At 38.2% G+C, this 244,198-nt stretch overlaps 6 protein-coding genes and 1 long non-coding RNA gene across 15 annotated transcripts in view; 4 read left to right on the plus strand and 3 right to left on the minus strand.

Annotated features, from left to right (window-relative positions):
• The window catches only part of oprl1 (opiate receptor-like 1), a 24,586-nt gene extending 7,302 nt beyond the window's left edge, over positions 1-17,284 (plus strand). The window contains exons 3-4 of the mRNA XM_083570239.1: positions 9,972-10,324; positions 15,631-17,284. Of these exons, the coding sequence (XP_083426365.1) occupies positions 9,972-10,324; positions 15,631-16,160 (883 nt within the window). The 3' untranslated portion in view covers positions 16,161-17,284. The remainder of the gene's footprint in view (positions 1-9,971; positions 10,325-15,630) is intronic.
• Positions 17,285-45,771: 28,487 nt separating this feature from the next.
• Positions 45,772-48,337, minus strand: npbwr2b (neuropeptides B/W receptor 2b). Of its 2 annotated transcripts, XR_014538073.1 has the most exons (3): positions 48,295-48,337; positions 46,725-48,073; positions 45,772-46,560 (listed from the first exon to the last, which is right to left on the minus strand). XR_014538073.1 is itself a non-coding variant. In XM_083570241.1 (1 exon), exon 1 carries the CDS (start codon positions 48,001-48,003, stop codon positions 46,984-46,986), a length of 1,020 nt encoding a protein of 339 aa, XP_083426367.1. In that variant the 5' UTR covers positions 48,004-48,080; the 3' UTR covers positions 46,465-46,983. The 2 variants fall into 2 exon arrangements, 1 of the variants encoding a protein (XP_083426367.1); XM_083570241.1 differs by lacking the exon at positions 48,295-48,337 and having other exon boundaries at positions 46,465-48,080.
• A 71,148-nt stretch (positions 48,338-119,485) lies between these two features.
• Positions 119,486-191,294, plus strand: myt1b (myelin transcription factor 1b). 7 transcript variants are annotated; one of them, XM_083570086.1, is made up of 23 exons: positions 119,486-119,553; positions 167,404-167,504; positions 170,672-170,726; positions 171,542-171,572; positions 172,217-172,279; positions 173,127-173,404; positions 173,666-174,535; positions 175,766-175,900; positions 177,253-177,343; positions 177,457-177,576; positions 179,610-179,827; positions 179,909-180,099; positions 181,126-181,377; positions 181,772-181,926; positions 182,118-182,180; positions 182,614-182,682; positions 182,972-183,034; positions 183,355-183,438; positions 183,994-184,215; positions 184,405-184,496; positions 184,577-184,680; positions 185,752-185,895; positions 186,254-191,294. In XM_083570086.1, the coding sequence occupies exons 3-23, from the start codon at positions 170,672-170,674 to the stop codon at positions 186,395-186,397; spliced, it is 3,444 nt and encodes a 1,147-aa protein (XP_083426212.1). In that variant the 5' UTR covers positions 119,486-119,553; positions 167,404-167,504; the 3' UTR covers positions 186,398-191,294. The 7 variants fall into 7 exon arrangements, with proteins under 7 accessions (XP_083426212.1, XP_083426210.1, XP_083426213.1 ...); XM_083570084.1 differs by lacking the exon at positions 119,486-119,553 and adding an exon at positions 159,324-159,409; XM_083570085.1 differs by lacking the exon at positions 119,486-119,553 and adding an exon at positions 162,261-162,602.
• A 14,142-nt stretch (positions 191,295-205,436) lies between these two features.
• On the plus strand, positions 205,437-217,706 carry pcmtd2b (protein-L-isoaspartate (D-aspartate) O-methyltransferase domain containing 2b). Its single transcript, XM_083570224.1, has 6 exons — positions 205,437-205,756; positions 207,362-207,720; positions 208,973-209,075; positions 209,544-209,715; positions 214,610-214,733; positions 215,757-217,706. The coding sequence occupies exons 2-6, from the start codon at positions 207,414-207,416 to the stop codon at positions 216,233-216,235; spliced, it is 1,185 nt and encodes a 394-aa protein (XP_083426350.1). The 5' UTR covers positions 205,437-205,756; positions 207,362-207,413; the 3' UTR covers positions 216,236-217,706.
• LOC310741900 lies at positions 210,995-212,279 on the plus strand. Its single transcript, XR_014538093.1, has 2 exons — positions 210,995-211,080; positions 212,016-212,279. It is a non-coding gene; the product is annotated as an uncharacterized lncRNA (long non-coding RNA).
• Positions 217,707-221,999: 4,293 nt separating the features above from the next.
• Positions 222,000-235,457, minus strand: kif3b (kinesin family member 3B). 2 transcript variants are annotated; one of them, XM_083570158.1, is made up of 9 exons: positions 235,325-235,457; positions 229,970-231,484; positions 229,755-229,856; positions 229,422-229,544; positions 227,924-228,042; positions 227,126-227,242; positions 225,956-226,055; positions 225,618-225,799; positions 222,000-223,229 (listed from the first exon to the last, which is right to left on the minus strand). In XM_083570158.1, exons 2-9 carry the CDS (start codon positions 231,389-231,391, stop codon positions 223,124-223,126), a joined length of 2,271 nt encoding a protein of 756 aa, XP_083426284.1. In that variant the 5' UTR covers positions 231,392-231,484; positions 235,325-235,457; the 3' UTR covers positions 222,000-223,123. The 2 variants fall into 2 exon arrangements, with proteins under 2 accessions (XP_083426284.1, XP_083426285.1); XM_083570159.1 differs by having other exon boundaries at positions 234,997-235,429.
• A 1,522-nt stretch (positions 235,458-236,979) lies between these two features.
• Positions 236,980-241,302, minus strand: pofut1 (protein O-fucosyltransferase 1). The gene is made up of 7 exons (XM_083521200.1): positions 241,119-241,302; positions 240,833-240,954; positions 239,930-240,112; positions 239,319-239,431; positions 239,039-239,231; positions 238,269-238,511; positions 236,980-237,705 (listed from the first exon to the last, which is right to left on the minus strand). The coding sequence occupies exons 1-7, from the start codon at positions 241,255-241,257 to the stop codon at positions 237,511-237,513; spliced, it is 1,188 nt and encodes a 395-aa protein (XP_083377326.1). The 5' UTR covers positions 241,258-241,302; the 3' UTR covers positions 236,980-237,510.
• Positions 241,303-244,198: the final 2,896 nt, after the last annotated feature.

The following is a 244,198-nucleotide window of genomic DNA, read 5'->3' on the forward strand; positions in this document are numbered from 1 at the left end:
TCCAAATATTTTCCTTTTCTTGTTTTTTTTTTGTGTCAACATTTTAAAATTCTCATTCTCACCTATGTTATGACATTCTTTTTTGCTTATTATGTAATTGTGAATTGAAATTCATTTACATATACTTTTAACTAGTATTTGCTAGTCCCAAGGAGAGTTCTTGGGAAGGTCCTTTTTACATGCTATATATTTAGAATTTGCACTCATATATTTTCAAACGTTTTATCAATGAGGCCCAGTGATTATATGTGGATGACTTTTTATTATTTTTTACTTTTAAACCAATTGGAGTATTACACTACACTGGAGTGTTTGAAAATGCAAATATCATTGCTGGCTTGATGATTGGTCAATTCAGTGAACCTTGGGTGTTATTGATACTTGCATGAAACAAGTGTCAACAAATCAACAAAATTTTGGTTGATTTGTTTGATTTTAATCGTGACTTATTTAGGATATGTCTGAAAGATCAGGTATTTGGTTTACTGTACTTAAGCAGTAATTCTTAATAAATTAACTGATTAATGCATATTGATTGAAATACACTATAAGTACTTGGATACCTGACTTTTTCATCTATATGTTGTTCTTCCCCAAACCGAATTACCACGAAGTTGAAGCCACACAAATGAATCATTTTCTTTACTTGAACTAGGTTTGAACAGGAACAGGTTTTCACTTAAACATGTATGTTATTGTAGCAGGTGCCCAGATTAGGTTTAGGATCCACTATTACCCTGACTAGTACAGTTACTAAAGCTAATGATGATATTCAAGATATTTTATTATGAAGTTATATATTCACTCATTTATAGCATTATTTACTTATTTAATTTCAGTAACTGCAATATATTTAAATACAAAAGCTAATGTAGAATGAAGTTTCCTAACAGTTGTTAAAATATATAATAAATATAATAGGAATGTCTTAATAGAAGAAGCTATGACTAAAACTGTGATCAGCTTGTCTTAAGGTTTTAAACTTATATACTTTAAACTATATATATGGTGTGTGTATGTATATATATATATATATATATATATATATATATATATATATATATATTATATATATATATATATATATATATACTATGTGTGTGTAGCAATATTTTGAAATCAATATAGAATGTGATATGTAACTCATGATACATACCTCATCCCTGATAATGCATATCCAATATCACCACAGCTTTCTGGATAAAGCGGCTATTGTGTAGTTTTTTTCTTTCATAATAGAGAGGCACAGATGCTTAAATTTTATGATCCAATTTAACTGTCAAAGCACAAGTTATTTATGTAGTCTTGAAACTTATTTTGGTCAGGGATTTATTGTATTAAAAAACTTGGTTCATATTGGCTATGATAAAGTTAAACAATAGTCAGTCAACAACTGAGCTAATCATTGATGGGTTATACAATAGTTTATTCAGATTTTGATTATTTGTTGGTTTATTTTGTTTACTATTAAAAAAACATTCATTATTACAACTATAAGTGTCTTTGTTAAATGTTTTATATGGTGCATTTACAATAGAAGCTTATGCATACTGTCACTCATTGTATAGTATTTTCTGTACTATTACTACTGTACTGCTAGAAACACAACACAGTAATAATAATGATGCTGATATAATAATAATAATAATAATAATAATAATAATACCAATAATATAAACAACAATACTAATATAAAGCATTAACAGCAGCTGATCCAAAATGCAAGTGACATGGAAAAGAAGAGCAGCCATATGGTCCTTAAAAAAAGGGGATCACATATGTAAAGTGAAAAAATGCACTTTATTTCAACTGTACTATACTGTAAAATATACTTTTTGTCATTATCCAAATATTATGGACCTGGCTTTGTATGCTTGTTATGATGATTAAAAACATAATGGTGTATTTTTTTACTTAGCTACTTAAAGAAAAACAAAAGAAACTATTTCTGTTGTAGCAAGAGTTATGGGAGCAGTTGCTTATTGTGACCTAGCTTTGATCGCAGTCTTGCCTCCTGTATAGATGAGGATCTGTTCTGCACATCCGGTGATCCCTCGGTTATCAAACTGCCTGCTGCCAATTAAGTGGAAGGCAGGGGTGGGGGTGGTGTCTGTAGAATGACTGTGGGGCAGGCTTAGTACCAGTGGTTACATAAGATTATTGATGGAGTATGGTGCATAAGCAGTATGGACAGGCTTTGCAATAGGAGCAGTTAATAATGCTTCTATTTAGCAAGCGTTAATAGGTACATTTCATTGCTGTTTTGTAAGGAAAGACTCGTTGCATGAAACTGGAGGGTGAGCCAGAGATCATTAAGCTGGTTCTTTGTTTTCACAGTATGTCCACATTTAAAGGAATACAATTTTGTCAGTTATTAATTAAAACCAGTAAATAGAATTGTTTGTCTGTTTATTACAATGTTATTTATTTGATGAATTAACCTAAAATATTTAATAAGGCCATAATTGCAATTTAATCAATAACATGATATTAATCTAACACTCGCCAAGCTGCCACTCTTGGGCCCTTGAGCAAGGCCCTTAACCCTCTATGCTCCGGGGGTCCCTTACGAGGGAAATATCAAGGTCCGTGACGTCGGAGTGACGTGGGGCCACCTTCCCGTGGGCTCACCACCTGCAGGAGGGACCCTAAGGGACGGTGCTGTGAGGATTGGGCAGCAGTCGAAGGCGGGGGCCTGCTTAGACTGCTGCCCCCGTGACCCGAATTACGGATAAGCGGGAGTGAATGAATGAATGAATGAATGAATGAATAATCTAACACTCATTTTAAAAAACAGCTGCAGATAAAACATTTTATTTCTGTTTGCATACTCAGGTCAATGCTTACTAATAGTTACTACTGTAGTTTACTTGTTTAAACCAACCAAAATATTTGCAAATATTTACTTTTGTGTAGGCCAACTTTAATGCTGTTTATGCTTAAAGGTAATAAAGAATGTACTGTAATTACACAAATTCTGATGTTTTGTTGTGTATTGCACTTCTATGAATGAACACAACAGAAAACTGTTTGTTACAACATGTGCCAGAGCCAGATGGCAAATCTTGCACTACAAAGAAAGTAGAAGATGTGAAAACAAAACATGCCTCCTGTAAACAGCTGAAATGGAAAATGCAAGTGGCAACAGAAACAGCTTCAGCAAACCTTAAACATGGCTAATTACTTAGCTCATGCAGGGTAGTGCATTTATTTCTTTTTAATTGACAGCTTCATGGTTTTATGTCTGAAATGATGTTTGTGGATTTATGAAGGTTTCTGCCAGAGATAATAATGGTGCATCTGTTGCATCCATAAATGGCTGATGTACAAGAGCTCATATTGCTGCTGCTCTCACCAGGATATCACAACTATTTGCACTAATGAACCCTCAGATGGCATTTTATGGGGGTTACAGATTTATTTCTGCAAGGATAATTTCCCCTTTTCCATTTGTTGGACCTAGAACACAGCCCTATAATGTTCAGTTCTTGCTCATAGATGGCTGTTAGCCCGTGTGTGTGAGAGAACGTGAGTCCATGCATACAGTATACTGTTTGGCATTCAAGCATTGTATTCAATGTTTACAGCTGTTTATGTGCAGATACCAAACGACATTAGTAACAGTGGCATCTTTAGACCATGTTACCTGTCACTGTCACAAATTTCACAGAAAGCCCTTTGATGTAATTCTAAAAATGTTATTTAAACAGTGTTAAAGGTTAGTTACACCCTACTAATGTTTCAAAATAGAAAATGCATTAGACTCTATTAACAAATCTTTGTTGAATATTTATTTAGAATATGATGTACATGTATATTTGTGCTTCTGTTACCATCATGGGGCAAAGTTTACACTCCTTTTAGTTTTATGTTTTTATTTATTTGCGCACAAATAAAAATCCTGTGATCCTCAAAAAACTGTGTAAACAAAAAACAAACAACAGTTAAGAAAAATAAATAAATAAATACCCCCCTTTAATGTCAAATAAGTATACCTCTTCCAAAAGCATAAAGAGAGTAAATAGTCGTTGGGTGTTGAAATTCACAATATTAGTTCCCTTTCAGGAACTTGAGCTGCGCTGAAACGCTTTGTGAACGCCTCACGTTGTCCACGCTCTGAATCACGTGTGAAATCCGGCCAATAGGCAGGTCGTGACATAATCCGATGCTCAAACGGCTCTCAAAATGGCTATACGCGCTCTCCACTCCCGGAGAGCACTCTTCGAGGAGAGTGATCATCCCTGCGGCTCAGGTCCTGCTTTTGCCGAGGGAAAGCGGCGCCGAAGGTCGTGGGGCTCGCAGGCCAAGCTAGCAGAAGGCACGGAGACGGATAAGTCCTTTCCTCGAGGAAAGCACTCGCTCCAGCATTTTCTTCTCCCGACGCGTGTGATGCAGAGCTCCGGGTTTCTTCCTTCAAGGAGGGAGAAATTTTGGACGATAGCGAGGTCACGGACTCCTCACAGCCTGTGCTGTTCAAGGAGCTCTGGGAGGTAATGACACGAGCCATGTCCAAGCTAGAGTTAGCTTGGCCGGGTGAGAAGCAGCAAGCTGAGTTCCCAGCAAATTGGATGAGCGTTTCTTGCGTCCCGCTTCACAGCCTCCGCGCCAGGGTCTACCGTTTTTTTCCAGGTGTCCAGGTCCTGGAAGACCCCATATGCGGCCCGAGCCTTTTCCCGCAAACTTCGCTGTACGCAGACACAGTTGGGTTTAAGAAGTGCAGCTATGGGGAGATGCCCAGGGTTGAAGACACGCTAGCTGGCTATATCTCCCCAGGTGTTGCATCGCTGAAGGCTCTGGTATTGCCTACTAGGCAGTTGAAAGCGACTTCGGCCTTACAGGAAGTGTGCACCCTCTTTAGGAAAGGGGCCATCGAGGTGGTTCCTACCTTAGTCACAGAGTCAGGCTACTACAGCCAGTACCATGCTGAGTCAAGGCTAATTTAACCCAGAGTATGTTATTTGTATGTTAGTTAGTTATTTGTCTTTTTTTTCAAGCAAATTATCAGTAGCAGAATAAAATTATAAATTTGTTAACAGGAAACTGCTGGAGGAGTGTCATCATTCACTGGACACACACATTCATTTGTTAGCTTCACTGATCACAAAAACCTAGAGTGCTTTTGAACAGGTAAATGCCAAACTCAACCCACTAAAGCTCAGTTTCAGTTCACTAAATCATATCTCTTTCTTTAAGAATCTAAAGGCAGGGTGCAGTGCCTGTCCAGCCAGAGAACTGTTTGTAGTAGAATCTCTACAGGAATACCTTGTCATTTGGGGGAAGTGGTAGCTCTATGGTTAAGAGTCTGTATTACCAGGTTACGGATTGGAAGTTTGGGGTTCAAGCTCAAAGCTTTCACTATTGACCTTGAGCAAGGCCCTCAACTCTCTCTGCTCTAAGGGTGCTGTATGATCTCTGACTTCAGCTTCCTTACAAGCTGGGATATGTTAAGAAAGAATTTCAATGTGCCCTAGCCCTAGACTAGCACAGGTGAAATTTAAAGACAGTGTCACCATTCGTGCTCCCCAAGAAACTGGGAACCCTGGATGATGTTCCAGGCCAAAGCCCAAGGAACTTACGAATCTGAGGACCGTCATCTTTAAGAAAAGGGCTTCGGCTAAGAGATCCTCAGTGCACGGTGCCCATCCTCTTCGGTGCCCGCCCTCCTCTGTGCCCTCAGGGGATCGGCTCATTAACCCTGCCACTGATATGAGTGCTTCAGGACACAGTGATCTCTAGCGAAAACCGAATGGGGGGTCTCGCTGCCTCTCAAAAAGCCCCTATAGATGCAAAGGGCATAGCCCTGGCTCTATGCACACCAGAGGTTTACCAATTGAGCACCTACTGAAGAGGCGATCCCAAAACCAAAACTGAGGAAAAAGCCTGGAAATTGTGTTGTGATTTTACAGGCTTTATGAATTTATTGCAAGTGAGGGATATGTGACCAGATATTAAGTATTAGGTAATGAAAGCTGAAATTTTTATCCTTGCTCTCAAATTTACCTCTCAAACCCCAATGTCTACCCAAATGACTCATTAATGTACCATCAATATAACAAAACTGTTTTAAAGGTTAGTGAAAACATAACAAAAATAAACTACTTAACAAAGTACTAATTCAGGTGCTTAATGAAGTTATAGGTCTTTATTCCTGTTTGCATTCATCCAATGATCCAACTACTCAGACAGCCAGGGGAAATACCTTCTATCACCATATGAATGACTTCCTTTTTCACTGAACAGTGCCAGAGTCTCAGTGGGAGGTTGATGCAGAGTATGGTTTCATCAATTTTGTTTCATCAATGTTTTAAATCTCATATGAAACCATTGAATGGAGGGTTGCAGTTGGATGGAAATGATAGTGTTTGTATCTGCCAGGAATGATTTCACTCTTTACAGTAATGCTGAGCAGAAAAGCATGCATAAAATTTCAGCCTACAGGAACAATAATAGAAGAACACATTGGGTTTTATTCCTCTTATCCAGTAAAATAAATCTGAGGCCTAAGGTTATTTTGGCAATCGAATCATTAAAACTGGACAGATTTGAAGTAGGGGTGGAACCACCTGTGATCTTCTGTTGTTGTAGTCAATACACTTCAGAGTTTAGTGCATGCAACCAAGATACACTTCTGCTTATAATTTTTATAACAAGTGACTGTGACAAGTGATAAGTTATATACTTACTGTCAGCTAAAAAAAAGAAAATTCTCACCACGCTGTTGCTCACTCAGTTTTTTTTTTATTTATTTATTTTATGTATATTACAGCATTCTGTGTAATCTCTAGATCTTGTTTTGTGTAAAATTCTCAGCAGTTTCTGAAATCTATAACTCTGTTGTACCAACAACCATACAATGACCAAAGTCACAGAAATAAAACTTTTTTCTTCTTCTGTTGTTTGAATAACATTAAGATGACATTTTGCATTTTATGGCTGTCACATGATCTGCTGATTAAATAACTACATGAGTTTTTCAGGTGTTCCTAATAAAGTGTATATTTTTAATTTTATGAATTTGTAATTTTTTTATTTATTTTTTTTTACAGACAAATTGGATTGAAAGACCTTTACTTAGATTGATTCCTTGTGCTTTTGTTGTTTATTTTGCAGATTAGGTTTCTCTGGGCACAGCTTGGTTCATTATTATAACCCCAGTAGCTCATTCAGATCTCATATCCTCTTTCACCAGCTTTTCCACTCTTGTTCCCTCTTTAGCTGCAGCTAATGACCTAAGACCAGCCCACACATTCATGTATCTGTAGATACGCAAGATGCATGGTGAGAATGTTTTATAGACAGACAGAGGGGTGTTCTGGTAATGGTTCTGTATTTGGTTCATGTTTACAAACATTGTTATTGTTTGATGAACGAATAATCAATCTGATTAAATATGTTACTGTGCAATATTCAAATGATTATATTTCATACCAGAGAATTAAAAATTCAGTATTACATTATAGATTGGCGTTAATTAATGAAATATGATTATTTTTGTGTTGATAAAATATAGTATCTATACAGTATATGATAAGAAGTTCTATAAATTTGAATAAGTAAATACTGCAGAATAGAGCAGCCAGTAGTATGGAGAATTCTAGACAGTAACAGATTAGCATTCTACATTTTTTCCTAGTCTGTCACATTGTTTTATAAAGAAGCTTCAAAGTTGCCTATACATAGCTAATGGTGTCTTTTGTAATACACTCCTATACTTCCCTAAGAAGAAAGAGTGTGAGCTAAAAAGAAAGGCGAGAAAAAATGATGGAAACAATAAAACATGTATGAGGATATAATCAATGAAAGCTCCTCATTATAATAATTAGGTTCCTCAGCATTCACCTGCCACAGCATAAAACACCCCCAAACACAAAGAATTCAAGAGGACTGATGCCAAATAGAGTCAGTCCAGGAAATTACATGGAAATGAAAGCAGACTTTCCAGGCAACTGGTTTATGAAATAGAGTTAGCTTGTTAATTGTTGACTCTAATGAAATCTTGACCCTTACAATCTTTTTCAGTTACTCCTTCCTAAATGATGCTATCCTTACCATGAATTCAGAAAAATCTTAAGGCAAATTATGATGCTAAGCATTCTAATTATCCAAGGGATATATTATACTAAGCACATAATCCAGTTAATATGACATTCATTTCTGAAAACCATTTGAAACTTAAGCAATTAATGAAAGAATTTACATTTTCTGTCTCATTGGAATGGAATAAATTTTTTGCTTGTTTTGCTGCCAGAAGTAAGCTTTTGTGCCAAGTCCCAGTGATTCCGTATTCATATTTGTAGGGTATAAACATTCATATTTACAATAAAAAAACAATAAAAAAAATCATATACAGGGTTGTTAAAAAAGAATGAACCGATTTCATTATGCAATATTTTATTAAGGAAAAGTAATACAAAACTCCAGCCAAGTCACAAGTATTATACTCTCAATCAACTTAGATAACTTCTCTTTCAAATGGTCACTGACTCATTCCATGACAATACTTAGAGAACTGAAGCAATGCGTCATGATTTTGGTTCATTTTTTTTTTTAATAACCCTGTATAATATATTAAAACAAATCATTTATTGTATTGTAATTTTTTTTGTGTTTCTTTGTGTGTTTCAGTCAGTCTGTTTTTTTTTAAGGCCTGACCTTTTTGGTAATAAAGGGACACAATGGGTCTTGATGGTAACTTAAGTTGTTTTAGGAAGAAACAACAAGTAAAGCATTGTTCAGCTAACACATTTATAGACACATTAAAAAAAAATAAATGTTGTGGAAAAGCTTTCCAGAAAAGTGGAAGCTGTTATAGCTGCAAAGTGTCCAACTCCATATTAAAGACTATATGATTAGTCTATGTATTTAGAATGCAATATCATTACAGTCCCTGTCGGTATAATGGTCAGGTTTTCCAATACATATAGTATTATATATATATATATATATTATAAAAGTAAATATATTAGTAAATATATTATACAGTCCATATAATGTACAGTATGTCAAACTAAAACACTAGCTATGCTTATAACTTGTTGTCTAATCAATCCTAGCTCTTGACAGGTACGATTGCAATGAGAATACTGATTTTATTTATGTCTCTTGCCAGAGGTTTTAATGTTTACCGTCTGGTGTAATGGTTTTAATTCACATAATTTACCAGGCATATGTATCCAGAGGAATGTAGAGAAATGCACTTTAAGCTGTAAACACAGTTGTCCTATATTATCAACATTAATTAAAGAATATGGAACATAAACAAAGTAGGCCAACGCAAACCTTTCAATTAAAGCGAATAATATATTTTGTAATAGTAAACGAAGGAACCCTATCATACAAATGAGTACAAGCATTCAGAGGATGCTTTTCTAGGAATAAAAGCTAACATATATCAGTTTTATTTGCTGTGGCATGTTTTGAACTGTGCAATACTTCCAGTATGTTGGTTTAGACACTTAAAATTGCAGTTTCCCTGTGTGAAGTGCTAGGTGTGAATCTGTGTAAACTGTAGTTGTCTTGTCACTCACTTTTATCTCTAGATTTTTTTTTTTACTTTATTATTGCTATTATAATAAGAATTTTTATTGCCATAGTACAAATATTAGTTTTTTTGTCAAATTTTTCCTTTCCTTTACTGTACAGCAGCATTTTACATTTCCTATTGTGTGCTTACTGGGGTTATGTTTTGTGGGTGTCACTATATTCTGTCACCTGTGTCAGTTTAACACTTGCATTTCATGGGTGGTCAGCATATTTTTGCATTCTAACACTTTCCTAAATGTTGCTTTAAATTACACAAACATTTCCACATACACCTTAACTAAAAGAATAATAATTAAGGCCCAATATGCTAGAAAAAGTAATAATCCAAGTTAACATGGATTCTCATAATATTTTCTAAAATATTTTGAATTGAACCTGTATATTTCTTGATCACACTTTCAATCTTAATCTTTCTATTTTGCTATCAGGTACACCAAGATGAAGACAGCCACCAATATCTACATCTTTAACCTGGCTTTGGCTGACGCACTGGTTCTGGCCACTCTACCTTTCCAGGGCACAGATGTGTTCCTAGGTTTCTGGCCCTTTGGCAACACATTGTGCAAGGCAGTGGTTTCCATAGACTACTACAACATGTTTACTAGTGTCTTCACCCTTACTGTGATGAGCATGGACCGCTATGTGGCTGTGTGTCATCCTGTCAAAGCTCTGGATATGAGGACGCCCCACAAAGCCAAGGTGGTCAACATATGCGTGTGGCTACTGGCCTCTGCCATTGGCGTGCCGGCCATGGTGCTTGGAGATGTTGAGGATGACCATGGTAAGTGTTTGTATATGTGTGTATGTTTATATAATGTATCAGTTGTGGGCCGTGCATTTGGTACCTGGGCCTTCAGTGGGGACTTACCCGACTTAATACCACCACTATCATGTCGCATTTCGCATATGGAGGGTGAATACTATTTTACTAAAGCAAGAAACCCAGTTAAGACAACTCCAAACCTCTACACTACCACCACAACTGTGCCACGTACATCATCTGGAGAGTTCAGAATCAATATTTGTCTAATAACATGACAAAAACATTAAAAATGTAAATAAAATACAACCGACTCACCAGAGATGCATACTCATAATTTGCACCGCTACTCAGAGGCTGTAAGCAAGTGGTACGGCTCGTATTTACTGGACTGGAAGTGGAGAACAAACCCTTTCCCGGACTAAGACAAGCTAGCTAGCTTCGGGGTTGGCCGACCTCTCCTCACGATGTCTAGCTTTTCTTGAAAATATATTTTTAAGTATGTCTGAGACCAAATCAATTACTCTAACTCCGTAGGTGTAAAAAAAAGTCTAACTCAGATGTAATTATGTATGAAGAGCGCTATGGATGGTTTTTGCCAGTCGAACATGGCTGTAACAGTTTCCCTCTGACCAATCAATCAGAGGATGAAAAAATGCTGACGCTATTCTGGGCCAAATAGCTGGCCCTGTGAGGTGAATATGAAATCTGATTGGTTAAAGAAACAGACCTATTGGTAATATTCTCAATGGTAAAAGGGCCAGCAGGACAGACTTTGCAGGCCCTGGGCAGATTAGATCGACATGGCAGCACATAAAGGCTAAAATCTGATTGGACAAAAAAAAAAAAATCTAACATCAACATACACGTACTGGAAGCAGTGCAGCCAAGAGAAACAATACAAAATGAAGAGAATAAACTGTTGGGAATAAATTGATACAATTTCATGGAACAAATATTAGAATTTAGGGTGTAAATGTAGGTCAGTGCGTCTGATATTGTTTAGGCCAGCAGCGAAGGCTTTGTTGGCCCTGACCGCCGGCCACCGTAATATATACAGGAAAATAAGTATTTGAACACCCTGCTATTTTGCAAGTTCTCCCCTTAGAAATCATGGAGGGGTCTGAAATTGTCATCGTAGGTGCATGTCCACTGTGAGAGACATAACCAAAAAATAAAAAAAACAAGAAATCACAATATATGAGTATTTGAACACCTGTCTATCAGCTAGAATTCTGACCCTCAAAGACTTGTTAGTCTGCCTTTAAAATGTCCGCCTCCACTACATTTATTATCCTAAATTAGATGCACCTGTTTGAGGTCGTTAGCTGCATAAAGACACCTGTCCACCCCATACAATCAGTAAGAATTCAACTACTATCATGGCCAAGACCAAAGAGCTGTCCAAAGACACTAGAGACAAAATTGTACACCTCTACAAGGCTGGAAAGGGCTACGGGGAAATTGCCAAGCAGCTTGGTGAAAAAAGGTCCACTGTTGGAGCAATCATTAGAAAATGGAAGAAGCTAAACATGACTGTCAATCTCCCTCGGACTGGGGTTCCATGCAAGATCTCACCTTGTGGGGTCTCAATGGTCCTAAGGAAGGTGAGAAATCAGTCCAGAACTACACGGGAGGAGCTGGTCAATGACTTGAAAAGAGCTGGGATCACCGTTTCCAAGGTTACTGTTGGTGATACACTAAGACGTCATGGTTTGAAATCATGCATGGCACGGAAGGTTCCCCTGCTTAAACCAGCACATGTCCAGGCACATCTTAAGTTTGCCAATGACCATTTGGATGATCCATAGGAGTCATGGGAGAAAGTCATGTGGTCAGATGAGACCAAAATAGAACTTTTGGGTCATAATTCCACTAAACGTGTTTGGAGGAAGAAGAATGATGAGTACCATCCCAAGAACACCATCCCTACTGTGAAGCATGGGGGTGGCAGCATCATGCTTTGGGGGTGTTTTTTTGCACATGGGACAGGGCGACTGCACTGTATTAAGGAGAGGATGACCGGGGCCATGTATTGCGAGATTTTGGGAAACAACCTCCTTCCCTCAGTCAGAGCATTGAAGATGGGTCGGTGCTGGGTCTTCCAACATGACAATGACCCGAAGCACACAGCCAGGATAACCAAGGAGTGGCTCTGTAAGAAGAATATCAAGGTTCTGGCATGGCCTAGCCAGTCTCCAGACCCAAACCCAATAGAGAATCTTTGGAGGGAGCTCAAACGCTGTGTTTCTCAGCGACAGGCCAGAAACCTGACTAATCTAGAGAAGATCTGTGTGGAGGAGTGGGCCAAAATCCCTCCTGCAGTGTGTGCAAACCTGGTGAAAAACTTGCAAAATAGCAGGGTGTTCAAATACTTATTTTCCACACTGTGTGTGTGTGTGTGTGTATATATATATATATATATATATATATATATATATATATATATATATATATATATATATATATATATATATATATATATATTTACAGCATTTGGCTGACTGTCTTACTCAAAGTATTTTAACAATCAAAGTGTTCTGTTGTCTTCATTAAAATCATGTTTTTGTAAAGAAAAAAGTAAAGCAAAGATTCAGTATTGCAACAAAAAAAAAAGTATATAGTGGTGTTAATTAGTGCATAAGCACATCAATTTCAAAATGTCATGTTTAAGCAATTATAGTTTATGTAGTAACAGCCCAAATAGATTACAAGGCATGTGAAAACCAATTAACTATACTTGTGACAACAAATCCTAAAGAAAGTGCTAGTAAAATTCATTTTCCAGCAGATTTTCTCTTCATTAATTATTGCTAAATATAGAATTTTTTCTACAACAGTGTTTTCTGACAAATAAAAATAGATCAATACTGTGTTCACCAGCATAAGTAGTCATTAATGACTTGTCAATAATTTCTTTTTTTTTTCTTTTTTCTTTTTTTTATGAATTGTCATTTAATAATTAGAAAATTGAGGTTGATGCAAATGCAGTAAAATTTGCTGAAAAATAGTGCAAACAATTGTACCAAACACAAGCAAAAAACCAACCAACTAAAAACATGAAATACTCAGACAAAAACATGAGCATGAACGGATAAGCATGTGACAACAACTAAGGAAGATAATAAAACAAATGTCAAAGAGGGCATACTGTGCATACGGTATATACACAAGTGCTAATTACAGATGAATGACAAACAGTTGTGCAAAGAATAACACAACGTGTTCAGTGGTGGGAAAGTATTTCAAGATCAAAACTACTCATTCCTTTCTGGACTTCTCTGAGCCCTGTATTTCTTGCAAAAGAATAAATCAGACAAATAGAATGAAACCCACATCAGCAGAACCTGAAATGCTTTTAATGCTTTGGGGAAAATAAGAAATCTATCATGCTTGCAAATTATATAGCATGAAAATTTGGTGGGTATTTTTAGATCAAAAATATTGGTAAATAACTCCATAGTAGTTTAACAGAAAAGTGTTTGTCTTATTGTCTTGAGATTGTAAATGTGAATCTGTGGCCAGGATCCCAAGTGAACAAAACTGCCTGGGCTTTCTGGGTAGAAGGGAAGGCATACTTTCTCTCCATTTCTTGTTTGCTTTTTATAAGCACCTTAAAAGCATGCTCTGAAGTGTTTGATGCAAATCTGAATTTCTGATAGATTGATTTTTCTTTTTCCAAGAATTATTACTAGAATTTTTAACCCTAATTTTTTAAAATCATAATTTTCCTCTCACAAAAGTATTAAAATTATATCTTCAGCTTTTGCCTACTCTTATTTCATAAAATTCAGAAGTTGCCTTAGTTTATGATGGTTTGCATATATATTTATTTATGTGATTTTATAGAATTTATGCAACAGTGAAATTCTGAAAACAAAATGCATTTTCCTCACAAGTTAAAATTTTTTAATGGTATTAATAGAGTGGTATAGCACAAACTTGACTTACAAGACTGTTTGCAGTTTACTTAACAGTAGGGCAACAAAATGTCAAAGACATGATTACTACTTTACACCTCTTGGCGCATAGGTATTTAAAAGAAAGAGGACATGTACAAACAGGTGATAAATGAAAGAAAAAAATGGAAATTCTGTGGTGATGTGGGTAGCATTTATAGCATGGTTTGCTCACATTAGATGAAAAAGTCTGCAAATCAAAGCAATGCTATTCTGACTGCTTTATCCTACTGTGACAATTTATTTGTGAACCACAAATGAGGACACTGGAGGGAGTCTTGTGACAACCTTTTTTCACTTTCCTCATGTTTACTAAGACACACATATGCTCAACTACCTCTCTTGCACTAGTTTTGTTTCTCCCTACTTTATCCTTGTTGTATCTCACTGGAACAGAAAAAATGTGTGGAATGCCACACACCTTTTCTGCCTTTATACATTCACAAATTGGTGCTCAACCACACCCCTGCCTCCACACCTAAATTTCTATTCTGATAAGAGGGGTATTATCCAGGATGATAGTGATTCCATGTAAATATTATGATGATGCTTTTGGTTTTGAATGATGTTTAGCTCACAAGTAAAATCCCAGAGAATTGTGACAAGGTCCACTAAAGCTGATGAGGTGGCTTGTGATTGCTCCACACCTCATACTATGCTGGCATTTCATTCTTAATTTCCATTCATATGTAGTTTATTGCATTTGACCACTCACGCTGATCTTTCAAATCTTATAGTGATTTTTGATTTTCCAGGGGGTCTAACTGTTGCAGAAACTTTTTTTTTTTTTTTTTTGCCTTTTAATTTTATATAACATATGCTGCAACACAATACCCTGAAACTGTTATACACAAAGATGGTTTTATATTGCATTAGCTGACCATGCCTACACAATTGATTGCTAAATCAGATATAATTTGTACTTTACTTCAGAAATACAGCCCATTTTTTTCATTGTGTGGTTATTTAGTGATCAAATTAAGTACTCAGTGTGAGCTCTCTCCAATCCATACACCATTTAAGGCCCACTAAATCTTTCTTTTTTTTCTGAATTCTGTAATCAAAAGTTTTAATATGCATTTGGAAAAATAATCAATAAACAAAGATGATGTTGGTTTGGCTATGAGCAGAAGGGTAAAGTAAGAAGATGAAGATGTGTGTAAAAACAATCCCAGACAGCCCTCTAAAGAATCCAGGAATCCAGTACTATGAAAAAGTTAAAGACATATATGGACAGATATTCAGTGTTGCAAAATTGAGTCAGTATTGAATGTTCTTGCTCAATAATTATTTTAATTTAGTATTACATGAATGTAAGCTAATCATATCCTGAAACACTTAATTAAATATCCTGTTATATGCTTACAGGCATTGAGTGCATCTTGGTTCTGCCAGACCCTCGCAGCTATTGGGATCCAGTGTTCGGCACGTGTGTGTTTCTGCTCTCCTTCCTGATCCCAGTGGCCATTATTAGTGTGTGTTATAGCCTGATGGTGAAGCGCCTGCGTAATGTGCGTATTTTGTCTGGTTCCAAGGAGAAGGATCGCAACCTGCGTCGCATCACACGCATGGTGCTGGTGGTGGTTGCAGCATTTGTTGTGTGTTGGACGCCCATCCAGATCATGGCGCTTGCACAGTCACTGGGTGTAAATCTGGGCAGTGTGCATACTGTGGTGCTCATGCACTTCTGCATTGCACTTGGTTATGTCAACAGCAGCCTAAACCCAGTACTCTATGCTTTCCTGGATGAGAACTTTAAGCGCTGCTTCCGTGAGTTCTGCCAACCACCGTCACCTTTCAGCCTGGATGCACAGCAGCAGTCGGGCCGCATGCACAGCGTGGCACGAGATGTTGCCTACAACTGCAAAACTACAGAGGCTAACAGTAATGCTGCATGACTAGGCGTGGAGCTGCCCCTGGTCAGCCCGGAACAGCCACCAAATCCAGGGACAGGACACTCTAATTCAGAGCTCACTCAGATCACCGTTCTCTAGCACTGTCTAGGGGTGGAGGAATCGGAGGAACAAGGACTGAGGGTGGGGTCAAAATCAGTGACACATCTACTCTTAGGGACAAAGGGGCTCACTTTTTGTCTTGTGCAGATTTGGTATTAATGTCATCTTTTAGCTGAATTTTTTTTTTTTAAACATTCCTTTTATTTGGTGGTGACACTAAAGAGAGATTTTAGAGTATTTACAGCATTTGGTATTCATTTCAATGGGACTACATTGCCTTAAATAGATTATAAACTCTGTTAAATTTAAAGCTTGTGTGACCTGGATGGAGCATGAATCACATTATTTTTAACATATTACCTTCCAGTTAACCACATTCCATTTAAACATTAAAAAACAGAGACTTAACTGTTAAAGACAAATGCTTATTTAAAATGCATTTTTTTTCCTGTTTGTCTTGTAACGAAAAGAGAAAAATATAAGTATTGCATTGTTTCATGGCAGTTTTATGCTCTAGCGCAATTTGTAAAGAAAGTAAAAAATATAGTGCATTCAGTGTTATATTTATCGGTGCATACAATGAAGTATTAGCATGAGTCTTAGTATTCTTGCAGTCATCTGTCAACCATACCTCTGATATTCTTGAATGTTTTAAGTGTACCCAGCATCTTGGTTCGCTACCTCGTGGTATGGTGAGTCAGAAACAAGGAGTGAGCTTTTCCATCAGTTTACATCACTGACCACTGAATGTCAAATGACTTTTTAAAGAAGCCAAAAAAAATTACAAAATGGTAGAATGGTTTCTTTTCAGTATTATGAAAGACACTGTAAACCTAAATGCTTTATGTATGCTGTATTTAATGTTGTAATGATTTGTTCACTTGATGAAATGTATTGGTTTATTTATAGAATTATTTATTATTGTAGAGCATTGTTGGGAATACAGGTGCTGAAGCTGTTATGTAAGTTATCACTATGGAGTGTAAACTATTTCTATATTCTGAGGCTAATATTGAAAATTCTATATATTTTTTTGCTCTGTGTGCATTAAATTACATTAAATGACACTGCAAAGATCTTTTTCTTTTTCCCAAATAAGCAGTAAGCAATAAAACACAAGGAAGAAGAAATAGAGATGTGGGGTATTTACATTGAAAAAGACTTTGCATGGGCCTCAAAAACAAAGCACAGGAAAACATAGCCCTGCTAAATATAAATAAGATTTTTAGACTTTTAGTGTTATTATACATGACAAATCTCTTTTTGGGCAGACACAACATTTTCACATTTTCTTCTTTTTTCATTTTCTGTCAATTTTCCCTCTTCATTTCACTGTATGCTATTCATGACATTCAATTTTACTTAACTACCTGAATATAGCAGGTCCTTTTCCGAAATTAAATTGGGAATAAGGAATCTGGCAATGGAATTATCTAAGGATCTTTTGTGTGGCCCAATGAAATCCAAGATGTATGTAGTAACTCGAGCTGCGTCGAAACGCTTTGGGAACACGCCGAGTATTCACGCTCCAAAATAATGTGTGTAATCAGTCAAAGATTTGACGCTGCCCATCACCGGCGGGGTGACATTACGATTAGAAAGTATAAAACAGCAAGCAATCAAAAAAGTGAAGCACACATTCCCTATATTATAGGGGGGGTATGCACAGCTTGTTTGTCGCTTGCTTAGGAGCGAAGCATGATAAGTCGGTTCTCAAAGGGAGTTCGGGGCTCAACGATACCAAGGTTGAGTAGCTTACGGAGGTTGTTGCCAAGCTCATGAGCTGAAAGTGCTTTCTTCTAAGATGGTGTCCAGGTAATAGATTATGATAATAGATTTTTAGCCCGCCCCTTCACCCCTAGTTCCGCTGTGTATTCCCACATTATAGGGTGGAAAGAACACGGGTATGAGGCAATGCTGGCTCCACTACCCACGAAGCCCATACGCAATACATTGGCGCTCGTTGGTAAAGCCTATGCTTCGGCAGGTCAAGCCACTGTGTCCCTGCACACCATGGCGGTGTTGCAGGCATATCAAGCTGACCTGCTGCATGAGTTGGATGTGGGAGGTGCCCTGGGCAGTTATTTTAATAAGCTTCGCCATTCAGCAGATCTGGTTCCCAGAGCCACTAAAGAGACCACTGCAGCATCGCGACTCGCTCTCCCCTATGAGGTTTTCTGTGCGGCGCTCGCCGTCCAAAACTCGTGAGGTGACAACAGGCGAAAAGGTCCTGACACGGGACCTTCTGGGGATATGGCTGTGAAGGGGCATGCTGCACCGCTGTATCTGGTGCCTGGTTGCCTTATATCTTAGCTCTACGTCAGCTGAACCGCTCTTTAATGAGACTTAGGTTCAAGATGCTGACCCTCAAGCAGGTCATGCTTCAAATCACATCCGAGGACTGGTTTGTCACGGTAGATTTAAAGGATGCATACTTTCAGGTATCCATGTATCCATCCTACCTTTTAGGGCAAAGCTTACCAATATCGGGTTCTTCCATTTGGCCTTGCCCTCTCGCCCCGTACCTTCACAAAATGTGTGGATGCGGTTCTGGTTCCCCTCAGGTCTCAGAGCATCCGCATCCTCAACTACATCGACGATTGTTTGATCTTAGCTCAATCAGAGCATTTGGCGGTCCGGCATCGAGATGTCGTTCTCGCCCACATGAAGGTTTTGGGGTTTCGGCTAAAAGCCGGGAAGAGTGTGTTTTCTCCATTACAGAGAACCACCTATCTCGGTGTCATATGGGATTCAACTACTTTGCATGCGCAGCTTTCCCCTGCCCACATTGAGGCCATCCTTACGGCCATCAAGAAAGGTCACTGTCAAGCAGTTTCAGAAACTGCTAGGGCTTATGGCAGCTGCATCCAGTGTTATTCAACTTGGCATGCTAAACATCCTCTGAGGAGGGATCTCCTTTCCCAGCTAGGGGGGTGCCATATTTCACCCCGCCAGGCTTGTGGCCCCTGATAGTCTCTCCACCGAGGTGGTAGAGAGCATTCTCCACACCAGAGTTGCCTCCACTTGGAGGTCGTATGCCGCCAGGTGCCGTCTGTTCTGCTCGTAGCGTGAGCATCACCAGCTGGGTCCAGTCCACTGTCCGGTTTGCTCAGTGCTGGATTTCCTCCAGTGACAGTTCGTCAAGAAGTTGACTCCGTCCACCCTGAACGTCTATGCGTCTGCCATTTTGGCTTATCATGCCCCCTTAGCCAGGCAATCTCTGGGCAGAAACCCTATGGTAACGCGTTTTCTTCATGGCACCCGGAGGCTGAGGCCCCCGGTATGACCTAGAGTGCCTGGGTGGGACCTGGCTATCTCCTTTGAGCCTTTAGCCGAGGCATCTTGGAGGCACCTTTCCATCAGATGGTTTTAGTTTGCCATCTGCTTTATCAAGAGAGTAGGGGACTTGCAGGCCCTTTCTGTGGCCCCCTATGTCCTGGATTTTACCCCATGTATTGGTAGTGCCTTCCTGTACCCCCGTGCGAGTTACATCCCGAAGGTGCCCTTGGTCCTCCCAGGACCCGTAAGATTACAGGCATTCTATCCTCCTGCGTTCTAGGCCCCACACCAGGACAAAATTAACCGGCTTTGTCCGGTGCACACACTGGACACCTATGTCCACAAGACGAGTCATTGGAGGAAGACAGATGATTTGCTCACCTGCTACGGTCTGCCCAAGAGAGTCCTCGTTGCTAATAAGCAGACTCTGAGCAGGTGGATTGTTGATATCATCACATCATCTTATGAGTACTCTGGTCTTCCTGCTCCTTTCGGGGTCACAGCTTACTTCACCCGGCAAGCGTTTCGACACAGCGTCTCGTTCCATCAGGGTAATAGGGTTACATACATAACCTAGAGACATTCATGCCTTTGTGGTTGCCAGACATGTTTTGTGTACTGGTGTCTGAGATACATTTTTTAAAATAGCATCTAGACAAGTGCATTTAAGCACAAGTGTTTGCTTTTAACCCAGAAACATTACAGGAATAAGAAAATGTGGCCTCCCATCTGTTGATTGCACTACATTAGCAACAGTACAACTCTTTTTTCTTGTAAATTAGGCCATTTTGTGAACACAGTCATCTGTGAACCTTATTCAAAATTATATTAGGCAACAATAGGATAGTTTTTTTGTGGTGGTATAGTTAATGTATAGTTAATAAAGCCACTTCTAACTTGTTCTTTGATATTTTAGCTATTTTTATGTAAACGTTTTATTATTGTTGGCAAAAACAATTGTAAGAGCCAAAACTCATTTATGGATACATTGAATATTCAGCTGTTTATTAAATCTACCACTAAAAGATGATTAGTTATAATTAAAAATTTACCAGGCATAACTTAATGGCCACCGATCAGGCTTACAATTATGATCACCTGTCTAATATTATTTTGGTCCCTATTTTGCTCCAAAACAGTTCTGACCCATTAAGCATTACAGCATTTACTTCTTTAGCAATTTGAGCTACAGTAGCTCATCTGTTGTATTGGACCATGCAGGTCAGCCTTCATTCCCCACGTGCATCAGCGAGCTTTGACTCTGTTGCTGTTTTACCACTGTTTCATTCTTGAACCACTTTTGATATAGATAGTGACCACTGCAGACCAAAAACACCTAGCTCTAATATTTACTTCTGCATTGCTGTTTGTGCCGTGTTCTTTGTTTTCATTCATGTCTTTGCCCTTGTCTTGTCGTTTGTCATTACCCTTACGTGTCCCATTGTTCTCAGCTGTTTTTAATTTACCTTTGATTAGTTTGTGCTTAAATACACAAATACTGCTTGTCAGTGTTTACTTCATTAGTATTTCGCTAAGTTCCACTGTGATTACTGAACCGGTTTGTTTATAGTTTCATTGTTCATGTTTCCTTATAGTATCTTAAATATGAAATATCTTAAATATGTAGTATCTGAATGCCTTAATTCAGATTATTTCTCTTCTGATGAAATTCATGAAGGAGCTGAAGATAATTCTCTGCTCCTATACTGAACTGTCTGGCCAGATGTTTTCCTTTAAGCCAAATGTATGAAAGGCCCATAGTGTTTATCCTAAGAGCCATGACTGGGAAAATGAGACGGGCTGTCGTCCTTAAATCAGTATGAGCCGAAGTATAGAATATGATCCAGGATGCATGTCCTCCTGGGAGACGACCTCTGACCCGTTCACTAGATGTTAAGATGAATGGTCTGGGAAAGTGAGCTCTGGTACATCTGAGATACATTTAGTCTGGACAAAGACAGGCTTCGCTTTGTGTTAAACATTATTGCGAAATAGGCTCATATACATCTGTTAAACATTAAGAGGCGGACCCAGAGAACGGGCAAACTATTTAACGTGTGTGTAGCCATGGATCGGGAGTCGTAGATTCATCCATACGGCGGCTCCGAGCTGATCCAGGAGGCTCGTGAAGATGCTGAATTTCTGTGTGTTAAATAAACTTTATTTACAAAGAAATAACAGTGTCTGCGAAGATTCATTCCAAGCAACATCTACACTCCATCAAGTATGCATCATCCTGTTTTATTTTTTATATTATATCTGTTTCTCATTCTTTTTCATAGTTTTGCCCTCTTATTGATGATTGCTGAACACTCGCCCCACACCTGGAGTATGTTTATGTTTTTGTCAGCCCTTTTGTGATCTTTTTGCTGTTTTTATTTCTCTGCACTTATATCCATTTTCCGATATTGTGTATTTAATGCCTTACATGACAGGTCACTTTGGAATATCATGGATTTAGCAGGTAAGCACAGAATGATCAAGCCTGAGCCTGAACTCATTTCTACTGGGTAAAGAGAGCCAAGGCCCGTGCCCAGCTCTGCCCTGAGGCCAATCTCGTGGTCCCAGCTAAGCCAACTTCTGTGGCTGATATGGTTGCCAACCCCACTGAAGTCGTCCTAACGATCTCAGCAGCGGTGCTTAGTAGACCGACTAACATGTCTGCTAAGGAAGGTGTCTCCAAAGTCAGGTTCCAGCCTGAGGTCAATGAGGTGGTCTCGCAGGTTATGCTCCAGCCCGGGGTGCCTTCTTAAGTCATACTCCAGCCCAAGGACAACGAAGCGGTCTCCCATGCTCCAGCCAGAGACACCTTCCTAAGTTATGCTCCAGCCTGAGCCTGACATGGCAGGCTCCCAACTCAATGACCTCACAAGATTAATCTGAGTTTGAAGTAGACAGCATATGTTCCTTCGAAGATTTGCTCGTGCCTGAGGCTGACAAGGCAGTCCCCTAAGTCATATTCCAGCTCGAAACTGAAAAGGCAGCCTCCCAAGTCTAAGCTTGAGGAAGACAGTGTGTCCTCCCTCCAAGACCTGCTCATGCATAAGGCACTCTCACAAGATGGGATTTTGTGGATTTATGCCAGGGATACCTTTCCTTGGTTTGTTTGTGGCAGCGCAAAATGCATGCTGGCTTAAAATGCTCACTTTTGCAATGCTATGTTTGTAGCCATGTACTTTTGTTGTCATTCATGTTATGTCTCTGCCCCTTTTCATTTTCCTCATGATTCTTTTTGTTCTTAGCTGTTTTTGATTTATTCTTTATTAGTTTTTTTTTGTTAATGTACCTTTGTGTGTATCAATTTCACTGTGATTATAGAGCAGTTCAGATTCTCAATTCATGGTTCATGTTTTTTTTTTGTTTTGTTTTGTTTTGTTTTTATCTTGTTTCTGTTTCTCATTCTCTTTCAGAGTTGCCATCTGATTGTTTGCTGATTGTCTGACTCACACCTGTGTTTTATTTGTTTTTGTCAGCTATTTTGAATCTGTTTATTTTAGCCATTTATATTAATAAACACTCCGACCGCCACATACCGACCGCCACAGGTATCGTTAGCCGACAGGGTACCGGTGGAAATTGGGCTACTGTTGGCCGAAGGAGAAGAAGGAGAGGAGGAAGACGTCTACAGAGACGGCAGGAAAAGGAGCAGTGTAGGAGAGTAGAGGTTCGGGTTGGTACTTTAAATGTTGGTACTATGACTGGTAAAGGGAGAGAGGTAGCTGATATGATGGAGAGGAGAAAGGTAGATATGTTGTGTGTTCAGGAGACCAAGTGGAAAGGGAGTAAGGCCAGGAACATTGGAGGTGGGTTTAAACTGTTTTATCATGGTGTGGATGGAAAGAGAAATGGTGTAGGGGTGATTCTGAAGGAAGAGTACAGTAAGAGTGTAGTGGAGGTGAAGAGAGTTTCTGATAGGGTGATGATCGTGAAGGTGGAAGTTGAAGGGATGATGATAAATGTCATCAGTGCCTATGCTCCACAAGTTGGCTGTGAGATGGAGGAGAAAGAAAGATTCTGGAGTGAATTAGATGAAGTGGTAGATGGTGTACCTAGGAAAGAACGATTGGTGATTGGGGCAGACTTTAATGGGCATGTAGGTGAAGGGAACAGAGGTGATGAGGAGGTGATGGGTAGGTATGGTTTTAAGGAGAGGAATGTGGAAGGGCAGATGGTGGTAGATTTTGCTAAAAGGATGGAAATGGCAGTGGTGAACACGTATTTTAAGAAGAAGGAGGATCATAGGGTGACGTATAAGAGTGGAGGAAGGTGCACACAGGTGGATTATGTTCTGTGTAGGAGATGCAACCTGAAGGAGATTGGAGACTGTAAGGTGTTGGCGGGGGACAGTGTAGCTAGACAGCATCGGATGGTGGTCTGTAGGATGGTTTTGGAGGCGAAGAAGAAGAGGAGGAAAGTAAGGATTGAAAGAAGAATAAGATGGTGGAAACTGAAGGAGGAAGAGTGTAGTGTGAGGTTCAGGGAAGAGGTCAGACAGGGGCTTGGTGGTGGTGAAGAGGTGCCGGATGATTGGGCAACTACTGCAGGAGTGATGAGGGAGGCAGCTAGAAAAGTACTTGGTGTGACATCTGGAAATAGAAAGCAAGACAAGGAGACGTGGTGGTGGAATGAGGAAGTGCAGGAGAGCATTAGGGGAAAGAGGTTGGCAAAACAGAAGTGGGATCGACAGAGTGATGAGAAAAGTAGGCAGGAGTACAAGGAGATGCGGCAGCAGGTAAAAAGGGATGTGGCGAAAGCCAAGGAAAAGGCACATGAGGAGCTGTATAAGAGGTTGGACACTAAGGAAGGAGAAAAGGATTTATACCGATTGGCCAGGCAGAGGGACCGAGCTGGGAAGGATGTACTGCAAGTTAGAGCAATAAAGGATGGAGAGGGAAATGTGTTGACTAATGAGGAGAGTGTGTTGAGAAGATGGAGGGAGTATTTTGAGCAGCTGATGAATGAGGAAAATCAGAGAGAGAGAAGGTTGGAGGATGTGGAGTTGGTGAAGCAGGATGTAGATAGGATTAGTAAGGTGGAAGTGAGAGCAGCGATTAAGAGGATGAAGAATGGAAAGTCGGTTGGACCAGATGACATACCGGTAGAAGCGTGGAGATGTTTAGGAGAGATGGCAGTGGAGTTTTTAACCAGATTGTTTAACAGGATTCTGGAAGGGGAGAGGATGCCTGAGGAATGGAGAAGGAGTGTGCTGGTACCGATCTTTAAGCATAAGGGAGATGTGCAGACCTGCAGTAACTACAGGGGAATTAAGTTGATCAGTCACACCATGAAGTTATGGGAAAGAGTAGTGGAAGCCAGGCTGAGAGAAGAGGTGACCATCTGTGAGCAACAGTATGGTTTCATACCGAGGAAGAGCACAACAGATGCCTTATTTGCTTTGAGGATGTTGATGGAGAAGTATAGAGAAGGACAGAAGGAGCTGCATTGTGTATTTGTGGATTTAGAGAAAGCGTACGACAGGGTGCCGAGAGAGGAGTTGTGGTATTGTATGAGGAAGTCAGGTGTGTCAGAGAAGTATGTGAGGGTGGTGCAGGACATGTATGAGGACAGTGTGACGGCAGTGGAGTGTGCAGTAGGTACGACAGACTGGTTCAGGGTGAAGGTTGGACTGCATCAAGGATCGGCCCTGAGCCCTTTCCTGTTTGCAGTGGTGATGGACAGGTTGACGGACGAGGTCAGACAGGAGTCTCCCTGGACTATGATGTTTGCAGATGATATTGTGATTTGTGGTGAGAGTAGAGAGCAGGTTGAGAAGAGCCTGGAGAGGTGGAGATATGCGTTGGAGAGAAGGGGAATGAAAGTCAGTAGGAGTAAGACAGAGTACATGTGTGTGAATGAGAGGGAGGGCAGTGGAGTGATGCGGTTGCAGGGAGAAGAGGTGGAGAAGGTGGAGGAGTTCAGGTACCTGGGGTCAACAGTGCAAAGTAATGGAGAGTGTGTTAGAGAAGTAAAGAAAAGAGTGCAGGCAGGGTGGAGTGGGTGGAGAAGAGTGACAGGAGTGATTTGTGATAGTAGGGTATCTGCAAGAATAAAAGGGAAAGTTTATAGGACTGTGGTGAGACCTGCGATGTTGTATGGATTAGAGACAGTGGCATTGAGTAAAAGACAGGAAGTGGAGCTGGAGGTAGCAGAGCTGAAGATGTTAAGGTTTTCGTTGGGAGTGACGAGGATGGACAAGATTAGAAATGAGTTTATTAGAGGGACACCACATGTAGGATGTTTTGGTGACAAGGTGAGGGAGGCGAGATTGAGATGGTTTGGACATGTGCAGAGAAGGGACATGAATTATATTGGTAGAAAAATGCTGAAGATGGAGCCACCAGGTAGGAGGAAAAGAGGAAGGCCAAGGAGGAGGTTCATGGATGTGGTGAGGGAAGACATGCAGGTAGTTGGTGTGAAAGAGGCAGATGTAGAGGACAAGGTGGTATGGAGACGGATGATCCGCTGTGGCGACCCCTAATGGGAGCAGCCGAAAGAAGAAGAAGAAGATATTAATAAACACTCTTACCCTGTACTTGTACTGTATCCATTTTACTCATTGAATTATGTGACACTATGAAAATGCAAAAATATATATCTAATACCAAGTTTGTGCCATGGTTATAAAATGTGATTAATACATTAAAAATAAAAAAAATATTGTAAAAAAAGAAAAAAAAAAAAGAAAAATCAGTCATTATGAATCTGATGAACCAGGGAATCTCTATAAATGCTGTATGGCTTATCAATATTTAACATGGCTCCTTTCAGTGAAACAATTTTAGATTTGGTTGCACAAATCATTAATTTATTTATGAGGTCTTTTTTACACTTAGATGGGTAACAATCATTATTTTACGAAAGACATGATTCTTTCTTACATAAGTAAATCATTTACAATTCATTTGCTTACCAAGTGCTTTGGTTTTATGCCGTGAAAACTCTGCATGTCTCAAAAGCATTATTAAGTTTTGTTTTAATTTGTGTCACACGTGAAACCACAAATTGTGGAACACACCTTCATAATTTTAGATCACACAGATTTGATAAGATCTTCTTGCAAATTGCAAGACAATAAGTGGCTACGGAAAGAGGTTACCATAGCAACAAAAATGAAAACATAAAATATTGATAGGTGAATGCAGCAGGCCCAGATGCTTCCTTGAATTCAGCATATATCTTTTTAATACTGTTGTAGCTGAATTTACATATTTGTTTGGAGACTTTGTGTTAAAAATTCTTAGATTCACACTAACAGAATAAGAGTTCTGATCTTTGAGCTCTCTTTTCAATCACAGATTGTGAGGTTTATTTAATGTTCATACCAAACATCAAATTGGGGAAAATTTTTAAGTTAGCAACTTTAAAATGTTGTTGTTGTTGTTGTTGTTGGTTGTTTTTTTGTTTTTTTCGCAGCTGTAGCACATCCTCCTAACTATCTGGTAAGACTTCTGCTTACCAGAGATGCAAAGAGTGGTTACTGTAGATTTCTTGCTTATTCAAACCTTAGCAACACCCTAGGAACCACCAGGAACACTATAGCAACCACCATGTAACAGCTTAAAAACAGTAAAACAGTAAATCAAAAGCATACATATCGCCTGTCAAAATAACTCAAATAGCTCTTTAAATAATAATAATAATAATAATAATATGATAAGAATATATAAAATATAATTATAATATATGAAAACCTGTGGAATTCCACTCAATTTGATTTTTGGGAACATTACTTTTAAATTGTTCCACAATATTTAGACACAGTTTTTTTTTTACATTTAGTAAACCTCTGCCCACCTTTACTTTTGAGAGACTCTCTCACTGTAAGATACTCTTTTCCTTTAATACTTATTATACCCAATCATGTTACTGATCTGCTGCCAATTAACCAAATTATTAGATTTTTTTTTCTTTAGTTTCTTTTTAGTAACAATTTACTTTTTCAGGTTTTTATCCCCCGTCCCATGTTTTGATATGTTTCATATGTTTTGTAGAGAATGAAATATGGGTTTGTGAGATTTGCAAATCATTGCATTTTCTTTACATTTAACAAACCATCTCACCTTTTTTTGAAATTGAGATTGTATGTATTTGTGTTAGTGCTTTATCACTAGGTTGATGAAATAAGCAATATTTACATCTTGCGATGATAACTTTACAAATGGAGGAGTCAAATCAATGTTTGCCAGGGCATGCAATTTGTAAAGGAGAAGCATCTAAAGTGGGTGCTCCTGAGGGTGGTAGTGCTGAATTAATGATGCTTTGCTAACTGAGAGTGAAGCATGGCTATTTGCTCTTTCTGTTTTCCAACTACACACCAGCCTGGATTACCTGTCTGGTCATCGACATGCAAAAGTACCTGACCCATGTAAATAAGTTCCAGAACCCAGGGGTGGGCATTTGGTACCTGAGCCTTCAGTGAGGACTTAGCCGACTTAATCCACTTTTTAATATCACCACTATAACGTCGCCATTATAGAAACCATCAATACAATACAAAACGCAAGATAACAACGCATGGCATTACAGAGAGAGAGGCATGTCACATATGGAGGGTAAATACCATTTAATCAAAGCAAGCTCCAAACCTCTACACTACAACCACAACTGTGCCTCCTACATCATCTGGAGCAGTTCAGAACCAATATTTGTCTAATGACATGACAAAACATGAAAGATGTAACTAAAATGCAACCTAATCATCAGAGATGCAGACTCATAATTTGCACCGCTCCTCAAAGGCTGTAATTTAATGGTACTGCTCGTATTCACCGATCTGGAAGAACAAACTCTTTCCCGGGCTAAGACAGTCTAGCTAGTTTTGAGGTTGGCCGACCTCTTCTCACAATGTCTGACCAACGAATCAGAGGATGGAAAAACGCTGATGCTATTCTGGGCCAGCTAGCTGGCCCTGTGAGGCGAATATGAAATCTGATTGGTTAAAGAAACAGACCCATTGTTAATATTATCTATGGTTAATAAGGCCAGCAGTACAGACTTTGAAGGCCCTGGGCAGATTAGATTGACATGCAGCATATATATGTATATGTATTCCCAAAACAGAATAAAAACCATTGAAATTAGCACCTTCATCTTTTAGTATCTGCTTCCCCGTACTATATCAATCTTGTTGACTAATTCTCTAGCACTTTTGGAAAATAAATTAATATCGGAAGTGGGAGGTGTGGCATAGAGACACAGCGTCTGTTCCCTCATAGACCTAGGGTTACAACTTAGAGTTGTTCCCTTTCAGGAACACTTTGGGAAAGAGAGTCGAATAATACCACACCAACCAGTCCCTGACTAGTGTGAATGAGCACAGCTCATTCACACTAGTGTGTGGTCTTTTTTTTTTTTTCATTATAATGAAAGACATCCTAGATGTTTGTTCTTTTATTTTCATGTAGCACCTTTCCCACAATTCTAAGTGGTCTGAAATGTGAGTATGCAAACTTCATGCAAAAACCAGGACTATAAAAAATGTTTTGTGAAATTTTATGTATACTGTATTTATTCCTGTATTTATTTTTTATGTATACTGTATATTTTGCCACATTTTAAGAACAGGAATTAGCGACATTCTATGGTTTTATTACAGAATTACATATAAATGTGCAAATCAGTTCTGATATATTCCGGCTCATATCAAATTATGCCTCTTCATCATAAATTCATACAGGATACTTGACAAATATTAAAGCATAACATTATTTCTTTATTTATTTATATTGCTCCAATTTATTGTTTGCCATCTACAATTTGTTTTACCCCCTCTACAGATATGGTAACTCATTATGGGTTTAATTTAATTGTGAGTAATTACACGATTCAAACCGCTGTCAAGTAATTTCACACATTAACAGACTAAAGTTACAGGATCCTCTTAAAGAACTAAAACAGTAAGGCTGTTGTTTTTGTAAAACACTAAGGACATTCGGGTATAAGATCAAAAGGTGCATATGAGATGATTGATTAGAATTTTTAGAAGCAGATTTTTAGCTTATTTCCTGCTATATACATCCAGAAGTGTTAACAACTTGGAAAAGTGCATGTGCCCCAACATCCAATTTTTAAATGTAAAAAAGTGTTGGAAGAGATATTATTAAAGTAAATTCTTAATATTTAATGATACTGTTATCTTCTCTTTTTTTGGAATGTTTTCAACACTTGTATCACAGCTTCTTTTAGTTTTAGTTTGGGGGGTGTTCTCCCTTCAGTCTATTCTTCAGTAGGTGAAATGGATTCAAAAGTCTGGTGATCAATTATCAAAACTTTATTTTACTTTTTTTTTTCTTGAGTTTCTTTTGATCAGAAACAATCACTCCTCTTCATGCCCTCGTTTTTTCCATCCCATAGTGTCAATGCAAAAACCTCTACCTGGACAACACACTGTGTTATATATTTCACACATAATTGAAATTATTAGCAGTCAAATTTCATAATATAAAAGCAAATGGTCTTGAGACCATAAATATACACTGAAATCTAAGCAGCTGTTAATTAGAATTATTCACTTCACATTTAAAGCGTTCATATATGCAAACACACCACCGATAAATGTTGGTTCTAAACCTTTCAAAATGCATTATTATAGAAATCTTTCTTACATGTCGTATATTAATGATTCATAAAAGGTTATTTTTGTTCTTATGCTGTTTTCCTCAATCCCTAGTGAATGAATTTTGAATTTGGATAGCTACACATTCTGGCATTTCCTCTCATTTCTCTATGTTGATCCAGTTGTTTGGCATCTCATTTTTATAAAGATCAACAAATATTTGCCAATAAACATACATTTGGCATGAATGTATTACTGTTAGTTTGCATTAACGTGGTACTGTGAATTCATCTCTGTATTACTGCTTACAGTGATAATCCCAGAGGGAGACTATAATTACTTGCTTTGTTTATATTCAAACAGAAATATAAATTTTTTTTGATGATTATAAAAACAGATCTGGGGAAGGCTACAATAAATGTTTTCTGTGGCATTGGGTATAAGCTGTGAGTGGGCTAATCATGTTTTCAACTAACCTGTTAGTACTATCACTGTCTTGGCTGCATACTGGAGATTCGATTACTGACATATAGCAGGAACAGTGTCCATATCAACTTTAGTGCTGGCAAACGGCTCCCTCGAGAGCCGGTATAGCGTGCTCCGCTCCCAAACAAGCCACACAAAGGCTTTGTGTATCCCCCGTGTTAAAACTGGGGCAGGGAGAAAAACATGGCCGAAAGTGTGCTTGGTTTTTTTCGATGCCTTAATTTTTTTTTTTGACATACAGACAAACAACATTAAATGTCACACAGAGTGCTTCGTGAACAAACAGAAGCTGAAGCAGGCTTTACTCCATGTGCGTTTCATACTTTCTGGTCGTGGCGTCATCCCCCCGGTGATAACCTGCCTCCTATTTTGACTGATGACACATATTATTCAGAGCATGGACAACTTTTCTAGGAACCAAAGTCAACCTTGACACTGATTAAAGATGGCAGCCTTTTGACAGAAAATCTGCTTCTGTAAAACAGAATGTGTATGTCATCTGAATAAATGCCACATACTATATGCTACACAACTTCCCGAATTGACTGAGATCAGTCTGCCAATTGAGATAAAAAAATTACAAATCTTACATCTGTCTGCTCAACTAAGAATTCAGTGTGAAGATATATATGTATTTCTATGTAAATAAATAATGTTTCTAAGAATGTGACTACCATGTACAGCCAGGCAAACATAAGCACATTCGGAGTGACTCACACAAGTAGAACTTTAGGTTTTATTTTTTAATTCTGCATTTTATTAATATGTCCATCAATTATGCATTCATCATACAAAACCAAGCCTTACATTACTGCTTCTCACGTCTGACACTTTAGAAGATGGATTGTTGGCCTGGTTCAATAATCCTTTTAAGAAGTTTCTGAACTTTGCCTCATTACATACAAGTTCACCACAAAATACCTACATTACACAAATGGCAGTGTCTAATCTACAAAAAGGATTGCTGTATTTTTTTTTTGCAGGAATTTTTGGTTGTTCATTATTTTCAGTGTGGAAAAGAAAATGTTTCAAACACAAAAACAATTTAATTGGACCTTAAGTTTGTTTAATGTTTGCCTTTTGTTTTGAATATAAACATGACTGAAATTATGTGCCTTTGTTTGTTTTTTTTTTGTGAGAAATGAAAGCCAAGTATCTTTAGTGTCGTTCCGTCTCATCCTGTCCCCTCCCACCACACACACACACACACACACCCACACACACACACACACACACACACACACACACACACACACACACACACACACACACACACCCCTAACCCATACGAACACAAGGTGTTTCTTGGACAAGGAAGAAACACCAAGCACTTTAGAGATTATATTGCTAAGAAAGTGCCTTTAATGGTGTATAAATTATGAATATAAGAATAGAATTATGAAGAAGAACAAAACCTCGGTTGGCTTGTTTTGCGAAGATAAGTGTTTATATATGTGGATCATCATTTCCTTCTACATTATCTCCTTTATAGCTTTTGCCAGATATGCAATATGAGCTACCAGCCAGTGTGCTTCCAACCTGGATTAGGAGTCTGGCTCAGAAGTAGTAATGTAATGCCTGTAAAGATGGGGTGAAAGCAACCACATGCAGGTGTCACAGATAGACCAGGCATCAGGAGCCGTTTATTGATCTTCAATATGTACACACAAGAGAGTAAGAAACGAAACTGCAGGAAACGTAACTTCGTCAAACTTCACCTGTAGCGAAAATAGGAGAATGGCAAACTCAGGCAGTAGTAAGAAAGGTGGGTAGTCCAGATGATCTATGGTCGTGAGCTGTAGATCGGACCGTGAGTGAAGGGGAAAATGGGATCTTATAAAGGGGATGGGTAAATGGAGGACCGGTGTAGGCAATTAGTAGGAGGGAGAGGCTGAGCGAGAGTGTTGAGCGTTGGAGGGAGGCGTGACTGGTGGCTCTCTGACAGCAGGTTTATTTGTTTTTTAATAGAATAGAATAGCTTTTATTTGTCACATATACATTACAGCATAGTAAAATTTGTTCTTCACATATCCCAGCTTGCTCAGAAGCTGGGGTCAGAGTGTAGGGTCAGCTATGGTATGGCGCCCCTGGAGCAGATAGGGCTTAGTGCCTTCCTCACGGCCCAACAGTGATTGCAGTGTGTTGGTTTAATTTATTATAGCTTAAATATGTTTATTATTTAAGTATATATCTTTTTATTTCTGGATATTTATAACACCCTTATCCAGAGCATCTTACAATTTACTTTATTTAAAATAAAGCAATTAAGACTAAAGGGCCTTGCTCAAGGGCGCAACAGTGGCAACTTGGTGGTCCTGGGAATTAAACTGATGTAAAGCATATATTCATGGAGCTTGCTTTGTGCACAGGGACATGTTGGAACATGATGCGGCCTTCTAGTTCAATTGACAAAAGAATTTAATGCTTCCGCATCCAAAGACATCCTATACAGTTGTGTGCCTTCAACACTGTGGTAGAAGTTTTGGAAAAAAACACATATGGCTTTAAGAGACAGGTGTCTCAATTCTTTTGTCTGTATAATGTATATACAAATAAAAAATATGCATAAAGAATATATAATTCATTTAATGTTCCTGTTGTCATTTTCTAGACAACAGGAACATTAAATGAATTATATATTTCTATAGATGGGTTACTAGGCTTACTAGATTTTCAGTAATCACTGTATAACATTGTAAAAATATAAAGAACAGTGGCAGTGATCTGCTGTGTTATAAATATGAGAGGGGAATGTAGTGTATGATGAAGAGCACTACAGGGATTACTGCACTGCAACAGAATCAGCTCTGTGTGCATTGCGGCAAACACCAGCAACAACAAAAATGAGAGAGAGAGAGAGAGAGAGAGAGAGAGAGAGAGAGAGAGAGAGAGAGAGAGAGAGAGAGAGAGAGATTAATAAATAAACAGTCAAAATGTCACAATGTTTTTGTATAAAGTCAGTGCATATAATCCTCAGTTGTGTGCTTCATCTGGCTTTACAGAAGTCACTAGCATCTCTGCTGAAAGGCTAATACAGACTGTGGGTTTTTCCCAGCTGTATAGTTATATAATATATCAAAGCAAAAATGCAATTATAGGTGTGTTTCAGTATAACCCAGCCATTAGGGAGGCACAAGCCAGTGCACTCTTAGTGCCGGTCCCAAGCCCGGGTAAATGGGGAGGGTTACGTTATGAAGGGCATCCAGCGTAAAACATGTGCCAAATCAAATATGCGGATCACAAATGAGAATTTCATACCGGATCGGTCGAGGCCCAGGTTAGCAACGACCGCCACATGTATCGTTAGCTGACAGGGTACCGGTGGAAATTGGGCTACTGTTGGCCGAAGGAGGAGAAGGAGATGAGGAAGACGTCTACAGAGACGGCAGGAAAAGGAGCAGTGTAGGAGAGTGGAGGTTCGGGTTGGTAGTTTAAATGTTGGTACTATGACGGGTAAAGGGAGAGAGATAGCTGATATGATGGAGAGGAGAAAGGTAGATATGTTGTGTGTTCAGGAGACCAAGTGGAAAGGAAGTAAGGCCAGGAACATTGGAGGTGGGTTCAAACTGTTCTATTATGGTATGGATGGAAAGAGAAATGGTGTAGGGGTGATTCTGAAGGAAGAGTACAGTAAGAGTGTAGTGGAGGTGAAGAGAGTTTCTGATAGGGTGATTAACGTGAAGCTGGAAGTTGAAGGGATGATGATAAATGTCATCAGTGCCTATGCTCCACAAGTTAGCTGTGAGATGGAGGAGAAGGAAAGATTCTGGAGTGAATTACATGAAGTGGTAGATGGTGTACCTAGGAAAGAACGATTGGTGATTGGGGCAGACTTTAATGGGCATGTTGGTGAAGGGAACAGAGGTGATGAGGAGGCGATGGGTAGGTATGGCCTTAAGGAGAGGAATGTGGAAGGGCAGAAGGTGGTAGATTTTGCTAAAATGATGGAAATGGCAGCGGTGAACACTTATTTTAAGAAGAAGGAGGATCATAGGGTGACATATAAGAGTGGAGGAAGGTGCACACAAGTGGACTATGTTCTATGCAGGAGATGCAACCTGAACGAGATTGGAGACTGTAAGGTGTTGGCAGGGGACAGTGTAGCTAGACAGCATTGGATGGTGGTCTGTAGGATGGTTTTGGAGGCGAAGAAGAAGAGAAGGAGAGTGAGGGCTGAAAGAAGAATAAGATGGTGGAAACTGAAGGAGGAAGAGTGTAGTGTGAGGTTCAGGGAAGATGTCAGACAGGGGCTCGGTGGTGGTGAAAAGGTGTTGGGTAACTGGGAAACTACTGCAGGAGTGATGAGGGTGGCAGCTAGAAAAGTACTTGGTGTGACATCTGGAAATAGAAAGGAAGACAAGGAGACGTGGTGGTGGAATGAGGAAGTGCAGGAGAGCATAAGGAGAAAGAGGTTGGCAAAACAGAAGTGGGATAGACAGAGTGATGAGAAAAGTAGGCAGGAGTACAAGGAGGTGTGGCAGCAGGTAAAGAGGGATTTGGCAAAAGCCAAGGAAAAGGCATATGATGAGCTGTATGAGAGGTTGGACACTAAGGAAGGAAAAAAGGATTTATACCGATTGGCCAGGCAGAGCTGGGAAGGATGTGCTGCAAATTAGAGCAATAAAGGATGGAGAGGGAAATGTGTTGACTGGTGAAGAGAGTGTGTTGAGAAGGTGGAGGGAGTATTTTAAGCAGCTGATGAATGAGGAAAATCAGAGAGAGAGAAGGTTGGATGATGTGGAGTTGGTGAAGCAGGAAGTGGATAGGATTAGTAAGGAGGAAGTGAGAGCAGTGATCAAGAGGATGAAGAGTGTAAAGTCAGTTGGAGCAGATGACATACCGGTAGAAGCATGGAGATGTTTAGGAAAGATGGCAGTGGAAGGAGTGTCCTGGTACCGATGTTTAAGCATAAGGGAGATGTGCAGACCTGCAGTAACTACAGGGGAATTTAATTGATCAGTCACACCATGAAGTTATGGTAAAGAGTAGTGGAAGCCAGGCTGAGAGAAGAGGTGACCATCTGTGAGCAACAGTATGGTTTCATGCCGAGGAAGAGCACCACAGATGCCTTATTTGCTTTGAGGATGTTGATGGAGAAGTATAGAGAAGGTCAGAAGGAATTGCATTGTGTATTTGTGGATTTAGAGAAAGCGTACGACAGGGTGCCGAGAGAGGAGCTGTGGTACTGTATGAGGAAGTCAGGTGTGGCAGATAAGTATGTGAGGGGGGTGCAGGATATGTATGAGGACAGTGTGACAGCAGTGAAGTGTGCAGTAGGAACGACAGACTGGTTCAAGGTGAAGGTTGGACTGCATCAAGGATTGGTCCTGAGCCCTTTCCTGTTAGCAGTGGTGATGGACAGGTTGACGGACGAGGTCAGACAGGAGTCTCCCTGGACTATGATGTTTGCGGATAATATTGTAATTTGTGGTGAGAGTAGTGAGCAGGTTGAGAAGAGCCTTGAGAGGTGGAGGTATGCCCTGGAGAGAAGGTGAATGAAAGTCAGTAGGAGTAAGACAGAGTACATGTGTGTGAATAAGAGGGAGGGCAGTGAAGTGGTGTGGTTGCAAGGAGAAGAGGTGGAGAAGGTGGAGGAGTTCAGGTACCTGGGGTCAACAGTGCAAAGTAATGGAGAGTGTGATAGGAAAGTAAAGAAAAGAGTGCAGGCAGGGTGGAGTGGGTGAATAAGAGGGAGGGCAGTGAAGTGGTGTGGTTGCAAGGAGAAGAGGTGGAGAAGGTGGAGGAGTTCAGGTACCTGGGGTCAACAGTGCAAAGTAATGGAGAGTGTGATAGGAAAGTAAAGAAAAGAGTGCAGGCAGGGTGGAGTGGGTGAAGAAGAGTGACAGGAGTGATTTGTGATAGTAGGTTATATGCAAGAATGAAAGGGAAAGTTTATAGGACTGTGGTGAGACCTGTGATGTTGTATGGATTAGAGACAGTCGCATTGAGTATAAGACAGGAGGTGGAGCTGGAGGTAGCAGAACTGAAGTTGTTAAGGTTTTCGTTAAAAGTGACGAGGACAGCCCATGTAGAACGTTTTGGTGACAAGGTGAGGGAGGCGAGATTGAGATGATTTGGACATGTGCAGAGGAGGGACATGAGTTATATTGGTAGAAGAGTGATGATCTGCTGTGGCGACCCCTAATTGAAGCCAAAAGAAGAAGATTTCCATCCTTTTCACATCACCTCCTCATTACCTCTGTTCCACCTCACCAACATGGCAACTGAAGTCTGCCCGATCACCAGTCTTTCTTTTCTAGGTACACTCTCCACCACTTCATCCAACTCACTCCAGAATTATTCTTCCTCCATCTCACAACCAACTTGTGGATTATAGGCATTGATTACATTTATCATCACTTTTTCAACTTCCAGCTTCAAATACATCAACCTTTTAGAAACTCTCTTCACCTCCTCTACACTCTAACTGTACTCTTTCAGGATTAGTAAATCCCCGACACCATTTCTCTTTCCATCCACACCATGATAAAACAGTTTAAACCCACCTCAAATGTTTCTGGCCTTACTTGGTTACTTTCCACATAACACATAACATGTCTACCTTTTTCCGCTCCATCATATCAGCGACAGTAACTCTCTCACTTTACCGGTCATAGTGCCAACATTTAAAGTATCCACCCTAACCTCCATTCTTCTACACATCTACTTTCCCTGCTGTCTCTGTAGACATCTTCCCCCTCTCCTTCTCCTCATTTTACCATCAGTAGCCCATTTTCCACTGGTACCTCGTTGGCTAACAGTACCTGTGGTGGTTGTTCGTAACTGGGGCCTCGACTGATCCGGTATGAAAATTAGGTTTGTTACTCGCAATATTTGATTTTGCACATGTTTTATGCTGGATGCCCTCCATATCAGAACCCTCCCCATTTATTTGGGCTTGGGACCGGCACTAAGAGTGCACTGGCTTGTGCAACCCTAATAGCTGGGTTTTATTACTGTATTTTATTATATAAATAAATTACTGATCTTTGTTGATTGTAATATTTCATACTGCATTGGTTCTTTTAATAGACCAGCAAGCAAATGTCAATACTGATGGAGGAAGGATGGTCAACAGTCAATGGCATTTTGAAAGTTCAAAGTACGAGGAGCTGAAAGAACCCCTTAACCTCACAATGAAGAAAGATGAAGATTAACAGGGTTAATAGGAACAACAACGCGTGACTAATTCAGTATATGAGCATTAAAGTGCGACTACACAGTTAAAATGTAGTTTATGTGTGCCAGTAATAGTTAGTAATGCAGATGACCTTTTTAAAAACATTAAGCATCCATGTTTAACAGAAAAGGAAAAGAATTAGAGTTTGCATGATTTTATAACAAGGATGCATCAAGGCTTTTAACATTGTCGTTGCTACAGTTTTTGCAGAATTTTAACTTTAATGCTTGTCTGTGGTGCCACTCAGGAGCCTTAACTTCCTTTTAAATAGACAGATCATATCTATAAAAAAAATATGTATCATCTAATTATGTATCTGGGAATTTATATAATGAATTACACCTCAAAGTGTAAAGCGTAATGACTCCAGCTGAGTTAAAAAGTTTTAACTCCTAATTACTATCTAAATTGCTATATTGAGTGCCATAGCACTGAGCATTAGATGACAAATGCCATTTATGGTTTCTCAAAGTTGCCTGCTGTGCGCTCCAGCAATAGTAGACGCCAACTGATTACCATCACATTATGGACCAAATCAGCAGCCATTCATTTGATGTTTCATTTCCACTTAAAAGACTTAAAAATGAACCATAATGTGCCTACCATGTGACTGCCAGCTCCTACCACAAACTTCAATTTCCAGAAAGCCTGGCTACAGTATAACACTTATGCAACCCAACTCCATTTCCTAATAGCAACAGAGAATAATAAAAACAATGTCTCATAATTTACTCACACATTCTATTTCACTGTTTTTCTGATTACACAGCCATGGACATTCAAAGTTAGGTGTCATCCCTTTTCTAGCCAGTTACAAAGACAGTGATAAGCCATTTGTTTTGTGCACAGCCCTGACCCTGTTTATTTTTGCTTCTTTCTTTTTTACCATGATTTTGGAATTGTATTGTGGGTTGTCAGACCGATTTTGACTAAAAAGCTTCTATTTGCCCTTATTTTCCACTGCCCCATAACAGAAGATTTCACCACTTAAAAACACAGCAGCTCTGCCTGTTCTGCATCAGGTATAGGTGGCACATTGGAATGTTGTGGGAGAACAGCAGTACTTGGCAGTGATCAAGTTCAGGTCCTGCTTTCTGCAGCTGTCTACCCTGCTATCTTATTTTCATAGTCCTTCACCTATCTCATATAAAGACATGGTAAATATGACAGTGATCCAGTTTATTGCAAAGGCTTTTTACTACAATGTCAGTGTTGAGAGAGTCTTAATTCAAAGAAAGTGCCTCAATTCATTATCATTTTGACAAATGGAATGCTCACATGGTTTAGAGACATCTAGCTGTTGGCAGCAGATGGTAATTCATGATTGCTTTTGGCCAAGGTCTTCACAGACAGGAGGATGTCAGGATGTCCTCACAGGACTAGCATATCAAGAAGATCAGACACCTATGGACTCTGTAATGGACCTCTACAGACATCCAGACCATCTGTTCAGAACTGGAGGAAATTATTAACTTAAAAAACGTAGAAAGATGTTTCTTATCCTGTTTCTAATTCCAAACCAATAGGCACTTGAAATGTAGGGAAGAGATTAGTGGCAACAGCACAATGCATATAATTGCTCAATGCTTGGCACATTCTGGGAAGAACCCTACTAATTCTACCCATAAGTGAGCCAGCTCAACATTTTACTCAAACATGATAAGTCACTATCAACTCATATCTTACCAGGCATGAACAATTCTAATTGTTTTATCTCTATTTATCCCCCAGAGCTGCAGGAAATTAAATGACCCTTAATAAACAACTCCAACTGAAACCCCAACTACAATTCCCCAACTATCCAGACTGCTCCAAATACTGCTAGATGAATTACATACAGAAGTTCCACGACTGAGCTGGAGGTGAGAATCAACAGAATACAGTAACTCCAAGGTGGAAATTATTTTCATGTATTTAAGTTTCAGAAAAGCGAACTCCAGTAAGTAACTCTCAAGATTGCATCACTGACCTCCTTTTCATCTTGTTACTTCTCCAGAATAATTTTTATCCTTTCACTATAGAAGAACATAGAGCTATGGAAGAATACATATCTAGCTTAATAAGTGAGGCCCATTTTATGGACCTCATTTTGTGCAAGTGTTATGCTGAAAAAGGTTTCAGCTAAACCCCTTCATTGGTGCCAATCAATGGAAATTCTAATTCCACTGCATACAAAGCTATTTTAAACAACTCTTTCAATAGTCTGGCGAATTGCTACATTGATGCGTTAATCAGGTCTTTGCATATTTGACCATACAAATCTCCCAACGTGACCTAAGAAGTTGAAATACACGGTAAAGAAATTTAGCTTGGCTAACATAGTTAATTCTGTTGTTTTATTAGTTTGTTAAATTTATTAGCTAGCCAACTGGCTTACATTATTTGTATGTGTTTCTAGGTTATAAGTTAGCTATCTAGCAAAGCATCTAATATTAGGCATTTCCTGCAAACAACAGAATATCCTTCAAGGATTTTTAGATCATCAAGCATCAAAACTGATGTAGCTGTACATATTGTATTTGTACAGGCTGGATGTTGACCTGTGAAATATGTTTTGGATTTCACAATCTAAAGATCATTATCACACTCTTTTCTTTGAAAACATCTGATAATCTTTCTAGAGATGTTCATTTGTCACCCCTGTCCCAAGCAGTACTGACATGTTGAGATTCAGCAGGAAAGCAAAATATCGTTCAATATGGTTGTCAATATAGATACATTTTCTTAGACAGCATGTGTGTTTTTTCCCATAGGAAATAAATGAAAAGTTGTGAAGCTCAGTACAAGACTGAGCTTTCTGGCTTCCAAAGAGAGGGGGTATGACAGACTTTAATTTGTGGAAAGTCAATAGCAGTTAGCTTTGGTGTTTGCTGTAGTGCATTAGGTTAAATGTTACATGTGCTGCAATGCTCTGCAGTTTTATCAATGACCTTCTGTGTAATAATGTGCCAACTGCGAGCAGTGTATCTATTATAAATTTAGATTAGAATATAGGATTATAGGTAAGATAACAACGATTTGACAATTAAATATATTCTGGTGGCCAGCAAAAAAGAGCTTTATTGGTGGGCCTTTGTGATTTTTATTGTCCTTGTGGCATATAGGCTTAACACATTTTTTTAATAAAAGCTAAACGTTTGGTATGCATAAACTCCTTTCTTTTTCTTAACTGATTGAACCTGCATTTAGTGATTATTGAGCGCCATCTAGTGAGTATTGTTGATACTCTTTTACATAAATCATTTCAGTGGTTTCATATTCAAAGGTTTTCGTTGCTTTCCATATTTCTAGCTTAATTGACTAAATATAAATTATATTCTGTTTTACTTTTAATAATTTTTCCGATTTTATATTTATGATATTTATCAATTTATTCTAAAAATCTGTTTTTACATATGATAAACATACAGTATTTCCCCTTTCAAACTAAATCTAACACACACCAATCACTAATGGATCTGTTGGACCCTGCTTCATGCCAGGAACAGGCAATAAACATCATCAGAATGTTTTAAGTATGGCGTTTCTAATTCATTATTTTGCAAACTGTAAAAGAGCAAGTCCAAACAAATATCTGTTTATATCATTAAATCATAGAGTAAAATTAAAACCTAAATTTGATTTAGCAAAGTGCTCTTATTGCAGCACCGAATACTGCTAAATGGTGAATCTAGCTCAGTGATTGATGCATTTTGTAAAAGGGGGCTAAACAGGGTACATAGCATATAGATATTTATAATGTATCTATGGTCAAAGCATCCGTATGTGCAGTCATTGTCACAACTCGACAACTCTTATTTCCATGTCACCAGGTGGTGCTAAAATGTGTTAGTTTATTTTTTTAAAGCACAAGCCAGTGCACTCTTAGTGCTGATGTCAAGCCCAGATAAATGGGGAGGGTTACGCAAGGAAGGACATCCAGCGTAAAACATGAGCCAAATCAAATATGAGTTCATACCAGATAAGTCAAGGCCTGGGTTACCAACAACAGGGAAATTGGGCTACTGTTGGCTGAAGGAGGAGAAGGAGAGTAGAAAGACATCTACAGAGACAGCAGGAAAAGGAGAAGTGGAGGAGAGGGGAGTTTAGGGTAGGCACTTTAAATGTTGTTACTTAAGGTAGAGAGGTAGTTGATATGATGGAGCAGAGAAAGGTAGATATGAGATATGTTGTGTGTTCAGGAGACCAAGTGGAAAGGAAGTAAGCCCAGGAACATCGGATGTGGGTTTAAACTGTTCTATCATGGTGTGGATGGAAAGAGAAATGGTGTAGGGGTGAAGGAAGGAAGAATACAGTAAGAGTGTAGTAGAGGTGAATGAAGAAGGACTGTGCTGGTACCGGTTTTTAAGAATAAGGGAGATGTGCAGACCTGCAGTAACTACAGGGGAATAAAGGTGATCAATCACACCATGAAGAATATGGGAAAGAGTAGTGAAAGTGAGGCTGAGAGAAGAGCTGACCATCTGTGGGCAACAGTATTATGCCCAGAAAGAGCACCACAGATGCATTATTTTAATTTAATTCAATTCATTTTTATTTGTATAGCGCCTTTAACAATGGACATTGTCTCAAAGCAGCTTTATACGGATAATGTGGTGATAAAAATGAATAAGCTGTTCTTTATAAGTGTAAGTTTGTCCCTGATGAGCAAGCTGGTGGCGACTGTGGCAAGGAAAAACTCCCCAAAATAGCATAGGAAAGAGACCTTGAAAGGAACCAAACTCAAGAGGGAAACCATCCTCATCTGGGTTTCACCTAATGTCCAATTATTACAGATAAACGATATTGCGGGGTATAGTGATGGTGATCAGAAGCAAACTGTAGTCCAGAGTCAGTGTAGCAGACTGTTGACATTAACTACAGTCCAATTCCATCCTCAAAGCTCCCGCTTTTACTCCGGAATTTTATGGAACCACCCAAGGCGTTGATGAGAAACCGTCCCCACTGGCCTCTGTGCAGACACTGTGCAGTTGGGGACTCCAGGAAGACTCACTATGGCAGCTTACCTAAAAGGGAGAACCAGAAGGTAAAACACACATGGGGGATCTCTGGGATAAGAGACGACCCACCACACCACCATCAACAAACCTGAGTGAACGTGTGAGAGTGAGGGGACGACAGCATACAAATATCCCAGTTTACCGAACACTCTATATTCATGATCGCTCCAGATCCTTTACCTAAGAAAAAACTACTGATAAAACTGTGGGGCTTTGTAAGAGAACGATCTGCCCCCTGCTGTAGTCTTCATTATTTGAGGTACCAACAAATAACCTGCACCTTTCGATCCAAGTAGGCGTGGAGGATCAAATTGGTAATGAAGTTTACTCAGATACTGCCGCACGAGACAGTAAAGTGCTTTATACGTCCGTAGTAGTATTTTATAATGAATGCAAGATTTTATTTGGTAGTCAGTGTAGACTAATTAAAACAGGGGTGATGTGGTCATATTTTCTAGATATAGTAAGGACCCCTTCTGCTGCATTCTGAACTAACTAAAGCTTATTTATGCACTTACTCAAACACCCAGACAGTAAAGCATTACAATAATCTAATATAAATGTAACAAAAGCATGAACTAGTTTTTCTGCATCCTGTAACAACATCATATTTCTAATTTTAGCAATATTTCTAAGGTGAAAGAAGGCGATTCTGGTAATATGATTCACGTGAGCCTCCAAAGATGCTACGTAATCGGAAAGTTTACTTCTAGCTGCATGTGGTCCTAGTAAAAGTACTTCCGTCTTATCCGCGTTGAGCAGAAGTTATCAAGCATCCACTGTCTATTGTCCTTTACACACTCCTCAACATTTTTAGGCTGATCTCTCTCATCTGGATTTGCTGAAATATACAGCTGTGTATCATTAGTATAGCAATAGAAGCAAATACCATATTTATTAATAATTTCAAGCAGAGGCATCATATATAAAGAGAAAGCAGTGGGCCTAATCCTAGCCGAACACCAAATTTTACCTCAGAGAGTGTGGAGAACTCACCATTTACATTTACATGTTATATCTAAGTAGATGTGTCAGAGAATCACCAGCCACACCTCCCTCCAAAGCTCACACACTCACTCAGCCGCTCTCTCCTACTAATCGGCTACACCTGTTCTCCTCCTAATAATCACCTATACCTGTTCCCCATTTACCTGTCCCCTTTATAAGGTCACTCACGGTCCGATCTACCAGTTACGACCATAGATCACCTGGACTTCCTACCGCTCTGGTTTCCTGTGCTTCCATGCTCTTGGCTACGCTTCTGAGGACACTCAGTTAAGTTTAACATTTGCTACAGTCTCATCTCAAGCTCCCTTCTGTTTATATGTTTAGACGAAATAAAGACAATCTGTTTTACTCCCGGTTTCTGCCTTGTGGTCTGTGCGTGACAAGATGTAAGCATAACTGCTGAGCTACAACCTTTTCTAGAATCTTGGAGATAAAGGGAAGGTTTCATATTGGCCTATACTTGGACAGCTGACATGGGGCAAGGTCAGGTTTCTTAATTAGGGGATTGATAACTGCCAGTTTGAAGGACTGAGGTACCTTGTGCTAATGGAACAGTTTATCAATTTTAAAACGGGTTAAATTACCTCTGGAATTATCTATTTGAAGAAACTTGTAGGCAAGGAATCGAGAAGGCAGGTTGATGATTTTGATGAGGAAATAAATGAAATTAATTAATTCTCTTGAATAGGGGGTAAAACTTTGTAATTGTTTGTCTGTTATAATTACACTGCTGTCTACTGGGTTATTTATAAAATAGTTTGGATTATTTGCTTTGAGAATGTCGTTAGAGAAGGTCAGAAGGAGTTGCATTGTGTGTTTGTGGATTTAGAGAAAGTGTACGACAGGTTGCCGAGAAAGGAGTTGTGGTATTGTATGAGGAAGTCAGGTGTGTCAGAGAAGTATGTGAGGGTGGTGCAGGACATGTATGAGGACAGTGTGACAGCAGTGAAGTGTGCAGTAGGAATGACAGACTGTTTAAGATGGAGGTTGGACTGCATCAAGGATCGGCTATGAGCCCTTTCCTGTTTGCAGTGGTGATGAACAGGTTGACGGACGAGGTCAGACAGGAATCTCCATGGACTATGATGTTCACGGATGATATTGTGATTTGTGGTGGGAGAAGGTCAACAGTGCAAAGTAATGAAGAGTGTGTTAGGAGAAGTGAAGAAAAGAGTGCAGGCAGGGTGGAGTGGGTGGAAAAGAGTGGCAGGAGTGATGTGTGATTGAATAGTATCTGCAAGAGTGAAAGAGAAAAGTTTATAGGACTGTGGTGAGACCTGCGATGTTGTATGGTTTAGAGACAGTGCCATTGACTAAAAGACAGGAGGTGGAGCTGGAGGTAGCAGGGCTGAAGATGTTAAGATTTTAATTGGGAGTGACAAGGAGGGACATGGAGTATATCGATAGAAGAATGCTGAAGATGGAGCCACCAGGAAGGAGGGAAAGAGGAAGGCCAAAAAGGAGGTTCATGGATGTGGTGAAGAAAGACATGCAGGTAGTTGGTTTGAAAGAGGCAGATGTAGAAGACCGATCAGTATGGAGATGGTGATCTACTGTGGCAACCCCTAATGGAAGCAGCTGAAAGAAGATAATCTAGTTTGATCAATCATACTTGCTTTTATAACCTGTAGATGGTTAGTTGTGTGTGTTTGTTCTACTTACCTTGGCTAGTCAACAGACGTGAGTAGATTAGAAGGCAAGCCAAAGGAGTGTGATGCCCTTGGCAGTGTCCTGCTGGGAACCTCAGGTTCTGGCATTCATTTGGATGCTACTTTGACACAGACCACCTACCTAAATATTATTAACCAAGTAAACACCTTCATGACTAGGGTATTTCTTGGTGTTACATAACACAACATACCTTTAGAGATCTTGTGAAGTCTATGCCTTCATGAATCAGAGCTGTTTCGTTGGCACGTTATATAAGATGATTTTATTGTTATGACAGATTGCTGTTTACATAAATCATCTACTAAAATAATAATATAAATATTTATGGTTGTTCACAATCCACTTGTTAAATAAAAAAAAATAAAAAAAATCACACACATTATAATTTTGTTTATTGTTTTTCAATTAGGACAAGCATAAAAGTTGCTATATTCTTAGTTGGCCATGGAGACATTTGTGTTTGTTAGCCTAAAGCATTTCCTCTTACAGGCAATGACACACCATTGATTGAACTATATATAAATAGACTGATTGTAACTGCACATTTGGGTTGTCTGATTTTAAAACTTTGGTTAGCATACAAATAAATATTCAAAGCATTTTAGCAAAAATATTTAAAATATTTTTTAAATAAAAAAAAATATTAATATTAATCAGAAATTAATCAAAACTGATATTTCCACATTATCCAATGTAGGCTTAAATCTTAATAACCTACCTATGTTGAATACACTAAATAGAATTTGTAGAACATAGCAGTGGAATAGCCATTTGTGCTATTACAAATGAAATAAAAATTAGTATAGGGTTTTTGATATACACACACACACACACACACACACACACACACACATATATATATATATATATATATATATATATATATATATATATATATATATATATATATATATATATGTAATACTAATATAATATTTTAATAATATAACATTCTGGTACATACCATATACATAACATGTGCATCATGTTATGCATAAAAAAAAATTAAAGAGCTAATTTATATGGTGACTTTTTAATAAAGACAAAAAACTAAATTTTTTTTTTTTTTCTATTTCTGAACTACACAACTGTTGGCAAAGCAAACGAAACCAATGTGTTCCTTTGTATAACATAAAGGTTAAGCAACATGTACTATATGCCACCCTGTGTGGAATATATACCTTTGACACTATTAGAAAACTGTCTTTCAGCATGAATTCCAGTTGGGCACCATATTATTGCATTTATATTTTACAATTAATTATAATGATAATAGGTTACAAATAATGTTGAGGTTCAGTTCAGTATAGACACGTACACGTGTGCACTTAAAAAAATGTTTAGACAAAGATATTTTGTCATCTTAATAGTTAAACATGAATATAGCAAAGTGCGTAATGATTAAAGCTCATAGTTAAAAAAGAGATGTTCACACAATAGGCACAAGAGGGAGACAAATACTGACATTCGATGCCACATCCATTCAATGACGTTCTAGTCTACCAGTTCAGGCGAGCTGTGTGATTGTACTGTTCAACAAAGCTATGAAGTCTTTAAAGACACCTAATTGCAGCATGTGCTCTACTTTTAACCAGCCTTACATTCTAGCATCTTCTTAAACGCTTTCCTGAAACTGTCATCCAAGAAAGCGTAGAGAAAAGGATTCAGGCAGGAGTTGGCGTAACTCAAACTGGTGATGAAATAAGAAATGCCGATGACGAGCGGCGTGGTGCCCAGATCCGTAGTAAGAGCTACGATGGTGCTGAGGTGGAATGGAGTCCAGCAGAACAAACACACGGCGAGCACGATGAACACCATGATGGTTACTTTCTTTTTAGCCTTGTCCAGCGCCTTGGCGTTAGTGTTGAGCCTCATGTTGCGCAGTTTGTACAGCATCATAGTGTAAAGTATGCAGATGGTGGATACGGGAATGGCAAAGCCTAGAATGAGAGTATAAATCCGGCTGGCTTTGAACCATAAGCCTTCTGGGCTGGGAAAACTTAGCACGCAACTTTTTCTATCGGTGTCGTCCGGGCTGATGTAGACTCCTCCGAACACTGTAAATGGCACCACGATGAGAATCACCAGCATCCAAACGCACAAGCTGACTATTTTGGCTGCTCTGTAGGTGCGATACGGCATGCGCTTGGAGCGCACCGTGGCCAGAACCACCAGGTATCGATCCACGCTCATAACTGTGAGAAAATATATACTCGAGAATATATTGTAATGATCAATGCTCAAAATGATTTTGCAGAGCACTTCGCCAAAGGGCCAGTAATGCAAGAGATGCTCCGCGATATTAATAGGCAAAACTAACGTAAAGAGATCATCAGCTATTGCCAAATTTAGAATAAACATATTAGTTACTGTCTTCATTTTAGGCGCCTTTAGTATGACATAGATAACTGCGGTGTTACCTGTTAATCCTACTGCACATATCACTGAGTAAATGACCGGGAGAACGACATACAGATCTGCGTAAAAGTAGTAGTCCGCAGGTGGTGTGCAGTTAAAATCAGAGCGGTTGGGAGAACTTTGGTAATAAAAGTACATGCTGAAGTTGCATTGTGAGTTTGTCTTCACGGGGTTTGAAATATTCTCCATAGTGTAAAAACCGTGGCTCTGGGATTACTGCTCTAGTTCAGTCACACAGTTCCTTCTTCCAGGCTGAAGTCTGGTGTTGGGTATCTGCTGCTTCTTGCATCACGAGACCTGAAACGAGATGAAACCCATAGATTTCTGAAACACACATAAATATACAAAAACAACATAAATCCAATATTACGTAATATTTTCTATAATAATTGCTAGATAGCTATATAGCTGATCTAAAAAAAAGAGGACGTACATATTAATAAGTGCGTGTTTAATTGAAAGAACGTGCATGTTATTTACCTTTTTAGATCAGACTTTCTTGGAGCGCTTTCTCCTGTGTTCTGCAGCCGAGCAGCGAGGATTGTTCGCTTCCCAGCAACTGGAAGAATGAAGTGCGACTGCGTTACGTCACTATCGCGGATGCGGCGTGTTTTGTTTCTGTTTGAAGAGATGATTTTGGGTTTTACGAAAAAGAAAAGTAAGAAAATGAAAAAAAGAGAAAACCCAGCTCTTTTTTTTTTTTTTAAATAAAGTGTACAAAATTGTACACATGACCTGATATATATATATATATATATATATATATATATATATATATATATATATATATATATATATATATATATATATATATATATATATATAATGCATTTGAAAGTACTGAAGCAGGATCACTGTCACGCTTTTACCAGCTTGGTAAGATTCATCAAATTGATCAGGTAAGATTATAGTAAGCTGTTTTTAAAAGATAGTGAGATTTTGGCGTGAAGAGCATGCAGGAGGAGTTTAGAATGGTTTTAGTAGCAGGAACTATGGCAAAAGAGGTCTTATTGTTTAAATAAGATACATCACCTGACTACCATACAATTACCATTTATTAACTTTGCTTTATTCAGCACAAAAAAAAAAAAGAAAGTGGTCATTTTTATTAATTGTATTTTATTTTCCTAATAGTCCTAGATCCAGTGAATCAATATAAGGAATGACTTGAGAGCACCTACTCTAAACAAACGCCACTTAAAATAGCCTAATATGATTTCTGTGTAACCTGACCACACAAATCCAATACCTACCCTATTATTATGAGCCATTGTATTTTGTAGGCAGCTTTACATTTGGAATGTCGCTTAAAATCAATTAAAGGACTGGGAGTTTGCCCAAATTTGGCCAACATGATTTGCTTTGGCATGCCCACACAAATCTATTTGGAACCACTGCACACACTGGGCCAACAATCTCCCCTCACATAGGACAAGAATGCTTTTTTTTTATTTCTTTAATGTTTAGCTAATGTTGGCTCCTGCCCCCTGTATTCTTGGTTCTTTGATAGAGATATGTGTCACCAATAAGCAATTAGCACACTTTTTCAACTTTGTTAAAAGCAGGTAGCAGAAAAGGTGATGGTATTACCTTCTTTCATGTGAGAACAGGGTTAATGTCTGATATCATCATTTAATTATTTAGCATAAATATACCTGTTACATGATTATACATTCACATTAATAAATGTCGACTAAAAATTTCACATAATGGGAAAAAAAACATTGCCGACTTAATATATTTACAATAGAAATGTTGAAGCTGACTTGTATTCTTTCAGTCCAACCTTGGCAAACTAAATCTACATAGATTGTTCTTTGTGCACAGAGGCATTGTTATGCTGAAAGAGTCTGGGCTCTTGGTTCCAGTCAAAGTAATTTGTAATGCTACAGCTAAGACAAAGACACTTAATACATTTGTGTGCTTCACATTTACACTTACAGTTTGGGCCCATATAAGACTATAAAGGTCAGGCAGCCATATAGTGTAATAGTGTAATTAAGTATATTACTGGCAGGAAAAATATGTTTATATAAATTTATGGTTGTTTTTCATAAATCAGATGAAATAACATTTTATTATGTACAATGTTTAGGCATTATAGCAAAATAATAAAATAAAATGTATCAACTTTAGAAGTCCTTAATGAATTACTGTCATTCTTAAAGTATGTTATAATTTTTATAGATAGTGAAAAGAATAGCTATACCTTTGCAATGCAGAAGACCATACAGATGGATTATTTCACACACATCATGGGCAATTCTTCTCTGAGGGTTCTGGAGAGTTCCCCTCACTCACTCACTCACTCACTCACTCACTCACTCACTCACTCACTCACACTTTTTTATGTTTTCTTCTTTTTGCACAGATGTTTTTGGGATCCCCTGATTAGTTATACTATACAGGTCAATACTTTTATGCATGTGTTGTGCTTGCAGAAGCAGAATGAAATCACCGCGCTACTGTTTCAGAGAAAAAGGGCAAAGAACGAAATAATTCCAGAAGGGGAATCTCACTGGCTCTGCCCAGGAGTGCAGGCCCTCCCATGTTTTGAGTGCTTAAAAAGCTTTGCCTTTAGGGGGCGCTGTGCCCTATTTATCTGACCACCAGAGGGCACAAGCACTTACATTTTATTGCATTTCTTCTTCTATTGTCTATAATCAAGTCCTACTTTTGTGCTCTGACTGTTTTGTGTTCCTCTCATCAGTCACCATGCAGTTTAGTTTAGTAAAGTATTAAGTTTACCTTGTTTTGCCTACCTCTTTCTTAATCTGTTCTACTTCGTTCTTCGTATTAATAATTGTTTCACACATTTACACAGAGCTTAAACAGTCTATAGAGGTAGTTGTGCTACCCAATATGCACCTAATATATATATATTTTTATTAGGTATACGCTATTTTAAACACTTTAAGTGTCTCCTCCCAAAGAAAACAATTATAAAGAAAATATATTAAGCCACAATCAGCATTAAGAATTTGCTATGTTTTAATGTGATGTTAGCTCTTATCCTTTGATGCATAAAAATAATATTAAAAGAACAAATATAGTGTATAAGGAATAGTAATATTAGTAATAACTAATAAGGCACTATTGTGTTATCAATTAACATGGTAAATGTTTTAAAATATTGCTTATTGTGAATCTTTTGCATGTACAAATTGAAAAGTAACCTTATTTAATACGATTTTTGTAAAATATTGTAGATATTAGTACAAAAAAAAAATCTATCTATATAGCCACGTCAGGCTAGCAGGCTAGAACAGAAGTGGGTGGAGCATTATACAGTCTAAATCTATGACTTATGTATTAGTCAAGTCAAGTCAAGACGCTTTTATTGTCATTTCAACCATATTTAGCTGACACAGTACACAGTGAAATGAAACAATGTTCCTCCAGAACCCTGGTGCTACATAAACAACGTAAAGCTACATAACAGAAAACACAGGGCTATGGACTAGTGAGTGTCCTTGCCACTTAAAGTGCATTGTGTGCAACCTTGTCCAAACAGGAAAAGACAGACAGTGCAAAGACAACACAAGACAGTGTAGGACAAATACACAAAACACAAAATAGCGATGTCAGTTAACCTGCTGTATATTACACAGTGCGGTGTGTAAAAGAGTACTGAGTACGGGAGTGAACATTGTAATTAAACAAAATGTAAACAAAATGATTTGTGCAAAACAGTAATAGCAGCAGTCAAAATAGATGTGCAAAAACAGCATGTAAACAGTTTGTAAAAATGAAGTGATATAATATGGGCATTGATGTGTGAAGTGAGTATGATTGTGTGTTTTAATCTGAGTTGTACAGATCAGTCACACAGTTGAGTATGTGTGTGCATGAGTTTTAGTTCAATTCTGTGTTGAGGAGCCTGATGGCTTAAGGCAAGAGACTGTTGCACAGTCTGGATGTGACAGCTCGAATGCTTCGGAACCGCTTCACTGATGGCAGGAAGGTGAAGAGTGTGTGTGAGGGGTGTGTGGGGACGTACACAATGCTTTCGGCTTTGCAGATGCAGTGTGTGGTGTAAATGTCTAGATATTTTACATAGCTCTATTTTATCGATATCTACATTATTATTACTAATATACAATAATTGTTCTTTTAATAAATTTTAGTACACATTACGTGATTGAGTGTTTTTCTCCCATATAATGTAAAACGAAACTTAGTTAGTGCAGAGACTAACTCGGAACTGATAAATAATTCATCTTTTTTAATCTTATAGAGTCTACAAAACACAAAAGGTTCAAACTATCATTCCCAAAAAATATATAATCCAAAAGGCAAAATTCGCAAAAACCAAATGAAGGGCAGTGCAATAATGAAATTCACACAACATAGAATGAGGTAAGAGATCAAATGGCATTACAACAAAACATGAAGTCTTACAAACAGGGTGCAGAAACTTGAAAAAAGGCAGGAGGCTTGAGAAACAAATTTAGAAAGCTGCACACCGGTCAGGAAAGCGGGAAAAAACTCAGGAACAGACAATCGAGACACACAAACTTTGAACCAAGAACACACTAAATCATATAAGCAAGATAAAGGAAAACATTGCATCAAATCATAGAAGCTAACATCACATCTATATCACATATAAGAGTAGAGGAAGGTGCACACAGGCGGACTATGTTCTATGTAGGAGATGCAACCTGAAGGAGCTTGGGGACTGTAAGGTGTTTGCAGGAGACAGTGTAGCTAGACAGCATCGGATGGTGGTCTGTAGGATGGTTTTGGAGGTGAAGAAGAAGAGGTAGGAGATTGAGGACTAAAAGAAGAATAAGATGGTGGAAACTGAAGGTGAAAGACTGTAGTGTGAGATTCAGGGAAGAGGACAGACAGGGGCCCTGTGGTGGTGAGGAGGTGCCGGATGATTGGGCAACTACTGCAGAAGTGATAAGGGAGACAGCTAGAAAGGTACTTGGTGTGACATCTGGAATCTTGTGTCAATGATTAATATTATACAACCTGAAGCAAAATACAAATTGCAGAGATCCCAGAGATTTAGAGATGGCAAATAATGTAGTATGACATGGTATGGGGTAAGAGTAATGTGGGGCTGGGTTGTTCTGCAATGAGTAAGTTTATGAATGGCATAACACTGTAAAAACTAAATAGAATATGTGTCAAACTCCTATTTATTTTCACTCCCTCGCTTTTTAAAAGCAGTGTAGTGATCCATATTAACTCCTCAGTGTGAAGCCAGAAAGTTTGGTGAAGCCACTGATGGATTATCCTCAGGATGTCCCGAGGCATCCTGAGGTTTGGCCAGCTCCAGTCACGTCCCACCTCGTGAAGATTATGGACCTATGGATGATCATGGAGAAGTAGATGCCGAGTGTTTAAAGGCCCTGGCATGGAGAAGCTGATGCTGGATCTATGATGATCACAAATTGTTCTGTATTGTTGAAAGATTTATGACCAAACTTTTGATGTCACCCATATGAGGATGGGTTCCCCTTTGAGTCTGGTTCCTCTCAAGGTTTCTTCCTCATATCATCTAAGGGAGTTTTCCTTGCCACTGTCGCCACGGCTGCTCATCAGGGACAAACGCACACCATTCACCTTCACTGTTGTTTTCTGTAAAGCTGCTTTGAGACAATGTCTGTTGTGAAAAGCGCTATACAAATAAACTTGACTTGACTTGACTTGATGTTAATCAGTTATTTTAGAACCGGATTTTTTAACTTAAACAAAACAAAAAAAAAACTCCAAAAAAACTATAAATAGGGCTTATTTTTTATATTTTTTAAATATTTAATTAAATGTTAATTATTACTTAATTAACAGTTCAGTAAATTCAGGATAAAAAAATAATTAACATACAGACCATAAAAAAATTATAATTTTTTGTTGTTGTTGCTTTTAGATTTGTACACAAATATTTTATTGCGCTGCATTTAGATTTGATTTCGGTGAATATTCATCATATAATTTTTTTGACAACCTTACCCAAAGTCACCATTTATTTTTACATTCATTTTTGTCTGAAATCTTTTATTAAAGATTGAAAAGTCGATTACTCCAGCACATAATAGGGTTAGGTTCAGGCCAATTCATGTATGAAATAGATTAGTTGTGCTCTTTGAACCAGTTGTTCACATTTTAAGGTCAATTAATCTTTACATTGTCATCCTGGATTATGTCTGTGTCAGGGAAGAAAAAAACATTTATGGGATAACCTGGTCATTGAGTACATTTACTTCTGTTTCATGAGATTTCCGCCGTATCTTGACAAACGTATTATTTTTAAAATTATTTTTAATTTTAAATCGTCCACTGTAGAAAAAGTGGAATCAAGTAATTGGCTTGACTGGGTATAGCCACAGGACATATCACAAATCTCCTCAAAATCTAGTGGAACATTTTCCCAGAAAAAATGGAGGATATTATAACAGCAAATTCGAAATAAATGTGGAATGGGATGCTCAAGAAGCTACACAAACAAATTTCTATTTGGCTGTCCACAAACCTTTTTCCATAGAGTGTAACTTCATGTAGTGATTAATAGGCTTTGGTAAAATAGGCTTTGGAGATATAGGATGTTAAGACCAGGAAGCTATAAATAGCTATAAAACGCTATAAAAAGCACACAGCACATTTCCCCAGGGAACTACGGTTACATATTCAACCTAGAGACATTTTAATGTATCTTTTGCATATTTATAGTTGTTAAGGTCCATATACATACCTTATATACTTACCTTAACTGTAGATCCATAGATAAGAATGAAAGGTGATCCAATCATTGCTTCACTTCCAGCAATGACACCACGAGTAGGATCCTCTCTGTCCAGTAGGAGTCCAGCTGCGCAAGATTGCCATTCATAAACATGCCAATGAGCTCTACTACGTACTGGACAGCCATGCAGTTCAATAAGTTTACTAATACCAAAGTGTCATTTTCGAATTGACCAGTGACATTTCTTATTACAGGTGGGAGACATGGCCCTGTGTGATGCAGGAAGCATAAAATATTACATTAGACGTTCTTTCATTCAAATATCTGAAACAGAATAATACTTGTGGTACAACTTCAACAGAGATAAAAAAAAAAAAGAGAGAGCTTGGTAAGAGAACTCTTTATAGCTGGTGCAATCTAAGCAATTAATTGGAAATAATTTTGTGAACATTTGTGTTGTAAAATAGACCTAATTTATTAATAATAACATGGAAAAACAAAACAGGGAGGTCCATTCCAATTGAGTTTCTTTACCTGCATTTCTCTGTACTACTTGGCGCTGTAACACACTCCATCTGAGACCTGCATGCTGAAGTTGTAAACTATCCCACACTGAAGCCTTGTTATGGCACAGGAAGTGTTTGTATCATTGCACTGACGTCTGTCATGTGTTGACTACAGAGGCGTAGTAGCAAACCAAGCCATTGCTGGAGTTACAGCTATGCTGATATGGGATAGTGGGTCTTCCCCACTTAATTTTGCTAAAATGTTCAACTTATTAAGGTAAGTCTGGGGTACATCTCTTAAAATATTTTGAGAGTAGATATTTGGTAGAGCTACTGCATGGAAGGAAATATCAGGATGTCTTTTACCTGTTGAACATACATCAACAGCGGCTGAAGGTTTATCACAGCCTGACCAGAATTGTACTCCACAATCTGAGATTTCTGTGACTCAGTTCCTCAGTTCCAGTTGCACCACTAACTAGGAGAGTGTTAGGAATTTTAACCCTGTTTTCCTCTATAATTTTCCAAGATTTTGTTCTTGCTTATTCAGCGCTATAACATTATTACAGAGCCCTCAGAAGATTTAAGTGTCACAGGAGGCATGAAAACAGAAACAAAAATAGAAACATTTTAATTTTTACAATTGTGTGTCAAGGGGAAAAAAAAAAGTAATTTCTATACACTGAGAAAAGGGAAAAAAATAAACTAAACTATTTTTTGCACTATCAATACAAATGAAGGTTAATGAAACTCAAATAGTACATAGATCATATATAAGGATTTTGTTTGGGGTTTTTATTTACTGACCTTGTAATAACTTCAAAATCACCTTTGGTTTTGATGATGAACAGGTTGCATCAAAATCTCTGATATTTTGGATAATTAACCCTTTCACCATGAAAACTCAAAAGAAAATCAGTTAAATCAATATCAAAGCATCAAGACGCGACACGATGCACACTCCCCTAGTCAGGGATCCAGGAGGTGACAGATCTGAGGACTGTCATCTTCAATAAGAGGGCTTTGACCAAAAGGTCATGACATAGAACATTCTGGGAAATTGGCCGGAGGGCGTGTTGCACCACATATACGCATTATACGGTGCCCACCTGGCCCTAGCACTCCCAGTACGTTAACCCTGACACAAAATGTGTTTCAGGGCACGGCCATCTCCAGCAAGCTCCCTCCTTGGTTTCTGCCCGGCAACGTAGCGGACCAGGAGAACTCGCCGCTTATATACTGCATTTGTTTGTGTTTTTTACAAAAATTGTCACCAATTGCAAGATTTCAAACTCAATAATATAAGGATTTAAGTATTTGTTTCTTTAAATCAAAGCATCAACATTTTTTTTGTGACCTGGCAGTGTATGTATACAATTCATATACTTATATATTATTCGTCCACTTCAATACAAAACATTGCTTATTTTAATGACTGTATGATTTTATACTAATTTAGTTTATTTGACTATACAGTCATCTGAAACAAGAATAAGATGGAAGATAAGATGACGGATTGAAGACTGTGGTGTGAGATTAAATGAAGAGGTCAGGCAGGTGCTAAATGGTGGTGGAAAGGTGCTGAATGATTGGGCAACCAGTGCAGAAGTGATTAAAAAGACAGCTAGAAGGGGTTTGGTATGACATCTGGAAAGAGAAATGAAGACAAAGAGACGTGGTGGTGGTATGAGGAAGTACAGGGTGGCAAAGCAGAATTGGGATCAACAGGGAGATTAAAAAAGAAGGCAGGAGTGCAAGAAGATGTAGCAACAAGTGAAGAGTTATATGGCATAAAGCTAAGCTTATGATGTTGGACACTAAGGAAGAAGAAATGTATTCGTACCGATTAATTAGGCAGAGGGACCAAACTGGGAAAGATGCGCTGCAAGGCAGAGCAATAAAGGATGCAAATGTGTTGACAAATGAGGAGAGTGTGTTGAGAAGGTGGCGGGAGTATTTTGAGAAACTGATAAATGAAGAAAATGAGAGAGAGAAGGTTGGATAATGTGGGGATAGTAAAGCAGGAAATGCATAGGATTAACAAGAGTGCGCTGGTTCCAATTTTTAAGAACAACTCAGATGTGCTCTATGTTTTATGGTTTAGAGACAGTGGCATTTGCAAAGAGACAGAAGATGGAGCTGGAGGTAGCAAAGTTGAAGAGACTGCCATTTTCAATGGGAGTGACAAGGATGGACAGGATTAGAAATGAGTTTGTTAGAGGGACTCTTTGGTAGGACCTTTTGGATAGTGGTATTAATGTGGTTAGTTAGCTGAAAACGACCTTAAATGAACAAAAGCACATGAGTATTGTACCATGCAATTATTTATTTTACAAAAATCACTCAAATGGAAACTCCATGTGTAAAAAAAATCTAAGTACACCTTTACCATAGGATTTAAAAGGCTAAGAAGCAGCCAGGGCAGGCTGCCCTTGATTAATTGATCATTAGCAAGTGTGACCTCTATAAAAGTTTAAGCAGCTTGCTGCTCTGGAGGATTTAGCTGTGTAACACATCAGCATTGATCTGAGAGAAGCAATTTTGCTACCCATTAGTCTGAAAAGAATTATGAGGCCATTTTTAAAAAATTTAACATTGTACAGTTAGGAACATTATTCACAAGTGGAAAAATGCTAGTTGCCAAAGTCAAGCATGAATGACTTTTTTTATTTCTCATATAATTTGTGCCAGAATGTAACACAATTCTGTTTATACCATTATGTTTTATAATAAAAAAAAACATTTTGAGATCTTTTTTATATATTTGATAATAATCGTTTCTTTCATTTGAAAAAATATTTGTTAATAATCTAAATATTTATGAACCTTATTAATTTACTTACATGTTGATTTAATTATTACTAGATTAAATTATGTTTGTTATATCTAATTCTTTATGAGCATCATTTGATGACATGGTAAAATGCAGTCTTTCAACTATGCTTAATTTTATTCTTCATCATGCAAGTTAATTTAGTCTATTTCTACTTTGGAGCAGTGATAGCCTCACAGACATCGCTGTTTTTGCACATTTTTGAGCTAGTGATTGCTTGGTGTAGGTGCAAGATCTTGTGCAAAATAGTGTGTCTAAGTGTAAAGTTTTGGCACTCATGGTATTTCAGCTCTATTTATACTTGAATTCATTGAAAAGGGTGATGACTAGAAGTAGGAATTAGGATATTTTAGTTAATGAATTTTATTTTAATAACCTTATTACTGCTAAATATAAATACCTTTCAAACCAAAAATATAACTTAGATGGAATCATACACTTAAATTAAATATTATTTAGAAACCTTATATTTTTGTGCAGCCCAGAGTAACCACAGGTTTCCCAAAAGTATTATTAAGTATGTACTCCCTTTCAGTGGCCATTGTTACTAAAATAGGAATGCTGTTCAATAAGATAAAAGTTTACCCAAGAGCCAGACAAAATAAGACACACAATAAACTAATTTAAAAACCTATACATTTTGTACAGCAAATAATAAAACAATCACCCCGCCCCATGTTAAATCGATGACTAATTTAAATAGAGGACAGTTCATAGCACTAAATGCCTTTAATATGCATTGATTAGAAGTTTGTAAAGGATGGTCCTTTTGACAAAGTCTGTGATGCCAATATTTTCTGATTAAAACAGCCATCCCTGTAGGATTTTCTCTTCCATAGCACCTGTAAAGTGAAGACTGCATCCAAAATACTTATAGAGGTTACTATAATCTTAAATATGTGAGCCACAGAAAATTGCTGATTTCCAATTATATAATAGTCAAAGAAATTATTTAAAATTAATTAAATTAGTTAATAATATATATTTTTTTTACTGCCTGCCACTTGCCATATCAGATCATTCCTTTCTGAAGTAGCACAAATTTTGATCAGCAGACATCTCATATAGGCATGGTTAAAAAAAAAAAAATCAGACTTACATAAGAAATTAATTAACCCCAGTAGTTTACGATGTGATAATGATGGCTTTAAAGTACTGTGCAAAGTACTGTGGTTTTAGTTGAAAAGAAAAAAAAAAAAAGCTGTTGTAACTTCATTGTACCATCTAGGTGTCAGAACAGAGAAGGGCCTTAAAGCATGATTTTCTTTTACCCTGAAAGATAGTGGGACTAGCTGAGAATTATTGAGGATCCGAGGGGCAAGTTAAAGTACTAGGCATGATAAATGTTTTAAGGTAGGTGAGTGTGGGCCTGTTTCTGGTTTTGCAGTCAAGCGTCAGATTCAAGAGCGTCTAAGGGGATGATCTGAGCATCATCCACATTGGGTATGATCTATTAATTATCTAATTATTATCAAGTGATGAAAACAACATTTCTGAAGATCTGACCTGATCTAGGTCAAAGATTCATGTTTTGATCTTAAGCCTAAATATCAAGATACATTTAAAAAAAAAAAACAACAACAACAGAATTGGCCTTTCAGAGTGAACTGTATATTGTGCCATTGCAGGGACAATTGCTAACTATGAGACAACATAGTTGTATGACAACTTCTTCCTCTTCTTTCGGCTGCTCCCATTAGGGGTCGCCACAGCGGATCATCCGTCTATATACCACCCTGTCCTCTATATCTGCCTCTTTTACACCAACTACCTGCATGTCTTCCCTCACTACATCCATGAACCTCCTCCTTGGCCTTCCTCTTTTCCTCCTACCTGGTGGGTCCATCTTCAGCATTTTTCTACCAATATAATTAATGTCCCTTCTCTGCACATGTCCAAACCATCTCAATCTCGCCTCCCTCACCTTGTCACCAAAACATCCTACATGTGCTGTCCCTCTAATAAACTCATTTCTAATCTTGTCCATCCTCGTCACTCCCAACGAAAACCTCAACATCTTCAGCTCTGCTACCTCCAGCTCCACCTCCTGTTTTTTACTCAATGCCACTGTCTCTAATCCATACAACATCGCAGGTCTCACCACATATATACACCACATCCTATAAACTTTCCCTTTCATTCTTGCAGATACTCTTCTATCACAAATCACTCCTGTCACTCTTCTCCACCCACTCCACCCTGCCTGCACTCTTTTCTTTACTTCCCTAACACACTCTCCATTACTTTGCACTGTTGACCCCAGGTACCTGAACTCCTCCACCTTCTCCACCTCTTCTCCCTGCAACCGCATCACTCCACTGCCCTCCCTCTCATTCACACACATGTACTCTGTCTTACTCCAACTGACTTTCATTCCCCTTCCCTCCAACGCATATCTCCACCTCTCCAGGCTCTTCTCAACCTGCTCCCCACTCTCACCACAAATCACAATATCATCCGCAAACATCATAGTCCAGGGAGACTCCTGTCTGACCTCGTCCGTCAACCTGTCCATCACCACTGCAAACAGGAAAGGGCTCAGGGCCGATCCTTGATGCAGTCCAACCTTCACCCTGAACCAGTCTGTCGTACCTACTGCACACTTTACTGCCGTCACACTGTCCTCATACATGTCCTGCACCACCCTCACATACTTCTCTGACACACCTGACTTCCTTATACAATACCACAACTCCTCTCTCGGCACCCTGTCGTACGCTTTCTCTAAATCCACAAATACACAATGCAGCTCCTTCTGTCCTTCTCTATACTTCTCCATCAACATCCTCAAAGCAAATAAGGCATCTGTGGTGCTCTTCCTCGGCATGAAACCATACTGTTGCTCACAGATGGTCACCTCTTCTCTCAGCCTGGCTTCCACTACTCTTTCCCATAACTTCATGGTGTGACTGATCAACTTAATTCCCCTGTAGTTACTGCAGGTCTGCACATCTCCCTTATGCTTAAAGATCGGTACCAGCACACTCCTTCTCCATTTCTCAGGCATCCTCTCCCCTTCCAGAATCCTGTTAAACAATCTGGTTAAAAACTCCACTGCCATCTCTCCTAAACATCTCCACGCTTCTACCTGTATGTCATCTGGTCCAACCGACTTTCCATTCTTCATCCTCTTAATTGCTGCTCTCACTTCCTCCTTACTAATCCTATCAACATCCTGCTTCACCAACTCCACATCCTCCAACCTTCTCTCTCTCTCTGATTTTCCTCATTCATCAGCTGCTCAAAATACTCCCTCCATCTTCTCAACACACTCTCCTCACTAGTCAACACATTTTCCTTTCCATCCTTTATTGCTCTAACTTGCAGTACATCCTTCCCAGCTCGGTCCCTCTGCCTGGCCAATCGGTATAAATCCTTTTCCCCTTCCTTAGTGTCCAACCTCTCATACAGCTTCTCATATGCCTTATCCTTGGCTTTCGCCACATCCCTCTTTACCAGCTGCCACATCTCCTTGTACTCCTGCCTACTTTTCTCATCACTCTGTCTGTCCCACTTCTGTTTTGCCAACCTCTTTCTCCTAATGCTCTCCTGCACTTCCTCATTCCACCACCACGTCTCCTTGTCTTGCTTTCTATTTCCAGATGTCACACCAAGTACTTTTCTAGCTGCCTCCCTCATCACTCCAGCAGTAGTTGCCCAATCATCCGGCACCTCTTCACCAACACCAAGCCCCTGTCTGACCTCTTCCCTGAACCTCACACTACACTCTTCCTCCTTCAGTTTCCACCATCTTATTTTTCTTTCAAACCTTACTTTCCTCCTCTTCTTCTTTGCCTCCAAAACCATCCTACAGACCACCATCCGATGCTGTCTAGCTACACTGTCCCCCGCCAACACCTTACAGTCTCCAATCTCCTTCAGGTTGCATCTCCTACACAGAAGATAATCCACCTGTGTGCACCTTCCTCCACTCTTATACGTCACCCTATGATCCTCCTTCTTCTTAAAATACGTGTTCACCACTGCCATTTCCATCCTTTTAGCAAAATCTACCACCATCTGCCCTTCAACACATTTCCTCTCCTTAAAACCATACCTACCCATCACCTCCTCATCACCTCTGTTCCCTTCACCTACATGCCCATTAAAGTCTGCCCCAATCACCAATCGTTCTTTCCTAGGTACACCATCTACCACTTCATCTAATTCACTCCAGAATTTTTCCTTCTCCTCCATCTCACAGCCAACTTGTGGAGCATAGGCACTGATGACATTTATCATCATCCCTTCAACTTCCACCTTCACGATCATCACCCTATCAGAAACTCTTTTCACCTCCACTACACTCTTACTGTACTCTTCCTTCAGAATCACCCCTACACCATTTCTCTTTCCATCCACACCATGATAAAACAGTTTAAATCCACCTCCAATGTTCCTGGCCTTACTCCCTTTCCACTTGGTCTCCTGAACACACAGCATATCTACCTTTTTTCTCTCCATCATATCAGCTACCTCTCTCCCTTTACCCATCATAGTACCAACATTTAAAGTACCAACCCGAACCTCCACTCTCCTGCACTGCTCCTTTCCCTGCCGTCTCTGTAGACGTCTTCCTCCTCTCCTTCTCCTCCTTCGGCCAACAGTAGCCCAATTTCCACCGGTACCCTGTCGGCTAACGATACCTGTGGCGGTCGTTGTTAACCCGGGCCTCGACCGATCCGGTATGAAATTCTCATTTGTGATCCGCATATTTGATTTGGCACATGTTTTACGGTATTCTGGTTTGCGCTATTATGTGTTTTGTGCATTGTATCTGTCCCACACTATTTTGTATTGTTTGTTTGCTCTGTCTTTTGTCTTGCACTGTTTGCACACGATACACTTTATGTGGCTAGGACAACTTACTTTAGTCCTTAGATCTGTGTTCTGTTATGTAACAACACAATGAATGGGTGTTCGGCGCCCTCCAACGAATGCCGCCATTCCTTAAGCACCAGCTTGACTGCCAGTAGCTCACAGTCCCCAATGTCAGTGGCTCCTCTCTGAGACAGGATGGCCCCCACGCCTTTGTCAGAGGCATCCACCTCAACAATAAACTGCCGGGATGGGTCGGGCAGAGTAAGGATAGGTGCAACGGTGAACCAGGTCTTGAGTCTCAGAAAGGCCTGTTCCGCCTCAGGGTTCCAAGAGAATGGCTGATGAATGGCGGTGAGTCGGTGTAGGGGGGCAGCAATGGTGCTAAAACCGCGGATGAACTTGCGGTAGAAGTTCACAAAGCCGAGAAACCTCTGCAATTGTTTGCGGTTCTCAGGTTTGGGCCACTCCTCCACAGAGAGGATCCGGGCAGGATCCATCTGCACATTTCCCGCAGACAAGCTCAAGCCCAGAAAAGACGTGCTGGACACATGAAACTCACATTTCTCAGCCTTCACATACAACTGGCTCTAAAGTAGACGGGTGAGCACAGTTCATACATGGCAGTCGAAGACTGCTGGGGCATTAGTGAGGCCAAACGGCATCATCGTGTACCATGTACTCATACCACGTACTCATAGTGGCCTGCTGGGGAGTCAAAGGCTGTCTTTAATTCATCCCCCTCCCGGGTGCGTACGAGGTGGTAAGCGTTGCAAAGGTCCAGCTTGGTAAAGATGGTGGCCCCCTGGAGGAGCTCAAAGGCCGAAGACATCAAGGGCAAGGGGTACCGATTCTTAATAGTGATGGAGTTAAGTCCCCGGTAGTCAATGCAAGGGCAGAGGGCTCTTGTCCTTCTTTTCCACAAAAATAAACCTGCCCCAGGCGGAAGGGAGGAAGGGTGAATGATACCAGATGCCAGGGACTCCCGGATGTAATCAGTCATAGTCTCTCTTTCAGGACCAGGTCAGGTGGTAAAGGTGACCCCGGGGGGTTTAGTTCCTGGCAATAGGACAAGAGAGCAATCATAAGGACAAGGGGAAGGTAGTGATAAGGCACTGGCTTTACTGAAGATGGTGCCCAGATCATGATACTCTGCAGGAACAAAACTGAGATCGGAAGGAGATTCCATCCCCAAATGAGTAGGGATCCGAGGGGTTGAGGTGAGACAGCTGGCTTTACATGAGATTCCCCATTCTATTCAGATTGTACTGTCAGGATGTGGATGGTTGGAACCAAATGCAGGACGCCAGCGAGGTATATAATTAACGTCTTTATTTACAAAACAAATTTAGGCAAAACCCAGAGGGAACAACAGGCTGAGTAGTCCACGTAAAAAACACAAAACGAATCATAGGGGAGAAAAAAACACAAAAACAAAGAGTCCAAAAACCTACGACCACACACTGGATAGTTCACATAGGGGGGAAAAAAAACACAAAAACAAAGAGTCCAAAAACATATGACCACGTGCCGAATAGTCCACATACGGAAAAACATGCACAAAAAATATGTCCGAAAACTTATGACCACATGCTGAATAGTCCACGTAAGAAAAAACACACAAAAACAGTGTCCAAAAACTTACGACCACATCGCAGAATGGGGAATGGCCGAGAAAGGGAACCAGGGAGAGTACAAAACACAAAAGAAGAAAAAATAAACAAAAAACAATCCGCAACCGGCGGCAAAAGCGAATCCGAGGAAAACCGGAAGATCCAAATCAGTAATCCGACGAGACAATCTGGCAGAGAACGCAAGGAATCCGTGTCCATTTATGCAACAGCAAGATGGCAGCCAGGACGGTTGTCAGTTCGCGCTACCCCGGAAGCGGGAGCAGCGGAATTGGAAGAACCGGAAGTGCACACGCCGCTGGCTGACAGAGAAGCCTTTTTATAAGACATGAGAAGGGTGCTCTCGCGGCTCTTGCCCTACTTCGGCGAAGACGAATGTTGTGGGGTTTGCATGTGGAGATTTCTCCCAGGGCTCTGAAGCATGCCTTTTGGCTGTTTCTTTTCCCTGTAAAGAGTGCTCCACCTCTCTTCCTCCAAAGAGGTGGAGGGAATGGATTTTAGCAAATCTGCTGATGCTCCCTTGCAGCCTGTCCTGTTTGTTTAGCTTTTGTAGGTGGTGACTTATGCTGTTGCCAATTTAGATATTGGTTGGCCGAGTAAGCTGGACAAACGCTTTTTGCGAGCTACGTTACTGCCTCTGCACAGTGAAGTGTCCAGGTCCTAAAGCAGCCCATATTTGGCCTTCAGTCCCAATGTCTCCCTTTACGCTAATGTAATAGGACTGAAAGAGTGTGGTTATGGGACGATGCCCCGGTTTCAAGAGACGCTCAGTGGCTATCTCTCCCCGGGTGTTGCATTGTCCCTCAATATATATATATATATATATATATATATATATATATATATATATATATATATATATATATATATATATATATATATATATATGTGTGTGTATGAAATCAAGGTCAGTTAACCTACTTGGAATAACTAATAATTTAACAATGATCCTTACTATCTACATCTATACCAAAATTGCTGTAAATCTTTTTCATTTTGTGTAAAGAAAAAAGGCAGACTTCAGAAGTGTGAAGTGAAAATCCAGGATCGAGGTGGGTGAGAAATGGAAAATATGAGTGATTAGGCGTAGGCAGGCACAGGGCAAGGCTTGCTTGTCCCAGAGTGCTATTCACTGATGGTAATTGCTTGGCATTCAGAATCTATTCCTGTCCATGCTCAGAGATCGAGGGGTGTGCCTCCAAGAGTGTGCCTTTGCCTGCCAGCTATGAAAAGAGCAGTGGGGTCATTTCTCGGAAGAGTCACTGTCAGTCAGGCAAGCAATTAAGCCAGCAGGTTCTCCAGTTAACATGATTGCACATCAAGATATACAGCTCATATAAATGAAAACAGAATTCAGTTTAAAGTATTGCAGGTGCATGCTCTGGTGTGCTAGCACACAAGGTGTGATTTAAAGACCTGTAATATCTTACACAAAGGCTTACAATATAGGGGGTGTTTTTCAGTTCATGAGATGTAATAGCTACATGCATTTTTGAGAGAGTGAGTTCATTAAAGTATGCTTTATCAGGCCAGCTGGATACCTGTTCTAAAAGGTTGGAATCTATGTGCTTTCACATGAGAGTAATTTCTTATCTACAAACTCAAGCCTGCACAAGTAGATGAATGAGATCAGTCATCCTTTCATCTCCACATAATTAGTAATATTGATAGTGTGCCCAGGTTTGCTAATTTGTGGTCAGCAGATAATAGAAGTGTAATATTAACAAAGCCTACTTATCAGGAAAGGCAGGCATTTGTGTTGAAATGGGTACTACTATTTCTATTTTTTCTTTTTCAAATAAGCAGTATTATTGATCATGTTTAGCAATTACTAATATATTTTTCAAAACGTCAAAACACATTTGAATTATTAACACACAACAGTTTACACATTATAGGCTGGTAAAAATATATCTATATTAATGCTGGAAACACAAACACACACACACACACACACACCCACACACCCACACACACACACACACACACACACACACACACACACACACATAAAAAAAATATTACCAAATGTTTTGGGTCACCTGGTCAGCGATACAGCGAAGTATGGTAAGCGATTTTGAGCATTGCATTTCACATTTAGTCCCAATTTGCTCTTCTAATTCCCTCCACTCTTCTGGGAAGCTGTTCCACTGATTTTGGAGTGTGCTAATGGATATTTGTATTCATAAACCACAAGGGTGTTATGAAAGGCAGGTAATAATGTAAGTGAGGAGGCCTGGGGTGCAGTCAGCATTTTAGAGCAGAGCTCTATAGCAGACCATTTAAGATCTTCCTCTTCAAAGCATGTAAACCATATCTTCAAGGAGAGCACTTTGTTCACAGGGGCCATGCTGGAACAGGTCTTATACAATTGAGTGCCTCCAGCTTTGTAGTAACAGTTTGTAAATTAACCACATATAGCAGGAAAGGTCAGGTAACCCAATACTTTTGGCAATATAGTATATATGTATATTTGTATGTATATACATGTAGAGAGAAAGAGAGATACTACCCTTTGATATATAGCTTTCATGGGCAAATGTTAAAATATTTACTCATTTATAATGTTTACATTTTATAGTTAACCCCTTGGTCATGAAAAGTAATCATAGAGTATACAGAGTATATTTTCTCATCATCAGTATAAATGGGATCACATTGAATAATCAATCAATTTCCCCTCTAATAAGTAATACTCCTTGTAAATCATTGCATTGTGCTAGCAGTGTTGCTGATTTCCTTATAAATATCTAAATCAGTGCAAAGGTGGCTCAGCGTAGCACAAAAGTGCATTATATTGGTGGACAACACAGTCGGGAAGCTATCCAGGTGTTTCCGCAGCAACCACACTTAAATGCTCTGCTAGCTGAGTCGTCAAGGTAACAAGAGACCACATCCTGGAGATGCATTGCTTGATCACTGCATAATATGTCTTGGTCATGAACAAGTAAGAAGACAAAAGATATTCCACGTTTAGATTAGTTTAAAAAAATGTCATGAAATATCTACATCTATACTTTCACCCATTCTGTGTTCTATTAATAAAAAGGTTTAAAATTTGAAAATAGATGCTATAGTGACACTATTGAGTAAAACTTTCTGTGCAGCACATTAATAGTAAATAATACTAGTACTAATAATAATGTCAATAAACAATATAAAGAAAGCAAGCCAAATCAAAACCATAAAGAAACACTATAACATGAAATGACTGACCAATCTGGTAAGTCTCAAGCTAAAATGTGCCATATTTTCTGGTTCATGCCAAAGTCAACTTACAAAGATATTGTCTACCTTTGCCTTGAAAAACATTTTTTATTACATCTATGATCAACTGGATATTGTGTATATTTCTCTTATTTCATGTCTTTTGTTTTTATCTTTCTTCTGTTTACTTTTTACCTAATTAATATCTGCTGCTACAGATTTAGGCTTATTCAAATCACTACATTTATCAATAAAATATAATAATAATAATAATAATAATAATAATAATAATAATAATAATAATAATTAATAATAATAATAGTGGTAACAATCTTTTTGCCATTTGCTTTGCCTTTTATGTAGTCTTGTGGGTGTCACCAAATTAAAACCATATATGGCTACTAGGGGTGTAACTGTACAAAAAATTCACTGTTCAGTACATATCCTCAGTTTTCATGGTACATTTTTATTTTGGTATTGTTAGGGGAAGGAAATGCAAAATATAAAATTGCTTGTCGTTTTTTTATTAACGCAGTTTATTTTTATTAACAGGAGGTTGAGCTGGAGGTAGCAAAGCTGAAGATGTTGAGGTTTTTGTTGGGAGTGACGAGGATGGACAGGATTAGAAATTAATTTCTTAGAGGGACAGGGCATGTAGGACGTTTTGGAGACAAGGTGAAGGAGGCTTGATTTAGATGGTTTGGACATGTGCAGAGGAGGGACATGGGGTATATCAGTAGGAAAATGCTGAGGATGGAGATGCCTGGAAGGAGGGAAAGAGGAAGACCAAGGAGGAGGTTTATGGATGTGGTAAGGAAAAACATGCATGTAGTTAGTTTGAAAGAGGCAGATGTAGAGGACAGGGTGGTATGGAGACGGATGATCTGCTATGGCAACCCCTAATGGGAGAAGTCGAAAGAAGAAGAAGATTATTATTAACATTTGTGATCATTTTTTTTTTTTTTATCTTTTTTTAAATAAAATGACTGCTTGGTTAAATAATATATAAAATAATGTTATTTTAATAAAATATTTATTTAATACTTCCCGTGGGCTCACCACCTGCAGGAGGGACCGTAAGGGACGGTGCTATGAGGATTGGGCAGCAGTCGGAGGCGGGGGCCTGCTGCCCCCGCGACCCGAATTACGGATAAGTGGGAGAAAATGAATGAATGAATGAATTATTTATTTAATAAATTAAATAAATACAATTTAGTTTCCACAAATTACATTAAATTTAAATGAAATAGTTGGAAAAATGAAATTAAATAGATTACCTTTGTTAGACCCCATTTGGGAAATACAGATGTGTATGTAAGTGGTTAGTGCGGTAAGTGTGTTTTACATTTAATATTTCATTTTCTAAAGATATGAGCTACTGTTCTACTTACTTCAGCATACTTTAACAAATGCCTTTGTTAACAAACAAATGTTTTTTCTTATAGTAAACCTTAACCCGAGGTCAAACTTACACTCTAGCTTAGCTCTGTGTGTGTGTGTGTGTGTGTGTGTGTGTGTGTGTGTGTGTGTGTGTGTGTGTGTGTGTGTGTGTGTGTGTGTGGGTGTGCGTGTGTGTGTGTGTGTGTGTTTTTGGGGCTGGGTGTGGGGAATGGATGTGTGTATGTGTGAGGCACAGGTGTTTGCAGTCAGGTCTTGATATGAATAAAGAAAGACACGGCTGAAGAGGAGTGCATGTCAGTAGCAATAAAACCAGTCTCAGTTATATATTCTCTGTTATATTCCTTTGCATTTTGGTACATTTAATTTAATGTAATTTTAAAGCTGACCAATTTCATTAAAAATGAATGAATTCTAACAATTGAACCCTGAAAACACACTTTGCCGGTCCAAAATTTTAGAACACTACCTACAAATAAAAATAATAATAATAATAATCAATAACACATACTGATTGTACATAAATTATGTCAAAATTTATTCAACTAAAAATCCTAGGGAAAAGATGTTTTTAGACAATTACAAATTACAAAGATAAAATATTATGTTTAAATTGAGCTACTCAACAAACTATTACTGCAGTTTATCATTTCATTTGGCAATTGGTTATGAGATTCTACTAGCAGAAAGGTACAGGTATATGTTTGTGGATTAGGGCAGAGGGTGGTATACTGTATACATAATGTAAATGCATAGCCAGAGACCAGTCTACATAACCATGCTAACCACTGTTAACTGCCAAAAGCCCCTACAGTGGTTCAAAGGATGAATATCAGTAAACAGCTTCATAACAATGTATTTCCCTAATACCACTATTCTTTCAGCAAAATAAAGTACTCTGCCACACTACAAAAATTATGCAGGATTAGTTTGAGGAGCTATATGTACAGTAAGTTAAACAATGCATAACAAAGAGCAAAACATTTTAGGTAGTACCACAATTTGGAGCACCCAAATTTATTTTAATAAACACGCTGTTATGACCAGATTTGCTGCTACTAATATGCAATAGCTTTGAGATTTTGGATAATAGCTCTTGGGATTTATGCCATTTCAACTACAACATTAGTGAAACATTATGTTTGTAACATGCTTATATTATGGCATATTATTACATTTTAACCTTCAATTGTAATCCAGTGATATTGTTTAAAAACTGTATATACTGTATGAATGTAAATTATTATTATTTTTTTACCTAACAGTATTATCCCTATCTGTTTCCAACACATTATTTCTCTTCTGGTAATTAATGCTTTTTGGCTTATTTGATCCAAACATTGTCTTGATTATGCATTATTTCTATGTGAGTTTAAGGAGACAAACCCTTTTCGAAGCTACTAAAAAAAAATCACACATTAAACCTATGTATGTTGATTTACTGAAAATGAAATGTTGCATTTTTAAACATTTTTAACATGACAGTGATGGGATATGAATATTGAACATGAATTAGTACATATATATTAATAAAAGGATACTCATTCTTATTTCTAGAGAACATTTTTATTTTTTCAGTAAATTCCAAACAACTTTTAAGGATGTTCTAAACTTTCTACAATAAGCAAAAAATACCTACCTAGTTGCCTATGTGGTGTTAGGACTTATCAAAATGATATTTATGCTTGAATCTACCCAATGTTCCACATTAGATTATTTTGCCCTTTCTGTGATTTGTAAAGCAGAAATCCTTGTTCTATTTTGACAACTTTTCAGTGGCTGTTCAGTAGCTAATTCAAAAGCTCTTATTCATAAAATAGCACCAAGGACATTCACCTTATTTTTTGTGAGATTGATGTGGAACATTCATACACACAAGCCAAACCATTAAGAAACACTGAAATACATTCACATGCATGGTGTTCTAGTTTGATCATCATGACACAATGTCCACTGAGTGTGCACATTGTGAGAAGAATTTCTGTTAACCTCTGTTATTTGTCAGCGGTTTAAAGAAGGGAGGCCAAAAGTAGTAGGTAAACAGCAGGGAAGATTGCTTTCTTAACATCTCTGTCACTCATGGAGAAGATCCCCCCCCCCTCTCTCTCTTTCTCTCGCTCTTTCTCATACCTGCCTATCATAATAATAAAAAAAAAAAAAAAAAAAATATATATATATATATATATATATATAATGTGGTGCTTCTTTTTGGGGCAGATCCACAGCCATACACACATTTTCACTGTTATAGTGTCTTGGGTTACTGTAAGTACTTGGTGACCTATGAAAACCATAACCAAGAAAACAATTATGATAAAAGGAGTAACTCTGGCTGAATCAATGTGCCTATGTATATAATGGTAATTATTACTCTGTGTACTTCACTGTGTACTGCATCAACTATATAAGGTTGAAATTACAATAAAAGCTGCTTGACTTTACCTGACTTACTGAATTCATAAATCTTTAATTTAAAAATGATTCTATAAATATGCCAGCCTTCAATTTAAACTCAATAGTTTTCCAGTTTGCTTGATTTCTTGCCAAGTACTACCAAGGATATCACTTGTGGAGCCTATATACTGTAAGAGGCACTTGACATATAATGCTTGTTCTCTTTTCATTCTTGTTAACCAGGTGGCATTTGGCTTTCTTCTAGTCAGCTGTAAAACTATAGATGCATTCTGTATGCAACCTCTATTGCTGAGTCTTAATAGGATTTTCTACTGAGTACCCAAATTTACTAGAGTGCACATGAGTGTTTTGGTGTAGTCACAACCTCAGGTTATCAAGTGTAAACAAGTGACACTGCTCTCATTGCTACGCAGGAAGTGGCCATAGTGTGGCTTGAATGTAATTAAAAGAAATAAGGTCATTCTTATAATACATTCTCATTCACATTCTCATTTGCAACATCAGATAGGATGATAATTGTGTGGTGTTAAACTAGCTTGGTCTTGAAACCACAAATTTATGGTCTCTAAAGTCAAACTTTAATTATAACGAAAATTCTAAAACACTCAGTTATGGAAATAATAAGTAACATAACAAAAGTTAGAAGGCGTAACTAAAATTCTGGCTACGTTTTTGGGTGAAATTTAACTTTAATAATATAATTTTTTGCAAACCACTTAAGACCATAACAAAATTTCTATAATCAAATAAATGTTCGTAAATGTGTAGTTATCATACAACATGTAATTGTGAATCTCTGCACACATAGCAATACAGCATCTCAAAATTTTAGATCACTACATTAAAAAATATTTCATCTTCATCTTCTTATGTTCGAAATATATAATAAAGCACAAGGCATCTGTGTTTGGTATAATGAATCTTGAATTCACAAACCGTAGTTTATATGAGGAAACACTGAAACCGTGGGCCGGGCATACTGACAACATTATTAAACATTTTGATAAGCTTGATAGTGAACAATGGCAATTGTTGACTTGTCATTTTGATGGCAATGAAATAGGACACAAATATTTACTTTTGAGAAAAGTACAGGCTTTTGCAAGAAATCCAATTTGTTGTGCTCTTTTGCAAATATTAAGGATGATTTGAGGAATGCTCCAAAGCAACTGGGAAAAACTGTAAAATTGAGGTTAGTAAGGTGCACTACTAATGCATGTTAGCAAGTGCATGGCATTTCACATACGCATTAGGTTTGGCCCATGGCAGTCGGATTCAACCTTCTCCTTATAATCCCAGTCAGCTTTTCTGATGAATTTCTTCGGATCCTATTTAGAAAGATGTACAACAAAGAAAAAGTACAGCTCAAATATAAATAAAGATTTCATATATTTTGATTTTAATAAAAAAAAAAATCCGAATGAAAATATAGCATCTTTTTCCACAATCAAACATCACAGCATGTAATAGAATGTTTTCACATTACATTCATTTTTAATTTCTAATTAAGACTATGACACCTAACAATAAAATCAATTTACCTAAAACAATATTTATTAATTATATTTGTTCAAGTAAACCTGAAATCAACCGAGTAACACCAAAAACAAGCCCATGTTTGTGTTTACTTGGAAGCACAAATGCTCATGCTATTCAAGAATGAATATAATCAAAGATGCTTTTTAAAACAGGCCACATTCCTACAGAAACAGCCATATATATTAACCAGATCATGATAATTATGGCACACTCTAATAAGCTCATGCTTAAAGAGGGGGAAAAAATCAAGAGTGCTGCATTTTATTGTCAGAGATTGAGGAGCTTATGGAGGTTGTGGCTCAAGCTGTCGCCAAGCTAGACCTGTCTTGGCCGACTAATGAGTCGAGAGCGCTTTCGTCCAGCAAGCTCGAGGAACACTTTCTGCAGCCTGCAACCAAGGTGTCCAGGTCCTGGGCTAGCTGTATTCTGCCCCCCATCTTAGCCCCAAGGCGGCATTGTTTTCCAGTGTCACAGGTCTGGAAGAACACATTTATGGGCCAATGCCCCAGGTGAAGCAGACGCTGCTAGCTATCTCTCCACTGGCATGGCATCGTCCCTTATGACCCCGACATAGCACGTCAGCACTGGTGGGTAAGGCATGGGGCTGCTTGGCAGGCGCAGCCTCGACCACTGCCCTGCTTGGATGGTGCCCGCCTGGCCCCAGCAACCCCAGGAACCTGTTCCGTGCACCAGGTCATAGCCCCAGTTCTGGGTATACCAGAGGTCAGTTTTGAGAGACAGATACCCTTAAAGCTCTGCCAGACGTGTCTTAATGGGTCCTGCGCACTGTAGACAGAGGCTACACGATTCAGGTCAGCTCTTGTCCGCCTCAGGTTGACGGGGTGTGTCCCACTCTGGTGGGACCCGAGCAGGCTCTGGTCATGGAATGGGGACTTGGCCAGGAAAGTGCACGGTACAGAGAGTCCGGGTTCTACAGCTGATAGATAGATAGATAGATAGATAGATAGATAGATAGATAGATAGATAGATAGATAGATAGATAGATAGATAGATAGATAGATAGATAGATAGATAGATAGATTTTTATTCTCATTGCATTGTACAGGTACACAGCAACGAAATGCAATGTATATTAAGGATGATTCTGAAAAAAAAAATGTTCCAAAGCAACTGAGAAAAACTGAAAATGGAATTACAGTTGTTGTTTTTTTTTGTGTTTCAGTATATATTGGTGACATTTCTTCACTATTTATTTTTTAAACTGTTTTTGTTAACAGCAATGTGGATGTAAAATCAAGAAAAGAACACTTAGGAGACAGATATGGCCTCAATGTGATTAACCACACTGAACTCATCATTATGGAAGGTCATGAGTAAGTTATTAAATGAGCAGTAATTACAGATGAGATGTTTTTCTCAACAGGTGGGCCTTGAGCATGACATTTAAGTGTGAGAGTAGATCACAGAGCAAGAGGTCACATTTAATCCTCCCTACTTGCCGGACCTGTCTCTCTCAGTTTTTCTCAATGCTCGGCAGGGGACTTGGGAGGCTCAGCTGGGTTTAGGCACAGATGTTGTTGATTTATTTAAGAAAGTCTGCCGACACAGTCTAACTTTGTGTAAATTTTCATGTGACTGTACTGTAGGAGAATAATAGGTGGTATAACACATTTGGAGTACACAGTGTGGAGCTACCTGTAACCTATCCTTTAAAGCTGAGGATAGCCTCCACTCATCCTTAATTATATAATAATATCTTCTTCTTCCTCTTTCAGCCTTTTCAATTAGGGGTTACCACAGTGGATCATCTGTCTCCATACCCCCCTGTCCTCTACGTTTGCATCCTCCTCTCCTGTTACTTTGTGTTACTGTATTGTTTATATTATTATTTCTGTAAGCTTTCATTGTGTAGTCTATAATCATCAATTATTTCTATACACTAGTATAGTTCCTCCTTCAGCATCATTACCTTCAAGTATCCCATCATGTTACCAATCTCCTGTCATCTAGACATGTAGTTGGCCTGTATCTATATGCAGCTGTTTTGAGTGAAGTATTGCCTCACCATACTATGTGATGTTCATTGCTTGGCTTGCTAAATTACATGTATTTCTGGTAATATGCAGCTCTGGGGCTGAAGCCAGTGTTTCATTCACAAAAGGCAAAAAACCCAACAAAAAATATTAGAAAATAATTGTATGTACTTACAATAGACCGAACTAATCCAAAACAATTTTATGAGGAATGTATTTTTGAATAATGTTTACTATCCAAGTAAGCAATGCTGAAGTAAACATAATTTTCAACCATTTAAAAAGAAGTTAGTTGGCAACTGGGGTTTTAGTCATTTGGTTAGTTTTACAAGTTCAATTTAGAGAGTTCATATTATAAATGATAAAAAAAAAAAGGTCTGCCATAGCTAATCTAGCTCATTTATCTATATAATGGTTTATCTGTTTTTTACACGTATGATATTGAAATATTAATATGGCTAATATAATTTGCTGATTATTATATTTCTGTACGCTTTTTCCTTTGAAGCCTTTAAAATTGAATATACCTGATAAATTGAGCTTGTTATATAGTAGGTTCATATTACATGGTTCGGGATAAGGAGACTTTCACCAGGTGAGAGATGAGTTTATTGTGGAAACATGGTATTCATTAGGTAAGCATCTGACTCTAACTCTGGTAAAAGCAAGCAATATGTTTAAAACAACACACAATTTAATGAGATTACTTCTGTATGTCTAATAATTACATGCCTGTATCTTTATGCTTGCCCTTCTTAATGAGTACTGTATAGTTTCTTTAGAATTACTATACTCAGATTTCTGGAGATAACCTGTCATCTGTCATTACGCCTTCCCAATCAACCTAATGGTGTACCTGACTGGCCAGTGAACCCTTAGCTCTGGCTCTTTTTAGGTCTCAGCAGTTTCAAACACTCTATCCATGATGATTTCATCCTTCCACTTCAGTTATTTACGTAATGTGCAGATTATAATGCTGATGCTGTATCTGTTTTCAGGCTGTGTTAGGAATGGATAAGTTGAGTGTCATCACCATAGCAGTATAAAAGCCATTGTGAGGATATAAGTGAATATAAGTTTGCATATATATATATAGAGGGAGAACAGAAGATGACCAAACACATGGATTTGCTTGGCTCAAATTCTATTGTCAAAGCCTGGAAAAAAAATCGGTGTCACAGTGGCAGCATGGTGAAGAAGTTGAATCACAAAAAGACTGTACATCAACACACTTCTAAGTCTTGTTATGATATCTCAAAGCTGACTGATTAAAAATAGGCAGGTTTTTATGAATTCAGTGATGATTGAATTACATCAAATAAATATAAATAGCATCTGCCAATGATTTGATTGATACTGATTCAGCTATTAGTAGGATCCTCTCTGAAAATAGGATTGAACTTTCATATTAACAGACTAATATTAAACCATGACAAATTAATGCTGAAATATGATTAATTAATTAGGTCATCATTAAAAATACAAATACAAAATAGCACATACATTTCAGGAGGAAGCCTCTTCTGAAGCTGGTTCACAAGAAAGCCTGCAAAAATTTTGCTCTACCCTAAAGTATATCCAAGTTTAATTTCTATTGTATTGTCGCACAGATCTTGATTCTGGTAAGAAGCAGGAGGAGCCCGGCCTGGTTTTACCCCACAGAGCCTAGTCCCTCCATGCAGTAGAATCCCCCAATCCCTGCAGAATAGTCCTGAAGAAGCGGATCAAGTGGCCTTCAGCTATGAGTCAAACCGTGTGGTTGCAGTTTGACACCGATGTGAGTGAGATCCTTAAAGCTACAGCTAAGGCGGGAGTGGACAGTCGGTTTGAGGCCATGACGGCGGTTATTGTTAGCTATGCAGCTAAAAGATTTGGCTATGTCAAGGGTGGAAGCATCAAACCTATCTACACTAGAAACTGTAGAGCTATAAAGATACATCAACTGCGTCAAGAGCTTAGAAGTCTTAAAAATCAGTATAAGAGGGCTAGTGAAGAAGAAAAAAAAACACTTGTTGAGCTTCGTAACATCTTAAGGAAAAAGCTCATGTCCATGCGTAGGGCAGAGGGGCACCGGAGGCGGGGTAAAGAAAGAGCAAGGAAACTTGCTGCCTTTATCTCAAATCATTTTTCCTTTACTAAGAAGCTTTTGGGTGATAAACATAGTGGAAAACTTGTGTTCACTAGAGAAAGTAAATACCTTTTTTCAAAACACCTTGAGTGATCCAGATAAAGACCTGGAACTGGAGCCACATGCAGCCCTCATAAACCAACAGTCACCAACATTTGAGTTTGCTATGAGGGAGCCTAGTCGGAAAGTGGTTCAGGAGGTGGTGAAAAGAGCCAGATCAGCGTCAGCATCGGGGCCTGGCGGAGTTCCATACATTGTGTATAAGAGATGCCCACAACTCTGTCAAAACCTGTGGAAGTGTTTGAGAGGGATCTGGTGCAGAGGAAGAGTTGCTAAGCAGTGGAGATGCTCAGATGGTGTATGGATCCCAAAGGAAGAGAATTCAAAGGATATCAGCCAATTTAGAGTCATCTCACTGTTAAGTGTTGAAGGCAAGATTTTCTTCAGCATCTTGTCACAACGACTCATAGAGTTCCTCCTGTAGAACAACTATATTGATACATCTGTGCAAGAGGGTGGTATTCCGGGAGTGCCTGGCTGTTTGGAGCACACAGGAGTGATTACACAACTCATTAGGGAGGCTCGGGAAGGAAGAGGAGACCGTACCGTGTTATGGTTGGACCTTGCAAATGCATATGGATCTATACCTCACAATCTGATTGCGCTCGCTCTCCGGCAACATCATGTTCCCAGTAAAATTGTGGACCTGATCCTGGACTATTACAGCAACTTTAGGATAAGAGTCACCCTGGGGTCAGGTATATTAGACTGGCATCGGCTTAAGAAAGGCATTATTACTGGCTGTACCATCTCCATTATCCTTTTTGCCCTTGCCATGAACATGATTGTCAAGTCAGCAGAGGTAGAATGTAGACTGGAGTGCGACAGCCCCCAATAAGAGCCTTTATGGATGACCTGACGGTCACTACGTCATCTGTCCCGGGTAGTCGGTGTATTCTCCAAGGGTTAGAGAAACTCATCAACTGGGCAAGGATGAGTTTTAAGCCAGCGAAATCAAGGTCATTAGTGCTCAAGAGGGGGAAAGTGGTGGACAAGTTCCGTTTCTTGTTAAATGGAGCCACCATTCCTTCCAGCACTGAACAGCCAGTTAAGAACCTTGGTAAACTTTTTGATGGTAGACTTACGGATTCTACTTCGATCCAGAAAGCCAGCAAGGAGCTCGAGTTATGGCTCTGTAAGGTGGATAAATCAGGTCTTCCAGGAGGGTTTAAGTCCTGGATTTATCAGCATAGTATCCTGCCCCGGATCCTGTGGCCTTTGCTAGTGTATGAAGTGCCAATAAAAACGATCGAGGCGCTGGAAAGGAGGATAAGCAGGTACCTGCGAAGGTGGAAACCTGTACTGCTTTATATGGCACTAGTAATATTCTGCATCTCCCGATGAGCAGTCTAACTGAAGAGTTCATGGTGTAAAGAACACGGGAAGCATGGCAGTACAGAGAGTCTAGGGATCCCAAGGTGGCAGCAGCTGGCATACAGGTGCGCACAGGCAGAAAATGGAGCACAGAGAAATCCCTAGCAGTGGCTGAGTCACGGTTGAGACACAAGGCACTGGTTGGGCCAATAGCAACAGGGCGTGCAGGCTTTGAATATTTTCCGGTTGTGAGAATTGACAATGTGCAAGGTAAAGGACGGCAACACCTTGTTCAGCAGGAAGTGCGGACAGGTGTGGAGAAAGAAAGAGCTAGTCGGATGGAGGGATTGGGACAACAAGAAGCTTGGCCTAGATGGGTTAATGTTCGGCAGTGTAAGATCACATGGTCTATGATGTTTTACCCTGCAAACCTCCACCTCTGGGGAAAAAGCGAGACACCTTCCTGTCCCCTTTGCTTGGGAAGGGGATCGCTAGAATCCTCAGCAGCTGCTCAAAAGCCCTTGGAGATAGACGCTATCGCTGGTGCCATGACAAAGTGCTAAAGGCAGTTGCTGAGAGCTTAGCCATAGCCATTAATGTCAACAAAGGCCATTTCAAGCCAAAGACCATCCAGTTTGTAAGAGCCGGAGAGAAGGCCTACCGACAATCTAGAGTAAAGTCTCGTCTCCTTACTTCTGCTACAAACTGGCAATTGCAGGTGGATCTAGATAAACGGCTGAAGATCCCTACCAGAATAACATCTACACAACTTCGTCCAGACGTGATGAATTTTTCAATTACACCAAGCAATTGATTTTATTGGAGCTCACTGTGCCCTGGGAAGAGCGCATGGAAGAGGCCAACGAGAGGAAGCGGGCTAAGTACCAAGAGTTAGTTGAAGAGTGTAGAAGGCAGGGCTGGAAAACTCTTTGTGAGCCATTGGAGGTGGGCTGTAGAGGTTTTGCAGGGTGTTCACTCTGCAAAGTGCTCACTCTACTAGGAATTACTGGGGAGGCAAAGAGGAAGGCAATTAGAACCGCAACTGAAGCCGCAGAGAAAGCCACTAGATTTCTTTGGATTAAGAGGGCAGAACCGTGAGCAATTGCTACTGGGACACAGGCCGGAGTCTGATCAACCCTGGCTGGGTAGCCTGGATGAGGTTGTCTGTTGTTGAAAGACCTGAAACACCCAATGACCCCAGGATACATCACCGATGATGTGTCCCAGTGCATCTGCATGATGTATTTTGTATTATGTCCATAGAGAAGATGTACTTAAATGGTTGCTGAAATGTGAGGGGTTTCCTCACTTTTTTGCGATACTCTATGGTATTATTTAAAACAGTTATTATTATGGGGTGCTATTATGTGAATGTTTGTGATGATATGGTGATTAACATTGTCTGTCTGCAACCAGGGAGAAAATGGTTTGGTAGTCAATTCTATTTATTCCATTTGACATGTTTTTATAACTGGCAGTACAGCTAGATTAAGTTTGAATAGAGACATTTTTCATCACCACAGTAACATTAATTAACTGGAAAAAAAAACTAGCTCTAAAGAATAGAGTCATTCCACTTCAGTTCAAATAAGAAAATCTAGGTTACAATCTAGGTTTACAAATGGATGGATGAACTTTTCCCATTATGCCTTTTCAGACTTTCTTTCTTCTAACAATGTGTTTACGCTGTGTTGGTCCAAACAAAAGTGGAGGGAGAAAGCAGAAAACCTCACTAGATCATTTGTATAAAATGTGCCAATGGATTTACATTTGGTTTCCTCTGGTCTGATATATTACATTTATCCTTTGTGTTGTGTTGTTATTTTTGTTTCATAGTGTTAATATTTCTGGTAGAGCTATAACACATTAACACATTATACATACAGTATATTTTCTGTGAATTAAATAATATATATGCATACTACAACCCACATGACTGATTTGCAAAGACAGATGTACAATGTGTGTGTTACAAATGTACACCTTACATTTGGTAAATGTGTACTGCATTCCCACAGTTAAACAGTAGATTTTTTGCAGTTGAGTGCTCTAAACTAGTTGATCCAAATTTTATACTCATCACACTTGGAGATGTACATTAAGTCAAGGTTTTTGCATGTATTTTTTTTACCCTAAGCACTGTGGCTATTGCTGTTATCTGTATTTAATTTTTTATATGTACAATTTTGCCAATAAGCATGACTTCTAATGATCTTCAATGATCTTATAATGTTCCAGTGTTCTTCATCTTTCAGTAGAGGAAATCCTTATACATTCTTCTAAAATGATTATTTCAAATCACAAAACTGTTAACTCATAATGGGGAAATGCCATATATGTGTAGAGGGATGTCTTATGGCTATCCCCCAAATTCCAGGGCATAAATAGAGAGTTTTTGTGGATGAAATGTAAATAAATGTTAGACACAAACAAAGGGAAGAAGATGTAAGGAGCATACAGACAAAGTGAAGGTCTTGACTCAACATTTCTTTCTTTGTAATTATCTTCATGGTGAAGCCCAAGCACAATATAGGTAATATAAATGTATGTGAATGGGGTGGGGGTATAATAGAGGGCACTCAATAACAATGAGCTTTCCAACATATTCTTTAGAGTAAATGAGCCAAGAGCAATGGGTGTGAGGTTGAAATAGTAACGGATTGTAGTGTTTTTGTTTATAGCACTGAATATGGGTCTCACCAATTCAAAGGTTATTCAATTCAACTCAATTCACCATACAAAGGTTATATTGCTTTTTTTCAACTGCTTGCATTTCTGTATAGTTTGCCTTCATGGATTTGTTTCTGCAACCCATCTAGATAAAATCCTATAGCAGTCAAATGAACAGGTCAATGCAACGCTAAAATGTTTTACAATTTTTAAATTGTAATCAATTGAATGAATATTAAAAATGGGGCGTACAACTGAATAGTTTTTGTAAGCCTTTTTTTAATGGTATTATAATACCTCCAGTTATTGTGTTAATAAAATAAAAAACTGGGCAGAGCATTGAGTTTGACATCCCTAGAAATCATATACTTAAGTCATTAGTAATTAAAATAGGGACAAACTGCAGCCACTGAAGCTGTCACTGTGTTCCTCTTGCATTCTTTATGCTGCTTTATCTAATCAATTAGCCAAGGCTGACAGAGAATAGGCAAGTTAATAATGCAGCAAAGACAGCGTGTAGAAATGGCAGTGACACACTAATATTTTTAAACTGAAGGGCAGCATTACAGGAAGTAAAATCACTACAGAATAAGAAATCACATTTTATACATACTTCAATTAATAAATAATAGAACCCAAATCTTGACTCAAACATTCTTTAACAATAATTTATTTTAGTGTCACAGTCATGGCCACCAAAGGCTACAACAATTAACCATCACAGACTCTATTTCATACACAGTCACTTTCATTACCCACATTGAATATAATTTCCGATATATACACTATATAAGACTCTCACAACACTGTATATGGTTGGTGTTCTTACCCACTGTTACTAAGCCATGGTTTACAACCATGTACTGTATTCAGTTTTTCATTTTGTTTCTGATTTCTGAGTATGCCCAACCCTTTGAATTAGTTTGAACTCGTAAATCAGTAATGTCAAAAGTCTTATTATGGTTCCGTGACAAATTGGCCCCCCTCAGTGTTATTATTGTAGCAAAATTGTTTTTTAAAAAGCTTTAAAAAACAAAGGTCTTCTTGCTAAGTGTGAAATGTCACACCCAGTTTTCTCTGATATAGCTCGGATTTTCACACACTCCCTCCTTAGCCCTCAAGCACCAAAAAATGTCAGTAATCAGCAGGATACTATTAGATTGATTACTAAGACATGGCTGTGACTGTTCAGCTCTTGGTTCCAGTAAATAGCAGCAAAGAGTTAATCAATTTACCCAGTTTGAAACTGATAAAAAAATTACTTTGTTTTGACTAAAATATTAAACAGATCTTTATAAAAGCAATATCTTGTACTCAAGAGACTAAGAACTGTGATTCTACATATTTATATAATTAGATTATATTTCTAAACTATATATCAGAACAGAGTCATTTTGGCACCCACAGTAGTCCCATATTTGCACTGACATAACATGAAAGCCAACAACCAGTGTGAATGGCAAAATTTAATTTGAAAGAAATGGTATCAAAGGGTATCCAATTTAATCACACTATATTGGAACCCATCAGCAAAATCTTAGCAAATGTAATTTACTTAATTAGCGTGTAAATGAAGAAAAGAAAGAGGGAAACAGTATGAGATAATTAGGACAAGCGGACACAGTGCATACCCCTGTGGGCTCATAGGGTTAAATCACAGTACAAACAAGTGCCTGGAATAAATAAATGTTATAGGAAATATAGACATTCCATAAATTTCTATTTAGATGTCTGCTTTATTTTCCTAACATTTTAATTCTATGTGATAAAGGATCGAAAATCATTTACAAAAAAGTATTTTTTTATACTTGAGCTCTCATGCTCACCACTATTCAAAATATTTTTTAACTACAGTTTATTTAAAAAGATTGTGGAAAGGTAAAATGAAAATATATGTGGAGAACTCAAGCAGGAATATGATATATATATATATATATATATATATATATATATATAAAATCATAGAAACATACATATAGATGAGAAATAGATATATGAAAGCTGAGTGGTAAAATACCACACTTTTGTTTTTACTATACTTTGTGTTTATGCTTTTAATACTTTTATAAAATCAAGGAGACAAGGAGAGAATAACTAAAGTAGAAACCTGAGTGGTTTCAGTTACCCAGAGGTCCTTGTTCTAAAATCGTTGCCATAGCTAAATCCATAAAACAGAGTGTGACTCATGAAGGGTGGTGACCCTGCTTTTTCACTTGAAAAACAATACTAATGTCAAACAGTAAGCTTTCACAAGTGCCACACTTAAAACAATTTAAATTAATACAGTAGTGGAGTTTAGATTAAACAAAGTCTGGCACTGATTTTTACAACAAGTTTCCTGATTATTGCAGATGTTAACATGTAAATATTCATAAATGAGTGTCATAATTGTGGAGTCTACATATAAATCTACATTTGTTAAAACAATGACTAATATATAAATTACAAATACATATACATATAAATTATAAATACTTTTGGGAGCGGAGCACGCTTAGTCGGTTCTTGATTGTTCCCGCTCGTCGGTTCATGCTGGGAGTTCGTCACGTAATGATAAGATAAGATAAACCTTTATTCGTCCACAGTGGGGAAATTTCTAGATGCTAACGACGGATGCGTCTCTTACGGGCTGGGGAGTGGTCATGAGTGGCTGCTCTGCCCAAGGTTTTTGGGGAGGGCCTCATCTGCTGTGGCACATCAATTGCCTAAAGATTCTGGCTGTGCTTCTGACTCTAAAGCACTTTCTCTCAGACCTCATAGGCCCTCATGTGTAGGTCCATTCAGACAAAACCTCTGTGGTCTCTTATATCAACCTACAGGGCGGTCTGTGCTCACGCCTCCTGTACAAGCTGGCATGTCAGATCCTCCTGTGGGCCCAGGGAAAACTGCTCTACTTGATGGCAGCGTATATCCTGGGCCATGTAAATGAGGAAACAGATGCCCTCTCGTAGCATGAGCTGAGGTCTGGCGAATGGTGACTCCACCTCCCAAGTGGTAGAGCAGGTCTGGGGGAAATTTTACAAATATCAAGTGGACCTGTTGACGAGTCAAGAGATGTCACACTGTCCCCTCTGGTTCTTTCATACTTCCCCAGCCCCTCTAGAGCTGGATGCCATGATATAGTCTACCCCCGCCCAAAGCTGTGTAAGCTGTGCCCCCTAGCCTCCGGTCTCTACACAGAGGTAATAAAGACCATTTTCCAATCCAGAGCTCCTTACAGAGTCTTACACCATGAGATGGTGCCTTTTTATGGCATGGTGTGATCTGCACCAATTGGATCCAGTTAAATGAACGGTTGGCTCAGTGCTGGAATTCCTTTCGCCAAAAGGGTTGGCTCCTTCCACCCTAAAAGTGTACGTGTCTGCTATTGCGGGGTATTATGCCCCTTGTGGCACAGTCGCTGGGTAGGAACCAATTGCTGACATGTTTTCCCCTTGAGGGCCTGTGTGGGAATTGGCCAAGATGCCTTAGAGGTTTCTGACAGTTAAGACCGTGTTCCTCCTGGCCATTTCCTCTCTCAAAAAAGTGGGGGATCTTTAGGCCCTCTTTGTGGACCCCTCATTCTTGGAGTTTACTCCAGCCATGGCCAGTGCCTTTCTTTACCCTAGATCAGCGTATGTTCCCAGGGTACCCTTGGTTGTCCCACAATGTGTTATGCTCCAGGCATTTTTTCCTACTACTCTCCAGGCCCCAGAGCAGAAAAAGCTTAACCGATTGTGTCCTGTAAGAGCACTGGACATATACATCCAAAGAACGAGTCTGTGGAGAAAGTCTGCTGCTATGGCCCTCTGAATAGAGGTCTCCCTGCAAACAAGCAGAAAATGAACAGATGGAGTGTGGATGCTATTTCATTTTCCTATGTTTTCCCTGGTCACCTTGTTCCTTTCGGTGTCAGAAGCATACTCGACCTGGAGTGTGGCAGCCTCTAAGGCTTGGTCCTTTGGAGTTTCTTTCCAAGACATTTGCAAATCTGCGGGCTGGTCCCCCACTGCCGACCTTTGTCAGATTTTATAACCTCGACCTCAGTGGCAATCCTGGCCCCTCTGTCCTTCGACTTAGCTGTGCTCTTACACACTAGGCAGAGACTGGTCAGTCTGGTGTTTTTGGACATGCGTTCCCAAAGTGTTGTTGATGCAGCTCAAGTTCCTGAAGGGGAACGTCTTCAGGTTATGTATGTAACCATAATTCACTGAGGAAACAAGACGCAGGGTCTCCATGCCACACTGCCGGCATCCCTGTGGCGCTTCCTTCCCTTTTCAGAAGCTAGCGCCGGCTTCACTCCATGTGCTTTTAATAGCTTCCTGGCAGAGGTGGAAAGTAACGAAGTACAAATACTGTACTTAAGTAGATTTTTTTGGTATCAGTACTTTACTTCACTATTTATTTTTTAGACAACTTTTTTCATTTACTCATTGCATTTTTACACAAATATCTGTACTTTCTACTTTTTACATTTTCAAAACATATAAATTTTCAGTTCCTTGACAGAGAACAGAGACGTTCCTGATCACCTGATCATCATCATCTTTTCAAATATTAGAGCTGTAAAATCTTATTAAAATCTGTTCGTGCAAATTGTTGCAAGGATTTTATTAAGTAAATCTTACAAGTTTTTTTTTCTCTGTGTGTGTGTGTGTGTGTGTGTGTGTGTGTGTGTGTGTGTGTGTATATTATATGAGAGTTTTTTTTTACCACCCCAACACAAATAAGTGTTTTTAGTCTCAACAATAAATGCTAAAAGAAATGTTGTTTTATAATACAAATGTCCATAGATTATTAAAGGTAGTCACCTAATTTCTCTGATAAAGCTCTAAGACTATTTTTTTTTTTTACCAAAATAAAGGTTTCTCCTAGCATTAAAAATAAACATTTACGTCCATGTGAAAGTCACTTGCCGACTACATTTTTGGTTTATACATCAAAAAACATACTTTCAAAAATGTTGGAAACTGCCAAGCTAAAAAAAAAAAAAAGCTGATTTTTCAGCTGGTTCAAGAATATTTCATTTCTTAGTACTTGTGTATGTACTTTATGTACTTAAATGTCAGTCATCTGTAAATTATAAATATTTTCTTTGTAAAAGGGCACAGCTCATTGTGTTAACATCCACACACTCCACACGAGGCAAAAGTGAAATAGTAGTGAAAGTTATTTTTGACTTACATCATTTGCCAATTATGAAAGTATGGGTGTCACTTTGTTAAAAGTAAGCATCTATCTGCTCACAGTATTGGTACAATTGTGCCTAGGGGGATAACTGCACCCTAAATAGATAAGCAATGTGAGCTAGCAAGGAAGTAAATATTGTTTAGGTGTTTCCTATATTTGTGGTGGAATTATTATTATTATTAATTTTGTTTAACATTTTTTTTTTTCCTGCTGTTCTCTGATTATTTTTTTTTAAGATATAAGATATATCATACTTAAATTTAATTTGTAGTTTGCATTTGTGGAGACCTGAGGACTACCGCCTTGTGTTCCACTTTCAGGTATTATTTGCTTTGCTTATAAAGACAATGACTTAGGGTTTGGGACTGTTCCATTTTCATTCAGTGTAGACCCCTAAGTGCCAAGACTCTTTTGACTTAATAAAAAATAAAAGCTGTTCTCTGCCACTTGGTAAGGTTTGCTGATTTCACCTTTCCATTCACAGTCTAGCTGATGCCAGCAATCATGTTTAGGGAGGCATTTTATCTAAAGAGCAGGGTGACAAACAAATACATCATAGCCTATGCCTGTAGCTTGTTGCAGAATACTGAATAGTATCATCGTTATTACCATTACATTATACACCACAAATACACCATTAGATTCCCTTTGGGTCCACAGGATCTGCCATGCTTCTACACTAGGCAAGATCGCAGACCCCCTTGGTGGTTGATATAGGAAACAGATGAAGTGTTTTCCATATAGACCAACACATGGTGGCCTTTAAGGTCTGAAAGGAAAGAGCTGAAGCATGGCCAGCATCTCGAGGCAGTTTATTTGCTCTGTTTGATGGGACCTCCCCCAGAGACCTTGAGTGAAGCGGCAACTCATGTCCACTCCCCACCACGCGTCTGTCGTAAGCATTTTGCAACACCCAGGAACTCCCAGCAAGGGGCCCTGAGTCAAGAACCCAGGATCTCTCCACACATCTAAGGCAAGTGGGGCTTGCCAAGTGACCTTAAACGTACAGAGTGGATTTCCCCTCATTCAGCCTTTACCCCAGTTCCTTCATGTGGGCAAGAACATCATCTTGATGCCAGACTGCCAGAACCAATCATTGATATAATTTGGAATGCGGACACCCCGAAGCCTCAGCAGGACCAGTGCCACATCTACTGCATCTAGGTGCAGGGTGAGAGGTAAAACCAAATGGAGAGATACTTTGAAGGAAGGTGGCCTGATCTGATGAATCATTCTTTTGCATCAGGTGGACAGCCAGGGCCAGAGCTGCTTTGTTAGCCCATAGGGGACTTATTAGTTAGGTGCTTTTAATGTTATGGTTGATCTGTAGGTTAGGTTTAGTGAAAATAATACTACTATATGCCTGTTCCAGTGCTCATGTTACTAGTGCCAGTGAATCAATACTTCACTGTGACAGTATTCAGGCATACAGTGAGGAAAATAAGTATTTGAACACCCTGCTATTTTGCAAGTTCTCCCACTTAGAAATCATTGAGGTGTCTGAAATTGTCATCGTAGGGGCATGTCCACTGTGAGAGACATAATCTAAAAAAAAAAAAATCCAGAAATCACAATATATGATTTTTAAACTATTTATTTGTATGATACGGTGTTTTTTCAATCGAGTGAAAGGTTTTAGTAGCTGATATTATAATCAACACATTGTTCCAACTGTACATAGTCTCTAGTCTGGTCAGCATCTTCTTAATGACTGGCTAATGTAAAAATACAAATTAATGCATCTACCAAACCTTCAAAAAACACTATTTTTTATGTTAATTGGCTAATCTTTACAGTGGAGGCAACAGTGACTACAGGAATTATTTTTATTCTTGCTATATTGTAAAATCAAATGTTGCTACAAAATGCTGCCAAGAATAACATGTTTAAATGTCTCTCTACATAAAAAATATAACACCTCTGCTGAGTACACACACACACACACACACACACACACACACACACACACACACACACACACACACACACACACACACACACACACACACACATATACTTACCACACTAATCTCTCCTCTGCTGGTGGAGCAGGTGCACTTGCAGCCTGATGGCCTATGGACATTTCCACATATTACATTTCCCTTCCTGCAGTTCATATACCATTCATAAATAAATGCACTGCACTCGATTCATGTTGGTTATGTTTTGTTCTATGAAGTGATTGTCATGTCACGTGTGTTATGGCATAGTTATATTTTCAGTTTCCAAATATAAATATAACATCCAAAGTCCAACAAAAATTATTTGTCTGGTTTTTAGCAAAAGTGAATGGACCAATATATGTAATTTTATGTATAGTATAAGTGATACTGAGAGGTTAAGGATGGATCTTCTGACATTGACTGCCTGAGGATTGGGCACACCAGTAACTCGAGCTTTAATTCAGCTGAGAAACTAGCCCAAAACACCAAGGATACCTGACTTTAAAAAGGGGGAGGACAAAGAGTCACCATTCAGAACACCTGTCAAAGACTTGAAGAGTGGAGTTAACCTCAGGTTCCACTGTTGATAAAGTAGGCTTTGTAAGCTTTCTTGGCTATGGATGATGGGACAGCAGGGGTATACTGTGATTTGAAGGAAGTGCTATTAAAGAGAGATTCTGAGAGAAATCCTGCCAGAGATCTACCAAAAAAAAAAAAAGCAAATCTAGGCAACTACAATTCCTGCAGGAGAGACCCTATTCTTGTTGGGTGAAGCAGCTGCTTTGTGGGTTTCAGTAGCGGGTGGTCAGGGCCAGCAAAGCCTTCTCAGCTGGTTTAAACACTATCAGAAGCACTGACCTACATTTACAACCTAAATTCTAATATTTGTTACATGAAATTCTATTAATTTATTCCCAGCAGTTTGTTCTCTTTATTTTGTAGCGTTTCTCTTGGCTGCACTGCTTCCAGTACGTGTATGTGGATGTTATATTGTTTGTCCAATCAGATTTCAGGCTCTATGTGCTGCCATGTCAATCTAATCTGCCCAGGGCCTGCAAAGTCAATACTGCTGGCTTTTTTTTTTTACCATATACTCCTTAAGAAATAGCTCTGTTTTAATTTTTTAACCAATCAGATTTCAAATTCACCTCACAGGGCCAGAATAGCATCAGAATTTTTCCATCCACTGTTTGGTTGGTCAGAGGGAAACTGTTACAGCCAAGTTTGACTAGCAAAACACGTCTGAAGCGCTCTGCACACAAATACATCTAAGTTAGACTTTTTTTTGTGCCTACAGTGGAAGAGAAATCAATTTTGTTTCGGACATACTTAAAAATACATTTTCAAGAAAAGCGTGACATCTGTGAGTAGAGGTCGGCAAACCCCTAAGCTAGCTAGCTTGTCTCACCCCGGGAGAGGGTTTGTTCACCACTTCCAGACTAGTGAATACGAGCCGTACAACTGGATTACAGCCTCTGAGGAGCGGTGTAAATTATGCGTATGCATCTCTGGTGAGTAAGCTGTAATTTATTTACATTTTTATTCTATACTAGTCATGTTATTAGACAAATATTGATTCTGAACTACCAAATGCATGGCCCGCTACTTGTAGGCTTCCAAATGACAGTTGAAACTCAGTACATGAACTGTCAATGGCAAAGCTGTATTAGTAATCTCAAATTACACTGAAAGATTGTGGAGGGATCTTCAGACATTGGCATGGGCACACTGGTAATTCAAGCTTCAAGCCACCTGAGGGTGCTGACCAAACTGCAGAGAATAAATGTCTCCCAACAAAGGGAGGACACTAAGGGTTACAATTTCGAATTCCTAGTAAAGACATGGAGAGTGGATTTAACCTTCTAAATGTTTGGATGTTCAACATGGCACCGCATGGCAACATGTGGTTGATGAAGCCTGCATTTCTGTTTGACCATTTTTTATTAAAAAGATGAATACATTTATATAAAAGTGGCAAAATCAAAACCTTAAATGCAACACACATTTGTCACGACGTCCTTTCTTTACTCAGATATAAACAAAAATAATAAACTCCAACGAAAAATATTTTTTAATCACTAAACATTTGTTTTACTGATGTGCCTCGAGTCTCAAGTCTCAAAATCAAGCACCAAAAAGCAACAAAATGCACACACCTGCTAATTAAAATGGTCCATGTGGAAACATAGCAAAAGTTCTGTTTGGTGTCCTAATGATTTACGTAACTTATAACACCGTAATTATTTAAAAACATTTTCAAAAATATGTTTATGTTAAGTATGATTTTACTAATAATAAACATTTGTATAAAGCATCCATATTTGTCCATGTCCATGTTTATTAAAGTATTAAAACTTGGAAAAGTATTACTTTAACCTGTTAGCCTTCGACACGGATTTTGGGAATCACAGCTGAAATGCCCCCCTATCTTTAAATGTTAACAGTTCCTGATAAAAGTGGGCTACATACACAATTTAAATATCTCTAAAAAGAAGACACTTTGAGCTTTACTGTCCATTATTCACTGTTGATACTGTTAAAAAAAAACAATAAGTTATAGATGATATTAAGTACTGTAGAGAAAAAAAATCCCTAAATAAATCTTTTTTTTTCCTTCATATATAAATACATGAAATCAGTCCTGGAGCAATCCAGAAAAGTAATGGGTTAAAAGCCACATGTCTCATGAGTTTATATTTTAAATTGAATGAGGATATCATAAAAAATTTGATTCCTACAAACATTTATCTGAGACTATGTCTGATCCTTTTCTCCCTCCTCCTGTTGGAGAGACACCTGCTAAACTCAGGTGATCATTCATACTCTATTCATACAGTCTGCATATTAATGAATGAATTACTGACCATTAAAGGCTTTTGTTCTACATGTTTGGGGTTATTGATGTTGATTTGGCATTCATATTGATGGCCAGGTAGCCAGACAAGCTATTGTTTTACATCCATGGCCGTTCATATTGATGACTGGCCATTCCAATCTCAACAATACACACACACACAGACACACACACACACACACTTTTTTTTAAGCATTTCTCCTACAAAAAAAAACAGGCAATAAAACCAATAAAGTCGTATAAAGCTACAAAGGGAGATTTATTGTAACTTACAGATGTAGATCTCCAAGTCTCTGTTGTTACTCCACCCCCAAAAATATTTTCCACATCGCTGCTTTTTGTGCAAATGTCAGATAAAACAACTTATTTGATTGTCCTTTTTTTTTTATTGTTTTCTTTTTTTTTTTTGTATAAACAGCTGTTTGTGTTGACCTGAGAGCTGCACCACTTCCTGGTTCTTCACTACGCACGTGTTTGTAATTAGTAATAAAACTAAGATTCACACACATGGAGAATATAATCCTCCCATATATCGTTAAAATCCTGCACTTATTGGCCACATTGTCCATCAGTCATTTTGTTTCCATAATGCTACTGGCTGGAAAGAAAAGGTTTGAAATGAGAGGCGGCACATAAAAAAAACATGACACCTGCAGAGAGAGTAGAGACTCAACCAAAGATTTCTACTCTTTTACTTTTTTATAAAAAAAATTGTTGTTGTTGTTGTCTCAACCGTTTTGTAAAACTATATTCTACCAGCCATATTTGTTTTTTTTACCAGCAAGATGTAGTTTTTTTATGTGAAAGTTATTCGTAAATATATAAACACAAACACCAGCCGAAGTTCTGTGACGTAAACAATGGAATAAACATCTAAATTACAACACTATTGTATGTTTGGAGCAGAAATGCTTTACAGCATGTTGTTCACTGGACCCTTATCTTTCCTAATAAACCGGGATTAGCAGCAGTGGATGGGTTTGTGACTCGTTATTACAATAATTATGTAAGTAAAGCGTTATTTTTTATGCATGTTGTTGTTGTTGTGTACTGTTACACACATTCAGCAAATACATTCGTTATAGGTTTTCCATTGAAAAACACTGATCTAAAATCGCTGCTTGAGACTTTGAGCTTTAGAATGATGTATAGTTAGTCATGGTTACGCTTCTCCCTATTTATTTAATCTATTGCTAAACATTAACACCTGAGAACAACGCGACCCAGAAGCCTAAGAGGTTAAAGTACATTTAAAACAGATGAGAATTTGTGAATATGTTGCAATTAATCATTAGTTAATTAATAAAAATAATGCATTTAATCGCGATTAAATATTTCATTCTATTAGACAGACAAACAAATAGACAGTGCATAACTTGGTGGCATCAATAAGTAACATCCTACATGATGAAGGGTCTTCATGGGGTGCTTTGTGACAGTTGCTCTTAAAACCTCCCTTTTAGAAGTCTTGATTTTCACTGATTCACTTGTTAAGAAATAGTACACCCGAGTTCATTTTAAATCATCTATATCCACTGGCATGTTGGCTCAGAGCTAAAATGGCAGGTCAGTTCTGTAATGCTGTTATGACTCAAAACTTTCTATTGTTAAACTCTGATAAGACAGTGATATTTCTCATTGGCCCAAAAACTAGTACACAGATGCTCCAGCAATTCAACTTGCATTTAGAAGGATCTACTGTAACTACTAGTAAACAGTAAAATATCTGGCAGTTATTTTATACAGCAACTTGTCTTTTGAAAATAATATCACCTTCATTAAAAAAACACCTTAAAAATATTGCTTATCTAAGAAACATGTTGTCTATATCTGATGCAGAGAAGCTCGTCCATGCATTCATTACCTTAAGACTTGACCATTCTAATGCATTACTAGGTGAATGTCCTGCATCATTGATAAACAATCTATAGTTAGTCCAGAATGCAGCAGCCAGAGTTCTCACAAGGTCAAGACCATATAACCCCAATCTTATTATCCCTACACTGGCTACCTGTTTAGTTTAGAATCGACTACAAACTATTGTTATTTACTTATAAAGCTCTAAATGATTTGGCTCCCATGTATCTATCCAGTCTTCTAACACACTACAATCCGTCACGCTATTTGAGATCTCAAAATTTTGGACTTCTAGTAGTTACTAAAATAGCCAAGTCCACTAAAGGCGGTAGAGCATTCTTACATTTAGCTCCTAAACTTTGGAATAGCCTTCCTGACAGTGTTCGGGGCTCAGACACATGCTTCCAGTTTAAGCGCAGATTAAAGACATATCTTTTTATTAAGGCCTACATTTACAATTACATTTGCGGTATTTAGCAGATGCCCTTATCTAAAGCGACGTACAAAAGTGCTTTGAGTCTCTAGCAATAAATAAATCTACACTGGTGCGCAAAATTACAAACGTAATATGAATATAACTCTTGAACTCTACCAAGCAAACTTGGAAAGTGCTAATTTAAGTGTTTCAGGAAGAGGTAGGTCTTTAATCATTGCTTGAAGATAGTCAGGGACTCCTATGTATGGACATCTAGGGGAAGTTCATTCCACCACCTGGGTGTTAGAAGAGAGAAGAGCCTTGAAATATACTTACCTCTCAATCTGAGAGAAGGTGGTACCAGTCGAGCAGTGCTGGAGGATCTCAGACAGCGTGGTGCAGTGCGATGATGTGATGAGGTCTCTGAGGTAAGATGGCGCTGGTCCATTTTTGGCCTTGTAGGCAGCCATCAGTGTTTTGAATCTGATACGTGCAGCTACTGGAAGCCAGTGAAGGGAGCGCAGCAGTGGGGTGGTGTGGGACAACTTGGGCAGATTAAACACAAGTCGTGCAGCTACGCTTTGGATCATTTGCAGTGGACACATAGCGTTCAGGGGAAGACCTGCCAGCAGTAGTCGAGTCTTGAAATGACAAGAGACTGAACAAGCACCTGGGCAGCCTGTGTGGACAGAAATGGTCTAATCTTTCGGATGTTGTAGAGAAGAAATCGACAGGAACGAGCCAAATTAGCAACATGTGGGAAGGACAGTTCATTGTCAATAGTTACCCCAAGGTTACGAGCAGTGGCTGAAGGGGAGAGCAGAGAGTCTTGAGTTATTTGGAGATCTTGACCTGGAGATAAATCACCTGGGATGACCATCAGTTCTCTTTTGCTGGGGTTGAGTTTTAGTTGATGAGCACTCATCCATGAAGATATGTCTGTCAAGTATGCTGAGATCTGAGCAGAAGCTGTGGTATCTGATGAAGGGAAAGAAAAGATTAGTTGAGTGTCATCTGCATAGCAGTGGTAGGAAAACCCATCTGAGGATATGACTTTAACAATGGAGTGGGTTTAGAGAGAGAAAAGAAGGGGACCAAGTACCGAGCCTTGTGGGACACTAGTGGTGAGTCTGCAGATGTGGATCCCTTCTATGTTACCTGGTATGAGCGACCTTTTAGGTAGTAAGCAAACCATTCCCATGCTGTTTCATGGATACTGAGGCTCTTGGGGGTAGACAAGAGAGTCTTGTGGTTGACTGTGTCAAAAGCTGCTAAAAGGTCAAGGAAGATAAGTACAGATGACAGCTTGGCTGATTGAGAAGCATGCAGTTTCTCAGAAACAGCCAAAAGGGCCGTCTCTGTGGAATGTGCCGCTTTCAACAAGTTCTGGCAGATTTCCTTAATCTTTTCATCATAGAAGGAGGCACACATAACACATCACATATCATAACCTTGTGTTCCAGTACATCTGATTCAATGCTTATCATCAATTTGTGCTTGTTAATATTATAATCGCTATAACTGCTATGCTAATTCCTCTCCACTGCTCTTCTTTTTTACCAATCCTAAAGCATCCCGAGGCTCCAGTTGTGTCCCACTTCATGAAGATTATGGACCTTCAAAGAGGTAGATGCCAACCCCGCAAACATCCCAAACTATCTAGAGACTTACCAGCGCCAATTGCATTCCACTTCATGTAGATTTTGGACATTGGACCTCTTCAAATGTTTAAAAGCTCTGGCATGGAGGAGTTGGTGTTGGATCTATGATGATCTTAAATGTTGAGCTATTTTATGAGTTGCTCAGTAGCTCCTAGTTCCACAAAGTCAACTGACTGTATAAGACTGTAGAAAGGACATTACTCATAATCACACACATTCCTGTAATAATAGTAGTTCTTACTCTCTAGTGTTTTGTATTGTTTTAAGATTTACAAAATAGTCACACCCTTGATATCACAAAATAAGGATGCGTTCCCCTTTTGAGTCTGGTTCCATTCAAGGTTTCTTTCTTATTCATTTGTGGAGCTTTTCCTTGCCACAGTCGCCCCAGGCTTGCTCATCAGAAATAAACACAGATAATTCACTTTTGCTCTGTCAAGCTGCTTTGAAACAATGTCAGTAGTGAAAAGTGCTATAGAAATAAACTTGAACTTGTTATAAAATCTTTGGGGGTAAACATTGTATACAACAATAAAGGAGTTACAGAACCCCTGGCTAGAACTGGCTAAAATATGAGAATCTCTGTCTTTTTCAACATCATCATTTCTATTATAAAGTGGCCATAAAAAAAGAGAAAAGTTGTGTCAAAAAATCTAAGAAAAAATTAATTTAGAAAACAGGTCATTGTTTCTAATAGGCTACATCAAAACCCAGACTTAAATACAATTCGACTGAAATACTTAAAAATCACCACCTTGTTTTTTTGTTTTGTTTTTTAGGTAGAGAAGAAATGGGAGAACTTTATATATGTCCAGAACTGTAGAAAATCCAATATAATTAAATGTACACAAAGATATTTTATCCCATTATATAAAATTTACATGCATTCTAACATATTCTGGCCACATCACTGCACTATTTTTCACAGCTTTATCACACCCAACTGAAATTGTACTCAGTATTGATTAAATATCCATATTCTCAAGAATACCAAAGATTTGTTTTTGAACAGGAGGTCAATTGCTGAATTTCTTGCCAACAGAGGCCTACAACCTACATAATTCAAAAAGGGTCGTACACCATATACGCTCCTAACTGACGTGCTTCAAAAGGATAGTATACTACACGCTGTAAGCATCACCTAACTAAAAGTATTTTTATCAAGACAATGTAATTTAATTCATCACATAATAGACGTTTATCAACATAGAGAGGTCTACAATGTGAGCAGCAGAATCGAGTGTACAAGGAGGAAAGAGAATTTGGCCCACTATATTGTGAATCAGAGTGTGCTCAGAGCAGCCAATCCACCAAGAGCTGACATCTGCACTGTGATTTTAAATGTAACTACTTCTTGCCTGTCAATACAATCTCACATTTACATTCTTGATAATAGTTGCATACTGTTTTTTGTTATTTTGATTATGAAACTTATTGCTAACAATTTATTTAAGATGCCTGTTAAAAAGAAAACATTGTCTGAAAACACAACATTAAATTGATTGTTTTCTTTTATTCCTCTTACCTGTTGTGTTTTCTGTGACCATCCAAACGGGCAGGGAGAAACATTAATGCATTAGCTGACTTTGGGTCCTCTTTATCAAATAGCAGACTGCATTAGGGGCTTGAAGTGCAACAGGAACAGCTGTGCAAACCCATACACACACACACACACACACACACACACACACACACACACTTTCAATGATGGAAATGGGAAGTGGCATTTTTACAAGGGAGAGCAACAAGCGCTCATGCAGTCTGTGATCTTTACGTTTCCTATTCACCTTTTCTCCGGGCAAAGTGGAAGCGTGCCCTGTCAAGACCAATCAACAGCCACCTGAATGCATCTTCTTTAGATGTGTAGGATGTATGTGTGGGTGTGTTTTGAAATAAAATGTATCCCGCTTTCAGCTCTCAATTTCTTTGAACTATTTACCTTTTAACTAGATTGCCTTCCACTGTCTTTCTCTTTGTCTGAACATTTTATGCTTTGACTAGCACCAATCCTGGAAAAAGACTTAATCAAAAGAAATTGTACTGGTCTATGAGAACTACAGTATACTTGAAAAAAAAATTATGCAAAGCAATGTTCCATTCTTTTGCACAATTTGTATTATAATCTTGTGATCTTGACGATGAGTTGTTGGTGATCAGCTTGAATTAGATATATTCAAGTTAAATCTTTATTATAAATTGGAGTCAGTTTAGAGGTAAAAAATTTGGATTCATGTAACAAAGTGCAATCCATACTAGTAATCTTTTACAGCAGTTAGAGAAAGACTAACACGCAGCATACCTTCACCCACACCGGTGGATTCTGTCGTTGGGCCATTGGGTGGGCACCCTACAACCATAACAATTTGTGGCAGCAGGTGCGTTCGAGTGCGCCTTTGCCGGGTCCTCCATGCACCATGCTGACACAAATGATTATGGTTATCAACGATGCTGCCACTAGAACATTCTTTTATGCCAAATGCACAGAAAAGTACTGATTAAGTACTGATCACGTAGAAACAGTGCTTGTTATGTAGAGATTGAGAAAATGAAGTCATGTTCATGAGAAAACAAGAAAGAAAAAATATTATAATGCATGGCCCCTTAGGACTTCCATAGCCACACACAAGGAATTTGCTTCAGCAGCATAAGTTTCAAGTTACAATATTTAAATTAAAAAAAAAAAAATAAGAAAAAGATTTATACACAAATTACATTCAGAATTACATACTGTAGACATGAAAAACCAAACAAAAGTAACAAATTCTAAAGCTCAACACTAAGGCAGCCATCCGTGGTGCCATCTTGCATCTTTGATCCAAGACACAGACACACAGTAAAAAAGTACCCTTTCTCTAAAGAAACTATCATGAGAATTGCTGAGTTACAGTTGTAATCTTGACAGGATATCATTTAATGCAATTTATGCATTTACTTCACTGTCGAAAGGATCTGAATGTAGTGGAGAAAAAAATACATGTTTTGCTCATTACTTTATACAGTAAGGTAAATGTGAAGGTCCCCAAAATTACAAATATTATGAAGTACATTTTTTTTATTATACAATGCTTTTGTGACAGAATTGACAAATGTTCCACTTTGACTTTTGAAGTTTTAGATTTATGCATGGTTTTGAAGACAAGGTGAGGGAGGTCCGATTGAGATGGTTTGGACATGTGCAGAGGGGGGACATGGGGTATATCGAAAGAAGAATGCTGAGGATGGATCCACCAGGAAAAAGGAAAAGAGGAAGGCCAAAGAGGTGGTTTATGGATGTAGTGGGGAAGGACATGCAGGTAGTTGGTTTGAAAGAGGCAGATGTAGAGGACAGAGGGTATAGAGACAGACGATCCACTGTGGCGACCCCTTGTAGGATAAACCAAGGAAAGAAGATTTATGCATGACATTATGTAAGTGTCCTCAAAATTGTAATTTCTTTTTTTTTTACACTGCTGAGCTGCTTATGTTCCTCAGTAGACCTATCACTCTCTATCTCTGTGTCTACCTCTACTGGTAAGTTGACAAAAACTCCATCTAAAATCTGAAGAGCTTGATGGTCTCTGCTCTATTATTATTATTATAATTGTCCACTCTAATTTGTAATGTATACAGACTAAATAGAGGATTAAGACTGATGGTCTTTTTGAGTTTTTAAAAAACACATTTGCACTACAGTAAAAAATTAGGGTGAACTTTAACTGAGTATTATTTAAAACAATTTTTGAAGCACTATAATAAGGGTACATAATTATGAGTATTAGTCCTACTTTGATCTGAATGACTTTGATTTGAATTAAACATTTACCACTTTATTTCTTTTGATGTAAGACCTGCAGCTGTTATATGCCATATTGCTTTACTATCATATTCTATATTATATATTATCCCTGTTTACCAACCAAATTATATATCATTTTCAGTCTAATTTCTGGTTATTTTTGGTAAACCTGGAACTTACCACTCTAGCTTTGTTTTATTAATGCAGAGCAAAAGTTCCTGTGTTTTACCCTATTTATGTCTTCTTTTAATAGGCTGTGAATTATGTGTAGTACCCTATGTATAACTGTTAGTAGGTTTATATACACGAGATGGTATAAAATTTTTTAGAGATGGAGTGCATGGAGTGATGAACACTTCCTGCAACCCACATCACAACCTCCATGTCAGGGTGTCTAGGTCCTGGGTGAAGCCATATTTGGCCCACCTATTTAGTCCAGTGTTGTACTCCAACATAATGGGACTGAAAAAACTGGCCAGCTATCTCCCCAGGGCCCAGTGTTGGGAGTTCCTGGTCGTAGTGTAACACTTACGACAGATGCGTCCCTCACGGGTTGGGGAGCAGTAATGAATGGCTGCTCCGCCCAAGGTCTATAGGAGGGGCCCTATCTGCTGTGGCACATCAATTGCCTAGAGATGCTGGCCGTGCTTCTTGCATTGAAGCATTTCCTATCGGACCTTTGGGACCCTATTGATCTGCTCGGACAATTCATCGGTGGTCTCGTACATCAACCTGCAAGTGGGTTTGCGCTCATGCCTCCTGTACAGGCTGTCACGCCAGATCCGTCTGGTTGTGACGTCACCCCGCCAGTGACGCTGCACTTTTCATTGGATGGATTACACACATGATTCAGAACATGGACAAGCGTTTCCAAACCATTGTTGACGCAGCATCTTGTTCCCTCAGGAAACCAGGGTTACATCCGTAACTTAGAGACGGTCTTCCTCATCTTTTGTCCTCTTCCAGTCATGTTCTTTCACTCTTAGTGCACATGTGCCACTCAAAACACCTCGAACGACTAATTCCAACATCGGCGTATGTGGTGGGTACGTCATTTTGAATAAGAGGGCTTCAGCCAAGAAGTCCTGACATAGGAAGTTCTGGGGACCCAGAATCGTAGAGGACCTGGAAAACTCACAGCCTTCTTCTGGGCTCCTAGTGCTGCACCGGGGCATAGCACCGGCTCTAGGCATACCAGAGGTCAGTCTCGAGAGACTGATACCATTAAAAGACTACCTGGCAGCCTGGGAAGCTCTGCCAAATCTGTCTCAATGGGTCCTGCATACTGTAGGCAGAGGCTAAATGACTAATTCCAACATCGGCGTATACGATGGGTACGTGAAATTACGCATCCTTCAGATCTACCGTGACAAACCAGTCCTCTGACCTGATCTGAGACACAACCTGCTTTAGGGGTCTGCATCTTGAACCGGAGCCTAATCAAAGAGCGGTTCAGCTTATGTACATCTAGGATAGGACACAACCCACCGTTCCTTTTTGGGAACTATGAAGTACCAGCTGTAGAACCTGGACTCTCTGTCTGACGGAGGGACCACCTCGATGGCCTCCTTTATCAGGAGAGTGTCTACTTCTGTTTGCTTCTCACCAGAGTTAGAGAGAGCCTATTGAACCGGGGCAGGCGAGACCCGCACTGAATTGTTTAGCCTTGCTCTACAGTGCGCAGACCCACTGGGACACATCTGGCAAAGCTATCCAGGCTGCCAGGTTCTTTCTTAAGGGTATCAGTCTCTCAAGACTGACCTCTGATGTGTCTAGAGCCAGGGTAGTGCCCAGACACGGCTCTTGAAAGGAGACCTCCTGGTCTGCAACGGGAGCTTGATGGAGCTGGCCGTGCCCTGAAACACATTTCATGACAGGGTTAATGAACCAGGTCCCTGAAGGGGCCGGAGAGAAACGGGAACCGAAAGAAGTCCTCTGGTCATCCCTCCACAGGTCGGGTCAGGACCTTTGGGCCAAAGCCCTCTTTCTGGAGAGGACAGTCCTCAGATCTGTCACCTCACAGGGCTTTGACCCAGGGCACCGTGTGGGAACTCGCACAGATTTATTATGGACATGGAAAAAGAATATAGATATTTTACCCTATTATTATTTTTACTTTATTACCCTATATTTATATATATATATATATTATCGTTTCACATCTATAGCATTTGTTTCATGTATGAGAAAACCTGTGAGCAAATGCACAGTTTCCTGCCTTTGTTCTCCAGGTCTTGCACTTTGTGTTCTAATAGAGGTTTCAATGCTTTTATCTCCTCCGAATGAGTTTGTGATGGAAGTTTTGACTTGTTTTAACCATGTTTGCTAGAATATTGAGATGTTTTTTTGACTGTATGTTTATGCAAATTATATTCTGCAGTTAACTCTAATGTCTTTTAAATCGGTTGTCATTATTTATATTTAGTTGGATCTATAAGTATTAGGACACTGATCCAATTTATGTAATATTGTTTAGCGACACCACAAAGTGTTTAAAATCAATTCAGAATCAAGATTAAGTGTGGGCTTTCAGGTTTTTTTAAAAACAAAATTTAGGTACAACTATTTTTTTTACAATTTTTCCTTACATTTTCACAGGCTCAGAAATTAGGTAACTAAAATAATTATATTGTAAATACAATGATTGTTTTGAAGGCTTTATATTTATAGTAAATAGAGGGCATCTTACACTGATCTTCCTCCCAATTTCAATTGAGATTTTTTTGTGATTGTCACGCTCTAAAGCTGTGGAGGCAAGTGGTGAAAAGACTAGGTGACTTTGTTGAGAGTCAAATGTACGTCTGTTGCAACGCTTCTGAATCTATTCTTAAATAGCTTGTTCCTTGCATGGTGGGGGCTGTTCCTGGCAGAAGTTCAGTCATACAAGCAGCATGATGTGTAACCACTGACTTTAGTTCCACAGAATGCTTCAATTTGCACCTGGACTTTAAGAGGATTTTAAAGAAGAGTGTGGTCCGCAGGGCTTTCCACTGTTTAATTCTTCTTTACAACTCGTGAGTTGTTTATGGTCTGCTTATAAATGCAGGTGAAATTAAGAAAAGATGTGTGATTAACTATCCAGGGTGTTGGGTAGTATAGTCTGAGGCAGCCATGTTTGTAGGCTGCAGTGTGTTCTTGGAAATAGAAGCCTGGGTGGATGCAGTTGTTAAAAAGACAATACCATAACTTGCAGTTAAAGGTGATCTTATCAAGTATGGAAACTGGGGGTAAAGAACCTGAAATCAACAAAGGTAATGCTTTTTTTTATTATTATTATTTAATTAACCCATGTTACAAATATTTGCACATTGTGTTTAATAAAATGATGAAAATCCTAACTCAGTACAATTTAATATTAAGTACATTTCCCACAATACAAAATGTGGAAAGGTTAAGGATGTAAATATTTAAGAAAGCAAGTTTATTAGCATTAGTTTAATATCATTTAATATCAGATTGTTAAAAATTTGAGCTGATGTGAAACAGCAGGATCAGCTGCTATATTTGAGGTATTGCTATGCTACAGTATGGATCCAGCAATCAGTACCACCTCTCTCTTTCACTCAATCATGCAACCACCCACCCACAGGTCACACACAAATCACATTTACAAGCATAAGCTACTGCAGAAAAAAACATGACCCTTTCATACAAGAAGATGGATCATAACTGCATTTTGGCTCTCTTTGTCAATTTAGTTTTGAGTGGGTTGACAATAATCTGCTTCTTGGTGCCATTTCAGCCTTTGATAGGCTATTTTTCCTTACTTCTAAGACAACTGTGACAAGATGGTCACAAGATAAACCACTAAAAGCCAAAGCTGACAGACATAGGAACAATAAAAATCTTATCTTGTATCCCTCTGTCCATCATGTTAACTAGATTTTCTTCTCTACTTTTAAAATGTGATCTTTTACTAAACCAAAGCTTTATGTATACTTTTAATGACTAATTCTGCAGTAATAAGTCATTGGATTAGCAAAATGTATAAATGAGCTCTGAAAATAACACTTGCATGATAGTATGCTCATTGGGTTTTAATTAATGAATTTATTAAAGCTTTATTAAAGCTGGCACTAGCTTCTGTTTGTTCAGGAATCACTACGTGTGTTTGTTTCATTAGTAAGTGGTAATGTCTGAAAAAAATATACAAAACTAAATTAATTAAAGCAAGCAGTAAGAGGAAGCATTCTTTCCTGTATGTTGCTTGCTTGACAGCGGAGCACGCTATGTCAGTTCTCGAGGGAGCCGACTGCACAGGTTCCGCTGAGATGTCTATGTGAACGCTCTGCTCCCAGTGGGCACTCTTTAAGGAGCGTGCGGTGACTCCTCGTGGTTCGGGCCCCGCTCTTGCTGAGATGAAGTGGTGTGTTAGTTCCTGCGGGTCGCAGATGGATCTGGCAGAGGGTCTGGAAATAGCTTGTCCCTTTCTTCTTCCTCACCTGCCAGGTTTAGTGCTCGCTCGCAAGTTTTCGGCAGTTTCTTCCCCTTGCGGCAAGAGCATTCAGCTCTGCCTCTCTTCCTCTGAAGAGAGGTGGGGTGGGGGCTATGTTCTGTGAGCCCGTCTGTTATGAAGAGCTATTGGAGGTGGTGACCCATGCTGTTGCCAAGCTTGATAAGAATGCTCGCCCATCCAGCAAGCTTGAAAAGTGCTTTCTGCAACGGGTGTCACAACCTCTGCGCTTGGGTTTGCCCTTCTTCCCGGACCTGCACACTGAGGTGTAAAGGTCCTGGGCTAAGCTGTTTTCCTCTTTAGTCCTAGGGTTTCCCTATATTCCAGTATTGTTAGACTGCAAGAGTGTGGTTATGGGTCAGTGCCCCGGGTTGAAGAAACACTGCCCAGCCATCTCTCCCCCGGTGTCTCATCGTCCCTAAAAATAAATCCTGTCACTGCCCCCCCAAGCCCCTTTAGAATACATTGGCACTAATGGGCAAAGCTTATGCCTCAGCAGGTCAAGCCGCAGCATGCATGCACACAATGGCTAGTGTATGGCCACCTTAATGTCTGCTATGGTTCACCCTGTCGGATCTTTCCGAAAGGGACAAGGCCGTTCTGCTGGACGCCTCTATGGTGCCGACTGGCATTGTGCACGTCGTTATATGGTGACCACCCGTCCCGGCACCCTCAGCTACATCGCGTGCCCTCCTCTGTTTCTGCTTGGTAACATAGCAGACCTGGAGTGCTCAGTGCCTCTCAGGAGCCCCCTAAAGCTGCACCAGGGTGTATCTCTGGCTCTAGGCTCACCAGAGGTCCGTCTCAAGAAATTGATTCCCTTGACATTTTTACTATTTAAAAAAATTTTTTATTTCTATAGTGCTTTTAACAATGGGAATTGTCTGAAAGAAGCTACAAACATACAACAAAAACACACTCATGCTCTCTAATGACCAAGCTATTAATTGGATATATCTGTTTCAAATTATGCACACAACACTGCAAATAAAATTGTTCCTTCACTCTTTGCACAATATACACTGTGCCCAGACGTAACTAAGCTTTATGATTTTATTCAATCAAATACATTTTTATTTGCAAAGCTCTTTTTACAATGGTTTAATGTTTAAGTTGATTGTATATAAGTTACTTCCCTATAATTGTTTATCAATGATTAGCAACACAGTGCAACTGCAGCAAAGAAATTTAAATTGTTAAGAATTCTCATTGTTTAGCTGTAAGGACATTATACAGTGTGATCAGGGATCTAAGACCTAAGGAGAACCTACTGACAAAAGCTAGACTAAATTAATGTGTTTTTAGTCTAGACATGAACACTGACCCCATGTCTGAGTCCTAAACACTAATTGGAAGGCTGCTCCATAACTGTGGGGCTTTGTAAGAGAAATCTCTGCTCCCTGATGTAGTCTTCATTATTTTAGGTAACAACAAATATCGTGCACCTTTTGATCTAAGTAGGCATGGTGGACCATAATTAATCAAAGGTTCTCTCAAGTACTGCAAAAGTAAGACCATTCGGTGCTTTATATGCAGTAGTAGAATTTTGTAATGAATGCAAGATTTAATTGGGAGCCATTGTAGACTGATTAAAACAGGGGTGATGTGGTCATATTTTCTGGTTCTGGTAAGGACACTTGTTGCTGCATTCTGGACTAAATGAAGCATTACAATAGTCTAGTCTTGATGTAACAAAAGAATTAACTATTTTTTTCTGCATCCTGTAATGACATTTCTTATTTTAGCAATATTTCTAAGGTGAAAGAAGACTATCCTGGTAATGCTATTCGCATGAGCCTCAAAGGACAGACTAAGATTAATAATCACATCAAGGTCTTTCATTGCTTTACACACTGAGATAGAAAGACCATCTAGATATCATACTCTGTATGATACAATGATCAGGCACACAAACTTTGCAACATTATGACCACCTACCTAATATTGTGTTGGTCCCCCTTTTGCTGCAAAAACAACCCTGACCCTTTTAAACATGGACTCCACTAGACCCCTGAAGGTGTGCTGTAGTATATGGCACCACGATTCTTTTGAATCCAGTAAGTTGCAAGGTGGGGCCTCCATGGATCTGACTTGTTTGTCCAGATCATCCCACAGATGCTTGATTGGATTTATATCTGGGGAATTTGGAGGCCAAGTCTACACCTCAAATTCGTTGTTGTGTTCCTCAAACCATACCTGAACCATTTTTGCTTTGTGGCAGGGTCCATTATCCTGCTGAAAGAGGCTACAGTCATTAGGGAATACCGGTTCCATATAAGGGTGTACATGGTCTGCAACAATGCTTAGGTAGGAATTACGTGTCAAAGTACCATACACATGAACGACCAAACCCAAGGTTTCCCAGCAGAACATTGCCCAAAGCATCACACTACCTCCTCTGGCTTTCCTTGTTCCCATAGTGCATCCTGGTGCCATGTGTTCCCAAGGTAAGCGACGCACACATACCCGAGCCAGCCACGTGATTTATCAGACTAGGCCACCCTCTTTCTTTGCTTACTGGTCCAGTTCTGATGCTCACGTGCCCATTGTTGGCTTTTGGTGGTGGCAGGGTCAGCATGAGCACCCTGACTGGTTTGTGGCTACACAGCCCCATACGCAACAAACTGCTGCAGAGTTGCAGTTTTGGAGATCCTCTGACTCAGTCCTATAGCCATTAAAATATGGCCTTTGTTTTGCTGCTTTGAACACTAACTTTGAGGAGAAAATGTTGATGCCTAATATATCCCAACCACTAACAAGTGCCATTATGAAAATATAATCAGTGTTATTGACCTCTCAGTGGTCATAATGTTATGCCTGATCTGTGTCTTCTAATTTTGATCTGTGTTTGGTTTGTGCCAAGTCCAGTTTGTTTGCTGATTGCATGATCCTGCACCTTTTTTGATGTCATACTATAAATGATTTTTGCTGTAATGCTAGTTGTACTTTGCTTGCCATGAAGAAATGTCCAATGCTTGCAATGTCACTCAGTTTATGGGCCTACTCACTGGCATGGTGCTGACCTAGTCTGCTGCATATCAGCATTTCTAGGTTACGTATGTAACCCTGGTTCCCCAAGGCAACGAAAGGCTGCATCAAGAATGCTTCGGGAAGGCTCTGCATAGCCACTCTCTGAACCATGTGTGTAATTGTTTCAATGACCAGGAAGCTATAAAAGCACATGCCATGGAAACAAAGCTAGCTTCGAAAGTGAAGGAAGTGCTCACAGGGATGCAGGAAGTGTGACACCGAGACGCAGCATCTTGTTCCCTTGGGGACCTAGGGCTACATATGTAATCTGGAGATGTTCCGCTTTGGGAACTCGAGCCGCATCAAAGCTTTAGAAACGAGTGTACAATAACACCAGACTGACCGACCAATCCCTGCCTAGTGTGGATGGACACAGCTAGGCTGAAGGACAGAGGAGCAAGGAATTGGCACTAATGTTAAGGCTATAGGACCTGACAAATGCCTTTGAGGCCACACTTCAGGTTGAGTGAGCTCTGGCCCTGAAAGGAGTGGGGAGACCAGAGAGACCATAAGGATTGTGGATAGCATCCACAATCTTTCACCTGCTGAAGGTCTGCTTATCCACAGGGAGACCCTTCTTCTATGGACCATAGCAGACAAACAGCTGTTCCAACTTTCTCTACACAGCAGTTCTGTAGACATATTTGTCCAGTGCTCGCACCAGGCACATCCGGTTAAGCTTCTCCTGGTCAAGGGATTGAAAAGGAGGAGGATTGTGTGCCTGGAGCATCACTGGACATTGGACAGCTGAGGGCACCTTGGGGACATACCCCAGTTTGGGGAAGAGGAAGGCAATGGCTATGCCTGGGCTCATGAAAAAGCCAGTAGATAAACAGTCTTGACTGTTAAAAATGTCAAGGACTCCTAGGGCAGGGGCATGAAGGGAGGCATAGACAGGGCCGGTGACCAGTAGCTAAGAGCTGTGCCCCCTCAGGGGCCACAGCCACAGCCTCCACAGTTTGGGGCAAAGCACCCTCTGCCTGAGACAGAGGGTCCCACCTAAGGAAAATCCTCCAGGGAGGGTGTTGGAGAAAGTTTACCTGGTTGGCAAACCATAGCCGGCCTGGGCAGCACGGGAATACCAGGAGGAGATGGACGCCATCCCAGGAAATTCTCTTCACAACTTCCAGAAGCAGCTCAACAGGGGTAAAAGCGTATAGGCAAAGCCTTGGCCACGCCTGCACCGTAGCATCCAGTCCGAGAGGGGCTGGGTGAGTGAAGGAAAACCAGAGGGGACAATGCGAGGTCTCTCGAGTGCAAAGAGGTCTACTTGTGCTCTGTAAAATTTCTTCCATATCTGCTCCACCACACTGGGTGCCACACTATGCCTCGAAAAAGCGTCTGCTCCCTGGTTTAGGGATATACTGCCCTCAGTGAGAGCAGTTTTCCTTAGGCCCACATGATGATCTGTCATGCCAGCTTGTAAAGGAGGTGAGACTGCAGACGCCCCTGGTGGTTGATGTAAGAGACCACCAATGTGTTATCTGTACAGATCAGCACACGATGGCCCCTTAGATCTTAGAAGAAATGCTTCAATGCTAGAAGCACGACCAGCATCTCGAGGCAAGTGATGTGCCCCCATGAGGGAGGTGTTTGTCGTTAACTTTACACAATGAAAAGGAGCCCCCAACACAGTGCCCTGTAACAGGAACCCGGGTTCTCTCCACATGTCTGAGGCCCATAAGGCTCGATGAGTGATTGTGTGAAGTGGGTTACCTTTCCGGGAGAACCCTTTGGTCCTGAGCCACCACTGCAGGGGTTGCATGTATAGGAGGCCAAGTGGCACCACATTGGATGCAGCTGCCATCAGACCCAGCAGTCTTTGAAACTGCTTTACAGTAAGTGATTGACTTTCTCTCACTCTCTTGACTGTTGTGAGGATAGACTCGATTCGAGGGTGACAGCTGTGCTGGCATAGTGGTCAAATCCCACACCACACCTATATAGGTGGTCCTCTGTACTGGAGAAAGTACACTTTTCTTGGTGTTTAGTCTTAACTTCAGTTCCTTCACGTGGGCAAGAACGACATCTTGATGCCTGGTCGCCAAGTGCTCTGAATAAGCCAATATCAACTAGTCGTCAATATAGTTCAGTATGCAGATGCCTCAGAGTAGCCAGAGTCACATCTACACACTTTGTCAAGGTGCAGAGTGAGAGTGCAATGCCAAACAGAAGGACCCGATATTGGTAAGCTTAGGCCCTGAAAGCAAACCTCAGGAACTTCCTGTGAGAAGAAAGGATGGGTATGTGGAAGAAGTACATGTAATTCAGATCTATTGTGACAAACCAGTCTCGAGGACTGATTTGAGATACGAGTTGATGCAGATCCAAAATGGGACGCAGCTTCCTGTCCTTCTTGGGAGCTAAGAAGTCAAGTTTATTTCTATAGTGCTTTTCACAATGGACATTGTCTAAAAGAAGCTTTACAGAATTTAAGAATTAAGGTGAAAAAAGTGTATTTATCTCTAATGAGCAAGCCATGGTGACTGTGGCAATGAAAAACTCCCCCAGATGTTATGAGGAAGAAACCTGGAGAGGAGAGGAACCCATCCAAATTTGGTTGATATCAACAGTATTATAGTCTTTAAAACAATACAAACCATTGGAAAGTGAGAACCAACATCCAAACGGAATGTAAGATTATGAGTGAAGTCCCGGGTGTAGAACCCGGATTCTCTGTCGGAGGGAGGGTCCACCTCAATGGCCTGCTTCCTCTTTAGAGTTTGTACTTCTTGTTCCATAACCAGAGCCTGCTCGAGCCCCACCAGAGTGGGGGTCTACCCTGTTGCGTCAGGGTGGTTGAGACCCGAACTGAATCATGTAGCCTCTTTCTACAGTGCGCATGGCCCATGGAGACACGTGTAGTAGGTGTTTCCAGGCATCCTTAAGGGAATCTCAAGACTCACTTCTGGTATGCCTGGAGCAGATTGAGCAACACTCAAGCTGTCCATGGAGCCTCAGGCCCCCCAAATCCACTACATTTCTGGGCAGAAGCTAAGAGAGGCACTCTCAGTGCCCTGAAGCACCAGAGGTGGCAGGGTTAACAGGCCAATTCCCTGAGGGCACTAAGGAGTGGTGTGCGCCGTGTGCTGAGGCAACACTACTAACTGTCTCTTTGCCTCCTTGTCACCGAACAGGCCAGTGGACACAACGGGGGTGTCCAGGAGCATGGCTCTATCCCTGTCAGTAGACCGTCTTATGTCCCAAGCAGTCTCTTTGGTGGCCCTAAGAGCCAGGTCCATAGCACGATACAGCTACTATACAGCTCTCCCTCATCTATGTCCTTTAGCAGGTAAAAGCAGCACCAGGGGAAGAAAGCCATCCAGGGTCTCTTCATACCCGGGGCATCATCTCATATCCGCACTCTTTTAGCCCCAATACATTAGAGTAGAGAGAAAAAAGTGGGGCTGAAGAGGCGGCCGAATAAGGGCTGCCCCAAGACCTGAACAGATCAGTGTACATAGAGGGGGAAAAAGGCCCTGGTGCAGAGGCAGTGATCTTGGTCACAGGAAATACTAGTGAAATTTATTACGAAAACATTGTTCCTGACTTTTTGCTGGCCAAGCAATATTGAACTTGGCTAAAGCACAAATTACTACCTCCAAGAGCTCCTCGGAGTGGACTGGCTGTTTAGGCACCTCCACAAGTTTGTCCATTACAGCATCTGCCTCAACTCAAGAAAGATTGATATGCCCAGCGGATAAGATATATCCATTAACTATTTGATCGGCAACCAAGGAACCTTATGTCAAAACCCTTTCATAGAGTGCATGAGAGTGCCAAGTGCCCAATGCACTGCAATCTCAGCATGCACTAGCTCAAGCTCCATAACCCTAGCAGCTTTTGGTCTAAGAGACAACTAAGCTACTGGTCATGGTACATGACAACATCATTGTCTTTTGTGTCAATGTCCATTGAAAAAAGCCTTGACAACCATTAGCCCAAATTTCAACATTGAACTGTTGACCAGGATAAGGTGACCATAGCTTACATAGGGTTTGCCAACTTTTTATAGGGAATTCAGTTCCACTGCACACCCCCTAACATTAATGCACTTAGGTAAACATAACACTCTTCTTTGGTATCCGGCGATTGAATGGCCTTCTCTCTGTTGAAAACCGCAGTTAACCACAGCCCTGATATTTTAACAACTAGACCCCTCTTAGCCATTGAGGTGGATGCTTCTGAGACATAAGTAGGGGCATAATGTTCACATTGGTTCTGAAAAGAAAAAAAAATGCATCTAGTTTTATGCAGTTGCATAAAGTAAACTAAACTAATGTGGGCCACCAAAAGCCCTTTAGCTGTGAATTTCTGGATGAATGGTGAACTGCGTTAATGGGGTGAGCACTCATCATATATTTAAATCATAAAAACATGATCTCTGTGTAACACTACGCCACTCCTTCAAAACTAATTTGAAAGAGAAAAACTTGTTTAGCACAGGCCCAAAAACTAAACCCTTCAAATCACTCAAGGTACAAAAATGTATTACAAAAATAGGACAGCAAATAATATACACAACAATCCAACACAAAACATAAAATAATTTATACAAGTAACTCATCCAAAATTGGTCCCAGCTCTCAAAGATGTTAACAGCCAGCTCAAATCTCTCGCTATAATAGCCGATTTCATTGCGGGTGGCAAACCTTTAAGGCATAGGGGGACATCCCTCTTGCATTAAACACTGAAAAGAAATAACCACAATTCAAATAAAAACACACAACTTAAAACCATCAATAGAAATAAAAAAGAAAAAAAAAGCCCCGGCCAACCGGACTTATACACAAACAATTCACACGATACACGTGCTGCCACCATGCAGCACACTCCTGAGACCGGCCAACCAGGGGACCAAACAAAAATAACACAGGAGAAACAGCAATTGACAACTTCATCGGTTAACTAAAGTAACAAACTTGGCCTACCTCCTCTGGGGCAAATTCAAACACAACCAAACAAAGCAGCACTACATCCCATGTGCTTTTAAATCAAGGCCCACATTTCGAGGCCTCTTGCCCAGTGCCTGCTTAAAAAGTCTTGGAATAATTAGCCAACCACACCCCTACTGGTAGGCGCTTGCCCGGCTACATTCTTTCTTCTAAAGATTAAATTTCCCCACTTCCTACCACCCTAGCTCAAACGATACGGAATGCTTTAAACACATCTAAAGGAATGTTGTAAGTGCCAGTAGAGTCTGTATACAGTTTTGGTGTGTACAATTGAAAGTAAAAGATAAAATCAAACATTTTGGTATTTTACCTCTAAATTTGAAGCTAAACAATATTTTACACAGGAAAGAAAAAGTTGTTGGGGTTTACAAATCAAACGTATCATTTACAGTAAAAAAATAGTATGTGTTACTGTTTATTCTGTTTTAATATTTTGTCACATTTTCTGGTTCTGTAAGGACTCCTGTTGCTGCTATTTATGCACTTACTATGATGTTCATATGGCTTTGCAGTACCTATATGTAACAAAAGCATCACATGTATAAAGTGTACATGTTAGAACTAAATAAGAAATATTTGCAGGGGGGTTTTTTTGGGCATACTTCTTGTACCAACAAACTATCACTAGAGATAACTCTCAAGTTGCCGAGAGGAAATAAAAATCAATAACCCTAAAGGTCACAATCATATCCAACTGACAAACCCATTCTGTAAGTAATTAGCTCAGCTTCAGCTCAAGTTTGTCTGCTTTCACTTCATATCTAAAGGGTACATCATATTCTGTGTATTTTATTTCATCTCTAATTGGCAATCTAAAGTAACACATTTTATATTTTCTTAATAGCCAGACAGATTTAGTACATTAACAACCTAAGCTGCATTTAGATTCGCTGTTGTAAAAATTTACTTGTAATGTTACTTTTACTACTGACATAACATTTGCAATCTACATATTTAGTTTCTTCCCGTGGGCTCACCACCTGCAGGAGGGACCGTAAGGGACCGGTGCTGAGAGGATTGGGCAGCAGTCGAAGGCGGGGGCCTTGACAGCCCGATCCCTGGACAAGGAGAAGTGTCTGGGGAATCTGCTTAGACTGCTGCCACCGTGACCCAAATTACAGATAAGCGGGAGAAGATGATGATGATGATGATGATGATGATGATGATGATGATATTTAGTTTCTGTTTCCCCTCTGTTTACCTCTTCTGGCTTTAAAAAATATTTCTAATGTATTTTCCATTTTTAGGTTCTGACCAAACAATGCTGTAGATACCATGTGTTACCACTTCTAAACCTGGCATGGGCCCATGCATTTGGATCATGGGAACAATTAATTTTCCTCGCATGTCCTAGAAAATGAATATGGCCTGTATAAAGTGGTTGGTATTCATTAAATCAGACCTGTGTGTGAGAAATGGAGATGCACACCCACATGTATTGTATTAGATCAAAGATAAGGAGGAGAGCCACCTAAATGTATAAATCATGTCTAATCCCACACACTAAATTAATTCTTTATTGCATTTTTATTTACTTATTTATGTATTTGTTTTGTGAATAATTGTCAGCTGCTAGATAAGGTCAAGTCAAGTCAAGTCAAGTTTATTTGTGTAGCGCTTTTCACAACAGACATTGTCTCAAAGCAGCTTTACAGAAATCAACAGTCAAGGTGAATGGTGTGCATTTATCCCTGATGAGCAAGCCATGGCGACTGTGGCAAGGAAAAACTCCCTTAGATGTAATGAGGAAGAAACCTTGAGAGGAACCAGACTCAAAAGGGGAACCCATCCTCATTTGGGTGACATCAAGAGTTTGATCATAAATCTTTCAACAATACAGAACATTGGAGAGTGAGAACTAACATGAGCACTGGAGTATAAGATTATAAGTAAATGTTCTTTCAACAGTCTTTGGTATAAAAGTAGGAGCTACTGAGCTCAAAATTTGTGATCATCACAGATCCAGCATCAGCTTCTCCATGCCAGAGCCTTTAAACACTTCAGGAAGTCCAATGTCAAACTCCACACATGCAGTGGGATCCAATTGGCACTGGTACGTCTCTAGATGGTTCAGGATGTTTGCGAGTTTGGCATTTACTTCTTTAAAGTCCATAATCTTCATGAGGAGGGACGTGACTGGAGCTGGCCAAACCTCAGGAAGCCTCGGGATGGGGAGAGAAAGAGAAGCAATGGAGAGGAATTCGCGTAGCTGCTGTTCATGATATTAACAGCACAATTTGATAATGTGCATGTGATCAGATGTTCTGGAGCACAAGGTTATGATGCGATGTGTGTTATGTGTAGGCTTTGCTAAAAAGATATGTTTTTAATCTGCACTTAAACTGGGTGAGTGTGTCTGAGCCCGGAACACTGTCAGGAAGACTATTCCAGAGTTTAGGAGCTAAATGTGAAAACGCCTTACCACCTTTAGTGGACTTTGCTATTCTAGGAACTACTAGAAGACCAGAGTTTTGAGATCTCAGGGAGCGTGACGGATTGTAGCGTGTTAGAAGACTGGAGAGAAACATGGAAGCCAATCCATTTAGTGCTTTATAAGTAAATAGCAGTAGTTTGTAGTCTATTCGAAACTTAACCGGAAGCCAATGTAGGGACGATAAGATCGGGGTTATGTGGTCATATTTTCTTGACCTTGTGAGAATTCTGGCTGCCGCATTCTGAACTAACTGAAGCTTGTTTATTAATGACGCAGGACATCCACCTAGTAACGCATTACAGTAGTCTATTCTGGAGATCATAAACGCATGGACGAGCTTCTCTGCATCGGATATAGACAACATATTTCTTAGCTTAGAAATATTTCTAAGGTGAAAGAAGGCTGTTTTTGTAACTTGGTTGATATGATTTTTAAAAGATAAGTTGCTGTCTAAAATAACTCCCAGGTGACAATTAATTCTCATCTACGCTAGGCAAAGTAAACCTACAGATATACAGTATATTATACCTGTTTTTCACAGTGAATTACTGCAACATTGTGCACATAACATTAGAATTATTACTTTACAAAGTTAAATAATATTAAAAATAAATAGTATGCCTAAGTAAATTCATGAGGCTGACTCAATCTTATGTTTAACATCTTATTGCTTTCTTTATTGCTTCCTTTCAAATTTATTCCAGTTTTACTGGTTTCAGTGTTTTTTATGCTTTAATAATCTTAATCATAGTCTTGATATATATGAAATAATGCAATAAAAAAAATAGGATTCATAATTGCTGGCTGGTCTAATTGCATTATATCATATATATCTAAACTATGATTAAGATTATTTTATTATTATTATTATTATTATTATTATTATTAATAATAATAATAATATGTTATTAGGATTCATAATTAATGGCAAGTTCCTTTAGAAAGTAGTTTATAAGAGGGACTACACATGTAGGACTTTTTGGAGACAAGGGGAGGGAAGTGCGATTGACATGGTTTGAACATGTGCAGGGGAGGGACATGGGGTATATCAGTAGGAGAATGCTGAGGATGAAGTCACAAGGAAGGAGAAAAAGAGGAAGACCCCAAGGAGTAGGTTTATGGATGTGGTGAGGGAAGACATGCAGGTAGTTGGTTTAAAAGAGGCAGATGTAGAGGACATGGGGGTATGGAGAAGATCTGCAGTGGCGACCCTTAATTGGAGAAGCCAAAAGAAGAAGGAGAAGAATTGATGGCAAGTTCCGAACTTAACAAAGATTAGTTGGCTGTTTTATTCTTCTTATGGAATTTGTATTGCCCAGTTTTAAGTCAAGTCAAGTCAAGAAGCTTTTGTTGTCATTTCAACCATATATAGCTGGCGCAGTACAAAGCAAAATGAGACAACGTTCCTCCAGAACCCTGGTGCTACATTAAACATAAAGCTACATAACAAAAAAACACAGAGGAGTGGGATGATAGGGGCGCCATGCAGGACAAACCTGTAGACTTGCCTCCACAGCCCGTCCAGTTTGAGGAACATTTGGAGGTAGTTACTAAAATTGTTGGCCAGCTAAAAAGCAGGAGCTGCGTACTTAGAACAAGCTAGGTGAGCATTTTCTGTGACCTAAGTCAGTGTCTCTGTTTCAGGGCCTGCCTTTCTTTCTCGATCTGTACACCAAGGTGTCTGGGTCATCGAATAATTCTTATTTGGCTTGCATCTTCAGCCCCAACATTACTTTCTACTCTAATGTAGTGGGACTGAGGGAGTGCGGTTATGGGGCGATTCCCAGGTTGAGGAGATGCTGGTGAGCTATATCTCTTCCGGTGCTCATCGTCCCTCAATGCCCCAGTGTTGCTTATCAAGCCGCTTCGGACCTCTTCGGTTTTTGTGGGCAAAGGGTACAATGGAGACCTCCTTGAACTGCGCTGCCCCACAGACCTGTCTCTGATCTGGCCATCGAGAGGCACTTGTGGCTGCCCCTATCTGATCTCAATGATAGATTGATAGCAGTCCCAGCTAGGTACAAGTTACACATTGTGAGGTCCAGAGACAGATCATCAAAGTCAAAGCCCAAGGAAGTGATGGATCTGAGGACCATCATCTTTAATTGGAGGGCTTCGAAAAAAAAGTCCTGACCATTCAGGACCTTTAAGGGGTCCCGCTGGGGGAGGGCATTGTACACGGTGCCCGCCTCTCCTCAGTGCCCTCAGGCGATCGTTTCATTAACCCTGCCATCCTCTGTTTCTTAGGGCACAGCGGTCTCTAGTGAGTGCCTCCAAAAGCTTCTGTCCAGGAATGTAGATTGCTTAATCAAAGCACTTAGCGAATCGGCATCAAAAAAAGAGTTGGGGTTAAGACTAAAACACGAAGAGAAAAGTGTGCTTTCTCCAGTGCAGAGGACCACCAATCTAGGTGTTGGACCACAGAGGACCACTGATCTATTTAAATCCCATATTGTGGGATTCAACCACAATATTGGCACATTTGTTTCCTGCTCAGATCGAGTCGATCCTCGCGGCCATCAAGAAAACGAGAGGAGGCCAGTCACTCACTGTAAAACAGTTTCAAAGTGGGTCTGATAGCAGATGCGTCCAACATGTTACTGCCTTAGGTATAGGCCTTAGACATGTGGAGGAAACCTGGTTTCCTGTCACACGGCACTATGTTGGGAGCTCCTTGTCATCATGAAACATTAAAGATGGATGCCTCCCTTACGGGTTGGGGGGGTCATGAATGTCCGCTCCAACCAAGGTCTTTGGAAAGGGCCCCATCTCTTGTGGCACATCAACTGCCTGGAGATGCTGGACGTGTTTCTGCCGTTAAAGCATTTCCTCTCGGACCTGAGAGGCCATCATGTGCTGATCCATACGGACAACACATCCGTGGTCTCTTACATCAACCTGTGGACCTAAGGGAAGCTGCTCTCACTGAGGACAGTATACATCCCAGGGTGCCTAAACCAAGAGTGTAGAGGCTTCTATTTTCTTTCCTTCTGGGATTTCTCTCAAAGACATCTGCAATTCTGTGGGCTGGTCCACCCCTCTGACCTTTGACAGGTCTTACAGCCTTGATTTTAGTGCAACTCCTGGCCCCTCAGTCCTTCAACCTAGCTGTGCCCATCCACACTAGGCAGGGATTTGTCAGTCTAGCGGTTTTGTACTCTCATTCCAAGAGCTTTGTTGAGGCAGCTTAAGTTCCTGAGGGGGAACATCTCTAGGTTATGTATGTAATGCTGATTTCCTGTGGAAACGAGATGCTGCGTCTCAGGGCCACATTTCCTGGATCCCTGCAAGCGGTTCCTTCACTTTCCCAAAGCAAGCGCTGTTTCCACCGTGCGTGCTTTTATATTTTCCTGGTTGATACATTACCCCGTAGACAGATTACATGTTTTTCAGAATGTGGTAATGCAGAGGCATTCCCAAAGCATTGTTGATGCAGCGTCTCGTTGCCTCTGGGAACCAGGGTTACATACTTAACCTAGAGACGTTATTCATGTGTATTGGGTTGGAATACCTAAATTCACGCCTCAGTCCAGAAGGTATATTTTAGGTATTTAGGTAAAACTAGTCCATTAGTTTTCTATTGTGTGATTTTCTTTTTTTTATTCCACAGAACAGGTAACACAAATGCATTGGCAACCAGGTCAGCCATGCATGGGCAGAATCAAGTAGTCAGACAGTGGACTAGTTGGCTAACACTAGCTAAAAGACAAGCTGTTCTAAAAGGTCGTCACCTGGCACTTAATAATAATGACAATGATGATCACATGGAGTATTCTTTTTCATTCAGCTGCTTCCATTAGGGGTCATCACAGTGGATCATCCGTCTCCATGCTACTCTGTCTTTTACTTCTGCCTCTTTCAAACAAAAAACCCACATGTCTTTCCTCACCACATCCATAAACCTCGCCCTTCCACTTCTCGTCCATACTGGTGGCTCCATCCTCAGCATTCTTCTACCGATATACCCTGTGCCCCTTCTCTCCACATGTCCAAACCATCTCAATCTAGCCTCCCTCACCTTGTCTCCAAAACATTCTACATGTGCGGACACTTCAATAAACGTTTCTAATCCTGTCCATCCTCATCACTCACAATGAAAATCTTAGCATCTTCAACTCTGCCTTCTGTCTTTTAGTCAATGCCACTGTCTCTAAACCATACAACATAGCAGGTCTCACCACAGTCCTAAAAACAATTCTTTTCACTCTAGCAGATACCCTTCTATCACAAATCACTCCTGACACTCTTCTCCACCCACTTCACCCTGCCTGTGCTCTGTTCTGCACTTCTCTAACAGTAACACTTCACTAAAACAAAGCAAAAATAATAGCAGAATATATTGTGTATATACTTATATTGAATATACTTATTGTATCAGAGTGGAAATAATAATGTCCCAAAATATACAGATGCTGTCAATAAGCCTGTTTTCATACTGCTTTGTGTGCATTGTGCATTTACACAGCTTTGTCTCTGAATGGATATTGATTTGTGACTCAGTCTTGTGATTAATCCACACGATAGATGTTTCACAAGTAACTAGCATTTTTCAAATCGTACATCCATCAGCTTTAAAGCTTTACCCTAAAACCTTACTTGCACAGCCTCATTTTATAGGTGCAATGAGTTTTTTGAGTAATGAGTAATTTATTATAATATCAAAGGGAAATTCTCTATTGTTTTTTACTTTTGCCTCACCACATTTGCATTTTTTCATTCAAATCCTAAAATAGTTCAGCAATTATTCTAAACAAACACCCACTCTGACATATCAAAATTGATAGTGATTGCAGTTTTGTGATGGTGTCCCCTGTATAATGGTCATAAGAAGCTTATTTTAGCACTGCCATGGTTTCTGATTGCTGATTGGAGTAGAGTGACATCTTTAATACGTTTCCAATTTTTATATTGTTAAGAAGAAGAAGGAAAAAAAAAAAAAAAAAAAATTATATATATATATATATATATATATATATATATATATATATATATATATATATATATATATATATATATATATATATATATCTTAAAGAATATAGTGCATCTAATTGATATTACTGCTACTACTAGTACTACTACTACTACTACTAATAATAATAATAATAATAATAATAATAATAATAATAATATTATATAGTGTGTGAGGATAGATAGACAGCGCCACCTACTGCCACATTAGCGCCAAAACGCTTTTCTCGCTTTAATTTTCTTCATTTTCTAAGCGTTATTTTAACAATTACAAATTAAAATAGAAGCACCACAAATGCCTTACACTTTACTTTATTATGAATTGTCAGGTCATTAGAATACTTAGACTACTGAGTATGCCACCACAGGGATGTGCATAGAACACTAAATGGCTGAAATTAAATCGGATATTTGATAGTTATAAAATAAAATGTTCACAATAGTCCTCGTTTTGGAGGCTTTGTAGTTGTGAAACATGTCAGGACACGCACATTGGCCTATAGAAAGTAAACTGAGTTTAGTCGTTTTATTTCCGTTATCCACCAGGTGGTACAAACAACCCAAAGAGGGTTTGGTCTATGTGGAATATTGTTGTGGTTGTTGTTGTTAGTGAGTAAGTGTTCCTTATGAAGCACACACAGTTGTACACTCTGACAACAAATTATCTAAATCATATGAGTACTTTTACCTCTGAAACATTGAAATATTTATTCATTTATTAGCTCTGTGTAAACGTTTTTAAGCCTGCAGTTGAATGTTATTTTGCTTTAGAGACAGGGGTCAGAGATGTAGGCACACTCTGTAGTTAGTTACTCACAAACCACGGTTTCCCGTACACATGATATTCAAATAAAGGCAAATGAGATTTAGATTATATAAATAAACTCAGCATTGTGCTTATTTGAATTTCAGGTACATGCCCACCCAAGTTTGCATAGGAAAATCACTGCAATCTAAGCACAGAGCTACACACAAAGTTTTTTTGAACAAAAAGAAAGCAGATGTAGAAGTAAAGGTAGGAATATGTTCTCTTTGCTTTTATCATGATATTTCTGTTATAAGAGCATTAAAAATAGGTGCAGCTAATCATTCTGTTAATTCTTTGGGGAGAGGATTTTACAGTTTTTCTGCATATTACAAAACTGCTTCAGGTCTTTGATTGGCCTTTATCGACTTGAGTTTTTTTTATCATGCAGTTTTTGATGAAGGGACATGATCTGTTAAAAGAGAGTCACAAGATGCATCGCACAATGCTGAAATAAGTCTGTGTGTCTGAGCATGTGTGAGTTATGCTTCAGGCACTGAACTATTTAAGCTTCAACTTTTGATCTTTGTGCTGTGTTTTTTTACATTTATCTATTGAAAATAACACATATTATATGTATGTAAGACTCTTTATTGTGTGTATATGTATATATGTAATTATCTATATGTCTGTGTTCATTGCTGTAACCCTTTATTTGCTTAAGACGATAACGTGCTGTATGTCCTTCTAATGCTCCGAGGTTCTGATGGTGTCATGTTATGTGTATGTGTGTGTTTAATAGGTCTTAAACATTTCTCTCATTCACTTTGATGATTGTAGCTGGTGCAAATGAAACTTTTACACAAATTCCTAGCTTTAGAAAATATAAGCTTGGACTAAGAGAGGCACATTCACATGCATTAATATGATAATGAACTATTGTATGCATAAGTGTATATAAGCTTAGAATGCTGATAATGAAGTGTAGACGACTTTTCATTAGAAGGGTAAAAATTTATGAAGGAAGCATGTCTTTGAGCCCCCATCTTTTAGTCTTATGAATAGAGAGCATTGTACCTAGGTTCAGCATTAACCAAACCATATCAGCTGTGTATCTTTATTTGCTTTGTATGCAACAGCAGTGCTATTTTATATTGCAGTTCTTAGATGCTGGATGTCCACATTTTAAAAACTACTCCCAAACGTTACCACGCAAAGTAAGTTTTTGCTCCTTAATTTATAAAAAATCAGTTTGGAATGCTGTGCAATTTTATGCTGGTCATAACATGCTACTCTGTAACAGCATAAGCCACTGTATTGTATGTCTAAGAAGTTACAAATGAATCGTAACATCAATAGTTGGAACTATAGTTACATCAATGTTGGAAACTTTAGATGTTTGTAAATAAAAATAATAAATAATCGATGAACAATATGACACCTTGAGCAAATATTAACATTCTGTATGAAACAATGTGCCTTGATGAAAGCTTATTTTTTAAATGAATTATTGTGACACTCAAAGGTCTGACAATTCAAAACCTGGCATGAAAAATGATTTCCACAATCTTAAAATCCAAATGCAATCTGGTATTATTGATTCGTTCATCAACCTTACAATCACTTAACTCAATCTGAGATGAAGTGATTACTGAGAGCTGCCCCTCACATGAAGCATGTTTTGAACTATTAAGGCATTTCTCATCACTGCATAAAAATGTTCAGCTGTTTTTGGGCTGATTTTATTGTTCTGTCGAGACTAGGGTGAGGGTGAGGGTAAGAGTTAAAGTTACACTCTAAGCCCTATTAAGAAATTAGGATACATTATTTATTATCCAATGCATACATTTTTGGTAACAGTTCCAGCCAAGTGTAAATTTGTATTTGAGATTGAATGGGACGAGTTGGTTTGTTAAGAAAAATTTCCGTTGTGGAGATTTCCACTGCATTTTTGCTGAAATGTGGTACCATGTGTTACATGTATGTTATCACTCTTTATCAATCTGCAGTATTATTTGTTGTTATTTACAAATACACACCAAATCAGTGTAGACACTAAGTCATTGTACAAAGTATTTCCATGAGATGACCTGCGGCATACACATACTATTAGGCAAACAAATGCTTTTTAACATTACTCCAAAAGTCATTTAGCAAAGGTTTATAAATGCATTTATGTGTAGCAATGGACAGATTTTGTGTGTATGTCTGCTCAGGTGGGGGTGGGGGATGTCTCTGGCTTTATGAGATGCACAAGCAGTAATAACTCTGTCAGTAGTAAATGGGCTTTGATTTGTGGTGCAGCTGTCGTTTCATTTCATGATAAACTCATTCTCCTTGTTGCCACACACCCTCCCTTCACCTAAACACATGAAACACAAATGCTGCTTACATGCATGAACATACAGAGAAAGATTTTTATATTTACCATATTCTACAGATAAATATTGCACATGTATTTGCATACTCTTGTTTGTTATTTTACAACGAGAACAACGAATTGTTTTTCTAAAACAATTCTGTGTGTGTGTGTGTGTGTGTGTGTGTGTGTGTGTGTGTGTGTGTGTGTGTGTGTGTGTGTGTGTGTGTGTGTGTGTCTGTGTGTGTGTGTGTGTGAGAGAGTTTAAAAATGGGAAAATTTACCAAAAAGGTCATACAATTTCACGTTGTGGAGACTTTTGGCTGTCCCTCACAAAGAAAATGCTTTTGTGTTACCAATTTCAGGGGTCAATGCAGGTGTTGCATATATCATTATCTGAATAAATATTTAGGTCAGTGAAAGAGTCACACAAGGATAGTTTTAAAAATAAAAAGTACTGTTTTTTCCTGTCTTTTCAATGCAGTAATGTTTTTTGCCCACAAGATGTCAGCACTGTAGAATATTGTATCAGAGATGTTAACCCTACTTTTATACTGTATTCATTTATAGTCACAGGTGGGAAGTATATAAATGTTCTGTACTTAAGTACATTTTTCTGGTATCAGTACTTTACTTCACTTTTTACTTTCACTAATTACATCTTTACACAATATTTGGACTTTTTACTTTACAAAACAAGGTAGTTACTTTTGTTTTAATCTATTTGGTAAAATGTCAATAATATTTCTTCTTATTGCACACCGTTTTTCAGCCCATCAATACGCCGTCGTGACATTTCCAGTCATTGCTTTTTCAATTTACCACTGGTGTATCATTTTCTGGCTGTCACACACCACAGACATATGCTAGTTTACAAAGCAAACAATGAACAAGGAAGAAAGCAACAATGTATGGGGCTAATGTGGATGAGACAGAGGAAGTCAGCAATGTAAACATGACTAAGAACAGAAACACTGTTGCAGTGCGATTAATGCAGCACACATTTCTGTTCTACCATTTTTATAAAAAATTAAATAAATAAATACATATAAGAGAGTTCAATTAAAACCGCCATTGCAACATACGTTTATTCATGACGTCCTTCTTTTACTCAGATTAAATTGAAAAAATAAAAAATAAAAAATATTTTTAATCACTAAACATTTGTTTTACTGATGTGCCAAGTTGCAGATCCGTACCAAAGTCCACCATAATGCACACAATTAACCCTCTGGGGTCGACAAACGCACCAGCCAGTTTTTTGGCATTTTTTCTCATAAGCCAAAACAAACTTAAATTACTCAGTATTTTTGTATTGTACAACTAAAACAAATACATTATTTGAATCTGTAAAGGGTCTACTTTTAATTGTATACACTCAACAAAAAAATAAAGAAAGAAAGAAAACAAACAGGATGTGTTCTCTGCCATCTCTCTTCACAGACACATAAATAAAACAACCTGAATCTCAGTGAATACTCAAAATGTCTTCTTTAAAAAAAAAAAACCCTTGCATCTAATGCAAATATTCTATGATTATGTAATCCGTTTGATAGTTATAAAAGGTACAGTTTTTCCGGTATCACTTCAGTAACCGTCCATGTGGAAATACTAAAAGTTTAGTTGTTGTCCTGATGATTTAGGTACGGTAATTTAAAGTACCATAATTACTTTTTAAACATTTACAAAACTATTTTGTCTTCATGCTGTATGTTTAGTATGGTTTAACTAATAATAAACATACATTTGCATAAAGCATCCATATTTGTCCGTCTGTGTTCATTACAGTAAAAAAGAAATGCGTTGAATTGCGATTAAACATATTAAATGATTGACAGCCCTAATATTAATATGACGTGGCATCCAGTTACCAGCATTACACTAAAACAGGTAGTAGTAATGGCTACTTTTTTTACATAAGTACATGTCAGAGCCCAAACGTCTTTACTGAAACTTGAGTTAAAAAAAAGTATAGTCAGTACTTCAACTTTTAACAGAGTCTTTTAAAACGAGTATCAGTACTTCTACTTAAGTGAAGGGTGTGTGTACTTTTGCAACTCTGTTTATAATGTATAGCTTACTTTTGTTTAAGTTCAATTCTAAGTTTACATCTAACCTTTGTGTGTGTGTGTGTGTGTGTGTGTGTGTGTGTGTGTGTGTGTGTGTGTGTGTGTGTGTGTGTGTGTGTGTGTGTGTGTGTGTATGTATGTTTGTGTGTGAAGTTGTTCTATGTATGAATTTGGTATATGCGTTTGGTCATTCACGCTGATGCTTATAGCAGGTCTAAAATGTAACCTCTGCTGCTTGTGCCTGTGTATGTTTGTCTTGACAGCCTTTCATTAAGATCTAAATGCATGTGACGACTGTCAATATTAGGCCGCATCTGGAACAAATGGGCCAGGCATTTTCTATTTGGTCCTCTTTACCCCCACCCCCATTTATTTCTCTCTGTCTCTGTCTTTCTCTCTCTCACCCACACCCAGACACACACACACACACACACACACACACACACACACACACACACACACACACACACACACACACGTATATATGTACAATGCTTTATTCATCACATTTGTTCTCTGTTTCTGGGGGAATATTGATGGTTTGTCCAATAACAGGGAGAGAGATATTGTCTTGATTGAACACGATTCCATGCTTTGATGCAGGGACAGATTGCAAACTGTGATTTTATTAAAGCCTTCATTAGGATTCATCAGTGAGATTGGATCAGAAAAAGGTCAGCGTGCAAATTTAACACCCCCCTCTCCCTTCTCTCTTGCACACTCTCTCTCTCTCTCTCTCTCGCTCTCTCTCTCTCTCTCTCTCTCTCTCTCTCTCTCTCTCTCTCTCTCTCTCTCTCTCTCTCTCTATGTTTTTCTCTTTATCACTTTTCCTGATTCTCTCCATTGCCATGGTGGAAAATGAAATCGCTGTGAAAATGGGGAAAATGATTATTATGGGTTGGTAAAGGAATACAAGGTGAATGTGACATTATCCACTCTCCTGCTCCTTCTCTTTTCTTCCTGTATCCATACAGAGGTGTCAGTGCCACAAATCATTTGTATGCTCTCATTTAGGTTCATAGGCCACACTGGTGCTTACAGCTCAGAGAGCAGATGACTTTCAGAAAGAGCAAGAGATAAAAGAAAAAGAGGGAGGGGAAACAGGAAAAGAGGTCGACTATCTGGCACATAAAATAAGTGGGCATCGGATCTGAATTTGAGAGGGAAATTGTATGTGCCATATGTCAGGTTCTGCTAATAGACACACAATTGTAACATTGTCGTGTGCATTTACATATTGTTCAACTTTAAATATATATTTGTCTGTAAGTGCGGTTTTAAATGTTATATATGTATAACATGTATATGTTATACATATTATTTTTTCTATATTTTGGGCTTTATTCCTTTCACAGCAATATGCTTTAACAACAAAGGCAGGAAAGAGTTCTCTGTTGCAATAAAATTATGATAAAATAATGATTTTCAGGTCTCTGTTCTCTCTATAACCCTACCCTACACTCACAGACACAGACACAGACACACACACACACACACACACACACACACACACACACACACACACACACACACACACACACACACATACACACAGACACACACACACACACACACACACACACACACACACACACACACACACACACACACACACACACACACACACACACACACACATTGTTTTATAAGTGTAATGAGATTTTAACATTATCTCTGTCTTACTTAATACAAAGCCAGAGCTTTGTACAAGCCAATCGAGTTCTTCATCACCAGCCTTGCACAAAGTCTTTGTCATGCTGCTACAGGATTGGGCAACACTCCTTGGTCCCAGTAAAGAGAAATCATAAGGCCACAATGTACATAGACATTCTAGACAATTGTGTGCAACAGTTTGTGAAACAAATGTAGGTGATGGTTATACATTCAACCATATAATTTTCCCCTCAGATGTGACACCAGATTTTTTTACAGTTAAGAAATTCTCATTAAACCAATGTTGTAAACATTAAGAGTAAATTCATGATTGATGTAGATATGGGAAGAAAACATTAATGGAATTTGATGCCAATATTGTTTGCATGCATAATATATGCTTTGTGCATTTATAGTTCCATGGACAATTCATGCACACATGTAAGCTACCTTTTGCAGTATACGTCTGTATCTTATACAAGCAGCTTACACAAAGAGGCAAACAAAGTCATTAACTATGCTTAACCGCATGCTAATTACTTCCAGAGCTGAAGATAGGGATCAAACAAAAAAAAAATCATAATGCACTCCACATTTATTTTTACTAATTTGTTTTTGAAAACTATTTCATTAATAATTCTTCAAAATCTCCAAAATCCTTCTTTGATTTATAATAAAATCATCTAAAGTTAAAACTAATGTTAAAACGTCATTTTAGATTAAGCAAAAAATATATATATTTGTTCAATTTGCTTTGTTGGGCATTTTGTGTTACTTGCATGCTGCTCATGTTTGTACACTAATTTACAAAAATTTCATATATTGCTGTGTGTGTTTGTTTGTGTGTGTGTGTGTGTGTGTCTAGTGGTGGTGTTTTTTTTTTCTTGTTGTTTCTATGTCTGTTTGTGTGTAATTCATGTGTATAGTTTGCTAGACCATCATACACATGCCTATTCGTTCAGGTGTATTTTTAGAAATAATAGAAGCCACGCAAACCTTGCTATGCCACACGCAGCAGTGGTGTTTTTCAACAGCTCGCTAGGTATTGTGTAAGTAGTCTATAGTCATCACACCAAATTGTTTCTGATGTTTTTCTCACATCACATTATGCACTAAGAAAATAATTCAAGAGTGGAAATATACAGTTACTTTGCTTGTAATTATAATTCAAATGTCAGAACGATCACCTAACCTCACAGTCACTTTCCTACATTTGATATTTATTTAAAAAGTTAATAAATAATATTTTTTAAATGAAAGGAAAAAATTGTCCAAGCATTACCTCCCAGTGTTTCTGTTAACAGCAGTGCATTGCAGCCAGTCCATTAGCATAGCATATTTATAGCATGAACTTATTGTTTACTAAAAACCCACTTGAAAGCAGGTGCACAGAACACACTCAGATCAGGTACACTTCAAAGAGTGTGCGTGTGTGTGTGTGTGTGTGTGTGTGTGTGTGTGTGTGTGTGTGTGTGTGGTTATTCAATTATAATTTGTGAGTTATTTGCTATTACACTTGATAAATAGTTTGTGTGCTATTGGTCACGGACACAGTCCACAGCAATCACATGTTGGTGTTCATTTAAAGCGTGTTAAAATTCGTCTCTGTTTGACCTTTCTCTGAGCTCTGCAATATGTTCACAAAAAATGATTTCAAAAGAGATGAACAGATTTTATTTTCTTCATTCATCTCCAGTAACTACTGTATCCTGGTCAGGGTCATGGCAGCAGCTTGCACATACATTCACATACTCATTCACACCTAAAGGTGATTTATAGTCACCAATATAAATACTAGCATGTTTTGGAAAAACTAGAGGACCTGCAGGATGCCATGCTGTGGGAAAAATTGTGAAACATTCACCATACGTTCTTCTTACTGTGCATACCTTCCCTAAATATATGCATTGCCTTGCAAAAAAATTCAAGCCCCTTAAATGTCATTGGATTTATCTGGATTACACTTTTTGACACTCGATTCAATTTTTTACAAGAACTGCTGGTTCTCCATATGAAACGCATCCCTTAAAAGAAGTTGCTATAACTGCTATATTTGAAAAAAGGGCTTGTGGGTTGCTTTAGTTATGATCTGCATTATGTTTCGACCACTCATAGTGCTTGGAAAAATTCATATGGCATTTGTGGGCAACAGTTTTTTTCTAGCCCCCTATTACATAAAATCCTTAATTGTGCAGCAAGCACTTGTTTCTTGAACCTTCACTTTGCTCTCAGCCACCATACTCTACATCATAGTACTAGATTATAGTAACCACTAATCCCACATTGGCTTTTTGCACTTGTTTGTCTTGTTTATGCTCATAGTTTGGAGGGGATGGTAGGTAGTGTCTGGTGTGAAGCAGCTTCCACCTTCTCACTATTGATCCAACAGTGCGAAATGTATGCCAGACCTCTTGCATAGAATTTTACACCATATTCTTTCCATAGTATTATCCTTAGTCTTCATTTTGGCTACTTAATTGTGATCATATTTCATAAGGGAAGGACAAATATAAGCCAGTTTCCTCATTAAGACTATATTTGATCTGCAGCTTCCAGAATATAGTCGCTTAAATACTCAGGAAAATAGCATTTTCTTTAAAATAGTTGATGACCAATAGTAATTTTTTACTGAAAGAAGACACAAGTACTTTATACTACTTCAAACAAAGAACTTATGTATATTTTAATTAAATAGCTATTTGATGTGCATAAGTTGTCTTTTTTTGTGACTTTAAGAATAGCACTGAATGGTGACATTGTTTTATTTTTTTCGTAAAATGTAATTTCTTCCTCCTACAGTTCCACCTCACCGCCTCTGAATGAACAGAAGGCAAATAAATTTTCTGTCTCGTTCCTTCTCTCTGTTTTATTCTCTTTTAATACATGTATCGCTGACATCTCCACTCTCTCATTCTCCTTCTTGTCGATTTCCCCAGTGTGCTCTTAAACTGTGAGTGTAATTTAAATACAGAGCTTTGCATTAGCGGGAGGCACTTTGCTTGTACGATAGGGCATCAAGGATAGCAGAACAATAAGGAGAATGAAACTAGAATGGAATTGGCTTACATTATCGCACCCCATCTAAAACCAGCAACTGCAGACACTCCAAACACAATGGCAATGGTGTGCAACATATTCACTCTTGAATTGTTAGCAGAGTAGTACAAAGCCATACTACATGAAAAGAACAGTTAAATAAATCAAAGCAAAATTCAAATTGTAATTGAATGAAATTACAGGACCTTTTGAATCACAGGACCAATGAATCATTGTATGTCAACATATTCAAGGTTTTTTAGCCTAGTTTTCCACCTCATCAATCTCTTCTATAGTAGTGGTTTCTATTGATTTATGGCCAATAGAGGCTTGTTGACACATGGCCATCACACTCATACTGTATGTAGGCATTCTTAGATTAATGTAAAAGCTGTCATGCAGAACCTAAAAGAACCTGTAGGAGGTGGCCTGGGTCTGGTTGCCCTGGAATTGTACTGTTCCTGTGAATGTGAAAGCAAAATGCACCATGGTTTTATACAGTCATGTGAGTCAGAGAGAGGTTGGGAAAATCTACTCCAATTCAAATAGCAGCAAAGGAAAAAAAACAGTGTGAAATCCACCTTAGAATAAATTTGTTGTTTAAAAAAAAAACTTGCATCAGTGAATCAGTGAGCTGACAATGGAATGAAAAATACATTTTAATCCTAACTAAAGAGAGAAAATTAATTAGAAACATTGCAGAAGAATTGGGCACAGTATTGGCACAGGACTAGGGATGTCATTTTGTAAGAAATTAGAAGCCGGAAGCATAATCAACTATTTAGACTGTAGTTTGTGCGTTTTTTTAGTGTATATGCGTCTTATATTAAGCTGCAAACATGACCAGGCAGAACAATCTTACAATCAACAAATTTATTTATTTATTTATTTATTTATTTTACTTAGCTATATTTAGTCAAAATTCAGCAAGTGTAGTTTCTGTCACAGAACATTTTTCATTTTACTTTCTTACTGTTGCAAAGCATGCCTCTAGCAAAATATTTCTGTCTCCTTGTGTGAGACTTCTGTGCTTCTCTGAATATCTTATTTGTGTTTGTTTCGGTTGTCTTTTGCCGAACCTTCCCCTCCTCCACTCCATCTAGGTTTATAAGGCATTACTAATGTGGTCCATTTGAAGTGCTTTTTATTGATTAATAGGATTCTGCATGTATCTCCTTCATTATGCTTGTCAGCTGTGCTTCATCAATAAGTCTAACCTCAAAATAATCAGAACAGGATGTATGACAGACATTCTCTCATTTGCTTTAATATTTATATTTATTGATTTACATATACTGTATGTTCTCATACTGTTGTCTTCCTGGTTACTTGTGTCTCCAGGCCATCAATGTTTCCTCTGAAAATATCCTAAGAAACCTAAGTGCACCATATTTAGAATATACCATATATACTGTTACACTTATCATAATAATGAAATGAGACTTTCAGTCTGGTTGCATTTTCAGTCCTGTCGTCTGATATATGTTTACTAGAAACAAATTGAACATTAACTTTAAATGCTTTCACAGAAGAGAAAAAAGGTGTCAGATTTTGTGATTTAACTAAACAAATGTTATTCAAGTATATGTGCTGAGAAAGTTAAACATATTCAGAGATGATTGTGATTATGCATATTATTTGTATGTGCTGTGCAGAATCTGCTCAATCTATTCAATGCTGCTGGATTTTTCTATAGTAAGGGTATTTGAGATGGACTATTTTTTAGTAGCATGTAGACCACCATGTTTACAAGCACTTACCTTTAAACCCAAAAACTCAAGCATAAAAAATCCTAATAGGGGTTTAGTTCAGTATCGCCAACTGCTAGTCCTAGACCCAATATTCCTAATTGTTATTTTCCCACAACCTAATTTTACACATTATATAGCTACTAAGATTATAAATGGCAGTCAGGAAATTGTAATGTGTGTGTTTGTGTCTCACACTTTTAATTTGTGTAATTCATAAAATTATGCCCTCCTGCAAAGAAAATGTGGCCATGGTATAATGGATAAAGTGACTAAGAATTCATCTGCCCACAATTTGAATGAATTTCTTTGGATTTCACTGTACTATACCTATGTCTTCCACTGACCTACGTTTGAACACAGACTGAAATAATTTAATGAACATTTATTTATTTATTTATTTATTCAACAGGGTTTTTTTTATATGTCATTGTACAGTGTAGAGTTACTTGTACACTGGAGATCAAAATTAGAGAACAATTTATAAACAATTGAACAATTCTGAAATAATGTCATCTTCACTGCTCAACAGTTGAAGGAGTTTTTGTCCTGTCTATACCATGCTACCAGAACACCTTTTCCACAAAATAACTAAGGCATTTAAAAAAAAAACTTATTTTGCAGAAAACACACTGATCAAAATTAGAGAACACTTTCAGATACCTCCCAGTTATTGGTGTTAATCTGGTACCTGGTGCTAATTTCCTTGATTATCTGTACCCCTATTTAACTGGCAGCCTAACTTCCAGTTTCACTGACTCTGCAAGATGGTGGGCCGTTCTAAAGTGACTAAAAGCCTCCGGCAGCAGGTTGTCCAGATGAAGGCCAAAGGGATGACCCTATCAGCCATAGCTAGACAAGTTGATCGTTCCAAATCTGTGATTTCAAGAATATTAAATCTTTACAACATCACAAACTCATTTAAGTCCGAAAAGATGGCTGGTCGTCCACGGAAGACAAATACAAGAGAGGATAGGATACTGCGGGGAATCTCAATGGGCAATCGTTTCGACACTGCAGCTGGAATTGCTCATTAGTTCAGCGCTGAACAGGGTAAAGATCTGTCTCATCATACAGTGTCTCGACGTTTAAGAGCATTTGAACTGAAAGCCCACTCTGCAGTGACCAAACCTCTCATTAGCAGAAAGAATCAAAAGGCTAGACTAAGCATGTTGTGTGGACAGAGGAGAACTGGTCCAATGTTCACTTCAGTGATGAAAGCAAGTTTAATTTATTTGGGTCCGATGGGAAACATTATGTTCTGCGACAAACTGGAGAAAGACTGAACCCAAAGTGTGTAAAGAAGTCAGTGAAAAGTGGAGGAGGAAGTGTCATGGTTTGGGGCATGTTTTCTGCAGCAGGAGTTGGGCCTCTTATACAGCTACATGACAGTGAATGCAAATATTTATCAGAACCTTCTTCAACAACATTTGGTTCCTTTCCTTCATTCATCACCCAATCAGCCGGCAGTGTTCATGCAGGACAACGCTCCATGTCACACAGCAAAACGGGTAAAGCAGTTCCTTGAAACTGAAAACATTGAAATAATGACATGGCCTGCCCAGAGTCCTGATCTCAACCCAATAGAGAACATCTGGAAAATCCTTGGTGATAAAGTTATGGCCAAGAAACCCACTACAGTCACCGAACTGTGGAGGAGACTGGAAGAAGAGTGGACCAAAAATCACACCAGAGCAGTGTGAGAGACTAGTGCTGTCCTGTGGCCGCAGATGTGCTGAAGTCATTCAGAGCAGAGGCGTGTACACTTCCCACTAATTGCTGACTGTTGTAACCTTCAGAAAATTTTGTTGCAATCTTTTTCCATGCTACAGTCATTGTTGTTCTCTAATTTTGATCAGAGTATTTTCTGCAATATAATGTTTTTTTTGTTAAAGTTATTTTGTGGAAAAGGTGTTCTGGTAGCATGGTATAGACAGGACAAAAACTCCTTCAACTGTTGAGCAGTGAAGATGACATTATTTCAGAATTGTTCAATTGTTTATGAATTGTTCTCTAATTTTGATTGCCAGTGTATATTCAAATGCAGTTTGTGGTTGATAGTATAAACAGATCCCACAATTAAAAATTCTGTAAACATACTGTGATACTGTATGTATGAAAAAAGAAAATGGCAAGATGAATTGTGTATGTATACAAAGATGTGCACAAATTCAGTGATGTACAGTACATAAATATAAAAGCAGATTGATATTTACAGTGCAATCAAATGTGCAAAGAGATATGGAGTAACATGAGTAAAGTGCAATCTCATTTTCCATGCATGAAGTATTAATTTGTGTGTTTTGAGCCTTTTTTTGGTCAGATTTCAGCAGGGTAATACCTGACACTCTGTAGACACCACTTCAATTCACTTGTTTTCAGTTGTATTTATATGATATTTTTAACAGTAAGAAATGTCACAAAGCAGCTTTACATAGCTTTAAAAATATGTCTTAATTCTGGATATACATTTTGTATCATGTAATGAGCCAGAGGTGATGGCAGCATGAAAAATCCTCATGGGATGATATGAGAATTAAACCTTGAGATTACTCAAAATAACCCCACTGGGTGACAATGGATGTGAATAATGATGTAAAATATTTCCTTTCTGTACTTGTAAATAATATAAAAGGTGCAATTGTGTAACCAGGAATGTATAAACATATAGTCTTATCAATTTATAAATATAAGCATCCAGTTATTTTTGAATTTGTTGTAGTTTTGTTAAGTCTATTTTGTTTATGTTGAATGCAAAACTGTTTGTAGTAGATCCAGTCTTGTCATTAAAGCAACAATATTTTCAATTGTACTGAGAAAAACAACATAAATATTTGCACTGGTGTCAAAATATGCACTAATTTATTACTTTAACCAATGCAGTCTTTAACCCATGTGCTATAAGGCTCAAATCATAACTGATAGATTTCATAAATCTTATTCCTATGTACAATAGCTATGTAAGTATAATTGCTGTGGTACAACCTTAGAGATTTTAGAGATAAAAAGGAGGTTTCATATTGGCCTATAGTTGGACAACAGACAGGGGGCAAGGTCAGGATTTTTTTAATCATGAAGCTAGAGGTTTGAACTTTTGCTGTTTTTAAGGAGGTAAGCACATAGTGCAAAAGACAACCTGCTCCTTGATTATTTTAGAAGAGAATTGATTTCTGGTAGTATCTGTTTGAAGAAATTGATAGATCACTTCAATTCAATTTAATTTAATTCATTTTTATTTGTATTTGTATTTAACACTGAACATTGTCTCAAAGCAGCTTTACACAGATAATGTAGTCAATATGTTCTTTATAAGTAAGTTTGTCCTTGATAAGCGAGCCGGTGGCGACTGTGAAGGAAAAACTCCCCGAGATGGCATAAGAAAAAAACCTTGAGAGGAACCAGACTCAAGAGGGAACCCATCCTCATCTGGGTTGCACCGAATGTCCATTTATAGCAGATTCCAAGAGGAAATTAACAATATGTAGGTACACAGTTAACTAATTTTGATGAGAAAATTTGTTAAATTAGTTTGGTCTCAAGGGAGAGTAAAACATTCTCATGACTGAGTCGATATAATTATTTTGTTATCTCCATTGTTAGTTATCATGTTGTCTGGCTTGAAGTAATAATCCTATTTTTTGTCTTTAAAATTTTCAGTTTTGCAATTGTAAATGTTTCTACATTTAAACAGCAGTGGGTGAAGTACACAAACCAAGTACTTGAGCAAAAGTAGAGATGCACTCAGTAAAATATTACTCCAGTAAAAGTGCTTCCTTTAAACTTTCATTTGAGTGTGAGTAAAAAAGTATTTGCCTTCAAATGTACTTGAGTATCCAAAGTAGTATTATTTATTATGGCTATAATGTCCTATTATAATTTTTGTCACATGACTAAATCAACATAAACTTTTTTACATACAATTTTATGTGAAAAGACTCTAAAGTTACTCTTAGCACACCAATCTATTAACAAAATGATATTAATTAGTCACATTCATTGATATCTATTAACATTTTCATGAACCCAAAACCTTCTTTTTAACATCAAAATAATCAGGCATTTAAGGCAACAGGGGTTGTGGCAAGTTAGATTCAGGAGTTTCTTGCATGATTTATTACTCTCAAAATACGCTGACCAGTTTATTTTTTTTCCACTCTTAAACAAAAAGGAACAACTGATTTCGCAAAGTGTAGTTAAGTAAAAGGTAGCGTATTTGACTGTGAAATCTAGTAGAGTTAAACATTTCACCAAATGAAAATTCAGTAAAGTACAGATACGTTATAAAGCTACATAAGTACAGTAACAAATTAGATTTAATGAATTACTTTGCACCACTGATATTGATGGTGAGTGTGTTTCTACAGTGGTTTTATTTGTAGCTATGCAGCAGTATTATTTTACAATACATTATTATTTTATTATTAAAATCCATCCTGTTTTAAAATGCCACCTACATTCACATTTGGTGGTCTGTTTTATGGTTTGTGTGTGCTACTGTATTTTTCTTTTAAATTATTTTTCTTTAAGTGGATCTACATTATTTAAGAGTATAGCAGAATATTGACTTTAAGCATTCAGTTGATTATTGGGGTCAAATGGTCATTTAGTCATTCTGGGTGATGACTGATATGTGTACTAGCTGATGTGAATATACATTTGAGACTGTAGAATGGGAAGTGCATATATTATCTGTAAGACACATTTTAATTGAGATGAGATAATTATCTAAGACAGCTGCAGACTGTGGAATGTTATTATTTATATATATTTTTTTATATGTAATCTTAATGTTAGAATTAGATTAAGACACCATTATGGGTAGGTTTTTATTAAATTTTGATTAACCCCTACTGAATCCCTACTGAATCGAGAATGAACAACTGCTGTTCACAATTGGCCTGCCCAATTGGAAGCTGCTTTTAAAAGGTTCTAAAAATGTTCAGTTCGTGGAAATAGCAGTTACTTCTTTTGGCATGCTAATCGAGGAAACAACTGTCACTATAAGGTCTTTCTCAAACCAGAAAACTGAGAAAAATTTGTGGATCAAAACATCCATCTGAGGTGAATGTGTGCACGAATGTGTACAATGCAGGGCTCATGTTGGGGATCATGAGCGAGTACAAACCAGTGTGTTACATTTACATGCAGAGCTGCTAAACTCCTTTAGAGGGAACATGTGGAGTCTCATTTTCAGCTGAAAGACTCCTGATGTATGTGGCAGTGGCTGAGGACTATCAGCACCTTTGAATGTAAATCCGCTGCTTATAACCAGAGCTCTCTCAAGTCTTGTGCATGTGCTCTACTGTGGTGAGCAAACCTGTTAGACACATGAAACAGAGAGTCCTGTAGTGCTCATTTGTTCTGCAGGTGCTCAGTGGCAGGAAGCTGGATACAGATGATGTGCAGCAATAAACCTTTTCCAGAATCTATGGAAAGATGGATCTTAGGAAAATATGGATCTTCCTGAGTCTCTATAGCAAACAGAGTTGATGTGCTTTGTTGACTAAGGTAAAGGTCTAAGAAAGGTTACAATGATGTGGATGTGGGGAGTTCCATTCCTGCAGAGTAGAATGTATCTGTAACTGGATTCCTGGTACAGTAAAACCCTGATGGACGAGCATAATTCGTTCATGAATATTGCTCGTAGGTCCATTTGCTCGTATGTTCGAACTAGTTTTCCCCATAAGAATGAATGTAAACGTGATTTAATCCGTTCCCGAAACTTCACTTGATTGCTTATTTCTGCACTTAAAAAGTATTTGTAGCCTATTTTAACAAGCAAATACACCGCAAATTACCGTACGGCAAACATAATTGAACACTCACCCATGTGGTAGTGGTTGATTGCGAGTGTGAGACGTACACCAAGCTCGTACTTTTCGACTATTTCCTTCTCGGTTTCAATGGTAACCGCCAGCGTGGGTTTGCTCCTGCCTTCGAAATTTGCTCGCAAAATAGGGTAAAATTTTGCGAGCAAGGTCGCTCTTATCTTCGTTTACTTATACTATTATTTGCTCGTACAATAGGGTTTTACTGTAGTACTAAATGAGCTCCTTTTTGCCATCCTGGTGTTCCTTTGACGGTGTCCTGGTGATTTGCTCTCTGTGAACTGTTAGCTAAAAATTCTAAATCCAGTAATACAAGGTAATTTAGCTGTAGGTAGTTTAACTGTATTAAGATTTACTTTGACAAAAACATATATATTAAAATACAGATATTAAAGTTTATTTTTAGTGATTTTCATTCCTTAGTAAGATTAAAAGCTTTACACAGTACTGGCATCCAGACAGAAGTTTCTTAAGTTTATTTTATTTTTTTTTAGATCATCCAAGAGCAGTTCAGTAGGATTTAGGTCATGATAGATAACTCTGGTCGACTATTTGCTCTCTAAATAAAGCCTACAAAGCTTGGATGTATGCTTTGGGTCATTGTCTTTTTGTCTATTTCCAATACATTAAGACCAGTCCAGGCAAAATCGCATGACACTGAAGTATGGAATGTCTGCCATGTTGGTCCAGAATTCCTTTCTGGAATACATCTCCAGCTTCCCTTCTCCAAAAGAGCCTCAAACCACTAAGCTTTGACCTCTATGTTTGACTCCAGGTATGAGGATATCTGGTTTCATCTTCTTTCCTGTTTCAGGTCTTTGGCAAACAACTTGCCTCCTGCTACAGATAAATGTTTAAGTCATCAGTCCAGAGCACCTGCTGTCATTTTTCTGCACCCCAGTTCTGTACAGACTGTGCAAAAGGTTATAGGCATTTGTGAAAAAATGCTGTAAAGTAAAAATGCTTTCAAAATCATGTGTTAAAAGTTTATATTTAACAATGAAGAAAACGTATAGTAAATGAACAATATATATACAGTACAGACCAAAAGTTTGGACACACCTTCTCATTCAAAGAGTTTGCTTTATTTTCATGACTATAAAAATTGTAGAGTCACACTGAAGGCATCAAAACTATGAATTAACACATGTGAAATTATATACATAACAAAAAAGTGTGAAACAACTAAAAATATGTCATATTGTAGGTTCTTCAAAGTAGCCACCTTTTGCTTTGATTACTGCTTTGCACACTCTTGGCATTCTCTCGATGCCTACTTTGAAGAACCTACAATATGACTTATTTTCAGTTCACTTTATTCAAACTCTTTGAATGAGAAGGTGTGTCCAAACCTCTGGTCTGTACTGTATATATATATATATATATATATATATATATATATATATATATATATATATATATATATATATATATATATATTTGGTGTGATCACAATTTGCCTGCAAAACTGCGTTAAATCCTTCTTTCTCTTCATGTAATCCCAGGCAGACTCGATGATGTGGGGATCAGGGCTCAGTGGGGGGCAAAACTATTACTCTCAGGACTTCCTGTACTGAAGACAGTTCTGAATTACATTGGCTTTATATCTGGGGTCATTGACCTACTGCAGAATACATTTGTGGTCAATTAGACACCTTCTTGATAGTATTGCATGACAGTTACCTGTATTTCTCAGCATTGAGGACACCATTAATCCTGATTAAAAATCAATTTGCAGAAATGTAGCCCCAAACCTCCACCATGCTTCACTTTGTATTTATCCAAAATATCTTAAACAGCACTTCTTAAAACCCCAGTCTGCTTTGAAATATTTGCCTGGGTGAGACATTGCTGATGCAGTAAAACTACCTTGTGTCTTGCTGCTGTGCTCATCCTTGCAATGAAATACTGTAAGACCTGTGACATGAAACTGTCTATTCCTCACCCTGTTTTCAGTCTCCTACACAACTGTTTCTGTTTCACCTAATGACTGTGTTTCATATGAATTTGCTAATAATTAGCATCTGCTTGGTATAATTGGTTATCCATACACCTGACTCTAAACCTACAAAATGCCTGAGATTTTGAATGTGTAAACACAAAATATTACTTTAATTTGAATATTTTTTTCTATTAGTTTTGTAAATGAATAACACTAAATGATTTTTTATTTTTTTTTTCTTGTAGATGACTAATTCAATTTTGCTGGTGATTCAGTATATAGGAATCCAGTTTGACACATCTCGCTACCAAGATTCACATAGTATTTTTTAGGACCAACAAATCCAGTAAACTGAATCAACAGCAAACTGAAATGTCATCTACTTGAAGAAAAAGAAGATCAATTGACATCAGATACGATGACCAAACTGTTCAGCTGACAATAATAGATCAGTCATGTTTCACTTCCATTTCCCATATAAGATATGTAAGCAATATGGTCATGTTGTACTTCAGGATTTTGATATAATAAAACCATAGATCACAGTATCCGTTTACATTTATCCATCAAAAAGGATGGCATACAATAGCACATAATAATACAGCTGGTATACAAGTATTAAATTATTCTTATTTTGAGAATAATGTAAAACTACAATTTCATGTTTCCTTTTCTTGGTACATTTGATTTAGGCAATAATATTTATGAATCTAGCAGGATTCAAAGAACCTGAAAAACAAAAAATAATATTTTTTTTATGGCCTAATTTTTGGATAGCACCATACATTACCAGCACAACAGCATGTTTACAGACATTAGGAAAGTACTATTTCAAAACTGTCACACAAGACTAACTGGAATATCATTATTGCCCAGTGATTAATTAACTGTAAAAAGAACTCTCTCATCGCTAATCTTTGACAAACATACTTAGCTCATGCCGACTGACAATCAACAAAAAGCATTTTCTGACACAGGCTTTGGTGTTTTCGTCTTATAAAGGATGCATAAACATTGAAAAAGATATATTTAAATAAAAAGAGTTTCAAAAAGTTATATTTACATGACCCATCTGAGCACCTCATGGTTAATTTAATAGAACCACCTTTCTATTTCATCTTTTTCATTTTCTTCAACATAGACAATCAAAACTGCTGTTGTAATATTAAACAAGGTCATTTACATCTAGGCGCTGAATATAATAGTGCTTTATTGATCTGTGGATGTCACTCTATCCTCATTTAATCACTGGAAAACACATAAATCTGTAACACCTACGATCTGTGCATTAAGCTGTACCCAAAGATGCTATTACATTTTAAGCAAGACACAGCCTTTAATATTAGTCAGAGAACGTCAATGCATAGACCACACACACACACACACACACACACACACACACACACACACACACTTCTATCATGTCAACCTTTTCAAAAGGCCCTGTAGATTGGTGGGCATGTTGTCATGTTGCTATGCTACCTGAATGTCAAGCAGAATATTAGAGTGATGGGTGTATGTGAATACAGAAATGCCTGCATCCCTTCCTTTTTTTCCTTATCCCCTTAGTCCCTCTATTTATATAAAGTCCTTTATGTAGATATGTAGGTCTTATAGACACCACGGCAACAGTAGCATATTTTGTATAGTTTGAGTGTCATTATAAATAAACCCTGAAAAATGTATTAGTCATTAGACATAAGCTAATGTGTTAACTAAAAAAAGTCTGTTGGAACTATAAAAAACACACACATAAGGTTGTATTAAAAGATATGCCAAGGTTGACACAATAGTGCTTAAAATTATTTTCTGGTTTTCTCATTATTCAAATTCAAAAGACATGTAACTCACACCTCTAAAGCTGCTGTGAGTACTTGCATTTGAAAACTGTTTGATAGAAAAGGTAAAATGATTATTCTTTCCTTTTGCAATATGATGTAACATAAAAGCAAGACATGGTTTAGAAATACACAGAAAGAAAAGCAACATATGAGTTTGGAATTGCACACATTCAAATAATCATCTAATAGACCATATTGTATTGCCAGTTGTGTTGCCGTATGATTGGAACTAGTGGTAACGTCACATGCAAATGCAAATTATGCAAATTTGTCTTTATTTACAAGTAAAGCTTCCACTTACATTCTTGGGTAGATTATGATATAAAACATGATCCAGCAAATTTTTTCTTTTTTTTATATATATATAACATCATAAAAGTAACATCAGTATAACATCAGAAATCATAACATTTCAGAAAGGGGTCAAAATTCTGTTTTTCTGTTGAATCAGGCCACAAAAGTTTAGATTTTTTTTTTTGGCAACAAAATACTAAAATGCCTCATGAGGTTGTAATGTTTAAAGATGATGTAGGATATCTCCACTATGCTTTTTAAATGGTGGTATAAACGAAATAAGCCAGTGTTGTAAATTCTGAAGTCTTTGCTTAGAAAGAAACTCTGACCATTGTTTAAGAATAAGCTAACCAAGCAATCATCATTCATTCATCTCAACTGCCTTATCCTTGCACAGCGTATTGGATCTTTCATTTATTTTGGGAACCCTGAGTGCAAGACAGGACAGTTCACTAGTGCACACTCACCATGCAAACACACACCTTCACTCAATCATTCACACTTACGTTCACTTCATAGCCAATCTGCCTAGCTGAGGCAGCACACAGTTGCACCTAGAGGTAAAGAGTTCATTTAAAAAGAGAAGTAACAAAAATAAATTGCAGTTTCTATATGGAATGTTGTTTATCCTAAACTGTGTTGTTACACTAACGCTAAAAAAATTATGGCAGAGACAAGAAACAAAACAAGACCAGCAGTAATTTCTGTGAAAATAGGCATCTATAATTCATAAGAATACCCTGACTGACCTAACAGAATGTTATAATTATTCTTATAATGGGAATAATGATTTAACCTACAAATGAAGCAGTAATGATAAAAGTTATTTGTTGTAGTGAGATCATGGTGATGATTATGTGCATGATGAGGGATCCTCCATTAAGCACGTAGTAATCTTGCCTGCAATTCTTGTCCAACAAGCATCAAGCAAACCCCACATTAGCTCCTTCTTAATTTAGATTAATTGATGAATTATCACAAGCAGAGGCCATTAAACTTATTATATTCCTAGTGGTGGGAATTAAAATCCCATAGCTCTTGCATCTTGCTAATGTACAGAAGAGCTGATTTGCTATGGGGAAAGTGTGCTGCAACACTTGCAAAGGGTTGATGCAAGTCAAAATCTGATTTCAACTTCAATTCCTATTTTGTGTCTCTAAATGTCCGAGTATTTTAAATTCAGCAGTATGCTGTTGCAAATCAGGCAGACAGTTGCTATTCCACAGCTCAAAGATAACATAAAATAAGCCTTTCTTAGAAAACTGCTCAAAATAATGGGAATGGAAGCCTTATCACATAGTTTGCCTGCTAGCTAAATGTAACATTTTGCTGGTTAAGTGCATTTGACACTTGGTAAAAACAAGTCAGAGCTTAGTCTGTGAGTATCCGTGTGCATTGTTACTATTTTTAGGGATTGATTTAGCAGCAGATTATCAAATTAGATAACTGGTTACCATAACACAGATTAAGTGGCAAAAAAATTTTTTGGGGGTATAATATTTTCTAAATACAGTCTAAATACATGTTTCCTGATATTAAAAACATTAAGCTCTTGCTATTTACTATTTATTAACAGTGTTCTTTAGATTGAAAAAGCATTGTTTTGGTTCTGTGTTAGCAAATGTAACCCAAATTAGCCATCTAAGAAAAGATATTTCGATATTTCATACTATATGTACTAAAGTGAAATAATGCTCGGTCAAAGAAAACAGAATTTATATATATATATATATATATATACAGTACAGACCAAAAGTTTGGACACACCTTCTCATTCAAAGAGTTTTCTTTATTTTCATGACTATGAAAATTGTAGAGTCACACTGAAGGCATCAAAACTATGAATTAACACATGTGGAATTATATATGGAATTATATACATAACAAAAAAGTGTGAAACAACTGAAAATATTTCATATTGTAGGTTCTTCAAAGTAGCCACCTTCTGCTTAGATTACTGCTTTGCACACTCTTGGCATTCTCTTGATGCCTACTTTGAAGAACCTACAATATGACATATTTTCAGTTCAATTTTTTGTTATGTATATAATTCCACATGTGTTAATTCATAGTTTTGATGCCTTCAGTGTGACTCTACAATTTTCATAGTCATGAAAATAAATAAAACTCTTTGAATGAGAAGGTGTGTCCAAACCTTTGGTCTGTACTGTATATATATATATATATATATATATATATATATATATATATATATATATATATATATATATATATATATATATATATATATATATATATATATATAAATTCTGTTTTCTTTACCGAGCATTATTTCACTTTAGGGTTAGTTAGTTTTCAATTACGTCGTGATATAAGGTACCTCAGTTATTAGATGCTACGATAAATTATGTTTAAATTAACTAGCTTTGAAAAAAAATAAAAGTCCATGCCATTGTGAACTATCCATCTTTCTTCCTCCCCCTCATTCAGTTGCAGATATGTGTCACAGAAAACAGCCCAAACATCTTAATGGGGTCAGTTCTGCCATTATTGAGCAGAGCCTCTTCCTCTTAGTGACAAAATGTCACTTTACAAAAAAAAAGAAATGGGAAGTGGAAGATGATTAATGTCAAACGGATTTATGTTCTCAACTATAGCTGAAAACATTTACAAGACAGTGCACAAACCTGGTCTATTTACCATGTAAATACATACAGCTTACATTTAAAATAGGTTTATAATGGTTAAATGCAAGTTGCTTACATATTATTAAAAAATTATATCATCACTACCTGCCAAAGAGAACATGGCTTGGATTTGTGATCGCAAACACACTACATTTTATAAGTGCTTGACATGCTAGCGTTTAAATATGTTAGTATTTAAATATGTGACTAATAAGTCACATTTTGACCTAATCAGCAACCTTGACAATGAAATCTAACATTACAATATCTAAGACTTTTGTTGGATAAGAGGCATGCCATGTACTGAGGTGACAAGAGGATAAGAGATATTTTGGCCATCAACAGCACAGACAAAATGAAGAGTGCTGGGTATTTCCCCAGATGTGGCAAAGCCAATGCTATATTTCACCTGCAAAGGATTACTGTTATTTACTATATTGTCTTTTATAGTTCCAAGGCTACAGTAATATACCAAGGCAGATACAGTGCTGCACAACCCTTAGAGTAAACTGCCTCTGTCAAAGATACAGAATTTTTCATAAAGTTTTAAAGTTTTCTGGCTATCCTTAAAATTTCTTAGAGAATATCATGTACGCCATGCAAAATAAATGTGAAATTCAAGAAAGAATTTTTGCAAAAAAACAAAAAAGACCATTCAATGTGTGATTTTTTTGCAATTATAATTTATATACAATATACATTTTAAAGTACATTTTATATAACTTGTTCTTGTTGAGTTCTTATTTGGTTCCTATTACAATCAATAATTTTTGATCCAGTAAATACCTTTTAAACAGGCTTGATAGTGTATTAAACTGAGGAAAAACTGTGTAGAAATACATGTACACAGCTTCCCTTCTTATCTTCTACCAATCCCACAAAAAATGTAAGTTGAATAAGGGTGTTGTGCAGCATCTTTTTTCACCTGTCATGTCCTATTAGATGCTGTGGCGAGTGACCTTGGGCTGTCTCCCTCTGCATTAGGGCTGCAGGGAAAGAAACGTTGTCTCAGTGTTAACATAATGATAATGCTGTGAAATCTGGTGCTTGGCCTGCTCCCACTGCTCATCACGCCTCTCCAAATTCATTTGCAAGGTTGATTCTATCCTGATCATGCATACGATGCACACTAACCTACTCGCTCATACTGTAGATATCATCCAAGCTAATGCATTTGCATAAACATAAAAACAGAATGTTATTACAAAACCCGTTAAAGAATAGTTACACTGCTGAAGTCAAATACTCTGTCACTTTGGGAAAATATATTGTATTTGTTTATGCAATGCCTGGATTAATATAATTTTTTTATATGTTATATACTATATAAGAAACAGTTTTATTTTATAAAGGAATATTAATTTAAGTATAGGTAAGGAAAAGTAAGTATAAAGAGGAATATATGGCATGTATAATCGGAATCTGGCAAAAATAGTACAGGAAAAGGGGGTGAGTTGTTAGGGCTTAAACACTTTGGCACTAATACAAGATGACAGCTAATAGCTTTTTGCTTTGTGTATTTTCTGCAATTATCATAAATAAGACAGAGATTGAAGGTTTTAGCTGATAGTTTTATGGTTTTGGTTTTCTAGTTTTTGCAATTATGAAAAGCAAGTAGAGTTAAATTATTGATTCATTAAAACATGATGTTTTTAACTAGACAATTAATTGATCAGATCGTAAAACTGTAGATCACATGGTAGATGGGGTACACATGGTACGTATATATATATATATATATATATATATATATATATATATATATATATATATATATATATATATATATATATATATATATATATATATATATATATAAAGCAAGATAAATAAAACATCTTTTTATAAAATCCAAATTCAATTCCAAAATCCAAAATCCAAATACAAAACTGAATTAAAAAAAACAAACAAACAGTTGTTTAGAGAAAAAGAAAAACACTTTAATTAAATTTTACAATTTACAACCGTACTTGATCAAGAAACGTATTCTGAGTATCTCATGTTAAGAGATATGAATCATGAGAAAGGAAACAAAAACGTGTACCATTAAAAAAGTAGTGGAGAAAATAGCACAGGAGTGACATTACTAAGGACAAGACCACAGAAACATTAGGGAAGCTAAAAACTTTTCTCACAAAAAAAAAAAAAAAAAAAAAAAAAACTACCAATGCCAACTTAAATCACCCAATGTGCAGAATATGTTGCAATCTGTTGAGACTGAGGTTTTGGTTTTGGGTCTAATTATTAGCAATATACAGTGCATCCGGAATTCACCACATATTCACAGCACGTCACTTTTTTCACATCTTATGTTACAGCCTTATTCCAAAATGGATTAAATTCATTATTTTCCTCAAAATTCTACAAACAATACCCAATAATGACAACGTGAAAGAAGTGTTTGAAATCTTTGCAAATGTATTTTTAAAAAAAAATTTAAATAATAATAATAATAATAATAATAATAATAATAATAATAATAATAATAATAATAAAAATCACATGCACATAAGTATCCACAGTCTTTGCTCAGTACTTTATTGAAACATCTTTTTTGAACACCAATTACAGCCTCAACTCTTTTTGATCATGATGCTACAAGATTAGCACACGTATTCTTGCACGCCATTATCAGATTTCTGCAGAGATGTTCAATCTGGTTTGGGCTCCGGGCTCTGGCTGAGACACTTAAAGACAAACAAAGTCATCCCGTAGTCACTCCTTTGTTATCTTGGCTGTGTGCTTAAAGTCATTGTCCTGTTGAAAGACAAAACGTCACCCTGGTCTGAGGTCCAGAGAGCTCTGGAGCACATTTCATTAAGGATGTTTTTGTACATTGGTGCATTCATCTTTCCCTCGATCCTGACTAGCCTACCAGTTCCTGTCGTTCAAAAACATCCACTCAGCACGATGCTACCATCAACATGCTTCACTATAGGGATGGTATTGGCCAGATGATAAGCAAGGCCTAGTTTCCTACATACATGAAGCTTGTAATTCAGGCCAAAGCATTTAATCTTTGTTTCTCATTGGTCTGAAAGTCCTTTACGTGCCTTTTTGCAAACACTAGGTGGGCTGTCATGTGTCTTTTATAAAGGAGTGGCTTCCGTCTGGCCATTCTACCATACAGGCCTGATTAGTGAAATGCTGCAGAGATGGTTGTTCTTCTGAAAGGTTCTCTTCTATTCACAGAGAAACGCTTTCGCTTTTCAGAGTGACTATCAGATTCATCGTTTAGTTTGGCTGGGCGGCCCACTCTAGGAAGAGTCTTGATATTTCCAAACTTTTTCCATTTACGTATGATGAAGGCCACTTTGCTTATTGGCACCTTAAATGCTGCAGAAATTTGTGTGTACCCTTCCCCAGATCTGTGTCTCGATACAATCCTGTCTCAGAGGTGTACAGACAATTTATTGGACTTCATGGCTTGATTTGTGCTCTGACATGCCCTGTTAACTGTTAACTGTGAGACCTTATATAGACCGATCTTTCCAAATTATGTCCAATTATCTGAATTTACCACAGGTGGACTCCAGTCAAGTTGTAGAAACATCTCAAGAATGGTTCATTGAAAACTGTATGCGCCTCAGCTCAATTTTGTTTGTCAGGGCAAAGGCTGTGAATACTTATGTGCATGTTATTTTTTTATTTTTTCAAACAAACTGCTTTTATGTTGTCATCATGGGGCATTGTTTGTAGAATTAGAAATACTAATGTATAATTGTTTGTAGCATTGTTTGTAAAATACTAATTGTTCATAGTGTTTTAAGGAAAATAATGAATTTAATCTATTTTGGAATAAGGCTATAACATAACAAAATGTGGAAAAAGTGAAGCGCTCAGAATACATTCCGGATGCACTTTGCTGAAAAAACAACAGAGCTTATCACCCAAAAAACACCATACCCATGGTGAAGCATGGAGATAGCAGTATCCTGCTTTGTGGCTATTTTTCTTTTGTTGGGACTACTCCAAATTAGGGAAATCATGCATAGATCTAAATACCAATGTAGTTCAAAACAAAAGAAAGGTGCCACGATTGGCAGCTTGGCAATACAGGGGATTGAACCTCAACGATCCAATCAGAAAACAAGAGCCTTAACCACTGAGCTGCCACGTTCTTACTTCATCTTTCTACCACCTGCAAGATCCTTTTTAGACACCTGAAGAAGGAGATTATTTCGCATTCCAGTATGACATTGACTCAAAATCTTAAAATCTTACCCAAAAATATTGAAGTAAAAAAACTCCCAATTAAGATGTGCTCAAGTTGCAGACAACTAAGCCAAAAGACTTATTGTTACAAAGTAAGTATTAGTTAAGTGGTGAGCTATAAGTTGTTGGAATTCATGCTCATTCAGTGATAAGAGCATTAGTGAGGTTAGGGGTTGATGTTAGCAAGTAGGCCTGGCCCATTCCATTCCATTCAAAGGTGATCAGTGGGTTCCAGATTAGGGATTGGCCTATACTAAGCTTGCCAAACTGTGTGCAATCCATTTATCAAGCGCACTTTTCTCACAGGTGCAGTCACAGGTATTACAGTCCCCATACTTACAATGAGGTGAAATTATAATAGAACATTATATCAAGATATTCTAAAAAATGTGTTTTAAAAAATTCCCCAGTTTGAGGAAGCCCCACATATAGGTGATGGTCAGGTGACATCATAATGTTGGCCATATAGTGTTTATATAATTAGTATATTTTTCCTACTCATCTTATCACTTAACAAATGTAATTCTTTTTATTTAATAGGATATTGACCACAAAAAAGTAAAAACTGAACTGAACTGTTGCAAATGTTTTTCATTTTGCACCGTTTATGAGACAACCAGTGAGTATGTTATGTCATGGTTTCTAATTATTTTGCTCTATATCTGTTTCTATTTTTCCTGCCTTTTCTATGAGTGTTTTGACTCCAGTGTTTTCATCTCATATCTTAGACCAGACAAGACATGTCAGTGGAGAACATTAGTATTCACTTTTCATCTTTGCCCTCTTACAGCTTCAATATAAAAATAGTTTATACCCCTGACAGGAAAATGCTTCTACTCTGATGGTTTGTTGAGGAGCAAACATGCGCAATTGGGCAGTTTGTATTCTGTGAGGAATATTATTTGCGGGGTGTTTGTGGTCTCCTTTGTGACAAAGTAAAGCGTACGCTATCCTCTCTTAATGCTTCCAATTGGGAAAAGGATGTGATAACACTCAAAGCTCGCACTTGCTAGGACAAGCTGAGACGTGTCATGTAGATGTAGATAAAGTGGATGCATTATCTATGCAATCTGTATGCATATGTTTGCACAGTGTTTCAACCATTTTTTGGACTGTTTTCAGAATTGTGGCTGTATCCAAACTATTAAATAACACATACAGTATGGAATTATTTAGTATACAAAAAAAAGTGTAAAACAACCCAGAATATGATGACAGTTTGGAATTCTCTCATCAGATTCATGAAGCAGTCAACTGGAATGGTTTTCATTTCACAGGTGTGCCTTGTCAAGTGTTAATTTTCTGACATTACTTGTTTTCTTAATCAGTTTTCTTGTACAGAGGAAAGGTTGAGTTAATCTGATGAGAATTTTTTTTTATAGACCAGAAGAACTACAGCAAGGGCCTAACTCCGCATCTGGCAGCTTTCAGGTTGACACTTTTACCGTCTGAAGAAGCTTGATAAGGATTGGTATTTGTGGTAGGGTAGAAGCCAAGAAATCAAAAGGGGAACAGGGTGAAAGGCTTATATATGCTAAATCTTAAGCTCATTAAGCTCATTAGAAAAAAGTATTACAGAGTGACAAATTCAAGTGTGAATGTTTTAGGTCCAGTCATTGAAAATAAATGAGAAGAGTTGAAAACATGATGGAGGGTCTGCATTTCTGACACTGGTGGGATCATAAATGCTGACAAGAAAAAGACAGGTTTTAATTAATCATACCATTTTATCTGGAAAGCACCTGATTGGAAATGGTTTAATCTTTTAACATGATAACTAACGCACACTGCTAATTCAGTGAAATCATATATGAAGGGGGAAACAAAGATAAAACACTGACACTAATGAAGTGGCCTCCACAGTCCAGAGTCAGAGTGTAGACCTGAATATTATAAAGGCAGTAGGGATTACCTGGACAGAGAAAGAAATCAGAGACGACCTATTTTTCAAGAAGAACTCTGGGAGGAGCAGAAAAAAGCCTAAAATAATGTGCCAAATGAGTACTTAAATTTTTTTTAGGACTGGTCTCCCCCAAAAGAGTTCAAGATGTGCTTATAGCAAAGAGAGGTCACATTAAAAACCTACTTTTGCCTGAAGAAGCCATTTTTCCCAAATATTGTGGGGTGTGTTTTTGTGTAAATCTTTCTTGTATTTTCTGTTTTTATTTTAATGGAGAGACCAAAAAATAAATATGAATGTCATACATAAATGCATTCATATATACATACATGGATATATAGATAGATAAATTAATGTAGATGTGTAAATTAAGTCTAATTATAAATTAAGTTAACAAAAAAAAAAAACTATTAATAAAAATACTAATAATAATAATAATAATGTTCTGAAAATTTGAAATTTCTTTGAATACATTTAACATTCTTACATCTGTTTCTTTCTTTGAAATTTTTTTTTTATTGTTTTTATCGTTTTCGTTCAACTATATTTTTTTTTAAAAGATCTTGAAAAGGCAACTGAGAGGAAGTCATTGTCGTGACACATGCACACTCGTTGCCTTTGTTTTAGGTATTCATTAGAGGTGCATTATAGGCTTTTTATTGTTCTGCATGATCTTTTGTTTGTGTAGCATTATTCTGAAAAAGGTGGCAAATGATGGTTTTAATTTGATGTGTGCAAAGTGTTTTTGTGCATTCTGTGTTTGTGTGACAGCAAAAAGCTCAGATTTGTTTTCACCTTCTCTGGGCTCCAGCTGAGCTGTGCGCTATGAGGCTCATCTTCTGGGGGAGATACTCTTACTCTTTCCCTTTCTCTACCTCCTTCGTTCTCTTACTTGGTCTTTCTCTCCATTGACACCAATCTAACACCATGACAGTCAATGAGGGGCAGAGGTGTGATGTAGCATGTGTGTGTGTGTGTGTGTGTGTGTGTGTGTGTGTGTGTGTGTGTGTGTGTGTGTGTGTGTGTGTGTGTGTGTGTGTGTGTGTGTGTGTGTGTGTGTGTGTGTGTGTGAATGAAAGAAAGAAAGAAAGAAAGAAAGAAAGAAAGAAAGAAAGAAAGATATTTGAGAGTCCAGAAAAAGTGATTTGAATGCTTTCACCAGTTTTTGACAACACATTCACGATTGGTTTTAATATATTGTGCATTCATGCATACAAATTACCATAGGAGACACAGTGGTAGATAATAAGCACAGTATAAGGTATTATTTTTATTGTCAAAAAGCAGTTTCTGTACAATAACACAATACAGAAATGTACACCGCAAATCAGTAGCAACAAAATACACACCCAAAGTAAAAAAGAGTAGGAGTGGCAGCAACAGGATAGCACACCTGTGAATAGCTGGTAAGACTATTAATAAAAACTGCATACAATCAGTTAGTCTAACTAATCTATAGATAATGTTTGTTTATATAAGTTTTAAGTCTAAACCTTTTTTGATTAACCTTTTCATTCACAATGAAGAGCTTTACTAACAAGAACTTATAGATATATACATACTGTATGGAAGAAAGTACACAGAACAACGCTAAGCACCAGAATAAAAATTATAATTGAAAATATACTGAACCAGAACTAAGAATACAATTTCAGCACTGCAAATAAAGTGCGTTCCACTAATATATTTGTAAATTTTTAGTGCTAAATGGATAGGACAGAAGACATATATTTATGTTGCTGCAGAAAAGGATCAACTTAAAATTCCTGTCTTCACAAATGCTCTTCCTTTGTCGCCACAGCATACTATTTGAGGTAATGAGAACTGAGAACTTTTCTCTACCTGGATAATATAATCCTAAAAGTATGTAAGAAGTAATAAATCATATAACGTAGTTGGCATAATTTTATAGTGAGGAGTGGGTTTAGTAACTGTTGCTTGCTTTATAGTTTTATATGAAATTCTATTTAAATATTTCGTATAAGATTAGAGCAACATTAGCAGCCTATGTGGTACCTTTGTGGTAAAGCTTGTTTCCTAAAACTGAACACATAATACAAAAAAAACACAATGAGAGAGAGAGAGAGAGAGAGAGAGAGAGAGAGAGAGAGAGAGAGAGAGAGAGAGAGAGAGAGAGAGAATGGTGAGGTTTAAAGAGGTGAGGGAGAAATAATGGAGTTAAAATGGTTGTCTTCTCTACATAAAGCTGAGGGAAGCAGGTGCAGCTCTTTGCTTTTGTCTCTACCACACATACTACTGTTTTTGCACACTACTTTTCAGAGAACAAAAGAGCATTACAAAGCGAACTTTCCTGGACACAACAGGAAGTTCTACGTCAACAAATGACAGGTGTTCTGCGCTTGAACATACATGCACATAAACAGCTTATTCAGAGGTAAAAAGAGCAGCTAGCTCATTTATTTGTGAAGAAGGACTATAGGGTGTTTTATATCTTTGGAGACAGTAATATATTTGGCTGACTGAATAAAATCTATTAAGATATTCCAGTTTAAACATAAAATAAAAGCATGTTCTTGCTGTCTGACTTTGTTTGTTCCCAATCCTCTGAGATCAAAATTACATAAATATGTTTGTACACATGCCTGTGTGTGTGTGTGTGTGTGTGTGTGTGTGTGTGTGTGTGTGTGTGTGTGTGTGTGTGTGTGTGTGTGTGTGTGTGTGTGTGTGTGTGTGTGTGTGTGTGTGTGTGGTTGAACACAACAGCTGTTCAGTATTTTAGTATGGGATTAGCTTGGTTTGGGACTCTGATGCCAGTCTGCTGCTTCTCATTAACCAAACATGTTCACCTCCACCTCATATGGACTATATTTGCCTCAATATGGCACGGGGCTTAACAAACTCAAAAGGGGATTTCTTTAAATTTTGTTGGATTTTGTGGCATTGTGTGTTTGTGTATGGTGGCATTGTGTACATGTGTAGGAGAGAACATGTTTTATTGATTTGATGAGAACCAAATACCCCACAAGGAGAGTAATAGTTGAGAAGTTGTGGAAACAGTTGGCTGGATCCCTTTTTTGACAAAAAATTCATAAATATGTAGACATATTAAGAATTTTGTATAGCTATAATTAGCTTTAATGTGTTAAATGTGTAGCTAACTAACATTAATATGTTAATTGGTGATTTTCCTAAAAAAAGAGACAATATTCTTATTATCTTCTCTCAGTCTTCACCAGGCATTATTAGTATTTGGCTGGCACAGTGATTTTTATTTTTACTTTATAATGTTTATTTATTCATTAAAGTATTCGAAAACAGTCAATATGTAAATAAGTATGATAGATAGATAGATAGATAGATAGATAGATAGATAGATAGATAGATAGATAGATAGATAGATAGATAGATAGATAGATAGATAGATAGATAGATAGATAGGTTTAACATTTATGTGCACCAAACAAGCTAAAACTGGTCAAAATAAATCATGTACACAGGATACATATTTACATTTATTAAATATGCACAGACAGACTCTACAAATTATACACATTCTCTGATTGACCCATATGGCATTTTCTCTCAAATGTTCACTCTCCTTTTTAATAGTCTGCTGTGTTTGTTGGTTAAATTACATCAAAAAATTGGCCACTTTGGTCATGCTGAAACTCCGGCAGCTGCTGATAATCACCTTCACTTGCTGGTGTGTGTGTGTGTGTGTGTGTGTGTGTGTGTGTGTGTGTGTGTGTGTGTGTGTGTGTGTGTGTGTGTGTATGTGTGTGTGTGTGTGTGTGTGTGTGTGTGCGCACGTTTGGAAAGGGGAGGGGGTCACCAAGTGGTCCAGAAAGTGCCATTTAGAGAAAATGATAGCTCTGTGCCTGAAACTCCATTACATACCAAATACTTTAAAAAGTGTACCATGCTTCATTATGGGGTGCAATGAATTATTCATTTCTCTTTTTCTCTCTCTCTCTTTTTCTCTTTCCCTCTTTCTGTTTCTTGTGGGTCCCCTCTTAACCTGGAAATCTAGAGGCAGGGAAGAAGATAAGATAGTTCTTGTTATAACTCTATGTCTGGCAAGAGCTTTATATACTGTGTGTGTGTGCGTGTGTTTGTGTGTGCGTGTGTTTGTGTGTGCGCGTTTGTGTGTATACACCTGTGTGTATGAATATTTGTGCGTGTGGGCGGTTGTATGCATATGCCGAAAACCTGCTCTCATCAATGTTGCTGTCTTCTAATTATCCATCAGGCTGGGCCACCGGGAACATAGAATATGAGCAAGTCATAAAATTTTATTACACTTCTGAGTGTCTTTTATGCTTTCTTTTTTTTTTCTCTCACTTTTTGTCTTTCTCTATATTTGTCACAAGAGGTAATATTGATGTCTTAAAATTCACTCACAAACCAGCAGTCAAGTAATGACTAATAGATCCATTTGTTCTCTTGCTGAAAATTTCAGAAGTGACTTTCCAGGTAGGTAGAATGGGATGCATTAATGAAGCTTTAATGGCACTGAAAGCAATATGTAAACATTGAACCAATCTCCATTTTAATCAGTTTATTAGAGATAAGTACAAAATAGTTGTAAGAATAACAGCGTAATAAGTGCAAGACTTGCAGTCAGTGTTCTCTGTAAAAGCTATGAACCGTTGTGAAACAGGAACAACTGCTTAAACTGTAGAATGTGGATTGCAATAGAATACAGAAATGTGATATTTAATTTGATACTCATATTTAGCACTAGACCAGGTTTTGAGCTGCCTACATTTTTCAAAAATTTCTCAAGATTCTTTAATGCTTGAGATCTCATTTAGCTTAGAATATATAGCATGTATGGTGTCATAATGATAGTGATGGGTATGTGTGTAAAATAGTGTATAGAAAAATATCTGATTTTGGTGTACAGTACAATAAATAAATTCTTACAACACATTCATAGTTTTTTAGTAATTATAAATAACAGCACTTTACACTGATCTTAATCAAATAATCCAATTAACCAATAAAACCTGAGAAACAAAAAAAAAATTTAAATTCCATAATTATTTTTATTAAAAAAATTAATTGTGCAAAGGTCTAAGATTCATTTTAAAAGTATCAAATTATCAAATTGAACTGCAGTTTTGGGGCTTGTGTCCAGAATTTTTTTAATCAACTACTGTTAAATAAGTTATTTCGGGTACAGCAACAAAAATGTTATAGAATAGAAATCTCAAAACAATGCTTTGTTATGCGATTTCTTGAGGAGAAAAAATTATTGCATTGACCTATAATGTTATTTGGGTTTTTGCTGTAGTGTGTGCTTACTAGAAAGGAAGGCAACAGGTTCTTGCATTGTTAGTGTAGTGTGAAAACATTTTCTTGTGCAAACCTCCTATGCATAAACTGGTGCCATTTCAGTGTCAGTTTTTTTGCATTGTAAAAGAGTTAGAGGTTATGTAGGTTGGACTGTCAAGGTATAATTCTATATTTTTGTGAATTATGAAAGTAAATTGCAAACACGGTGAAAATACTAGTAATAGTAGCGAGTAATGGGAGGGAGATGAAAAGAAAACAATCCTGCAAACAGGTCTAAGGTCAACAAGCACAACATGTGCACTTAATAGGAAATAAAAGATGGAAAAGAAAAACGAAAAACAATTTTCCCATCCTGCTTTAGTGCAAGGGGTATTGGCACATTTTGCATGATTGCATATATGTGTGTGTGTGTGTGTGTGTGTGTGTGTGTGTGTGTGTGTGTGTGTGTGTGTGTGTGTGTGTGTGTGTGTGTGTGTGTGTGTGTGTGTCTTTGTGTGTTTGCATTTGTATCTCTAATGTCATTTAATGCCTTGCCTTGTTCAGTGTATCTGTCTATAATCTAAAAACAGTCTTGTTGCCTGTTGTCATTTATATACTATTTAGAAAAAATGCTGAAGGCCACTGTGTACTTTATTATTCTCTCATGTAGTATATGCTAGTACTGTCTGTATAAATAGTTATTTAGCACTGCATTATATTCTGTTCAAATATGTAAAAGATACGCAAAAGATAAAAAGTATTTAACCTGGCGTGAAGAGTAGACATTCTATATTGAGCCAATATTTATATAATGCTTTTAAGATTATGCAATTGTTTTTATTTTTTTTTTAAAATGTACGCTCTCACACACACACACACACACACACACACACACACACACACACACACACACACACACACACACTGCTTTCCATGGGCTCTTTCCAAACATCTCTATACCGTAATGACATTTGCATACAGATGCCTTTGAAACAGCCCCCCATAACCCTGCAATCAGCTGAGGCCTGCTGCCATGACAACCTCACACACACCAAACATATGCTCACGTGCAGCCACTAGTTTGTTATTAGGGTTCAATATTCGTAATTTCAGGCACTACAGTGTCTCCTGCTCCAGGTGCCCCCATTCATTCACACTACTGCTTGCACACATTTTTGTTCTTTTTCACCTCTCATTAGGTTCTGTGAGAGAGAATAGAGTGGCATTAGGTGATGCGCGAGTTCCTCATTCATGCTGGATGGGGGATTTCATTCTGTTTGTGTGTCCTCTGGGATGTTATCTAAAAAGAATAATCTTTTGATCTAGGCCTTTCTTCAGTGTGCTCTGTTCATTGAGGTCCTTTTAAATCAAGCCTTCTTCACTGCGATGCATGTGCTAAGCTGATTTAACAGGCTTTAGATGAATCCCAGAACAATCACACAGATTGCACAAACAATAATGCACATTATGCTGTTTCTCACAAACACCACTTATTACTTTACATGATTAATAAATTATAGTTGATTTTAGGGCCAACTGTATAATTAAAAGCTGTCTTTTTATATTATTTTGTATTCAACTAACAAATTCCTAACAATAAGTACTGATAATTTAAGAATTGTGCATAGTGCTGAAAATGACAGTATGCTGAAAGTCACAAAAGGAAGCATTAATATTTTGCTGTTAATCAGCCAGTAACTTTTTATATTTAGTATGCTTTTGGAAAGTAAATAATTAGCATTTCTACAAAGTTTTGAGAATGTGTGCAAAATGCAATCATGTTCATATAAGAAATAAGATTTTTAGCGTTTTCAAATAATTGCACTGTAATACAGCAAAATAAATTTCTCCGAAACTGCAATGCTGCAATAATATTACATAATACATTTAGAAATTTAATATTTGCTTATGCAATCTTATTTTAATATTTATTTTGAGTCAGAGTTTGATAGTGATATTATGTTTGTTATTTACTCTTTACTTTGATTTTAATTTATTTTTTTACTTTTTCAATCATTTATACTTTTAATGTATTTTGGTTTATGATAGAGGCAATGCTGCCTCAGCTCTTTTGTGTGGTGACCCCACCTCACCCTCCAGACACTGTTTTTTTCTATGTCTAACTAAATTCTGCAAAGGGAAACAAGGGGGAGGGGGGAAAAGTGGTGCTGTGTCAGACTGATATCTAGCACAGTGACAGCTGGGCCTGCTCCCCTTTCTGTCTTTTTTTCTCCTCTGCCCTCTCCCTCTTTTCTTCTCTTCCACAAAGCATATTAAACATCGCATTTGCTCAAAGAGGCCCAAGGCTCCACCCAAAAGTGTGGCAGCTCTTTGTCATTGTAATGAGGTGGCGATTGGAGTGCAGCTCTGTGTGTGTTTGCCCAGCGCCCAGCCAGGCCCCAGTCTGCCCAATCTGCTTACACACATGCACACACATACACACAAACATACATTTGACTTATCATCTTTGTGAGGACATAAGTCCACTAACACTGACATTATTGTTTATATAGCTAAATAATGTTATGCCTACACACAATCAAATCCTAACCTTAGCCTGAAAAGATAAAGAAAACTATGCCACGATAGCAGAACTGTCAGTCATCCCTGCCTTTGTGGGACATTTTGACAAATACTTTTTATCCCAGCTAGGAAATAAAAACCTGTCACCCTACACACATGGAGTAGAGGGGGATGGGAGGATGTGTTCTTTAGGAGGAGAGGGGGTGTATAATCAAAAGTGTCCAGACAAGGAAAGGGAGGGGGCAAGAGGGCAATATATGCCCTTTGGCATCAGTGTATACCCTCGTCAGGAGGAATCAAACCAAACTTTAGATAATGATTGGACTAAAACTCAGACTTCTATTACTACTACTACTACTACTACTACTAATAATAATAATAATAATAATAATAATAATAATAATAATAACAACACAATAGCTTTAATATTATTATTAATAAATAGCTTAATAAATAATTACTTATTTATCTAAATAAAAAAGGTTGAAAACTTTTTTAAAGTGTCACAAAGCATCATATTTCACAAAACATTGAGTGTGAATTCTTTATGACACTTTTCAAATATGATTCTTTTCTTCAAGGTCTATCGAACAAGATGACACAAAATGATTGTGGGAACTAATGTGGCTCTATCAGTGTCTGTGTTTGTATAAGTAAAAGTGACAGACAAGAAAAAAAAATGAAGTTTAAAGCCCATAAAAAATTCAAAGACAGTGTTCATGCTCCAGGCCCATCTGTGAGGTCACAGCTGCAATGCAGTTATTGTTTCATCATTTACTCTTATTAAAATGAAAATTCACATTTACAATAAATTATCATATTTAATTTTTACTCTAACTTAGAAATTTTATTTAAAAATGTATATACAGTATAATAGTATGTTATGTATAAATTAACATAGTATAGTTGTATATATATATATATATATATATATATATATATATATATATCAAATGCGAGCTAATACTATGATACTATGTGTAACTGAGAAATTCTTAAATAAGAGTTTTGTTTGTTGTGTTTGGAAAATGCCAAATTAAATTTGTGTTAAACTAACAAAAATGTTAGAACTACTTTTTCAACACTATATCCACATTCTGTTTGGTGTTATGAACGGAAATTATGTTTTAGGTTTAAATTAGTACATTGTTTTACAATAGAACAATACAATTAATTAAATAATACCTGTATGAGTAATACATGAGTTTGGAACAATGTGACAAATTGATAAAAAAAAAAATGCATCTGTGTTATTTGGTATTTTACTTTTCCTCTGTGTCTCCTTCAGTACGTTCCACCACTTTGGCCTGCATATGTACAAACTCTTTGTTCTGTGCCCTGTAGACAGCTGGAAGGCATGTCAGGATTGAGCTGAGCCTCCCGTAGTGTGCCGATATTGTCATAAGATCAAAGAAGTAGGGGGCTTTTGGGAATGGGGTGTGGGTCAAAAACATAAGGCGATTTTGTTCCAAAACCTTACATTAAGCAAGGACAGCAAGGACAGGGTAAAGTATTTCAATAGACATGGGAAAGACCTAAAGTTAATAGGTTAATTAGTGTGCAGTGCATGGAGAAAATGTTAGACATGCAGCCAAGCAACCTGTGATAATGAAACTCAAGCTAGCTCTGGTTTTGCTCATCATTTTGAGGTGAGAGCATTTCTTTTGTAAGATGGCAAATTTAATAAGCAGCAAAACTCCATTACATATCCACTCGCCATGGTAACCCAGTGCCAGGATATGAAGATAGGGCCTAGAAAGAACACAGTAATCAAAAGAGCCATCTGCCCAGGGGAAGCCTAAAACCTGGGGTTACATAGCCCTGCCACCCCACTCATCTCCTTTCCTCTTTCCTGTTGTTGACTGCAATTTTATTCATTTGGCATAGTTGTTTATTTGAGTGTATGATTAAGGAAATCATTGATTAGGCAACTCTATCAGCTCCACTATTTGGACTTTATGCATGACTGGCAACCCATTACTAATGTTCAGTTGTTGTTCTTTTGAAAATTTTTGTTAGTTTGTTTTTTTGTGCATGTTCTTCCTGTGTCAGCATTAGTTGTTTTTTTGGGTTTTTTTTCTTCGGAATAAATGACAATGGATGAATGTGCCAGACTGTTTGGATTGGGACTGTTTACATGTATTAATGTGTACTTGTCTACTTGAAAAAAATAAAACAGACAGCAGCTGTTCAGTGTCTAAATAGCTTTTGTCGTAAACGAAAGCTTTACAGGTAAAATTCTTATGAGTTGAACAAGTATTATTTTGTTGTATAACTCAGTTAATGAATGAAATAAAACTTATTTTGATAAGTGTCATGACACGAATATCGTATATATGTATGTTTGTGTGTGTGTGTGTGTGTGTGTGTGTGTGTGTGTGTGTGTGTGTGTGTGTGTGTGTGTGTGTGTGTGTGTGTGTGTTAGTGTGTGTGTGTGTGTGTGTGTGTGTGTGTGTGTGTGTGTGTGTGTGTGTTTCTTTCATATGGGTGTCAGTAATGGATGGTTAAGAAGCCAAATGCATTACTATGAAAGCTCTTGTGTTTTAAGAACATAAAGATAGCCGTCAGGAAACCCCTTGTTTGCCATTAGTCGGTATAGACCTTTGTGTGAAGTGAGTTCAGCAGCGCTTGCGATTGGCTAGGAGTTTGGCACCATGCTCAATGGGAACTGCGTCATCCCCCGAGCAGCAGACGCCCACACCCCAGTTCCAAAACAGAAGTTATACTCAGCTGGCCACAACTTTTTCTCACAAGTTTAGTTTCTAGGCGCGGAGCCCGGTCGCGCGTGGGGAGAGTGGACCGCAACAATGAAGCTTTGTGGAACTTTCTTAGGTCAGTCACATGTGTATTACTTTCGTGAATTCGAGTTATTTATAATCACTTTGCATACATTTATTTAGTTCCTTTAAATTCTATAGAATGCTGTAAAATTGTTTTTTTTTTCTTGACTTTGACATTGTCAAATTGTATCATTGTAATAATGATTGTTACACCATGTTCTCGGTATAAGCTAATGTATTTCAGAAAAGATAATTTTACTATCACTTGTTGAATACAGTTATCTTGAGTTAAAATGTTGCGACCGATGTCTTTTAAACAGACTTGTAATAGTTTTGATTGTTTTGTTTATTTATTTATTTTTATTTATTAAAAAAAAAAAAAAAAAAAAAAAAAAAAAAAAAAAAAAAGCATAACATTTAAAACTTACGTGATGCACCCTTTTGTAAAGTTACGTGCTTCAGGGATGTCTAGACAAAAGCTGCCTTTTTTCACAAGCACTATAATGACCAAGCAGAGGACAATACCAGCCTGGAGCTATTCATTCAGACTTTTCTGTTGTTCTCTAGCAGCTTGTTCCATCTGCCAAGGGCCTTCCCAGAGTTCGAGGGGGTTTCAGTTTTTTTCTCAGCTGCTGCCTTATGCAATATGCATACTTTGACAAACATTTTGTCTATTCTCTTTCATTGTGTACTGTAATTTTTATTGCTCTGACTGCAAAACGGGAGAGTTTAGCGGAAGTCGTTTATAGACACAGTGATATCGGAGTAGTGAAATGTGTATTGGTGATTAATCCAACGCAATGGAATTTTCGTTGTATTATTCCACAAGATACTGCTTTCTAATTGCAGTGGTTTGCCATCAGAAATGTCAAAAATGCTCCTGCATTATTTCATTTAATCCTTATTTAATATTTTTATTCATGATATCTTATAAATAATTTTTATATTAAATAATAAGATTTGCATTTATTGGGCATCTGGACATTTTGAGCAAACTTAAGTGGAAGCTTTAAAAAGCGCTACAGTGATAATCATTACAAAAATATTTAAAGTTTTTGTTTTATTGATGAGTTGCCTTTTCATTCCATTGCCTAAAGCTGTTTTTGTACTGAAGTCTGGTAAATGCTGTAAATGTAAATGCTCCACCCGCGGCACCGTGTCGCTGTCCAAGGTGCCTGGAAAAAAGCGGATACTAAAGCGCTGTCTGAAGTACTGAAGACCAAAGTCCACTATCTCTACCGAACCTGTTTTTTTTTTTTTTTTTTTTTTTTTTATCACATTTTATTACATCTTGACATTTTGAAATTCTAATATATTGCAATAAGATCACGAAATCTTCGGACACAAGCCATATATTCGCATAACATGCACTATAGAGACATAAAACACTGCAGAAAATGTGCACAAACAAGCACAAGATCATTGTTATATTATTTGGTCATTCACAATCAGTTTTACTTTCAGTAGAGACTAAACAATGAATATAACAACTAATAAAAGTTCGCTTGTACTTGATCTATAGCGAGTTAGAACAACATTCAGCACAGGAAGTACATTTGCCCCATATATGTGACTCCTAATCTCAGCCGTGTGCTAGGAGACAGACAGTGGGATTTATTTTGTTTGTGTATATATATTTATATTTATCTTCATTGTTTGTTGACTTGTGTCTCAGTTTTGTGAAGATTTGCTCAAATCATATTGATGCGGCGCGGACGTAACGTGATTGATTTCAGCTCCAATGCATAACAATGAGATAGCAAAAAAAAAGGGTCTGCCGCGAAGAGATAAGAATTTAATACAATTTCTGAAAGGCGAAGGTTGGCTTTTTGAAAATCCCCCCGCGCAGCTTGGAGACAGCAGATAAAGAGTGGCATTTGTGGCGAATATTCTCAAATGACTTGTAATGAATGGTTGTCATTTTCACTAATGGCTACAAAACAACAAAGCAAAACAACGGTGTGAGCTACATTTGGGAGTCATTCCAAACTACACTGGTCTGCCCACCTAGTAATGAAAGCTGGAGAAGGTTTACAGTGCTTTAAAGTCTATCGGCCCTCCTCTGTCAAATATTATTTACAATGCGATTTAAGTTACTTGGATGATAAGAAATGTTTGGCAGATTCATTTCGCTTGGTGTAACTATTTTCCATGGATTTGGACATTTATAAGCATATAAGCCCTTTTTTTATACTGGAAAGTGTCTCAATCACGTCTTCAAAAACGAAAGCCTGAGCCACAGATACCATTATATTGTGCGCAACTTGGGACGCATATTAGTGTTTTGCCTCAGACAATAACTGGACAGTACCATTTGGAAAAACTCAAAGGGGGAAAGATCAGAAAACACAGTGGCATATGCATTGCCCATTGTGAAATATTAAAGATTAATCTCCGGATGTGAGGTAAGCGGCTTATTGCTTGCTTCCTTTCAACTGTATGGAAAAGCACAATGAAGTACAAAAGTACAATAAAGTAGTACGTTCTGCGCGTGTATGTTGTTTGAAACACGCTGATATGAATATGAGATGACAGAACTGATCAGCATAATCTGCATCCAACCACTCACCGTTTTTTTTCCCTGATACACAAATAATGGCTAGCCTTTAAGACTGGAGTATTTACGTGCATGCGCAGGAGTGAATGTCTCCCTGTTAGAGTTACGAGTGAATAAGCGTGTAAGGGTTTATAGCCTATCTAGGGAGAGAGTGCATGAGATAGCGAGTGTGTGCGTGTGTGTGTGTGTGTGTGTGTGTATATATATCTGTACACATGGCCATTGAACGACTGTGTGGGGGGGGCGAAGCCCAGCCCATCTGATGTTGTAGGTTTTACTACAGCTTTCGTGATGTCATGGCAAACGGGAAGGAGGAGGTGGGGGTGCAATGGCTCATGAGGGAAAGGGAAGTCAATATTACGTTTTCCCGCTGACAAAGGCAAATGAAGACTTTCCCCTTTTTTTTTTCTTTTTTTTTTTTTACTTACAAACAAGTAACCTTTAGAGAGCCCTGATGTGGAGTCCTGCGCATCCCTAGCAGCATCCGGAAAGACCCATTTACCCACTGTCATTCCATCTGGATACTACCGGGCCAGTTATGTTTTGTTTTTTTTTTATCGGTAAATGGCATCATTTAGGGCAAACTATCTGATAGTGTGATACTGACTGCAACAGAAAATCGAAAACATCGAAGACCTTCTCGCGTCTCGGGTGAACAACGTTTTTTTGGAATTATCTGATTACTCAGGTATTTGTATTTATATAATTCAAACACTTAGTATGAGTATACAGTTGGTCTTATTTTTATTTTTTTTCGTAAAAAAAACACAAATGTTTAGGATGTTCTTTAACTCTTGGCTCGACCAGAAAAGTGCACTAGCTTGTTTGGAGTTACAGTTTGCACATCGTTTTTTAACCATTTCATCAGATATAGTGGAGTTTAAAGGTTAACTTAATCAGAGTATCCCATTAGAAGATGCCCTACCATGAATATCAAGGCTACGGATTTGATCTAATCTCAAATGTGCTGGTCATGGTCATGGTAATGTGGCGTCTCTGAATGCTTTCGTGGACATCGATTTGATGTAAATGTAGAACTCTTGCCGATTGCATGATAAATATGTGTAGATTTAAACGAGATCCGAACGTTTTAAAGAAACAATTAGCCTGAAGCGGTCTTGTAAGTGCTTTCATACTTCTCGGAATAGTGTGGTCCATAAAGGCAGACGTGAAGAGTTGCATGAAAAAGTGATGAAGGTGAACTATGGCGATCCCAGGCGAGAGCCCAGGCTTACGCACTTTTGGCGCAGAAAAGCCCCTGCGCGTTTGGGCAGCACTCTTTTGATTTGATCCCAATTTTCCGACAAAATGTAAAACCGCCTCTCTCGATTAAAATATTATTTTAACCAGGCCTTCTCTTTGTGAATTTGTACTGTCACGTTCTTTGGATTTGCTCGTTTATTCTGTGTAGTGGATATAAATGTCCATGATATTTGGGCATTTAATCTTACGTTCAGCAATAAGTCACTGAATTAATAGCGTTCAAAGTAATCAAGCTGCTTGTCTAGGGTTTTTTAGTGCAACGCCAGAACTGAGAGTTAGTTCCATATGGCCATATGTGATTAAAGGTTGTAACAAGGGGCGTAGCACCGGACTCCCGGCCGAGCGCACGGATGGCGTGGAGGAAGAGACGAGAGAGGGGGTGGGTAGCCATTTGATTTTCCGCAGCAGTAGAAACCGAGTGGAGATGCTGTCCGTAAATGTCAAACGCCCCGGGTAGATGCGCCAAAGTCCTCAAAAACGAACTGTTCTCTCTCTCTCTTTTTCTCTCTCTGTCTCTCTCTCTCTCTCTCTCTCTCTCTCACACACACACACACACACACACACTTTCTCCTCCTCTCTCTCTCGTTCTCTAAAATGCGATTCTGGGATGAATCCTAAAGCCTCACTTTTCTCGTATTCTGGCATAACGGGGTTCGTTGCGCCGGTGTTGTATATCAGATGAAGTGTCCTATCAAAACACCTGCAGCCAAGATGGTGGATGCGCTGAAACCTCGATTGGGGGGGTTAAGTCCGCTGATGTTTGATCTCATAGTTGTTGTCATGAACAGCTACAAAAATCAAGCTGAATACAAGCCGGTGATCAATGCTGTCTCTCCAGTTCACAAGAAATGGCATCCGACCACCATTTCGCTGCTTCGTCTCTGTTACTTCGTTCCTGGCGTTATAACCCATGTGTGTTAGTTTTGCTGTCGGCAAATATTGTTTTCATTACTGCTGTTAATCCAACCGATACTCTACTGCTGCTCTGTTTGTACGCCTTTACTCCTATAACAGTAGTGCTGCCAATAATATAAAAAAAAAAACAAAAAAAAAAAACAAGTTTGTTAAACGATTTAACACATACTACTTATGGTGTATGGCTATTTTGCAATGCAAATTTTCATTCAGAAAAATATTTTAAAGGAAAAATAGAATTGTTTAACAATTATTCTTCAAGATAAGCACATGTCTATCTATCTATCTATCTATCTATCTATCTATCTATCTATCTATCTATCTATCTATCTATCTATCTATCTATCTATCTAAAGTAGATAGGGTGAAATAATTTAACTTCTAAAAAGAAAGTAAAGACAGCAATCTTTTTTTATTACTAACCAAATTGTCTCTTCATTCACACTCAAAGCTCTATTCACTGTCATTTGCTTATGCTTTGGAACTCTTATAAACCCAGTGCTTATCCAATGGACTTTAGAAAGTGGAAAAGGTGGAGTGAATTAAGTCAGGAGGGTAGCAGGTGCTTGAGTGCGGGAAGCCAATGCGCATGCGCAGTAGAAACAGCTGGGTCAAAGTGTGGCGTTCTTATTGTGTGCACAGCACCGAGTCACGGCTCTTGTTTGTTAATAACCAACCAAGACTTCGGGTTCATTTTAAATATGCAGGATTGCTATTTATAATAGTAATCAGAAAGTTGAAACGCTTTTAATGGGTCATTTTCGTGTACTTCTTTTGATTGCTGGTGTAGTCTGTGTGGCTCGTAATCCTGTTTGCAAATTCTGATTTGGTGCTTTATGTTTTCACAGCCATCTGTAAACCAATTAGACTATAACAATTGGGCAATAGATTAAACATGATCTACAAAAGGGTCATATATGTTTTAAAAAAAATGAGGTACTCATACCTTCATATAGCAATTAATCCACGTTTAGACCGATTTATTAAATAACGTTATTTTTTCAGTGCAAAGTTATATTTAATATGTTTTGAAAGGTAGGAAAAAGGTCTGGTTATTATTTATATTTACAGTAACCACCATTCTGTCTTAAACACATCCCTGATTGGTTCTACCACGGTAAAAACTCCTCTATAAATGTTAAACAAACATCTACTAACAGAAAACTTCTTCATGTCAGTGTATATGTTAAACTTTTTGTCTGCCATACACAGTCTCATGTCATTTGTTACTACAGACACAGTTACCTGATAGTTACCTTATATTATTTTGCCTAAGAGCTGACGAAAAAGCCATTAACACCACTGTAACTATACAGTTCATTCGCATCATACACATATGCATTTTAGTTGTACTGTTTTATAATAATTGTTTTTTCATAAAGGAAAATTTCATTATCTCTACATAATCAGCCAGTAATTGCTTTTACTTGTTTAAGATATCTTTGTGTATTGCAGAAGGGTGATGCATTGGTGGTCTTTTGAGATGAGATTTTTACCCGAGAACCTGAAAAATGTAAACCGGTTGCTCTGAACTCTTGAAAGCTCTTTGAAATACTTTTAACACTTTGGATGGGAGTTAAGCAGCAGAATGAATAAAAGTTGTTTTTGTTTGTGTCATACACGTGCTACTCTACCAAATTTTTGTTTACACGTGCCCATTTCAAATTATGTGTGTGTGTGTGTGTGTGTGTGTGTGTGTGTGTGTGTGTGTGTGTGTGTGTGTGTGTGTGTGTGTGTGTGAGTCTCTGTAGAAAAGCTCTAAGTGGCAGTGACCTACAGCTCTCTGATTCTGCTCATTGACATTCTGCTGGTCCTCTTTTGCATTATTGCTGTTCTGCAGAGTTTTTTAAGCACCAAATCAGATCTGCCTGCTTTGTTTACTCTGCGCTTTCTGAGGGAGAAGGGCAGATGTTATGGACAGAGAGAGATTGAGGAAAGAGAAACAGGCAGACTTGTTTAACAAACCACTCATTTACTGAAAACAAGCTATCGCTCTCTCTCACTCTATCACTCTATCTCTCTCTGTCAGAGGTGTGTTTTAGTGCCCAGACTGAAACAGATGGGAGACCACAGTGAGGAAAAAGCAACAGATTGAGTGAAAGGAGGAGAGAGGAAGTTAAGATAGGATACAACAGAGAAGGGATAGAGTGTTAACAGCCCTGGTACATGGAAAGGTACAGAGTGTAAACACGAAGGCCAAGTCATAAAAGCAGGAAATTCATATCAATATCCTGTATTTTTTTATGCATCTATTTTTTTTTACAGATTTCTATTTTTCTTAGTATTTATTCCATGCTTATTGTATTTATCTTAATCAGCAAAAACTTTGAGAATAATATAACTAGCATGTTCAGCCTAATTTATCTTTAGTTGACAGTGTTAAATGCACAGCAATATGAGCCCCATTGTGAGCACAGAGATCCAACAGATACATTGTAATCTGTGTATGGTGACGAATAGGATGATCACTTTAACACAAATATAGTGTGACGGCTTTATTTTTTTTTCTTTTTCATTGCTTTTTTTCTTTCTTGAGCTTGCAAGTCTAGCACTGTGGCAAATGCTATTACACTAATGAAAAAACATGAAGGAAGAAAAGCACGCAGATTTATGAGAGATTCATTACTTACTTTAGTTACTTAGTTACTTATACCCCCCCCCCCCGCCCAAAAGCATGTATGTGCAAGCACACGCACACACACATTTGATTGATTCTCAGCACCAACTGTCTACCAGCTACTTTAGCATGTGCTTATATACTCAGTCACATGGCATTGCAAATTGTGATTTATGATTCTGTTTTACTATGCATCAACAATATGCAGTGTATTTATAGGCACCCTAGCTGGCATTATCAACCATCTGCTTTCTAAAATATTCTTCAGCCCTTCTTTGTTTCACACAGTATTTATTTTAAATGACTTTCTATTCAATTAGTTTTTTTTTCCATTATTTTTAGAGAGCCATTCCTGTGTGTGTGTGTGTGTGTGTGTGTGTGTGTGTGTGTGTGTGTGTGTGTGTGTGTGTGTGTGTGTGAGAGAGAGAGAGAGAGAGAGAGAGAGAGAGAGAGAGAGAGAGAGAGAGAAAGAGGCAGGTTTGTCTTTTTCTTGTACTGACTCTGGGGTTTTCAGAGCGGTGATGGGATGATCTGGCCCTTTTGCTGCTGAATCATTCCTTGTGGAATGGAATAACTGATAGTACTTGTGCTTAGTTTACTGTTCTCTCTGCCAGTGCTGATGCTGTTATTTACCCCTGTCTCTCTATTTCGATCCCTCAATCTTTTTTATTTTATTTAATTCTTTCCTTATCAGAGAATGAGTATCGGGGCAAGCTGGTAAATCAGCGCTGGACGAGAGGAGACAAGATCAGCCGCTGCCAGCCCTCTCTCAGATCGCAGAATTGTGCAATCAAAGTGAGTCTTACCTACTGGTGCTGTTTGCCAATAAGGTTGACATGGATGAGTCATTTCTCTCTTTCACCCATTTATAACTTATTTTTATTTTGTTGGAAGAGTGACAGCAGATGAAGGTCATTACCCAGCAAAAGTGACTAAATGTCACCTGCTCTGTGCTCTCCCAAATGTAATTTTAAAAGCCTCATTGTATTATTGAAAAAGGCTGGAAAGATTTAACAGTGGGTCTGTCCTTGAGCAGTTTTTGTTTGCTTTGTTTACAAAGACTCTGGACTCTACCTCTTGTTCTGTATCCTTTGCTCCTTTTCTTTTCTCCTTTCCTACTCTATCAATTATGCTTAGATGTGCGTTTTGGCCTCTAAGTAGCACTTCTTTTTCTTGATGCTTTTTAGAGCAGCCTGCTTTTTCACAGTCTTCCATCTTTTTTTGTTACAGTAAGAGGAGGGGTCAAAAGGGAGAAAGGTGCATGAGAGAGAGAAAGAGAATGCAAGAGAGTATGTGTACAGTGTATGTGTAACCACTCATGCCCTATGGCCCAGTGGATGTGTTTTTGTTTGCTTGTGATGGTGAACATTCATCTGACACCATTGATTTATTGATCAGATGTGATATGTTTAAAGACTTGCTGTTGCATGCATTCCTTTTGAAACCATCCAATTATATGATGCCACATAGCCTGAGTGATAAACAATATCATCAGGGGCTTAAGCTGTGTAAAAGGCTCTCACAAGGGACAGAAACACACAAATTCAAATAATACACATATACACAAGCACACATATTGGAAACACTTTATAAAACAAGTGTCAAAATATGATTTTTAAATATTGAGAATATTTACTGATTTATGCAGTAAGTACTGTGGAATGAAAAGTGTAGTATTATAATTATATACATATACAGTCATAAAATGTACAGCTACTACACACTAAAGTGCACATGCACATCCATAACCCCCACTAGTTGTCAGTCAAGCCCCAAGTGTGCCCATTAAATCCACTCCTCCTATTCCTTTGATGGACAGGCATGATGGATCTCCTTGGTGACATCATTGGACTCCCGTAATTGTGTTCCTCTGTCTGCAGGTAATTTTCAGGAACGTCAGTCGCCCTGTCACTCCGCCACTGTGGGTTTTGTGCTCTTCTTGTAAAAATGTGGAGGGGAATAAAAGGCTCATTTATTCACACCGGGGGAGGAGAGGTGACCTTCTCTGTGGAGTCATTGCCCCCAGCCAGCAATTTACATAGAGCTGTCAGCCTAGAGAGCACAAGCAAAGCCGGCCCAAAGCTGAGAGGGACAAAATTAATAATGCAGCATGCAGCCTCAAGGGACGCACGATCCTCCCTATATTCTAGCTAATGAAAACCTACGGCTTTTCTGTAGACATCTCGCGGTGTGTCTTTCTTTCTCACTTCTGTCTTCTTCATCTTTTCTGGTTAATATACATTTTAGCAGTCAAAGACCGTGATTCAAAAAGAGACAAACGGAATAATCTGAACGTGCATTAAAAGGCTTTTGAAAGAGATCTAGGAAATGCAGATGAAATGGACCAGTCTCACATACAAATTTAATGAGGTGGAATTTAAAAAGAAAAAAAAAAAGAATGTGAACTCTGATGTACTTACCTATTTGAAAGGAACGTGCATGTAACTATGGTTACGCAAAACATGAAAGCAATGCGGGCTCTATTAGTGCCTACACGATTCATTTGTTTACTATCAGTCCAAGAGAGAGGGAGGAATGAATGAAGAGAGACAGAAGGAGAGAAAAAGAAAGGAGAGTGCACTACAGTATCATCATTAAAGAGAGGAGAATGGAGTGAACTCATCTCTCCCTGGCCTTTGTGTTTTGGGGTCAGAAGGAAGTTTCAGAAGCACAGAGAGGGTATACAGACCTCACTGCTGAATGGCACATGCATAAACACACACGCACAACCTTCGACACAATGCCAGGGTTTATCTGAGCTGGGCTTTTTGAAATGCTTAAGCAAACTTTTTCTCCCAGGCCAGTTAAGTGTGTGTGAATCTCGAATCGGCAAAGCACAAAGCAGGCTTGTTGTGAGTGTGTGGAGAGAGCTGAGAGTGTGTGAGAGAGGAAGAGAAGGCATTCGCCGCACCTGTACACCCGGATACAACCCCCAACCCCCCTAGTACACCCACACCCACACTCCACACATGTGCACACATACACACACAATCAACTTTTTTATCCTTGCCCCACACCCAAATCACACACAACATCCTCATTATCCCACACTCTCAAAAGTCAGCGATCAGCAGGAAGAGAGGGTGAAGAGGAAAGAAAGAGCAAAAGAGAAAGGGGGCCAAGTGAAAGAGAAACTCTTGTGTTAAACTCTAGTGTGCTTCTGCCAGGTTTGGAGGCTCTTCCAACAAAGTGGCTAAGTGTAGTGGGAGTGGGGTTCAGGGAGGGTCAATGGGAGGGAGATGTAGGGCATTTGCATGGATTCCATTTGATTTGGAGCACAGCCGGGTAATCAGGGCTAATGGCACTATTGTGCCTTAAAAAACACCCAATAGCTTTAGCGTGAGCTCATTCTAGTGGGTATGTGTGTGTTTTAGTGTGAAACAGGGTTCGACACCTGCTCCTTTGTGCCAGAAAGCACAGTGTAGTGATGGGGAGAGAGTAGACCCTGAGAAAAGAATTACAGTGATTTGGAGTGACTCTGTTTTTATTATTGTTAGCCCTGTGCTTATGCGTGCTATTATAATAACCACTCAAGCCTCACATGGGGCCTCAGTCATAAAAAGGCTTTTCCGAAAGATACAGCGTACTCCCCCAAGCGCACCATCCAATCATATTGATTGTTCAGGTGCAGTAAATTATAGGGTGATGAAATGATGGCGAAAAAGAAAGAGAGATCACAGGGTGTGTGTGTGTGTTTTATTTTTTATTTTTGCTTTCATTTTTATTTGCTGCAATTTCACATTCTCTTTCTTCATTTCTCTCTCTCGGTAAAAAGGTAAGGGGTGCAACATACTGAGGTAAACAGGTAAAAGTTTACCAAAAGAAAAATACATGTACTGTATGTTTGTGTTGTACAATTCTATCAGATTGAGGCTGTACATTTGGATTTATGTCTTTATTTGAACTGTATTTCTGCTCTGCCTGAGGAATGCACTTTAAACTCTCCTCTACCTCTGTCACAGATGAGCTTGGACATTGATGACAAGCGTGCATGCACACGGTCCAAGGGAGGACGAAGTAAGTCTCTCTCTCTCTCTCTCTCTCTCTCTCTCTCTCTCTCTCTCTAGTCTATCTGTGTAGAGTCAACATTTGTGCTGGTCAGCAAAGCACCACTTTAGTTGGTCAGCAAAGCATCAGTTTTCATTTCCATTCAGACAGATTTGCTTGTGTTTGCTGACCTTCTAGACCATTTTTCCTTTGCTGGACAAGAAGCACAGTTTGATTAGAGTGCATTGTGGGGATAGTTACATACAAAAACAGCGGTTCATAAAAATCCTTCTCAAAAGGATACAATCAAACAGACGCATTAGTTAAAATGAAAAACTTTAATACATTAAATATTTTTGAAAAGCTCTAAGTAGTGCTTTTTTTCTTCTTTTTTTTTTTCTTTTTTTAACAAAGACCCTACACTAAGTTCAATCTTTTTAGTCTGTCCCAATTTGTTTACCATAAGTGCTGCACTCAAAAGTATTGATTTAAAATGCTAAGCTTATTGCTTTCTGCAATTTAGCTTTAGTCTTTAATTTTACAGAAGCAATTAATCACTGTTTTTGTGCTGAAGGCTGCATATAGCTGCACTTTTTATTCCTCATCAACACTGTGTTTTTGGCTGAATCAGTTGTTCATGGCATGAGTGTTTTGTGTGTGTGCGCGTGTTCACGTGGCCATGTCTGGTTTACCTGATAATGCAATCATATATGCTGCTGTATGTAGCATCTAAGGATTTCTTTGTGTTTGTGATTTATTGATTGTCGTTTTTCTGCAGTTATTTGGACTTACGCTTCCTCTGCTAGTTTTTGACACTCTATATTGAATCATTTTTTTTTCTGCAGCTCCCACCGAGATTATAGTCCAGGAGCTGAGGTAAGACAGATTTCCTCTGTGTAGACAAATATGCCAACATTCTATCATTGTGGCCAATCATTTTCAGCTGCATGTTTTAAGTTATACATCACAAAACAACACATTTTTTTGAAAAGGAATCTAAAACGGGATTGAAAACATTTTCGAGAGGGTTGCATGCCCTTGCATGTATGTTGTACCTCGGATCAAAACCTCCTTGTTTACATATATGTTAAATATTTTGCATTAACACAGCTTCTCACTTCAGATTAACCTGCTTTTTAATGCATATACATAAATGCTGATTATCATTTCGCATGACATAGAAAAATGGCCCTGCTGTAGGTCCTGGCCCTTTCTCATGTCCTCCTGTGTGAAGGTCATGACATGTGTTCTGTCAGATTAGTGTTAGGAAGATGTAGGTGCACAAAATGTGGAAGATTGTAGTATAATTGAGGTAAATATTCATTATCTGTCCAAAAGGCCTTGACTTAAAAATAAGATGAAAGGTGAAACAAAATATTATATAATAATTATAATAATAATTATAATAATAATAATAATAATAATAATAATAATAATAATAATAATAATAATAATAATAAATAATAATAATGATTATAATAAGCCTTAAACTAAATTAAACTAATTCTGACTCCATATAGCTGCCCTACTCCAGGATGCAATGGTTGTGGTCATGTCAGTGGCAAATATGCACGACACAGAAGGTATGACAGATGAAATACCCATATAATCTTTTGTCTATAATTCTCTATAGGTCCTTTGTAGTCCTCTATAGATCCCATCTTTTTCCAGCTTTTTTCCCCTTATGAGCCTTCTTCGATATAGCCACCCATGTCAGGTTTTCTCAGAATACCTATAATTCTGCTGAATTTTTCTGGTTGAGCCTCTCTTGTTTTTCTTTTTCTTTTTGTTCCTTTCTAGTTTTCTAAGTACACTCTCTCTCTCTCTCTCTCTCTTTCTCTCTCTCTCTCTTTCTCTCTCTCTCTCTCTCTCTCTCACTCTCTCTCTTTTTCTCTCTCTCTCCGTATGTCTCTCTCTTTTTTTCCTCTCTGCACCGTTCGTTGTGGCACGTCTCCAGCTTATTGTGAACATATTACTTTTTTGTTTATTTACACATGTATCTATTAAGAAGACTATTTTAGAAGACCCGTGTTTATAGATCGCACAGAGTCTTGCTTCAGTAGCTACACTTTGGAGCTGGGAGTTTTATTGAATTGTGCTGTCTGCTGTTGTGTTCATTTTATCACTCTTTTTCCTTCTCTGTACCTATCTTTGATTGTGGCATAATTAAGCTTTTCACTTAATTGACTTTGATGTATAATGGGTGTGGGCTGTCACAGCACCCTCCAAAGATGTTATTATTTTCTCTAGTTCTTACATTTCATTTGCTCTAAATAGTTAGTATGTGCTTCCTGCATGGCATGGTTTGTTGCTTTAACATTGCCTTTTGTCCTATGGCATGAGTAAACTGGCTTTTTTGGTGGATTTTTTTTAGAGCTTTTGTAATGACATTTATTCTCATATTTTTTTCCACTTTTTCCTTTACCATAGTACAATGAGTTGCCCTATTGCCAGAAAAAGAAGGCTCCAGGAGGAGTCAGAACAGAATCACTCACCATCCAAGAGGAAGTCCCACCCACTGAAGTTGGCAATGGATGGATGCTTTAATGAAGAGCGTGAGGGGAGCAGTGAGGAGATAGAGGTAAAGGAAGAGGATGAGGAAGAAGAGAGCAAATCTCCTCAGCTGCATAAAAATCAAGAGCATGCAGGAGAAGAAGAGCAGGAAGCTAGAGACAGAAGCCCCAACATAGGAGAAGCAGGTGATGAAGGTGAGTGTTTAAAGTGCAACAGCCATGTACCACGTTCCTGTGGCTACTGATGTCTGTAGGCTTGTTATACAGAAGAGCAACTCACCCTTGAACTTAACTAATGAAGGTTTTTTTTATTACCCATGAAATATTGAAAAATAATTCCCAAAACTACACATGATTTTGATGTTGACAAAAAAATGACAAATGTTTGTTAGTCAATTAGTAATACACTGTTTATTAGCAAATACGTCTTTCTCATTCGCTCTTTTTCTCTCACAGAGGAGTGTGTGATCATTGAGGCATCTTGCACAAAGAAGGCTAAATCTGTTGAAACAAATGACCTTTCCAATTATGAGCATATAGTAGCCAACTCTCTACTGCACCTCAGCAGCCACAATAACCATACCACATCTCCTCAAAAACAAGAACAAAAAAAGCAACAACATTCTGTGGCCATAGAGAAAAATATGGATAGATCAACCATACCAGAAGAGGAGGAAAACAGAGAGGAAAAGAGCACTGGGAAGAAATGTGAATGCCAAACAACATCCACTGTGAATGGACTGAATGAGAAACTAAAAGACGAAATGGTTAAGGAGGAAGTGAATGGAAGGAAGGAAGAGTCAGACCACCAGTATTTCACAGAGGGAATCAGTAAACAGCTTTCAGAGAATGACAAGAAGCCACAGGAAGAAAAAAACTGCAAGGAAGAGTATGACAATGATGAAGAAGTGAAAGATCAAAAGTTGGACAAGTACAGCCACTCTGACCCCTATGTGAATCATGCAACTCAGGGCTCCCGAAAGGAGGACTACAGTACCCACACACCCCTCTCACCACAGAGTTGTATATCCAGCCAGGTCCCAGCAGCTCCAATGATCATCGAAGTGCGGTCTGAGGAATCAGAGAAGGATGAAGAAAACGGGGATGATGAAGAGGATGAACCGTCAGTGATGGCCGAAGAGTCAGAAATGTATGACATGATGCGGGGAAACCTGAGACTTTTAGAGCAGGCTATCGCTCTCAAAGCCCAGCAGGTCAAAGGTAACAGAGAGTTCACAGCCATCTCTGAGCATCATCGATACTTCCCTCTAGATGATCGACCCACCAAACACATGGAGCTGCTGCGCAAGAGTTACTATTGCAAAGGTAAGGGCTGAGGGAGAAGGTTTCCAGGACATCTGGTTGAGTCTAGAAGTGTGCATTGGCATCAGGATTTTTACTTTATGTGGCCTGAGGTTTGCAAATATGCAAGCAACGACCACTGAATGAACTGTCTGTGCACAGTGGGTTTAATTAGGTTAATAAGTTATTTATAAAAATTTTTTTTAAATAGCAGGTACAAAACAACTGTGATGAACTTAAGCTGAAGTTAAAAGACTGTCTTAGTCGTAATTTACGGCCTGTGGTGACTGTGCTGGCATTTTTACCTCTGTGTGTTTTTAACGTTCCTAAGGGCATAGTCGTAGGAAACAAAAAAATTCAAGGTCTACTTTTGGCTTAAAGCTCTAAACAGACATAGACACGCACCTAAATATCAAGCTTAAGCCTAGATAAATAAGCTGAAAAGACATACATTTGCTTAAACAAGACACCAGAGCCCGTAGACTTTTAATGGAATCGCTATAAAGTGTAAACAGGTCAAATGAATTTGCTTCCAGATATTCTGAATCTGTAGTATGTGATTACTGGAGAAAGCACTTAACGCAGTAGAGAGTAAGAGAGGGGGAGGGTGCTTGTAATTAGATTGGTTTTGCATTTGTTTGTTCTTTTATTGGTTCGTTTGTGGTCGTGTCTTGGCGCTCTGCCTGGTCCTCACATCACTCCAGTCGCTGAGCACACTCAGTCAGGTTCTGCACATCCCCATTTAACTGCCTTGCTTATACCCGGTCCGGTTTTAATTAGAAGTTGCATGTCTTGTTAGCATTTCAACATTCAATTAAGGAAGCACTGGGGCATGAGTAAAATCCTCTAAGTCTCCCTCTCTCTTCTCCCTTTTGACTCTTATTTATTCAGCCTTGACTTATTGTCTATGTGCTTTCATTTGAACACCGTATACATCCCCAAGACAAACCTCTCCAGTGGTGCCAGTTTAATGACACCCGTTTTTTTAAACCACACTGCAAACAAATGTTCATCAACTGCATCTAATGGCCATCATTATCACTCTAAATCCACTCCAGTGACTTTAGGGCTTCAGATATTGTTAAGGGGTGTGAGTGATATTAGACAAATGTATATAGTTATTTGTATGTAATAAAGCTCTGCTGGTTTTCTAATTACACTTTAATTACACTTTTGTATTTCTGTACAGTATTGTGAAAGTTGGTAGGAAACCAACTGGTTTGACTGACAAGTGGTTTGACCTCACCTTTGCAGAAAGTTCAAGGTCAGAGAAAAGAGAGGTCAAATGCCCCACTCCAGGCTGTGATGGCACCGGTCACGTAACCGGACTGTACCCTCACCACCGCAGTTTGTCTGGCTGTCCTCACAAAGACAGGATCCCCCCGGAGAGTAAGTCAGACTTGTGTACAAACAAACACACACACACACACACACACACACACACACACACACACACACACACACACAAACACACACACACACACACACACACACACACACACACACACACACACACACACACTTACTTTCCTTGCGAGGCAATTTATTTTTCTAATTATTAATGCAGAGTAGTAAAATATATTATATGAATAGCAGAGTAAGTTAATAAATCACAAAATTATAACATGGGTAATGGGGTTTACTATCAACATCTAGGCCTAATTTGTAAATGAGAATCAGAAATTATTGGTGTAGATCTTTATCAGCTCATTAGTCACTTAATTGAGGTGAATTTGCATCTATGGGGCACCACAAATCTCCAATCATGATGTGCAGAGATGTTTGCATATCATCACATATTCCTTTAGGTCAATAAGTTATTACACATATTCATGTCAGTGCTTATACATTATTGGATTTATTTTGGCTGAATTTACATATTTTTTATAAAATAACATTTCAGGTTTTTTTTTTTTTTTTTTTTTTACTTTTATGAAGTTTTTATCAGGCTTTAATCAGGCTTTTATAACCTTTATACATGTATATAACCATTGAATTTAAAATTGAGTTTTCTACCTGGTTCCACCAAGTAAAGCAGCAAAAAAATATTGTACCATACTTTCCTGCACTGTTGATCTATTAAAAGGTTTATTGCTTCATTCATTTGTTTGTGAAAATCTAAGACAACTGCACCTCTAAATATAAAATTTAAGTGTTACCTTTTTTAAAAGCATTTTTGTATTTTTCAAAAACTAGTTTGCTAAATGATTTCTTTTATTAGCTCAGTGTTACAACACCCAGATTTGTGCATGTATCATTCTTGCTGCTTAATTTTGCACTTGTTTCTATGCAACTGCGATGAATTAGGGCCAGTACACTGAGAGATCACACCTGAAGAGGCTTGCTGTACTGCTTGGAATTATTATATATCCGTTTGCACATCTAATGTGATCAAATATATACAGTGTGTATATATATATATATATATATATATATATATATATATATATATATATATATATATATATATATATATATATATATATTTATATATATATATATATATATATATATATATATATATATATATATATATATATATATATATATATATATATATATATATAATTTGCAAGCATTGAATATATCTTCAAATTAGAAGGGGAGGATTATTGTAATTGACAATGATAAACTCTACAATAAAAATCTATGTACGTTTTTTTTCTTTGTAAATGCCCTGCTTTTTTAACAGTGTGTTTAAATTGTATTTGGTTCCCTGTTTGTTTTATTTGTGTGTGCAGTCTTAGCCATGCATGAGAATGTTCTGAAGTGCCCTACGCCTGGTTGCACAGGACAAGGCCACGTCAACAGTAACCGCAACACACACCGCAGGTACAGCATCTCACATTAGTCACGCCACTGCATCTCCCATTAGTCATGCAGATGCTCACACATATGTTCACACACCTTTCCAATGCTCTCACTGACATTTAATGTGCTCTTAGTTTATCTGGATGTCCAATCGCTGCTGCTGAGAAGCTGTCCAAGAGCCACGACAAGCAGCAGCTGTTGCAGCCACAGACAGAACAGACCAAAAGCAGCCCGAACACAGAGAGAGTGCTCAGGTCAGTCCACACCTTTAGCTACATTGCTGTACTTCCATTCATTCGTATTTCTCATGTGAAAGCCAGACAGGTTAGGATTTCAGATTCATTCCAGCAAAGGCACTGTTCATTTCAATCATAAGAAAAAAGAACAGGAATTACATGCACAACAAGCAAGATGCAAATAGTATATATTCAGTGTATAGAATACATTTTAGAATGTTATATTGCTATAGAATCAATACACCTGGCCTAAGTCAATGTAACAACATGATGAATAATACCACCTGCCACAGTTTGTTAAGATATTAGCTGTCAATCAGAGGACTTTGCCTTTAGTAGATGAATTCTTTGTTCAACCTTAACCCCCCCTTTCTGCCCTTCTAACAGAGAACTGCCTAGTCTATCATACCAAGTTCACAAAGCAGCCCCATAGCACTAATTATACTGCAGATAAGCTAATTAATGGACTTACAGGGCATGGAGTATGAGAAAAATAATTACTTTCCTCCAGGAAGGATGTCTGTTGTTGGAAAGCAATGCAGATTCCTGTATCAATGGACAGAGACTTCTCTTATTGGTACAGTTGTAATTTGAATGAGCATTAGTGTGGTGCTGGAGCCCATTAGGAGGAGACGGAGGGGTCACAAAAGAGATGTGCATATGTCACCTTGCTCTAATGGGAATGTACTGGCTTAAACTCAAGGCTATATTGAATGACAATGCTCATCCTCTGCATGCCATCTTGATTAAACAGACAAGGAGATACAATAACAGCCTAAAAAAAACAAGCTGTTCCAAATATATAGGTCTGAATATGCAATTCAATTAAAAAATATTTCTCACCTTTTTTTGTTCATTGTATATACAGAGCGTTCAAAAAGTCCCTCATCAATGGCCACGCAGAGTAGGTTATGGGAAAATATTTGTTTAATAAAACTGATTATTATTCGTACTCGTATTTATTTATTAAATCTCGCACAGTATCATGATGTGGTATTCTTGTCTCCAGAAAAGCTGCTCTACACCGCCACTGCGGAGGGACTTTTTGAACACACTATATTATCATAGTTTAGAATTCTATGAGCTCTGAGAATCCATAAGAGATGTCCATCTTATAAGTTTGTCAATAAAAAGAGTCTCTAACCAAATATTTTGGGAATATTTTCCAAAGGTAATTACTATTATAAAACGTTTTGTTTGGCTGCTGATATTAATAGTGAATAAAGTATGAAGAATAAAAAAAACACAGGCTGTAAGTATACATATATATAAGTACAATAGCAATACAGAATTCTTGCATTATAAGTCACACACACAGACACACAAACACAAATTATGTTAGAGGATTTTGTTGCTCTTAAAAGATTATTTAGGACCAGCACTCACTGGATTCATGCACGACTGTTTTAAAGCAAATGAATTCCATGCTCTACAAAATGCAAATGTGCCCAGAGGTGATAAGACATTGTTAAAGCCTACTCTTTTGTCTGTTGTTATAAATGTTTTATCTGTATATAAGAAAACCTGAACATGCTAGAACTAAAAAAAAAAAGCCTCTGAAATTTTAAATAAATAAATACATAAATATGTACCTTAGTTGGAAATTTAGTTTTTCATAACGTGTGTGTGTGTGTGTGTGTGTGTGTGTGTGTGTGTGTGTGTGTGTGTGTGTGTGTGTGTGTGTGTGTGTGTGTGTGTGTGTGTGTGTGTGTGATTTTTTATTTTTTATTTTTTTCGGATTTTTTTAGAATTGTGTATTTTTTGACATAATTGTATGGAAGTATGTATTAACACAAACTAACAAAAGTGTTAGCAAAGCTATTAAAAAAACAAACAGAAATCTTGAAAGTATAGCTTATATGCCATTATTTATTACCTGCATATTATATATATATATATATATATATATATATATATATATATATATATATATATATATATATATATATATATATATATATATATATATATATATATATATATATATATATGCAATAATATATAATAATATATGCTTACATTTTTAGTTTTCTCACTATCTCGTTCTCTAGACCCATGTGCTTTGTGAAGCAGCTTGAGATGCCACAGTGTGGCAGCTATAGGGCAGCCAGCATGGTTCCAAACACACCCCGTGCTAACCTGGCAAAAGAGCTGGAGAAGTACTCTAAGGTCTCCTTTGATTATGCAAGCTTTGATGTGCAGGTATTCGGCAAGCGTGTACTTGCCCCACAGATACACACCAGTGAAAACTTACCCAAAGCTTTCAAAAGTAAGTAAAAGCAATTATGTGCAAAATATAAAAGTTTTAATAAGAAATGTCACTAATTTGTCTCCCACTGTTTATCCACAGCCAAACCTCCATTCCCCAGGACTTCCCCCCCCAGTCCCAGCATGCAAAGCACCTATGGAAAGAGTTCATGTGGAGCCCATGATTACTCCCATGATGCTGAGGCTGCACACATGGCCGCCACAGCCATTTTAAACCTGTCTACAAGGTGCTGGGAAAAGCCTGAGAACCTCAGTACCAAACACCAAGATAAGGTAGAAGTCACACACATTGACTTGAAACAAATTGCAGCAAAATAATGACAATACTGTAAATCTGCAAAGAAAATTTACTGTACTACAATCACATTCAGACCATGAAATGTATGTTTAAGTCTTTACGTTTTTTCATACACATTTTCCCATCTATAGGGCAAAAGGGTGTGACTGTGTTACATTGTGTGGCTGTGGGGAAATGTTTCTTAAGTATAAGGCAGTTTCATAAATATATCATGAGCTGGAGTGATATGCTTCCCAAGGCATCAACTGCTGTTGAAGCTTAGTTGCATCACCTCTCCCCCTCTTTTATTCCCTCCCACTTTAGTCCTCTCTTTTTGCCATGCTTTGCGGTTATTACATGAAGTTTTCCATGGATAGCTCAAAAGCAGGTGTGCATAGCTCTTCTGTTCATTATTCACACTCGTCTAATGAAAGAAGGCAGTTTAATGATTCTGTGGAGTCAGAAAGACTAATATGACTGTCCAAATTATTTTTCCTTTATCCACTCCTATCAGTTCTTCTTTTTCTCTCTCTTTTTTCATTCTCCAAAAAGGAGTTTATTCTCTATAGTTCTGGCTGTGATACTGTAGAGAATATATTTTTTTTTTTAAGCTTTCTGCGTCCTAAATAGAGTGACTAGTTCACCATTTTGTCAATTTACTGCCAGGTTTTTAGTGGAGGAGGATAAAAGGGAAAGATTAATGGACTGGGAAGGCTAGTGCTTTGTCTCTAATCAGAGCAGTGCTGTTCTGGGATCAGCTACATTTCTTGCTCTTTAACACTGAGTCACCTCCAACACTCTGCATTGTTTAAACACATTTAGCTCACAAAACACTAGTATGCCGCTGTACATGCTGTGTTCTGATGCAGACAATCAATGAAATCTTTAAAATGGTCAGTGTTTAGATTTGGAATAGTACTTTGTGCAGTATAATATTATTTATATATATTATTTTATTTAACTCTACACTATGCTGTATCAAAGGTCACTTAATCAAAAGGTCTTTGTGTAACCATTTTTAGAACCTGGAGATTGAGGTGGATGAGAATGGCACTCTAGATTTAAGTATGAAGAAGCCCATAAACAAAGAGGGAGGCCCATTGAGCACAAGCCCAGGCATGCGCTCCCCTGCCCTCTCTTCATCATCCTCATCATCCGGGCGCCATGGCAACACGGCCATCTCACCCCACTTACAGGCCTACAAGCAGGAGGAGTGGGAGGGGCCTCTGGATTATACCAAACCAAATCGGCAAAGGGAGGAGGAGCTAGAGGAGGTGAAACTTCAATCTTTTAGACTTAATCAAGTTACATCAGATAGGACCGGACTGGTTTTCTCTATTTAAAAGACTGTATAATTAAATATTTCAAAAGCTTAGAAAAAAACAAAACTATTAACTATTTACAAACTATTAACTTTTTACCCTGTGTGCTAAAAATACAGAATATTTTAGCACAGCAATACACTGTTCAAACAGAATATTTATGATTTTAATAAGAAAAATAATTGGCATGCCAAGAACTTGATTTACTTGAAGAACTTGACACATTTAAAAGGAATTTTATCAATGGATATAATCTAAAGTAAATAAAATGTGTGTGTGTGTGTGTGTGTGTGTGTGTGTGTGTGTGTGTGTGTGTGTGTGTGTGTGTGTGTGTGTGGGTCTGAAGATGGAACATACAGCCCACTCTTTTGTCTCCTCTGATGCTGAGGACTGTGATATGGCTCAGGAGTGCTTAGAGGACAGGAAGTATCCTGGTGAGGTCACATCCCCCAGCTTCAAAGTCAAGTTCCAGCCCAGGGAGTGCAAGAAAGAGCTCCTTATGTGAGTGTCTGTAGCCATAGGCCATAATGCCTTTACAAATAATCAGTGCAAGGTGATGAAAGGTCACCTGTTTTTATTGTTAACCTTTTAATGCATGTTTTTTATTCTGGTAAGTACACATTTGTAAATTGTTTCAAGTGTTTTTGTTTTTTTTTAACTTAGTGTTACCGTTTCTGTTATACCCTGTTTAGGTGTCCCACTCCTGGCTGTGATGGCAGTGGCCACATAACCGGAAACTATGCATCACATCGAAGGTACGATGCTGGCAGAAACTCTTGTTTTTATGATCCTGTCTCCTGCCTCCTCTACTGTGTAGCAAGGTTGCTTAGAACCTTCTGATCTCATGCAACATTGAGAAGAAATTTAATGAGTTAAAGCATTTGGTAATTTGATACAGCAAACTGTAACACTCCCTCGTTCTAACTTTCTGTGATTTCTAATGCTTTTATAATCAAGTGAATTTGTTGGCTCAAGCACTGTGTGCTGGCCTGAGTAGCATTTTTTTTACATGTACCTGCAAAACAATTACTATTTAGTTTAAGGAATGTATTTATAGATTGAGATCTAGCTTTTCCTTGCCTCTTTCTTGCTTGGTTTCTGTTTCTTGTACTGATGTGGGATTTTCTGGGTTCTTTCTCTTTCTTGCATCCCTCTCCTTTTTTTTCCATCCCTCTTCCTGTGGCTCAGTCTGTCTGGGTGCCCTCTTGCTGATAAGAGTCTTCGCTCCCTCATGGCAGCACATGCAACTGAACTCAAGTATGTGTTATAGCTCTGTTTCTTTCATTTCCCCATGCTACACTACTGGATACATTTTTATGGCTTTTTCAATTTGCTCGTATATTAACTTCTAACTTAGTGCTGCTTCTCCTATAAAAGGTCACAACTACATGCTTGTGTTCAAATGTTTGTTTTATTATGAGCATTGTCATTTTAGCAGTGTTTCCAATATAAATTAATGTTTTTGCTAACCGTGCTAATTGCTGTACTTATTATCCAGGACTAATCATAGTGCTCTTTTGTGCCATTATATTTATTGTTTACCCAGGTGCCCAACGCCAGGATGTGATGGTTCTGGCCACATCACTGGTAACTACGCTTCACATCGAAGGTATGGCTAATGCAACTCCTCCTACACAAACACACATTTGTTACACTCATATATACTTGAACATTGCAGGACAGAGAAGCTCAGAGTGAGGTAGTGTAGTTGTAGATAGGACTCACACACTCCTACACAAACAATAATCATCCACTATATGGATATGAGATTTTTCCCTATTGCTTCTGAATGGATAATGAAAATTAATCTACTTATGCTACCTGTAATGTTACTTCATTTGGCCTGTCTTATCTTAAGTCATGGCCAGAATTTGGCTGGTGTTGCTTTCTGCCTCCTCTCTTAATGGGCTTCACACTTTCTGTTTTCAGTTTGTCTGGGTGTCCTCGTGCCAAGAAAGGTGGAATCAAAACAACACCTACCAAGGAAGACAAAGAAGACTCTGAACTCTTAAAGTTCGTACCAAATAGAAAGATTTTTACAATACTATACTACTGTATTGTCTCAGTTATGAAACAACATTGTAGCTGGACCTTTAATAGCTTCATGGGAGAAATAAATATCATAGAAGTTCAAATGATTCCTGGTCACAGAATTTTTAAAGGATAGTCATTTCACTGTAGCCTACTACAGCTTGATGTAGTTCAGAAAGCTTTAACAAACAGCATCATAACAGTGAATACATTTGGTTTACACCAACACTTTTTGCTTCTATAACACTTGAATAGAAATAAAGATGTTTAGTGGTTAAGAATGCAAATATAAAATAAATAAATAAATAAATAAATAAAAATGTAATCGTGGTTCATGACTATGCAGTTAATTGAAAGTTCATTATTACAGTTAAAAATGCAAGATTCAGAGTTACTTCATAATGAGAGATATTTTTATATATTTAATTAATAAATTGCTGTTAACCAATCACTCCCTCCTATTTTGTCTCTGTTGTTTCCATCCTTACTTGATATTCATATTCTTACTGTTTTTCTGAATATTTGTCTCTTTTCCAGGTGCCCAGTACCAGGCTGTGACAGTCTGGGTCATATCAGTGGGAAGTATGCCACCCACCGCAGTGCATATGGGTGCCCACTGGCTGCACGGCGCCAAAAAGAAGGCATGCTGAATGGCACACCTTTCTCCTGGAAGGCCTTCAAGACGGAGGGGCCCACCTGCCCCACACCAGGCTGTGATGGATCTGGCCATGCCAACGGCAGCTTCCTTACTCATCGCAGGTACAGTCCTACACAGATATTCGACCATGTGGCGCCTCTTATTTCATGGACTATTTTTAGATATTTTCATTTAAGATATTTAGACAGCATTAATGAGCAGATGCAAACTGTTCTCAGGGGTCTTATGATCTGAAGGATTTTTATTCTTTCAAGTTAAATTTTTATCAATTGTTTCTCTTTGATTTCCAGTCTCTCCGGCTGTCCTCGTTCCTCACTGGCTAAGAAGAAAGCCAAGTTTCCTGGGGAGGAATATATAAATACCAAGTTTAAGGCCAGTGATGGTAAGTGTAGCATGTTCATTCATTGTCTTCTTTAGGTCAATTACTCTTTATATATTCTAATTTATTTATTCTGTTTTTAGTGCTAGATAATGATGAAGACATTAAGCAACTCAACAAAGAAATCAGTGACCTCAGTGAGTCCAACAACGAAATGGAAGCTGATATGGTCAACCTTCAAACACAGGTTAGCCATTAATCACATTAATGGCCTGAAAAAAGACCCAAATAAGCTATGCAGGATATTTTTAGTTCAAATGAGAGGCAGCTATGCCCTATATCATCATACCTAATGAAAGTAAAGCTGAAAAATGTCTGGTATTACTTAGACCAGCCATAGTCATCATAATAGAAATGCTTTTCCTTTCAATAATCTTGTGGTAGATTTCTCACAATAATAAACTTTTTGACCAATACCTACAGAGTTCATTTACCTTTCAGGGTGCTAATTTTAGATTGGTAACTTGCTACTATTGGCTTTGTGTTCTGATCTCCAAAATTAAACCGAGTTTGACAGTTGAACTGGGCAATTGGGACAAAAACACAGCAGTTAACCACACAATGAAGCAGAAAATCCCTAACCTTAATATGGAAACTAAAAGAATAGCTCTTGTTTCATCTAGTACTTTTTAAATGACTTACATTAATGCTTACAATCAAATTTTTACTCTCCACCAGAGGCTTCAATAACAGCAGCAAATATAATTGTAATTGTACCACATGTGATGCCATGTACAAATAATTACCCAATGTCCCAAAACTCGTGCCACTTTAATAATACCACACTGAGTCAGTTAACCAATGGTGTAATACCGTTAAGGCATCTTTGCAGGCATAATGTGGTTTGGGACTTAGTGTTTATTATGTAGTACTTGTCTCTACCTGCCTTAAGCTGCAGCATAACCCAAGTCTCAAACATTCTTTGAATAAAGTATTATTCAACCAGAGAGGGTGAAATTCTATGTTCTTGCATCCTGTAGATTTGACAAAAAAAAATTTAATCTACCAATGTACAAAAAAAAAACATTTAATCAATCAAAACAATGAATAAAAAAATTTAAAAAATCATTAATTACCAGTAAATATATTTATAATACTAAACACCCCTAACTAATGCCCATAACTTAAGAGCAGAATGATGCTGGTCCAACAAATATCCAATAGAATATGGCTTGATTTTTGTCTCAACAAAACTGAACTGAAAATATTTGTGTTGTTTAGTGGTAACACCGCGTTTACCTGGTTTTGTTTTTCTCAGATAACATCCATGGAGAGGAACCTAAAAAACATTGAGCAGGAAAATAAGATCATTGAGGAGCAGAATGAAGCACTGTTTATGGAGCTGTCAGGACTCAGTCAAGCTTTGATACGCAGCTTGGCCAATATCCGTCTGCCCCATATGGTGAGTTTTCACACACACACACACACACACACACACACACACACAAACGCACGCGCACGCACACGCACGCACACATACACACACACACAGCATGAATTATTTTTTAGCAGTGTTACTCTGTATACCAACAAATGGCTGTAATAATGTTTACTTGATTATCATTTGTTGTTTAATGAACTCATAATGATTATGCTGTTTATTCTGTAATGCTGCACTTCCAGTAAATACGGCTCATTGTCACAAATTTCCCACCCATCTCAAATGAATAATAAAGCAAACGCAAGTATCCACGTTCATACACGATTCCGCACAAGCGCATACTGTTTTGCATCATGGGCTCCAATTTCCTCTCTTACAGCAGGAACCAATCACAGAGCAGAATTTTGAAAACTATGTGAGTACGCTGACTGACATGTACACCAATAAAGACTGCTACCAGAACCCTGAAAACAAGGCACTGCTCGAGACCATCAACCAGGCAGTGAAAGGCATTAAAGTGTGACCCTGAGGCATTGCTCACTAGAGGCATAGAAGAAGAACGATGTGTGTAGAAGCAAAGAAAGTATGTGCAACTGGTACACACAAAATGGGCATTCAGGTGTTTTTAATTAACAATGGCCTTTATCCCAGGGAGCATTCTGTGACAAGAGAAAAAAAGAAATATGTATATAAGTTCCAAATTCCACAAACGCTGCTGGATTTAAAGCAGAGGACGAGAAGATCACAACCAAATCCTCTTGTTTGGCCAGAGGGGAAAAAAAGAGAAGCTTGTTTTTGCTTATTTTAACCACACAATAAAAGGAGTGTTTTGCATGTCTTTGAGAATGCAGCTGAGGATGAAGAAGAGAATGTGTACTTCAGCGTTCACAAGAGCCAAATCCTTTGGATGGAATTATCTTTGTATTGTGTATGGGAGACCACTGGCCCTTTATCACAGGACATGCAGCACTTCCTGTAGTGAATCAGCACAGCTTCAGGTCATTGAGGCCCATTGTACCTGTTTCTCCACAAGCTCCTGTGCACATTCTGATCATAGAAAGTGTGGGTCTTTAAGCTGTGTGATATTCATGTCAGACACCATCTGGTTAACTCTACAGTGTAACCGTCAAACCACATGCCTCCAAATTTCAGCCATTATATTTATAAATATATATTTTATTATTAGTTCTAGAGAAATGTTTAGGTTTTAGATTGCCGGAGCACTAGTACATTCTCATTCATTTGCATTATTTATGCTAGAGTAATATAATGTAATGCTACTCAGTTAAATCCACTCATATCTGTACTATTTATTAACAATGAATTGCACTTCTATTCATTTAACAGTTTCTAGGGTTCATTGTCAATGTTTTATAAATTATTCAGACAGTAATTTATGTTATGTATTCCTCTCTTAATATATGTAACAGTCATTTATTTATATATTGATATGTTTTTCTATTGTTTTTTTTTTTGTTTGTTTGTTTTTTTCTTTATTTTTTCTTTATTTGAACTCACCTCCTGCATTGAAAAAAAAAAAAAAACAAGTATGAAACAATGCACCCTACCCCTTCCATTTTGAAATGAACGCAAATATAAAATAATAAGAAAAACTTTGAAAACTATTTTCCATTTTTTTATATCTGATTTTCTTTTAAAAATAGATTTTTAAAACTTTTTTTAAGTGAAAATATTTTCAACTGACAAGGTTTTTTATAATTAAATAAGGCTGTCTTTTTTTTTTTTCCATTATAGATATTTTTTTTTTTCAAAAAACCTGAGAGATCCAAAACCTTATGGAGAAGTATAATGTGTATTTATTATTTATTTTATATTTATGAACTAATGAACTGTGATATGATTGTACTGTATATTTATTTTGTAATGTTTCTGTGTGTTCATTATAAGAGAGTCTTTAGTAGTCTCATACTTAAATAAAGACAGAAAGTCACACTTGGACAAAAAAGGTTCTTTAAATGCCAGCAAATCTTCCGATGGGAATGTAAAGACAAAAAAGCAATTCTTTGAAACTCAGAGCTTCCTGAAACATGAAAAGGAAGTATTGTAAAAGGAAATACAATTTTCTGGAATCGCTTTTACTGAGTTTTACCACTTCAGGGTCATGGTTCTACCTATGATGCATGGTCTGTCCAGGATGGTTCTTAAATGATAACAGCTGATGATGTTTTTGCTCTCAGTTTGTCTGTATGTTTAGGAAATGAGATATATGTTGAAAGAATATGGAAAGAGTGGTATGTGTTGGTAAAAGTTGGTCAAACATTAATAGAAATCTTTGAACCACAATGTCTTCACTCAGCTAGCATCAGATGAGCATACACCCACGTAGCCTTATTCTTGATTTTATTTATTTTTTTTATTTTCTAAAATGCAAAAAGTGCCACTAACCAATACGTTTTTTTTCTTGACTCCTCCCATTCGGAAACCACACGATTCTTGAATCACATGATGTAAGAAGTGTGGTAATTGTTACCGTTGCCTTTATTTCCTTGCCACTATGGCCATAATTACACTATATATACATTCTGTATAAAAAAAAAGACAAAACAATTATATAGAGAATATAAAAAACATACATATATTTTTCCAGTGTAATTGTTAACACTCTTATTGTAGCTTATAAAAGAAATATCTTTTGAAAAAAAAACTGTGATTATTACTACCAATAGGCGAAAAAAAAAACGCTAATGAACCATTTTACTGTGGTGGCAAGATACAATGTGTTTTATAATTTACATAGGTAAATTTTTAAATCTAAAAATGTTGGGGTTGTTTGTAAAATTTCCTATTTTTTGAGGTGTATTTGGTCCATGGTTGTTGGGTTTCTCTTTGTATGTCATGCTCATGGGACAGTGGTGTAATGGTAGTCAATTCTTTACCCATCTTGGCGTTACATTAGGTCTGTATCTGTGAAGACTCATCATAGTGTGCTAAAAAGGTGGTGGTCCTTCTCTTAGTATTGTGTGGTGTTGTGTCAGGTCTGGTGGGAGCAGCTTTGTTTAGCTATTTATCTCCAATGCTAAATGTGATAAAAAAAAATTAAATAAAATAGAAAGCAGCGTGATTGTTGTTAGCGAGTTGTGAAATGAACATTGTGCCTCCTTATATGACCGGAATTTTTATGTCTCCACCTATATGCAGTAGACATAGGCATGTTGTTCATTAGGTGTTATAATGGTGACATTACGCAAAGATGGTGTGTGTTCTTTTCAAATAGTTACCAGTATTACCAGTTGAAAACCTTTTAACCAAAACGTTTGAAATGGAAACGGAAGATTCATTTTAGCTAATGGACATCTATCCATCACGCCAAAAAGAATTGGAGAAACAAAAAATGTCTGTGTCTTTTATCTTTGTTGATGTCCAGTGCAATTCTGTCTATGATGTGTATGATTCACTTAAACTCATTTATTGAGGATCTGTTTCAACAGGCTTCAATTTGAGCATTTAGAAGGGTGAGGTCATCAAGTCAGAGCAGCTAATATAAACCGTTTGGATCGAGCTCTGAATCAGAACTGAATATAAAGAGAAAAAAAAAACAAGGTCGAGCTTAAGCATTTTTATTTGTCATTGATATGCTGCTCGACTTCTCTCACTCTTGCACTGAGAAAATGGAAGAGATGTCGGTTGCATAAATTTTTGTCCATACTGTATAATGTCCCTGGCCTTATTCTCTCCTTCTCTGTAACCTTTCCCTAGGAACAGTGTGGCATTGCATTTAAATATGAAACTGCTCACTACTGTTTTGCTTTACCAGAATATTAGGAGAACTTGGGGAATTAAGGTACTCTTGTAATCCTTTTTGCTGTAGTACCAGCTCATCCTTAAGGGCCAGAAGTGAAGCTTAATAATCCCAGTGCTAGAATTCCTGATACACTATTTTAATAATAAACCACTTTAATTTGAATATGTTAACTTGTGATAAAAAAAAAAAAAAAAAGAATCGTAAGAACTGGCATATAAGATTGTCATGCATTAGGATAGGAAAATCTACCCTTAAGAATTTTATTTTATTTAATAGGATTACAACAGACATACCATAAACATGTATGATTTAATATACATGACATGCTGTTTAATTTAACATGGTTCCATATTTGCAAATTCACAGATAATATTTTATTAGAAATAAGTCAGTCGTTTTCTTTTCTTACCGTTCACAAAAACAGTAATGTAACCAGCTTTCTACATGTTTTATTCTTTATGAATGGTGAATGTGATAGAGTTTCATAATGTAGCCTGTTTTCTGAAACATTAAGCCATCTCGTTAAGCCAAGTGTAGCACTATAATTGCATCTCCCTGTTAAAAGCTCAGAATGACCTGGATAACAGAAAGATTGAGTTTTGTACATGAGAAACAGAAACTATTTCAAACTAAACACTTCATGTAAGATTAAAAAAAAAATGGATTAGAGTAAAATAAAATAGCCATGATGTCCATGGTCATGACCTGAAAGACAACACCTGGGTTCTAAACACATACTGAGTAGTAAGGCATGCTTGATAAAATGATTAAGCTGATGTAACCAAAATGGCCCTCGATTTGTAGGCGCCATCTTATCCTACAGCTCTGTGGTGTTCTCGTCTGTGCCTTTTCTTACTTCACTTAGCTGCAGGAAAAGGTGTGTTTACATTTTGAATAATACGTTTAATTAACACTCAGGGTGCCATTTTTTTCAGGGTCTGAGAGGGATTGGAGACATTAGTACTGCATGTTTCTTTAAACTGTTATCATTTATATCTTGTTTTTTGTTTTTACATGAAAAAAAGAACAATGTCTAAGAAAGAAAATCTTCCCAAGAACATTTCAGAAACTGTGACACAAATTCCTGCTGTTAATTGCACGGCTGGTTATTTAGGGTATTGAGGGAATTGTAAAAGGTAAAAAAGGCAACTGTGCACAGGGCATTGTTTTAATCGCAGTAGAAGTCTGTACATTTGTAATAAAGGAACAGTGTTGTATTACTGAAACAATCCCCCCCCCCCTCCAAAAAATAAAAAGGAATAGCTTGTGACATTATCTACAGCCAAAGCTTGTCCTGCTGAGTCCTTTTTACAGAGATAAAGTATTTTTGCTGGTGATTTTGTAGACGTTGGTACTTCCAAATAATTATAATAATAAGCACTTCCTCACATATAGATTGTATAGATTTTCATCTGATTTCTTTGTGAACATGTTTTGTAGAGTGGGACAGGCTATGGCTGTGGCACTTTCACAGCTTCATTTGGAAAGTGTGTAGCTGGATTTGGATTGTGACCGTGTTTGTGTACTGTTGTATCTGTGCGCCCCCAATATTAGTGTTACAGGAACAGCAATGTCTTTTTGTTGTGGAAACATCTTTCATTTGTTCATTTCAGTGTTATCTATGGACAACTTTGAAATAAAGTGGACAAAACAGCAACCTTTCTCATTGTAATTGTGTGTGTGTGTGTGTGTGTGTGTGTGTGTGTGTGTGTGTGTGTGTGTGTGTGTGTGTGTGTGTGTGTGTGTGTGTGTGTGTGTGTGTGTGTGTGTGTGTTTGGCTCTATCCTAAGTGGTGTCTTATGGCCATATTAAGGTCTTCTTAAGGATAAGGTTGGTGCATTAATGGTGCTATAGACTTAATGTAGCTGACTTCCCAGATTCTCAACAATGATTTGAAGTGATTTCATAGCGTTTACAAATGTTTTTTCAACACCCATAAGGCGTAGCATTTCTCATGGCCCCTCACAGACAGAGATTTCTGTGAACAGTTCAAAAAGTTAAAAAAGGATTGATAAAATTACATAAAGTGGCTTTTTGTCTATATAACAGTGGAACGCCATGCATTTGGTACCTGGGCCTTCAGTGGGGACTTACGCCATTTAATCCACCTATCAATACCACCACTAGCCCGTCACGATTATAAAAACCATCAATACTATACAAAAACACAATATAACAACGCGTGGCATTACAGAGAGAGAGAGGCATTTCACATATGTCAGGTGAATACCATTTTACTAAAGCAAGAAACCCAGTTAAGACAACTCCAAACCTCTACACTACCACCACAACTGTGCCACCTACATCACCTGCAGCAGTTCCAAATCTATATTTGTCTAATAACTCATAATTTGCACTGCTTCTCAAAGGCTGTAAGCCAGAGGTACAGCTCAGAACAAACCCTTTCCCGGGTTGAGACAAGCTAGCTAGCTTTGGGGTTGGCCGACCTCTCCTCATGCTGTCTAGCTTTTCTGGAACATGTATTTTTAAAGTATGTCCGAGACCAAATCAATTTCTCTTTCTCCGTAGGCATAAAAAAAATCTAACTCAGATGTATTAATGTGTGCAGCGTGCTACACACATTTTACCAGTCGAACCAACCAATCAGAGGATGGAAAAATGCTTACGTTATTCTGGGCCAGCTAGCTGTGCCCTGTGAGGCAAATATGAAATCTGATTGGTTAAAGAAACAGAGTTTTTTTTTTAAAAAGCCAAGGGTAAAAAGAGCCAGCAGAACAGACTTTACAATCCCTGGGCAGATTAGATTGACATAGCAGCACATAGAGGCTGAAATCTGATTGGATAAAAAAAACATTCACATACACGTACAGGAACCAGTGCAGCCAAGAGAAACGCTACGAAATGAAGAGAATATACTGTTGGGAATAAATTAATAAATTTTCATGGAACAAATATAAGAATTTAGGTTGTAAATGTAGGTCAGTGTTTCTGATAGTGCTTAGGCCAGCAGAGAAGGCTTTGCCCGACACTGCTCTGTAGACGTCGTCCTCCTCTTCCTCTTCACCTTCAGCTAACAGTAGCCCAATTTGCACTGGTACCCTGTTGGCTAACAACACCTGTGGTGGTCAATGGCCGATCTGGTATGAATTTCTGAATCGTGATCCGCACATTTGATTTTGCAAATTTTATGCTGGATGCCCTTTCTTATGCAACTTAGTACTTGCATAACTTAGTACTTTACTAGGAGCACTTGACTTATACTGAATATTGCCTCCCTTTGCTCTCAAAACTGATTTGTTCATTACATGGATTCCACAGGATTTTGGAAATGTTCCTTAGAGGAGATGATGAAGAGTAGATACTTAATGTTGGCATGACTGCACCACCCCTTTTGCTTTTTTATCATGGTGTATGGGTAAATTGTGCAATGATGAGATGCACAATGATTGCCGTTCTCAGCTGACCTCTCTAATCAACAAGGGGTTTCCATTCACAAAACTGCCACACAATAGAGATTCTATCCTTTAGTGCACCGCTATAAGTAAATGTTAGAGTGCTGTGAATGAAAATCACAGATTAACTCTTGTAACCAGCCCTGTATGGAAATAACATTTATCCCATAGTTAAAATATAAATTTTTTTCACACATACTGGATTGATGTCAGCCTTACCCAAAGCTGGCATGATTGACATATTGCCACACAACTGGATGATTAAATAATTGCTTAAATGTGTAAGTGTACAGGTGATCCTAATAAAGTGGTGTATGTTACCTTAGAGGAAGTTAAAAGCTGATTCAACAAAGGAAAACAAAAAGCTATGTTTCATTCACTATCCAATAAAATTATTAATAATTATTACAATAAAGTTGAATAACCAACACTATGGACTAAATATTGACCACCTGCAAGAATAAGCAATATAAAGAAAAAAGACGAATTGAGTCTCACTGGCGCTACTAAACTCAGCAGCATTCTCTTAAAAATTCTTGTATACAGTGGTCCCCTGCTTATCGACCAGCGCGGACATCGACCTTTTCGCTTAGCGAACAGTTTTCCGACCGAAATTTGCGCCTGCTGAGCGACCAAATGCCCGCTTATCGAGCTTATCTTTTTTTTTACCCCAACTCACGTGAAGCGAGGGAAAGGATCTTCCCAGTCTCGCCTCAGCCTTCGTGGAGAGAGCATCTATCGTAAATTAAACTTTGGTTTGTGAACAATAAAGTGTTATTTAGCGGTCAATATAACAATTTAGTGCGTGTATATTGTATATTGCGTGTACGTTCACTCTTCGACCTTTTCGCATTTCGGTTTTAAGGAACGGATTAAGGTCGATTCTCTTTGACAGAGAAGATCTTAGCATTAGAGGAGCGCATCCAGAGTCTAAAGAGAAGTAGTGAGTGCGAGAGCAGTCCAGGTTCTACAGGGGAAAGTCTGGATGCCCTAGGTGGAGTTAGCATGCCCCCGACTCCAGCATTAGAGCCCTCGCAGTGGGGCGAGTGGGTGACGGCTCTGAGGCATATTTGCAAAGCCAAATCTAACGCTGAGGCTCGCCCATGGGAGCACCATTCCTCTCTTTATTCTTCACCACGCTTCACGTGTCCAACAGGTTTGCTCTCCTCAGTGAAGCACCCGCTGAGAAACCTGAAAGAGCTCTGCTTTTAGGAGACTCTATTCTGAGGCACGTGAAATTAGCTAGACCTTTAGGGGCACCAGCAGCACAGGTTATGTGTATACCGGGAGCCAGGGCACCGGACATAGCAGGTCAGCTTAGGTTCTTAGGAAAGCATAGGTTCTCTAAGATCACACAGGAGCTAATGATTTACGCCTTCAACAGTCAGAGGTTACTAAGAGTAATATTATAGAGGTGTGTAAATTAGCAAAGCAATGTCTGATGCAGTAACATGCTCTGGCCCCATCCCAATGCGACGTGGCGATGTAGCCTACAGCAGGTTATGGTCGCTGAACTGTTGGATGTCCGAGTGGTGCTCCAAAAACAATGTGGGCTTCATAAATAATTGGAGCAATTTTGAGGGCAAGGCTGGCCTGTTAGGGCAGGACGGTATCCATCCCACTCAGGAAGGTGCTGCTCTCATTTCTTGTAGTATAGGTCATAGTCTCAGAACAGTACTGGTTAACAAGTGACTATCCAGAGCCAAGGCCAGGGAGCAGACAGACAGGCTAAACCGACCGTTTGCTAGCGTCACTCAGGATCCACCATATTGAGACTGTGTCTGTCCCCCGAGCGAAAGCAAAATTTAGGTATTTTCAGAAAGTCTGTTTAAGTAACCTGATTAACATTAAATTAAATAGGACTGAACGCACAGCCAGCACCTCTGATCTAAAGATAGGATTGTTGAATATTAGATCTCTCGCGTCAAAAGCTCTTACTATAAAATAAATTATTACCGACCAGGAATTTAAAATAATGTGTTTGACAGATACATGGATTGAACCAAATGAATATGCAGCATTAAATGAAGCGAGTCCTCCTGGGTATAGTTACATACACCAACCCCATCTAAATGGCAGAGAAGGCGGAGTCGCAGCTATTTATCATAATAATATAAGCGTCACACAAAAGCAGCTAAACACAAATGTAAAACATTTGAAGTTCTTTACACCAACATAAAATATTCAGTGTCCAAAAGCAGGTCCAGTCAGTCAATTCCACTAATTATTATTTATAGACCCCCAGAATTTGCAGATTTCATCACAAACTTCTTTAGACTTCTTTAGACTTCTTTAGACAAAGCATTAATTGTTGGTGACTTTAATATTCATTTTGATAATAAGGAAGACTCCTGAAGAGCAGCAGTTGTATCCATTCTAGATTCAGTTGGAATTAATCAGAATGTTATAGGACCCACTCATAGTGATGTACAAACTCTTGATTTGTTGTTAACATTTGGATTAAAAATAAAAAACTTAGTCATAATTCCTCAGTCTGAAGCTATTTCAGACCATTATCTCATCTCTTTTAAAATCTGCCTAAGTCGTTGCATTACTACTATACCACGTTACTGTGTTAAGCGTACTTTCACGTCAGTTACAGCAGCGCGTTTATCAATAATCTTCCAGAAATTACGATATTACATAGATCTCCATCTGACCCCGCAGTGCTTGACTGGGCCAATGAATACCTAGAATCAACTTTACATTATACTCTAGATGATGTAGCCCCCCTTAAGACCAAAATGATCAGGGAGAAAAAATTAGCACAGTGGTATAATGATAATACGCGCACCTTAAAACAGACCACTCAGAAATTAGAACGTAAATGGCGTCAAACAAAAGTAACAGTATTTTATATAGCATGGAATGAGAGCCTCCTTAATTATAATAAATCTCTTAGTGCTGCTAGATCAGCATATTTCTTCACCTTCATAGAAAAAAACAAGCGTAATCCTAGATTTTTATTCAGCACGGTAGCAAAATTAACAGGAAATAAAAGCACTGCACTAACATTCACACCATCATTAGGTAGTAATGACTTCATGAACTTTTTTATTAATAAAGTTGGAAACATTAGGCAAGAAATCCAGACGGTTAATATAAATCCAAATTATTTTACAAGTAACCCTGTAGACAGCAGTGTAATTATAACAGACAATCAATGACAAAGCTTCACTCCTATTCATGAGAATGACTTAATTTAATTAATTTCCTCTTTAAAATCATCAACCTACATTCTCGATCCCTTGCCTACAAGTTTCTTCAAACATATAATTCCAGAGGTTATTGAACCTGTTTTAAAAAAAATAAACTCTTCTATTAGCACTGGTTATGTACATAAATCCTTCAAAATGGCAGTTATCAAACCCCTAATTAAGAAACCTGACCTTGACCCATGTCAGCTGTCCAACTACAGGCCAATATCAAATCTCCTCTTTAGAAAAGGTTGTAGCACAGCAGTTATGCTCACATCTACTTATGAATAACATTTTCGAAATGTATCAGTCAGGATTTAGGCCTCATCATAGCACAGAGACGGCGCTAGTTAAGGTGGTAAATTACCTGCTATTGGCCTCTGATCAGGGTTTTGTCTCTTTACCTGTTTTGCTTGACCTTAGTGCAGCTTTTAGTGCACACCATTGATCACACTATACTGCTTGCTAGACTTAAGAACGTTGTTGGAATAAAGGGAACAGCTCTCTCTTGGCTCAGGTCTTATTTGACTTATCGCTATCAGTTTGTTGATGTAAATGGTGAGTTCTCCACACTCCCTGAGGTAAAGTTTGGTGTTCCTCAAAGATCTGTCTTAGGCCCACTGCTTTTTTTAATATATGCTGACTTTGGGTGAAATTATACATTAACCTGGTATTCGCTTCCATTGCTATGCTGATGATACACAGTTGTATATTTCAGCAAAGCCAGATGAGAGAGATCAGGTTAACAATGTTGAGGATACACAGTTGTATATTTCTGCAAAGCCAGGTGAGAGAGATCAGCTTAACAATGTTAATGAGTGTTTAAAGGACATTAGACAGTGGATGCTTGATAACTTTCTTCTGCTCAACTCACATAAGACGGAAGTACTTTTACTATGACCACATGCAGCTAGAAGCAAACTTTCCGATTACGTAGCATTTCTGGATGGTGTTTCTGTTTCAGCGTGTACAGCAGTCAAATATCTTAGTGTGATTATTGACCCTAGTTTTCCTTTGAGGCTCATGTGAATAATATTACCAGGATCGCCTTCTTTCACCTTAGAAATATTGCTAAAATTTGAAATATGATGTTGTTACAGGATGCAGAAAAATTAGTTCATGCTTTTGTTACATCTAGATTAGACTACTCTAACGCTTTACTGTCTGGGTGTGCGAGTAAGTGCATAAATAAGCTGCAGTTAGTTCAGAATGCAGCAGCAAGAGTCCTCACTAGATCTAGAAAATATGACCACATCACCCCTGTTTTAATCAGTCTACACTGGCTACCAATTAAATCTCGCATTGATTATAAAATACTATTACTGACGTATAAAGCACTTAATGGTCTCGCACCGCAGTATCTGAGTGAACTTCTGTACCAATATGATCCTCCACGCCTATTTAGATCAAAGGGTGCAGGCTATCTGTTGGTTCCTCAAATAATGCAGGGGGCAGATCTTTCTCTTATAAAGCACAACAGTTATGGAACAACCTTCCAATCAGTGTTCGGGACTCAGACACAGTCTCAGTGTTCAATTCGAGGTTAAAAACCTCCTCTATTTAGTCAAGCCTTTTAGCAGTAGATTTTTTCTTAGGTAAATGCGCAGATCTGGAGGGATCATGGATATAGAGTGTTTGGTGAACTGGGATATTTGTATGCTGTCGTCCCCTCACTCTCACACGTTCACTCAGGTTTGTTGACGGTGGTGTGGTGAGTCGTCTCTTATCCCAGAGATCCCTCATGTTGGTGTTACATTCTGGTTCTCCCTTTTAGCTATGCTGCCATAGCGAGTCTTGCCGAAGTCCAAACTGCACAATGATATTAACTTTCATACAACAATAAAGACACATAATAATCCATAACCTTCTCTTCCTCTTCTTCTTTTCTCTCTCTCTCTCTCTCTCTCTCTCTCTCTCTCTCGGTCGAGTTAAACATGCTCCTGAGGTTCCAGTGACCACTGTTCCTGCCCCTCTCCCCTCTGTGGATCTTCCCACTTCATCCAGGCCTGCCTCTGGAGAGTGTTCTCTTCGACTGAAGGCCACTCTGTGCAGCTTGGCACGGTTTCTCAAGAACGGGCGCTTTGAGGATGGATTGGACTGTAGTTAATGTCAGCAGTCTGCTACATTGACTCAGGACTACTTTTCAATTCTGATCATCATCACTTTACCCCGCAACATCTTATATTTGTTATTAATGGACATTCGGTGCAACCCAGATGAGGATGGGTTCCCTCTTGAGTCTGGTTCCTTTCAAGGTTTCTTCCTTATGCCATCTCGGGGAGTTTTTCCTTGCCACAGTCGCCACCGCCTCGCTCATCAGGGACAAACTTACTTATAAAGAACATATTCACTTTTAATCACCACATTATCTGTGTAAAGCTGCTTTGAGACAATATTCATTGTTAAATGCGCTATACAAATGACATTGAATTGAATTGAATTAAATGTTAACCAGTATTATTGATATAAATAAGAGTTGATCGTTTTGTGTTATTACCTACATTGTGTAAATGTTTTGGTTGAATATTAATTAAAATAATATTAGTTCAAATTAACTACAAATTCAGTAATCACAGCGTCAGTTGTTTCAAAATCTCATTGACAGTCAGAGTCAGTGTCAGAATATTCATCCACCAATAAAGTCTTGGAAAACAAAGATATTGTTTTATTGTGGGATGCTGACCTCTGTTGGTGTTTTCCAAACATAATCATCATCTACATGGCAACATCCATTTTGTCTTCACATTAAAATAAACCAAGTGTTTTTTTCTCAGCCATTTCCAGACCTTAGGCCAACTTAGTTTAAAAATTCTCACAAAAATTGAGAACATTCTTATTACATTCTGCATATTTGATAGTTTCCACAAAGTTGAGAAAAAAAGTCATCTATGTTATTTAAACGTTTATGTAAAAAAATTAAAATAAATTGAAAAATACAATTAGAAGCGTATCATCACTAATCACTTGAAGTAACATCTAAATCTGAAAGCCCTTTTATTTAATCTTTCTTTTCATGTTGTTTCTTTTCATTTCCCATAAATATGTTTTTAGATTCCCCAAATCAATCCTTAATTATAATAGCATGAGCATATTATTATCTAAGAAATCTAAAAAGCAAAACTTCTATATCATACCTTGATCCTCCCTTTTAGTCACCATTTAATTTGTGCTTTAATAATAATGGTATATTAATAAAATAGTAATTTATATACGATATGATCTTTAAATAGTCCATATAATGAAAAAGATATAGTGAAAACTGGCCAGCACATTTTGGTGAACTACCAGCCATTCAACATATTCACCACAGAAGATGTCTGCATAGAACATGCAACATGCTCAGGGAATCCTCATTTCCCAGTCACAAACTATTCAACCTCCTTTCATCCAAAAGGAGATAGAGGAACATTCACACTAGAATTGGTAAGATTCTTCCCACCACAACCATTAACCTGCTAAACTCTACACCTTTAGGATACTAACAATTTTTGTACTGTCTACACACACACACACACACACACACACACACACACACACACACACACACACATAGTACAATGCAAAAGTTTTAGGGAATTGTGAAAAAATACTCTAAAGAATAATTTTTTTTTTAATTAATAAAAAGTGTAAATAATTTATTTTCATTAATAACAAAATGTAAAGTAAATTAAGAGAAATCCAAATTAATATTTGATGTAACCACCCTTTGGCTTCCAGTTCTTTTGCACACATTGTACACTTGCACAAATACCGGGATTATGTACGATCATATTTAGGTCAGGTCAGGTCAGGTCCGTCTGTCCGTCCATTCATCCATCCATCCATCCATCCATCCATCCATCTATCTATCTATCTATCTATCTATCTATCTATCTATCTATCTATCTATCTATCTATCTATCTATAGAGTGGTTAAGTGTGGCATTAAGGAGTTGACAGGGTTCAGGGGTTAAGTGAGAAACAAAAAGGAGGAAATAAAAGTGTGTTCTGTTAAACAAACTGTTTTGGTGTTGTGTCTGTCCTTGACATAATCTACATTGTGTCAGAAGTGTTACAACATGGCTCAAGGTCTCCGTGGATCAAGGTCTCCAAGATCCACGAATTTTCGCAGAGCATGAAGCTAACAGCTGGAGCAAATTCTATACGCTTTCACATTCTCTGAGTAAGAACACAGAGAAGATCCCCATGCACTACTGCAAATGTTTGCTTAACTCGGTTTGCCCACAAAGGATATAATAATGGACAGACATGTCTTCAACACCACCAATCAAAAGCCTGGTATGTCTATTCAGTCATATTTTCAAAGTACTGGCAAAAAAATGCAGTCAATATATGTTTATTACATGAACAGTCCAAGAAGAGCACGAAAGAACTTAAACACAAGGCTGACGTATGTGTTGTGCAAGTCATGCCCCTGACAAACTTAAGTACTCTGCTTTTGAGAAACAGTGCAACAATTGTTGTAAATGGAACCTTTTTGCAAAGTGCTGTAAAACAGTTCCATCACTTAAAACAGCACCTCGCTCCCAAAGCTGTGATTACTATCCAAAAACAAACTGCAGCATAATTCAGAATCCATAATTTAAACCCTGAGGACACTTTCTATTGTGAGACAGTGGATGATGTTTCTCAAAAAGGTAAAATATTTACAACATTACATCTAAAGCATGGATCGGGTTAATTAAAACTGAAAGTGGACACAGGTGACAAATGCAATGTTATATCCACCCAACATCTACACCTCATTGTACCGTCAGCTCACATAAACACTAATGCAAAAGTGAATCTTATAGCATACGGTGGACAAACGATCAACACTCTGGGTACCACAACATTACACTGTGAACAAGGCCGACTCAAATTCCATTTTGTAGATCTCAATGTGAGCCCACTGGATTGGATTGCAGGACTGCTTGGCAATGGGCCTGGTACAGTTAGGACCACATGTTTATGCCGTGCAAAGCCAAGAACCAGAGGCACGGGAATTTAGTGACTTGTTTGACACCATAGCACTCGGCAAACTGCCTGTTGTTTATCACATGCGATTAGATGAGTCAGTAGCGCCCACTGTATGTGCGCCCAAGAAATGTTCAATGCAATGAAGGAGAAAGTCATGGCAAAACTCAAGATAATGACTCAATTGGGCGTAATCGCCCCTGAGACCGCCATGGTTGCTGCTAAAAAGAAAGATGGTTTTGTTAGGATATGTATAGATTCAGTGTACCTCAACAAATCACTCCTCAGACCACACCATCCATTAAAAACTATTGACCAGGTTATTGCTGTCATGCTGGGGGCCAAGGTCTTCAGCATCCTTGACGCAAAATGCGGGTTTTGGCAAATCCCTTTAGATGAAGCATCATCTATGTTGACCACATTCAGTAAGCCTTTCGGCAGGTACAGATTCTTACGTATGCCTTATAGGATTTCCACTGGCAGTGAAGTATTCCAGCGCACCATGGAACATCTGAAGGACAGCCATGTCAAATTGTGGTAGATAACATCCTTGTCTGGGGGTGCACACTACAGGAACACGATGAATGACTGAAACAGGTACTTCACAAAATCCGTGCCTGCAACATGCAGCTAAAAAGTGTCACCTCTGTCTCCTATGTTGGCCACCTCCTGACTACTGACGGCATCAAACCTGACCCCGACAAGACTATAGCCATCCACCAAATTCCAAACCTGATGACAAACAGGCCTTGCAATGGTTTTTCGGCATGACAATCTATTTATCAAAGTTCATTCCACACTATAGTGATGTCACAGGCCCTTCACGTGCACTGTAAAGCAAGATATGAAATGGTCATGGCAGGAGTTGCAGGACTCTGCCTTCCAGAAACTGAAAGATGCCGTATCCATTACCACAGTTCTGCAATATTTCAATGTTGCTAAACACGTTATCCTTTTAGCTGACGCATCCCAACAAGAACTGGGTGCTGTATGTCTTCAGCATGGTGCCCCTGTTGCTTTTGCCTCATGCGCCCTGACACCCAATGAATTTTGTTATGCCCAAATTGAGAAAGAGATGCTAGCACTAGTATTTGTGACACAGAAGTTTCATGACTTTATCTACGGCCCACCCGTCCCCGTGGAAACAGATCACCAGCCTCTCATTACAATTCTAAAAAAGCCATTGCACACCACCTCGTCACGTCTGCAAAGCATGATGCTTAAGCTCCAACGGTACAGTCTTAATGTGATCTACAAGCCAGGCAAGGAACTTTTCATAGATTATGCCCTGTCACATGTTCATCTCTCTTCCACTGAGCCTTCTCTTTCATCCGAGCTAGAGGTAATGACGCTTCAAGTTTTCTCGTCTCAATGGACAGAAGACTTGTTAAATCTGATACTGCGTGCCAAAGACTTGTTGACATGATAATGCATGGCTGGTCAAGCTCTTTCAAAGAGCTTTCACATGATCTCCGCCCATTTTTTGCAATGAGGGAGGAATTTGTCTTCAAAAGACTCCTCATACCACCATGGTTACAGAGTTACTATGTGACTCAGCTACATCAAAGCTATCCAGGCCTGGCAGCCACAAAATGCAGGGCGAAGGAGATCATGTACTGGCCCACGATGTATGGTGATATAGAGAGAGCACTCTCTCGTTGTCCCTCTTGCAACGCCCTGAAACCTCATCACCCCAGACAACCCATGCACTTGCACGATATTCCTGACCTCCCTTGGATGTTCACTGCCGCCGACATATTTGAATGGCATAGCAAAATGCACTTCGTTCTTGATCTATCTATCTATCTATCTATCTATCTATCTATCTATCTATCTATCTATCTATCTATCTATCTATCTAGCTATCTTTCATCTATCTATCTATCTATCTATCTATCTATCTATCTATCTATCTATCTATCTATCTATCTATCTATCTATCTATCTATCTATCATCCATCCATCCATCCATCCATCCATCCATCTATCCATCCATCCATCTATCTTAACAAAAATATTGGGACACCTGTCCTTTCTTACCATATGTGATTCTTTTCCAAACTTTGCATTCACTTGAGCTTGGAAACCCAAACCAGTTCCCAGTGGTGGAAAGTAAGTAAATGTAATTCGTTACTGTACTTAAGTAGTTTTTTTTGTCTATCTGTACTTTACTTAAGTATTTCCATTTAGGGAGACTTTTACTTTAACTAACTTAACTACTACATTTCAAAGTCAAATATCTTACTTTTTTCTCAACTACATTTTGCAAAATCAGTCTTTCCATGGATAAAAACTTAACTGGTCAATCACACAGAAAACCATCAATCAGGGTAGAGCACACGCTCTGTTTAAAACTTGTTTTGATGATCACTTGGCAGTGGCAGATTTAGGCGACATGGGCAGCCATGGGGTGTCCACACAAAATAATCTATAGTTTGTTTGTTTTTTACTGCTCATTTGCACCATCACATCAATTATTATATCACGTCACGGTCAATGAACCTGGTCTGGACTCGGAGTGTACACCCAAACAATAATTCTTTTAGTTTACATAACATTATAGATTATAGTACTGTATGTAGTTTATCATAATGTGTGTAGCAACAAAACAATTACAACCTAACTAGTCTAGTTGGATTGTAGTTAAACTAGCACTTTGGTTACCTTCAATCAAGGTGATGTTATAAAGGTTTTCTGTGATTGTACTGAAATGATCCTGAACTGAGTTAAGTAAGGGGAATCTTCAGTGCAGCTTAAAACTAATTTAAAAGATGGCTATTATAAGGTAATAGATGCTGTATTGATTTTATGACTATGATTAGCCAAGAAGTTGTTGGGTTATTGATTCTGTGAGTTTGATAAATTGTGCACAATGACATTTAATTAATTGTGAAAATTAATGCATTTAAGGTGATATTTATACATGAAATTAAGAGCAAATTGGGACTAAATGTGGAATGTGATGCTCAAAAAGCACATACCATACTTATGACCAGGTGTCCTCAAACTTTTGCTAATATAGTGTATATATATCTATATCATCCACAGTGGCATTAACAATCATGCCACGATCAGCGTCAATAAGATTTTCTCCTATTTTAATATTTCAACCCAACAGAAGATATTGATTTATTTTTCTCGTAAGGGTCCCCTGGAGCATAGAGGGTTAAGGGCCTTGCTCAAGGGCCCAAGAGTGGCAGCTTGGCGATACCCCCGACCTTCCGATCGGTAAACCAGCGCCTTGTTAAAAGCGCTATACAAATATAAATAATTTGAATTGAATTAAATACACTATGTGACCAAAAGTATGTTAGACATCTAGCCATCACATCCGTTTGTGTTTTTCCCTAAATATTTCCCACAAATGTGTAAGCACACAATAACGCAGGACCTCTTTGTTTCAGTAGCATTACAGTCCCGCTTCACCAGAAGAGCCTAATCCCAAAACCTGTTCCTGTGCACAAACTGAAATCCATTAAAATATGATTTGCCAAAGTTGGAATGGAAAAAAAAAAATAAAGCGACCTACACAAAGCCCAATCTCAACCCACTAAACACCTTCAAGATGAATTGGTAGGCTGATTGCACCCCAGGCCTCTTCAGACAACCTACAGTAGGTGTCCAACCTCACTAATGCTCTAGTGGCTGAATGGAGATAAATATGCTATGCAACCGGGTTACTATTACACTGGTTGGTGAAGTCAGATTCAAGCCATTACACCCCCAGAACAAAAGGCTTCACCATGAAGCCTTTTGTTCTGGGGTGTAATGGCTTGATTTTGACTTTAAGTCTCTTGGACTGTTTTTTCCCTACATGCCACTGCAGTTTCTATGCCACGTGACCCCACAAAACGTTTTAATGAACAGTAGAAAGCTGTTCTTGACAGATTAAGGGCAAAATACTATGGGATACTTTGGGATAACGGTCTCTTCACAGTGTTCAGTGCCTGCGTCGGATTCCATGACAAATTTGAAACCGTTTTTTTTTTTTTGCCAAACCGGGAAGGAATCATTTAACTGAGTTGAATAGATTGACTCGATTTTCGAAACCGATTCAAATTATTTCAGCACTGAATTCAGGTGACGATTTAGTGCATGTGCTTCAGGAATAGGTTCAGGTACAATAAAGTTTGTAGTATGGTTGTAGGAGAGCCTAGTAAACAACAATAGCACGGATCTGATTAGATCAGCTGCGTCGAAAAGAAGATCCAGTTTCAGTTTCGTGTGCAGCCTTTTGCAAAGCAGTGCTGCGTGCAATAACGTTACACCTCGAGTGCGTCCAGGAGGATGCGTTTTATCTGTTCAGCTCCGAGTTCAATTCGGAACTGCTCGCGTTTTGGGGAAATCCAGCAGGCCAATCACAGGAGACGCTGACGGCCGTGTATGACGTGTGCACGTCGCGTCAGCTGTTTTGTGTTTACCTCGGATTGTATGGTTTTTTTTTTTCTCTCTCTCTTTGCCAGTCAAGTTCAAACGCTGTTGTTTTGTTGTATTTTAACATTTCCTAGCGAAATGTAGGAACGCGGCGAGTGCACGATCGAGAAGCAAAACACGTGAGTAAATACTGTTGTCGATTTCCCACATCGCACAGTGAGGGCAAATGGACGCTGCCATCGACAGGGTTGGCAGTGCCCCAGTCTGCGTGTGTTTGTTTATATATTTGTGCGTGCAGTAGCGCCAGTCTGATTTGTTTTTGTCTTTGTGCTTGGAAAATTTGCCCTCCTGTCATTTATATACAGATAACCTACGTTTCTTTATTTTACTGTATATTATGTACACTTTATCAGAGTTCATTTGGTTGTTGTTGTTGTTGTTGTTTGGTGTTGCTGCTGCTGTTGTTGTTGCAGTCGCTTTGCCATTGTAATCGCGCAAGTTGATGAATACAGCAGCTACGTTTGGTAAAGAAGCCCCACTTGTTTAAAAAGAAATGAAAACGTTTTCGAACAGTTTGTTACTGGTTTGTTAATTTTTTTTCTCCATTTGTTGTGCTTTTTTTTTTTTATTTATTATTTTTTTTTTGTGCTCCAAATAAAATCCAAAGTCTTCAGTCCTCAGCTGCAAGATCCAGAGGTCCTCGATGAACAACAATACATTAAATTCCCCTTAAAATGACTAAATTTTAGGGCCACAATATATATATTTAATTTTTTTATTTTTTTTGTTTATTAATGTAGAAGTCAAAGTAGTCCAGATTACTCCAACTGACCCTCTGTTGAACAGTATTTAGACAATAAACCGCTGATCTTTCCTGTTTTGTTCTGCCACACGATTGTTTTATGTAGCAGGAATTAGAAATATATGACCACACTTCAGCTGCATTGTTGAGCATAATGCTTTAACTGCTTGGCACTGTGAGAAATATCAGAATCATAAATTGTCTTTTCTGCCCAAGCAATTTGCAAAGACACAGGCATTGCTGCTGCGCAAATTCTTGTCCGCAATTCGTGTCATTCTCAGGCCATAGGAAAAGAACTGGTCGCTACCACATGGTTGTTAATGCTTAAGGCTTGAAGTGCTTTACTGTTCCATTTCTCTCCATCCTTCCAATTTTATTTCAACTGTTCCAAGACATTTGTTTCCTTCTCAAGCCGGGTTCAGAAAAATAAAGTGCAGTCGACCAAAAACAAATATACAAATGAAGCCCTCTGGTCTAAATGGGTTCTTGGCAGGATTTCAGACTTTGGACACAGAGGACTATCATTTTCCACTCTGTATTGTTTGACATCTAGAAATAAAAAGACAGACCAACTCTTCACAAGCGACAATAAAAGCAATTTGTGCCACGTTGGCTGATTTTTAGCATTGTTTGGCATTTGCCAGTTGAATACAAAGAGTTCCTCCAGGATTTATCAATTATATATTCAGGCTATTATTACAATATATTGAAAATATTGAACAAATGAAAAAAAAACTTTGCAACATTGCAAGTTGCAATGGAGTCCAAGTGTAAGTTGCACTTTCGTTATTTAAAGGAATATTTTTTTATATAAACTTTATTTGTGACTTTTAGAAAAAATCATTTAAAGACCAGTGTCCATATTTACTTTATTTATTGTAACTGTAATTTGTGTTGCTCTGATTACAGACTGTATATTTTGTACTAATGTAGTTTCTTTTCTGTTCTGTTCTATAGCAGTGTTTATTTTGTTTTCCCTCAGACTGTGTTAAGCCTCTGTCCGCTCTAACCCCAGACACACTCTTTCATTCACCATGGGTGGTGCTGTGAGTGCTGGAGAGGACAATGATGAACTGATCGACAACCTAAAGGAGGCACACTACATTCGTTCAGAGTTAGTAGAGAGGGCTTTCCGGGCCATCGATCGTGCTGATTACTATTTGGAGGAGTACAGGGACAGTGCCTACAAAGACCTGGCCTGGAGACATGGCAACCTGCATCTGTCTGCTCCCTGCATCTATTCAGAAGTGATGGAAGCACTGGAGTTGCTGCCTGGCCTTTCATTCCTAAACCTAGGCAGTGGGACAGGCTACCTTAGCACCATGGTGGGCCTCATCCTTGGTGAGTTGCCCAAGGCATCTTGAAAATAATAATAATAACAATAATAATAATGAAGCAAAAAGCTTTATTTGTAATTTCACTCCTGATATGTATGTTCAGACCATAAACAGTAGTGGTTCTCTGACTGTAGAAGGAAAGGTCTAGATGCACAAATAGGCTGGAATGACTGTGAAGTTGATTTGAGTTCAATTTGGTAAAGATGGGACAGATTGTGGTGGAGGAGTAACAAGAAAAATGTTTTAGCCAACCTAGCCTAGATGGTAGAAACACAATAGTGTGCCAATACGCCATTGCCTTTAAATAGACATATAATAGACATTACTGATCTGTATCCCTATTTATTACCCACACTGTCTATACTGTCTCACATTGTCTGTATAGTCTTGTATAGTCTGTTTTTGTCTTGTCTGTTTTGTCATGTATAGGTTTTATTTATGTCTGTACTTTTGAGAGTCACTAACAGCTGAAACCAAATTCCTTGTGTGTGTCAACACACTTGGCCAATAAACCTGATTCTGATTCTGGAAATAAGGGATAATCATCATCATCAAAGACATTTTAAAGCAGGGTTTGAAGTTTTTCTGGTCCACGAAGGATGTGCATCCAGTTACATTTCTTTTTTTAGAATTTTGCTGTTTCTGTTTACTTTGCGCTTTTTCTTCATTATACATACTGACATTCTTTATGTCTTAATGACAGTTAACAATCACATGCAGTTTTGCACAATTAGTTACCTAATAGCTATTGTGTTGTGTAGTCAGATTGCACTGTATAGTTTTTATATACACCATATAATAAACCATTATTTTATTTGTAGTGTTTTTAACAATGGACATAGTCCCAAAGCAGCTTTACAGAATTAAATAGATTACAATTCTATTATCATAAATTAGCCCCTATAAGTTTATCGCCAGTGCGCAAGCTGGGTGAGAACCAGGCTGAAAATTAAACCAAGCCTCATATGGGTGACACTGAATGGTCTATTAATTATAGTTCCATCATTGTTGAGGTTTTCAATCATTCATGCACCCCAAAGAGAGTATACTGTATTGTGCTATATTGCACCTGTTGCTTCCCTTTAAAAGTGTACACATTTGCACCGCAGTTATATATTTTTAGATATCTGTGTGCAGTGTAGTGTGAAATAGCCCTATTCTGCAACTTTTGCTGCACTGCACTACCACAGTTCCAATATTTTAACACTGTCTACATGTATATTTATAGTATGACAATAAAAAAAAATGATTTGCAGGTTCATTCGGAGTGAATCACGGCGTTGAGCTGCATGCAGATGTGGTGGAGTATGCCTACCAGAAACTCGACTACTTTATCAAAACCAGTGACAGCTTTGACAGGTAAACTATGAGTAAGAGTATATTTTAAACCTTTGCTTGGTATAAGATCCTGGCACAGTGCTTGTATGTCTTTTTTTTCGATCATGTCCTGTACACAATATATGCCTTTGTCAATGTATTGTTTTTTTTACATGCACATAAATTAAACTTTTAGTAGAATACAAAAGAGATATTTTTCATTAGTTATTAATGAGATTCAGTTCTATTTCAGCACTTTTTTTTAACAAATTAATAACATTCCATTTCCATCTAAAGCACAACTGCCTAATTAATTGAATATTAATATCGATTCTATTCTATGTAGGCTAATCAGACAAAGCAGATTGCACTAGAGCATATTGGTCTTGAAATAGTAATTACCACACCAAAGTTGATCATTTTCCTAGAGAAGCATTTCCTGCCATTTATTCCTCTTAAATTAGAGAAACACTTGCCATTTTTAATTTAATAATAAATGACTGTGTGTAGGTTTGAGTTCTGTGAGCCATCGTTTGTGGTGGGGAACTGTCTGGAGATTCCTCCAGAGAGCCGCCAGTATGACAGAGTGTACTGTGGGGCTGGAGTGCAGAAAGAATATGAGAACTACATGAAGAACCTGCTCAAGGTCGGAGGCATTTTGGTGCTGCCTTTAGAAGAGAAGGTTTGTACATACATGGGTTTATGGATTTAAGAAATGTTTGGCAGTGTGACAGTTCTGTTGCATGAAATAATAAAAAATTATATTTATAATGTTTTGCTAATTTCAACTCAAACAAGATGAAGTCAAATATCAGTTCTACCTTAAAGCACTTCTTTCAGTATGGTATCTTCCAATAGATGGCATGTTCCAGTCATTATTGGACAGTGAATAGTTTTTTGAGGGTGTAAACCTAAAAGTACTCTCTAAAAGTCTTTCTGCCAATGCCAGTTTCACAGAAAAAAAAAAGAACTGCTTATGTAGAAATAACCTCATTGTATATTCTATAACTCTGTAGATTCTTTGTTGTGTAAAACATACGGTACAGAGTATTTTTCAGAGTATTTGGTATGACCCCTTTTTGCTGTATTGACAGTATATTAACTCATGATGGCATGGACTCCACAAGGTTATGGTCCATATTAAATCAAAGAAATCCCAGTCTCGACTGTCAGTCACATTGTCAATATCATAAACTTACTTAGTAAACATAAAAAAATCTTGAATATTGTATAATGAACATATTGAACATTATCTATCTTTGTTTTCGGTATTGAATAACTTTTATTACAGTTATTTCCAGAAGAATTAAATCCCAGATTTTCAAACTTTTGATCTTCACTCTAAGTTAAATACCATGATAGAATTAGGTATCATAGCAATGTCAACAACGGTACAACAAATATTTGCAACCAGAACAATTCAGTGAAGCAGTGGGAAGGTTCGGAGGTGCCATCTGTAAATGTCGTGTGTGTTAACATTTAAATTTACCGCATTTGGCAGACACCCGTATTCCAAGCGACTTACAAAGTGCTTTGGAGTTTCCATTAATAAATACATTCTAAAACTGGTTCATTACAGACTGTAAATACTATTTATCTAATACTCTGTTTGAAAAAAAAAAAAATGGTTAGAAAGCAAATACGAAAATTGCTCGTTTAAGAACCTCTGAAAGATGGCCGTCTTTAGATGTTGTTTGAAGACTGCTATTGTCAAGCCAGACCAGAGAAGAGTCTGGAAGCATGTCTTGTCAGATAGTAAAAAAGTTAAGCAGCGGAGGGGGTGTGGTGTTGTGCTGGGTGAGATCAGTGCTCCAAGGTAGGGAGTGCTGGTCTGTTTTTGGCTTTGTAGGCAAGCATCAGTGTTTTAACTCGGATGAAGGCAGCTGAAGGAAGCCAGTGGAGGGAATGTAGCAGTGCGGTGGTGCAGCTGCATTCTGGATCAGTTGCAGCGGTCTGACTGAGTGGTCCAGTCTTGAGAAGACAAAGCACAAAACAAGCACCTGAGTGGCGTCTGTGGGGACAGAAACTGACAAATTCTCCTAATGCTGTAAGGAGAAATCAGCATGAGCATGTTTGACTTGCAATGTGTTAAGCTTCATCTGATGCTGCTCTCAATTACTAGGACTTGCATACTGATATTGATGAAAATGACTTTTAAAACTGCAGAATTAGCCAAATTAGTCAACAAAGCAGTCTTGTAACTAAGTCTTCTCTTTATGCTGCAATTTGCTCTGCCTGTCTGTTACAGTTTTTTTTTCTCCTTTAAATTGTCCAGCTTTAAATTTAGCAAATGATGGACAAGTTTTAAAAGGATACAAAAAAAGGCACTGTTACTTTGTGCTTATTTCTATAAAAAATGACAAAGCCAGCTGGTTTTTCATGTCCATGATGCCTGAGCATGTGCCCAGTAGTAGCCATGAGTATGCCATGATTACTATTCTACACCTTAATAAGTACTGCTACAAGTACTATTTAAATTCAGCATGTCATGCTCATGTCTGAACAGAAGTGGGAAAGTGAAGAATATACATGAAAACAAAATTATATAATTGCTTAAAATCTAGTGTAGGCAGTCCCCAAATGCAGTGTTAGTAAATGAAATAGTTCAACCAAGGGTTAATAAAATGTCTTTTTTTTTCCACTTAGCTAGTAAGGAAGTGACATTATTGACCCTAAACAAATAATAAGTCTGATAGTGAGACAGTCTCAGCTAGCATGTTTAACATTATTCAGAATATCACATTTGTGTAATGCCGATAAAGTGAGTACAACAGCTTAATGTTTGGAGAATCATTTCAAATGATAATGACTGACTGAGCCTGGCTCCCCTGTTAAAATGTCTCTAGGACATTGTTGAGAACAATATTGGTTGGGTTGTTTTTTTTTTGTTTTGTTTGTTTTTTTCTTGATGTGGCCTGTGTACTAGTACTGTGTACTATCTCTCCACTTTTTTCCTCTTCTTTTTTCGGCTTCTCCCATTAGGGGTCTCCACAGCGGATCATCCGTCACCAATTCCTCTTGTCCTCTACATCTGCCTCTTTCAACCCAACCACCTGCATGTCTTCTCTCACCACATCCATAAACCTCCTCTTTGGCCTTCCTTTTTTCCTTCTTCCTGGTGGCTCCATCCTCAGCATTCTCCTACAGATATACCCCATGTCCAAACCATCTCAATCACATCTCCCTCACCTTGTCTACAAAACGTCCTACATGTGCTGTCCCTTTAATAAACTAATTTTTAATCCTGTCCATTGTCATCACTTCCAATCTTTTTTACTACTATATTTAAAAATTTCTTTGCGTTTCTCACAGATCCGGTGATGTCAAAACACTAAACAACCGTTCAAAGGCACTAGGGCATCACAATTGTATATGATAAATATAATAGATAGTTGTTGAAAAGCATTTTCCTTTATTGGGTTTCCATGCTTCACCACTAGAGGGAGATCAAGTTAAGAAATTTGTAATTTAACCCATATATATATATAGCTGACTCAGGACAGTAAAATGAGAGAACGTTTCTTTAGAACCTTGCTACATAAAACAACATAAATCAACATAGAGCTACAAGAACAAAGAGTTAAGGACAAAAGTAAGTTGTCCTCGCCACGTTAAGTGCATTGTGTGCAACTTGGTGCAAACAGTGCAGGACAAGACGGTGTAGGACAAATAAACAAAGCACAAAATAGCGCCGCAGTAAACCTACTGTATGATATACAGTACAATGAGCAAAAGAGGACTGTATACAGGAGTGTACTTGTTAATAAACACAGAATGTAAACACAAAAGGTTGTTTTAAAACAGCAAAAATGGATGTGCAAAAACAGCATGTAAACAGTTATGTAGTTATAATAAAATAGTAATATAAAATGGGTGGTGCTGAAAACATGGATGTGGGAAATGTTAGTATTGTGTGTTTGTAGATTTGTAGCAGCTCAGTACACACAGTTGAGTAAGTTTGTGCGTGTGAGTTTCAGTTCCAGTTGTGTGTTGAAGAGCCTGATGGCTTGAGGGGAAAAAACTGTTTCATAGTCTGAATGTGAGGCCCGAATGTTTTGGAACCACTATCCTGATGGTAGGGGGGTGAGGGGTGTGTGGGGTCGTCCACAATACTGTTGGCTTCGCGGATTAAGCATGTGGTGTAAATGTCCGTGATAGAGGGGAGAGAGACTCTGATGATCCTCCGTAGGGTTTTGCCAGGCAGTGATGCAGCTGTTTAGGGGGGAGAGAGATGCTTTTCTCAGCCTTCTCAGGAAGTAGAGATGCTGCTGGTCTTTCTTGGTGATGGAGCTGATGTTGAGTGACCACGTGAAGTTCTCCGTCAGATGAACACCAAGGAATTTGATGCTCTTGACGATCTCCACAGAGGATTTATCAATGATCAGTCTAGAATGGCGCTCTGTGCTCTCCAAAAGTTAACAACCGTCTCTTTAGTTTTGTCTACGTTCAGAGACGGGTTGTTCGCTCTACACTAGGCTGTTAAATGTTGCACCTCCTCTCTGTATGCTGACTTGTCATTCTTGCTGATGAGACCCACCACGGTCGTGTCATGGGCAAACTTGATGATGTGGTTTAAGCTGTGCAATGCTGCACAGTCGTTAGTCAGCAGAGTGAACAGCAGTGGGCTGAGCACAGAGCTCTGAGGGGCCCCAGTGCTCAGTGTGGTGGTGCTGGAGCTGCTGTTCCTGATCCAGACAGACAGGTTTCCCAGTCAGGAAGTCCAGGATCCAGTTGCAATGGTGTTCAGGCCTCAGCCTCTCTATCCGCTGCTGAGGGATGATTGTATTGAATGCTGAACTGAAGTCTATGAACAGCATTCGTACGTATGTGTCCTTATTGTCCAGGTGGGTGAGGGCCAGATAAAGGGTCATGGCAATTGCATGGTCTGTGGAACGGTTTGGACGATACGTGAACTGCATGGGGTCCAGTGAGGTTGTTAGCTGGGTCTTGACGAGCCTTTCAGAGCACTTCATCATCATGGGTGTGAGCGCGACGGGACGATAGTTATTGAACAGGAGATTGTAGACTTCTTTAGCATGGGAACAATTGTCGTTGTCTTAAAGCACGTAGGAACAACTGTGCTGCTCAGGTTGATGTTGAAGATGTCAGTAAAGACATCCACTAGTTGTTTTGGAAATTCCCTGAGCACTCTGCCAGGAATGTTGTCTGGTCCAGCAAACTAACATGGGTAAACTCTGCATAGAGTTTTCCTCACTTCAGCCGTGGTTAGACAGAGCACCTGGTTGTTTGGAGGAGGGGTGGTCTTTCTTGGCTCCACATTGTTCTGCACCTCAAACCGGTTGTAGAAATCGTTCCTGGAAGGGAGATGTCACGGTCACAAGCAGGTAAAGTTGTCTTGTGGCCAAATCCATAAATCCAATAAAGTTTGACTGTTCTGTGTCCTGTGCCTTGTTTTTACTGACACACTGGAGCGAGTACAATCTTCTGATCAGCATACAGCATACAACCCTGAGTTGAGACAGAACTGGGTTACATGGTTATACAGTAGGTGAAATGACCGTGCATGTCTGCTGCAGTCATTTCACTTCTAGTCATGGCTTACTTGTCTTTCACAGTTGACCAAGATCACACGCACGGGTCAGAACTCCTGGGAGACAAAGAAAATCATAGCTGTGACTTTCGCTCCTCTTGTGCAGCCCAAACAAAGCATTAATGGAAGAGGCAAGAGTGTACCACTACGTGAGTAGACTGCTACTACACTGTCAGCCGATAGAATGATTACAAAGATAATATAAAATTATTTGACATTTAACAGTGCATTACATCATATCATCACCGTTTTTAAGTGAAGACATACATGAGTAATATATTTTTACTATCCAGTTTTTAACGGCTTTATGATTTGATAAAAAAAAATTATTAATACTTGATTTTCCACTATAAACGATATACTGTGTTTTACATATGCATTCACAATAGAATTGCTTCGCAAAGCAGCTTTACAGAAATAAATAATTATGAATATATGGTTTTATTTGAATATTACATTTTACATTTTACATTTTTAAATCAATCCATATACATTTATCCCCCTATATGTTTATTCCTAATGAGCAAGCCAGTGGTGACAGTGGCACGGAAAAACTCCCTGAGATGACACGAGAAAGAAACCTTCAGGGGAACCAGATTGAAAAGGGGAACCCATTTTCATCTAGGGTTTATTGTTAATATATATATATATATACTTCAGAAGAACAAGAGTGAATGCTCACTGCAGCTTGTGTCTTTTTTTTGTTTTCAAGAAAAATTAATTTTTATTCCAGGTTATAAACCGAACAAATTTTGGCTGGGAAAGGGCAGAATGCTAATATAAAACACTGTAAAATCCTTATTAGTAAAACAAAAACATTAAAGATATTAAGGCTAGAATTCTGGGAAACGCAGAACATTTCACATGCAAAAAACAATAAATATATTTAAAATGTTTGAAATGTTCAAAATATATAGACCTAGGTTAGAAAATGCTTCTTTTCACATTATTGCAGATGATTCATATTTACCTGTTGATAGTCAACGGTTTTGTTAAAAAAAAAAAAAAAAGCATTACAGTGCTTTGCAAAAAAAAAAATATATAATAATCATATGTATTACCTCATACAATAACAATTTTCATGATTGGTGCCTCATAGTTCTGGAGCTGACGCAAATATAATTGGATAACTATAACTGTAAATAGTACACATGCAATTTTTTGTGTTATAGCCATTTTTGAGGTGCGAACCCTGCAAGATTTGGCACGCATCTCCATCCGCCATACCTTGCGCCAGCCAATGGAGATGACAGATGACCATTCCAAAAGGCGGGTATCATTCCCTGGAGCTCGCGCCATGCACCGGTATGGGCCTCGCTTCGAACGCCGCCGTTTCTGTCGCCGCTTCTACCGCCAGTGCATCAGCTCTACCATCCTTCACGAGTCCATGATGCCGATGGCCACAGATGACTGCAGCTACCCAGGAGGAGTGGAAGAAGAGGAAAAGGAGGAGGCTGAGGAGGAGAGAAACTTCCACCAAACAGAGGGAGACCTGCAGGAAGAGGATGAAGAGGAGGAGAGTGCCACTGGTGAGTTAGAGGAAAAAGTCAAGCGAGCTGAGGCACCAGTCAATCTTCTGAGGCAGAGGATCCTGGGACTGCCTTTGCCTGAGCCACTCAAGATGTACCTCTTGTATTATCGTGAGAAATAAGCTCACGAAAGTTAGAGTCTGTAGGCTACAGTGAATTTTAAAGGACCAGCTCACGAGTCCACCCATATTAAAATCATTTCCTGTTTTCCCACTGAGACTAGCTGCATTCTGGGTGCATGAAGAACTCATGTGTTTCTTGCACTTCCTTGTTACTACTTGTTTGGGCAATTTCTTTGAGGCTCTTCTGTGATTTCTGAGTTTAGAAACCCTAGACCCATTTTACAGTGAATGAAAACCTGTACATCATCTTTATGAGGCTGCTGGACTACATCACCTGACTGACAGCAGCATTAATTTTTGGAAGCTTGCCAGGATTGGCGTGGTGGATTAAACCATTTGTATATTTTTCTATACGCTTATGGAAGATCTTTATTGTTGATCTTCTTTCCTTGTTACAGACTCCTCTTATCGTAAGGCACTATCATAAAGTTCCATTTGCAAGTGTAGTGCTACTGTGCACCTGCATTTTGTTGTGATATGTTTCGACACTGTATGCTGTGCAAGTCCATTTATATTTGGGGATACAACTACATTTTAAACGGTCATTGTGATGTGAAGTTAAAACAGTTGATAAGATGTTTTGTGTAGATGCATTGCAATCATACATACATGAGATGCTTATGTTTATGACATGGAAATATTGTCTAGAGCAGTGGTTCTTAAAATGGGCTCTGGATAAGTATGGTTGTGAAACATAGCTGTGGAGGGGGTCTATGTGTTTATTATTTATTGACAAACCATAGTGTAAAGTCATTTGAATCTAATTGGTTTAGTCCAGATCAAACAAGTAGGTTTATAAATATGAGCCTAATACAGGCCTTAAATGTTAGTTCTAATGAGAATTCTGGAATAAAAAAAAAAAAGCTTTTAAAATATACATTACCATACACTTTTTAATAAATGTGTTTAAATAAATTTGGAGAACCACTGGTCTTGAGAACACATGAACATGCTCGCCAAGATACAAGATATATATATATTTTTTTTTTATCCAAAACTAGTTTATATGTATTTCAACTACATAGTATTTATATTTTAAATGTCACATGAAGTGCTCAGAAACTGTCCCTACTCAGGAATATTCCGGGGTTAATTTTCAGAGAGGTATTTGAGTTGACCAAAAATGATATTAAAAATTATATAATTTTTATGACCAAATCCAGACAAGATTATTCGATTTTGTACTGTGCTTACTGTAAAATAGACTCAACACGTAGAAGTAAAACATCTCTGGGTTACCATGCTTGCTTTGCTACTACAGTGTATTTCCACTATTTTAAGTACTTTTGTTTTGTTCTTTTGATTATAGACACATACATGGATGCTTAATGGCTCCTTAATTTAAAAGAACTCATCATTAAAAGCTGCCTATATGCCTGAAAACAGCATATCTAAATAATAACTTGAAATGCTTGTGAGAATTTAGGTCATGTATAGACTTTCAATAAAATTTAGTTTGCCCTGGCAATAACTGATGAGTTGTTTGTGAATGTATGCTTTGTTCCTGCGCAGATGCTGATGAAAATACTTTATTAGTCAAAGCGGTAGTGTGCACACACCATTACATGAGCATCAATAATGCTTTCCAATGCATGCAAACAACAATGCTAGTATGATTTAAGGCAGCGTGTGACCTTACAATTGACTTTAAATTGTACTTCAGTGTCAACACTGGGTTTAGAATTATGTTCCTTTTTTCTTCCAAAAAATAAAAATAAATGTTTAGTGCTTTGGAAGGCTAATTTAACTGTGCAGCAAATGTTATGCTAGGTGCTTAGTTTTACTGTCGAACCTGTAAGCGTATTGTTAATTTTAATTTGTTTTCTACTCAGTTTAATTCGTCTTCAGTAAAGGCTTTTTCCTCTTCAAGCCTGGAAACACTGGGCACAAGAATAATAGTTTATCAGTGGGCAATGTGCTCAATGCCCTTTCACACCTAGGGGGCAGTTTATCATATCCATTCTACCTGCTGTCACATTTCTGGGTGCTACGAAGAAAAAATTAAACACAGTAACTGGTAACCCAAGCTCAGGATTATACTGTAGACCACAGAGCTGTAAGGAGAACCTGCCACCCGTTATACTGTTATTGATTCAATGGCACTTATTACTATATTTTTGAATAATTTAAAAAAAAAGGTGATCTGGCAACTAGCCACACAATCACATTCACAGGAAGGACAATGCTTGTTAAAGACTTAGTGCATTCAACATCAGAACTGCTTCTAAGCAGCTTCTAAAATGAACATTTCAAATCCTGAGTGTTCATTCAGATCTGTAGGAATCCGCACGGTCCTGATGGAAAGCTCTGATCCTTTCGTTCAAACCGAGAACATGCAAAGCTTTCTAAGCTATGCCTTGAGATGGACCATAAGTGCAAAACAACTGGAAATATGGAAACAACAACAACTGCAAAGCAAATCATTAACTCAAATTAGAAAGAAAAGGTACGATTGCATTTTCTGAGACAGAATTCTTTGATGTCAAACCATAATAAATGTGATCTTTTCATAAGGATCTAAACATTTATATGTTACTGTCAGATTGAAAACATATAGTGAAGAGTAATTCTTTCTTCCTGTAGGTGTGTGCATATTCATGAATACCCTGCAAAAGATGACAGCATTACCTAAAATAACATGAATATATGAATGAACTTTTATTTATTCATTTTTTTTTAAATTCAGCACTAAAGAACTTCTAAATCTTGAAAAAAGGAAACTAAGCTGTCACTTTAACATGCATGCCCATACAAGCTCAGCTAAGTGCTACAGCCATCTGCACCCTGGCCCATGGACCACTTCTACCCTGAATAGCTGATGTGCCAGAAACCAAGTGATCTCTGCTTTGCTGTCTTCCATACAGTGCTGTGAGGTTTAACAACAGTGTGAAGGCTCACCCCAACAGAACATCAAAAGTGGAAGACTGCCCACTCGATGGCCCAGCAACCTCTGTTCTTCTAGCTGAGGAGAGATGGTCAATACAAGGGCCAGCATGGATTCAGCCATGTTTTAAACTGCCCTCTTAGAAGTCATATCTGCCAAATCCATCACCCACTACTCTGCATGGTTTCAGTAGCTTAAAGTCATATATTTGTAGTTCTCTGCCTCTGTTTGTGTTATAGTAAATATCTCATAATTACCATGTGACTTAGTCTTTTAGAGCAGTTGTCCCCAATCTACCGGTCTGTGGGTCAATTTGTATCGGGGCGCACAGCAAGAATACATAACTTACAATATTTCCATTTTATTTATTATCCAATTCTGAACGTTGCTTTATTTTGGAAAATTACCGGATTTTCTCCGCCACATCTGTCTATGCCTCACTCTTGATGCTTGTCGAGATGCTTGGCCTCTGTCTCAAGTCTTACCTCCACTACCTTCTTAATGGGGCTGCTCTGGCCGCTAACACATAATACATTACCGCTCATTTAAAACCCCCAAGCTAGCACAATGAACAAAAAACAACACAGTGGATTCACGTTTATTATTATATTTGGAAAATACCAGTTTTTATGTCAGTCGTATCATACACCTTAAAGGCCGGTCCGTGGGGCAAAAAAGGTTGGGGACCGCTGATTTAGAGCATAATATGAACACTTGATCTCCCAGTGAAAACTCACCCAGCAGCTTATCACTCTGTTAGCCAGCCAGGACTGATGTTCCTTTACCTGGAGCAAATTATAATTGGTTTGTCCTATGACCTTAACTCAGTATATATTGCAAATTCATTCTTACTCTGTGAAGTTTCCTCTTTCCTGGAAAAACGTATCCTACTTCCAAAGTGTATTCATTTGTAAATCTAGTTTTTCAATCTTATTTAAATTGTTTGTAGATGGTAAATTGTGGCACAAATCAATTGAATCCCTAATTTATTCTACAATTCAATATAGATCCTTGCATTTCATTGCACAAATCCTGAAATGTTCCCCATACAGGAATATAAAAAATTTGATCTTAGATTTGCAGTACTATGAAGAGCCTAATATCTTTCTGTTGCACTAAAATTATCATCAGTATTCAAGTTTGTATGACCAGATTTGAAAGTTTAAGGATAAAAATCTAACTGGCTATTAAAATATTTGTATAAACGTACCATGTAGTTAAATATACTGTATTATCCTGTTTTATTAGATAAATGATATAGAAACTGTATAACCATCAACCGAAAGTGTATCTGTTGGTTTTAGTAAAAGGAATTTGTACAGGGATGATGCCAGACAGAATTCCTTAAATTTTCGAACATAATCAAAACTCTCTTGGGTTCAAAGAAAGTTCCTATAAATCAAAAGTTACTGGACCACTTCTAGAACATTCTAGAAAACTATAATTGCTATCTGGGTGCTATAAAAATACCAGATGCAATTAGTGTCAACCTCTAACCCAATGCTCTGGAAGGTCTAACAGTTAAAACCTATGATATAGTAAATATTATATAGGAAGTTGCACAGCTTTCTGATGAGTGCATTTACAATTACAGCATTTGGCAGACACCTCATTCAGAGTAACTTACTATTATCTCATTTATACAACCGAGAGTTGAGGGTTAAGGGCCCAGTAGTTTAGCGGTGGTGAAATTTGAATTCATGACCTTCTGGTCGGAGGTCCAGCATCTTAAACACTGAGCTACCAGATCCCAGTGCACTCTTGTGGACTCGATTCTTTTCTGTCTGTCCTGCCATTTTTCACCACTTCAAAAGACTGAGACCCTCCTAATGATTTATTATCTCAGAAAATTGTGTACATTTCTTACAAAACTCTGCCTAAAGCATTAAACTCTTACTCTGAGCAGGTTAAAGACCTAATAGGAAGTCACTACTGAAAAAGCATGAGCATATATTTATAACAATATAAAATAAGATACACAAAGCAAACAATAATTAGGGGGTTTGTGCAACTCCACTGGACATGTGCTCATTATGTACAAAGTATTAATCAGCCAACAACAACAAAAAAAAAAACATAAATTCACAGTGTATCAGCATTAAGAAGATTATCGCTTTAATTCAAAGAGAATTTCAGCAGGTAAAAGACACTAAGAAATTTTTTCCACTCATTAATGGTAAAAATCAGTGCATTAATGTTAAATATTTATTTTGGTTTTATAGTCTAAAAAAAAGGAAGACAAAGCTGGGTTCTGGTTCAGATTTTGATTTATATTACTGGAGGAATTACATGAGATAAAGGATGTGCATTTTCATTAGTGCTTTTTTTTTCTTCAAAAAACAAAAAGTGTTTCCTATTTGGTTTGGCGAAACGGCTTTCCTGTTAATCGTGTTTGGAATCAACAAAACAACACAATGTTGAGAAGAAGCTAAACACTGCCACAAGTGAAGATGCATCAAGACGTTCATTCAGAAGACATCACGTGAACAAGACAACATGAAATAGCCTCTTAAAATCCTTAATGCAAAAATATAAATGTACACAACATTAAATAATGCTAAATATTTTAAGATTAACATTACATTCTATGCCAAAGAAACACAAAAAGGGATCTATAGCTGGTTGAATATAAAACAGACAGGTTCAGTACGATAGAGTAGCGTTTTTAAATGTCGCTATATGATTATTCATCTTTTTTTTTGTTGCCATTTTAGTTCAACAGTATAGAAGAAAATTATGTACTGACATTTCTACATATATAAGTACACACTTTATAAATGGGTTTTTATACCCTACAGTAGCAGCAAGCAGTGGTGTCACCCTTATTGATAAGGCAGAGGGTGGGGTAAGGAGCATATTGCAGTGGTATTTGTGGTGGGGTTCCCCCCCATTCTCCCAGCATCACATAATACTGAGATGCGGATGCTGAGAACGCAAAGAATGCGTTTTAAATGATCTATAAACAGGGGCTTTTGCAAGACAAAATGAAGTCACGTACCATCTACAGATGCCCTGGAGTGGAAAGCACAGTGATATTTCGAAAGAACCGTGACGGTACAAACTTGCACTCCATTGTTGCTTCACTGAACTGGTGCTTGACTTTAGATTTAAACTGTGTGAGTGAAAATCAAAAGTCTCTTCTTTTGTTGTTTTCTATGTAAAAAGAGAAGGTAAGGCACCTTGGAACCCTGATTATTCACTGTGTGTTGGCCTGCTGTGTTCCCCACTCCAATCCTTCCAACTTGGGTGACCCGAATAGAACAGCATTACAGCTCTAATGAACATCAGTCCAATCCAGACCCACTCCCTGACCCTTCCCCTCTCCTCGCATACTTGGTTCTCGTTAAAGGAATGAGAGGAAGAATGCAGGTGCTGCTAGCAACTGGACATGGGATGTAGTGTGCTCTTTCGCTCTCTTACACAGTAGATAACACTACAGCACATATTCGCTCGCTCCCACCCACTGAAATTCTCAAGTGACCTTTCCAATTTGTTAAACCTACAAAAAAAAAAGAAAACCTACCTACCTAAATACAACATATGTACATACAATGGAGTTCTTGCCAACTGTGGTCCAACTTGTGCCAATGCGCCATAAGAACAGAAAGAGGATGTAGGATTTTACTCTTTTTTTTTTCTTCACATCTTAAATAAAACAGCAACACAATTCTAAACACCAATGTAAAAAAAAAATGTTCAGTCATCCTATTCAGAAATGCTGTTTTGTTATTTATTTTTTTATAATTCCATTTGTGATTGCACTTTTAATTGTTTTAAACCAGCAAGCAGCATTTAAAAAAAATTTTTTTTTTTTTTTTGGTGATGAGAAGTCATATCATGGTCAGCCTTCTCATTTAATGTATACATTTTAAAAGTATACATTTCGTAACCTGAAAATTTTATTAAAAGCAACCTTCAGATTGTTGTTACAGAGCAGGGTCAAATAGCGCAAGGCGTGTCTACAGGGCTAAAGAATCTGGTGAAGGAGTAAGGATTTAGAAGTGTTATTTGGGCACAAGGCCACGAGACTGTGGGTAAAGTGGAGATCCTGAGCTGGATGGGCTTTGAGCTGACGTAGGGGTGCTCGCCTTCTTGCCTGTTTTGGGACGGCTGGAAAAGAAGGGATCGGGGCAGGAGAGAAATAAAAAAAAAGAGAAATAGAAAGGATTAAAATACATTATGTAAAATAACTACACACAGGAACACATGTACATCTACTTATTTATGAAGATACCCAACCAGCCAATCATGTGGCAGCAGTGCAGTGCATCAAATCATGCAGATACACATCGAGAGCTTCAGTGAACGCTCACATCAAACATGGGGAAAGAACATCTCTGAATTAAACTGCGCCATTGTAGTTGGCATCAGTCTGGCTGGTTTAAGTATATTCTCCACACGATTGCTGATTAGATAATTGCATGATGATAGCTACTTGCATGCATATACAGTGCCTTGTGAAAGTATTCGGCCCCCTTGAACTTTCCGACCTTTTGCCACATTTCAGGCTTCAAACATAAAGATATAAAGAAAGCCCATTCCTCCTTGCAAAACAGCTCGAGCTCAGTGAGGTTGGATGGAGAGCATTTGTGAACAGCAGTTTTCAGTTCTTTCCACAGATTCTCGATTGGATTCAGGTCTGGACTTTGACTTGGCCATTCTAACACCTGGATATGTTTATTTGTGGACCATTCCATTGTAGATTTTGCTTTATGTTTTGGATCATTGTCTTGTTGGAAGACAAATCTCCGTCCCAGTCTCAGGTCTTTTGCAGACTCCATCAGGTTTTCTTCCAGAATGGTCCTGTATTTGGCTCCATCCATCTTCCCATCAATTTTAACCATCTTCCCTGTCCCTGCTGAAGAAAAGCAGGCCCAAACCATGATACTGCCACCACCATGTTTGACAGTGGGGATGGTGTGTTCAGGGTGATGAGCTGTGTTGCTTTTACGCCAAACATAACGTTTTGCATTGTTGCCAAAAAGTTCGATTTTGGTTTCATCTGACCAGAGCACCTTCTTCCACGTTTGATGTGTCTCCCAGGTGGCTTGTGGCAAACTTTAAACGACACTTTTTATGGATATCTTTAAGAAATGGCTTTCTTCTTGCCACTCTTCCATAAAGGCCAGATTTGTGCAGTATACGACTGATTGTTGTCCTATGGACAGAGTCTCCCACCTCAGCTGTAGATCTCTGCAGTTCATCCAGAGTGATCATGGGCCTCTTGGCTGCATCTCTGATCAGTCTTCTCCTTGTATGAGCTGAAAGTTTAGAGGGACGGCCAGGTCTTGGTAGATTTGCAGTGGTCTGATACTCCTTCCATTTCAATATTATCGCTTGCACAGTGCTCCTTGGGATGTTTAAAGCTTGGGAAATCTTTTTGTATCCAAATTCCGGCTTTAAACTTCTTCACAACAGTATCTCAGACCTGCCTGGTGTGTTCCTTGTTCTTTATGATGCTCTCTGCGCTTTAAACGAACCTCTGAGACTATCACAGTGCAGGTGCATTTATACGGAGACTTGATTACACACAGGTGGATTCTATTTATCATCATTAGTCATTTAGGTCAACATTGGATCATTCAGAGATCCTCACTGAACTTCTGGAGAGAGTTTGCTGCACTGAAAGTAAGGGGGCTAAATAATTTTGCACACCCAATTTTTCAGTTTCTTATTTGTTAAAAAAGTTTGAAATATCCAATAAATTTCGTTCCACTTCATGATTGTGTCCCACTTGTTGTTGATTCTTCACAAAAAATTACAGTTTCATTATCTTTATGTTTGAAGCCTGAAATGTGGCAAAGTTCAAGGGGGCCGAATACTTTCGCAAGGCACTGTAGGTATTCCTGTTAATGTTTTGGGTGAGTGTATACACACACATAGTGTATCCACATGAATAAATAATGATGCAGTCTACATTAAGTCTGTGCCATTATTTACACTGTTTGCATTCTTTGCTAGAGCTTTTATCTTTATCATGGATTCTGGTCTTAAAATCTCCAATATTCCATGGTTTGAAAATTCAATTCAGCTTTTTATAAATCTGATCGGTGCACCTAAGATAATTCTAATTAGTGCTCTGAATAAATGCTTTTGTATGAACATGCTTCTCCACTGTTTATTATGAAATGGTTGTTGCTCTTTACATCACGTGTCATCACCCAACAGCGCATTGGTTTCCTCTGAAAGCCAAGACGCACTGTTATGGTGCATTATAGAATTTTAATTGGGAAATTAAGTGTTATCTAGATATGGCACTTTCAGATTTTAGATCATAAATCTGAGGGACAACTTAATAACCAGTGAGAGTTAAAGCAAAAACGAGTGCGGCTGCCCTCTTGTGGCAGTGAGTAGCCGTTCCACCTGCTTGAACTAAATCATCACACTAAGAATCGGTGCACTGCTTCAGACAGGACTACAAAGTAGCATTTACACTGCGTGAACGTCGCCATTTCGGATAAACTAAGAAACAATGAAGAGAGAGTTAAGGGTTCTCACCTTGGTTTTGGTTTCTTGTTAAATCCAGCATGGGCCAAGGCTGAAGCATCCACTTGGATGTCATCCTCCTCCCTCAGTGCGTCTTCTAAAGCTGCAGCCACTTTTGGTGCGATCATGGGTTCCTCGTACTCTTTAGTGGTGCGTGTAAAGTAGTCAAGCCTCAGCATCAGGATATTATCGGCCTGTGATATAAAGTGGGGCAATAAGCTGGAAGTTACAGAGCCGTTTATTTATTTATTTGTTTGCTTTAACAAAGCGAGGCCTCCATTAACAACAGTCTAGTTCTTCCTGTTATAATGCTAACACTATGAATGTGTTCTATCCTGGTGTAGACTCACCCTGTATCTGGGATCTGTGTGCATCATGGCCATGGCATGTTGACTCAGCGGCCTCCTGTATCCCACCGCAGACACTGGCCTTGTCATCATCTGCTGAGCACTGAACAATAGAGAGCAGGGGGAGGGAGGGAGAGAAGGGGGGGGGGGATTTTTGTGCAATTAATGTGCTTTTTAAATAGAATTACACTAACAATTGATAATATTCATAAATGTTATTATATATAGATTTGTTATTCTCAAACTCCTATACACTAAACAGATATAACATTATGACCACTGACAGATGAAGTGAAGAACACTGATCATCTCCATCATTGCTCTACTGGGCATATATTAGGCAGCAAGTGAACATTTTGTCCTCAAAGTTGTTGTGTTAAAAGGAGGAGAAATGGGCAAGCATAAGGATTTGGGCAAGTTTAACAAGGACCAAATTGTGATGGCTATACTGCAGGGTCAGAGCATCTCCAATAACTGTAGCTCTTGGGGGCTGTTCCCAGTCTGCAGCGGTCAGTATCTATCAAAAGTGGTCCAAAGAAGAAAGAGTGGTGAAGCAGCGACAGGGTCAGGGCGACCAAGGCACACTGATGCATGTGGGGAGCGAAGGATGGCCCGTGTATTCCGATCCAACAGACGAGCTGCTGTAGCTCAAATTGCTCAAGAAGTTACTGCTGGTTCGATAGAAAGTGCAGTTTTTTGCGTATGGGGCTGCGTAGCCACAGACCAGTCAGGATGCACCATGCCACAAAGCAAAAATGGTTCAGGAATGGATTGAGGAACACAACGAGTTTTAGGTGTTGATTGGCCTCCAAATTCCCCAGATCTCAATCCAAACGAGCATCTGTGGGATGTGCTGGACAAAAGTCTGATCCATGGAGGCCCCACCTCACAACTTACAGGACTTAAAGGATCTGCTGCTAACATCTTGGTGTCAGATACCACAGCACACCTTCAGGGGTATTGTAGAGTCCAAAGGCAGAACCAACACAATATTAGGCAGGTGGTCATAATGTTATGCCTGATGGGTGTAAACACGCAAGTAAAGCTGAAATTTTATTTAAATTGAGAGTACAAGCAACACTCTTGTAGATGAACGTGCACAGTACACTGCAATCATCTAAAGAATTGTCCTACTACAGCTGTGCTCGTTTGCATATACACATAATTACATACTCTTGAACACGTGTAATGGGTTTCATTTTCCAGGTGTCATCCTCCTCATCAAAGGTTGCCCTCAAAACGATCTTATTCTTCTCCTCCAAAGGAATGAAGTTCTCGATGATCAAATGTCTTATATAAACAAACCAGAGGAAAACATTTCAACTTAAGCTTTCAGCAAGAGGAACAAGCAAATCTTATGGTTAATGAACGGAAATCTTCAGGCCTGATTTTAAAATAATGACAAAATAACAACCCACAATAACAACAAAGCAACACTGAGTTTATAATAATAAAAAGAAAGACCTCATAATTCCAAACAATCACCCTCACAGCATTGTCTAAGTCATGGGTCCCCAACCACTAAGCTGGGAACCAGTAAAGGACCATGCATCATTTGGTACCAGGCCACACTGAAAAAAATAAACTCTTATTTTTATTTTATTTCCAACTTAGTGGTCTGCAGGGTGTTAAAATTATTCTATGCGTTGATAAATTCAGTGCCCTCTAATTCTGCATTATGGTGAGTCGAGTTTTCATTTTAATATGATATGCATGTTCTTGTGTTTAGTTATGCCATTGACAGGGTCCATGGAAAAATTGTTAGTGTATGAAACTAACAGATTCACTTAAAAAAAAAAAAAAAAAAAAGACTTTTTGGGGAATCTAAAAAGAGAAAAATGCTAGGTGTTGCAAATATTGGAACTGTGACACAAAATCTGTACACAATAGACAAACCATTAAAGAGTGAAACAAATGAAACTGTTTACATCAGTATAGAAAAATAGAAAAGAGATGTGAAAGCGCTCCTACTTCAGTTTGAGTTCTCTGGTCAATTCGTTTTGTGTCTGTTCCAGTTCTTGTCTCTCTTTAATATGTTCCTCCTGGACATCATGGATCTCTGCCTTCACTGCTTGTAGCTTGGCAAAGAGCTAGTTGAGGAAATGTACATCAATACAAGAATATATGCATTCTTACAGAGAATAATCAGTTGTTCTGGCATGGTCATGGATGGACATGAAAGAGGAAGCGGGAGTTTCTAAGGACAAATGGCCTGAAAAATTGGAAGACTTTCGGTTGAACTTAAAAACATGCACTCGCGTAATTGATATTGTCTAATCTGATGCTCAATAACAGTTCAACCTGCAGCAACTAATCAAGCGGACGCAATCTCGAACAGATTCGTGCTAATAATAATATTCATACTTGCAGAATTAAATGGCCATCATCAACATTTTGTGAATGCTTTTATGGCAAATGCAGCACCAATCCAATATGCACTAAGCTCGATACAATGTGCATCATGTTGTCTGGGTGCTCGGTTCTAAGTGTAATTGCTGTCTGTTGCTATTTACATTATTTTCCTGGCACCGTGCATTCCCCATTCATCTCTGGAAAGGGGGAAACTATATATTATTTGCAGGATGGATCATTCTCAGCACAGCTGTAATTCTAATGCTTTACTGTTACGGCAGTTTGTGTGGCACCGGGTCAATTGTGTTTCAGCAAACTGCTGTGCCTAATACACTTTTACCAGTACCAGAAGAACTATAGTGTCAGTTTCATGGCAAACACATGTGCCCCTTCCAGGGAATGTAACTGAATAGGGAACCTGATTATGTTGTACATATTTATTCACATGTAGAGCTGCCAATCCATATTGAACTGTTTTTACCCAAGATACCGGTGTTCAGCATTAAATTTATTAGTGATTAGTCACATGCCTCAGTAGGACCGACTGAGATGGTTTGGACATGTGCAGAGTAGAGACATGGGGTATACTGGTAGAAGAATGCTGAGGATGGAGACACTAGGAAGGAGGAAAAGAGGAAGGGCAAGAAGAAGGTTTATGTATGTGGTGAGGAAAGACATGCAGGTAGTTGGTTTGAAAGAGGCAGATGTAGAGGACAGAGTAGTATGGAGACGGATGATCCGCTGTGTTGACCCCTAATTGGAGCAGCTGAAAGAAGTCGTCGTCACATGCCACAGTAGTGGTTAATGACTCATAAAATTAGACACAAAGAATAGGCAGCATTTCTTTCTTTGCCTAGCCTACTAGGTTTTCATGTTATAATTTGGTTGTGGCAGATGTATACTGTGTTTGACTATCAAAAAAAAAAAAAAGCTCTAGTTCTGTCCATTTTATGTCCGTACAAGTTATTGTGGCGAGATGTGAATTGTTTGCCCAGCAGGGGGCTCACACCTCTCCCATCTCCCACTGCACTGTTAAACAGCAGCTGCGTAGCGGAAAATGTTTGATAAGTTGATTTGAAGACCAATGGACTGTGAAAACAATTACATGTTGCTGTACCTTTTTCAGTTTCTTGGTCTTTATATCAACTTCCTGTTGCAATGAGCTGTATGTTTCTTTCAGCTCCAGAGTTTCTTCATCACGACACTCCACCTCTTGCTGCATCTCCCTTTCACGCCTTTTCTACTCACACACACACACACACACACAGGAGCAAACACAAAAACAAATAAATAAAAGAATGGGTGGAAAAAAAAAATCCAATATGTTGTAATGATACATATTATTGTAATGATACATATGTTGTAATGATACATACTATTATAATTAATAATGATGTTTATTCAAAATCATGATGCATTGTCACATGGTAATTGTTTCTGGTAGCTTTACCTGTTCAGCAATTTCCTGCCTTTTCTGCACCAGAATTCTCTGTTGCTCATTAGTGTGGTCAACAATGTTCTTCCCTCCAACCAACAGCTTGCTCTCCATAGCCTTAGGGTAAAAGCAAAAGAGTTTTGAAAAATATTACAGCCTAAATAATAATCCTGGTTTCTGCCAAATCAATGGAGTAAGATAATGGACATGGCTGGCATTTATCAAGTTACCTTGACTTTAGCTGCCAGCATCTCTGATGCCTCCTTTTCCCGATGTAGATCATCCATCTTTTTCTCTTTCTCCATGAGCAGTCTCTGCTTCTCCTCTGCCACCAGGCTGTGGTCCTCTAGAATGGCATTCTTTTCCTTCTCTAGCTTCTCCTGCTGCTCCCGCCAATAATCAGCTATGTTCTTATCCCCATCTACCCGTACCTCATAATCATCGTCTTCCTCGTCGTCTTCCACATCATCATCCAGTTCATCTCCACCCTCCCCAACCCGCCTCTTCCGCCTTTTCTTCTTCTTCTCCCCAGATCTTTTCTCCAACTGCTGCTTCAGACGAGCGATCTCCTCTTGAAACTCTCGTAGAAGGGCATCCTTGGGGTCCTCATTGATGCGAGGTTTGTTCTTGATGTTTTTGGCACGGTTTGAGTAGCGCAGTGTTGTAAGGGTCTCCTCTACATTGTAGGAAGCTGGACCAATGTTGGCCACCATGACAGTTCGCGCATTACCTCCCAGCGAGTCCTGAAGCAGACGCGTGAGCTTGGAATCTCGGTATGGAATGTGAGTGCTTTTGCCATCCACTAAAGCAGAAATCACGTTACCTAAAGCGGACAGGGAGAGGTTGATTTTGGTGGCCTCTTTCAGTCGTTCTCCTTGCGCACCTGTTTTTGTCTGCCTTTCACTTCCTGCCAGGTCAACCAAATTAAGTTTTCCAACACGGATGTGGTTTTCTTCATCTGGACCCAACTCACTGCACTCGATAGTGATAACAAATATGGCATGGGAACGGGAACTGTGCTCATTCATGTTAGTTGAGCCAACCGAACGGTTCTGGTTTCCAACATTCATAACATGCTCAATCTCCCAGACACTCTTGGTGACAAATGAAGAAAGGTCTTTGACATAAACACCTGTATCAGGTCTCTCCTTCAGCTCCAAGCGACAAGACTGGTCCTTGGCTAACAGATCCCTGATCTCCTCCTGGTAGATCTCCAGGTAGGATGCCCTGACCAGATACTGCTGGTTCTGTGATCTGGATATGTGTGTGAAAATGTGCTCAAAAGAGTTGGGAATGACTCCTCTTTTTTCTGGATCATTGCGCACCCCTTCCATTGTGAAAGTTTTTCCTGTACCTGTCTGTCCATAAGCAAAGATAGTACCATTAAAGCCCAGCAATACTGAATCCACCAATGGCCTGAACGTCTCATCATAGAGGTCAACCTGCTTCGAGTTCCAGTCATACACGGAGTCGAAAGTGAAAACCTTGGGGTGTTCATGGGTGTACCCGCTTCTCGGATTACGCACTATAATCTGGCCGAGCTTTACGTCTATGGAGACCACCCTTTCAAAGTTTGCAGCACGCTCTTTGTCATTCATGGGTCGACACCGCACCACAACCTTCACAGACTCTGAGCTCTTGCTTCTGGACATGATTGCTCCTACTGCCAACTTGCTACACTTGGTGACATCAAATTGACTGCGTGCAATATTACGTCACAGTGATGGCACGGTCAGCATCAGAACCTGCAATGAGAACAGAATGCTATTTTCAAATAATGTCCCTTCAATCTAGTTCTGCAGTAACCTGGAAAGCAGCAGACTATACAAACACAACCGTAAGCAGAATTTTAAAGATCGCTGAGTTGCCAAATACTCAAAAATGAACCATAAATACTGAAAATCTGTTCGTATTCATTTACATTTACTATATTTAGTAGACGCCCTTATCCAGAGCAACTCTAAAAATACCATGTTAGAAGGGAATATATTCCTTTTTCTCTGCCATCATTCTGCACTCGTGGCCTACTTAGAGAATGACCTGATGGTACAATGCACAGTTCAGCAATATTCAAGAAACATGAACAAAATGACCCTTTTTGATTATTAAATGTTTTTTGTAGTAAAAAAAGACAAATTTTAACCCATGAGACAAATGGTGGTAATGTAGTGTTTTGTTTTTTTTTGCAGTTTTTTGTTTGCTAATCTAATTTTATACACAATGTTTAATCTGCTGTAGCTAATGTACAAGTTTTGCCTCCCGATGTTCAATAAACCAGGTGTTGTGATCCCCCGAGCTCCTTGTCAGTGTCCTAACTACAGTGGTTAACAAATTCAAGAACCCACCAACTCGCATGCGAGGTAAGAACAGTGAAGCTAGCGTGTAACACCACGTGCGTTACAAAATGAATCGTGTTGCACCATAACTTTTTGCATACAAAATTATTTCGTGTGAAATGTTTGAGGTTAGACTAGGTGAAGTGTGTAGCCTGGTTGTGGTGGAACAGTGTGTGAGAGGGTTTGAATGCTCCATTTGGCCTGTGTGTGGTCACGAGTAAACAAGAAGGTGCGTGCAATTCAATGCTGGCTGACGTGTGTTTTCATGTAATTAATATTAAATTATAATTGTCACGTGTTGTTGGTTTTAGATAACAGTAGATAACCTCGAGCTGCTGGTCAGTATTTAACCTTCACAGCTGCAATCCAATCCAGAAATTTAAACACTTTCTGTTAGGAAGGTTTCCTATCTAGCTCGAAGGACCAATTGTAAGGGATTTCACTATCTGGTGTCCGCTGATCAGGAGATTGTACTCGCCCCAGTGTGTCAGTAAAAACACGGTACAGGATTCAGAACACTTCAACTTTACTGAGTTTAGAATTGATCGTGTGTGATTCTTGCTGTCAGTTGCAAGCTGCTGTTCGGTAGGTTACGTGTGCCCAGTGACCAGCGCTGAAAACGACTGCTGCTCAGTGTTCTGGCCTTTTATACTCTTGATAGAGAACAGTGCAGTGATGTCAATTATTTGATAAATTTTATGTCTGCCTCTAGTGGTGAAGCGTAAAAATACACTTTCATTTCATACCTGAAAGATCATGAACTACATGGTCGTAGTTTTAATTTGACATTTTTTATCATAAAATTTATAATTGTGTATATAAGTATTGCAATGATGTGTGACAATCAACACGTATAAGCCATCTCCTGCCTTGGACGTCCTCATTAGCTAACCAGAAAATTCCTAGGACCAAAGTTGTCACTTCCTCACAAAAACGAATACCCTTTCACATATTCCATACAAAGATAATATGGCTTGATTTAGGTTAATTTCATATAAATAATATTTCAAGGAAATCACTAAATACCATTTTAGGGCAATAACGATTCCTTTGAGTAATTCAATGACAAAATTTCATTAAGCCAAGGTGCTTCGTTTAGTCCATTTATCTAAACGTGGAGCAATGCGTTTTCCACAGACCATTATTACGATCGCACCGCCCGCTAAACTCTGGAGCGCTCTGGACGGGTAAACACAGGCTGCAGAACGACAAATGGAGAAATGGGAAGAATACAGAGAAGGGCGAGGAGAAGATTCAGGCCAAAGAATACGGCGGAAAGTTTGGGATAATTTCAAACTAAAACAAAGAAAACACAGTACAGTGCCGTTACTGTTTTTAAAGTTATGTGAAATTGATTTTTCTATTTTTATTTATATACAGTTCTAAAAGCGATCAGAAAGTCCCTTCACAGTGGCCGTGTAGAGCAGGTAGTGGAGCGCGTTTTTAAAGCTGGAGATAAATACACGGATTTGGTGCGTGGGAAATTTCAAGCAGCTTTTCCAGAGACAAGACAACGAGAGAGAATAATTATGAGTTTCATTAAACTAATAGTTTCTTATAACTTACTCGATGCAGAGGGACTTTTTGAACACAATTGTATTTTGATGTTAGATGGCTATTAAATGCACTAAATGGGTTTAGTTTTCACCGATATTCTTTTCAGCACCAAAGAATTCTAAAAGAAAAACAAATTACTTGCTTGTTTTTTAGAGACCACTCTTGTTTTCTCTCTTATTTAGTATTGCTCTTTAATAAAGAAAAAGTACTTCTTATCCAATCAATCGATAAAATAATCGTTAGAATACGCGATCTCTAAAATAACCAATAGCAGCAGCCCTAGACCATTCTATTAAAACGGCCTTAATACCATTGTTAATGGTTGTTAACAATCTTAATAATTCATAACATATAAAAAATTGTGGTCCATCTTGATTCCTGCAGATTCTTTTCAGGTGCATGTTCGTGCTAAAAATTTCACGCTTTTGTAACTCAGCTGCCTCGAGTCACAACATGGTTTGCATTCTGAGATGCTTTTCTTCTCAACGCAATAATACAGAGAAGTTATTGGAGTTAATGTAGAATTTGTGCCAGCTCAATCCAATCTGGCCAGTTTCTCTGTAGACCTCTCTAATCGAGAACTGGGCACACTGGATCTTTATCGTATAATTTATAATAAATTTGAGAGACAGTTGTGTGTGAAAATCCCTGGAGATCACAAGGAAAAACACAATCTACCCTATATAACATCAACAATCATGCCATGATCAGCGGCTGGAAAGATTTTACACCCAAACTATTAGCTGATGAATGCATGAAGGAGCAGGTGTACGGTCGTCGTAATAAAATGCACAGTGGGTGTATTTGTATTCCTTGTAATTCTTGCTTTATAATAGTCCCAAGAGTTGCTCACCTAATTTCACTGTAATTATCCAAAAAAAAAAGGTATTTTATTATATTTTAAGTCAGTTCTATTCTGAAATGTTAAGTCATTTTACATTGGGCCACATCCTTGGTAGTGTTTAGTCAGGGAAAGCTAAGGAAAAGGATTGTACAAGGCTAAAATAAAAAAAAATAAAAAAGCTCCTAATGAAAGAAAAAAACAAATTATATTTAAATAATTGTTTATATATTCATTGTAAATAAATCCTACATTGCTCAGGTCGAGCATTTTAACTAATTTTTAATTAGTCAAACTACCCACACGACAAACACCACCAGCTAATGAACATGGCGACATTTACATTTTCTTACAAAGTGCTGGATGAACACTTTATATCAAATCTATTTAGAAAAACACACATTCTCTAGGTAATGATCACGATATTAAACTAAACAGGTTATTTTAAGAATCATATAAAGGCTGCCATAAGCATGTTAAGCTAGCTGGAGCAGCCTTTTCTAGTTGATGGTTCAAGACTCACCGGGGCTGTTGTTATCTTTAGAGCGTTAATAAATCTCGGACGAGCTGTGCACCTCTTGAAATAGCAAAAACAATCACATAACGGGTTTGCAAATGTATGTAACTAACAAACTAGCTCGCTATCTGGTTAGCCACTGGAAGATGAATCAGGATCCAGCGTCCGGCAACCTCCCCCTGGAGCGGCCTAGCAACGGCAAACACTCACTAGTTTACGACCGTGGGACTTAGCCGAGCTAGCCCCATCCGCTAAACACAGCAGCAGCTTGTCGTATAGCTGTCACAGTGTTTCGAAAACAAAAATACGCTAATACACAAATAATTAACGTTACCTGCATGTCCAGTCCCTCTCCCCGTCAGCCATTTTTTCGTGCTCCGTGTGTGTGTTTTGCAGCGTTTGTATTAGAATGTGTATCGCTCATGAGTCGGCTCTTTGATCGACTCTTTGAGTCAGTTCTTTGAATCGAAACTTTGAGTCGGCTCCATTCGGTGAATGTTGAGAGCCAACTTGTTTTCTTGACGATGTACCCAAATAAGTTTTAACTCAGGAATGTTCGGGCAACTTTTTAACCAGAATTTGTATTTTTTTTTTTTACCATACAAGATGGTGGAAACGCCTTTTGGTTACTAATTTTTGTCAGAATCTGAGCTGCCACTGTTGGGCACTTGAAGAAGCCCCCTAATTTTCTCTACTCCAGACAGACTGTATTATGGTTGACCCTGAGCTCTGACCCCAGCTTCCTAACAATATGGGACATGTGAAGAAAGAATTTCACTGTGCTGCAATGTATAGGTCACAAACATTGGCTCTTACTCTTGCAAAATGTTTGTTTAATGTATTACAATTGGCAGACAGCATATGTCCCTTTCATGTTAATATTGTTGTAAAAATGGCAAATACCTTACAAATACAGAGATGCTTATTTATTTCAAACATAAGCGCAGGCATAAAAAGAAAATGAGAGGTATATATATATATATACTATTAGGACACTTGAATTCCAGCCATTTGTGGTTATTTTCCCAAATGTTACCACAAAGTTGGAGGCACACAATTGTATAGGATGCTGTAGAATGTGTTAGCATTACACATTCCCTTAATTTGAACTAAACCTGTTCCAGAAGGACAATGTCCTGGTGGACAAAGTAAGGTCCATGAAGATATGGTTGCCATGGGATGGAGTGGAAGTGGAGTGGACTTGCTACAAAGCTCTTACCACAACCTTATTGAACACATTTGGGAAGAATTGGAAAGCTGACTGCACCCCATGCCTCCTTCACCCTCCAACAGTATTTCACTTTACTAACATCCTTGTGTCTGAACGAACACAAATCCTCACTTAAACATGTAATGGAACATCTTCCAGAAGAGTAGATGTTATTATAACAGCAAACATGTGGAAATGTGAAATGGTAGTTTTAAAAAGCACCTACGGATCTTGGATTTGTAGTCAGTCGATGCAGAATATAAGGCTAATAATTAGAATCACAAAAATATGCAGAATTCCAATCATGATTTGATCACAAGCTGAAGGGAAGGAGTAAAGAGGCTCCTATGTAATGTAAGCTCATGTAATAAATACAATGTAACAGGCATAACACAAAGCATTAAAAGCTGGGGGTATTTGAGATATTCAATCACAAATTATAACAGGTTGTTAATGTTGAATATAGTTTTTCATTCATTCATCTTCAAGGACTGAATGGGACATCAGTCCATTGCAGACCAGCATGTGTACACACATGCTACTACAATTTAGTGTAGCCAAACCAGCTTCTAGTATATTTTTAAGATGTGGGAGGAAACTGTAGAACCCAAAGGAAACCCACACTGACAGAGAGATGATGTATAGATGCTCCAACCTGACAGAGACATTTACACTTTACATGTACACTTGTTTTTATAAACTTAAACATGCATGATGTAACCTTTTAAGCACCATGATTTTTTTTCCCCATTGAAAATAGAAAGGCTTGTATGCACATGTTCAAATTAAAAGTAGAATTTATTCTCTTTACAAAAAAACATATTCATCTACCTTATACAACTCTATTATATAATTACAACCCTTGCATCCCTTCCTTGTAGTGTGCAGGTTTGTTATTAAGCACAAACCAAGTGACTAATTTGGGTTCCTCACTTCACTATAATTAGCATCTAGAGGATCATTTACTGCCCCTTAAGGGGGATCACTTTCCAATAAGACAACTATTACACACAGCATGTCAGCTAGCTTCTAAAGCTATATATACTGTTGAATTTTCATGTTTATGACATTATGACATTAGCATGAAAGGCATTATCCTGTTAATAATATAAATGTGTACTGTTTTTCAATACAGGTAAACATGGAATGTTCTAATCTGAAAATCACTTCAGTATAGAATTGACGGAAACATTCGTGTGACTTCTACACTAAAATCCATTCTGCGCCGCAGTCTTCTTTAAACTATACACCTGAGATCCCACAGAAAAGTCAGCTTTCACATTTGTAAACAGTTCAGTGCAAGACAGTTTCTAAAGTTCATCTTTTCTTTTCTTTTTCACAGGGTAGTCCATGCCAAAGAAGGAGGACGACTTGCCGTGGATATCTCTTTCCCGCTTAACAAAGGCTGAGAAGGACGAGACACAGTTGCCAATAAAGTGGTCAGCTTGGCCCAAAATGTACAAATCAAGCTGAGCCACATCTGGTTTTACATTGACCACCTTTACCTGTAAAGAAAAAGCGTAAATTAGGTTTTAAACAGGATAAAAACGCAGTCTCATTCCACATTAAATCAACAAAATTAGTTAATTCAATAAAAACGATTAGATATTGTAAAGCATTCTGAAGAGGTTTATGTTCCTTAAATGAAGTTTCAAACATCAGCACTTAATTAAAGTAAATGCTTAAATATGCTGCTTTTCCATTACTGGGAAGTCATTCATTGTAATTTCTCAATAACATCAATCTGTTTAGTAACTTCAGACAAGAGAAAATAAAAGAGGCTGGTCAGGTAACAACTGCTCGAAGCTGCATTTACATAACTAATAAAATAAACGAACGTGTTTGACGTTCTGTAACATTATTAAACTACAAATGGAAACATCTAGACTACAAACTACAAACATCAGAGGACTAGTGAATTACATATGGTTTTAAAATTCTTTCTGTAATTGTATGCTTTGTCAAGTTCATTCTTGCAGGAAATTTATGATAAAATGAGAATTCGGAATGGCAATTATCAACCCATTACCTAACAAAGCAAATAATGTTTGATTGGGCATCAGTTCACCTTTCCTTTGAAGACTTTCTCAATATCAGAACTGTGAGACTCCGAGTCAGTGGCAATGTAGACAGACCGAGCTTTGATATTTTTCACCCAGAGCTTGACGGCACGCAGGATTTCCTTCAGGTCAGGCAGACACATAGTCATGGTGAGTGGCACTGCTGTTTGTCTGTCATAACCCACACACTGAGGTGAGGCCATAAAGTGGGGACCTGCATCGCCGGACTGCAGCATCTTGCAGGCATTTTGCTAGAGGTAGTGAGGAAATAAAGAAAACGTGAATGCGCTGGTGGTGAAGTCTAGAATGTGTCTACTTTCAACCTTTGTCCTATATTAACACTAGAAAGCAACAAAAGTCGACCATTTAAAGCCCATGCGAGTTGGGAATTTGTTTGAAATCTAATTGGTCAGATATTTTCTAAAATCTTGGATAGGTATTTTATAGAGTGAATGCATTTTATTTTCGACACACATGAAACAGATCTTATTTCTGAACAAAATAAGGTGAAACGGTTCACTTACTTAGAATATCTATATCAGTAAGGGGTCTATACCGAGAGAGTATTAAATGGAATGGAAAAGACAAGAGACAAATGCAACATAAAAAAATTAAAATAAAAATAGATTTTTTAATCACTAATCTGATTAACTATTCTGCATATTCACAGGTATACAGCAAAATGTAAATTCTTGACATTTAAGAATGTGAGAAACAAATATAGAATTATTGCAACTTTAGGCTCCCAGGGAGTTAGGTACACAAGTACTTGACTTACCCAGTCTGATCCAATGCGCAGATGGATCCCCACATAAGGTCTGTGAAGCAGTGTGCTTATGTGTTTCTCCCCATCCTCCACCATCATCTTACTCCACACAACATAGCGCTGCAGGCCCAAGTGCTCCTCAATCACAGGAAACTGGGCTGGAGCTCCAGCAAGAGCCAGAACTGGGTGCTCCTCTGGGGGAAACCTAAGGCAATGGATTTATCATGTGACCATTTAATCTAGCTGCAGTAGCGCAATAAAATCATGGAAGTCAGCCTGAACATGTCCATACCTTTTAATCCAATGTGGAATGTAGTAGGAGCTGAAATACAGGCCCACAAATGGGACAGAACGGTCAAATTCAACTCCAATGTGGTCCCAGAATGGACCAAATGGATTCCCGTCCTATACAGAAAAATGTAATTAGTCAAACAAGCCAGTAGAGGGCAGGACTTTACAACTACAAACAATTTTCTATTCAACAACCAAATAAAACACCTTATATCTTTAATGCTGCAAGATGTGCATTCATATTCTGAGACATTTACCAAAAATTATAATACATCTAGCCAAAAAGTTGTAATATTAATCAATTATCACATTAGTCATCAAAAAGCTAAATAATTTTTATCAATGCATTTAGGCATAGATTGTGCAATAATCCATATCATGTATTATTCTTTTTTCAAGAGAGAATTGTTCTTTATCAAAGATACAGATCGGATCACACAACCAAGATTCACTCAAGGACTTTTCAACACACTACCTTTCACCTTAAGCAGCTACTCTTCGTTCAAATCACCATCTAATGCTCATGAAGAGGTGGCAAAGACTTACATAAAGCAACAACATTCAACCCAAGGCTTGTATAACATACTTTCCCCGCCCAAAAACCCGTCACACCTTCATAGGGCAGCTCTTCTTATCAGAACTCCGCTGAACAGCCGATTCAAAGCAGTAAGCAACCCTCCGGCCCGGTGGCCAGTGTGTAGGAGCCATATGGTCCATGAAGTTCTCCAGACTCACCACACGGTGGTACTGCTTTAGTGGCTCCAGCTGAAAATATTCACTGTAGGGAACATGCACCTGTTACAGGGGAGCAGAAAGCAAACTGAAAATACAGCAAACCGATGGTTTTCCATTGGACACATGTATAAATGGGTTTTAATTTAAACATTTACATGAACAATTTATAGTACAGGCTAGTACACATTATATGGATTCAATTCCTTGAGAGAGAGAGAGAGAGAGAGAGAGAGAAAGAGAGAGAGAGCGAGAGAGAGAGAAAGAAAGAAAGAAAGAAAGAAAGAAAGAAAGAAAGAAAGACATTGTATATTACAGCACAGTGAAATTCTTTCTTCGCATATCCTTATGATGTTAGGAAGTTAAAACACGATGCAGCGCCCCTAGAGCACTAGGCTTAAGGGCCTTGCTTAAGGGCCCATGAGTGGCAGTTTGCCAACACTGGGGCTTGAAGCACGGACCAAGCAGTAACCCAGAGCACTAACTACTGAGCTACCACTTCCCTAATACCTGGATGACAGTGAAAATTGGGCATTCTTGTGTTCAGCCTTTAATTTACTGGCATCACACAGTAAACTCAGATGACTGGTTCAAATATAAACTAAGATTTTTATTATTATTATTATTATTATTATTATTATTATTATTATTATTATTATTTAAGGAGTTGTTTAAGACAGTCCACATTTTTAGGATAAGTCATGTCAGTTATATAATAGAAATCCCATGCACAATAACCTCTGTGAGCTGTGTGAGTGAAAGACACCAGGTAGTGTCACTTACGTTCGTGTACGGAGGCGCGTGGTGCCGGTAAACGATCCACGGCGGAACCACTAAAGTCCGGTTCAGCATCTTGGCAAAAGCCAACGATCCGAGTAAATGATCCGCCTGGTTCCCAAACCGACCTGAGATCAGACCAAAAAGACACGCATTGCACCGTTCTGGCTGTCACATCATCCACAAACCACTGTTTCATTCAACTGAATTCAGGTCCAAACTGAACATAATCCCTGTGTTAATACAAACACCTTTCTTTAAGTGTCTTTTTCATGAACAAATGGGCACTTACCCATACAGGGACAATAAATAATGTACCCATTTTCATCCCACGACAAGTCCGTTTCGTCAGTAAATGTCTTAAGAGGAAGAATCGTAACGAGGATCCAACTCAGACAGAAAAGTTTCAGTTGATTTAGTTTGGCCGCCATTGTGATTCGCCTGCTGTCCCACAATGCACCGCGAACAACAGGAGGAGCATGTTTAACTCTTGCCATGCTGCAGAAGTGCAACACTGCTGTGACAAAAGTGCAATAAATCTTAAATGCAGCATGTAGGTGGTAGAAGCATATTCATAAAGTATAGTAGATAGGAAGTGGGACGATGTGTAAGGTTAAGAGAAACTGAGTGCAATAGCAGTTCTCGAAGTTTCCTCCTCATCAGCACTTTAGAGTTTACACTTGAGATGAAATGTCAGTTCTGCTCAGAGACTTTCGATCAATTTACATATTCGCTAACCTGTTTCTGAATTGGTCCAGAATGTCTGCAGATGTTACACTTATGTGTACATTTCCATTTTCTTATTTGACACGTGCTTTTGTACATTATTTCCCCCGATTTAGCTGATCACATCAGGATTAAAGGCCCCACTCAAGGAGCCAGTAGTTCAGCCGTTCAACGGTTCAGCTCATTTCAGTATTTCAGTTAATTATGTGGATTTGAAGTCACAACTTTGTATTCGGTAGTCCAGCACCGGCCATGTAGTCAATAAGGGTTGTGCAAATACACAGTAAAAGAAAAAAACTTGAAATTGTATATCATTATGTAGATAAAAGCTTGGGTTGTTCTCTGAGTTCTCTGGGTTTCTCATAATGTGGACTGGTTGCATATACATAAGTACATACACATAAATGTGATTAAACATTTGCATATAGTTCACAGGAGCTTTGAGGATGGATTTGGACTGTAGTTAATGTCAACAGTCTGCTACACTGACTCAGGACTACAGTTTGCTTCTGATCATCATCACTGTACCTGGGTTCCCTCTTGAGTCTGGTTCCTCTCAATGTTTCTTTCTTATGCCATCTCGGGGAGTTTTTCCTTACCACAGTTGCCACCGGCTCGCTCATCGGGGACAGACTTACACTTATAAAGAACATATTCATTTTTTATTACCACATTTTCTGTGTAAAGCTGCTTTGAGAAAATGTTCATTGTTAAAAGCGCTACACAAATATAAATTAATTGAATTGAATATAGTTCTATCTCATGCATACTATTTCTTGGTGGAATCTTCCACATAGAGACCAGTGTTGCCAATATGTGATTCTGGATTCACTGGGACCCTGAGCAGTACAAAAAAATGCCTGGAGATGAAGATAAAACGAATTCTCTTTTGAGTTAATTTGATTTAACGTCAAACTACGGTCCTAAAATGCCATAGCATCTCCTATCACACCTGATTCAATCCCTTATTTAAACATGGCTTTCATGGAAAAATAGAAAACTTTCTACCATGATTTACATTTACAATGCTTGCATCAAACTTCATGTGTTAAAGAAATTAGTAGATTTGGTCCTTATATTTGCTTTAAAAATGTTGCACTTATAGAAATTTTGTTATGGTGTAAAAACAGATTAACTGTTGATTATTTACCTAATCATTGGTTTATACATTTTAATAGTTGTCAAAAAGAATTTTGATTAAGATTTTTTAACCAACTGTAAGCTGTGAAGCTGTAACTGTGAGCTAAGTAATTGTTGTCATGGGATGCTGATGTTTTAACACGTACACCTTAATAGCTTTTAGTTCTAAATATCTGTGTCCAAAAAAGTGTTTTTAACAACCACCTCTAGAATGTAGAACCCTTCTTCAAGAATTATTTGTATAAATGAGGGTTCCTAGCTTTCTAAAAGGGTTTGCTTGCAACCCTTTCAGAAACAAACATTTGAGTTATTCTATATAAACATTTTATGGTTTACCAGAGAGGTGAATCGAAGAAAAAGGGATTTAAGATTTAACCTTATGGATGTGTGCTTAATTTAAAGACTCACTTCATAGATCAATTAATAGTTTCTCAAGGTCATTGTAAAAACAAGTTGTTTATACATTGGGGGAAAAAATATACAGATTTAGTCGTTTTATTATTTTTTTTATTGTTTAATTTTGGGTTTTTTTTTTTTTTTCTGTCAGTTCAATATAGCTTCAATATAATGGACAAAATGCTGCTTTCTCCAAGAATAGGTTGAAGTGGTCTACTCAGGTCCTGCTGAAATTAGGAATCATTAATGGTTTTAAAGAAATTGAGAAAAAAATGTTTTAATACAAATCAGCAAGCTGCTTAACCTCCTTCCTTTGTTCTGACTTATTCTTGTTTATGAGACCCACTACTGTGTTATCTTCAACAAACTTAATGATGTAAACTGTACTTTGCTGCACAGGCATGAGTCAGCAGTGTAAATACAAGTGTATGTAGAGTGCCCTGGGGAGTACTGGTGTTTAATGTGGTGGTGTTTGATGGACTGGGGTCAACCAGTCAAAAGATCCAGATTCCAGTTACATAGGGAAGTGGTCATGTCCACAATGTTTAAGATTATAGTGAGTCACTGTGGGATGATTGCATTGAGTGTTAAACTGAAATCTATGAACGTCAGTTGATAGCAGTAAATACTGCTATAGGCATAGGCACATAAATGATGTTGGTATTCTTGAATCACACAAGGATAACTGCTTGGATCAGGGAGACGGTAGATTTGTTAGGACATCTGCAAGCTGATCAGAACGTTCCTTAAGCACCTGATTAGGTATGTTGCTAGGAACAACAACTTTCTGAGGGTTAACCCCTGAAATATTTGTGAACATACAGCGTTTTGGTCAGTGAAGTTGGGCTGGTCTTTCCTGACAACATGCTGTTCTATGCTTCAAACAATGCATTCAGTGTGTCTGGAAGAAAGATCAGTGTCCTACACTAATATTGGCATTCTTGTAAATATGAGCAAACAAAGATGTGATTTTTGTTTTCTAATTGTTTACATTTTGATCTTTTGTTTTAAATACCCATAAGTACTCTGCTCTAATGGATACATAACAGCTGCAAACATAACACAGTATTTACACATTATTTGTTTTAAAATATATTCTTGTTATAAATA

Source organism: Silurus aristotelis (assembly GCF_946808225.1).
Source record: "Silurus aristotelis genome assembly, chromosome: 19".
Lineage (NCBI taxonomy): Eukaryota > Metazoa > Chordata > Actinopteri > Siluriformes > Siluridae > Silurus > Silurus aristotelis.

Excerpts from the sequence above, each read along its gene's own strand:
- pofut1 (XM_083521200.1), bottom strand. The coding sequence starts at position 241,257 with ATGGCGGCCAAACTAAATCAACTGAAACTTTTCTGTCTGAGTTGGATC. Across the intron at positions 240,113-240,832 it reads ACGCGCCTCCGTACACGAAC|GTGCATGTTCCCTACAGTGA; the intron begins GTAAGTGACACT and ends CCCCTGTAACAG. Across the intron at positions 238,512-239,038 it reads TGCGCATTGGATCAGACTGG|CAAAATGCCTGCAAGATGCT; the intron begins GTAAGTCAAGTA and ends CACTACCTCTAG.
- myt1b (XM_083570084.1), top strand. The coding sequence starts at position 159,385 with ATGAAGCTTTGTGGAACTTTCTTAG. Across the intron at positions 180,100-181,125 it reads GTACCAAACACCAAGATAAG|AACCTGGAGATTGAGGTGGA; the intron begins GTAGAAGTCACA and ends AACCATTTTTAG. Across the intron at positions 183,439-183,993 it reads GAAGACTCTGAACTCTTAAA|GTGCCCAGTACCAGGCTGTG; the intron begins GTTCGTACCAAA and ends TCTCTTTTCCAG.
- kif3b (XM_083570158.1), bottom strand. The coding sequence starts at position 231,391 with ATGTCCAGAAGCAAGAGCTCAGAGTCTGTGAAGGTTGTGGTGCGGTGT. Across the intron at positions 227,243-227,923 it reads ACCAGAGAACTCAAACTGAA|ACATTTGATCATCGAGAACT; the intron begins GTAGGAGCGCTT and ends TGTTTATATAAG. Across the intron at positions 223,230-225,617 it reads AACAAGAAACCAAAACCAAG|CCGTCCCAAAACAGGCAAGA; the intron begins GTGAGAACCCTT and ends CTTCTTTTCCAG.
- pcmtd2b (XM_083570224.1), top strand. The coding sequence starts at position 207,414 with ATGGGTGGTGCTGTGAGTGCTGGAGAGGACAATGATGAACTGATCGAC. Across the intron at positions 209,076-209,543 it reads ACCAGTGACAGCTTTGACAG|GTTTGAGTTCTGTGAGCCAT; the intron begins GTAAACTATGAG and ends GACTGTGTGTAG. Across the intron at positions 209,716-214,609 it reads TGCTGCCTTTAGAAGAGAAG|TTGACCAAGATCACACGCAC; the intron begins GTTTGTACATAC and ends TGTCTTTCACAG.
- npbwr2b (XM_083570241.1), bottom strand. The coding sequence starts at position 48,003 with ATGGAGAATATTTCAAACCCCGTGAAGACAAACTCACAATGCAACTTC.